Source organism: Anser cygnoides, chromosome 1, assembly GCF_040182565.1.
Source record: "Anser cygnoides isolate HZ-2024a breed goose chromosome 1, Taihu_goose_T2T_genome, whole genome shotgun sequence".
In the NCBI taxonomy this organism is placed as follows: Eukaryota; Metazoa; Chordata; class Aves; order Anseriformes; family Anatidae; genus Anser; species Anser cygnoides.
In genome coordinates, this window is record NC_089873.1 from 212,578,883 (window position 1) to 212,792,500 (window position 213,618).

Here is a 213,618-nt window from a genome sequence, read left to right on the forward strand (position 1 = left end):
CCCCACAGCTGCCCCTGCAGGCTGTTGGAGCAGAGCCCTCCCGAGGTCTGCAAGCCCCCTGCACTGGTACCCTGCCCAGGCTCCAGCTGCCTCCGGCCCCCCGCCGGCCCCTGCACCCTTTACCTCCGGCCACCTCCGAGCGCTGCTGGGGGTCCCCGCGTGCCTCCCCCCCCGCCCCCCCCGCAGCCGGGGCAGCAGCGGGGGGGCGGGAGGGGGCAGACGGCAGCGGCTGGGGCGGGGCGGGGGGGGCGCCCCCAGCTGCCCCGCACGGCCTGGCACGGCCGGGGCACAACAAAGGGCGCAGTGAGCGGGGGAGCGCAGCTGGGCCGGGGGGGCGCTGCCGGGCGCGCGGAACGCCCGCGGGGCTGCGCCGCGGTGACAGCGGCGGGGGGGGGCCGGCAGCGGGCGACGGGGCTGGGGGAGAGCAGAGGGGGGTCCCACAACGTTTATTGGCACTCGGGGAACAGACGCGCGCACGGGGAAGGATAAAACCCGGTCGGCTCGGGGCAGGCGCCGGCAGCCCCCGGCTCCCGCCAGGCCTTCAGCTGGGGGGGGGCCCGCGCGCCCCCCCGGCCGCCAGGCGCCGCAGGAAGCCGAGCAGCGCCGAGCCCTCGGAGGGGGGAGCGCGGGCCGGGCCGGGGGCGCCGGGCCCCTTCCGCTGGAAGAGCCCGGCCAGGCCGAAGAGGGGCGCGGGGGCTGGGGCGGGCGGCTCGGGCGGCCGGGGCTCGGGGCCGGGCTCGGGGCCCCCCCGCGGCTCGGGCAGCGCGGGCAGCTCGGGGGCCGTGTGGCGCCGCTGCAGGGCCGGGGGGCCGGCGAAGGGCGGCGGCAGGGCGGGGAGCAGGCGGGGGCCGCCCGGCTCCGCGTCCCGCGCCGAGCAGGAGGCGACGGAGCGGCGCTTCTGCCGCTGGAGCTCCAGCTGCTGCCGCCGCCGCCGCGCCTGCTCCCGCGCCCGGTTCTCCTGCGGGGGGGCGGCGGCGTCAGGGCGCGGCGGGGGCCGGGGGGGCGCGGCGCGGGGCGGGCGGGGCGGGCCGGTACCTGCACGGCGCCGAGGAAGCGCCCCGCGAAGCCGTGCAGCACGGCGCACAGCTCCTGCAGCCCGCCCGGCGCCGCCTCCTCGCAGTAGAAGTCGAGCGCGGCGGCCGCGGTGCGGTGCAGCCGCTCCATCGCCGCCCGCGTCCCGCGCAGCTCCTCCTCGGCCGCCCGCAGGAACGGCGGCAGCCGCGGCCCCAGCCCCGCCGCGCCCAGGCTCCGCGCCCCGGCCAGGCGCCCCGCCAGCCGCCGCAGCTCCCCCTCCACCTCCGCCTGCTCGATCCTGCGGGGCGCGGGACGCCCGTGGCACGGCCCCGCCTCGCCCCGCGCCCGGTGCCAGCCCCACGCGGGCCGCGCCCGTCCCGGGGCAGGGCCCACGCGTGTCCCGGGAACCCCTTACCGCGAGGCCGGGCCCACGTGCGGCAGCTTGCTCGGGAAGTCCAGCAGGCTCCTCTGCATCCTCGCCGCCTCCTGCGGGGCACGCCAGACAGTGTGGCCCCCGCAGCACCGGGACAGCCGGGGGCACCCCCACCGCCAGGCAGAGCCGCAGCCCCACGGAGCAGAGCAGCGGCTGCCCACTTCCCCGTGGGGCTGGTGGCCAGAGCAGGGAGCACACCCCCAGGGCCCCAGACAGATGCAACACGAGGATGGTGCGGGCACGACCTAACTGTTACCACCTGCACTGAAAGCAACTCGTGCAAGTAGTAGATATGTCTGGAAAGGACAACATACCCTTAAGGGTACACGGGGATTTGGGGGGATACGTAGCAGCAGCGGCAGGATGGTCCACACCTGGCCACAGAGGAACAGGCCAATGCCAAGGGACAGCACAGAAGTAGAGGGGAGCAAGCATGCTACTGGCAGAGGCAAGGGTGGCAGTGGCTCTACATGGACAGAACTAGGGAGTGCATAAGCTAAAACACATGCTGGAGCTAAAGCACATGCTGGAGCACATCTGCCAGGAAAACAGCCTCCTCCACATGTGCGGGCCGGGCGTATCCTGGCCAGGGCGGCATGGGAATGACCTTGGGCATGGCAGGGGAAGGAGTGGGAGGCTGCAAGCACACAGCGCAGCGTGTGGGGACACGGTGCCCCTACTCCTGCTGCACCTCATGGCAGCCTGAGATGGAGCCGAGGCAGCACACATTGCTGCTGCCCAAGGTGGCACACGAGAAGCGCAGATGCCACTGCTGGGGTGGTGGGGTTTGGACAGCAGGTCTGAGGAGAGCAGAAGAGCAGTGCAGGCAGTGAGATCATGCCTATGGCAGCCAGGCCTGGAGCTGCTCCAAGGGCCAGGGAGAGGAGCAAGGGGTGCGGGGACCCCTCAGCAGGGAGAAGCTCTCGGTATGAACCCGGTGCTCTGCCATGAACAAGCCCCTCACCTCTAAGCCCTTCCCCAGGAGCAGCATGCCCAAGCTCACCATGGCCACGAAGTGCAGCAGGTCCATGCCTGGCTCATTGGCCTTGGTGTCAGGCAGCTTCAGCAGCGAGGCGATGCGGAAGCCAACAGCGCTGCCGGCGTAGCCGCCCTGGGGTGGGAGCACGACAGTCACCACGGCCCTGCAGAGCGCAGGGTGGGAGAGCGCCCGCAGCGCCAGCTCACCGAGTTGAGGTGGTTGCCCGTGCTGAGGATGAGGTGGAGGATGGTGTGCAGCTCCTCACACTCCAGCAGCTCTGGGGAGGGGGCAAAGGGTGAGCGGGGCACAGGACAGTGCTCCCACACCCCGTGGCACGACTCACCCGTGGCGGCATCCGTCAGGGTCTGGATGGAGCCGCGCAGGGCGCTCAGCCGGGGGAAGAACTCCTCCTGCAGCACGAGCAGCTCCAGGCGCTGGGTGTAGCTGGGGGTAAGGGCAGGGTGAGCGGGGTGCGGACACGGCCCCCCCAGCGCGTGGGGCCCCCCCGGCTCCCACCTGGGCACCTCCGTGAGCAGCAGCATGAAGAGCTCGGGGTCGGGGAGCTGCCAGGGGCTGCCGGAGAAGGCGCGCAGCCGCGCCACCTGTGGGCAGAGGGGGCATCAGGTGGGGGGCGCCGGGGGCCCCCTGCTCCCCAGCCCTCACCTCTGCGGCACCAGGCAGCAGCCGGGACAGCTCCAGCAGCTTCTCGGCCCCGTAGGGCGCCCCGATGCCCTCCTGGATGTCCCGCACGATCTGGCGCACCGGCCTGGGGGAGGGGGGAGCGCATCAGCCACGGGCTGCTGCCCCCCGGGACCCGGACCCCCCCCCCCGCTCCCGCCGGGGGGCCCCAGGGAGCAGACAGGCCTGTGCGCCGTGCCCCTGCTCTCCCCCACGCGTGGGCCCGGGGCGGCCACTCCCGCCCCCCCCCGCCCAGCCGCGCGATGGCCCCGAAGGGGCGCAGGTGCCGCCCGCGCTCCGTGTGCGGGGCCGGGGCTGCCCGGGGGGGCGGCGGGGGCTCCGCTCACCGCTTGAGCTGCTTGAGGAAGACGCCGAGGGCGAGGCTCCGCTTGGGCTCCAGCAGCGCTGCCTGCGGGGCGCGGCGCGGTCAGGGCGGGCGGGGGCGCGACCGGCGGGGACCGGGGAGGGGACGGGACGGGACCCTCACCGCGGGCGGCGGGCGCTGCCCCGGGGCCGCCCCGCGGGGCTCCCGGAACAGCAGCCGCAGGCGGGGCAGGTCCAGCGGAGGCGGGGGGGGCCGCGGCGCCCACACCGAGCGGCGCCCCCGCACCCGCGCCGCGGGCAGCGGCTCCCAGTGCAGCGCCCGCAGCCGCTCGCCCCGCGCGGCCGCCGGCGGGGAGGGCAGCGCCGGGGGCGGCGGGGGAGGAGGCGGCGGCGGCGGCGGCTCGGGGCGGCGGGGGGAGCCCATGGCCGGCGCCGGGGGGAGGCACGGCCGCCCCGCCGCTCTTACGGCCCGGCACGGCCCCGCCCGGCCCCGCCCCGCCCCGCCGGGGGGCCGCGGGTGCCGGCCCCGGCCCCGGCCCCGTCGGCACGGCGCGGCTCGGCACGGCGCGGCTCGGCACGGCCCCGGGAGGAGCGGCTCCTGGCCGAAGCCGCCTCGGCCGCCGCCCGCCGGCCCCGTCCGGGGATGCCCTGCTCCGCAGCCGCAGAAAGCACCGGGAGCCGCCGGGGGAGCGCAGGGCGCGGCGCTCCCGGCGGAACGGGACCTCTGCCGTCCTCGCCTCCGCCCGCAGGACGGGAGCTGCCGTCACCAGCCCCGGGCCGGTCCCTGGAGGAGGGCGAGAGCGGCGGCGGGCGGGCGGGGAGAGGGACCGACCCCCGGGCCCTGCTCCCGAGGGCCAAGAGGCGCCCGGGGGCCCTCACGGTGAGCGCGGGGCCCTCGCGACCCCAGCTCGGGCTTGGGGGCAGCGTGACCCCCGATGCCACTGTGCCCCCCAAGACCCTCTGCTCAAGCCCCACAGAAGCGACAGTGGGACACGAGCTGCAGCCTGCAGGAGAACCGGCCACTGCTGTCGGGAACTGCTGGCACGCGGGGAACCCCCAGGACCAGCCTCCAGCCTGGGAGCTGTGCCCACAGCACCACGCGTACAGGCAAGCTGTATCATTATATTCTGTAGTTTTATTCTGATCTGTACCGTTTTATTCTGATTCGTACCATTTTCTTCTGGAGTCTTACAGAAGTGGAGAGGGAAAGGGGGGCAGACCTTCACCAGGAAAGGGGGGGTTGTCAAGATCCAGACATTAAATTACCAGGAATTAAATTAGCAAGAAAAACAAACTGTCTTGTCTCAGGAGAAAGTGCCCAAGTGCTGCATGTGGCCAGGGCGAGAAGCAATACTCAGCTGGAGCGGGACGAGCTCTCCCAGGCGTGGGATGCCGGCCGGAGCCCCAGCTCTGCTGCGCATAGAAGCGCACCTGCGTCACACACACGGACATGCACATGCACCGGCCCTAGGACGAGGCCGCCCTTTGGTCCTTGGTTCAAGTCCTCGCCGCCCCTCGGTGGCAGCCAGGTCCCTGTGGGTGCTGGGGGAGCGGGGCTGCCTGGCTGGCCCCGAGCAGCACGGGGTGGGAGCACGTCCACGGCTCCTCAGGACAGCAGCGCCCAGTGGCCGTGACCACCCCAACCCCTGTCCGCCCACGGAGCTGACGCGCACGGCCCTGGCCAAGGGAAAAGCAGGGATGGGCGCCGTGGCATGGGAGGCAGCCCGGCACAAGCGGCCCCACCATGCAGGGGAGTGTAGTGTGTGGCCGGGAGCACCAGCCAGGTCAGGGGGGAGTGCAAGATCAGCTGCCTGGGAACACCAGGGATCAGCCGGGAGAGACAGGGCAAGCCCAGAGCTGGGGGGGGGGGGGACAGCAGGAGCCCTGGCCACCTGCCGCAGTGGGGCTGGGACCCCCCCCCCACCCCTCTCAGGGACTGGGAGGGGACTAGGAGTGCCAATGCTGCCCCTCTGCAGCTTTGTCTTCATTTCAAAATAAACTTTTTTTTTTTTTTTGAGGGGGCAGTGGTGTGCCTGGCCTGGCCCTGCAGAACCTGGCTCAGGGCAGCAGGGGAGGCCAGCGGGGGAAGCAGCAGGGACACGTGGAGCCCACGCACCCTCCTGCCCCGTGGGGAGGCAGTGGGAAGCTGCAGTGAATCCCGTCCCATCCTGCAAAGGTGCCTAGTGGGGTCTGAGCGTCCCACCCAGGGGAGGTGGGAGCTGTGGCCCTGTGGGGGGCTGGAGAGGGTGCCCACCGTCCTGCCAGGGGCTCTGCGCTGGGGAGGGAGCACGGGGCCAGGTAGGACAGGACTCTGCCCCAGGGGGAGGCGCAGGCCAGGGGAGCCCCGTCCTCTCCAGGCACCTCTCCCCAGGCAGGAGCAGCGACCCACTCAGAGCCCCTGCCCGCACCCCACCAGGCTCCTGCCCTGTCGGCGCCCCTGGCTGCAGTCGCAGCAGGGCCGAGGCTGCGTCCCCCGCTCACCACTCATGCACGCGGTCTGGCCCTGCACCAGCAGTCAGAGGTCTGAGTTCAGGTCCATGGCTTCCCCGGCCAGAGCGCAAGGTGGGGCAGGCTGGGGGGCTCACTGCTCCTCCAGCCAGGAGGGCTTCTCAGCACCAGGGGTCTTCAGCTTGATGTTGAACTGCTTGAGGGTCTGCTCCAACTGCTGCTGGTTCCCAGCAAAGTAGGCAGAGATGGCGTTGTGAAAGAGCAGAAGCTGCTTGTGCATCACCTTGATCTGGGGAGAGCAGGAGTCAGTGTGCATCCTCCCAGACCCACTGCCCAGCACCCAGGGATGGTGGGAAGGGGCCAGGGCATGACCTGCCCAGCACAGGGGGACGGGACCAGAGCTGCTGCCGCCAGCCAGAAAGCAGCTGCCTGCAGTGGGCAAAAGGCAGGCGGACGGACAGGCGCTCAACTGCCCTTCCCCTCGCGGCTCCCAGCCGCTGCATGGGCACTGCCCATCTGAAGATGCACCTCGGGCACACGGCGGTGAGGCCGCGCAGCCCACGAGACAGGGCCAAGGGACACGCGTGCGCAGCACAGTCCCATCTGGCACCCTGCGGCCCTCCCCACCTTGTTCTCCTCCAAGAACTTGAGCTTGATGGCCACATCAGCACGCAGCTTTTCATACTTGTCCTTGTGGCTCTGAAACTGGCTCTGGGCTGCATCCAGCCGGCACAGGGTGCTGGCGTCCCGGGGACCCATGCTCAGCTCCTCCAGGTCCGTGCGGTAGGCATCATACTCCAGCCTGCACAGGGGCAGCAACAGTCAGAGCTGCACAGTGGCCCCTCCGGCCACCTGCAGCAACCCAGCCCTGGCCCGCGCTGCCGTCCTACCTGGCTGTCTCATACTGCTTGACCGTCATGAGCGTGTCCTCCATGGTCTTGTTCACCAGCGTGTTGATGCTGGAGACAAAGAAGTTGACGGCTCCCAGTAGTGTTTCTCCATTCTTGCAGAGCAGTTTCTGTGTCTCCGCATTGTAACCAAACTCCTCCTGGGGCAGAGAGGAGGATGAGTCAGGGTCTGCAGCAACACAGCTTGTTGTTCTCCTGCCCTCCTCCCACGTGCCCAGAACCAGCTTGGCCCTGGCCGCACCAAGGAAGGGCTGTCACAAAGTCCTGCACCTCTTCCCAGCCCCGTGGCATTCACCAAGCGCAGCTGCCCTCAGCCGCCTCCTGCTTTCCCCGTGTGCCTGGGGGTGCTGCCCAGCAGAGCGCTGCCCAGGCTGTGCTGCCGACCCCGAGGTCACTCTGGGTCTCCCGGTCTCCTTCCCAGACACAGCAGACCAGAGCACCAGCAGAGACAAGGCATGCACCACCACCCCAGCGGGCATACCTGCAGCTCAGGAGACTTCTGGCTGAGGTCCGCAAAGGCATCCCCCAGGGCATGCTGTGTCTGCACCAGGCTGTAGAAGTGGTTGGTGAGAGCCCGCGCAAGCTGCAGCACGCACTCGTACTTGCGCTTTGTCTCCCGGAGCAGCTCGATCTGCGTCTCCAGCTCCAAGTCCACCGTGCGGGAGCCCCGGCCAAACCTCTCCGAGATGAGCTGCTTGGTGCACTGCAGACAGAGGAAGGGGGTGTCAGGGCCCCGTCCCTCCATCCCTGTAGGTCTGCTGCATGGAGAGGCCTGCCCTAGCCCACCCCCTGCCGCGTGGCCGGGTCCCCCGCTCACCTTGTACGTGTTGATGCCCCACTTCTTGACAATGTCAAACTTCTCCACAGCGATACCACGGACGACCTCCTCCCCTCCAACTGGCGGGCTGGGATGGGGCTGGTGCAGCCCAGAGCCTGGAACAGACAGCGCGCTGGTGGGGCTCAGCGCGGGATGCAGCCGCAGGCCGGGCTGCCCGCTCCCAACCATGGCTGGCACCGAGGCTGCTCCCAGGGGTGGCACCGTGCTCCCTGCGGGGCTGCACCGGGGCCTGACAAAGCACAAGCGAAGAGAACTCAGGTATGAGCAGCACCTGGCGCTGCACAGCCCACACCAGGCGCCTCACCCCACACGGGTCAGGGCAGGCGATGGCTTTCCCCTGCCAGCCGGGCACCGTCACTGGCTCTGCCAGAGCCCGCAGTGCCACATGCCTTCTAATCCGCCCGCGGGCATCTCAAGCACACAGCAGAGAACCCGGTGCCCAAAGCCCTTCCAGACAGGTCCCAACACAGGCTCCAGCGCCGGCAGCAGTGGCTGCTACTCAGATGGGAAGTGCTGTCCGCGCCCATCCACCTGCAGCGCTGCTGGTGGGACCAGCCCTGGCACTCCTCATGCCCCCAGGCACAGCGCAGCTGGAGGTGAGACCAGGAGACCGCAGCAGGCGCACCGTGCCTCCCGCAGCCAGGCGCAGCTCGGCGTCACCACCCAGCCACCGGGCTTCAGCAACACCACCTGTGCCCCCAGCACCAGGACCACAGCCGGGCACGGCTGCTGGGGGTGGCATGTGCTGGGGACGCTCCCCACCACGGCAGGGGAAGGAGTGAGCTCTGAGGAACCCCAGAGCGCATCAGATGCCCCACGCCTCAGGCCCAAGGCGGGAAGACCCCAAAGGCCACGTGGTGCCACGGTTGGGCCGGGGTAGCCACAGTACCTGCTGAAGCACCAGCCTGGCTGGCCATCCTGCTGGCGGCAGATGCACTGGGGGTGACGGATGGTCCTCGGGGTGAGTGAGGTTGGACAAGACAGCCTGGAAATGGAGGGGCTGGCAGGAGGTGAGCAGGGAGGGAAGAGGTGGGATGGTGCGAAGGGCACGACAGCAGGAACAGCCAGAACAGAGGATGAGTGTGCAGGGAGGACGGCAGCAGGGGAGCAGATGAAAGTGCGATGTGAAATCAGAACACACACCTGGCTGCCAGACGGACAGCACCGCACCAGAGGTGCCCAGGCTCCTCTCCCGCTCCCTCCCCGCCCCTTGGCACATCCCTGTGCCACTGAGCTGAGAGCTGGGACAGGCCAGGGCTGACAGACACGGGGACGGCAACCACTGCACACGTTCTCCCTGCTGCAGCGGGCTGTCAGCAAAATCCCACGTCCCCTCCATCTGTGCCAATTCACCTGTTCAGCCTGGCACAGCACGGAGGAGCCCGTAGTCAAGCCATCTGTTTGCTGAGGAAGGGATGCATCGGCCAAGAGCCGGGACACAGAGACTCATGCGAAATGGGGACAGGGCGAGAGTGGTCGCTGGGACCAGCCAGCACCTGCCCCGGCTGCAGGCATGCGGCACCAGCAGCAACCCGGCCGCCCACAGGCACTGCCCCAGGTAGCGCAAGGTGCTCGCAGCCAGGCTCTGCCATCGGAAGCACCCACGACTCCTGGGCTGGTGTCAGCCACAAGGGGCAACAACCGCAGAGCCTGGGGCTCAGTCACCCTGCCCTGTGCCCCCCCGCCTGCAGGGAACCCCTTGTCCCTCAGGCACAGCCACCACAAGCCCACGCCAGCACTGTGCACTTCCAGGACCTAGAAGGTGCCGTGACACCAGGCTCTTCCCCACCACCAGCAGAACTCCCGAGAGCTGCGCCCACGTGCCACAAGCTGCAGCCCGGTGCTAGGGGAACCTGCCCAGGGGGCAGAGCCCCCAGCAGGAGCCCCACACCTGCGGAAGAGATGGGCACCAGCGGCCCGGGCCCATGGCACTGCTGTGGCTGCCACGGGCCCAAGAGCAGGGGCTAAGGCTTGGGGCTGGGGCACAGGCTGCTGCTACAGCCTGCCCTGGAGGGGGAGGCGGCAGGCACTTTGTGCCGGTGAGGGACACGACCCCAGCGAGGGGCCCCACAAAACAGCAGCTGGGCCGCAGCAGGGCCACATGCAAGGGCTGCGTTCTGCAGGGCCACGCCACCTCCCAGGGCGGCTGCGGCTCAGAACCGCCTCTGCCTGTGCCCCCGGCCTCCTGTGAGGCCCAGCTGCCCCCGCTGGGCGCCGCACCCCAGGGCAGGACCAGCCTCGACGCATGCCTGCCCCCAGCAGCAGGCAGGACAGGCAGGCAGCGCGCTCTGCTCTGCACCCCCACCAGAGCCCTCCCCTCTGATGCCTGCCAGGCAGCCCGCCGCTCTCGCAGCCCCGTCCCTGCCTGCCGGCACAAGGCTCAGCCTACCTTTGATCGTGCCGGTGGGGATGATGCCTTCGGCGGTGCCCCCGTAGCCGCCAGACACGATGCTGGTTTCGTTGAGGTTGGGCCCTGACACCATCACCTGCTGCAGGTCCTGGGGGAGCAGAAGGAGGTGAGGCGCAGGGACAGGGCCCGGGCCCGGCCTCCACAGACACCGCAGCCCCCACGCGGGGACCTCGGGCCACGCAACCCTCGGCCCCCAGCGGGCCCGGCGCGCCCCCCCCGGCCCAGACCTGCTCTAAGCCGTCGTCCTCGGGCAGGCTGCCGGCGTCCCCGTTGCTGCCGATGGGGATCTCCATGGTGGCGGCCTTGCTCATGATCCCCTCCGACATCGTCGGGGCCTGCGGGGACACAGAGGCCGCGCTGGGGGCCGAAGGCTCGGGCAGGGCCGGGGCGTCCCAGCCCCGGGTGCCGCGGGGACGGCCCCGCTGGGCTCCGGGCCCCGGGGCGGGGCGGGGCGGCGGCTGCTGGCCCCGGGCCCGGCTCAGCGCCGGGAGCCACGTCGCGCGGCCGGGCCGGCCGGGCCCGTTGCGGGTGGCGCCGAGCCGCCCGTTAGCTGGGGCCGGGCGCGCGGCCCGGGGGCTCCGAGCGGCGGCTCCGGGCCCCGCGGGAGGCAGCGCACCGGGAGCGCGGCACGGGGCCCCCCCCGGGCTGCTCCCGCGTCCTGCGGGGGGCGGCGGCCGGCTCGGGCCGCCTCCGGGCACGGCGGGGCCTCGCGGGGGCGGCCCCGCGTCCCAGCCCGGGGGCGGCGGCGACCGGCGGGACCGCCGCCCGCAGCTCCCGGTGCCCGGCCCCCCCAGTCCGCTCCCGGCCCGGCCCCTGCCCACCCCCCCGGCCTCCGGCCCGGTCCGGTCGCGGCGCCCCCGCCCCGCCCACCTGCGCCGCCCCGGCCCCGCCGGGCCCCCCCCGCCGCCTCGGCCCCGCCGCCCCGCTCCGCCTCGGCCCGGCCGCGCCGGAACCGCCGTGACGCCAGGCCCCGCGTGCGGGACGCCGGGACCGGGGCCGGACGTGGCGTCAGGGGGCGGCCCGGGGCGGGCGCGGCCCTCCCGGAAGCGCGGGCGGCATGGAGCCGGCGGCCGAGCAGCAGCAGCAGCTCCGCAGCGTGAGGGGCGGGGGGGGCCGGGCCGGGAGGGGGCGGCCGGGGGGAGCCGGGCCGGGGCGGGGCGGGGCGGGGCGGCCGGGGGGTGCCGGGCCGGGGCCGGGCCGGGGCCGTGTCCGTGTCCGTGTCCGTCCGCGCTCTCGCTGCAGCGCCGTTTTCTCCCGCAGCTGCGGGACTTCCTGCTGGTGTACAACCGCATGACCGAGCTCTGCTTCCGCCGCTGCGTCTCCGACCTCAACCACCGGCTGCTGACGCGGCGCGAGGTGAGCGGGGGCCGGGGCCGGGGGGCCGGGGCCGGCCGCGCCGCCCCGCGCTGAGGCCCGTGCCCGCAGGAGCTGTGCCTGGACCGCTGCGCCGGGAAGCTGGTGCGCTCCAACCACCGCCTCGTGACCGCCTACGTGGCCCTGATGCCCGCCGTCGTGCAGCGCCGCGCCGCCGAGTACCGGGCGCAGGAGGGACCGGCGGCGCCCGCTGCCCCCGCGCCGCCCGACGCCTCCCCTGACGCCTCTCCTCCGGCACCGGCGGCCGCGGCCGGCGGCGGAGCCTCGGCTGGGCCCTCGGGTGCCAGCACGTAGCGGAGCCGCCAGCCCGGCTGCGGCTTCCAGCGGCAGCGGGGGGCCGGGTGGCCGCGGGGCGGCCCTGGGCCCCGCGCTCGCGGTGCCAGGTGCGGTTCCTGGGCTGCAGCAGCCCGGGCCTCCACGCGGGGTTGGTAGCCCAGGTCTGGGGCAGCAGAGCTGCTCTGCGCTGGGGCCGGGCCTTGCAGATCCATGCCCTCTACCGCATCTACGTCAACGGCCAGGTCTGCCTGTCCCCAGGGGCATCAGGGCAGGGACAGCCCCCTGGCCCTGAAGGCAACGAGAAAGGGATCTGCGGCAGCCGCCGTTCTGGCCGGGAAGAGCTCCCAGCTGAACTCTCCATTGCCTTAGCAACTCCTGCACTGGGCTCTCATGCTCCAGAACGGGGGTTCCTGTATTTCCAGGAGGCCGTTTCCTGGTACAATTAAACACTCTCTTCATAATTGTCTCACTGCTAATATGTCACGGGGGAACGCAGGTATTGCTCTGCAAGCACTCCCCTGCACACTGCATCCTGATGGGGCACGGGTGCTTTCCCTGGGGCAGGGATTCACGTTGCTCCCTTCTTTTGCTACCCTTCTTTTGTCCACATTGCGGCTCTGGCATTAGAATAGGCTGCAGGACGTGATGGCGCTGGGACCAGCCCTTTCTCGGGGTGGTGGGGTGCCCACTGCAGCATGGCTGGGCCCAGCCCACAGCCAGGCAGGGCAGCGTGAGAGGTGGCTTAGCCTGGAGAGAGTGGGACCAGTTCCAGCACACTGCACGCTGCTACAAGGCTGCTGTCAATTGGAGTTGGCTGCATCAGGTTATGAGGCTGAGGGTACACAGACGGTTCATAACAGACGCCTGGGATCAACACTGCTGCCCACATAACACGGCGCTGGCGTGAGCAGTGCAGGCTTCCTGCTCCTGCCTCAGTGGCAGGGTTGGCACAGCACGTGCAGGGGCAGCCTGGGGCTGTCTGGACGTGCCCTGCGGCTGCTGTCCCCAGACTCGGGATGTGTTCGAGGAGCAGCGTGGCCGCGGGCTGCAGGGCCGCACTGCCCTGTGGGGCCGGGCACATCCTTGCTGCAGGAGGTGTCCGCAGAGGCTGAGCGGTGACGTGGGAGTGAGACCTGGTGCCAGTGCTGTGCGAGAGGAGAGGCGGCCCCGGCTGTGCTGGTGGCCCAGGGCTGTGCCTGCCAGCCTGGACAACACACCCTCGCGTGGGTTTACAGCACAGTAATGGCCAAGAAAGCAAAGTGAGTGCTTGATGTGATTTGATTGGCTTTGGGCAAGTTTTTAAGGAGAGCCTGGTCCAACTTGTAGGGCATAGCCCACCAACAGTGGCTGCTGAACTTGCCGATTTATGAGACCTGTACTCCAGTCACTCCTGGAAGCCAAGGAAGAGCATTTATACAGAAGAGAGATCAGGGGAGGCTGGATCGTGCTCACACGGCTCCTTGTGTTCTTCTCTGCTGTCTCCGAGCCTGCCCTGGCCGGCCAGCCATCCTGGGGACTTTGCACCAGCTGTTTTCCTGGGGGCACAGAGAGGGCCAGGACTTGCAGAATCACAGCATGTCGAAAGCTGTAGGGGCCTCTGGACGTTGTTTGGTCCAATCCTCCTCAAGCAGGGACACCCAGAACTCCCGTCAAACCCATCTTCCCAGATTACGGAATACTGGTGCAGGTGTTCCTGCGGTGACACCTCTGGAGCATGGTTGCTGCCTGCATCTGGGGAAATGTCCACTAATGCCTGCAGGAGGACTGGGAAGCAGCAGCTTCTCGCACCCTGCTGCTGCGCCACGGTGTTTGCTGAGCTCTGGCTTATTGCTCCTCTCGCACCTTGCTAGAAAGCAGGATTTGTGGCACAGTGCTTCTGCAGTTGACTGGCTCTAGGAATAAACATGGAATGTAAAGCCCGCCTTCTGAGTGGGGAAGAAATGCCTTTGAAGGGTGGGTGTGCCACATGTGTGGGCTGGGGGCACATCACCAGCAGGACATCTGCTGGTGCAGGACGTCGGTGCGAGGCCTGCAGTGGGGCGGTGCCGCTGGGGTGGGCTGCTTGGCCGGGGTGAGTGCACCAGGCTGGGCTCTGCGGGCTCGGACTGCAGCTGCACAGATCGTCCCATTCAGGAAGCCCTGGAGAAACAATGGAAAGAAGAATGCAAAGTTTGTGAAGACTAATGGTATTTTCCAGAGCATCTGTTCCGTGTTCTGGAAGGCCTGGTGGAGCCGAGTGTGGGTGGGTGGCAGCTGGTCAGAGCCACAAGCCTCATGCTCCCGGCTCTCCTCTGGGGCGCACTCCGCTCCTGGCCCGGGAGCACCAGCCGTACCCATGGACTGGTTTCAGGGGTGCAGGGGGCGGAATGCAGCACGGCTCCTGTCCCCCCGTAGTGCCTAGGGGACGCGGCTGCAGCAGGGGGTGCCCCTCACTGCCGCAGGCAGGCACCGTGTCCCTGCCCAGCACCAGGCCCCATCCCCAGGCCTGGCAGCATGTCACCCAGCCCCAGCTGCCCCCATGGCACCCGAGCACCCCAGTGCAGATGAGGCTGCCCCCAGGGGACAGGGCTCGGGGCGCCTGCAGCTGGAGGCTGCACAGGTCTGCCGAAAGCTGCGTCAGTGGCTCCTGGCACGTCCCGGGAGGCGACGTCTGCACAGGCTGTCTTTCCTCTCATCGCAATAGTCCTGTCCTAGGAGCTCACGGCTGCCTCCTGCACTCGGTGGCCTCGTGGCCTCACCAGCAGCAGTGGTTGCAGGCTCTGGAGCTGCTTTCTGGAGTTGCCTGTTGGTGCATCTTCTTGGTTGCGTTTTGTTCCAGACACCTCCCTTCTGTGAGGCTGTCAGTTTGCAGTTTGCAAAGGCTGCACTTCCTTTGTTTTCCGTCTCATTTTTCGGAAGTCTGTCCGGAGGCTGCAGGTGGTGCGTCACACTGAGTATGTGTGACCACTATAGCGTGGTCACCATTATTTAGTGGCTGGCTGACTGCAAAATGGTAATTATACATTTTCATATAATTATAGAATGGTTTGGGTTGGAAGGCACCTTAAAGATCACCTAATTCCACCCCCCACCACAGGCAGGGACACCTCCCACTAGAACAGGTTGCTGAAAGCTCCATCCAACCTGGCTTTGGGCACTGCCAGAGATGGGGCATCCACAGCTTCTCTGGGCAGCCTGTGGCAATCCCCTAAGATTTTTTCCACCTTGTGAAAAGGTATGAGTTTAATATATTACCTAGCATATATGTAATTTGTCAAGGAAAGCATTGAGCATTTGTGCCTGGGTGCTTGGGCTGTGCCTTGGTCCTCATCTGCTCCTGGCTGCCGGGGAAGCCCAGTATTGCTGCTCTCTGTGCAGATGCAGCGCCCTGCCTGCCTGCTCAGCACCTCTGGCACTCTGGATTCTCCCACAAAGCTTTTTCAAAACACCCCTTTCATTGTCTTAAACCAGAGCCTTCCTCTGCAGCCACGCAGGGCATTCCACCGCCGCCTTCCTCTCTGCAGCTTGAGGCACAATCCAACCTTTGGAATGTTTTTGTCATTTTACAAGAGATTGCCTGTGTTCACAGGCCTAACTGTGCAAGAGCGTACCCGAAGTGGTCAGGAATGCAAGCCCAGGCTGCGATATGCCGGGCTGCGTCCTGATAAACAGCTCAGCTGAAAAGGGCTTGGGAGTAACCGTGGGAGCAGCAGCACGTTGGCTCCTGAGCCAAATTAGCGCCCGCAGGACGAGTGCCCCATGCATGACACTTCTGGTGGGGGGTGCTCAGGGACTGGAGGGCAGTACAGAGAGGACTGGAGGTCTGATGAAACCCTGTTTGGGAACCAAGGGCAGACATACCAAGCATAGACTTGAGCATACTCAGTAGGTTTGGGCCAGGGAGGTTGCTCTAGGCAGTGTCCAGACAAGCATTAACTAGCTCAAGGGATGGAGATTTCCCCTTACTCATCTCCCTGCTGCGACATGTGACCACCCTTATGGTGAAAAAGCTTTTCTTTGGGTCTACCCTTAATATGGAAAAGCTTTTCTTTGGCTCTAGCAGCAATTTTCCATGTTCCGATTCATGTCCGTGGCTTCTCATCCTGCCACCAGGCATTCTTCATCACTGTCTGGCCAAATTACAGCAGGATTGTGCTTGTCCCCACACGGCTCCTCCAGCCTGCACTGTGCAATATGTCCTGGCTGCCGCTGCACCGGAGCAGAGCCGGAGCCACCGGCCAGGACTCAGATGGTGGATGGGTGCCGGGGGGCTGTGAGGGGTGGCGGGGTCCTGCTGTCTGTGGGGATGGGCAGGTCGGTGCCCCTAGGGCACACGGCAAAGCCGGGGTTGTTGTGTCTGTGCCTCAGGCAGCCGAGCCGTGGCAGCATGGCAAGCACAATGCCCTGTCCTGCTGGTACATCTCGTCTGTGTCCGTGGAGGCCTGTGCCATCCCGTGGTGCCTCAGCATCTCCCGGTGCGGGCAATGGAAGCCTGAGCTGAGAGCGCTGGGCACTGCTGCGGACACAGCAGCACGGTGCTGAAGGTGGGCAGCCGGGCACCGCCGTGGCCCCGGCCCCTTGCAGCGCTCTGCGGGGGTCCTGGCCCCAGGAGCACCAGGAGCTGGTGCCTGAGGTCGGCCAAGGCTGGTCCCAGTGTCTGTCCCTGAGGGACGCTGCCGCCTGTGAGACTGTTGTGCCGACCACCACCCTCTGACCCACGGGCTAGACAATTTTCCACCTATGTTGTTCTTATCAAGCCCGTATTACACCCATCTGTCTGCCAAATGCCACAAGGACGGGAAAAAGCATTGCTAAAATGAAGGTAAACGACATCTATCACACTCCCTCCCGCTCTGAATGCTGTCGTCTCCCTGAACAAGCTGTCCAGGGAGATGAACAGCTTCACTGAGTACTTCTTGAACCAGACCCGGTGTCTTTGTATTCAATAGGCTCAGCTAGATTTCTTTTTTTTTTTTTTTCCATTAATTCATAGGTTTGCTTTTTGAATCAAAGCAAATTTTCATCATGGCACCTGCAGCAAGGTTGTCCAGGCTGTACCTGGACTTTGCATGAAAACCATTGTTTGTTCTCAACTCGCCCATGACGAGCTCCACTTGAAGCCTTTTAACTCCTGTGTGGAAAAAGCAAATATTTGACTCCTCTCCACCCTCTCTCTTGTTCCTTCCTGGCTTTAGAGACCTCTTTGATCTTTACTGTGTTGATTAAATGAGTCACCTGCATTTGCAAGTTGTTCCTCAGATTCTTATTTTGTTGTTACGTGTGGCCTGACATCTTCTGGTACTTTCCATTTTCCTTACTTGGATTCAACTTCAGTCTCTTGAAAGATGCCTGCTTGACCAGAGCTGCTCCTCCGCTTTCAGCCATTTCTTCTGTGTCTTCTCAGGTCTCTGCCTGGAGCCTCCACTGTTACTGTCTGGAAGGATTTAACTCTGAGTTTGCCCTGTGAGCATTTGTTTAAGACTAGATTCCTCATTTGTACATTGTTCCCTTTCTTGAACCAGATCCCAAGATAGATGTTTGACATATGCATTCACATGGGGGCCACTGGCTTTGCCAGGAGTTACTACAGTGTTGGCGAAGTGAGCACCTTGGATTGGAAATAACAATTGAATGTTATTACATACGTTTGGCTTAATCAGATTGCTCAAAATGCTCTGCAATCTATACAGCCAGATATCTTGTCTGGGCCATGTTTCTGAATTATCATTAGCACTCAGCTAACCATTACTCCATGAACTGCAGCACGTAGATTTGGGGTACGTAAAATTATAGTATCTCTGGCAGCTCATATTATTAGCATTCCATGTAAGATTCCAGAGATCCAGACTATCAAAAATATCTTTTGTAATTGCTGATTCATTACTACAGGTCCATGAGGTTTCCAGGTCAGAATCATTGCAAGCTCATGCTCTGTTGTTATATTTAAATTGGAACTGCACTTGGGTGCGATTGTAATGCGGAATGTAATTACAATTCCTTGCCCTCTCCAGCCAGGTTGAGTTTGTGCCCTGGGGCATTCTAATGCACCATGGGGCTTTGTAATACGGATGTGCCCTGAAAGGTTGTCATCGATAATTTGGAGGTGCTGGAAAGTAATGTGACAAATCAGGCTGATACTGAGATGCTTTGGGAACAGGTTCTGCCACCCAGGTTCAGCATCTAATGATAGAGGGTGGTGTAAGCACAGCAATCTGACTTGTTACCCACTTGAGAAACTGTACTCACAAATGCGATTGCAATACCATCCCTGGTACAAGGAAATGAGCATTATGCCAATTAATAGATATGACCCAATAATTACATATATATATATATATATACACACATATAGGTATATAAATAATTATGAAACAGAAAGGAAATTAAAGGCGTTTTCCTCAAGAACCCTTCTTAACCCTGGGATTCTTGGTTGCCCAAGACACTCTTTCCTGCTTGGCTTCCTGTCAAATGGCCAAACAAGCAATCAGGATGACAAACAAGGTAAGGCCAAGGAAGTTAATTTGTGTTCCTGGTTGCCAGTGTTGCAGCTGGGGGTAACCTCAAAGAAAACACAGAAACCGCTTAATTCCCTTTGGATATTAGATAGTTTGGATATCCACTGCTCAGAAGTGAGATGTTTGTTACCCTGGTGGCTGAGCACCTTCCACATGGCACTTTGCAGGGGTATTGGTGACGTGCAAGAAAAACTTCCTTTTTGCAGATGATTAACCTCGGAGGTTGGTCCAATAGATATTTGATTATTATCACATATGTCTGAAGTAACACCGCAGTGCTATGACAAGCTTTCCAGATTGGATGAGTGGCCAGGATCTGCCGATTGTTTAAAGCAGCAACTGCATCATCAGGGTCATGTCGTCACCTGTGGCACAGATGCGGGCTGAGGCTTTGGGCTCCCTGGTCTGACTGTGAATGCATTGCTGAGTTTTAAGATTTCCCTTCCAGCATTCCAAAGCACCATTGCACTGGTGATGACAGAGGATGAGGAAAACCCACCTAATTCCATCTCTGTATAACTTTATTTTAAAATGTGATATGACTGAATCTCAGAGGGTAAAGGTAGGTGCGTAAATCATTGTTCTAATCCTCAAATGTCGTATTTTGCACTAGCTTGTGGGCACATATAGGCCATACCTAAACTGCTAATAGTCTCTACCCCCATTAAAATATACTCCCATTTATTGGAAGTTCAGGATAGGGCTCCTATAAAATGTATTTTGGGGCTGCAACTGGGGAGGTTCAGGCTGGATATCAGGAAGAGGTTCTTCACTGAGAGGGCTGTCATGCACTGGAACAGGCTCCCCAGGGACATAGTCACAGCACCAAGCCTGGTGGAGTTCAAGAAGCCTTTGGACTGTGCTCTTAGTCATATGGTCTGAATTTTTGGGTAGACCTGTGTGGTGCCAGGAGTTGGACTCAATGATCCTTGTGGGTCCCTTCCAACTTGGGATATTCTATGATTCTGTTATTCTAGGTATTCACTATCCCTCAGGTTGGTCCACTGCCACCCAGCCAAAAATTTGGCTTGGGCTTCTGCATAAAATGGGCAGCTAGTTACAAAGTCTAGGCATTGTGCTTTAGAAATGGGCTACCCTTGAAGGCCAAATAGTTGATACAGGTCCAGCCACCCATCTGTCATGTAGCTAACCCAGCATAGGGTCACAGAATCACCTAGGTTGGAAAAGACCTTCAAGATCGTGGTCGGACCATCAACCTGACCTGTTGAGTCCCATCACCAAACCATGTCCCTCAGAGCCACGGTCACGCAGCTCTTAAATGCCGCCAGGGATGGGGACTCCACCACTGCCCTGGGCAGCCCGTTCCAGTGCTTGACCACTGTGAAGAAATTCTTCCTGCCATCCAATCTAAACCTCCCTGGCTCAACTTGAGACTGAGCATCACATGATCAGAGATGTGGAGAGTACGTATATGTGGAAGAATTAAATCTCTGCTAGTCAATGTGTGCTTGCAGCCCAGAAAGCCAACCTTATCGTGGGCTTCATCAAAAGAAGCATGGCCAGCAGGTCAAGGAAGGTGATTGACCCCTCTGCTCTTGTGAGACCTCACCTGGAGCCCTGCATTCACCTCTGGGGCCCCCTGCACAAGAAGGACATGGACATATTAAAACAATTAAAACAATTAAAAATCCAGAGGAGGCCACAAAGGTGATCAAGGGGCTGGCGCGCCCCTCCTACAAAGGCTGTGGGAGTTGGGGTTGTTCTGCCTGGAGAAGAGAAGGCTCCGGGGTGACCTTATAACAGCCTTCTAATACCTAAAGGAGGTGCCAGGAAAGCTGGGGAGGGACTCTGTCAGCGAGTGTAGTGGTAGGAGAAGGGGGAATGGCTTTAAACTAAAAGGGGCTAGATTTAGATTAGAAATTAGGAAGAAGTTCTTCCCTCTGAGGGCGGTGAGGCCCTGCCCAGAGGAGCTGGGGGTGCCCCATCCCTGGCAGTGCCCAAGGCCAGGCTGGATGGGGCTGGGGGCAGCCTGGGCTGGGGGCCGGGGTCTCTGACCAGGGCAGGGGGGTTGGAATTAAATGATCTTTAAGGATCCCTCCAACCCAAGGGATTCTATGATTCTATTTCTGGATTGTTTAAACAAGCTATCTACTTCATGGTTCCAACTGCATCTCATATCTTTGCCCTTCATGTGTGCTGATACACACCTTGTTCAGAGAGGATTCCCGCTATCCTGCTTCTCTTGAGCTGTTACAGCTTTTATCACAATTCTTTTCTGCAGACTTCCCTTCCTTTGATCTTCCACCTCCAGTCCCCAGCACAAACAGCCCCAGCCGTGCCTCACAGGGCCCCGTCTGAGCTGACCGCCCAGCCCTGGGTGTCGGATGTGCTGCCTGGGGGCCGAAGCAGGAGCCCCCTGCTCCTTCGGCCCCGTCGGACGTCAGACCCAGGCTGCAGACCCGTTTGGGGCACGTCGCCCGTGCAGGGGGTGCCTTGCCCCCACCTGCCATGCTGGGCACCAGCAGCCTCCGAGCTGTGGGGTGCAGCCGGTGTGCCCCGAGCCCTGGGGACAGGAACAGAGCCCTGGCTATGGGGGCGCACACCGCGCGGTGGGCTCAGCTCCCAGCTGGCCCTGAGCAGCCAGCAGTGGATTTTCCCCGGGTGAGCGCCATGCCCAGGAGCCTTGAGCCCTGCTGACCCGAACCGTGTGGAGTGCGTCAGGCCTCGGTGGGAACCCACTGCCGCAGTCCCCTCTGATAGCCTTTTTCTGCAAGTCCAGTACACAGGCTAAAGGTGGCCCTGGTACTACTGGGCCCATGGCCTGGTACTCTGAAACTCTCGGTATTAAAAAAATAAGGTCTTCTTTGTGAGTCACCGTCCATTCCCAAGCAGCATGCGCTTCTTCAACAGATCATGTCAGGGTTAGGCGGTTCTACAGCCCCCAGGATATGGGCTTGCCAGAATCCTGGCATTCAAAAGTCTCAGCAGAGCCCCTCATTGCAGGGTGAGCCACCTCGGCTGTTTGCTATAAGGTATCAGGGGAACACACCACTTCACCTGTCAGCTTGTCTAGCGATGCCCAAATACCAAAGAGAAACCCTTCTCCCCCAGAGCATACATCTTTTGAAGTCTCCCTCTCTGAGACCAGAAGAGTACGCTCTTGTTCTGGTGTTTGTGAAGCCGGGGTCTGAGGATGGCTTCTAGCCTCTGACGTGGCTCTGAATACGACCACAGTACTCAAAGGCAGCTGCTCATGCCTCTGACCCTTGGCTCACTGCTCGGCGGCTTACAGCAAAGTGCCTTCAGCTGCCAGTGCCTCTGTGAGAAGCCCAGCGCAGGGCCCCTTGCTGTCTTTTGCTCTACATCTGGAAATCCCTTGCCACTTCTACAATCCTGCTCACGAGGTCTCCCACTCAAGACAGTTTTCAACAACCCATTTCCTCTCCCCTTGGTGTCTCCCATCCCTTATTCTTTGGCCATTTTTACTGGTCTCCTACAGCCTTCTCCCAGGCATCTATGACCTGTGTATTTCTAGGAGCCCACTCCTGATCCTGTTGTAGTGTCACAACCTGTAGGGGATACCCAGCCCACACATACGTAAGGATTGTGACCGTGGGTCATGGGATTTTAACAGCTACAAGGACACAGAGGTTTTTTTCTTGATTGTAAATTAATACTAGCAAAGCAAGTCCTTACTCATGATTACTCACTTACACACTTACCATATACATTATGTCAGGTGTTACCAGTGCTATGTGCCTCAGACTGCCCAGGAGCAGGGCTGGTTGACAGCGGAAATCTCCTGTGGATGATTGGGGTCAGAGGGTCTGGAGGCAGCCAGGCGTCCCCACAAGGCTCAGTCTGCCCAGGGGCCTTGCGCAGGGAAAACCACCCCGGGCAGGAGAGTGCTGCTCCTGTGTCTGTGGCATAGAGGTGCAAGGGGGCACAGGGCACCAGGGCCTGGAGCAGCTGTGCCTGACATCTGCTCTCGTTCTTTCCATGGTTTATTTGTTCTGCACTCATCAAGGACACCCTGGGCTTCCAGCTGGCCAGGGTGCCCTGGGTTCCCTGCTGAGGAGACATCTTCCTCTCCTGGTGTGTTTCCATTATGACTGTGTTGCCTTTATGCCTGCCCTGTCACACGGTGGGATTCGCCTCCTCTGAGTCGTGCTGCACCTACAGAAAGCTTCATGTATGTCGACCGTGCACCAGACAGCACCGGCCCAAGGAGCGCCACAGCTGAGCACCACCCAGCCTGGGGTGCAGCCTCCTCCAGGGTCGGTTTCCCAGCTGGCATATGAAGGGGAAATCTGGGAGGTAAGTGCTCAGCAGTGGTGCTTCATGGCCAAGGGATTACCCAGCACAGAGGGCAAGGAGGCCCGGCTGCAGATGGGGGTCTCTCTGGGAGCAGGCGTGCCAGGGGTGGAACGACCCCACTGAGGGTCTCAGCTTTGTCCTGCAGCAACACAAGTGCTGGGGGCTGCCTGTGGGGCTGGGGCCAAACTCAGCCAGTCTGAAGTGCTCCATGCTGAGCTGCCGCTCTCAGGGTCAGTGCTGCCGCTGCTGTGTGTGTGGGAATATGCTCGTGTGCGGCCTTGTGGACCCCCCCTGGCAGTGTGAGGGTCCTGTCTCATGCATCGTCCATTAAATCTCTTTGTGTTCAAGCACAAATGAGTGTTTATTTGTCTCCAGGGTGCAATAGCAATTCCCTGACACCCCTCTCCAGATTCAGCACACGGGGGCCCATTCCCAGGCGCACACAGTTTTTGGGGCTGGCGGTGACAGCAAGGCTGCAGTGAGGAGCCTGGTGCCAGATATCAGAGAAAGCAGGCAAGCGACATGCTCAGCCTGGCCAGGACCCCTACATGGGAGATGGGCTGAAATGAAGCCAGCGTGCTTTCTTCTACTGCAGCAAATATTTGGGTTTTATATGGGGAGACTGGAAGCAGTTATAAGGGAAAAACATAAAAATAAAGTAACATAAACTTACAATAGGTTTGACGTCAGTCTCCAGTTCTGGCCATGACTAAGTAAACTTTGGTGCATTTTCTGAATTCTTAATGATCAAGTATTAGTTTAACTTATCGCTTAGTGCAACAGAGCAGAAAACTTCCTGGGTTTTAGACTCGTGCTCACTCCTGAGCCCCCACTGGCTCTCCTGCAGCTGCCTGAGCCACCTCAGTGCCTCCCTGCTGCAGTGCTGCCGGGAGCCACTCAGGGCAGGGAGGCTGCAGGGACAGCTTTGACAAAAACAGGGGAACTCAGGCCACTCAGTATGTTTATCTGTTCTTTCAAGTAGTCATAAACACTGTAAATAGCACATCGGGAGCAGCTTTTGGCTCTGTGCACCATTTGCCTCTGCGTTTACTAACACTGTGCAGATTGAGTGCACGCGTATCAAAACATGGGTTTTGTTAATAGATGGCTCTTTTATAAAGGGTGTTCATGCAGGGATGTGTGGAAGCAGTGTCTGCTCCTCTAGGGGTATTCAGGCACAGGCCGTTTTCAAGGCCATGCTGGACAATGGGAAAGGGAAGAAGCCATGAACAAGAACATACAGGACATAGCTCTGACCAGCAAATGATAAGGAAGGCGGTGATGGGAACCAGATCTGGGCAGTCACACTAATTGGTGAGGGCACGTGAGAGTGTGAGAATGTTTATTCCAGCAAAGTTACCTGATCAAGGACCTTCTCAACAGGGAAACTAAGGGAAAAAAGGGGAAGGCAGAAACAGGAAACTAAAGGAAAAGGGAGAAGCAGCAGCTGCATCCCCTGGTTTGGGCAGGGACCACAGCTCCCCCAGCACTGTGCTGGACCCCAGTGGCCAGGCAGGACTGTACTGAATAGCACTGATCTGTATTGGACTCCAGTGACTATGCAAGACTGTCCTGGTTGGCACTGGTCCATCCTGGCCCCAGCAACTGGCTGGACTGTACAGAGCAGATGGAGGCAGTGGCTATGTTCCTGTCAGCCCTTGCAGCTTGGGCATCCGTCAGTCTTATTCCCTCCCCTGTTCCTCAGAGTTAAGTAAAAAGTTTAAGCATGGACATGGGCTTTTCGTCCCTGGGAAGGGAAGGCATCACTGCAGTGCAGTTCCTCTGGCATGCAGTTACCTTGGATTTCCCATCTGTTGCATTTCAGGAACTAAGCTGTTGCAGATGCCGAAAATAATTCGTAGTTACTCGTTGTCACGGCACAGCAGCCCCTCTGATATTTTCCAGTGGTCTTTGCTCCCAGAACAACCTGCTGCCAGATTACAGCCCCAGCGAATGCTCAGAACTTTGCCCCCCTCCTCGCCACTGCATCTCATGCCCCTTGCCTGCTCATGGCCATGGCTCCAGCAGGAGCTGCCCCAGCACAGCTCCAGGAGCAGAGTGTGGTGGGAGCTGCCCCACAGGCTTCTCCTCTGCCATGCCAGCTGTAAGGCCCTGGGCACACTGTCACATTTTCCCTTGACCTCATGGTCCTCTCGTAGCTGGGTGATGCTCTGCCTGGGAGCAGCTCCATCAGGCTCCTGCTTTGCTCCCCTCAACACCCCCTTTGCCTCCACCCACTGCTGCTCAGCTCACCAAGCCCAGCCGCCTCTGCTTCCTCTGCAGTGGTGCAAAGCCCTCCTGGGCTGGAAGGACACGTGGCAGCCAGGTAGGTGTGGGGGCAGCCACATGCTCAGCGAGCTGCCCCCATGGTGTGCACTGAGCCTCTGCAGAAACATCCGTCTCACCCTGCTCTGCCAGACTTGCTGTGTCCCACAGTGCCAGAAAACAGAAAGTACTCATTTTTCAGAGATGAATGTAAGACTTGAAGATCAGACTTGAAAATACGTCAGAGTAAGTTAAACATGATACTAGCCCATACCTAGCGGTACAGTGCTTTTATGAGTGTTCTGCAGTATGCTCCCTAGACTTTTGGCATATTTCAGCCTCTGAGCCACATGAACTTGCTTCTGTGAACCCACCTACACCAGGGCTTCCATGAGGTCTAACAAAACCTTTCTCTTTCTTCCCCCTTTCCTATCAAAAATCCTGCCTCTACCCTATACTGGTGCAGCACCTCTGGCCTGTGGGCTCCCTGTGCCTCACACCTCGTCAGCCCGCGGCCAAGAGGCTGCAGGAAGTTCCACTCCACAGAGCGTCGTACCACATGAACCGCAGCTGCCCTGGGACACGCGCCCATTGCAGGAGTGCAGGCACCACAGCAGCGCCCAGGTGCTCAGCCCTCAGCTGGTGGGGAGCTGGAAGCATCTTTCCCCAAGTGAGCTTTCAGGATTTGGTTTTGTGGTTTCCTCACCTGAGGGACAGAGGTGCTGAGAAGCCCAAGGCTATTTGCAAGTCCATGGGAATGTTAGAGTCTGACCTTGGTAGGACTATGCTTTATACAGCATCAGGCCTCCTTAAATCTAGGGTCATTCTTCCTTTCTGCCCTCCAGAAGCTGATTTTCTACCCAAAGGTGAGATGTCCAGTAAGCTGTCTGAGATGCTGCCCTGTGCGGTGCTGAGCAGCAAAGCCTGTGTTGCTGTGCCACGTCAGTGCTGCATCTGCTGCCCTGTGCTGGAGGGTCTGCACTGCCGCAGTACTGCCGTGCACAGTGTCCAGCAGCTGCAGTCTTGTGCTGCAGGCTCAGCAGCGACTGGAGCGTGGAGCTGGAGAAGGATGTGGAGGACGAGGAGCTGCTGACTCCCGAGTTGCAGCCTCCAGAAATGGGCTGGTGGCCCGGGGCATGTCCCAGGACTGCAGCAGGTGCTGGCTGCCAGTGCAAGGCTGAGGGCAGCGCTGCCACAGCAAACAGGATGCACCCTTCATGCACAGAGGGCACTAGAACGGGGCTGAAGAAAGCGGCGGGACTGGAGTCCCACAGCAGAGCCCAGCAGGCTCCCGCAGCCACATTTTTGTTGAAGTACTACAGCAAGGACTGTGGCATGTCCTTTAAAAGGTTTCCTTACTGGACAGCACTCTGAGGAAGGTAAGCTTGGAAGAGGAGACAACATTGCCCTTCCTGCTGGTCAAAAAGAAGACCAAGGGCTGGAAAAAAAGAAAACATCTTGGAGGACAAACCAGAACATTGTTGCAGTCCATTCATTGACCTGGAAGAGGGTCAGAGAGCAGCAGCAAGGGTGGTAAACACCCTAGCACAAGCAAGCAGGATGCAAAGACTTGGCTGGAAAAGATGCTTGTTCTGTTCCTGCCCCGGATTCCTGGACTGACCCACAGCCGAATGGGGCAGCACTTGCTTCTTCAGTCAGTCCCAGAGCAAGGCTTTAACAAAAACTGCTTTGTGCAAAACAAGTCACATAGGCCTCTTTATTTCAAAGAATTGTTATATTCCAGTGAGCGTTTAGCATCCTTCTAAGTTTCTTGTTCTTCTTTGCTTGCCAAGAATCTACAGTTTCACAATCAAACAATCTGAAAAAAAAAAAAAATCTCAAGTTTCTCGTGTCTGAAAATTTCCTCCTGCATAATTTTAATGTAGGTTCTCTTCAGCCGTGGAAAATTCATCTTTTTTTGCAGTGTCAATTACAGCTGTTGCTGGCTGCCCCATCCTCTGCTCACCCATGCAGATCGCAGCTAGAGTGCAGCCGCCAGCCCCACAGCAGACCCTATCCAGGTAATCTTGCTTAAAACAATGCTTTATCTGCAGCACTTTTTGTGCTAAAAAATATGGATTAAAGTGTTCCAGGCAATCCAGTGATAATTTAGAATCATAGAATATCCTGAGTTGGAAAGGACCCACAAGGACCATAAAGTCCAGCTCCTGGCTCTACAGAAGACTACCTAAAAATTAAACCATATTTATTCTGTGCAACTCCAGCATCCATCTCCCAGACTGAGTCCTCCTGTTACTACAAGATTTTGTTCTCCATATCACAGGCAGACGTTTGCAGAAAATATCCTCGCTCTCTTTCTTACAGACCACAGACCCAGCACACCTGTGCCAGATGTGTGGCTCCAAACTCTTGACACTAGAAAAGACATTGGTGTCTTTAATAGCAATTATGTAATTTTCCTCATGCACATACACTTATTTTAATCCACACTGTTGCTCCTTATCAGATTATCTGCAGAAACTTGGCAGACCTATGTGTGAAGCCACGCACCTGGGACTAACACAAGACTCCTGACTGCAACCTTGCAGTTTGACAGCTGGCAGCAGCGGAGGAAAACCCTCCAGGTCTCTGCCATCCTTTGCAAGCTCCAGGCCTGTGGGAGCAGAGCTCCAGGCTGCTGAAATCCCTCCTCCAGAGGGCTGCCTGTTTTCCCCCCCCGATGCCAGCAGTCATGCTGCCAGCCCTGTGGTTGTTTTCCCCTGTGCTGCTGACGCTCCAGCAGCTGGAACCTTCCCAGAGGGCAGCAGTTCCTGCTGAGGCCAAGCAGGGTTGCCTGAGCTGTCCCTGCCTGCAGCCCTGCCAGGGCCTGACAGTGCCCAGGCCCCTGCTTTATGCTGGATGGCTTCGGGCTCTGTTCCAATACGTGGTGATGATGACCTCTGCTGCACTGGACCCAATCCCCCGTGTGCCACTGGTGCTGCCCCTGGCTCCCAGATGCACTGCTGTGCAGTCAGGGGGCTGGCTTGCAGCACAGCTCTTCACTCTGCCCAGTGCCACCCATCTCGTGCCACTTCTGTCTGAGGACAACACCTTTAAGAGCCACGTTTTATGAGCTGTTGTGTTGGTGGAAATGTTTCTCTGTTGGGATAGAAGTGCACAGACCTCAGCTCCTATACAGAGAGCATCACTTACCAGTTCTATGGATCGCTCATCATGTGGATAACCAGGAGCTGCTAGAGAGGGTTCCTAATTGCTTTCATACTTAACAGAAAGGATTTGGAGCCATTGCAGAAGTCTCTGACAAACTGTAACATCCTCCATCAGGAAAGATGGGTTTTACCCATGAACAACTAAGAACAATGGTTGAGCCATGATCTTCTGCCTAGGCTTTCATAGCATATGTTTAGGAAGAGCACAGAGATTCTTCTCTTGAACTCGGTTCCTTCATCACTGACATTTTGCAGCTGTCTGAGAAGGCAAAACTATCCAGAACAGTTGTGACTAGGGGCCCTGGTGATTTATATTATTTGGGTGAAATAATTTACCCTAAGGGCAAGCAGGCAGATTTGTTTGGCCACTCACTGCCAAATCACTTATGGTAACGAGCTGGGTGAGGGCAGCGTACAGCAGCTGATGACACAGCTTCATGCACTGCAGCTTACACAGCTGCTTGGGATTTTTTTTTTCTTGCAGAAGATTTTGTTTAGTGCAACAGGAACTCACAGGCAGATAAGGACATTCACGGCACAGCTGGTGACTAATTATTCAGGTGATTGTGAGCCTGTGACCTACCCAGCAACGCCAGATCTCACCCTGCTGCATAGACCTGCTGGTATCTTGGCTAGGCTTTTCACTGTTTCTTTTTTTGTCCTCCAGATAACAGCATGTTTCAAGTTCCTGGGCTTTTGGCTCAGCATATCCTACAGTAGCTGGCCACCCCTTTCGCTCTGGATTTCACCAGGAGGCTGCTTTCCCCTCCCACCCTCCCCCAGCCTGCAAAGTCATCCAGTTCTCCAAAACTGGAGAACAGAGAGCAGTAGCTCACTTGATGAGATGCCAACCACCACCCAAACAGCTCAGTTTGCTTGTCTGAGGGCACAAAACTATACTGCATGTGTGTGCAACGTTGTGATAGGCAAAGCTGAGCCCACCCGCTGAAGCACAAGGTTGGCTCCAGCCTTCCCTACCACAGCCTGACCTGCTCCTGTTGCAGGGGCTACCAATGCCCATGGTGCCAGGCTGTGGCACTGTCGTCGTCCCGTGTGTTGCTGGACGGCCAGAACCTTCCTTGGCCAGGTTATTTACAGTACCAACATCTTCACAGCGCACCTGCAGGCCACCACCAACTGCACTATTCCACCTGCACCCTCCCATCCTGCTCCCAGCTGTGCCACTGCCATCAACAGCACCAGGCACCACAGCCCGCAGGACCCTGTGGCTGCTCTGCAGCGCACCTGCGGGAGGCAGGGCTGGCAGCCCGCACCCTGCAGTGCCCGCAGGCTGGCACCACCTCCTGCAAGATGCCTGCACTGGACGGCGCTCCTGCTGCACACCCGTGGCCAGGCACCGAGCCAGCAGACACGGTCAGGGCGGCAGGGGCACGGCAGGGACTGCTGAGCTGCACAGAGCACGGCTACGTGCTGCCAACGCAGAGTCCCCAGCACCAACAACCCCGCTAGGCCCTGGAGGCTGTGCCTGTGCAGGCACCCCCAATGCAGTCTCATGGCTGCTCTCCAAGCTCCACCATCGCACAGCAGCAGGAACTGTGCCTTCAGGGGCTGGGATGCTACAAACCAGCTGGTCTGACTCAGTCCCTTCTAGATGCAGAGTCTGTTCCTTATGGAAGCTTTATTCTGGATGGAGACGTAGCAGCAGCACAGAGCCTGGCTCAGCCATGCCCGGGCACTGCACCCCAGTTCCTGGTGAATCCCAAAGCCTCCTCACCCCTCTACAGGGCTGCCTCAACACAGGTAACAGTGAGTACCTACCTGGAGAAGGTGGGCAGCACATCTATTTGGGGAAAGGCAAGGCTGGGAAAATGTGCACCTTATTAGCAATAATGCCCTTTGCAGCAGAATGAGCGAGCCATCCGCTCTGCACTTTCTGCCTCTGCATCTGCCCAAGGATGGGGTGACTTCAGAGACCCAGATGTGCATTCAGCAACTCCTCAGCCCAGCAGCCATCCTCCTCTAGCATGGCCCAGGGCTTGTGGGATAAGCCGCTGGCAGCCCCAAGCTTCAATGCACTCTCCCATCTCCTCTGCTGCCAGCAGGCCTGGCTGCCTGCCATCCCTACCCAGACAGCGAGCGGCTTCCAGCAGAACGGGGACCAGTGCTGCTATGAGCAGGGCTACAGAGGGCAGGAGGCAGAAGCTATCTCCCGCAAGAGACAACCCCAGCCCAAGCCCTGACCCTCGAACCAGCTCCTGCCAGAGGAGAGCGGACGCTCCCTGGCTCTACGCACCAGGTGGAGGACCCAGCTATGTGCAGGACTGCCTGCAGCAGGGCCAGCCAGCCACCCCACAGCAAGGCTGCCTGCTTTGGCCACGGCTGTGCTGCACCTGCAGGGCCCAGGAAGTGGCTGGAAATGCAGTGTAGTCACCACCAGCTGCCGCGCGCCCAGAAGGGTGCTGCAGGAGGGCCGCCTGCGCTGCATCCCACTCTGCCTCCCAGCACCCTGCTGCAGGCCCTGCCGTGGGGCAGTCCTGGCGGCTCAGCAGAGCTGCACCAGCCCCAGCAGGGCCGCAGGCCTCACCACCCTCCCCTCAGTGGCTGATCTGCATCGCATGGGGCTCAGGATGCATTTGCCACCAGACACTGCCCAGCCTGCTGCTGCCAGCTGCACCCCATGCTCATTGCACTGCAGAACTTCTGTCCTGTCTGCTTCCCTCATCTGGGCCAGAGCAGCGCTGAAGGACGAACATCTACGCATAGCACTGCTCCCTCTCAGACACAGTGCTGGGGCCACATCTTCCTGCAACACAGCTGGCCAGACAGCAGGCTGCACTACATGCAGTGCTACACACAGTATTGCCCTGCAAGATCTCCCCGATGCGGTGTGCTCAGCACCTTATGCATGTGGTCAGCTGGCCACTATCCTTAATAAAGAAACCAGAGTCCACAGGCTAGGGGACTCCATGCAGAGGATGCTCCCCCAGACAAGAGCATATGTGTGCAGGAAAAGAGTTGGTCTCAGAGGTCAGACCCTTAGGGGAGAGGCAGGAAAGCCCACACCATCCCTACTCCTGCCTGGAATCCAGAGAGGCTGCAGCCACCAGTTGCTTCCCCGAAAGAGACAAGCTCCGGGAAGGAAAGGCTCATGGAACAGCAGGGGTGGAGAAGCAGGCCCCAGGTACAGAAATAAATCGATATATTAGTGTACAAAACATGCTGCTTCCTCTGTACAGTGCCCCAGCCGGGCGCGGGCTCCCCACAGGGAGTTCACACATATATAAATAAGGCCCAGACAGCTGCAAACAGTATTTACAGCCCGCGGGGAGCTAGCGCCTGCTCCGGGGCCAGCCCCACCAAGACCAGCTGCTACGCCCAGCCCGCGGGATCCTCCCTCCTAGCCTGCACCGGCCAGGTTCATTTCAGGTCCACATCAAAGTCCAGCACCAGCAGCTTGGTCTCCTCTGTCCCATTGCGGCTGCCCACTGCACACACGAGCTTGGTGTTGGAGGCACGGATGCGCCACACTACACCCCCGCTGCCCCCGCTCTCCAGTGCAACCAGGTTGCGCACAAATTCGCCCGTCTTGAGGTCCCAGAGCTTGACAGTACCATCATCCGAGCTGGTCACCACAAACTTGGAGCTGAACTGTAGGCAGGTCACTGCACTCTGGTGCTTGCTGGGCCCTGGAGGCAGAGGGTACCCGTTAGTCCTCCTGTGCTCCCACCTCCGGTCCCAGGCTCTTCAGATCACCCACTGCTTGGCTCTTCCACCCCTGGGCAGCATCTGTCATGACCCTGCCACGTCTGGTGGCCAGGAACAACATGACACCGCTCCAACTCCCCTAGCAAGGGAAGTTGTTCCACCCCCCTGCACTCACCCTGCAGTGTTTGCAGGCATTGGCCCGTCTTGATGTCCCAGATTTTCACCGTGGAGTCAGCATTGCCAGACACAAGGATGTTGTCACGTAATTCCATGCCACTAGTGAGCGACTGGTGCCCCATGAGCGTGTGTAGACAGTTTCCACTCTCTACGTCCCACACTCGGATTGATGTGTCCAGAGAGCCACTCACAATGTGCGTCCCGTCAAACTGCCAGAGAGACACTGGTCAGCACGGCCTGCCTGGAAGGGGAGGCTTGTTCTCACAGAATCACAGAATATCCTGAATTGGAAGGGACCCACAAGGATCATCAACTCCAACTCATGGCAGTGCAGCACCAGAGGCTGGGGCAGGCCACGGTGCTCAGGTAGCACCCTATGGCCCAGCAGGGTGCACGTGCCTTGGCAGTGCCCTCGCTCTAGGAAGGCGACGTGGTTTGTGTGTTCCTACAGCGCACACACGAGAGGGGTCAGGGCAGAAAGGCAGAGCACGTGGTATGCAGAGCACAGTCTGTGTGCCTCTGCAGTACATGCATGCAGAGGGGAGACGGCCTCTTATGTGCCAGAACAGACAGGCTCGTGTCCCTGCAGCAAGGGGAAGGGGCCAGGCTCTTACCTGCAAGGAGTAGACGCGGTTTGTGTGTCCCTGCAGCGTATGAGTGCAGCTCTCGCTCTCAGGGTCCCAGACTTTCACTGTGTAGTCATACGCGCCGCTCACCACCTTGTGCCCGTCGTACTGCACACAGCGCACGGCAGCCACGTGCCCCATCAGCACATGCAGACACTGCCCAGTCTCGATGTCCCAGAGGCGCAGAGTGGCATCCCGCGAGCCACTCACAACCCTGTGAGCAAGGGTGCACTTGGAGCCTGCATCAGCTCCAGACCTCACCCAGCTGAGCTAAGCCTGGACATACCAGCTTTCTGAGGGGCAGCCCCAGCTCACCCTCCCCAGGGAGGCCTCTTCCCACCCGGCATCCTTTGGCGGCAGATCAGCGTAGGCCCGGAAGACCTCTGCACTTTCACTTGCAACAGATCCGACCCCACAGACTGGCCCAGACCCTAATACTTCCTGACCTTCACCCACCCCACCCCACCGACCAGACCCCAAACACCTTTGACCCCATACCTGTTCCCATGCAAGTGCATGCAGCGCACTGTGGACGTGTGCCCATACAGCGTGTGCACACATTCGCCTGTGTCCGCGTTCCACACTTTGAGTGTCCGGTCCGTAGAGCCACTGATGACAATGCTGTCCCTCATCTGGGAAGACCAGACACCCCCTGTGTGGCCAACCAGCGTCTGCACACACTGCAAAGAACAAGGAGATGTGAGGCACTGCTTTGGGAAAGGCTGAACAACACAGCAAGAAGGGACAGCAAAGAACAGGACTGCTCCTGGGCAGGAGCAGTAAGGCACTTCAGGTCAGAAACCCACCTCCCTGCAAACTCAGGCCCCCACCAGAGTCCTCCCACAACAGCCACTTGCTGTTCTGAAACCAATCAAGTTTCTTGGCCTTTCCAGTCTTCAGGAGAGTGGTCCACACTTGCTGACCACTGGTGAAAACACGTGTGGCCAGCTCTTGCTCATTTGTTACTACACCAATGCTGACTCCTAGCTTAAGACAGCTCTTCCCACTGCTCCTGCAGTTACAGGATCTACCAATTCCTCCCCCCAGCTGTACTTTGTCAGAGACCAGATAAACCCAACAAAGTGGCTGTGATACCTCCCACACCTCCACCCTCTCTGCAGCAGTGCAGAGGAACGGCACAACTTTCATTGTGCCGGCGGAGCAGCCCTGTGACAGGATGTGAGACAACAGCTCACCTCTCCAGTGACAGCCGACCACACCTTGAGTGTGTTGTCATCTGAGCCACTGACTATCCGGTTGCCGCAGAACTGCAGACAGGTGATGACATGGTCATCGTGTCCCTTCAGCACCTGCACAGAGAAGACCATGAATGAGGAGGGAGTTGCGCAGTACAAACAGATGGGTTCTTGTAACAACAGCCACCTCCCTGCTGCTTCTCTGCTGGGTAGCAGCTACAGAAAGAGCCAAAGGGGGCATTTGGGAGCTAATGCTGGGGGATGATGGGCTACAAGGGAATTCCAACACATGGACTGACCCTTGTGGCTATTAAGGCTGCACTAGCAATTGAGCTCAGAGACAATGCTTTGTCCTAGATCAAAAAATGGTGTTTGTGAGACAGAGCACATTTAGGACCACCAGCTCCACCTTCCCTGGGAGGCAGGTAGAACACAAACAGCTCTGCGTCCACTTCCAACTCCCTGAGCAGCAATGCAGCAGCAGGCAGAGGAGGCAGGCGATGGATGAGACCCCTGCAGGGGCAGAGGATGTGCAGCTCAGGCAGGGCCCCAGACCAGGCAGACCTGGCCGAGCACAGTGAGGAGAGGCTCGGTGTAACAGCCAGCCTGGAGCTGCCCAGTGCGGGGACGACACTGTGCGAGGGGGTGGTACAGGGCAGGCGTCCCGGTGGCAGGGCCCTGGGGTGTTCTGCTCACAGCTGACGCAGTGACCAAGGGCATCAGGGGCTCAGGGTTACTGCCACTACTGCGGTCCCCACAGCATGCCCAGCACCGCTGTTCACCGGGTGCTGCAGGGGTGTGGGGAAAGGGCTGGGGACACTGGGGGCTTGGAGAAAGTCTGGGGATGAAGAGCAGCAAGACAGAGACAGAGACTATCACCTGCGGGATCAGCTGCAGGGGTGGCTGGGGCTCTGCTCTGTTTGCTATATAGGGATGAGGGGCAGGAAGGGATCTTAGCAGAGAGAGACAAAACCAACATCAAAGTGCTCTGCAACACTCTGCTATAGAATGTACTAGGGACAAGGCTTGGCTGAGCCTTAGGAGGGCTGTACCATTCCCTGCATGTCAAGGTTAGCTACAGCCCTGCAACACGCACTCAGAGAAGGGGTGAACAGGTGGAAAACTCCTGCTCTGGGGTTAAGGGCAACCCTTTTCCCACTGGTAGAGCTGCATTCCTGTACCATCCACTGTGGCAATCCCTGACACCAGCTGCACTGCCAGCCAGAGCACATGCAAAAGCTCCAAACAAGCTGTGCTGTGGATCTGCTCTCTGCAGGCAGGGACAGGAGTTGCAGGAAGCTGGCAGGACTTACAGCTTCAGGGAAGTTTAAATTCAAATACTTGCAGGTGAATTTCTCTGGCTTATGTCTCCTGAAGACAGGCGAGCCACCTGAATATTTTCCCAAGACGCTTTTAAAACTTTTAATGATCTCATCCTGTTGGTCATGGATATTTTTCTGCTGCTCCCTTCTTGCACCAGATTCCTACACATCAAAGCTCTGGAGTCTGCTTCTCAGTATGCACTGCTGAAGGCACCTACCTTGGGGGCTTTAAGCTCCCCGCTGCGCCAATTCATGTCAATTTTGTGCTGCCGCATAAAGGCGAATTTCCAGGGGCTGTACATGAACCCAGGGCTCAATAGGCGTCGCTTCCGTAGATTCAAGGGCTCCTCAATGCCTGTGGGAAGAAAATGCAGCATGATGCAGACTTCCTCGTGGCACACAGGTGGTCCGTGTCCCCATCCTGGCAGGAGCCAAGAAGATACACAACAGTGAGAGCTGTGGGCTCCCCTACTGTGGGTACCGTGGCTGCAGATTCCAGCCGCAGTGTGCCACATGCAGGACGGGTGTTTACCTTCCTCACGGCATTTCTCTCTCCAAAGCAGGTTATCTTCAGCCAAGACCCTCCAGTAGCGGCAGGTCTGGGCAGCACGGAGCAGGTCCCGAGGCTCCAGGAATGAGAGGACATAGAGTGCCAGCTGTGGGATCAGAAGCCAAGTTACAAGGGCACAGTAGGCTCCCAGGGTTGGTAACCAGCGCATGGCACCAGGGCGAGCCCGTCACTTGCTTCAACTCACCTCCTTGGGCAGCAGGGAAATGAAGTCTCTTTGGAACTGTGGTTCAATGACCTGCATCATGTACTTGATTTGTGAGGGCTCGCAGCGATCAATGAGCTCATCCAGAGCAAGCAGCTTCTCTGGGCCACTCCACCGCTGAGGACAGGGACATCAGTCACATTGCCTGCACACATGGCAGGCCCTCACAGGCTCCTCTGTGGCTGCACAGGGCCCATGCCCCCCCAGCCCCAGCCGGGACACCAAAAGGCACAGGGGCACCTGAGCCGTAAGAGAGCAAGGCCTCTGGAGTCAGCCAGGGCTCCGGCACTTAGACCCCAAGACAGGAGCCGCAGAGGTGGGGCTGGGAGCTCCACCAGTCACACACAATGTGACACAGGTGCTGTGTGATGGTGGACAAAGCAACACTGCCCCAGAGGACACACTGCCCAGTGGGAACAAGAGGTGGGCCAACATCACATCTGCGTTCCTTTAGCTAAGGGCAAAAACTCACTGAAACTCTACCGTGGGACCCAGAACCCCTGCCTACGGCAGGCTGCACAAAGACAGACTCTGCAGGGCTCAGCCCACCTTGTGCTGCCCTTCAGCCCCACAGCTTCACGGTGCCACCCCTGGCGAACCCTTCGGCAAGGCTCTGTGCCTACCTGGAAGGTGCGGAGCCAGTCCTGCAGCTCAGGGGGAGGAGCAACAGAGGGGATGCGGCGGCGCCGTGCCTGGCCTGCCTTAGCATTGCGCAGGTCCCCAAAGGTGGTGGTGGGACTGGGCATGCAGGGACCCAGGGTCCTGGGCCGCAGACAGGGAGAGATGAAAGCAAAGGTGAGAAATGCCAGCACTACTTTGGGCCACGCTGTGCGAGCAGTTCTCAGAACGTCGGTCCCCGTGTACTACAAACCCTGAGCCTCCCCTAGGCTAACGCCTTTCCCCAACCCTTCCACAGGGACCACGGCTACACACACGTTCCCCTTACCCTAACCCACTCTACGGAATGACAGAATCACAGCGTGGCTGAGGCTGGAGACACCTCCGGTGCACCTACTCCCACCCTGCATCAGCAGGGCCACCCAGAGCTGCCTGCCCAGCACCACGTCCAGGCACAGCTACTGGAGATCTCCAAAAAGGAGACCGCACCACCTCAGCAGGACTTCTAGATGACTGAGGGATGGGACTGCTGAACTGAGGTCTTCCCACTCCCCAAGCCAACATGCTGCTCACCACAGAGCGCGCACATCTTACCTGCTGTACTCAGAGCCCTTGCACAGCTTTTTACCAGGGGAGAGGGCCCTGCCGTCCAGGCCATTCTCTGACTTCCGCTTCATCTGTGAGGGGAAGGACAAGTTAAAGCAGGGTGGAGCACAGCCCTCTGTGCACGTTCTGGGTCACTGATTTTCTGCCAAGAGTGACAGAGTAGGAGACCCAGCCCAGCCAGTCTTCCAAGACCATGCTCTTGCTGGGAACCTGCAGAAGCTGAAGGACAACCGAGCTCTAGAGCTCGCAACAGAGTTAATTTCTGGGGGAAAAGCAGAATTTGGTCCTCCCGAGGGCAAAATCAGACCCAACATGGAAAGGTTAGCAGAGCAGGTGCACAGGGACAAAAGCAGTGGCTGAAAAAAACAGCAGGCCTGCTTTGCCCTTCTCTAGGCACAGTCCAGTGTGGAGTAGGCAGAGCTCCATGCACACTGCAGCCTGCTGACAGACGAGCCCTATAGCCAGGCCCAGAGCTCGGCACACCACGCTGCACCTGACAGCTACAGGGAGAGCCAGGCTGGGACGTGACAGACCAGGGCCGTGCCTGCAGCAGCGTTACCTTGGGCCGCACGTGGCGGAGGAGGCCACCGTCCTCCGTCCGCTGCAGGTAGTCTATCCAGCGCTCGCCAATGGTGTAGTAGAAGTAGACGTTGCTGCCATCTTCTCCTTCCTCGCTGCAGCAGCTCCCCTCTTCCTCTTCTTCTTCCTCCTCCTCCTCCTGCTCCTGCTCCCCACAGGCCGTGGAGCTGACTGGCTCCTGCTCCTCTTGCCCGCAGGAACCATTGGCCTCTGGTCCTGACCCCGGACTCCCTTCCCCAGCGCGCTCTGGCTCCCAGGGGCCCGACACATCTTCCTCCTCAGCTGCTGCCTGCAAGACAGGGAGACGCAGGATCACTGCCCCAGCCCTCAGGTGCCCGGGGGCACCAGGCTGGGGGCGTGCTGTGGGGCTGAGGAGGCTGCCAGCCAGAGCGAGGGCCCAAGGCACACAGGGGCTTCCTTCCACAGTCCCAGGGAGGGAGCAATGAGCTGGGCACAGCCAAGGGTGGGAAGAGGGGAGCAGACGACCAAGCCAAGGTACTCTCTGGGGACAGGCGGCCGTTGCCAAGCCAGGCCTGGGGACAGGATGCTTCCCGGCCCTAGAGGAGGGCACAGCTGCCACACGACCAAATTATGCAGCAGCAGGCCACTCCACGGCTGGGCAGCATGCACAAACGTTGCGGGGTCAGGGGGTCACTGAACAATACTGAACCCACCAGTACTGGCTCCACTGTGCAGCGCCCTTCCCTGCTGCAGCGGGAGCAGCCCTTACCCTGGTGCTTGGCAAAGCAGGGGTCAGAGCTGCTGCGTGCATGGGCAGCACGGGCTGAGCACCAGCCTTCACGGCAAGGCAAGTGCCCCTCCAGCCCACCCAACCAGCAGCAAAACCAGCAGAGGGGTGAGAGTACTGCGTGCCCACCCAGCACCACCTGCACCCCTTCTCCCCAAAGAAAACAGCACTGTGACTAACTGCACGCGCACACAAAAAGCAGAAGCACTCAGTAATTACTTGGAAGAAGCAGAACAATGCCCTTACATCACAGGAGAATGAGGAACTGTTTCCAGTACACCAAGAACATAACTCAATCAGCAGACCAGGGTAATCTGCACCAAAGTGTCCCAGTGACTAGTACCAGCAGATCACTGGCCCACACCAATTATTTTTAGTACGTCTTGGAATACAGGAGGAATTGCAAGCACCGAGAGTGTGAAAACTGTGCCAAAACTGAGGAAAGCAGATGACTCAATCTTTACATGGTTTTATATCTGGTAATAGAGGGGCTGGTGCAGGATTCCACTGGGAAGATGACAGGGACACGCTTTGCACCAGCTGATGAGACTTTGAAAATGTCTTTTCAAATAAAGTTGATTTTATTCTTTGAAGTGTTACAGTTGGTTAACAAAAGCAGTTACATGAATCACATAAATGAGACGTACTCGTACACTGACTGGGGCACCACAGCCTCGGACATGCTGTTTGGTGAGATGGGTTAGGTCAAGGCAGCGCCAGCGAACAGATCTCTGAAGGTGTGTGTTACTGGGAAAATTCACTTTCTGCTGATGGGCTGAGTGCAGGCCCACAAGGGGGAAAAAACACTGGTCGGTATTTGTTTTGCTCATAGTAAGGAAGTAGATTTTTTTTTTCCGATTACATTTTGAGATCAACATTTGGGTAGGAGGCAAGGATGGGACAGCCACACAGTGATCTGCATCACTTGGTAAACTGGGCTCACTCAAATAAAATGCATTTCAGTACATTCAGAGACAATGTTCTCCATCTAAAGAGAAGGAGAGCCGGACCAGCAAGACACCAGGGACTGTGCATCCTGTAAAGCGGTGACTGAAAAAGACTGAGGGGTCACACTCCACACAACCTTCAGGCTCAAAAATCCAAACAGGGAAGAAACGCAAGCAGGAGTGCAACACTACCACAACGCCCAATCCATATTTTAAAACAGAATGCTTAAAACTAAGACATTGGCTGATCCCCTCCCCCAGATGATTCAGAGGCCGGAGAAAACATCTCGTAGGAAAAGAAAAGAAATGGAGAGATGATTTGGTCACAATACAAAAATACACCTGTGGAAGGAAAAACTTTGGTGCTTTAAAGGGCTCCTGCCAGGCACTAAAACATTTAGGGCAGCTGGGGCTGGGTTTGCTTACGTTCAGGAGCAAGGCCTTGGCGTCTGTGTTCTCAGGAGACTGCCAGGGCAGGCTGCCCAGCCCCGAGGCTGGCTGCTTGCTGCCCCACGGCGCCCCCGACCCCTCTGCAGGCCGGCTGGGGGCAGTGGCCCAGGCCAGGTGCCCGGATCTGCCTCTCCGGGAGGCAGCACCGGGCCCAGGCTTCTCAATCAGCTCCTCTGGCATCCAGGCCTGGGGCTCAGGCCCGGGTCACAGCTAACAAGGGACACTGGGACCGTGCTGCTGGGGTAGCACTGGGCATCCTGAGCTGTCACTGACAGCCTCCAGGCAGTCCAACACTTTTCAGCAACCCCCTTCCCCTCCCGCCCCCCCCCCCCCGCTCGGCAGAACGCTCAAGGGCTTGGCCAGGCAGAGCTTTCATGAGCCCCCTGGAGTTTCCTCAGCCCCACAGGGACCAGCAGCAGGAAGAGGCACTTCCTGAAGAAGTCCCCAGCACCAGGCAGGCAGCGCGCGGCCACTGCTCCCGCGGATGAGGACAGGAGGGCAGGGACCTTGGTGAGAATGGGCTCTGGCCTCCTCAGCTGCCAGCCCCGGGGAAGAACTTCCCTCCACACCCAGTTCTGGCCTCCGATGATGAGCAATTATTGGAACTCAACAACTGGCTGCAGAGGCCTGCCGATGGGTAGCTGCTCTGCAGCTGGGGGTGGGGGGTGTGCAGACAAGCCACGAGTGTCCTCTGGGGTCAGAGCACTGCTCCTCTGGGGCCTGTGGGACAGATGCACCGAGCACAGCAGCTCCCACCAAGGCTTGCACCCAGGGGCCACCACACCCGCCCTACAGCAGGGCACACACAAAGCCTCTGCTCTGGGGAAGGTCTGGACAGCAAACTGCCACCTCACAGGGCAATTATGGACTGACCGCTCGGCTGTTTAGGAGGGCGCAGCCTCCTCTGGACTGCCTTGTCGCAGAGGCCCAAGCAGGTGTGTCTCCTGCCCAGCAAACCTCCCCATTCCTGCACCAGCTGTCCCCTCTCCCAACACAAGAGGCTTCTCCCCAGCTCCTGGAGGCAAGATTACGTCCCTGTCACACAGAAAGGAGCCCTAACTTTCTTTTCCTACCTGAGGCACAGGAGCCTTACTGTCCCGCTGCAGACCAGGGCTCACCCTAGCAGCCTCCTCGCTGCTTGGCCTCCTTCTGCAAGTCATCCGCTGACTATTCAGCTCCAAGATGCGGGTGGTGATACCTTTGACGTGGAGAAGGTCATCGAGGGAGTTGAAGCCCTTCAGTTCCTGTGAGAGGGAGAAGTAAGACTCAACGTGGAGCTCAGGATCAGCCTCCAGGGAGGACCAGGCTTACTGACACCCTTGTCTGAGGGGCTGTTTCCCGGCAGTGACCAACCAGCTTCCATTTCATTTACACCCACAGCTCCAGTTAGTACTTTGAGGTGTTGGGGGAAGGAGGCTCGGGGTCCCACAACAAAGTGGCACCTTTGTATTTCAAGTCCTTACTACCGTACCCATCAGGAGTAAGGAATGCCTTCTGCCTGAAGCTGCTTCTCCCATGCAGTCCCTCCCGTTTCCACAAACTGCCCCTGCTCTGAGCAGCAGCGACAACGCCCAACCACACACGCCTGCAAGGAACAGCAGTAACACTAGAGCTGTTACTAGCAGGTGGAGAAGTCACCCAAAAGCAAACGACAAAAGCTCAGAAAGGGGAACTGCACCCTCTAGCTCGCTAGTCCCAAGGCCGGGCGCATTTGCTGGCCCACACAGTCAACCTCCAAGGACTGGAAACAGCCCCGACCTTCTGCCAGGTGTGTGCACACATGCGCGTGCAGGGCACCCTTCGCTCTGTGAAACACCAGGTCAGGCATTGCCCGGCCCCGCAGGCACGAGGACCATGACTTACAAGGTATCACATCTACACCCTGCACAGCCTCCACGTAGCTTCTGCCACAAACCAAAGTCAAAGGGCCTAAAATCATCAGGAACAGTGGGAGCGTGATGGTACTGGCTAACACAGACCTCTGGGCCAAGACAAGGCTCCTACCATCCTCTCAAAGCTGTCAGGCGTCATTACAGCGCTTCTCCTGCTTATCCACAATAATCAGTTTCACCCCAAACCACTGCTCTAATGATAAGCCTTATTTCTATGAATTTTCCCTCACCTGTTCACATACCAACAGCCCTGTGGCTGCTGAGCCCCGTGGCTCTTCTGCCTCCCTGGTGTTTACATTCCTGCTGTATTTATAGCTGGTGACCCTGCCACTCTCAGCCTCCTCTTTTCCAGGCCAAAAAAAGTCAAGCCCTTCCAGTCTTCTCCTCTGAAAGCGGCCTTCCATTTCCCCAATTCCTCCTGCCTCGTTCCTCTGCCTCTTTCAGCAGGGATGCCACATTTCAGCTACGGTCCCGCCAGCTCTCCATGGCATTAATTTTCCCGTCTCTGCTAAAAGCACGGTGACAGGCACAGCCTGTGACCACACGTACCTGCTTCACGGCTGTGTCACACGGGTGGCTCAGCCACCCCGGGAGTGACTACGGCACGCAGGCTTTTCGCCGTCTCCGTCACTTCCCAAGGGCGGTCAGACAGAGCACGCAGGGGGCGCGGCAGGACCTCCGGCCCGCGGGGACCGCACCGGGCAGCTCCCGCCCCCGCCCGCGCTTCTGTTCCCAGCAGGCAGCAGCACCGCCGCCGGCCCATGGGACCCACCCCGGGCGCGGGGCGCTGCCGGCACACGGAGCTCGCGGCCGCGGCCCCGGCCCCCGATGCGGCGGCTCCGCAGGGCCCGCACCGGCCGGCCCCGCGAGCGGCAGCCCCGACCGGGACGGGCTCCGAGGGCCTCGCCCCACCGCAGGCCGCGCCAGGAGAAGCTGCGGAAACGGGCGGCGGGGCCCGGCCCGGCCCTCCCCCGCCGGCAGCGACCCCGGGGCCGAGCCACGCCGGGGCCGGCCGACGGGAACGGGGCTGTGCGGCGGGGCGCGGCCCAACCCCCCCCGTCCCGCGGCGCTCCCCTCCCAGCCCCCACCGGCACAACCGGGCCCGCCGCCCCGAGCCCCCCCGGCACCCGCCGCGCCCCCCCCCCCCGGTCACCGGCCGCTCACCTCTCTCTTGCGCACAATGCCGCGGGCGCGGCGGCGGCCGATGCCGCTGAGCGCCCCCTCGAGCTCGGCCACGCCGGCGCGGTTGATGTCCAGCTTCCCCCCGCCGGGGCCCGGGCCCGGCCCGCCCGGCCCCGACATCCCCGGCAGGAAACGCCGCCGCCGCCGCGCAGGCCCGCGCGCACTGCGCACGCGCCGCCTCGCCCCGCGCGCGCCCCGCCCCGCATCCCCCCCGAGGCGCCGGGAGCCTGTACGGAAATAGCGTCTTTATTAGAACTGCGCGTGCGCGGGGCGGCACTTTCCGAGGGCACACGCCACGGCCCCTCTCCCCGCGCTCCCGGCGGAGGGCCCGAGGCTCCGCCCACGGGTCGGGGGCGCGCAGGCCCCGCCCCGGTCCTGACGTGAGCCGGCCCCGAAGCCCCGCCCCCGCGGCGGCCCCGCCCCTCAGCGCCGCTTGTAGCGGCAGGGCCGCAGGCGGAGCCCCGCGCAGGGCCGGGGGCGCGGCGGGGCCGTCTTGGAGAACTCGAGGAGGAAGAAGAAGGGGCTGGAGAGGTCCTGCGGGGCACGACGGGGCACGGCGTCACGGGCGGGCCGGCCGGCCGGCCCCCCCAGCCCCAGGCTGCTTCCCCGTCACCGCCCCGGCTCAGCCCCAGGCCGGGCCGAGGCACCTCGCCCCGCCAAGCCGCCGCTGCCGGGACCCGCGGGCTCTCCCCCGAGCTCCCCGGTTCCCCCGGGGGAGCCTCACGCCCCGCGGTGCCCGGTGCGCTTGAGGACGCACCTTGGAGACGCTTTTGAATCCCAGCTGGGCCATGGCGCTCATGAAGGCTCGGATGTCCTCGAAGCGGCTGGCGACCTCAGCCACCAGCAGGGTACCGCTGTGGGAACGTCCAGCCATGAGGGGGGCACTGCAAGCACCCCCACGGCCTCCCCCCTCGCTGCCCACTGAGAACCCGTCCGTGTCCCTGGGGTTCACCCCCGCACCCTGTATGCTTTGTTACCCCCGCACCCAGCCCCAGCTGCATGCACGTCTCTGCCTACCCCTGTTTCAGCACACGATTTGCCTCTTCCAGGATCTCCTGAAGGTTGGTGCCCATCAGTGCTAGGCAGAAAACCGCAACGTCCACTGACTCGGCTTCCAAAGGCACCTATGAAACACCAACACAGAGACCAGCCCCAAAGGGGGGATGGCAACAGGGACGGGCAGCTTGTCCCTCTCTCTGGCACTCCCACGGCTCTCGGATTCACCCAAGCACCTTCTCTGTGGGAGGAACAAACAGCGGTACCCCCGTATGAGAACAAACATATGCTCCTTTTCACACACGAGGTTCTCATCCTTCCCATAGGTGCTCCCAACCACCTTCTTCTGTCCCCCACAACTTGACACCTCGGTCTGTACACCCTGAAACCTTCAGCAGGTTTTTCAGTTTGTGGCAGCTTCAACGCCTCGAGCCACCATGAACATCCACATGGGCGCATGCTGCTCTCCCACCAAGCCTGGAGAGCCACAGAGCTCTGCCACCCCTCGCACACAGCCTCCTCTCCTGCACCTCCCTGGCTCTGAGCACGTGTGCAGCTTGCTTACTCTGCACGACGTGGACCCTCATTGCTCAGTGTGCCACAGGCACAGCCCCAGTCCCCCTACCTTGGCCATGTCGCACACAGTGACAAGCGGGCTGAGAGGTACCAGGTCAAAAGAATGAACCTTGTTTCTGACACTGCTCGCAATCTTGCAGTCGCCACATCCAAAATCCGCCACGACCAGAGAAGCTGGCCTAAGGAGGAGCAGAGGGCACAGACTGATAACGCCGCTCTGCCCACCACCTCAGCTCAGACCAGAGACTTCCCTGGGCCTGGCCCTCCCCACAGAGCCCCTGCTTCTGCCCACACTCACCTCTTGCGCAAGTAACGGATAATGCGATCCACGGGATTCTCCGGCCAGCGCCCCACTTGTTGAGCAAAGCCGCGGTGGTAGATTTGGAAAGCTTCGGGATCGTTCTGGAAGAGCTTTACAGCTTCCTGGCTACTGGAAGTGTAGAGCTGCTGGTTGATGTACCGGAACCGGGCAGAGAGGAGCCGCTCTTCCATCCGTGCACGCAGGGCTGCCGACCTCCCCACAGGGGCTGCTTCCAGGGCGGGCGGCTCCGAAGCACCCGCTCCCGTGCCTGCTTCCACGTCTGCTTCCTTCTCCTCGCCAGGTCCTCCTCTGAGCTTATTCTTCTGGCGCCTTTTGTTCTTCTGCTTGTTTCTCCACTGCTGCCGAGTCAGCCTCTGGGCCGGTCCCGCAGCCGAAGCCCCTGTCCCCGGCCCCTCCGGCTCTGAGCTCCACGCGGGCCGGGCCGCGGGCGGCTCGGCCGGGACACCGCGGGGCACCGGGGGGGCGGGCACCGCGGCACGGCGGCTCTCGGCGCCGCTCCGGTCCCGCTCCGCGGCCGCGCGGCCTCCAGCGCCGCATCTCCGCGGGGCGCGCTGGGTCCCGTTACCGGCGGCCGCCCGAGTCCCGCCCGTCCCGGTCGCCCCGGAGGGCGGCCCCGGGGGCGGCCCGGGACCGCCCCCGCCCGGGGCCTCCCGCCCAGCCCCAGGCTCCGCGCTGCCCGCCGGGCGCCCCTCCGCCTCAGCCCGGCACCCGGCGGCCCGCCGCCGCCTCCGGGGCCGCTTCCGCGCAGGCTGGCCGTCCGCCGGCGGGCACGGCCGGGTCCCGGCCGACGCCTCGAGGCGCTGCAGGGTGGCCAGGAGCCGCTGGCGCCGCTTCCGCTCCGCTGCGGCGGGGGCCTGCGGAGCGCGGGGCGGCTCGGCCCGACCCCCCCCAGCACCCCTTACAGGCCGCCGCGGGTCCTCGGCGCCGCCGCGGGGTCCCGGCGAGACCCGGGACGGCGCGAGGCCGTCCGCCCCCTCGCTCCAGTCCTCCTCCGCGAACATGGCCAGGTCCCGCCGGCGGCCCCGCGGCCCCGCACCGAACCCACGTGCGCTCGCGAGGCCCCCGCGCCTGCGGCCAGAGCGGCGCCGGCAGCGCTGCCGGGAGGGCGCCCCCTGCGGCCGGGAGGACGGGCGGCCAGGCAGCCCCGCCCCGCCCCGCCCCGGGCACAGTTAGCCACGCCCACAGGCACGCGCGCCCCGCCCCTTCCATTTAGCCCCGCCCCGCCCGGTTGCCCCCGCCCCTGCCCGGTTGGCTCCGCCCACAGACCTCGGCCCGGTTGGCCCCGCCCCCGCCCGGTGCCCGCGCCCGGTGCCCCCCCCCCGGCACCGCCCGGTGCCGCCGCCCGCAGCGCCCCGCCCGGCGCTCCCGGTGCTCGCTCCCGTACCGGAGCCGTGCGCCCGGCGCGGCCCCGCCGCGGGGTCTCGGTGCGGGCCGGCGGCTGCCCGGCAGGGGGCGCTGGCGGCGGTCCGGGGCGGAGCCCACGCGCTGTCCCGCGCCCGCCGACCGCCGCCCTGCGCCGCCGCCGGAGCCGGTAAGGGCGGCCGGGCCGGGCGGGGGCCGGGCGGGGGCCGGGCGGGGCCGCGGGTGGGCCCGAGCGGGGGGCCCGAGCCCGGGGCCCGGCCCGGCCCGGCCCGGGGCAGGAGGTGCCGGGGGGGGGCGCTGCCTCCGGTCCGCCGCGGGGTTGGTTCTGCAGGGCCGGGGCTGCGGGGGGGCTGCGGGTACGAGCTGGGCCCCGGCAGCCGGCGCCGGGCACGGGTCTGGGCCCCGACCCGACGAGCGGCGGGGGCGGCGGTACGGGGCTGGGAACCGCGGGCGGAGCGCCGGGAGCGAGCGGCCCGGCGGGGTGCGGGGAGCCTCGGGCCGGGCGGGGCCGGGCCGGGGCCGGGGGCACGGCGGCAGCCCCGGGACGAGCAGGGCCCCGGGCCTGGGATGAGGGGGGGCGGCGGCGGGGTGCGGGACGGGGACGGGGCGTCCCCGGGGGCCCCTCCAGGGGCGGGCGAGGACCCAGCCGGGGCAGCGCCGCCAGCTGCGGGCAGCCCGTGGGAGCCGTGGGCAGCGGGGCTCCCCCAGCCGGTGCGCCGGGCTGCCCGCGCCGCGGCCCCTCGCGGGGTCTGTCCGTGAGGCCGGTCCCCCCGCCCCTGGGGCTGCCCGCAGCGGGGCGCTGCGCTCCCCTTGTGCCTGCCGCTGCCACGGGCCGCGCCGGGGGCAGCCCCGGGTCCCCGCTTGGAGCCCCAGGGCCCGGGCAGGAGCAGCAGCGCAGCTCTGGGCCCGTGCGGCTGCTGTGTCAAGGGGCAAACAGCGGAGGCAGGACGTGTGCTCCCTGCCCGGCTCGGAGCTGCAGTGTCCGGTTGTTAGAGGGATGTGAGGGAGCGTGGGGACCGTCAGGGTCCCGTTCCTCGAGCGTGATGCTGCGCCAAGCCCAGACAGGCCTGGCTGGGAGCAGAGGGACCCGTGTGGGGTGGTGCTGGACCTCCTCCAGCTCTGCTCCCCAGCCCGCTCCCCCCGCAGGAGATGCGGGCGCCGGGGCTGGCTGGGCTCGCAGATAAGCCTGTGGATGCCGAACCCGCTTCCTGCGAGCGGCACCAGGCACCCGTGACGCTGGAGTCAGCCGTGAGCTTCCCCTTTGGCTGCGCATCCAGCTCCATCCCCCGTCTTTGTCAGCCCTGTAGCTTTCCTCGGGACAGCCCAGGAGGGGTGCGAGCTCTTGTCCTCAGCCCCAGGGGGCAGAGGGGCTGTGGGAAGCACCATCTGGGTGCCGGGGCTGGGCAGATGCAGGGAGCCCTGCTCTGCAGCAGGGCCCCGTGCCCTTACGAACCCCTCTCTGCAGCAAGAGCCGCGATGGACGACATCTTCACGCAGTGCCGAGAGGGCAACGCGGTGGCCGTGCGCCTCTGGCTGGACAACACCGAGAACGACCTCAACCAGGGGTGAGCAGGGGGGGACCTGTGCCGGGGCTGCCCAGGCCCAAGGGCGCTGGAGCAGCTCCGGTCTCGTTTCCGCTCCGTGTCCAAGGGAGGGGGTGGGATTCGGCTCCTCCCCGCCGGGAGGAAGTTACCGCATCGCAGAGGCATGAGGGCTGCACATCCTCCGGCCGCTTCCTCGGCCACTGCTGCTCCCAGCCGGAGGCAGGGACGCGTCCTGGCCAGGCTGGGCATCTGGGGAGACCCCCGCTGCCCCAGGGTGGCTGCTGCTTCTGGGTGACCGCATCCCCCATCCCCAGCCAGGACCTTGTGCCAACCCTGCCCGTGGTGCCCTGGGGCTGTCCCCCCCAGCACCCGCTGCCCCAGCAGCTCCTGCAGGGCCGTGTGGCCCCGAGCACTGCCCCCCCGCTGGGTTAAGGCCCGGCGCAGCCGTCTGCCCTGTGCACCAGAGGTCCCGCTTCCAGGCCATGGCAGCACCTCTGCTGAACTCCTCCTGGGAAGAGGGGCCTTTCTGTGCCCTTGGGCTGTATTTTGCAGCCCCTCCCAGCAGATCCCAGTCACACATCCCAGACTGGGGTGTACCTGGGGAGCTGGGGTCACTCGCTGGGGCATTTGGGCTCCAGCTGGCTGCGCTGGGGTACCCCTGTCCTGTGGGGCCAGGGACTGGCAGGGGGGGAGTGTTTCTGTTCGGCTCTGGCTGCTCTGCCCTGCCGGAGCTGGTGACGGTGGGGATGCAGCAATGCAGCGTCCCCGCCTGCCAGGCCCTAGTCTCCTTTTAAGGCCTGGCTGGCGCCTCCTCCCTTACTTGGCCAGGCATGGCTGCGAGCAGATGGGGGGGGGGGGGGGGGGGGGGCGGAGGCCGGGGGGGGGCCCAGCCCTTGCCAGCCTCTCGATGATGTAGCCCTGAGGAAGATGGGACTTGGCTGGGGCCCTCCTGGGGACGGGGCAGAGCAGGAGTGCTGCTGGGGCTGTCCCGCTTGCAGCGCGCTGCAGGCACGCAGGACTATGCCGTACCTGCCCGGTCAGGAGCTTGCAACCACACGCTGTGGCCACCTGGCAGAACCCTCACTGCCCCTCTCTGCAGGGATGACCATGGCTTCAGCCCCCTGCACTGGGCCTGCCGCGAGGGCCGCTCCAATGTGGTCGACATGCTCATCATGCGGGGAGCGCGCATCAACGTCATGAACCGTGGTGATGACACCCCACTGCACCTGGCTGCCAGCCACGGCCACCGCGACATTGTGCAGAAGGTACCGGCCTCCCCAGGCCCTGCCCTGCCCCGCCATCCCCGCACCCGCTGGCACCTTGAGCAGCCTTCCCCACGAAGCCCCTGTCCGCCTCAGCCCCCTCCTGGCAGCCGGGCTGTGCTGTGGTGGCACTGCTGCCCAGGACGAGGTGTGGGGTGGAAGGGACCTGCTCCAGGTTTACCAGCACTGTCTTCCTTCCCCCAGCTGATCCAGTTCAAAGCAGACATTAATGCTGTGAATGAGCATGGCAACACCCCTCTGCACTACGCCTGCTTCTGGGGACATGACCAGGTGGCAGAGGTGAGCAGCAGCACCTGGACACAGGCAGGAGGGGGTCCAGGGCAAGGAGGGGGCATTGGGGAGGGAGCGGAGGGGTGAGGCAGGAGTCTGGGTGCGTAGGCAGAGGCTGAGAAGAGGACAGCGACAGCAGGTACTCCTTATTTCCTCCCTCAGGACCTAGTGGGCAACGGGGCCTTGGTCAGCATTGCTAACAAATACGGTGAGACACCCACTGACAAAGCCAAGACGCCGCTGCGGGAAGTCTTGAAAGGTAGAGGGCTCCCATCCAGTCCCTAGGACCTGCCTCTGGCTCCTGCTGCAGCTCCTGTGCTCAGCACCAGCAGGCTCCTGCTTGTGCTGCCCAATGCCTCCTCCCTCTCCAGAGCGCGCTGAGAAGCTGGGCCAGAGCCTGACCAAGATCCCCTACAAGGACACCTTCTGGAAGGGCACCACCCGCACACGGCCCCGTAAGGACAGAGCCTTCCCCAGCAGGGCGTGCTGCTCAGTGGGGGCACGGCTCTCTGCGGTAGGGCAGATGGGGTGGGGGGCAGCAGTTTCAACTGCACGTGGCTCGGTGGGGAGGGGGAAATCCCCTCACTGCAGGAGCAGGGCCTGGACCCCGCTGGTACTGCTGCCCTCTGTGGCCCGAGGGAGCGGCAGGAAGAAGGTCCCACAGCCCCGGGCTGAGCTTCTCCTTTTCTTACAGGAAACGGGACCCTCAACAAACTTGCTGGAATAGACTTCAAACAACTGAGCTTGAGCCAAAAACTCAATGAGAACCAGTCGGGAGAGGTATGTAGGCTGTTGCCTCCCTAGGACAGGCAGCTGCGCCCCAACCCCTGGCTGGCTGTGTAGAGCAGAACCAAGGCACAACTGCTCAGGGGGCTTCCAAGCCTGAGCACAGGGACAGCCCACACAGAGGGCACCTGCACAGGTTTCCTCACGTACTTTGTCACACTCACTGTGCATCACTGTGGGCGTGCTGGTTCTAGGAGATCTGTGGGCCCCACAGCCCTGCATGAGGAACCAGCAGGTGCTCGGGGACCGCGTACCCCTCACAGTGACAGTGTCCACCTGTCTCCCTGCAGCTGTGGAAAGGACGCTGGCAAGGCAACGACATTGTCATCAAAATGCTGAAAATCCGGGACTGGACAACTCGGAAGAGTCGAGATTTCAATGAGGAGTACCCGAAGCTGCGGTGAGTGCCAGCATCGTCTCCCAAGCAGCCAAAGCCTTTGAGGGTGGGCATCATCCCCAGTGGGGCGGGAGATAGGCAGGAGCCCACCAGGCCCACGGGGCTCCAGAGAGCAGAGGCTGATGGGTGTGAGGAGGCCCCAGGAAGACAGAGCAGGGCAAGGCAGGAGGTGGGGGTGTGGGTAGCACCCCAGGTTTCAGGGCTGTCACTTCTCTTGCAGGATCTTCTCTCACCCCAACGTGCTGCCGGTGCTGGGCGCCTGCCAGTCCCCCCCAGCACCCCACCCCATTGTCATCAGCCACTGGATGCCCTATGGATCCCTCTACAATGTGTTACACGAGGGGACAAGTGAGTGCTGATGGGGGTGACAGAGCCAGGGTGGGGGCTAGTCCCACTGTCCTTGGGGAGCTGCTTCTCCGTACGTTTGGGGCAGCAGCAGGGGCCCTTCCTGGGCATGGGAGGAGTTCAGTCTGCAGCCCGCATGCCTTCCACACACTCAGTCCAAGCACTGCCATTGCCACTCCCTCCCCACACATGCAGCACCCCTTCCTCAGTGACCCTGATGCCACCTCCCTCCCTGCAGACTTTGTGGTGGACCAGATGCAGGCGGTGAAATTTGCCTTTGACATTGCACGAGGCATGGCCTTCCTGCACACACTGGAGCCTCTTATCCCACGCCACCACCTCAACAGCCGCAGCATCATGGTGAGTGCCAGTGCTGAACGCCCCTGCAGACGGGGATGCATGGGCTGCAATAACCCTCCCTCTCTCCTCAGATCGACGAGGACATGACTGCGAGAATCAGCATGGCTGATGTGAAGTTCTCCTTCCAATGCCCAGGGAGGATGTACGCACCAGCCTGGGTGGCACCAGAAGGTGAGTGCCAGGTAGTCACGCCTCTCCTGATGCTTGCCCCTGTCCCCGCCCCCTGCTCTGATGAGCCCCCTGTGCTGGATTCCCTGCAGCCTTGCAGAAGAAGCCCGAGGAAATTAACAGGCGCTCAGCTGACATGTGGAGCTTCGCGGTGCTGCTGTGGGAGCTGGTGACCCGCGAGGTGCCATTTGCAGACTTGTCCAACATGGAGATAGGCATGAAGGTGAGGAAAGGGCTGGTTAAATTGCACCAGTCCAAATCATATCAGCCAGGGCACAACTGGGCCTACAACCACCAGCAGGGATGGGGAGGCAGGGCCCAACAGAGGCAAGCCTGGCAGGGCCCTGTCCAGAGGTACCTGCACGACTGTCAAAGGCGGGACCGGGTCCGAATTTCTGATCCTGCTCTGCCCTGCTTTGCTTCCAGGTGGCACTGGAGGGGCTACGTCCAACCATCCCACCCGGCATCTCCCCACACATCTGTAAGTTGATGAAGATCTGCATGAATGAGGACCCAGCCAAGCGTCCAAAGTTTGACATGATAGTGCCCATCCTGGAGAAGATGCAGGACAAGTAGAGGGAGGTGCCTCCCAGCCACCCGATGCTGCCATGCTCCCTTCCCCGCCACCCCCAAGTGCCTTCTTTAACCCCAGAGCCAAGGCGGAGCAGGGACTGCCCCCTCCCCCTGAGCCAGCCACGGACACGGTACAGACAACGCTGCCTTCCCTGGAGCCACTCTGCAGGCTTCGGGCTCTGTAGCACCGATCTATGGCAGCACCTCCACCCTCCCTGGCAGCTGTGGGCAGACTGAGCAGGAGGCCTGGCCCAGGGCACTGAGTGCAGCTGGGCTCTGCCGCCCACGAGGCCGGGCTGTGCTGCACAGCCGCCCTGCCCTCCCCGGCCCAGAGCAGCTCACCCCCCCCAGACAATGCCCAGCCCTGGTGCTCGTCCCTGCTAAGGACAGTGGGGTGAAGCTTGCCTGTTTGCGCCCAGCACCACCCCAGCTTCGCGCTTCACTTTTTATCGTTTCCATCCAGGCCACATGAAAAAGCCGCCAGCATCTGAAATAAACATTTGTTACGAAAACTGGCTGCAGGCAGAGGGGTGCATACTTGTGCAAGCTGTTGTGAAGGGGGGGGGGGGGGTGCCTTGAGGCAAGGGTTGCTGAGCAGTCTGCAGAGCCCTAGGCCCTGCAGCTGCTCCCACGTCAAACCTCCTCTGGTGCTGGGGCAAGGCGAGCACATGGGCCTGGCTACAGCTGCAGTAGCATCCATGCAGGTCCCTGAGCATTCCTCTTAAAAAGAGAAGAGCAGTGCTAGGGAGAAAGAAATGAAAAGGGTTGGGTACATCTATTCCCACCGTGCCTAATTCCCTGCAGTGCCTTGGAGTGCCTTGAGCCCTCCAGGAAAGGTGCAGCTGGAGTCTCTCTGCTGTGTCCCACAGCCAGCAGCTCTCTGCATCGGCTTCCAAAGGTACAGGACCAACTTCTGTTGATGCAGTGAGAGAAGAAGCCCTTGCAGGCCAGCCAATACTGTTTCTACTTACTGTAGACAGGGCACTAGCACATGGGCAGGAAACAAGGTGTCTTTCCAAAAAAAAAAAAAAAAAAAGCCACTACTGAGCTGTTTAATGGCACAGAAGCAACCCTAAAAAAGTTCCCAGAGACAATTCCTCAGTCTTTATGTGAAGTAATGTGGCTTTTTCACATTGATGCCGTATTCTGCGAGTGCTGGTGTCAGGTCCTCCATGGTCAGCGTGTACTTCTTATCCTGAAGGGACAATGAGTAACGTCAGTCACAGCAAGGACAGCTTATGCTGCCAGGCATTCCTCAGACTCTTGTCGGCTTAGGATTTTTCTCCTACAAGCTGTGGCAACCTGTACCTGCACAGTTCCCAGCAGCTACAGAACAGTGGTTGCGGCACTGACCAGCATTTAGCTACTGTAGGTTTCGTTTGCTCTGCCCCCAGTTGCAGAGAAACATGCTGAGCATTACCCAACGCTATGAAGATAAATTACACGGCTGTCTTGAAGCCCCCGAACCACAAATAGATGGTGAATGTGAGACTGCCCAGAAACTATTCCTCCACACTTTCTCCCTACACACCAGAGTCTGGTCCCTGTCAGAGGGGGCGGCAGGGCTAGGTAGCCCTCAGTCTGACCAAGCACAGCTCCCTGCACACTTCTGCAGGGCCTTCAGGGCATGCCCTGTGTATTCCACTGCCCACCTCCTTTTCTCATCAGTGTCCCTTCCCAACAGCAGAGCCCTTACTCGTCAGTACACATGCTGACCTTTTGGGAGCACAACAGGTCAAAGATGTTCTACAACGCACACAGCCACATCTGATGGAAGAACGTTCAGCTCCTGCAGGCCCGGGAGAGGATGCTCTCCCTCACCCCTGCAGCCATTCTCATTTCTCCTCACCTTGCTCTTATTGCGGGAGCTGCCCGAGGCTGTTCCCTTCATCTTGCAGTGCTGCAGCGCATCGTTGGCAATGTCAGAAATAAACTTCTGTGCAGCCAGAGAGATCAAACGGATGCTACCGCGCAGGAAAGGAGAAGCGGTAACATCAGGCGGGGAGCACCGGGCACCCCTGGGACGAGGGGATTTCTGCAGGGCCCCCGGCCATCCGACCCCGTGGGGATCCCCGGGGCCGCCGCGCCGCCCCCCCCGCCACTCACATGCGCGGGTCGGAGGCCTCGAAGCCCGCTCTGTTGAGGTAATAGCCGGTGACAGCGTCCGGGATCTGCGCGGGAGAGAGGTCAGGAGCCCGCCGCCCGCCCCGCCGCCCCGCCCCACGGCCTCCCGCGTACCGTGGGCGTGTAGTCCTCCAGCTGCATCAGGAAGTCCACGAGCGGCGTGGTGGACACCACCGGCTTCACGTCCCCGTTGGCGGCGCTGGGCGGCACGTACACGCCGTTGGACATCGCCCCTTCGGGGGGAGCCGCGGCCACGGCCGCCGACACGGGCGCTGCGGGCAGAGGCACTCAGCGACCGCCGCCCCCGGCCCCCTCCCAGCGGCGCCCCGGGGCTGCGGACGGGCCCGCGCACACCGGAACCGGCGGGGAACCGTCCCGCACCCACGGCCCAGCCCCGCTCCGCCTTTGCCCCGCTCCGCCTTTGCCCCGCGCCGCCGCCCCGGCCGCTCCCCCCCCCCGTGCGCTCACCCGGTCCCCTCCCGGCGGCCGCGCCGCCCTCAGCTCCCCGCGCCGCGCCGCCCACCGCGCCCGGGGGCGCCCCCGGGACGCCGCTGCCGCCCGCGGCCGGGCTGGGCTTGTTGTCGGCGGCGGGCACGGGGGCGGGGGCGGGCGGCGCCGGGGCGGCCGGGGCCGCGGGCGCGGGGTCGGCCTCGGCGCTGCCGCTCATCGCCCGCCGCCAAGCGACGCCGGGCGCCTTCAGCCCCGCGCCTGCGCGCGACGCGCCGTCCCATTGGCCCCGCCGCTCCCCTGGCCCCGCCGCCCGCCGCTCGCTATTGGCCCCGCCGCCCCACCGGCCCCGCCTCCCGCCGCGCCCTATTGGCCCCGCGCCCCCCAGTCCCGCCCGCCGCTCGCCATTGGCCCCGCGCCCCCTGGCGGCGCAGACGGACACAGACACGGACACGGAGGGGCCGGGCCGGTGCCGCGGGGCCTTTACTGGAGCCGCGCCCACCCCGCCCCGCCCCGCCCGGTCCCGTCAGGCCTCGAGCAGGGCGCGCAGCAGGCGGGGGAAGTTGGGGGTGCCCCAGCCGGTGACCGGGTCCCAGGCGGGGCCGGCGCAGAAGCCCTGGCCCTGCACGGTGCCGTCCAGGCAGGAGAGGTGGCAGCCCTGCGTCACCTGCGGGGGGGTCACGGCGGGCACCGGGACCCGCGCCGCCGTTAAGAGGAACGGAGCCCGCCCAACGGGGGGGAGCCCGGCCCCCGCCCCCGAGGCGCCCCCGCCCCACTCCCCTTGGGCACGGCCCCGGCGCCGCCCTGCCCCAGGCCTCAAACCCCCCTCCTGCGCCCCCCCTGCACACCCCCCACCCCCCCTGCACACCCCCCACCCCCCCAATCCCCCCGCCCCCATCCCCCCACCCCCCTCCCCCCCAATCCCCCCGCCCCCTCCCCCAGCCCCCCCGCCCTCCCCTTCCCCCCCAGCGCCCCCTTCCCCCCCACTCCCCCGCAGCCCCGCTCACGTCGTAGAGCGCAGCCCCGTGTCCCCGCTCCCGCAGCTGGTAGAGCGCGGGGTTGAGGAAGCCGAGGGGCGCCAGGCCGCGCTGCAGCCGCCGGTCGTTGACGAGCGCCAGCATGCCCGCCACCACCGGCGTGGACGCCTGCGGGAGGCAGCGCCCGCCTCAGCCCCGGGCCACCGGCACCGCGCGCGGGGCCCCGCCCGCCCCGTACCGAGGTGCCCGACACCCAGGGCAGCGGGATGCGGTTCGTCACCACCCAGTAGTTGTCCGAGAGCGCCGCCAGGTCGGGGTAGGCGCGGCCGCTGCTGTTGTAGTAGGAGCTGGGGGGCAGCTTGGCAGCCGAGCGCAAGAAGCTCCTCACCGCCGCGGCCTGGGGGCACAGCAGAGGGAAGGGCTCCCGCCCGCCCCGAGCCGCCCGTGGTGCCCCCACCAAGCCCCGCGCAACTCCGACCCCGCACCTGGTAATCGGGCATGGGGAAGACGTTGCTGAAGCCCCCGCCGCTGATGTAGTCTGTCACCTCCGCGGTCACCAGGAAGGGGTTCTTGAAGGATGTTCCACCCACGGTGGTCACATAGGGGCTGGGGGACAGGCAGGCTTTGGGGGCAAGCACACAGCACCCCGCGCAGCAGCCCCTCCAGGAGCTGCTCAGCCCCCACCTCCGGGCCTGCCACCTTCCACCCCATCCCACCACGTGGCTGTCCCGAGCCCCCACCGTGGTCACGAACAGCATTTGCAGCAGCCCAGCTGCAGGCCAAGGCGGAAGAGCAGACAGCAGCTCCTGGCACCAGCCAGGTCAGTGCAGAGCCTCACGGACTACCCCGTGGTTACCTCGAGGCCGGGAAGCTGGGCCGGAAAGTGTGGTTCCCCCCTGGCACTCTCCTGCAGCCAGCACCATCATCACCTGCCAGCAGAAATGGGTGAGGTGGTGGCCCGCAAGCTGCCCCCTGGGCAGGGGGAAAGCTCCTGCCTCCCAGCGGGGTCCTGGCAGCAGCCTGTGCACCCACGCCACGCAGAGCCACGTCACCCCAACAGCACCACACACCCGAGGCAAACAGCACAGTCAGGCCACGGGCAGCCGCCTTCATGAACTCCACATTCACACGCTGCAGGTAGGCCAACGACAGGCTGTCCTCGTCGTCCCCATAGCTGACGGAGTGCACCCACGGCAGTGATGACATGTTGCTGAGCAGCAGCAGCCAGGCCAGGAAGGGCTCCTGGCTTTCATGCCGCCCTGCAGAGACAAAGGGGCCGGTCCAGTGGAGTGGCAGGAGCCACCGTGCCTCAGCAGCACCAGCAGGAGCCAGAGGTCCTGCCGGCTCCTGTCCCTGCCTGCAGAGCACAGACATGCAGCACAGAGCATATGAACACTCCCGTGAGCTCCTGCTGGCAGCAGGGGCAATGGCAGCACGGCTGACAGCGGGGATGGCTGGCTCTGCCCGTGGCTCTGGTCAAAGTGTGGCACCCACGGCACGATGCCTGCGTTCACTTGCTCCTTCTCTGAACACCTTCCACAGGGCTGTAGCCACCCTCGGCACCAGGCAGTGACACAACCCAAGGCTCAGCCAAGCTCTGGGCCCTCCACCCATAACCACAGACCCCAAAGCAGCACGACGCCAGCTCACCTCCCCCCGCCCAGGTCCCTTCCTGCTCCTCTCCATGCAGCAAGGAGCGTGAGGCCTCGGCAACTCCTGCTGCCTCACAGCTGCCCAGAGAAGTCTCTCTCCCCCTTCCCACACCACAGGCACCATAAAGGCAGAAGACAAAGCAGAGCTGCTTGTGTCGGTAGACTTCACCAGCAGGACGAGAGCCAGCAATCCTAACTGTGCTCTGTCTCTCAGCCAGGCAGCTTCTGACCTGGACAGATCACACTTTATCCTGCAGTATAGCAGCCATTTTTGTGCAGGATGGTTTGCAACCTATGTTCCTCAAACTGCCTCACTCTCCTTTATCCACTCTACTGGCAGATTCACGGGCAAGAGATCATCTCTCTCTCCGTGGGAAGGCAGTGTAGTGAGATGACTGCTTTACATTGTGCAGCCAGGGCATGGAAGTCCTTGTTGCAGGATGCTGTGGATGCTTTAAGTTCACGTGTCCAAAAGCAGCTATAGAAATTAATAGAAGATGAATCCCCTGACAGCCATTAGAAACCTGCTCCAGCTCTGGAAGCCCACATGCTACATGCCCACAGCAGCTGTGAAAGCACCGTACTGCACCCAGTGTGCCCCTGTGACGGGTACCAGATGAACTGGGTGCAGCCCGTTATGCGCCTGGCAGAGAGCAAGTGCTTCCCTAAGCAGCAGTCTGATGCGTCAGTGCTACAGCAAGTGGGATGCATGGGAGTGGTCACAGGGCAGAGCAGACCAATTCTGACAGGGGATCAGTACCTGCATTGCTGAAGACCCACGTGGAAATGTTGGCACCCGTGCTCATGATGTATTCCACGTCCAGGCTGGCTTCCAGCCCAGCCTTGCCCCAGCCCTGGTGTCCAACAACTTGGTCGACCTTGGAGTGGTGGGCAAAGCTGCTGCCAAAGAGCTGCATGAACTCAGCCAGGTCAGCCTGGTGGAAGTACTGTTCCAAGAACTGGGGGGGACAAGGAGGGACGCTAAGATTTTTTTCCCGACTTGGAAAGTTGGCTCAGCATGCGTGTGAAATGCCAGCCCCGCGGTGCTCCCACAGCTGCGGAGGCCTCCCTGCAGCGTCCTGGAAGACCAGACCAGCCAAGTGCTGGAGGAGCACCAAGGTGCCCCACTCCCACGCCTCTGCCCCCGTCAGCTCTGGGAGCAGGTACCTGGGCGCAGGCCTGGCTGTTGTTTGGCAGCAGCCCAACGTCTCCTCCTGTCATGTTGTATCTTTTCCGAATGACAGATGGAGTCACCCCCAGGTGGAAAGCCGCTCTCTGTCCATGAGGCTGTCCTGGCTCTGCTTGCTCCTTGGCCCAGGCTCTGCTGACCACGTTCCTCTCCGCAGGGAACCGATGCAGGCCACCCACTGATGCGCGAGTAAGGAGAAGCAGCAGGTGCCAGGGCCTAGCGCTCTGGCAGGACTCAGCGATGGCCCCATGCTCCCCCTCCCCACCCTCTCTCAGGCTTCACGTCAGAGGCCTGAACAGCAGCAGGGCGCAGGGGGGCACCTGACCAGAGACCGCACCTTTGGGTGCCTCCCCAGTCCTCATAGGTGCTCCCAGGCTGCTCAGCCCCATTACCCCACTGCTGAGCCACTGTCACCGCTTGACAGCCCCGCTCTCCTTGTGCAATGACCGCGGTTTCCTCATGTGAGGAGTGTTCCTGCCTCAGAGGCAGCTGCACACCCACAGACACCCACACAGACAGCACGGAGCACCCGGGGCCGAGAGCACTATTAAAAAACCACAGACTTCAGACACTGCCTGCCCAGACCCTGGGCACAGATCTCCTCAGGAGGGTCCAGGGCAGCTGAGACCATGGGCGGAGGGCCAGCCACACCACCCTCTGAGGTACTGAGGTGGCCCCTCCTGGCTGGGCAATGTTCAACCTCGCACCTGTACTTGAGGCAGCACAAGCTCTGGGCAGCCTGAACCCCACGCATACTGTACCGAAGTCAACGTGCTCAGCCAGATCCTCAGGGATGGTGTAAGGGAGCGGGGAGCGCACAACGCTGCGCTGGTCCTTCACGTACCGGTGGAATTCAGCCCCAGGCAAGAGGCGCTCAGCCGTGCTGCAACACAGGGACAGCCCCCCACACAGGGGCTCACACCACAACTGCCGCCAGCCTGGCCACCCGTGCCCATGCCCTGCTTCCCGTTTGCACCCCGCTTGTTGCTGGGAGGACACAGGGACGAGCACCCCTTCCCATCAGCACAGCCAACCTTACAAAGCAAAGAGCACTCTGTACCTGACCCACTGTGTGTGTACTGTGACCCCAAAAGCGAGCAAGAGGAGGTGTGGGCTGGCCTGAGCACCTATCGCATATGTGCACCTGGCCCCCAATGTTCCAAGCCACCGGGCTGCAACTCCCCCAGCACTAGGACTGCACGGTGGCAGCCAGCTCTTGGCCACAGCCCCCGCAGAAGCGGGGCTCAGCCTCCCGCCGCTCGCCTGCGCCACGGGGGCCAGCGGACGTCCCAGCAGGCAGGGCAGGGTCTGGCTTCTCCCGTCTTCGCAGGCAAGGGCAGCCACCGCAGCAGGGCCCAGCGCTGCCCGGGCTCACCTCGCCGGCATGTGGCACTGCAGGAAATCGAGGGTGGCAACGCTGCTGCAGCTCTCCACGCCGTGCCCCCGCAGCCACTTCAGCACCGTCATCAGCGTGGCGGGCGACGGCTGGACAAGGTCCCGCAGCTGCTCCAGGGACAGGAACCTGCCTGCGGGCACACAGCGGGCTCGGGTCACCCCGCCCGCGGGGCCGGGCGGCCGGCGGGCCTCGGGCGCGCAGCCGTTACCGTATCGCGGCGAGCGCGGGTCCGAGACGGCGCGGACGAGGCGGGCGAGGCGCGCGGTGCCCTGCTGCCGGAGCGCCAGGGTCAGCTGCACGTCGTGGACGGGGCTCACGCGGCCGGCGGGGGCCCAGCCGGGGGGCGGGCTGCGGGCAGGCCGTGAGCGGCGGGCACCGGGCACCGGGCCCCGCGCCCCGCGCCCCGGCCCGCACCTACCGGCACGGCTGGTCCCGCTCCAGGGCCACCCCCGCGGCGCAGCAGCTCCAGGCGGCCGCGCACAGCGACAGCACGGCGGGGAGCGCCCCGCACCTGCGGCGGGCCGTCAGTGCCGGGCGGCCGCGGGCCCCGCCGCGACGGGGAGCCCCGGGGCCGCCCCCCCGCCCCCGGCCCCGCGCCCCCGTTACCGCCGCGCCATCCCGCCGCTGCGCCCGGTCACGTGTGCGGCGCGGGGCGCGTGACGGCCGGTCACGTGAGGAGGCCGCCGCCGCCGCCGGGGGGGGCGGGGCCGGGGGCGGGCTCTGGGCGCGGCCCCGGTGCCGGTCCCGGTGCGGGCGGCGGGGCCCTGCCCCCCCTCACGGGCCGCCCCCAGGGCCCCGCGGGGCCGCCGCGGAGGCGGCTCGGGGCACGGCAGTCCCGTGGGGCGGGCAGCGGCGGCGGCTGCCTCGGGCCGGGCCCGTGTGGGGCGGGCGGGTCCCGGCGGGGCTGCGGGCTCCGTGCGGCACGCGGACGGGGCCGGGAGCTCCGGGGGGTCCCGGGCGGGACCGGGCTGGGGGCGCGGCCGGGCCGGGCCGGGCCCTGCCCAGCGCCCGGGGCCGGGCCGCTGGCGGGGGGAAGCTGCCCCGGGGAGCGGGCGGGGCGGGGCGGGGCGGGGCCCCCGGGAGTGCCGGAGCCCCGCTGCAGGGACGGGCTGGAAGCGGGAGCGGCCTTGGCGCTGCGCCTCCGCGCCCCGCGGCGTGAGGCAGGGGCCGGCCGGGAAGGTGCAGCCGGGGCCGGGGCCGGCCGGGCCAGCCGCCCGGAGCCTCTGCGGGGGCAGCGGCAGAAGGCGGCCGCGTCCCCTCCGCGTCCAGGGCTGCGACCGCCCGGCCTCGGCGACCTTCGCACCGCTGCCGCCTGGCTGCGTGCGGGGGCCCGGCACAGCCGCGGGTGCCGGGTGTCCTAGCCCGGGGCGCGGGGGGGCTCGGACGTGTCCCTGCAGGGCTGCGGGCGGGGGCTGCGCGGCGCTCGTGGGTCGTGGAGCGAGCGGGGCGGCCCGCTGTCCCGTCCAGCTGGCGCTGTCACCGGCAGCCGCTTGGCTCCCAGCGCTGCTGAGCAGCAGCTCTCGGCTTCCTGTGCTTGTTCCCACACTAGGAGCCCTCCTAATTAGTATCACAAAAGTGGTATCATGATACTTGTGGTCTTGGGGTTGTGGAAAGTTCAAGCAATTATTGCCAGTGCTAAAGAGAGTTCTGGAAATGGTGCCGTGGAGTTTGTTACCCTAAAGCAGCCCAGGAGGGGCCATCTCAGAGATGGCTGGTGAGGAAGGGGGTGCTGTGACCCCATCTGACCAGGCCAGCTTTCCAAGTCCAGGTCCCAGCCCTGGCCACATGTACAGACATGCTGCATGCCATGGCTCCAGCAGTTCCCAGTTGCTTTCCTGCTTCTGCAGAGCAGAGTCCAAGTCAGAAAGAGAGGGACAATGGGAAAACCACCTGCCTGGCCCAGGCTGCCATCTCTCCCACACCAGAGCCGCACTGTGACTGTCCAGAGCAGCAGCTACTGGCTAGAGGCCAGAGGCATTCTCCTGCTGCGGTGTGTCATGAGGTACTGGTGAAGAAGCGGACTGATGCTTAAACTGGGGCAGGGCAGGTGAAGGTCCTTTGCTAGGAAGGCCAGGGCTGTAGCAGTTCTGTTCTCCTTCCTGCCTTCAGACCTGCTGTGCAGGCAGTGCTTTTTCACCTGTGCCATCTGTGCAGCAGGGAGGTGGAGATGCCACGTGCTCAGGCAGGCGGTGCCTGCTGCTGACTTTGGCCCCGCTCCCTTTGGGTGAGGTAAGGCAGCAAGGAGATCCAGTGGGGCTTGAGCAGCATCTTTTCTGTTCATAGAACAGCACTTAGCATCTCTTTGAATCTGGGACCTCAGCCCGTGTTCATCAGGCCCGCCCAAGCTCCCTGTCAGGCCTTCGGGGTGCTTCCCCCGCCACCATGAGGCCAGGCCTCGTCCTCCAGGAATCCCCTGCTCCGTCCCCATTTTCTGTGGGACTCCAGCACTCCTGCTTGGGTGTTGCCCATAGCGTGAGTGTGTGTGCAGAGCCCTAGGGCACTTCTGGTCCTTGCAATTGGAAGCACATGTGGGCCACTCAGAGTTTCCATGCATGCGGCGCTGTGTGGTTTGCAGCAGCTGGAGCTGGTTGCCCGCCCGAAGCTGTACAGTTGCACCCTGCGGGGCTGGGGGGACGAACGGGGGAGCTGCGGGAGACAGCGGCCAGGGAACACGGGAAGGGTCTGGGCACGGTGGGTGCAGCCGACAGAGAACGCAGGGCCCAGCGCAGCAGGGAGGGCTCAGGGGGAACATCTCAGCTGAGCCCTGTCCCGCAGCCCTGTTGGTGGGATGAACTTTCCGCTGTGCCACAGGAAGGCTCCTGAACCACGCAGGGGCAGCTGTCTGCCAGGGCTGGGAGTTGCCTGTCCTCGCGTGTAAGGGTCTCCCAGCTGGAGGTGGCTCTGCTTACCGTCCCTTACCAGCACCCTGCAAGTGCTCAAGGCGTGCAGGGAGATGTGGGCAGCAGCAGGGTGGGTGGCTGCAGGCAGAGCGTGGTTCCCGTGCCCAGGCCATGTCCAGCGGCTCCCAGCTATGCAGCCCCAGCTACTTCCTTGTCCCACACCCAGGCACACAGCCCCGGCACGTGCTGGCCCCCATCCTGTCCCACCCTGCCCCTCATCCAGGGGTGGCCCAGCACCCTGGTGCTGGCTCCTGGCTGTCCCAGTCTGCATGGACCTGACCAGCAGCTGCAGCCGCAGGGAAGGGACTCGCTGCTGCGCAGCCTTGACGCACATTGGCTAGGGGCCTGGGGCACTGGGAGGCGCTGCCAGAGTGCTGCAGCCCACCCAGCTGTCCAGCTGCTTACAGCTTTGGGTAGGGCTGTAAGTGGGATGAGATTTGCAGATTATTTCCTGGATCTGTCTGGCCTGCAAAGATTAGGGTGCTCTGAGAGAGCTAATTACTCTAACAAGCTGTTAGTCTGACTAGCTGGTCTGCAGCAAGCAGGGGATGGGATCGCTGGAAGAGCCAGCAAAGCTGCCAGGGTGTCCTGGGCACACCCACCCTGGTGTGCCGTGGGTGCTGTTCCTGTGGATGGACTCAAGGGTGCCCTCGTCTCCAGACTGTCAGGGTTACCTGCGGTTGGGCAATGCTAGAGAAAAGTACCATCAGGGCCCTCCCTGCTCGCAGGGACCCCTTCGGTCTCAGTCACAAAGCAGGGAGCATGCCCAGCACGGCGGTTATACCAGTCAGGGAGATGGAGGTGCTAGGTTATGTGATAAAGCAGCACCGAGAAGCAGTGGCAGGCAGGGGAACCCGATAACCCAGGGAAGGGGATCCCTGTGCCCAGCTCCACCCAAGGCTGTCTCAGCAGCGGTCACTCCAGGGCTGAGGGCGGCGCCCATCACAACAGGAGCAGGAGTAGCTGCCCTGAGCAGCCACAGGTGTTGGGGACGCTGCCTGGGACACGGGGCATGTTGTGAGAGGCAGAATGCAGAGCATTTTAGGGTTGCATAAGACTTATTATGGGATGTGTAGCAGAGGAACTACACGTGTGTAGCAGAGGTGGGGAAAGAGAGGGATTGAGGCAGCTTGGAGAAGAACAAAAGTGGAAAAAGAGGGAAAAGGATATAAAAGTTGATGGTTGCACGTAAGTGGATTGGTCAGCACATGTGTCTGGCCATGCGCTGCGTCGGGTGACTGTGCAGCCTGTCCCGTCTTCTTAAACTCCACGGCAAAGTATTTTTCTTGGGGACCCTATTCTGTGTGCATGTGTGTCCATGGAGTCTAAGCGTCAGTAGCTGCAATCAGATCACAGGTCCCAGGGCCTGTGGTGCCAGCAGCTGAGTGGGAGATGCAGGGGTGTCAGCCCCTGTCCCTGCTAGCGGGTGTCAAACCGGACTGGGCAGTGAGCAGCTGGAGTGGCCTCAGAGCCGGAGTGTGTGTACGTAGGGGCAAGCCCACAGCAGGGAGGCTGTCAGAAGGACCAGGGGGTTCCCAGCCTACTGCCAGAGAGAGTGCAGAGTCCGGGCTCAGCTGAGCCCCTCGGGGCGCCTGTCTGTGTGTCAGGGAACTGCAGATGAGCAGATCCAAATGAGAGCTCCTAGCTGGGGGCAATACCAAGAGCTGGAGTGGAGCTGTGCCTCAGGGGCTTGTATGTTGGGGTGCCAGCAACGGGGGGCAGCTGCTGGGCAGACCAGGTGTCTGAGCCTGGCTGCCAGAGGGACTCACCTTATACATGTGCATTCCCGATGACAGACTTTGTCAGCCAGAAAGGGGAGCAGGATGAGGCTGCAGTGCTGTCAGTGTGAGTGCTGAGCGTGTCTGTAGGGTCCCGTGTGCCCCTCTGTGTGTGTCCACTTGCACACCGGCACTGGGCTATGTGGCTGTAGGGGAGACATGCTCAGCCTCGCCACTGGTTAGACCTGGATGCATGGTGTGGTGCAGCCTCACCTGCTGGGTTTGGCAGCTGCTAAGGGGAGGAACTTGCAAGATGCACTGATGCACGTGGGTGCTGGTGGCTTGGCCTGGGCAGCAGCCAAGCTGGGGCTGTGTGCGCGGCAATGCAGTGACAGGTGCGGCTGCAGCACACACTGCTGGAGGAGCTAGGCACCTGGGCCAGGCCTACAGTTTGTGATCAGGCTCTCAATGTCCTCTGCTGCACTAAAGCCTAAAATTGCTACACCTCCTGTGCTGGCCTGACAAATTGCAGAGGCCAGGAGGCAGGCAGCTGTGGCTGGGCAGCAGGGCTCCTTGTGCTGTCTGCCCCAAGGGCACAAAGCGGCCTCTCTGCAGCCCCCATGCCCCATGTAGCCCCAGCTCTGCCACCCAAGCTGCTGCCCAGAGCCAAGCGCAGCGTGCAGGTCCCCCTGGCTGCCCCCAGCCCCCAGCGCGTTGGCAGCAGCTGAGCCCCCGAGTGCCACAGGTCTGTCCTCCACCCGCTGGCCCTGCTGGTGCTTCTCCCCAGTACCCACAAGGCCATAGTGCCAGCGCAGCACAAGCCCAGAGCAGCAGTGACAATGTCTAGCTCTGTACAAACAAGTGTGGTTTATTAAGGCATTTCTTTGAGAAGTTGGCACTTGGGTCCAGGCTGTGCTGGAGCGGCCCCGTGTGCAGGCCGACGAGCAGCGCCCAATACATGCAGCTCAGCGAGACACGATACAAAAGGTACAAACAAAGTAGAAAACAGGAATTGTAGTACAATGTGTAAAAATAAATAACTGGAGGCTTGGCTCCTGGCTGGGCTCAGCAGCACGTGGCTGTATCCCCCCAGACAAAAGAGGGGCTGTGTGTCTGCCCCTCCTACATGGCGTGCAGGGGGTGACCCGTCTACACCCCACATCCTGAACGTGCAGAGGGGAGCAGGGCTGCTTGGCCATCCTAGCCCCATGCAAGGCTCACAGCACATGTGGCTCCTTGGGAGTGCCTCCCTAGGCTGTCCCTGTGCCACGTGAGGCAAGAACTGTCCTCCCCTCCCAGAGCCACCCTGGCTCCCTCATGGGCCCCAGACATGGCCCTGGTGCCACCACTGCTGCTGCAGATCCCAGCCCTGTTGTTGTCCAGGGCAGCTCCTGGGGCTGCCAGCACTGGGCACACACTTGCATGGGCATCACGAGGACCACGGGGCAGGGGCAGCACAGTGCCGTGTGTGGGGCACCCATTGCATGGGCTGGGCTGGGACCCATGGCGTGTGGGGGAGGTTGGAGCTGAGACACTGGCGGAGATGTGGCTGCAGTCACAGGAGGTTCTGAGTGGGAAATGGGCAGTGGGCGAAAACGGTTGTTTGTGGCTGCTGTGATAAAACATTTGGGGCTGGGATGACAGATGGGGATGCAGCTATGGTGCTGACAGGGTTTGGGCTGAGGCTACAGAGCAGGTGTAGGAGAAGTGTGATAGGAAGGAAATTCCCAAATACAATAAACAGCCCCAGGCCCCCTTCTCAGATGTCTGGGTGTCCTCCCAGGCTGACTGTGTAGCTGGGGCTGCCATGGTGCCCCGAATGTCCTGCTCCCAAGCCTCACCCTGCATCCTGTACCACCTGTGTGGGTCACAGCGATCCTGAGCACCCAGGGCCATAGTGGCCGGCACAAGGACTGCACTCCCAAGGTGGAGGGCCATGCAATGCCCTGTGGGCTGTGGGTGAGCACTGGGGCAGGGGCTGGCCCCGGCATGAGCTGATGCCAGCTGCAAGCAGTGCTGGTGTGAGGATGGGGACCAGCCCCAAGGAAATGTGGCTCTCCCCCATGATCACAACACAACATGAAGGAGTGGTGCAGAGCAGCCCCTGCACAGAGGGCTGGGGGTTCTGGCAACCACTCACATTCTGGAGGTGTTCCTGGTGGCCCAGCCTGTACTGGTGAGCAGGTTGCACTGCAGGGCCCTGGGGGAGGCCTGCCACCCCGTATCCCATACTGTGGCTGCAAGACAACATGCTGTTTACCACCATGCCAGCCTCAGGCCATGTGGTTTTTCAGGGTACCCCCCCCCCCTGCTTCCTTGCAGCTGCAGGCTGGTCACCAGGCCCGGGGCAGACAGAGCGAGAGGTGGTCACTGGCTTGTGTCCCTGAGCGGCCACATCGGTGCCTTTCCTGGGGGGCTTGGCATCCTGGGACCAGCTGATGCTCTTGCCATCCCTGCCACAGCCTGCCCAGTGTCTGCGCCTGATGCTTCAGCCAGCCCACAGCTCAGAGAGGCACTTGGGCCTGGGAGCAGCCTCTCTGTGCTGGGTAGGGCACCCAGCCTCCCAGCCAGCCCCTGAGAAGCAGTGCCCTCCAGCAACCCTGGGAAGGAGAGCCCTTACAAGAGGCAAATGCAGTGGGGGCAGGTGGAAGGGCTTGAGGGACCTGAGAGGATCCCCTTTCCCCCCCATCAGCCACGGATAGGCAAGCAGACAGTGGCTGATGCCTTCTCCTCCCCCTACAGCTTGGCCTGGGATGTGTTTCCCCATATTATCAGCAAGCAAGTTCAGCCATCCCCATTCCCACAGGCAGCATGGGCAGACCAACCGGCAGCTGTGGCTGTGCCGTCTGAGCAGTGCACCCCTGTCCAGGGAGCATTCCTCCCCGGCCCCGTAAGCTCCCACAGAGACGGGGCCAGCAGGGATGGGCCAGCCTCCTACTGCACCCAGGGTGCTGCATGGCTTGGGCAAGCAGCCAGGCAAGAGCAGGGTCTGCAGTCTGCAGTGCCCTGGCCCAGCAGGGCAGGGAGCACCCATCTGCTCCTGGCCCCTCTCAGAGCACAGAGTACCACGAAGCACCAGCGTGCCAGGCGCCGATCTGAGACACCATGAGCAGTACAAGAAACCATGCCCTGGGGTGCTGGTACTAGGATCAGCAGTCCATAGGGCATCAAAACTAGCACTGAATCTGCCAGACCACAGGGAGTCACAGGAGCCGGCAGTCCCAAAGGACATGGGAACCTGCAGCTCATGGGGGCTCCAGGCCAGGCAAGGTGCTGGGAGAGCAGGATCAGCACCCATGCAGAGCGGCCCTGGGCTTGGCCCTGCTCCTGGCCCCATGGCTGCAGGTCTAAATCCTGAGCTCGGCCTCCTCAGGGGGCTCCAGTGAGTGCTCGGCACTGATGGCAGAGGCCGAGGGCCCCTGTGAGATGCCAAAGGGCGAGACCACGGGGGAGCGGGCAGCCAGCGGGGACAGCGAGGGGGAGAAGCTGGGTGACATGGCAGAGGACGAGATGGAGCCCTCGTGGCTGATGGGCGAGCGGCGCAGGGAGGAGGGGTGTGGGAAGGTCCTGCCTGCTGGTGGCTTGGGGGGCACAGACTTGGCACCTGGGTGGGCTACTGAGGTGATGAGGGGTGGGGGATCAATGCGGGGCTTGGGCTCTGCCTTGGGCTTGGATGGAAAGGGCTTGCGCAGGGAGCTCTCATCCTTGAGGCGGGCGATCTCTGTGAAGACGCTGGCCAACGGCTGGAACTGGGGGCACCAGTTCAGCAGGTAATCCCAGTTGTAGCTGCCGCGGAGCTCCTCATCGCTGGCCACGATGGCGGTGAGCGAGCCCTCCACAGAGGGCTTGCCATCCTCTGGGAAGGCGTAGTCCTGGGGCTGGGAGGACACACTGAGGCCGCAGCGCACACCGAGGAAGGCGCTGCCTCCCCCATCCTCACGGTACAGCTGCGGGGGTGGTCCCGGCAGCAGTAGCCCGGAGCCCTTCTTGCTCTTGAACCACTGGGTGCTCTCCAGGGCAGCTGGCTCACAGGAGATGTCGGACAGCTGGTCGGCATCTTGCTGGATGCCAGAGTCAGGGCCACGGGCAGAGATGTGCTCCTGCATAGAGGCCGTGATGCTGGCCACACGCGGGTACTCGTTGATCATCCGAATCTCGTCATCTTCAGCAGCCTCAGCAGAACCTCTGCCACTGGAGTGCGAGGGGTCCAGTGAGCCACCTCGTGTGTAGGGCCCTGCTGGCTCACCCCCGTACCCTGGCAGGGCCTGATGGTAAATGTGCTCACCCCCAGGAAGCGCCGGTTCCTCGCGGCCCAGCTTCTGCAGGGAGCCGCTCTGGACGCGGGCCAGTGGCCTGTCCCCCTCTGGCTTCTCATGGCCCCGGCGGTGACGGGAGCGGACCAGTGCCAGCACGATGGCCACAGCAGCCAGCACCACCACGACCCCCAGTGAGGCAGCCACAGCCACCAGCAGCAGGTTGAGGTCCGGAGCCAGGCCGAAGGAGGTGTGTGTGATGTCAATGGTGACCTGTGCGGAGGCTGAGCGGGAGGCAGGCAGGGGGCTGCGTGCCTGCACCTCCACACTCATCTCACGCGGCTCCCTCTTGGCGCGCCCAGCCCCAGCCTGGGGCTGGCTGTCCACACGCAGGTAGATGGTGCCCGTGGTTTGGTTGATGGCAAAGTACGGTGATGGCTTCGTCAGGGAGTACAGCACAACGCCATCAGCCCCCTCATCCTCGTCTGTTGCCAGCACTCGCCCAATGCTCTGCCCTTTGCGGGCACCCTCAGGGACCTCAAAGCTGAAGGAAGGGCTCAGGAAGATGGGATCATATTCATCCTCCCCAGTCACCAGTACCCGCACAGTCACCGTGGCAGAAGCGTTGCCAGCATCGGTGGCCCTGACTAGGAGTTGGAAGGCTTTAGCTCGTTCGTAGTCAAAGGTGAGACGTGAGCGCAGCTCCCCAGAGCTGCTGTTGATGGCGAAGGCATCCCGGCCCTCTGCCACACCAGGCTCCCCAACTGGCTGCTCCAGTACTGCATACCGAAGCTCCCCAAAGACGCCTGTGTCTGCATCGACGGCACGCAGGGTGGTGACCAACGTGCCAGGAGGCAGGTTCTCCCGCATGCTGGCACTCAGCATCTCCACTGGGAAGTACGGTTTATTGTCATTGACATCCTTCACCTCAATGGCTACAGGTACCAGTGCAAAGTGGCCGCCCAGCTCATCCGTAGCCTGCACCACGAGGGCGTGCAGTGACTGGGCCTCACGGTCAAGGGGCTGTGCCAGGCACAGGGCCCCCGTACTCTCATGAAGCTGGAAGAGCCCATGCTGGTCACCTGAGCTGATGGTGTAGTGAACGTGGCCGTGGGGCCCCGAGTCAGCATCATGGGCCACCACCCGCAGCAGCTCTGTGCCAGGGGGCACACTCTCGCTCACTGCTGTGCGGTACTCAGCTCGGGCAAACACAGGTGGGTTGTCATTGACATCCTGCACAGTGATGAGCACAGGCACTGTGGCACTGCGCTGTGGCAGGCCCCGGTCCGACGCTGCCACGGTGAGGTTGTAGACTGGGATGGCCTCAAAGTCCAAGGGCTCCACAAGCACCAAGGCACCCTGCGTGCGGAGGTGTCCTCCTGCCCAGGCCACACGGCTCTCCACCTGGAAGGCATTGCCACCATTGCCACTGACGATGGTGTAGTCAAAGCCAGCATTCTCCCGGGAGAGATCAGCATCACCTGCCTCCAGTGTCAGCACAGTGGTTCCCGGGCGCAGGTCCTCAGGGACACTGGCATTGTAGCATGGCACCTGGAAACTGGGGCTGTGGTCATTCACATCGAGCACCTGCAGCTGCACAGTGGCCCAAGATGAGAGGCTGGGAGAACCACGGTCGCGGGCCTCCACCACAAGGTCCAGGGTAGGCTGGCTGGCATCGAATTCCACCCGCCGGATGGTGAACAGGGTCCCTGTGAGGGCACAAAGCCAGAGTCAGCATGGGGAGCCAGCAGGGAGCTGGGCATGGTGTTCTGGGATGCTGTGGTGGTGGGCCTTGATGGCTGCCACCACTGTGTCTGCCTCCCTGACCACCCCAGCCGTAACGAGGGGCCAGCATGGGGGCCCCTCCCTCTGCATGCACTGTTGGATCAATCCACAGCATGAACCCTCTGTAGCAGCTAGCCCCACGCACCATTGCTGGGGTCGATGGCGATGTCAGGGCTGGGCACAGCCAGGTGGAAGGTGACATCCCCGTTGCTGCCAGAGTCTGGGTCAGTGGCACTCACAGTGAGAAGGATGCTGCCTGCAGGTGTGTGCTCTGGCAATGTCACCTGGAAAAGAAGAAAGCCCCAGTCAAAATTGTGTCCCTCTGTGGGCATCTGTTCCTGCTTGACTAGATCTGGCCAACAGAGCTGGGAGAAGGTCTGGGCTGGCTAGGGCAGCCATGGCCAAAGTAGCTCAGTTCCTTGCTGACCAGGGCCTTCCCACCTCTGTACCAGGGCCATGTTTGGCACACTTCAGGTCACCTGTCCCACATGCACAACACCTAGCCTTGTAAGTGTGACTTCTGAAAAACTTCAGCATCCAGTTATCGATCCTTTTCTCTACCCTCCTCTGCTATGCTGAAGAACTTACTAGCTGATTTTTTTTTTCTACAAAAGGTATTTTACACAACTCAAAACACCTCTCATCCTCTTGTGCCAAACAGCATATACAAACAGGCAGTCTTCCACTGGTCTGTGCTCTCCCAACCTTCAAGCATTTCTGTGTCTTCCCAACTTCTTGCATCTCTGCTCCAGAGATACATCACATGGTACTGGTCAGCTTTTGTCCATTGACCTCCCTATGGGGCCTCCGTCCAGGTCTCACCAGAAACACGTGTCAGCTTGTGACCCATCTCCCACCAATTTTGGCCTTCCTGCTGGTCCTGCTTATTCTGGCACGTACCATCTGCATGCAGCTGGGCAGGCCTGCAGCTGCTGATCCCAGTGCTGCGTGCCTGGTTTCAGCCTCCTGTTCACACTGCAGTGACAGCAGGAGGGGTGTCAGGATGTGGCTAGAGGCTCAGGAGGAGAGGGGCTAGGATGGGCTCAGACCCATCCTTGAGGGGATCTCTGTGCCTCATAAGGTCAGGTGAGCCAGGCAGTGTGCAGGAGCAGCACAGGGGCTTATGCAGGGGAGCCAGCACGTGCATGTTCAGGAGTGTGCGTGTACAGTACCTGGTAGAAGCCCTGGCTGAAAGACGGTGCGTTGTCATTCACATCCTCCACGACAACGGTGAGGTTGGCCTCGGTCTCATGGCGGGTGTCAGAGGCACGCAGGGTAAGGGTGTAGTGGCTGCGTTGCTCGTAGTCCAGTGGCCCCGTAAGGGCAATGCGTCCCCCATACCGCAGCACACCGAATGTGCCCACAGCATCACCATCCAGCACGAGGGTGTAGGAGAGTGTGGGGCCCGAGTCCACATCGTTCCCTGTCAGCTGTGCTATCTGGGTGCCTAGCAGTGTGTCTGGGGAGAGGCAAGGCATGAGCAAGCAGCCCCATCTCCTCAGAGAGGACCCAGCTCACATGGGGGAACCAGCCTGCGCAACGGGGATAAGGGAGAGGTCCTAGTGGTCAAGGAACAGGTCTTGGGAGCCAGGCAGGAGGACTGGGCAGGCATACCAAGAGCAGAGAGCCAGCAGGGCACTCGTGTGCAGCCAGAACCCCCATGAAGTGGGCAGAGACCAAGGAGGAGTTGGGAGTTCAGCTGGTTCCCTCAGGACACAGCTGCTGCATCACAGCCAGCCATACAACCCCCAGCCCCAGGCCATCACAAACAGGGCAGTGCCAAAGGGCTTGGGGGAGCTCAGTCAGTGGGTCAGCACATGCCATCCCTCATCAAGGGAATGAGCAAGCCTCTCTGGGGGCTTCTCTCCCACCCACAGGTGTTCATCATGCCTCAGCTCCTGCCACTGGTGACGCGCTAACCTGTGGGGCTGATCTGCACTTACTTTCTGGGACCCGCACCTCCCAAGGAAACGGGATGGTGGGGCTATTGTCATTGATGTCCATCACCACAACGGTCAGCGTGGCAGAGCCCACAAGAGGAGGTGTCCCTCTGTCCATTGCTGTTACCACCAAACTGTGGGAAAGCACAAGGGCACGGCACAAGGTTCACAGATGCGGCCATGTGTGTGAGGGCCAATACATGCATGCACAGCATCTGGAACATGGGGCAAGGGGGCACTGCACATGTCTGCAGGGTTGGAGTGTGTACACATGGTAGTAGAACTATGTACAGCATCTGGAGTATATGGGGCAATGGATATGTGCAGAGCATCTGGAGTACATGTGGGTCAGTGGATATGGGCCCATAAGGAATATGGGGCAGCAGATGGATGTACGTTTGGGGCGTGTGTTTGGAGTGCAGTGGGTTTGTGTCCAGCACCTGGAACATATGAGCAGGCAGGAAATGTGGGCACAAGAGTCTGGAGCATGCACAGCCCTGGCATGTGCACATGCATGGTTGGGGGCTTTTGCAAGGGGGTTACAGTGGATGCATCCATAGCATTTTCAGTCTGTGCAAGAGGCACAAGAGGAGACTGTGCAAGAGGAGTCTGGAATGTTGGTGAGAAAAGATGTGGGCAGAATGTGTTGAGGCATGCAAGGAGACAGGTGACAGCATTTGGAGCATATTTGGGAGCTGGGGAATACACGCAGCCTCTGTTTGTGTGGAGCAGTGATGTGTATGTGAACGGAACAAATCCCCTAGGCCTCCACATGCCTTGGAAGAGTGAAGAGAGATTTGAAGCATGCACATGACAGCGGGAACATAGCCTTGGTGAGGTGGATGAAGTTCTTCCTTGTATCTGAACCATGCATGTATAAAAAGGTAGGGGAGGACTTAAATTCATGGTTTGTAGTGTTTGTCATCATCTTACATACTTGTGGTTAGGCTCACTGGAGGATGTCAAGAATGTGCACATGCGGTGAGGGACCGAGGACTTGGGGTGAATGCAGAGGGACTTGCAAGAGGGCTGAGGCTGATGCATAGCTTCCGGAGGGCATGTGGCAGGGCAGGAGGGTGCAATGTGTGGGAGTGGGAAGGGACTGAACAGATATGGTCTGGATTGAGCAGGCAGGAAAGAGAATGGATGCAGCTACTGAAGAGTCCACTGCCCCCTTCACAGTCTTTTCAGATTTGTGAAATCCAGGCTGAACAGAGCGCAGGCTCATCTCAAGACTATCTGCCATGCCCTCAGTGCCATTTGCTACCCATGCTACTACTAAGGCCGAGTTTCTGCTGTTGTTTGGCAATGGCTTTGGGTGGCACCAAGTAACAGACTATCCTCTGCAGCCTTGGGGATGCTGCTCCTATGCCCCTCTCATACCTACGGTACAAGTTGGTCCGGCCCTACTCACCGGGTCTGTGACCAGATCTCCCTGTCCAGGATGGCAGCAGTAGTGATAGTGCCGGTCTGAGGATCGATGTGGTACAAGCCTGTCATTGGTAGGGACTGGTTAATGGCATAAGTCACCTGCCCATTCACTCCCTGATCCAGATCATCTGCCAGGACCTGCAAAGCCACAAGAGAGATTCAGCAGTGCAGTTGTGGAGTCCTACAAACCACAGCCCTCCAAGGCCAGACCTATGGATTTATAGGTGCCAGCCCCAGGCCCATGGCACAGCCCCCCACCTCCTCACCCTGGCAGGGGCAGCCAGGGGCCCGGATGTCCCTGTTTGTGCCCCCAGTGCTACCTGGATGACTGGGGAGTCATAGCCCTGTGATTCCCAGATGAATGCCACATAGTTCTGCAGCTGGAAGCGTGGCAAATTGTCGTTCACATCTTGCAGGTTAAGGTTTATGGCCATAAAGCTGAAGGAAGCTGCTGTCTCTGCCTGGACCACAAGGCGCAGCCGGGGGCTGGCCTCGAAATCCAGGCTGCTGGAGTCCTGAACTGAGATGGCACCTGGGGAAACAGCAGGGTCAGGGGGAGAGGGGGTGAGTGATGCACCAGCACACCCAGCCCCCATCTTCTCTTTTGTTCCCTTACACTCAACCCATCCCTCTGCCCATCCATCCGTTCTCAAATAGAGAGAAATAGCATACTGAGCTCCTCTGAGCCCTCTCCAAACTGAAAGCCTTCTCATCAGCTCTGGTGAGCTGCTCTGGTGATAAATCCTGAACACTACTCAGGACAGACAGCTTCCACTTACATTAAAGCATGCAATAGTCCACCCACTGGAGACACCATCTGGTATTGCCAGTTTAGAAAAGAACTGCCCCGTGTCAAGCCCCATAATGTGGAGCTAACTACAGCTATTTGTCTAGGCTGAATCCATAAAAAGGCACTGAAGGACCTGCCAGCAGTTCGTCTGCTAGGAGCCTGAGGACAGACTCCCAGTCTTACCATCCTGAGCCACTGTACACACGGATCTGGCAATGACAGAGTATTGCTGTCCCACCTAAGAAGGTAGTAGGCACCCTCAAAGGTCTACTAAAATAGATCTAAGATAGGTTGGAGTATTGGGTGATCAGCAACAGCATGAAGTTCAACAAAGGAAAATGCTGGGTTCTGCACCTGGGACAGAGTAATGCTGGACACAGGAATAGAATGGGAGATGAGTGGACACAGAGCAGCTCAGCAGAAAGGGCTCTGGGGGTGCTGGTCAACAGCAGGCTCAACATGAACATCAGTGTGCCCTGGCACCTGTTCCATGTTTCCTGTGAAGAAATTCTTCCCAATATCCAATCTAAATGTCCCCTGGCACAACTTGAGGTCATTGCCTCGCATCCTATCTCTTGTGACCTGAGAAAAGAAACCAACACCCTTCTTGCTGCAACCTCATTTCTGCAGACTAAACAGCCCCAGTTACCTCAGCTGCTCCTCATATGTCTTGTTTTCTAGTCTTCACCAGCTTTGTTGCTCTTCTCCGCACACGCTTGAGCAACTCAATGTCCTTAGTGCAGTGAGGGGTCCCAACCTGAACATGATATTTGAAGTGCAGCCTCACCAGTGCCGAGTACAGATGGACAATCATTTCCCTAGTCCTGCTGGCTGCATTATGATGCAGGCCTGGATGTCCTTGGCATTCTTGTCTACCTGGGCACACTGTGGGCTCATATTCAGCCAGTTGTCGAGCAGCATCTCCAGGTCCTTTTCTGCTGGGCAGCTTTTCCGTCAATTTTCCCCAAGCCTATACCACTGCATGGGTTTGCTGTGACCCAAGTGTAGCACATGGCATTTAACCTTGTTGAATCTCATACAACTGGACACGGCCTAGCTTGCCCGATCCCTCTGCACAGCCTTTCTACCCTCAAGCAGATCAACACTCCCACCCTACTTGCTGTCATCTGCAAACTTACTGAGGGTGAACTCAATCCCCTCATCAGTATCATTGATATTAAACAAAACCGGCCCGAGTACTGAGCCCTAGGGAACACCACTTATGACTAGACTCCAACTGGATCTAATTCCATTCATAATGACTCTTTGGGCCTGGACATCCAGACATGTGTTTACACACTGAGAGAGCCACGCTCTCTTTGCAGCTCGTTTCAGCCTCTACAGGCAACCACTGGGTGAACTAGTTGGGCGACAGGGATGCAATATCAGCCATGCAGAACAGCTATGTTGCCTTGGACAAGCTTGGCTTCTAAGGGCTCTGCTAACAGCTTTGCATGAGTTCCAATGCACACAGGCCATACATCCAGGAATAGAAGACACTGGTTATAGTGATCAGAATGGCAGCCTGGTTTGGAGAGCAGCTGTATGCTCACCACCTGCAATCCAAGGGCTGGGAGCCAGCTGGGTAGCCCCGGGCCCTCTGGTACTGTTTGGCTGCAGGGCAGGCCCTGCCTCCAGGGCTGGCTTGACCCAGGGCGAATGCAAGGAAAGTAGCCAGCAGCAGCAGTTCTCCATCTGAGGGGTTGTTCTTGCCCTGGACAGGAATAGTAGAGCCCAAGGCACTGTTGCGTGCGGCTCAGGATGCTTCTGGCCTTCCCTGCTCTGGTCAAGCACTTTGGTGTGTAATCCAGTGAGCAAGAGTCCCTCTCCAGCACTAAGCTCTCACACAGGGCCTGTGGACAAAACTCTGGTTTTCCCTGGAGAGGAGATAAGCCTGGGATGGCTGAGGACAGTGAAGGACTGGTGCCTATGCACTGGCTTGTTACAGCAGAGCTGAAGGTCAGGGGCCTAGGCAACTGGTGCAGGGCTGGGAGCCGTGCTGTGCAGCACCCAGCACATCTAGTCATAGCATACGGCCCCTTGTGTGGGGAGAAAGCAGGGAAGTGTCTCACAGATGGATGCATGGTACTTGAGAAGGACCATGTTTTAAGGGGAAAAAAAAAACGTATTCTGGGCACTTTGCTGGAGGGAAATGTTTCCTCACTGAGATGAAGTGATACTGCCACAGCAACTGAGGTGCAACCAGGATGTGTCCAGGGTGTTCAGGGCACTACTGGCAGACATGGCCCAAACACAGACAAGAAGGGATGTGAAAGGACTGGTATCACAGAGGTGCATGTGGGGTGCCATTCTGTTACCCTTACCAGGCCTTCCTGCAGCACACCATCACATCTCGCTGTGCAGACCAGTGCCACAGCCATGCACAGTGTAGCAGTGCCTTGCTCATACTGCCCAGGACATCAGGAAGAGGGGTATCACTGCGTGACTGATTCCACTAGGTCTCAGCCTCCTGCACTGGGGAACAAGATCCCTGTGCAGTAGAGAGGGTCTCGCTGCAGAGCTGGGTGGAAAAGCAAAGGGAAGGAGAGGGGCTGTGTGAGGTCTGTCCCGGTTGCATTGTCTGCATGGGGTTTCAGACCTGAGCTGCTGCAGTGGTGGTGGTACTGTACCGGATCTGCTCAGGGGCTGATCCAGGCAGCTACTGTTCTCGGACAGCCTGCCCGTGAACCATATGGAGGAGACAAGGAATGGCTCTGTGAGCAGCCTGGACATTGGGGGTTGCTTTCATCTCCTGACTATAATGGCAGCCCTGTAGGCATTGGCTAAGACACCTGGTAGACTGACTGCTGGCACAGGGACTAGAAGGAATTAGCCAAGGTGCCACCCTTGTCAGCCCCTCCTGCGTTTCACAGACATAGCAGCGCCACTGATACCAAATGCTCACTTCTGAACGCCAGCTTCAGACAGGCAGACTCCTATGGCACTGTGTTAAAACTGCTCCTGCACAGGTGGAAATCCCTGGGACCGAGAGCACACAGAGGACCAGCCCTGAGCACAGGCACTCTCCACAAAGACCTCTGTGAGCTTGACTGGGAATCTCTTGCATCTGCCCTTTGACTCGGGGTTTCAGGAACTGCTGAGTATCAGTCCCTGAGCTCAGTTTAGAATTGGGGTGAGTTCAGATGCTGGCATGCACCAAGTTATGGAGGAGTAGCAGTCAAACTGTGCACATTGCTTCACTGCAAGGTGGCATCCGGCCCTCCGGGCAGCCAGGGTGCAAGAAGCCCTGCAGGTCAGGCCTCCTGGGGCAGCTGCCATGCTGCAAAGCTGTAGCAGGAAGCCGGTAGCTGCAGCTCAGGTTCCTCTGGGCTGGGACACCCTTCCTGACATGCTGTGTCCTGGTCTGGCCTCTTCCCAGTGATCCCTGTGTCCATGCTGTGGCTTGCTCACAGCAGAAGCACAGGGTGGTGAGTGGCTTGCAGTGACACCAGGGTGCTGAGGATACTCTATGGCAGCTGAAGGTACAGTGATGACAGTGGGCTGCCACAGTCACTGTGGCTTGCAGTGGCCAGTCATTAATCATGGTGCTAATGTTTTGCATGCCGTGCCATACCATGGATGGCTCACAAGGGCCTGCACAGTGGCCAGAGGCTGCAGAGGGCACAAGCACTGTGGCCAGAAAGACCTTTGACAGCCAAGAACCCTTTTCCAACCCCAACCATCCATCAGACCACAAGAGAATGGCATTTTCTCAAGAAGTTCCAAGTTGACCTCTAGGCTCTGGGGACTTTTTCATACCCCAGCCTCTTCTAAACTACAGAGCAAGCACCAATGTCACAGCAAGGCACCCCTCACCCTACCCTCAGCCAGGACTTCCGCGATGTCAAGGGATACGCAGCCTTTCAAATGCTGTCCTTTGAAGCTCATGGTGCAAACAATGCTTGCCCAGCATCACTGGGCAGCATCCTGCAATCTGCCTCACTGCTCTGCCTGGGCTACCAGCCAGCCACTAGCACCTCTACTATATTCAGCACCCACTCACTGCTCAGGGAATAGTGGTGCAGAGGGACGGCTCTTAGAAATGCACCTTAGAAATGCCCATGGGAGACTGAGTGGTTCCCCATTTGTTGTCACCTTTGGGACCATACAGAGACAGCCATCAATCCCCAGCAGCGTTGTAGTCACGGCAGCTGCATGCACACCTCTAAGGCCCCAACACAGGATGTCTCATTTAGCTGATCTTGCCATCTAAGGCCGGGGCTGCACCCAGGTTGCCTCTTAGCAATGGCCCTGGCCTCTGCTAACTTTTGAACTGGGCCTGCGAATTTTTTGGGGAAAGATCCAGTTAGCAGGGACCAAAATTATGCTAAGAGCTGTGTTAGCAACCTCTGGACAATGATGGGATAGTGTCTATGTCCAAATCCTAATACCATTAAATTTACTGGTAGAGGTGTAGACTGTTCCTGTGCCTTTGGAGGGCTCTGAGATTTGTGATAGCTGAGCAGGCACTGACAGAGCACAAGTGACCTTCCCTTGCTGCTTCCCCAAGTAGTCCTGCTGCTGTACCTGAATTGGGCTGGATAAGGAAAGCATTCTTTTCGTTGCCACTGATGATGCTGTATGTGATGCGCCCAGAAGAGCCCCCTGTGTGCACAGCTTGGATGCTAGCGACAGCAGTACCTGTAAGGGAGGGAACAATGTTGAAGGGGCAGCAGAGTCTCAGGGCAGGTGCCAGAGGTCAGGGTGGTTGGTGGGCAGCACATGCTGTACCACAGGAACATGGCCCCGCCTGAGGATACTGCTGCCAAAGGAGGTGAGATCTAATGGTAAACTCTGAGCTGAGAGTCAGGACTTCTGGGGCCTGTCTGCGGCCCTTCTATGGTCTCACTGAACCCTGCAGACCTTCCAGGAGCATCTGTGCACCTGTGACCCACAGGATTACCACCCTCAGTGCCCTGGGCACCAGTCAGGCCCTGCTATCCCCTGGATCTACACAAAGCATGATGACTTCCAAAAACTCTGCAGTTCTTCCCAGTCTAAACATCCCCCTTCCTCCCCATCCTCTCCCATTTCGTCCCAGCCTGTGCTGGGCACTCTGCTCAGCTGATACCTGGGGCAGCATTTTCTGGCAGGGCCACTTCACTGGTGCTCCGGGGAAAGCGCAGCCCCCGGTAGGGCTCTTCCTGCAAATGGATCACCACCACACCAGTAGAGGAAAGTGCAGGTTGCCCCAAATCTGTGGCCAGGATGAAAAGAGTCCGCTGGCGCTGGCTGAGTGAGCCCAGGGGCTGCAGCAGCTGGATATCCCCTGTGTAGGAGTTGATTGCGAATGCAGAGTTGGGGGTGGCAAGGCGATACAGGATGGAGGCGTTGGCACCTGCATCCCTGTCCTCTGCCCTCATGGTGGCCACAACCTGCTTGAGTGATGTGTGGCGAGACAAGTTGACAGTCAGCGGGCTGTGCAGGAAGGCAGGAGCATGGTCATTGACATCCCGCACCGTGACCATGACCCGCACAGCTGCACTCTTGGGTTCCCATGGTGCTGAGTCCACAGCCTTCGCAAGGAAGCTGTAACTGGTGTGGCGCTCCCGGTCCAGTGGCTGGGCACTTCTGATGCGCCCACTCTGTGGTTCTACTTGGAACATGCCCAGTGACTCATTGCCCAGGTAGTAGGTAACCTGCCCGTTGGTGCCCTCATCAGGGTCCTCAGCTTCCAGCTGCAGAACCAGGGCACCAACAGGCAAGTCCTCTGGCACCTCCACCACATAGCTGGCCTGAGCAAAAACAGGTGCATTGTCATTTAGGTCCAACACCCGCACGTTCACTGACATGGTGGCACTGCGCGGAGGGGTGCCATGGTCTTGCACCACCACTGTGAGGGTGTAGAAAGCAACTTGCTCCCTGTCAAGAGCACGTGCAGTGGAGAGGACACCAGAGACAGGGTCTAGGATGAAATCCTGCCCAGGGTCTCCATCTGGAAAAGAAGAGAGGGGACAGCAAGACAGCATTATTGTAACTTGAGGTTGGCACAAGGAGGGACCTGACCTATGCTGCCTGGAGGGACAGTATGAAGTCCATCCCAGTGTGGCCTGCCAGAGAGGGTAGAGTGAGCTGTTCTTTGTAAGTCCCTGGTGGGATTTAAGTGGGACTGAAACTCCCTGGTCCAGATCTGTGTGTGTACGTGTAAGAACTGGATCCACCAGCTCACAGAGCAGTGCTGTTGCCACAGATAATGCCTGGTGTAACAACAAAGACATTTTACTTAACTATCTGTAAATTCAACAGGCCAGAGCAGGCAAGAGAGGTGTGGAACTAATTTGAGCCTGAGGAACCAGAGAGAGCCTGGGGAATGAGGCAATGTGGCCTGTGCACATTCTGAGGTGCTCTTTACTGGGGGCAGTGAAACTAGAGGGATGAGAGGAAGGAGCAGCAACACACGGTCTGGAGCAGGAGAGAGCTGATGTGGAACGGGAATTGCCACAGACGATGCTTCCAAGAGCTCCTAGCAAGCCTGGGTGAACAGCTGCTACCCACCACCAAGAATGAAACTACAGAGCTCTCTTTGTCCCTATGCTCCTCACCTGCCACGTGGTACTCCAAGCGCCCATTCTCGCCTCCATCAGGATCGGTGGCCCGCAGGGTGTAGAGTGCGACACAGCTTTGGTTCTCAGGGACCTCCACAGAACAGGATTCACTCTCTAGGTGTGGTGTGTGGTCATTCTCATCCCCTACTGTTATCCGCACAGTTGCCTTGGAGAGGTTGGGGGGCAGGCCACCATCCCGTGCATAGACTGCAGGAACACAGCAAGAGTGCTGCAGAGTACCCTGCTAACTGGGAGCTACTACCAAGGCTGTCACATGCAAGTCACAGACAATCACAGGGGAGACATGCATGGGATCACTGGCACTCCTACATGTTCAAACCACCCAACAACCTTGCATGCTCTGCAATCCCTCATCACTTCCCATGGCCTTCCCGCCTCGCAACACCACCCTTTCCCAGCAGTGAGGAGCACCCATCTGTCTCCTCTGTGCTACCTATAACCCACCCTGCCATGTCTGCTGCTCCCTTTCATGCACTAGCACAGCCATACCCATCAGCACATGCTGCTCCTGCTCCTCCCGGTCCAGGGCATGTGTGGTGACAATAAGCCCCGTCTGTGGGTGGATGGAGAATGGTCCCCCAGAGAGACCCCCATAGGTCACCTGCCCATTGGCACCTGCAGGGAGGAGTACATTTGAGGGCAGCCCAGCAGCAATGCCAAGAACCTCTCACTTGGCTCCCAGCCCTGCACCTCCTTCCCCTCAGCCTTCCCATCCAGGGGGCAGACAGACTATGGAGGAGGATGTTCTTGCTGCCTGCCAAGTAAAGGTGTGGGTAGAGATGTGTAGTGGAGGGAGGTCCCAGCCCAGTCCAGCTTGTGGAAGGGAAAATGGGACAAGGAACCTCCAAGAAACAAAGCCCATTGACTTGGGAAGCAAAGGGAATCAATCTCTGTTCTCATTCTCAGCTTTTCCCAGGGTCCATCCCATCCCTCTTTACCAGGCCAGGTGATGGTTCCTCCCTCCATGGTCACCCAGGCTCTCCAAACCAGATGGGAGGGAGCAGAATGCACCTCGTCCTGCAAGTTGCATCCCCAGAAGGGCTCCTGACCAAACTGGGCAGCTCACCCTTGCCCTGCATCCTCACCCAGGTCCCGGTCTGTGGCCAGCACCTGCAGTACAGGGCTGCCAGCTGGCAGGTTCTCCATGATGTGCGCTTCATACTCAGGCTTCTCAAAACTGGGAGCCTCATCGTTGACATCCAGCACCAGCACAGAGAGTAGCTGTGTGGCCGAGCGGCGTGGGAAGCCATGGTCTGTGGCTACCACAGTCAGGTTGTGCTGCACCACCTCCTCCCGGTTCAGCGCCCGCACAACAGAGAGCGCACCTGCAGACAGGGGGAGAGGGATGATCTGGGACCGCATGCCATCAGGGCCAACCGCTCCCAGGACAGAGCTGCCACAAGGCTGCAGGCATTGGGGTGAGCTTGAGAGACAGCAAGGTCACACCAGCCAGGTGCTATGCCTGGGGCTGTCCACACCCCTTAAGTCCTTCTTACCTCCAGGTGATCTGTACTCCCCAGCCCACACTCTCCTTCTGTGCACCATGCTACATCCCCACATGTGCCTGCACCCTCCTCAGACCCCACGTTCCCACTGTTGCTGCTGCCCACCCTGCATCCTCCCAGGCCCTCACCAGTGCTGGGGTTAAGGTGGAAGCGGCCATCACTGTTGCCTGCTCGTAACGAGTAGCTCACTCGCCCATTCTCTCCCAAATCGTTGTCCTGGGCCACCACGTGCAGAGCCACGAACCCAGTTGGCTGATCCTCCATGACGCTGACAGCAGCAGGTGACAGAAACACGGGTGCATTGTCATTCTCGTCAGTCACAAACACACGGGCCGTCACAGCTGCCGAGCGGCGCTGGCTGACATTGCGTGCCTGGTCTGTGGCCTCCACCACCAAGAGAAAGGAGGCAGCAGCCTCCCGGTCAAGGCCCTGGCGAAGGGTCAGCAGTCCTGATCGGCTGTCAAGCTGGAAGGGGGCCCCAGGGGGCTCCTGGCGCAGCAGGGCATAGCGCACCTGGCTGTTGGGGCCTACGCCATCCCCATCCAGCGCCTGGAAGGTGAAGATGGACGAACCAGCCTGCACGTTCTCGGGCACCACAATGGTGATGGGGTCTTCAGGGAAGGTGGGTGCCTGGTCATTGCAGTCCTGCACATGGATCTGTACCAGCACCAGTCGGCTGGAAGGATAGCCATGCTGAGTGTCCTCAGCACTCACCTGAAGCATGTGCCGTGCCCCGGCTTCATAATCCAGCTCCTGGGCAGCGTAGATCTCCCCTGTCACACTGTCAACAACAAAGGTGCCATCCCCACCACCTCCTACCACTGTGTAGGTCAGCTGTCCTCGTGCAGGGGCATCTGGGGGTGCCACTGAGCCGATCACAGACCCTGGCTTGACCCCCTCGAGAGGGTGCAGTGTCAGCACGGTGGCATCGGGCCGGGGCAGCACACGGGAGGATGGCAGCACCTGAGAGGAGAGGCAGCAATCAGGGGTGCATACCAGGATCTTGCATGTTGGGGAGGTGGGGTGGGGAGGGGGGCTCTTGGGGGAGCCAGTGGACATGGGGCCTGAGGAGTGCAGGTGTATGAAGGCAAGGTCACAGGTCTTGTGGCCTAACAGATGAGTAACAACTTGAAAAACATGCTGAGAATGAGCACAGGCTTGACAGGATGAAAGACAAGCTTCACCTGGGGAACTAGAGTAGGTAAGGACAGACAGAGCTGCTGAATGAGCAGAGAAGGCTCAGGTAGATCAATGTATATAAATATCTGAATAGAGGGTGTATGGAAGATGGAGCCTGGCTCTTTTCTGTGGCACCCAGTGATGAAAGAGGAGGCACTGAGCACAAGGCTGTGAACCTTGTCTACCCTCCAGTTGGAGGCTGGTCACATGTTGCATCCCTCTTGGCTCAGTATTAGGGCCAGTTCTTTTTAATATCTTTATCAATGATCTGGACAAGGGAAGTAAGTGCACCTTCAATAAGTTTGCAGGTGACACAGAGTTGGGCGGGAGTGTTGATCTGTTCATGGGTAGGAAAGCTTTACAGAGGGATCTGGATAGGCTGGATTGATGAGTCGAGGACAACTGTATGAAGTTCAACAAGGTTAAGTGCTGGGTCCTACCCTATGGGTCACAAAAACCCCATGCAATGCTACAGGCTGGGGGAAGAGTGGCTGGAAAGCTGCCTGTCAGAAAGGGACCTGGGGGTATTGGTTGATAGCAGACTCAACATGAGCCAGCAGTGTGCTCAGGTGGCCAAGAAGGCCAGTGACATCTTAGCTTGTATCAGAAATAATGTGGCCAGCAGGACTAGGGAAGTGATTGTTCCTCTGTATTCAGCTCTGGTGAGGCCGCATTGAGTTCAGCTTGGGGCCCCTCACTACAAGAAAGACATCAAGGTGCTGGAGCATGTCCAAAGAAAGGCAATGAAGGTGGTGAAGGATCTAGAGAACAAATCTTATGAGGAATGGCTGAGGGAACTGGGGTTATTTAGCCTAGAGAAAAGGAGGCTCAGAGGAAACCTTATCACTCTCTACAACTACCTCAAAGGAGGTTGTAGTGTGGGGGGTCAGTCTCTTCCCCCCAAGTAACAAGCAACAGGAAATAGGAAATGGCCTCAAGTTGCACCAGTGGAGGTTTAGATTAAATACTAATACTAGATTAATACTAATACTAGATTAATTAAATTAATTAAATTAATTAAAATACTAGATTAATACTAATACTAGACTTTTTTTTAGAAAAAAATCTTCAGTGAAAGGGTGGTTAGACAATGGAAGAGGCTGCCAAGGGAGGTGGTGGAGTCTCCATCCATGGAGATCTTCAAAAGCCACCTGGATGTGGTCGTTGGCAAGTGGCTCTGGGTGGCCCTGCTGGAGCAGGGTGGGGTTGGACCAGATGCCTCCAACCTCAGCCATGCTGTGATTCTGTGATTGGGTTAGACACTGTAATAGAAACAGATGCCAGCAGAAACAATTCTGCAAAACATAAGCAAGAGTGGGCAAGAAGAGAGGTAATGCTCATTCAGATGAGAGGTACAGAGAAGAAAGACAACCTAGTGTGACCTGAAGATAAATAAATACTATTACTACTTTTATTAAAGATTGTGAAGTTAATTCAGGGATGATGTACAGGAGTGAGAGAAAAGTAATAGTGTCATCTGAAGGGAAAACATATTGAAGAACTCAGTGCAGTCTTGTCAAGGAGCTGGGGAAAAATAAAGTCCACCAAAACTGTCAACTCAGAGGAGTATCAGAACTAGTGACTGCCAAGCAAATAGCTACGTTATGGGCATGCAAACAAGCACTTCAGGGACAAAAAGCATGTCAGCCTGGTCTCAGTACTTTGAAGGCCGAGGAAGAACTTGAAAAACAAGAACAGTTAGACATGGCATAAAAAGGAAATAGTTTTAAAACGTATTGCGGAATGGCTAAAGGCAGATGTGCCAGGCTAACACAGTACTTCTATCCTCAAACACAAAGGAAACACAGTAGATCTAATTTAATATAATAATAAAAGAAAGCTGTGTACGTTAAAGGTTTGCTGACAGAGTTAGAGGGCACTGCCAGCATAGAGAAAGAACAGAACATCAAACGAAGAGAGTCGAGTGACCATGGGAACTGCAACAATGGGGACAGGATGTGCAATGGTGTACTGTGAAAGTGCATTGACTGTGGGGGAACCAGAGTCTCTGCTGTAAAATTAAATTCATTACTAACAACAGAGAAAGGACTCAGCTATCTGAGCTAACACACCAGACGGTGAGTGCCAAAGCTATGCATACATGAAGAAATTCCTGCACATCAGGAGAAATGTTTTCAGTAGATGCTGGGAAGAATTAATGCCTCTGGGCAGGAGACTTCTAAGGTTGTCTCTGCAACAACATGGGTAGGACTGGTATGGCTATCCCAGTCTGGAGAAGACAAATGTTTACTACCAATGCTGATGCTGACCACTTTATGAATGAGAGCATTTACGAATGAGTGGCAGCTAGTCTCTTCCCATCCCATATTCTGCACCACAATGGTGGGGCCGGAGCAACAGTTGAGCAAGGGCAGAGGGTGCCCTGGGATGGAGGTGGTGGAGGGCAAGAAGGGTATGGAGGAAGGCTGCCAAGTAGCTGAATGGTGTCCTCCAAGAGATGAGCAAGGAGTGGATGGTACAGGGAGCTGGGGTGCTGGATACCTGAATGCGGATGATGGCCGAGGTACTGCGGGGCACCGTGCCCCGGTCACTGGCTGTCACAGTGAAGATATACTCGGCACGGTCAGACCGGCGTAGCACTGTGGCAGTCCGCAGCTCTCCAGTGGCCGCGTGCAGTGTGAAACGCTCTGCCCAGGCTCCTGCAGAGAGAAGGTGAAATGCTGCAGGGAGAGGCAGAGAGGAGGGAGGGGCAGAGGACATGCTGGGATGGAGGAAGGACTGTGGCATGACAGGGCTGGGGCAGTGGTCACCCATCTGCCCACAAGGGTCATGGCTGCACGAGAGAGAACAGTGCCAGGTAGCCAGGTCAGCAGCTCGTACCTATTAGTGAGTAGGTGATGGTCCCATTCTCACCCTCGTCAGGGTCCTTGGCCTGGAGGGAGGCAACGAGAAGTCCCGACGGCTTCTCTTCCAGCACCTGCAGCACAGCCCAGAGAGCAGCTGAGTGGCACAGGGCATCCTCCAGAGCATTCCCACAGACCCCAAGCACAGCATCTGTGTCTTCCTACACCCGTCCTGCACCTTGCCCAGGGCACAGCCCCCCAGCCAAGACCTGAGTCTGCACAACATGGGGAAGTTTGCAGCCAAGCAGGCAGACGGAGGTCCTGCCCTGCCATCCCCCTGTGCCGCCCAGCTTAATGCAGCTTGGCAGCCTTGGCACACGCTGCAGCAGTGAGCTGCAGGGTGATGGAGGGACACTTCACCAATGTTACACCCAAGGCCTCTGCAGCAAAGAAAATCCCCTCTGCCCCCACTTGACCCCTTTGGAGGCAAATGGAAATGTTCAAGCTCTGACTAGTGCAGAGGCCACTCACCCTGGCAATGGAAAGGGTCCCCTCAGTTCCCACCAGCCAGCCCAGGGCAATTCATGATCACTGGAAATGCATCGGGCAGTTCTTCCTGCACCCAAACACCCCGACTCCTAGGGCTTTTCCCTTCTCTCCTTTGCTTCTAGTTAGCACTACTGACTGGCTGTCTGCGGGCACTTAAGACTACCATTCTGTGCCAGTGCATCACAGTACCTTTAAGGCATGAATTATGCACATCCTCAGCTAACACTACACTCTATGCTTCCTGACAGAGGCCACACATAACAGCAGTGCATGGAAACTCCTAGAATCATAGAATCATGGAACATCCCGAGTTGGAAGGGACCTATAAGGATCATCGACTCCAACTCCTGGCACCACGCAGGTCTAACCCCCAAAAATTCAGACCATATGACTAAGAGCGCCGGCTCCTTTAGTGGATAACTATCCTAATGGATAATTATTCACTCCTTCCATGGATAGTTATGGAAGTAGACACATTCCCATTACTGCCCCTCACCATCCATCAGCGTTAGGGGTACCCTCAGCAAACAACCCACACCTGCTGGCAGACCCGTCTCTCCTCCAGCGCTATTTGCACCCATCAACACCTCACCAGTAGAGCAGGCACCCCACTTGGCACAGATTCTGTGATCCCTTTCTCACCAGTACGATGCTGTCACAGACCAAATTCACATCCTACAGCATAAATCGCCCTCACAGACCCAGCTGTGCTCTCTGATCTCTGTGTGGTACCGCTTCAATGCATGCATACACAGGACAAACACAATCCAAGAAAGAGTCCAAGGAAAGAGTCTGCAAGCTTTTGAGAGGAGGCAAGTGTTAATGTTGCACAAGCTGCTGGCACCACGCTGGTGGCGCTCACAGAGGGGGAGCGGGGGCGGAGGGGGACAACAACCAGAGGAGCTGGACTTGTTTAGCCGGGCCAAAGAGTGATGTGACTGCACTCTGTAAACACTGAGGAAAGGGGAGGGAAATTCCAAGGAGAGAGAGGAGCTATTTAAGCAAAAACACAATATTGGCACAAGAACAAATGAGTATAAAGTGGTCAGAAATTAGTTTAGGCTGGAAATTAAGAGATGGTTTCTAACTACCAGATCAAGGAATCTGGAACAGCATTTTACAGCAGTGATGGAGGCAGAGGACCTTCTAAATATAGCTCAGCTGTTTATGAAAAGGACTATCTATGTGGACACCTCTGAGCAGGGCCATGCTTAGGAGGCCCCTTCCAAGCCCTTCTCTGTAGCAGGCTGGGACAGGGCTTGCCCCCATGCTGTTCATAATCACCTGCAACCGAGCTACAAGGGGCTCCAACTTCATGCACATGGTCACACTGCCCGTCCACCAGAAATCAAACCCCACTTGAGGAAAGCAGTGACTCAGTGGGTGAGTTAAAAAATCAGCATCCACACAGGCTCCATTACAAATGTCATTTCAGGTGCACAAACAGAGAAATAAATAGCAATAGAAGTGGTCCTGCCTCTGCAAAAACCTCCACCTTAGTAAAATTACCACCAGGCAGGCTTGTCCAGGTCAGATGTCCACCCTCTAAGAAGGCTGCTGCAAATACCAACCTGGTCCAGAGAGAACTGTCTCAACTAGAGGCACAACTCAAACAGTGGCTGGCAGTGGATAGAGAAGATGCAAGAAGTAGGGTACGTATGGAATAATTCTCCTGTGAAACCTTCCCAGCTTCCAGCAGTCTGTGGCTAAGTCACTTCCTGAGCCACAGATCGTACTTTTGTTCAACAGCCTTTGATGGATTTTTTTCTTTCCATGAATTCATCTAACTTTGAGCCCATGCAACTTTTGGCAATGATTTCACATTTTAATTATGTTCTGCATGAAAAAGTACTGCCTTTGTTTATTTTAAACCTGCTGCCCGGTCATTTCCTATGAAGCTGCCTAGTTCTTGTATTGTGAAAAGTACAACCTCTAATTTCCCCATGACTCCCTCTGTGCCACTCAATGCACACCTCTGTCATATTCCTGCAGTATCTATCATGCCAAAGAATGTTCAAGTATTTTCTCTCTGCATGGAAGCCATTATCTGCTAGAGATCACATTAACACTCTTTTCTGAGCCTTTTATAGCACTATTGCTTACTCAGTGGAATGAATATAATAACTGCTTGAGAGAGTCCAGCGCAGAGCCACAAGGATGATTAAGGGAGTGGAGCATCTTCCTTACGAGGAAAGGCTGGGGGAGCTGGGTCTCTTTAGCTTGGAGAAGAGGTCACAGGAGTGACCTTATTAACGCTGATATGTATAAATATGTATATGTAAACATATACATATATATATATATGTATAAATATGTAAAGGGCGAGTGTCAGGAGGATGGAGCCAGGCTTTTCTCGGTGACACCCAATGATAGGACAAGGGGCAATGGATGTAAGCTGGAACATAGGAGGTTCCGCTTAAATATGAGACAAAACTTTTTCACGGTGAGGGTGACAAAACACTGGAACAGGCTGCCCAGGGGGCTTGTGGAGTCTTCTTCTCTGGAAACATTCAAAACCCGCCTGGACATGTTCCTCTGTGACATGATTTAGGTGTTCCTGCTCCGGCAGGGGGATTGGACTAGATGATCTTTCAAAGTCCCTTCCAATCCCTAACGTTCTGTGATTCAGTGAGTCTGTGAAGGCACAACAGAGTGTACACAGAATTTGAGATGAGTTTTTTTCTCAGTCTCTGTTCCTTTTCTAATAAAACACAGCATTTGAGTCGCCTTTTTGACTGCTGCTGAGTCCTGAGCTGATATTTTCAAAAAGCATTTACAGTGATACCCTGAGATTCTCCCTAGACTTCAGTTGCCATTTCAGAGCCCATCACTATATAAGTGAAATTCATATTGCTTTTTGCCACGTACATTAGCACTTTCTAGTTAGCAACAATGAATGCCATCTCCCATCTTCCTTCCTCTCATTGCATTTACCTGCCCTCAGGACTCCAAATACATCTCAGCCTTGCTGTGTCTCCTCAAGGATGCATATGCTTTTGTGGTACCTTTGCAAGAGAAGAGACCTGAGCTCCAGCAGAACACTCCCACTGTTTCATGGCCCAGACGCTAGAATCCACTGCAGCACACTTGTGCTGCAGGTGTCCACACACATGAGCAAGGACATTCAGCAGACTGCAGACAGAGAGTGCTAGCAATGCCATTCTGCAGAGCCTGTTCTATTACACCCAGCAGTGTAATGGCCAGCTGGCCCTGGCCTGCAGGAGTGACCCAAAGGCCAGTGCTCAGAGAGAGCATGAGACTAACTTCGCCTTCCCCTGCCTCCACCAAGCCCTGAGAGATGCCATCATACAGTCCATGCCTTGCCAGTTCTGCACGCAGAGTGTCAGCTGGACAGGCACAAGAAAGTCTGGGCAAGGGGAGCTGTGGATGGAGCAGGAAGGGAAGCAGTAACCATCAGTGCAGGCCTGACCAGAGCCGTGGCACCCCAGGCCATGTCAATGGCCTCCCAGCTGCAGCAGCAGCCAGCTAGCACAGCCTGGCCCAGGCAGAACCTGCAACACGGGAAAGGCTCCCATCACCGGGATGTTTAAAACCCAGTGGGACACAAGTGGCTTTGAGCAGGCTGCCTGAAGTGCTGTAAGGATGCATGCAAATGCATCCTTTCAGTTGTAGGTGCTCCCCACTCCATACAGAGTTGAGGACAGGGTCTACATCGCCCACCTTGCCCTCCATCACTGCTGGTGTCCTGGCCACATAAGCTGCTCCAGAGGGGCCACAGCAGAGCAGGGCTGGGAGATGAGGTCTGGTCCTTGCCACTTTTCTTCAGCAGCACAGACATAGCTCAGTCCATACCACACTGGGAGCATGGGTGACCACAGCCACCAGGCCATACTGAGAGGGAAAGCTGGGCTGGAGCCCATCAAAGATTCTCAACAACCTGGGCAGTGCTTTCTTGACCTCCCAGAAACCTCAGTGGCTATGCTGGAAGTCCTGAGACCCAGAAGATAAATGCTTGTGAGCGTTTTACTCCTGGCTCTGCTGGCTCAGGTTTGGGGTTCCCCTTCACCTTTCCTCCTTGCAGGCAGCTGTGAGCCAAGAGCTTCTGCCTGCTGCTCAGTCCTATTGGCACCAGAGCCCTTTGCAGTCCCCACTCTGTGTACAAGGAGGCCTCTATTTCCCAAGGGCATGCCCATCTTACCACATCTCCCTCAGATTTGCCAGACTGCCCTGGCTGCTGCATGGGTGCAACCTGTGATTGCTTCTCTCCCACCCTGAGACTCCACTGTGTGCTCTTCCCCTACCTGCCCCCAGGCCCAGAGGCTACCACGCTGCCGCCCCACTAGGACCTCAGCCTGCTGCACCTACCTGCACAGGCAGTTCCTGACCACTGGCCACATGAAGGAAAGCAGGAGTGTTGTCATTTTCATCCAGGACAGTGACATAGATGGTTCCTGTGGCACTGCGGGGTGGTGCTCCCCCATCCTGCACAATCACCAACAGTTGGTAGCTGGACTGCTGCTCCCGGTCCAGGCTGTGCTTGGTGCTGAGCTCCCCTGTGAGGGAGAAATCCTCTTTAGAGAAGGGCCTGTGCTCAGGTGTGTTGCTGGGGAGCCCAGCACTGCAGGGGTAGGAAGATGATTAATTTGTTGTGATACTGGCCTGGCCTGCATCACTTTTGACCTGCCCTGGGTATTTTGCCCAGCCAGTCCCAGCCTAAGAAGCCAGGGGGACTCTCACCTGTCTGTGTGTGGATAAGGAAGTTGGGCTCATGCTGGAGCAGACGGTAGGTGAGACGGCTATTCTGTCCAGCATCCCGGTCACTTGCCATCACCCTTCCCACACTGCTACCAGGAGCCTGATTCTCAGGAACAGTGAAGAAGTAACGCTCCTCACTCAGCCGAGGGCTGTTGTCGTTCTCATCAGTGATGCTGATTCGTACAGTGCTGGTGCCTGTTTTCCGGCCTTCCCCCCCTGTGGCACTGCCTCCTGCTGATGCCAGCACTGTGAGCACATACAGGTCCCGTGTCTCCCGGTCCAGGGCACTTTTGACATATAGCCAACCGCTCTCAGGCATGATGCCAAAGCTGGCAGCATCCCCATCTGCACGCAAGTGGTAGGTAAGGGTCATGGCTTCTGCATCGCGTGCCAGGGCCCGCACCTGCAGGAAGCGAGTGGAGACAGGCACACCTTCCCGCACCTCCACACGATAGGTGAGTGTGTCAAAGATGGGCCCATTGTCATGCTCAGCTTGCACATGCACCAGGAGTGTGAAGGTGGAGCTGAGCTGGGGAGCTCCACTGTCTCGGGCCACAATGGCCAGCCTGTATGCTGCGCTGGCTTCATACTGTAGTGCTCCGATCAGTCGCACTGCCCCTGATGAGCGCTCAACACTGAAGGTGCCATCACCTCCTGACACCAGCTCAAAATTCACCTGACCATTGGCACCGCTGTCGCGGTCCTCAGCCTGCAAAGTGTACACTGTAGTCCCAGGCTCTGTGGCCTCTGGCAGCAGAATGGAGTCAGAGGTGGCTGGGAACACTGGTGCATTGTCATTCACATCTGACACAGAGATTTTCACACGGGTGTTGCTATAGGCAGGGGGTGAACCACTTCGGGCCTGGACATCCAGAATGAGGACTGCCTGAGACTCGTGATCAAGAGGCAGGCTGGTGCGGAGCTGCCCAGAGCCAGAGTCAATGGAAAAATAGCCATGAGGATCCCCCGAGGAGATGGAATAAAAGATGTCATCGGCATGACCTGCAGATAGGGAAATGAAGACAGGAGGAATGATTTGTGTACCTGGCCCTCCTCCACAGCCTGCTACAGACAGCATCAGGGTTGGACATTGCTGTCTAGGGCAGACTCTGGTCTGGAGATACAGAGCAGCACTCTGCATGCTTGTGTGCATGGGCACAAGTGTGTGTACACACATGTAAGCATGTGTGAGAGCAAGTACTGGAACAGAGTGACAGTCTTGGGGTGCACATTCAGATGTGCATGCCTTTGAGCATGCATGGAGCTCCCAGAATGGGGTTGCTTTCTGAGGAAGTGTGATACCAGACTTTCAAAGCAATGCAGGAACAGTGAAAAGTGACTGCATATAAAAAGGCCAGGCCCATACCTGGAGGATTCTGGGCATGGACAGCCCCCACGTTGGTGCCCTGCAACGTGTCCTCGGGCACTGTGAAGAAGTACTGGGCTTGCTCAAAGATGGGGGGCGAGACTGTGCCCTCTACGATGCTGATGTTCACTCGGGCGTTTGGCTGTGCCTGTAGGCCCCCTCCATCTTGTGCAGAGATCACCAGCTGCACCAGGGTGTTGGCTTTACCGCTCAGGGACCATGAGAGGGAAATGACACCTAGGGAAGAAAGATGTTCAGAGGGCACTAAGCCTGCACCCCTACATCACGTGGCACCAGAGCAACAGGACAAACTATAAGCTTGAAATCGTAGAATCATAGAACGGCACTTGGGTTGGAAGGGACCTTAAAGATCATATAGTTCCAACCCCCGTGCCATGGGCAGGGATGCCACCAGCTAGATCAGACTGATCAGGAAATGAAAGACCTAAAAGGGTAGCAAACAATGTGTGTCACAGGGCAACGTTCCATGGAAGAACTGGAGTAAAGAATAGGAACCCTGCTGGGAAAGGCTCCCCAAATTCTCCCTTCTCAGCCTCAAGTCTAGTCCTGAGCTAAGCAGCAATGAAGGCTGTGAGAAGCAAGACAGAGAGCAGGATTTGGGAGAGGGGAAGGAGGGAACAGGACTTCTGATGTGGGGCACAGGGCGATGGTCAGGGTGCAGCAGTGGCAGGTGGGATCTGGGCTGTGAGTAGGCTCCTGGAGGAAATGTAGAACTGCAGAACCTTCCAGGACGAATCCTACAAAGGAGGTGGCCCTGCATTAGGATGGCCAGTAGGCCTGTTCTCATCCCAGCCAACTTTTGGCAACCTGGGGACCACTGTGGGCAGACCCTGATGCCTCTGCAAAGCACAGGACACTACTCTGTCCCACTGAGGGCTCCTGGCACCACACACCTATGCACACACCTCCCCAGCAGAAACTGCTCTGACTTTGGTGGCCAAAGAAGGCAAGAGACAAGACAGGCAATGAGAAAGGTTGGACTGCGTGGCACATAGAGTTATAAGCGAAGACAGTAAATTGAGCAGGGGAGAGGAGGCAACTGGGCAGGGACAAGAAACTAAGCAGGATACAGCCTGATGAGACAAAACAAGCAGTGTGCAGGAGGAAAGGTGCAGTGAGTTCATAGAATCATAGAATCATAGAACATCCCGAGTTGGAAGGGACCCATAAGGATCACCAAGTCCAACTCCTGGCACCGCACAGGTCTACCCAAAATATTAGACCATGTGACTAAGTGCACAGTCCAATCGCTTCTTAAATTCAGACAGGCTTGGTGAAGTGACTGCTTCACTGGGGAGCCTGTTCCAGTGTGCGACCAGAGTTAGGGATGACAATGAAAGTGTGGAAGAAAGAGGGGACAAATAAGGAAGAGAGCAGGGAGCAGAATCAAGGAGTCAGAGATTGAGTCTCAGAATGGGCAGCTGGGAGATCAAGACACTGGGACAAGGAAGAAATGTCCAGGAGAGGAACAGACATATTCTGGTGGCAGCCTGCATTGCTGAGTTGGCCAAGCTGAAACCTTCAGAATGACTTTCACATCTTTCCACATCCCACTGCTCTGGCTGATGCTTCCTCTGGCTGGCCCTGAGCTCTCTCACCTGTGTCCTTGTTGAGAGAGAAGAGAGGGGGTGAGTTCCCCAAGACAATGCGGTAGGTCACTTTCCCATGCAGACCTTCATCCTTGTCATGGGCAGTAACACGCAGCACAGCTGTACCCGGCATGCTCTGTGTGCTAATGCTGGCAGCATACTCTAGCGGGTAGAACACTGGCCGATTGTCGTTTATGTCCTCCAGGAAAACCTTCACATACACCATCGAGTTCAAGCCACCCTGTGGAAAAAAAAAAAACAGATCAGAGATGGGGCAAGGAGCAGGGGCGAGGACAATTGTATCCCCTGCACAGTGCTGAGACAGCAGCATTGCATCCCCATTGGCATCTGCAGCACTCACCCCATCAACAGCAGTGATGGTGAAATCATAGGCAGACGTGCCCTCATCACGGTCCAGAGGCTGCACTGTACACAGTTGCCCCGTGTTCTTGTCGATGCTGAACTGCGTGGGGACCACACTGCCGATGCCAGAACCAACGGAGTAGGAAAGGGAGCCGAAGAGGCCACTGTCAGCATCGGTGGCTGTCACCTGGATAGGAGAAGGCACTACTTAAGCAGGGCAGCACTATTGAGACCACCAGCCTAAGCAGAAAGACCCAGCCCACCACCTTTATAACCCAGTACTGCCCTCTACTCCACAGCCCACAATTACTGCACAGCCCCCAAAGCTGGCCACAGCAAAGCAGACTGACTGTTAATGCCTCAGTCCTGACATCCTCATCCCAGACAAGATGACTCCCTCTGCAGCATTCTCTGCAGGAGGACAGGTCCTGCAGAGTCACACGGATTCAGGTGGTGCCCTATGCAGTGGCAGGCAGCAGCAGGCACCCCAGGGTCAGCCTACACTGGCACATTCCAGGAGGGGACACAGGGCTGGGGAGCACAGCCTTGCAGACTTGCAAGAGCTGCACCATGCTTGCTGTCTACAGTGCTGCCATGGGTGCCTGCATGCCAGAGGTGGCTTGTTCCAGGTGAAACCTCCTTTCTTGCAACCGTGGGGCAACATCCACTACCCAGGTCTACAGACTTCCCTTAGCAAAGAAAAAGGCTGTACAGGGAGGGGGGATGCAGAAAGGTGCAGAGATGCCAAAGATCTAGCAGACAAGCATCCCCACTGCACCCAGCTTGATTGGCCAGCCAGAGACAACCCACGCTCTTGCAGCAGCTGGCCTTGGCCCTCTGCTCTTTCTCTTCTGCAAGGACACTTAAGACAAGCTGGGAAACAAACCAGACCCTCCTTACCCATGTCCCAGGCTCTGCCTCACTCTCAGAGCTCTGTGCCTGGCAGCCCTGGGCTTTGAGAAAAATGCCTGGTGGTGGCATTGCCCTCTGACAGCCGGACCTACCAGACCCTGTGGCACAGGATTTGCATTAGCATCTACAGACACAGCAGGAAGATTAAAACCGCTCGCTGTCTGCAAGGTCCTGCTCCACCTCTGGCTCTTTGCAGCTCAGCTCAGTAGAAAACAGCTTCTTCCCCCTGACCGCAGCACCACTGCCCACGGCTCTTTCACCAGCTGGGAGCTCAGTGTGGAGAACAAAGCTGGAGGACGGAGCCAGGAGGGAGGCAGCTGGGCCAGGCCCGGGTGAAGTGGAGTTCAGGCCTCGTCAGCCACAGCTCCTCCCAGCAGCAGCGCTGGGGCCTCGGCTCCCGTGAGCGAGAAGCACAGGAACGTTGCATGCGCGCCAAGGAAAGGGCCCAGCTGGGGGCTGCAAACAGCTCCTTCCTACGGGCAGGGCCCCCAACCTGAGCCACCACCAGACCCTCAGAGACGGATGAACAACCAGAGTGAGCACAGAGACTGCTGGGCTAGGGAAGAAGGAATAAAGTGGGAAGAGGTAGGACCTCGTTATACTCTCACCCCAGGAAGGGGAGGCAGCACCTGAGGGAGCCCCTTGCTGGTTCTCCTGCCTGGCATCCACAGCCCACCCCAGGGAGGGGAGGCAGCACCTGCGATATTCCCCCGACAGCCCTCCTTCCCCAAGGCCTGTGGGCCCTTTGCAAGGGGATGCCAAGGAAGAGAAGCCGAGTGCACATCGACAACAAGCACAGTGCTCCCTTCAGAGGGGATTTGCTCCCCAGCCATACAGCAGCTGCTGGAAGAAGTGCCATGGAACAAGATCTCCCTCCCTGCTCCAGATGCAGAGCACTCAGAGACACAGGTGCCATGACAGCAGCCTGGCTACGTTGGGGAACTGTCCCCACCTGCCACCCCCTCTGTTCAACCTCCTCCCTCCACCTTGCCTCAGCTCCCTTTGCTGTGTCCTCCTTGCTCCTGCAGCAGCAACAGCATCTTGGACATGCCAGGAGCTCCTGGCCTGAGGAAGCTTTGGCTCAGGGGTTCAGAGCAGGGCATGGCTGGCTGCAGAGGGCTCATGAAGTAGGCTGGGATGGAGCCACTGAGTGGAAGTGGTCACTGTGTGCAGCACAGGCTGAGTATCTGGTTGGCAGGGCCACAGGTGAGGTGCAGCATGAGGGCCTCAAGTCTGGATGCGATGACTATAAACCTGCATCATTCAGATCAGAATCCATCTAGAGCCCCAGATATCAAGCTGAGGCTGTCAGGGAGCAACAGAAGGGTGTTAAGTCAGAGCTAAATGACAAAGACAGGTAGCAGTTGGAGTTGTTCATGAGAGTATAAATCTGACCTGTCATAAGACAGACACCTACAGGGGAAGTTATCTGGAACTCCAGCTTTCTGCCACAGGAGCTGGGTGGGGTTTTGGGAACAGGAGAAACAGATGACCTCTCACTATCGTACAATACAGTACCATCTCCCTGCCTGCTCCCCAGTACCCAGAGCCATCTCCCTTTAGGAATGCCTGATGGAGCCAGAGTTTGGCAACAGAGGCAAACCTAGCTGTAGAGCCAATGCAAGGGATCCTAAGAAAAGTTCCCCATTCATGTGTATCTATCATTCTACCTCCCTGTCCTGTTTTGATGGCTTCTCAAGAAGCAGGGAAGAGGTCTAGCACAAACACTTCGTGCACAAGCCCACATAGTGTCCAAGAGAGGTTGTGTCACTGCTATACCAGCTCTGGAGACTTGTGTCTGGTCCTTGTCTCACTTGGAGGTGTGGTGCTAAACCAGAGTCTAGAGAAAAGCCACAGGAACAGCAAAACAGCCAAAGGAGCAGCTAAGCATGTTAGCTCAGTGTGGGGCTGCTGTACAATTCACATGGTGTCTCTGCCACTGTATGGAGAGGGCACAGGACTGTACCCAGTGACCCCGGCCCAAGCCCTCCTGCCTGCAGACTGCTGATGCCCTCTGCCTGCCTCCTGTGGGATGGGGCTGGCTGCTTGCCTGTAGCTAGACCATGCTTGTGGGGCCTGACAGCCCCTGAAGGCCAGCACGATGCTGTCTCTGGCAGGGGCTGCTGCTGCCTGGGCACTTCTCCAAGTGGCAGTGCAGGGTTTGATCAGTCACTAGGTATGACAGACACCACAGTCCATCAGGCATGCACAGCTGGGATCCATGGCTGCAGACTGCAGAGCACAGGCAATCTGGGACACACTGCACATTTTTATCTGTGAGGTTAATTAACCACCAAAATGGCTCAGCAAGGCCTGTGGCAAATTCACCACTCCTGGAAATTTTTAAACCAAGTCTGGACGTTTTTCTAGGAACTTTGCTGAAAGCTAATCCAGAGCAGCCCCAGGCTCTCTATTTAGTGCCCACCCAAAATCTTGGAACAGCTGGATTTACTGTAACTTACTTAGGAGGCTCCTGACTTTTGCCTGAGAAACAAGAGGAAAATGGGGTCAGCCTGTCTATGGGAGAGCCCAGGAAACCCTCCACTTGGGGTTGTGCAAGGCCTGCTGCTTGAACGTGTGTCCGCAGGAGTCAGAGCTCTGAGCGTGAGTGGATCCTCTGCAGCAGCCCTGCCTTCGACTTTGAATATGCTGCAGAGCCAAGACTGGCTCTTCCCAGGAGGAGTTTATGTGGGAGGAGAAAGGAGAGGAGAAGGCTGCAGCTGGGAACAAGACACCTGCATGAACTTGCAGGGGCACTGTGTGAGTATGGGAAATACACTAACCCGCAGGATCACAACACCAATATGAGGTCCCTGCATGAGCTCACAGGATCACTGTGCTTTTGTCCAAGACACTTGTGTGTCCCCATGTGCATAAAAGACACCTGCATGTGCTCAGAGGGTCGGCCTGAAGATAAGAGATGTGGACAAAGCTGTGGGGTCACTTCACCTGTAGAGAACACCTGCACAAGCTTGCAGGATCACCATGGTTACACTAGGCACAATGTGTAGAGCCAAAGTGCATGCTGTGTTTCTGTCCAAGACTACAGAATGTGCAGCTACAACCCTATATGCTAAGAAGAGATAGTGTCCCTTTCAGGTATTTACAGACACTGATGAGATTCCCGAGCTTTCTCTTCTCCGAGCTGAACAGTGCCGGCTCTCTCAACCTCTCCTCATATCAGAGAAGGTGCAGTCCCTTCAGCATCTTTATGTCCACCAGGCCCCCCAGGTCCATTTCTGTCAGGCAGCATTCTACCTGGGGGGCTCCCAGCATGTCCTGGTGCCTGGACTTGTTCCTCCCCAGCGGCAGGACTCTGCACTTCTTGATGAACCCCATGACGTTTCTGTCATCCCATTTCTCCAGCCAGTCCAGGTCCCTCTGGAGGGCAGCACAACCCCCTGGTGTATCCGCCACCCCTCTCAGTTTTGTGCCATCTGCAGACTTGCTGAGGTTACACTCTGCCCCATCACCCAGACCATTAATGACGATGTTAAACAGGACAATACTCAGACATACAGTTTGATTTTTGGGTGGTCCTGTGTGAAGCCAGGATTTGCACTCAGTGATCCTTGTGGGTGATGGTGCCAAACTGTAGCTATTTTGTTTTAACATTTCACATTTTTGTGTGTTTTTCAATTAGCACATTTCTCCTGCTAACATGCCTTTTACATACCAGTATTCACATGACTGTTGTGATATTCCTAGGTCTGAGTATAGAGTATCTGGCCAAACACTTAATATTCACAGTTCGGCCTGCATACAGACTTGAGAACACGTTCAGCCTTTTTACTGTGGTCACACACAACCCCTGTAGATGCTGAGGTGCTGTCTGATGCACAAAATGTCCTGCTGGGGTTGTCTGTAAGGCCTTGCTGCCCATTCAGCTGCTGTCAGCATTTGAGTGCCTTCGTCCCTTCTCTCCCATCCTGCTTTGGAACACGGCAGCAGAACTGATGAACAACTACCCATACTGAACATTTTGTCTCCAAAGTCTGCAGTGAAATGCAGAATCCCTTAAAGGTACTGTTTGTTTGAGGCCCTGAGGTCAGTCTCCAGCCCCCAGTCTCCAACTGGATCTCCAGGCTGTCTAATTCCTTCAGTAGCACTAGGATGCTTGTCAGTGTTTCAGGTTGGTCCACCATATTGAAGAGGCATACTCTGCCTTGCTTCCTCCTGCCTCTTCTGCCTTTTGCTTCACTTATGTAGGAAGCAAAATCTTAATTTCTCCTCCATCAGCTTTTCCTCTGCAACCCAGCTTTTGGTCTGCGCTGCTGCACAGTGTGTTGTTGGGGGTAGTTTACCAGGGAGTATTTTCTCTCTTTGGCTACCTATCACCTGGAACTCTCAACATGTGCCAGCAAGAAGAAGCTTTACCCTTGCAGGATGCCAGGATGGGAAAGAGTGCTATGAAGAATGGCCCCTGGGAATGCTGGAACTGTGAGAACACCCAAGACAGACCATGTGTTATACAAAAAAGAAGTTTAGGACGTGCTAGAGATAGGCGAAGGCCGAGTACAGGTAGTCAGTGATGCCGAAAATGCACTGCCAGCCTGCAGGCAAGGTTAAGGGAACAGAAAATGAGCACGGGAACATGTGCATATTCTGCTGTGTGACACTGGTAAGTAGACGCTATGTGAGATGTAATATACTGAATCACTGCTGTTGGCAGCGGGCATGTTTATGTGTCTGGGAGATGCAGATTCTGTTGGAAAAACCTCCTCCTGGGAATCTGTGCCTGTTGCTGTTCCCCACAGACCTCAGCATGCTGTGACTTCTGCTGTGGGCTATGAACAGAAGTTGCAGACCCCCATGGTGGGTCATGCATGTGCGGTGAGTCACCATCCCATGAGGTCTTTAAAAGACGTTTAGATTTAAAGCTTAGTGATATGGTTTAGTGGTGGACTTGTTAGTGTTAGGTGAGAACTGGACTCAGTTGGACTCAGTGATCTTGGAGGTCTCTTCCAACCTAGATGATTCTGCCATTCTGTGATTCTGTGATTCTGTGTGATAGGATGCTGTACGTCTTCAGCTTGTCACAAGGCTCCTGCCTTCTTGTAGCAATGCAGGTATGTGAGGAAAAAACAGCTAGTCCTGCAAACCCCTGTCTACTAGATTAACAGGCATCTGGGGACTGTGTTGCTGGAGCGCTCCCAAATGCCTTGCATTTGCCCAGCCCAGTGGACACAAGGAAGGAGTGCACAGGAGGCTGCACAGCCTCTCTGGGCAACCTGCTCCACTACCGGACAGTCCTCATGGGGAAAGGCTTTTCCTAGATCCAGCCTGAAACTCGTATTTCCACCTCTGCCAGTGGGCTCTCATTCGCCAGGGCTGTGGTGCTCCACTTGGCCCCCGCCTCCAGGCATAGCACAGCTCATGAGCCACCGGTCTCTGAGCCCAACCATACAGAAACGTACTTCTTACCCACCTGGTTGTGCAGCTCTCCAAGCCATAACCTTCTCCTTGGAAGAAGGTGTCAAAATCCTTGTTAAAGTCAAGGCAGTCATCGTCCACTGCTCTCCCTTCACCAACAGATCCAGGCCATGAACCACAGAAAGCAAACAGACTGCTCAGTCATGATTTAGTCTTGCTCAGTTTTTGCTGGCTGTTGCTTTCCCAGTTTCCTCTGTGTGGCCAAACACGTGCTCCAAGAGGACTAATTCCATGATTTTTCCAGAGACCGAAGTGATGCTGACAACAGGGTAGGCTCTCCAGATAATCCCTTTGGCCTTTTTTTGAAGCTGGGGTGCTTTTCCTTCAGTTGTCAGGGATCTCCCCTGGTCTCCACCACATTTGAAAGAGCAGTTCTGCAAGTCCATTTCTGCTAGCACCCTTTGATGCAGCCTGTTGGGTCCCATGGATTCATACGGGTCAAGGTCACTGAAGAAATACTGACTCAATCCTAAACCCTGTCAAGAAGCTCTCCGAACCCTTTCAATAAGCATGAAGGGCCTGAGAGGGCTTGTTGGTGAAGACTAAGATAAAGGAGGCACTGAGTGTCTCAGTCTGCTGTCACTAAATCACCCGCCCCATTCAGCAGTAAGTCCTTATTTAGCCTCCTGCTACCAATATAGTGGTAGAAGCTATTCTTACTACCCTCAATTTTCCTCACAAGTCTCACCTGAGGTTTAGCTTTCTTGATATGACCCCTATACGCCCAGGCAATGTTTATAAACTCTTCCTTTGTAGCTTGCCTCTGTGTCTACCTTCCATACGCTGCCTTTTTGCAGCTTAGCCCAAAAGTTTCCGCTTAGCCAAAGCAGTCTCCCGACATGTATCCTTGTTTTCCTGAGTGCTGGGATGGACTGTTCTTGTGCTTGGAATATGATTTCCTAAAGGCTTACCAGCTTTCCTGAGCTCCTTTGGTCTTCAGACCTGCTTCCCATGAGAACCCTTCCACCGAACACGTCCCTGTAGAAGCTGAGGTCTTGCTTGAAGTCCTTGGTCTGTACTACTCTCCTTCCTCACTCCGTTTAGGATCCTGAAGATTACTATTTCATGGTCGCCTGAGCCAAGGCTACCACTGATTACCACATCCTCAGGCAGTTCTTCCTTGTTAGTGAACAGCAGGTCCAACTGTGTCTCACCCCTTGTTGGCCTGGGAAATTGAAGTTCTTTGTGAGAGCCGGGGTCTATGATCCAGAGACTTCCCTCAGGTACTGCCACCTCCTTGGCACACTGTACCAGCCTCAACTCAGACTTCTTGGATTAGCATTGATGTCTTTGTGTTTAAAGCGTGTGGTGGATTTTTCTCTGTGAATGTGGGTATTTAATTTTTTAATTTACACAGTTTGATATCACAGTACCCAGAAGTAAGGAATTCCAGAGCAGAGTGCATTTTTCTTGAACTCTGCACTGCTGGAAAGCAATCAGCTCTGGCTGGCCCTGAAACAGGGTGCTGCCAGCATACCCTGACAGTTTGGGACCATGCTGCGCTGGCTGCCCTGCAAGGTGGGTGGCAGACATGAAAAGAGGCCAGGAGTGCCCCAAGCTGGTGCTGGATCTGTACATCCCTCACAGAACTGTGAGGCAGCACTGGATGGCTGGGGAGGTACCCTGGATAAGGGGTGGTGGAGGAAGATGGCAATACAGCGAGGTGATGGAGGTATCACTGTGGGTGACAACAGAAAGGTGCCAATGATAGCATCCATGGGAGCATCTGTGTGGGGCCTAGGATATAGTGGAACAGTATGGGGCACAAGAGGCAGATAAGGATGGGGTATGCTGTAGGACATGGGAGAGGTGTATTAGCCTGTTGCAGACTAGACCTGGCCATGGCTAGCACAGTGTGCAGGGGGGGGACACCGGTGCACCCTGGGCTGAGAGAAGGCTGGGTGAAGGCTGGGTTGTTCCAGTAGCATGCTGTAGGCAGAATGAGAGAACAAGGCATGGAGGAAGTGTAGCAGAAATAATGCTATGTCTGCTGCACACAACTACAACAGGTTACAGAGAAATACCATGTTGCAGCCAAGCACATCTTAACAAAACCCAAAGACAAGTGGGAGCACTGGCACTGCATTGCTCAGAAGCCCTGGCTTCATTCTGGACCACAGCAGGATGGGTCTCAAATCTCCCTCTATCTTCAAGAGCAAGGAGCTGATTGCTGACAGAAACATTTCCCATACACAATAGCAGGATGCATTCATTAGCTCCTCATGGCAAAGGATTTCCCTTTAGAGAATGGTATTCTACAGGCTAGAACAGGAGAGCTGCAAGCTGGAAAACTCTCTCTGAGCATGTGGCTGTTTTGTCCAGGGAGGAGGTGGGTTGTCTAGTCCACTCACCAGTACCAATAAAGAAAGTTTCTGAGAACTGCCACCTCTTAGTCTTAAAAGAGCACAATCAGACTCCGAGGTAGTAGCAGTAATGAAAAATAGATCTACAGGAATGGATCACAAAATCAGCAAAATGGGGCTTAACCAGGGTCATGTCCAGCACTTGCACGGAGGCAGGGAAGTGCCTACAAAGCACCATTATGGAGAAATCTCCCAAACTATTTCTATGCTGGGATGCTTCTCTTAAGTGCCTGTACACTAACGCACACAGTATGGGCACAAAAAAACAACATGTTGAGTTAGATGTGTGTGTACAATTGCAGGGCTATTACTATGTTGGGATCATGGAGACATGCTGGGATGGTTCCCGTGACTGAAGTGTTGCAATGGAGGGATACAGGCTCTTTAGGAAGGACAGGCTGGGAAGATGGGGAGGGGTCATTGCTCTTTGTATGGGAGAGCAGTTAGAGTGCATGGAGCTTTGCCTGGAGATGGATGAAGAGCCAGATGAGAATTTATGGGTTAAGATTAAAGGGAGGGACTGGAAAAGTGATGCTATAGTGGGTGTCTGCTACAGGCCACTTGACCAGGAAGAACAAGCAGATGAGATCTCTGTAGACAGATAGGAGGGGCAGGACCCTTATGGGGGACTTCAACCACCTAACTTACGACACCAAGTTAGGTGCATGTGTCGATCTGCTCGAGGGTAGGAAGGCTCTGCAGGGTGATCTGGATAGGCTGGACCGATGGGCTGAGGGCAACTGTGTGAAGTTCAACAAGGCCATGTGCCGGGTCCTGCACTTGGGGCGCAACAACTCCAAGCAGCGCTACAGGCTGGGAGATGAGTGGTTGGAAAGCTGCCTGGCAGAGAAGGACCTGGGAATACTGGTTGATAGTTGGCTGAATATGAGCCAGCAGTGTGCTCAGGTGGCCAAGAAGGCCAATGACATCCTGGCTTGTATCAGAAATAATGTGGCCAGCAGGACTATGGAAGTGATTGTCCCTCTGTATTCAGCTCTGGTGAGGCCGCACCTCAAGTACTGTGTTCAGTTTTGGGCCCCTCGCTACAAGAAGGACATGGAGGTGCTCGGGCGAGTCCAGAGAAGGGCAACGAAGCTGGTGTGGGGTCTGGAGAACAAGTCTTACGAGGAGCGGCTGAGGGAGCTGGGCTTGTTCAGCCTGGAGAAGAGGAGGCTCAGGGGTGACCTTATCGCTCTCTACAGGTACCTTAAAGGAGGCTGTAGCGAGGTGGGGGTTGGTCTATTCTCCCACGTGCCCGGTGATAGGATGAGGGGGAATGGGCTAAAGTTGCGCCAGGGGAGGTTTAGGTTGGATATTAGGAAGAACTTTACCGAAAGGGCTGTTGGAATTGGGCTGCCCAGGGAAGTGGTTGAGTCACCATCCCTGGAGGTCTTTAAAAGATGTTTAGATGTAGAGCTTAGCGATATGGTTTAGTGGAGGACTTGTTAGTGTTAGGTCAGAGGTTGGACTCGATGATCTTGGAGGTCTCTTCCAACCTAGATGATTCTGTCATTCTGTGAATATCTGCTGGAGGGGCAACCCAGCAGGGCATACATAATCCAGGAGGTTCCTAGAGTGTGTTAGTGATAACTTCCTTCTCCAAGCAATAGAGAAGCCAATGAGGAGAGGTGCTCCACTGGAGCTCATCCGCACCAAGGAGGGGCATGTTGGGAATGGGAAGATCAAAGTCAGCCTTGGCTGCAGTGACCAGGAGATGGTGGCGTACGAGATCCGTAGGGCAACGAGGAGGGCGCACTGCACGTTCACAACCCTGGACTTCAGGAGAACAGACTTTGGCCTCTTCAAGGACCTGCTCAGAAGAGCCCTGTGGGATGTGGCCCTGGAGAGGAGTGGACCCCAGGAAAGCTGGTTAGAATTCAAGGATCACCTCCTTCAGGCTCAAGAGCAGCCCATTCCAACAGCCAGGAAGCCAGGCAAAAATGCCAGGGGACCTGCATGGATGATTGAGGAGCTCCTGGCCAAACTCAAACATAAAAAGGAGGCCTACGGAGGCTGGGAGCAAGGACGGGTAACCTGGGAGGAACACAGCAGTATTGCCTGAGCAGCCAGGGATGTGGTTAGGAAAACTAAAGCCCAGGTAGACCTGAATCTGGCCAGGGGTGTTGAAAAGAACATGAAGGGCTTCTATGAGTACTTTGGTGATAAAAGCAAGGCCAGGGAAAATGTGGGCCTGTTGTTGAATGAGTTGGGGACCTGATGACAGAGGACAAGAAAAAGGCTGAGGTACTGAAGCTCTTCTTTGCCTCACTCTTCACCGGGAAGATGGGCCTTCGTGAATCCCAGGTCCCTGAGACCAGAGGGGAAATCTGGAGCAAGAAGGACGTACCCTTGGTGGAAGAGGATATGGTCAGGGAACACTTAAGCTCACCGGACACGTAGAAGTCTCCAGGTCCTGACGGGATACCCCCACAAATGCTGAGGGAGCTGGCTAGTGTTATTGCGTGGCCATTCTCAATAATCCTTGATCAATCATGGCAACTGGGAGAAGTGCCTGAAGACTGGAGGAAAGAAAATGCCAGTCCTGTCTTCAAGAAGGGCAAGGAGAACCTGGGTAATTAGAGGCGGTCAGCCTCACCTTGATCCCGGGAAAGGTGCTGGAGCCACTCATCCTGGAAACCACTTCTAGGCACATGAAGGGCAAGAATATCATCAGGAGCAGTCAGCATGGATTCACCAAGGGAAACTCATGCTTGACCAACTTGATAAGCTTCTATGACGAAGTGACTGGCCTGATAGATGAGGGGAATGCAGTGGATATAGTCTGCCTAGACTTCAGTAAAGCATTTGACGCTGTGCTCCATATGATCCTTGCAGACAAGCTGGTGATGTATGGGCTGGATGGGCAGACAGTGAGGCAGATCGAAAACAGGCTGAACGACAGGACACAGAGTGCAGTGGTCAGTGGCGCAAGTACGGTCAGTAGTCAGCGGGCTAGTTGGAAGCCAGTAACGAGTCCTGGGGGTCAATACCATGTCCAGTCCTGTTTAATATCTTCATTAATGATCTGGGTGATGGGGCAGAGTGTAACCTCAGCAAGTCTGCAGATGGCACAAAACTGAGAGGGGTGGCGGATACACCAGGGGGTTGTGCTGCCCTCCAGAGGGACCTGGACTGGCTGGAGAAATGGGATGACAGAAACGTCATGGGGTTCATCAAGAAGTGCAGAGTCCTGCCGCTGGGGAGGAACAAGTCCAGGCACCAGGACATGCTGGGAGCCCCCCAGGTAGAATGCTGCCTGGCAGAAATGGACCTGGGGGGCCTGGTGGACATAAAGATGCTGAAGGGACTGCACCTTCTCTGATATGAGGAGAGGTTGAGAGAGCCGGCACTGTTCAGCTCGGAGAAGAGAAAGCTCGGGAATCTCATCAGTGTCTGTAAATACCTGAAGGGAGGGTGCAAAGATGTTGGAGCCAGGCTCTTTTCTGTGGTGCCTGGTGCCAGGACAAGAGGCAGTGGACACAAGCTGGAGCACAGGAGGTTCTGTCTGAACATCAGGAAGCATTTCTTTACAGGGCACGTGACTGAGCACGGTCACAGGTTGCCCATAGGCATCGTGGAGTCAGGATTTTGGGCAGCCAGCTCTGAGTAGCCCTGCTTGAGCAGGGAGATTGGATTAGATGATTACAAGAGGTCCCTTCCAACCTCAGCCTTCGTCATTCTGTGATCTGCAGCCAAAAGCCCTTCTGAACATCCCAGAACTCCAGTCAGCTTTAGTCCTTCTGAAAGAGCGGCTCTGCTCCATCAGCCCTGCACACAGCCCTGGGACCACTGTGCAGCAGCATCTGCTACCTGACTCTTCTTTCCTGTTTGGTTCAAAACTTTGCTTGTGTACCCTGCAGCCACTTGTCAAGAGCAGCTGGGCAAAAGGGTACCCGTGAGACTAATGCAGTCAAAGTAGCAGCAGTGGATGGAAAAGAGCAGCAAGATGTTGCAGGGTTAGGGAGAAAGAAATCACAGCACAAATCTCAGGGAGCTATGACTGCTTTGAGCAAAGGACGGCAGATGCTGGGAAGGTGTGCCTCTCCACACCGCATGAAGAATTGGCAGGACAAACATGGCCATTGAAGCTTTGAGGTCTTGTTATTTCACCATCCTCCTACTACCCTGGCAAGACAAGATGCAAGGAAGTGGAACCAAGGCACCACAAAGCTCTTAGGTTCTTCCAGAGCAAAGGACGGATGGAGAAGCAAAGCCGCACACTGGAGTCCTCAGCTGCCTCACCTGGAGTCAAGGCTTTTCCCTCCCACAGATCCATCTAGAGGGCAACACCAGAGCCCCTTGAACACAGCCATCTTTGTCCTCCCAGACTTACTACTGACCCCTCTACTCCCCTATGCAGTCCACAGTGCATGAAAAGGATGGAGTGCTTCTCAGCAGCCATTCTCTGGCTATCCTCCTGATCTCCAGCAAGCACAGTCAGCAGGCAGGGAGCTCATCTGGAGCCCTGCCCCGGCTGGATCTCTGCTACGCACATGTTACGCTGTGGCTTTGGCAAACATCTGGCTCTGGGCTCCCGCCCCTCAGAGTGACGGCTCTTGGTGGGAGAGGAGGGGAGGCTGGCGCCAGTGTGGTCAACGATCCCACGCACGGCTCCCTTTGCCTGAGTGTGTGCCAGGCGTCCTGCCCTCCCCAGCCCTGGCACAGCTGCTGACCAGCTAAAAGCAGCCAGGGAGCGGCCACGGCTGCTATTTCAGGAGCTGTCTCTGGCTCCCGGGTTGCATCTCAGCCTCCAGAATACTCAGGCCTCAGGGGAGTGTGTGGGGTCAGGGTTCGGCCCTTGTGATTGTCCAGCACGCGTGGCTGAGCCGAGGGTCAGACCCTGAGGCTGCGGGGTGTGCCACGTCCAGGGAGACCCCTCTGCACAGCTGCAGTCACTGCATGCCTGCACCGCTGGCTCCTGCAGCCCAGCGGCTACAGGACATGGTGAGGCTCTGGCTGGCAGCTCCACAGCCACAGCCAAGGCATGGGCAGATGCAGGGCTGCTGTATCCATACACAGATAGGTATGGAGCACAAGGGCAGATTGTGACATCCAAAAATTGAAAGTGATGGGGCAAAGCCCTTGGTTTTGAGGAGGAAGGGAAGCAGTTTAATCAAAGACACTGGCAGGGCGATAAGACTGGTGGAGGGTGAGGCTGGGCAACTGGCTACAGGAACCTGAGGGTGAGTACAAACTTTCTGGGAGTCCCAGTACCTCCAGGAGCAGGGGCAAAGTAAGGAGCAGAAAGAGTAGGAGAAAGGCTCACACACAAACACCCAGATGTCTGCTCTGTTAGAGCAGCAAGGAGTTACAGGGCACTGGGAACCTCAGCAGAGCAGAGGAGTTTGGGCATTGAGCAGGGAGGGCAGAAGTCACGACCCTGCAAAGGAAGAGTGCTCAAGGGAGCTCGAGTGGGGCAGCAGCAGTGCAGGGTAGGAAGTGATCTGCTGGAGGGCACTGATGCCAAGGACTCCAGAGAAGGGTGCTGAGCTGAGCTTTGGCTGCACAAAGCTCAGCTAGCGAGAGCTTACAGAGTGGGTCTGCACAGCAGGATGGGGCATGACGATGCAAGACATGCAGGTGATACTGGAGCTTGGGGCAGCAGAGTAGGGAGCAGGACAAGCAGGGGTATACCAGGCAGGAATGGGGAGCAGGAAGAGGCTGGGGTGCCTGCCCCATGGCCATGCCCATGTGGGAGAGCACTGTCAGTAAGATCTGCCCTGGGGGCAAAACAGCGAGGGTCCCTGGGGGGCAGATGACAGCAGCTGGCAGCAGCCAAGGGGTGTGGAAGAACAGGAGGGAGCAGAGACTGAGGGAAGGGGAGGGGGAGTATGCTGGCAGGCTGGGGCTCCGGGAGGGGAGGAGCAGTGCCGGGCACTTTGGGGGATCAGTGTGCACAGGTGTGGGGCTGTGGGCAGCATGGAGGAGGGAGGGTGTGAACAAGGACTATAGGAGGAAGGGGAGTTCTAGGGGGGCTGGGGCCAAGCAGAGGTGAGGGAAGAGGGGCAGCTGTGAGGGGGCTGGAGATCAGCGCAGAGGAAGGAGGGAGCTGTGGAGGGGGCTGGGGGAGGAGCAGAGTATGGGGGGAGAGGAGCGCAAGGGGCTGGGGCCTCTCGGCTGCAGTGGAAAAGCTGCTGCAGCTCCAGGGGAAATGCTACTTGAATTAATCATGGCGCTGGCTGCTGTGCCAAGCCCAGGAGGAGGCTGCTGGCAGCGCAAGGAAATAACTTTCACAGGAATTTGGAACAAATGCAGCTCTTCTGGCGGTAACAACAGCACTCACCTCCCCCACAACCTCCCCATGTACCAGCATCTCCCCCATGTCCCCAGTCCCTCTATACCCCCAGATTCGCTCTCCCAGCCCGCTCTCCCAGAAGCATGATGCACTCCCTCTCCTCATGCTGATCCCTAAGGAGCTCACAGGCATCTCCCGATCTTGTCTCGGGAAACTTGTCTTCTTGTTTCAGAGCAGGAGGAGGCCTGTTCTATGTCGTGCAAAGGTCTGAAAATAGGTTAATGCTAAATCCCTTGTCCCAAGAAAATGAATGAATGTAACGATGTCCTTCCACCACTCTCTCTGGCAGCAAAGTCAGTGAGTTATTAGTCCTCCTGCTGCTCCAGTCCCAATGTGTGGCTACTCTCTGTGTCCTCTCACAGCTGTCCCCTTCAGTACCATAACTGATGCATCAGGATTATCCCTCAGGACTCTCTTTTTGTAATACAGTTCCTGCAGCCTGATCTAGCTCAGAGCACTTCATGCAGGTCATGGTGCAGCCCCAGAGGCTGTCCCAGTGCTGTGCATGCAGCATAGCCAGTCCCACAGAATCACAAATCAGTACTCAAACTTAAAAGCTCATCAGACCTGTCCTCAAAATTTTAAGATATGGATATACGTTGCATGTGTTGCTGGTCAGCTTTTGATTGGTGATGTTCTTCTTCCCCAACAATTGTGTGTATGGGTGCAAGGGAAATATGTAAACCCTGACTCCAAAATCATTAATATTGGATCTATGCAAGAATCAATAATCCACCATCTCATCTCATTCACATTTCAGTCAAATCAGCCACCTCTCACAACATGGAGGCTACACAGCTCTCTCTGTGCTTTACAGTGGCTGCTAGAGGACAGACAATACTTGATTTAGCATGAAAAGTTAGAAAGGCCCAGAAAGACAATATCTGACCATGCATGCAGCTTGCTGGTACAAAGTCAATCCAACAGAATATTTAAAGCAAATTTAAGCCAGCAGGGTGAATTTATACCAGAACAGTGCTTTGCATCATAGCACTTGAATGTGGTCCGATGAGCCCTAAAGCATCTATACTATCAACTCATGGCCACAGAGAAACAGAGACAACCAATTATTGACTATCCCTTGCTCTCTTGCCTGACGTTGCTGTGTCCACTGATTCCCTGGGCTCCTTCTCTACTGGCATTTCTCTCTCTGAGACTTGAACTGTGAGTTTGCTGTTTCCTTTGGTTAGGGCTTATGCAGAGTCTGCTACCGTGAGACCTGGCCCATGATGAACACAAGTAATAAACAAAGATGTTATGAGATTCCTTTTTTCTCTGGAGCTCAGGCCAGCAACCTGTTCTGCTCAGCCCTGTTCGTACACCAAACACAAAGACCAACCTGGAAGAGCGGACGGGGTGTGCGGGCATGCAGGAGACCTGCAGCTAGTCTCTCCTGGTCACTCACATTGACTCCACACTTTCCCATCATTCTGTCCTGCCCACAGAGAGCAGATATCAACATCTGAAAATAGACCTGGTCCTCCCAAGGTTTCTTGCTTAGAAATATGGTGGTCCAATGGAGAACCAAACCCTTTTTCTCGTGCTGGCCTTGGCAGCTGTGTCCTGCACATCATGCTGGCAGTGCCTGCCCATGGTCTGGGCTCTTGTGAGTATTACACGGGTCTGGACCAAATCCAGACCTCACCACATACCCTTTCACCTCCTGAGGCAGGACAAGCCCTGATGCTTGGAGGTCACAGACAGATGGAGTCAAGCAGGGGGCACACAGGGGCTGATATGAGCAACCCCATGGGACATGGTGCCGGCTGCTGGCCACTGTTGACCCCAATGGCTCCTCGGAAGACTCTTCTGGGGGAGGGGTGGCTTGAACTGGCAGGACAGCCTCGAGACCCAGGCTCCCCACCCCAGATTTGCCCAGCTCCCCGACCTGGCCCACTCCAGCCACGGCCCGGTGCCTAGCCGGCAGCCTGGCCAGCCTCCTTTCCCATCCTCTCACGTTTCCCGGCTCAGAGGAAGCAGCAGCAGATGTGTGAGCTGTTTGCTTTGTGCTGGGGCCACGCGGGAGTTACCTGCGCTCAGCCCAGACGCACTGCTTCCAAACGAAACATGAGGGCTGAGCCAAGACCATCGAAATCTGGCCAAACCCTCAGTTGCTGCTGGCCTCCGGGCCAGCGCCTCCCCCTGTGCTGTGCAAGCCGGGCTGGCCCCCACACTGTGCCAGTCCTCACCGTGGCCAGGCCCCGCACACCCAAAGAGCTTCTTCATGCCATCCCTGTGGCTCTGCGCCACCCCAGCTCCTCTGTGGATCCCGCTCTCCCTCCTGCCTCTCCCCATGCTTGTGGCCAGGAGCCCAGCTGCCATCACCAATTGCATTTCCAGAACACCTTCCTGCCCAGCAAGCAGCACTGAGCCGGATGGCACAGAGGAGAGGGGAAGTCCCCCTAGGGCTGCTGCAGCCAAGATGTCCCTGTGCACACCTGGGGCCTCCACACTCACCAGAGCTGCTTCACTCCTGCCCTGGCCCTGAGCCCACTCCCACCGTTGGCCCCTGCCCCATCTCTATCCCCAGCCCTGGCCCTGACCCCACCCCACCCACCTGGGACAAGGCAGCGTGTTGCCCTGCACAGACCTTCAGAGTCATACAAATGGCATCACTGCTGTGCACCCACAGAACCTGATAGAGGTGCACGAACCCTTCAGGCCTCACCTGAGACCTCTTACTGCTCGAAGGCTGATGCAGCGTGTGCATCTCAGTTCAAATTCCGGAGATGCTGCTTCCAAGGTAATATAACAATAGCAATCACGCACAATTAATGTTAATATTCACAACTAGCCTTTCAAACACTGATGAACTTCACCTAATCATCTCACAGGGGTAGAGAGAAGTTAGCAGCTTCCTACAGGTTTGACCCTTGTTCCTGAGCACCATTTCTAGTATCCTGGCCTGCAAGGCTGCTCCACCCTTGTGCCAGCAACGCCTTGTACAGTGGGGCACAATGTTAGCTGATGCCAATGAAGTGCTTTGCACAAAGGAATTCCTTGAAATTTGCCCACAATATCAGCGATATCACTCAGTACTTGCATGCAGAAAGGGTGTAACGCTGTTCTGCCCCATTTCCCACTCACATTGAGTAGGGATTTCTCTGTTCTAGCATTCCTGCTGCCATCAGGACCTATCTAAGCCATGAAAACTGCACTAAAAATCCTTCAGTGGCAGGTCTCCCATCCCAAACCTCTCATAGCCTTGGCTGTGCCCTCCTCAAAATCAACTCCTGACAGTTGTACCTACCTGTAAGAAGCAGGTCCCAACAGGGGTGTTCTCCTTCAGGGACACATTGTAGAAATTACTCCTGAACACTGGCTCATTGTCATTGACATCCTGCAGGGCCACATGCACCACGGCTGAGGAAGAGAGGGCAGGAGTTCCCCTGTCCGTGGCCAGCACTGTCAGCTGAGGTTGAGGATCCTTCTCATAATCCAGTGGAGCAGCAGTAGTGATGATACCTGTAGCAGGATCAATGGCAAACCAGCTGGAGTGGGTGTCATGGCCATGCATGATACTGTACCGCACCTCCCCATTGGGACCCTGGTCTTTGTCTCGAGCTGTCACTTGCAGGACAAAGCTGCCTGGGTACACAACCTCAGGAATGCTCTGTTTGTACTCCTGTTGGTCAAAGAGTGGAGGGTTGTCATTGATATCCACCACCTGCAGCACAAAGGTTGATTCTGCCCGGAGTGGAGGTGTTCCTGAATCAGTAGCTGTCACCCGCAAATCGTAGGAGTCTCTTTCTTCACGATCCAGAAGCTGGTCCACACAGATAAGGTAGATGATGTTGTCCTTGGTAGTGAGGGCAAACTTACCATCCCCTCCCTCCAGTGTGACATTGACATTGGAGTATTCACCATAATCTGGGTCAGAAACAGAGATACGGGCCACATACTGTCCGGGCTGGGCTCCCTCAGAGATCTGAGGGGAGCCATCTTCACTCAGAAAGATGATAGTCATGGTGGGCTGGTTGTCATTGTAGTCACGCACATGAATAGTGACAAAAGCTGTAGTGACCTCAGGATGGACAGCCTTATCCCGTGCCTGTACCACCAGCTCATGTACCTTCCTGACTTCATAGTCCAGACCCTTGTTGAGCTTGATGACTCCAGTTCGGGAGTCAATGGTGAAGTACTGGTCAGGATCACTCTGTCGACGGTTGATCTCATAAACCACATCCCCATTTTCTCCTTCATCTGCGTCAGAGGCAAAGACCTGAAGGATGCTGCTGCCAGGTTTCAAATTCTCTGATATAAGAGTATGATAGCGGCTCTGGTTGAAGGTAGGAGCATTGTCATTGATGTCCTGGATAGATATATCCAGCATCATCTGGGTGCTCCTGGGAGGGGAGCCACCATCATAGGCTTCCAAAAGCAAGGAGTATGATGATTGGTTCTCCCGATCTAAGACATTGCTGACCACCAGATCCAAATACAAGACCCCATTGGGTCCTCGCCGTGTTTCCAAGCGGAAGGCCTGCCCCACATTGTCACCCTTAATCACATAGCCTTGGGTATTCAGCAGGCCACTGTCAGCATCAAAGGCTGGGTCCAAGGGAAATCTGCTGCCAATGGGTGTGTGCTCTGGAATCTGGAAGGTGCTGTGTTGCTTGGGAAAGGCTGGAGCATGATCATTGATGTCATTAACTTGGATATTCACTTCTACTGTGATGCCCTCTGGAGTAACAGCAATGAAGCTGTAACGGTCCCGGGTCTCTCGGTCCAGGACACGGGCTGTTTTGATGATACCCGTGTTCTCATCTATTCCCAAGTCAGTGGCAACACCACTGCCCTCCTGTGCTGATATAAAATACATGTAGGCACTGGTACCGGGTGGCAGGCCAGCACTGATGTCCCCAATGATGGTGCCAGCTGGCTGCTCCTCATCTATTTGTAGATCCAGGGTACCCAGGACGGCAGAGCCCTTCCCTGCTCTCAGGCCCCCAAGGATTAGCAGCTCCAGCAGAAGCATGGCTGACCCCTTCATCTGCTCCATTACTAGGGACTTGCAGAGCAGAAGGTTGCTCGATCTTCTTTGCAGTGTGCTTTAATCCTGCAAGGAATGCAGACCAGAGGCTGGTTAAGAGGGAGCAGCAAAGGAAGGACAAAAGAAAAACATGGGGAGGGAAAGCCTACCAGGTATCTCCTGCCTGATTGCTCTCTATCACTTATCCCTCATGAGATAAAAAAGTGTTAGAGCAGAGGGTGCCCAGAATGAAGGCCTAGGATAGCGCCTTAAGTCAGATAAGCAGAGCACACCTGACCTCTTGCTGAGGTTACTAGCTGGTACCCTATCACATAAGCTATTTTCTACACAGCCAAGCATTCTTCCCAACCACCAGCTCTCCCGGCAACACCGCAGCCAGCTGCCCTACAGCAGAGGGTTCCTGTGCCTTTAACAGCTGAATGTTTCCTGTGAGGCTGAGAAAGGCTGTCTGCAAGACCACAGAGATTTTTGGACAAGCAGCAGCCTAGCACCTCTCCATACTGAAAAATAAAATCTTAAACTGGGAGAGAGCCCAACAAGTGACCCTGCTGAATCCCCCCTCTCCAGTAGCATGCTTTTCAGGACAACAGGGATTTTGGCTCAAAAAAATGTGAAGTGCAAATCGGGTGTCCCTAGAAGGGAGCAGCAGAACTGGAGTGGGCTTACATCCAGTGAACAATAAATCAGAATGGCTCTATTGCAAAGGACATACCCACAGCTGGGAATGCCCAGGATAAAATCCTGTCCTCCAAGGGCAGACAGGGCCCATTGTTTGGCCTGGCACAGAGATCTGTGGATGCCCCAAGCTGGTACCATGGAGGGTGGTGGTGGTACAGTAGGAACGCAGCAACTCCCTCTGAACTGCCAGCTGCTCTGGCTCCTTCCCCGTCCCACACCCTCCCCTGCTCACTCTCCTCCTTTGTCTCCTTCTCACTGCTCCTTGCTCATTCTGGCTCCTTCACTCCATTTCCCCCTGCTGTAGCTTCATTTCACTGCAGCAGTGGGGGAGGGACGAGCAGGGAGGAGCAGCTCCCTGCAGCAACACCACTACTGGACACGCTGGACACACTCCCAGTGCCCAAAGGCAGTCAGCCCCCAAGGGCTCTGCCCACCCTCCCTGCGAGTAGCCAAAGCAACTCAGCAGTCAAGGAGCTTGCGAAGAACACCAGCCCCAGTGCTGCTTTTAGCCCCCGGTAAACGAGGCTTAGTGGTCTGCAGGGATGGCGGCAGCATGAGCTCACACTTGGACTCTCTTGAAAGCATTTGCTGCTGGTCCCATAACCACACTCAGGAGCCGCTCATGTCAGACATAGGACGGCAGGAACCTCCCTGTCTTGGGGGACGGAGGTGGCTGATACTGCCTTAGTTTAGGGACTAAGAATGGCAGCCCTTGGTCTACAGAACCCTACAGCAGTGTTAACCCTTTCCAGGGCATGTAGTATGGTTATTCCTTGGTCTTCTTTTCCACCTCAGGACATCAGTTTAGGCTGATTTTTCCTGTGGAAATCTTGGGTTAGTGACAGAAATAAAATTTTTAAAAAGTGTTTTCTTCATATAAAGAAGTATCTGTTTACTTCAATGGGCTATACGAACTAGAAACCTATGTATACACCCGGTGCCTGACATCATCCATGGCAAGTAAAGCCATGCACTGTTCTTGCACCTAGCAAACATGAATCCTCATTATCGTTCAGGAGCAGAAGTAAAAAAAAGTTACATGTACTTGTGGGCTGCCAGCTGGTGACCTGCACCAATTCAGTGGTCCTGGACAGGTTCATCTCTTTCTATTGGAATTAATTAAATTTCTACAGCTGAAGGGGTAACTAAACACATCCAGAACTGGAGGAATGGGGCCCAAGTTTGTTTCTGTGATGAAACTGCATCATCCTAACTGTGACCCAGTTGCCCAGGTCATGGGAAGGTTCAAGGCAGAGGGCTCAAAGCCTTGACAGGTGAGTAGATGAAAACTTAAGGAAAAGAAGGGTAGAAAAACTAGTAGACAGACATACAGAGAGGCAATGAGGCGATCTCAGTGGCTGAGGACAGGAGTAAGCTGAAAGGTCTTGGATAGTGCCCAGCACAGATCAGGGCACAGATATGGGAACCAAAAAAAAAAAAAATGGTTTGATTATTGATATGGCTCTTGGGAAGCAGAAGGGAGTGCAGTGTGGCTTTGTGGGCTGCTTGCATGGGGGCAGGGAAACTGGTAAAGTCAATCTGGGGAGTGCAAAGATCAGCTGAGAGCACTGGGACAACCGAGGAACAGAGACTAGGGTTCTTGGGGTGAGGAACAAGCGTTCTTGGGGTGATGAAAGTCTGTGTGAACTTCTCCCTTTCTATCCTCCCTGGATGCATATGGGTAGGTTCAGAGCCTAGCTACCTGTTAGGCAAAAGACAAAACTGCAGGTTGCCAGATTGCACGAGTCCATGGTACTAACAGCCCTCTGTTCCTATGAAGTTTGCAGGCTTGGGTCGGCAAGGAAGACAGACGGCAGTGACCTCAGTGCATGCAGAGTCACCAAATCCAAACAGCTGCTTCCAATTAGCAGATAGCTCAGTGTTAGGGGCTGGCTCAACTGGTCCAGGCCCAGCCTGTGTAATGTGAGCCAGACTGCCCTGCTCCCTCTCTGTCCCTCCCACCATTGGGCACTGAGTTCCCTAGTAACAATTGGCAGCAGAAGCCTCTGAAGAAAACTGTTAGCATCACAATCTGTCCAGGGAGGAGGTTGGGGTCCAGAGCCAAGTAAGGAGGCTGACAGGAGGGGTGCTGCAGTATACAGAGGCATCCCCAGGCCTAGAGCTGATATGCCAGGGCACCAGGAGAGCCAAGCCTAGGCTTACGAGATGTCACATTTAGAAAAAAAAAAATATAAGGAATTACAGAAGGGCCAATGCATACATCCCTGTCTGCCTACCAGTGGCATCGGATCTCATGTCAGCCATGAGGATGGGAAAGCAGGCCTACACTGGCCCCAGCAGAGAAGCTAGAAATGCGCCCACGGTGCATGCCACAAACAGATGTCAGAGCGCTTGCTGTGCAAAAGCTCCATCAAAGCTGCAGATGCTGCTGATGCCATACCCAAAGCCTCACATGAGAGGCCATGACTCATATAATGATGTTTTTGAGACTCCAGTCCAGATCAGGAAGGATGCAGAAGCCTGTTTAATCTTTGCTGAGTACCACTCCGCTATCCTGGAACATGTTCTTCTCTTCTACATTCACACAGGTCTCTCTGAAGACTTTCAGATTCTCTGCCCTCAGAGATCGACACAGTCCAGCCTCACTTGCATTGCAGCCCAAGGCTAACAACTCACTTTCAACCTCTATTGTCTACCATGACCTACAGTTAAGATGCCTCCTGGCCATCCCATCTCCTCCCACCCGGCCCTCCTGCACCAGCATTTCAATCCCATTCCCTATTGCTCGCTCCCTGCCCTGCCACACAGCTTTATTTCCCTCTAATATCAGACCCAAGTAATGATGAGTCTCATGAGGATGCAATCAAGCTCCACTTCATCCCTGGTGTACCCCATTTCTGTGCCACGCCAGGGCTCCCTTTAGCCTGTCCTGTCTCTGAAAACACTCCCCCACAAAGGAAGCATCTCTAATAAAAGTTCCTCACGCACTAGCCAGTTCCCACAGTCCCGGCCCACAAGCATCTGAGCACAGGCTGGGCCCCTGCCGTACTATATGCCCACGGCAGAGGTGGCCCATGTCCTTGGCTGCTTGCTGTCCAGTGGGTTCCCTGGTCACTGGCACTCCCAGGCTGCCAGGGTTCTCTGTCACTCAGAGCTCCTGGGCCGTTTGACCCCGTGCTGTTGGGGCCCCTGGCCCCTCAGGGACTCCCAGACGTCGGGCGGCCGCCCGCCTGCTGGTGCTCCCGGTCCCCGTGCACAGCCCTATTCCCTGGTGCTCCTGGGACGCCCTGCACGGTGCAGTCCCCGTGCCGGAGCTATGCCAGCTCCGGCCCCGGCCCCGGCTCTACCCGGGCCCACAGCCCCCGCCCGGCGCCTCCGCGGCTCCTTCGCCGTGACCACTGAGCGCCCGCCCAGCGGCGGCTCTGCCTCTGCGGCGGCACCCCCGGCGCCCGCGCCCGCACCGTCCCGCTCGTCCGCTCCCAGCGCCGGCCCCGCTGCCGTCGCGCCGCGGGCGAGGCCGGTCCAGCCACGGATCCGCTGTGCTGCGCCGCGGGCGCCCCCGCCCCCCCCCCCCCCCCCCCGCCTCATTGTCTGCGCAGCGGAGGCAGAACAAAGCGCCCGGTCCCGGTCCGGCCCGGCCCGCCGTGCGGCGATGCGGACGTGCGGAACACCGGGCGAAGGCGGCGGGGCAACGGGCGCGGGTCGGTCCCCGGCGCTGGCACTTACGCCGTGCGTCCCGCGCTGGCGGCGCTCACATCCCGCAGGATACGGCCCCGGCGAGACGCCCCGCAGCTGCTCCGCTACCCCGGTGCTGCGGTATCCCGGTGCTCCGGTGCCGCAGCCGCTCCGTTACTGCTGGCCGCTCCGGTACCTCCGGCTCTCCGGTGCCCTCCGGTGCCGCGGCCCCCGCGGTGCTCCGGCGTCCCGGCCTCCCGCTGCCGCGGCCGTCCCGCTGCCGCAGTCGCCCCGCGGAGAGCTCGGCGGCAGGCGGCGGGTCGGCGCTGCCTCGGCGCGGAGGCTCCTGCTGAAACCCGACCCAGCGCCGCCCTCAGCCCCTCGCTCCCCCCGCCGCCCCCATCCCCGCCCCGCCACCGGAGCGCGCCGGCGGAGCGCGGCCCCGGAGCGGCCCCGTGCCGGGAGCCGTGGCGGTCGGACGGTGTGGCGGGACAGGGAGCACGAAGGGGCCAAGGGAGCAGCGGCGGGGAGAGGGGCTGCACGGAGGGGGAGGAAGGGCTGCAGCCGGGATAAAGAGAGATGGGGAGGGAGCAGTGGGCGCCGGGGGCCCGGGGAATGGGAAGGGGTAGGAAGGAGCAAAGCGCAGGGAGGTGGTGCGATGGTACGGGACAGAGGGCTGGGCAGGAGGAGATGGAGAGAGTCGGTGGGTGGCATTGCAAGGATGTGGGGACAGGATCACAGAGGCACAGCCTGTTCTCTGGTCTTTACCACAGCTACTTTCTCAAGTGCAGGGCCCAGGGTACAAGATTCTGTAACCTGCTAACACCTTGTCTCACATCAGGGCTTGTAATGTCTGGGCTGGACGGTACTTATCTGTAGTGCCTGCCATGCAAGTGATTGGGGCCCCACTAATCTATACTAAGACAGAAAACAGAACAAGAGTGGGTTACTGTCAAGGCTGCTCCACTAGCGGATGGCTCCCTGTTTTAGCCAAGCATTGATTTGGGAGCTAATATTGTTCAGTATCTTCATATCTATGATGATACAAAGTGCAAATTTTCAGGTGGTACTTAGGAGGGGCATCTGATATGTTGCACAGCAGAACTTCAATCCAGAGAGAAGTTTTAAGAACTGAGTCAGCAGAAGCCTCATTAAGTTCAATAAAAGTACAAAGCTCTGCACCTGAGGCAGAACAACCACATAACTGGTACAGGCTGGGAACCAACTGGCTGAGTTGCAATCCTGCTGAAATCTACATGGAGTTGGGGTGGACACTGAATGAAGTCAACAGCATGCGTTCATTGCAAAGAAGGCAATCAACACACTGCAACATTAGGAGAAGGGCAAGCAGCAGGTCACAGGAAAAAGTCATCCCCCTCAGCCTGGCATACGGGGAAGCCACACCTGGACACCTATCTACATTTTTGGTTCCCTCCATTCAAAAAGGATATTGAAAAACTGTAGGAGATAGTTAGGGGCCTGGCACACAAACTTATATGGACAGACTAAAGAAGCAACCCTAGCTGTACATACAGACTTGGGGATGAGAGGCTGGAGAGCAGCCCTGTGGAAAGGAATCTGGGGGTACTGGTTGTCATCAATTTGAATCTGAGTCAACAGTGTGCCCTGGCAGCCAACAGGGCCAACTGTGCCCTGGGTTGCCTCAGGCATGGCACTGCTAGCTGGTCAAGGAAAGGGATTGTCCCACTCTGGTCTGCCTGGTGCAACCTCACCTTGAGCACTGCATGCAGCTTTGGGCACCACAGCATAAGAAGGGCATAAAACTATCAGGGAGCAGCCAAAGGAGGGCTATGAAGAAGATGAAAAGTCTGAAGGGCAAGGCATACGAGGAGTGGCTGAAGTCACTTGTTTTGTTCAGCCGAGAGAAGAGGAGACTGAGGGAAGGCCTCATGGCGGCCTACAGCTTCTTCGCGAGGGGAGAGGAGAGGCAGGTGCTGATCTCTTCTCTCTGGTGACCAACAATAGGACCCAAGGGAATGGCATGGAGCTTCATCAGGGGAGGCTAAGGCTAGATGTTAGGATAAAGTTCTTCACTGAGAGGGTGGTCAGGCACTGGAACAGGCTCCCTAGAGAAGTGGTCACAGCACCAAGCCTGGTGGAGTTCAAGAGACACTTGGACAATGCTCTCAGACATACAGTCTGATTTTTGGGTGGTCTTGTGTGGAGCAAGGAATTGGACTCGATGATCCCTGTGGGTCCCTTCCAACTCAGGATATTCTATGATTCTATTATGCTGTGATTCTAAGCAGTGCTTGCTTAGTCTGGTGATAAGTATGCTAAGGGGCTTCGTAATGGCATCCTACTGCTAGCTGAAGGACAGGTAAAAAGATGACAGAGCCAAATGCTTCTTCATAGTGGTAGACAACAGAACAAGAACAATCACCATAATTACAGCTTGTGATATTCAGAGTGGACATTAGGAGAAGTTTCTTCACTGGGGAGCTGTGCAACAATGGAAAAAGCAACTTACACAGACTGAATCTCTACCCTTGCAAGTTTTCAAGGCAGATCTGACCTAGTATTGTTGACAGTCCTGATTCAAATGAGAGGTTGGACTATGCACCTCTGGACATCCCTTTTAACAGTGAAGGAATAGTCTACTATGAAATTACAGTTTTCATAACATTTCTATTATAAATAGAAATATCTTTTATCTATCCTTAATAATATCTTTTTTCTTTTATGATGCTCTAGTCACCCTCTACACTCACAAGGCCTCTTTACATTATTTCACTGATCAACCTTTTCAGTATAACTTCCTCCCCGAAGACCTGCAAAAAATGAAATAGATGAGCTCCAAAACTGCATCTTGAAAAAACAGTGCATTCCCTCAAGCCTAGAAGTTCTGATTTACTGATAATCTTGCTATTTTTTTTTTGCCAGTCTTATATGTCTTACAGTTTTTTTATTAATTTCTGTCTTCTCCACCTGAACAAATAATTTCTCATGTGGCATTATAGCATTGCAGTTCGGATAGTCTGATCTACCTTTTTTCCTGCTCCCCCTAAAAGATCACTTATAAAAAAAGTTGTCTAATGTGCTAGTCTGACAAACTTGCTGCATTTTATCACGTTTCCCATTTCATAGAATCACAGAATCACAGAATGGGCGGGGTTGGAAAGAACCTCTGAAGATCATCTAGTCCAACCCCACTACCAAGCAGGATCACCTAGAGCATGTTGTGCAGGACGGCAGCCAGGCGGGTTTTGAATATCTCCAGAGAAGGAGACTGCACAGCCTCTCTGGGCAACCTGCTCCAATGCTCTGTCACCCTCACAGTAAAGAAGTGCCCCCTCATATAGAACTGGAACCTCCTGTGCTTCAGTTTGTGCCTGTTGCCTCTCATCCTGTCGCTGGGCACAACTGAAAAGAGACTGGCTCCGTCCCCTCAACACCCTCCCCTCAGATATTTATATACATTAATGAGGTCTCAAATTTATTGTCATCTTATCAAAATCTACACTGAAACCCCTGTAAACTTGTACAAGCAATCTGCATTTGCCTAGATCATTCACTTCAGTCCTTTCTTCGATATCTGTGATGTTTGTTATTCTTCAGTCCCTTGACATCAGCTCTGATCATTAAACACCTCTCTTCTTAGACCAGCAATTCTTACACAAATATCACCTCTAGCTAGAGATGGAAATTGGTCCTTTTGGTCTAATTCTAATAAATTAGAATTTATTACTATATATATTTTTGAGCCCCTTGGCAAGGGAGGGGAGAACAGGCCCATATCATGTGCTTGGACTTTAAGAGAGATCTTGGATAGTCTTTCTGATGTGCAGGTATCCTTGGAGCTGCATGTGTCCAGGTAGAAAATGTGAGTCGAGCTATGCTTTGCAAGTGCAACTAAGACACAGAAGCAAGAGTAGAAGTATGCTATTCAACTATATAAGACAGAAGATGACTGGTAGTAGTAAGGGTTGGGACAGGACTATAAGGCTCCCAGCTGTATCATGCCTTTTGATAGAATTATTAGTGATGAGGAAACCAGACTATGGAGAAGGGAGCAAAATTTGAAGATGATTAACTTATCTGGATTAATCAGTGCTTTGGTGAACTTCAGAAATAACTTAGGGACTGGTGCGATATGGCACACTGAAGTCAGTAGTGAACAAAGCATAGCTGGAAGGCAGCACAGAAAACATGCTGTCTGCATGCTTTGTGTTTCTCTAACTCTATAGGCAAATACTGCAGAGTAATGTGGTGCCTCATGCCTATCCCTCATGTCACTGTTCTGCCACTACAATGACCTTGATCCTGGAGTCCCACACATCCCTACCCCAGAACTGACTTTGCATGTTCCTACCCTCATCAACAGCATGTGGAGAGTGGTCTGGCAGCTTAGCACCTTCCTGCTAGATGGCATTGTACAGTGTCTTGTTGCTAAACTAGATAGAAGCAATCTGGCAGATAGCCCAGGAGGACTGATTAAGTTGCTGGGCTTCCACTCTTGCATGTTCGAGTCTGGCTCGGAAGTCCCAAACAGGAAATCCTTCTAGGATGTGCTTAGGCTCCGATTCTCGGATGTTCACAGCAAGCAAAGGCTTCCTGCATTCAGAATGGAGGTTAAAAATAAAAGAAATCGGGCACCTGCTAGGAGCATACATGGCAAAGAGGGGTAGGACGTGGGGGTCAGGGGTACAGCTCTCTCTAAGACATGCATAAGTGTTTTCAGTTGAGTTCCCAAGTCTAACTGTGTGATTTGGAATGCCTTTGAAATCCATGAAGTATACGGAAAGAGATGCAAGGTCATTTCACCTGGCAAAGAGCACTGTTATCTCAGCTTTGCGGCTCTATATTCACAGCCTGGTTAAAAAGAAATGCTGCTGGGGCACTGATGCTAGATATAACCTGACTAGCTGGATTTGAACCTTACAGTGAAATAGTTCTTCTTCATCTCCTACTTTTTCTAAATGTACACTAAGCTCCTGTCACATAACGTTCTTGCAACAGGCATATTTCGATGCCATGGTTTTATTCACGAGCAGCCTTGAATGTAAGTCCCTTTGTTGGTCTGCTTATGATGCATGGTTTTAGGGTACAGCAATAAGAAATCATGGCTTCCATTCGTTTCTGAGAATGTTTACAATCTAAGAAATCTGGCAGTCCTAGAAGCAGCTGGACTGAGCAGTGGTCTTAACACCACACTTATACTACATCATGCTTAAAGTAAGGATGCCTAGCCATCACCTTCCCATTCATCCCATCCTTCTCATAGTATCCTGGATATGACTATGACAGTCTGTGTTCTTTTCAGAGCTCTATCCAGACAGCCCTAAATGCCCTGAGCACTTGATTGTGAATCCTGTCTCCCTTTTTACTGGACTTCTCTAGCACAGCAAAGCCTTTGAAATAGCTGGGTTTAAAAGGTTGCCCTTTACTACCTCTGTTTCTGCCCTGGACTTCTCGATTTTGCCAGTTCCATGGATTCCCATCCTGCAGTTCTCTTGTAATTCAACTTGGGACTTCTCAGACAGATCATTTGGTATTATTTAAGTTATAGCAGCATCTAAAGGTAAAGATTTCAAGTGCAGCAATAAGACAATTCATGCCCAGAAGACAAAGTAATCAAAAGTGAAAACAAGCAGGTACAATAAAGAACAATGGAAGGATAAGGCTGCAAGTGAGGTAGTGGTGTTATTCGTTGCAGCTAATTTGTAAACAATGTAGAATAGGCAGATATGAAACAGTAGAAAAAAAAAATCTAGGGCTGTCAACTGCTTCATTCCTATACCTCAAAGAGGGTTCAGAAGAACCCAGAAGTGCCTGTAAGGCTCAGCAGATGTGCATCTAGCCACTTCTTGAAGTTCTCCCATAACAAACATTTTATAAATTTGACAGACACTCTATTCAGTGCTAAATTTATTCACTATTATTTAAACCCATTATTTCTTATAGTATCTATCATGAACACTAGAAGTAGATTGTTCTCTTTGCAACTGTATTCTACAAACAAGGGCAGTTATCGTATCTCTTCACTCTTCTTTAAGAGACACTACCCCAGAGCACTTAATATTTCCATATTGCATTTTCTCAACCTCTAATCATCTCCACTGGACTTTCTCAGATTTGTCTATGTTCTCTGAAGTGCACTCACTAAGACTGGGTGCAGTACTGCAAGTAAGGGCCTAATCACAGCAATGTAGAGCCAGAGAGGCTACTTGATGCATCTTGCAAGTCATATTCCTGATTATACTATCTTATATGATTTTTATTTGTTTTTTATTTGAGCGTGCCCTCAGCTGATTCAGATTCTGCCTAGAGATAACTCTAAACCCAGCATTTTTCTGGAGAACTACTATTTGGACCATTATTTCTCAGTCTATATTGGTACAGCTGATTATTCTTACACCATAGATAATCTTTCTACCAAGGAATAATAACATTTTTTTATTTCTACCCAGCAATAATAGTAATTCTTATTCCTATACAATATAATAACAACAATAATTCCAACTACAAAATAATTTGTAACAACTCCATTAATAGTTTTATTACATCTTATAGGATCGGCCTGTCATGCATAAACAAACCCAGAAGAAGGCCAAGATTCTTTCCGTTTGTTGTAAAACTCATCAAAAATATGTCAGTTCTTTAGGTCATGGGGACAGCTGAATAGATTGTTTCATAAAACACTACCAATCCAGAGGCACGCATATAAGTCATAGTAAGAATGCTTTAAGGTGAAACACTTTTAGGTTACATCTTGATTTTGGACTTGGAAGTCAAATGTCACTGAAGATAATGCGGCCAAAATACTTTCCGCTAGCTGCAAAAATTGCCAGTGAGACAGAAAGGCTTTGATTACTTGAAATGATAACAACAACAATGCAAATAATAATAATAATAATAATAACAACAACAACAACAAACAACAATAATAAATCAGTCTACTTGTTAATATTTCCAATGACTGTTTAATTTGTTTGATATATGCATACATAGATATAACAGATCTCTTTAAGGTGTTTTGCCTAGGTCTTCATGAGAGACAGATCAAAGCAAGATTAAACAGTATACTCATGTTCCGTATTACATCACATGATTAACTGCAAATGAGAAATTCACCTCCAGCAGTTTTCCTAATGAGGTTTTACACAGAATTCTCTATAGTCCAATGCTTTTTAGTATCTTCACTAACAATAATCTGCAAGGAAGTATTAACTGCCTAAAAAAACGTATATGGAACAATAGGGAAATTATGTTATTGCAATTTTAGTAATATGTTTAGTGTTCAGTATTTATAAAGACTGTAGAAAACTCAAAGTGACCTCAAAGTCACAAGAATGAGTCAAAATCCAGAGAACAAATTTCAGCATGGATAGCTTTAGAAAGATAAGAAAATGAAGTGAATTCTAAGGATTTGTAAGAGACAAAAAATAAATTGCATATTATTTTTGAATCTAGAAAATGAAGGCAGAACAGGAGAAATAGGATGGAACTAAAATTGTAAAAACTGAAAGAAAAGAGCTGCTATTCAATGGAGAGAGGAATTCATCACTAGAATAACTAAGACAAGGTCATAACAGGTACCTAGCAGACAGGATTATCCATCTTTATTGAGAGATGTGATAGTTCAGCAAAAGGCGCAGGGTTTGAAAGAGAAGTCTCTCCTTGAGGTTCTGTGGGTTTTGTGATTCAGAAAAGTCAGTGTCACCCAGTCCCAGTCTCTGAACTGCCCTTTGTGTGCTGCTTGCCCTGTTACACCCTCCTAAAAGGATGGCTGAACTGTATCAAGCCATGGAATGATTTTTATGATGAGAAAAGGGAATGAGAAAATTATGAGAAGGAAACTATCTAACACATTTTAGTCTGTGAGCCAAGACAGAACTGAAATCAACATTTCCAGAGAGGGAAGTTGACTGAGCTGAGCCCTGTGCTACTGACTGCTCTACTTCCTGTCCTGGCTTCTTCCATCCTCCTGGAATCTCTTCATCCACGTTTCTGCAGCAGGGTGACCTCATTTGGCAGCAACCTCTGAGAGCTTACACTGACTAAAGTGCCTCATTCTCATAGGTGCCTCTTAGAAAGTTGCTCAGTAAGGCCCGGACTTCCTCCCTGGTAGCAAACAAGTCTCCTTCTGTTCCCCTGAAAATCAGCTGGGAGGAAGTGAGATGGGGAGGTGGTTTCCGAAATAGTGTGGATTGTGATTACAGACATAGTCTCAAAATCCATGTGATGGGGGTAGGGAGCACAGGACCTGCATGGGGAATCCAGATTATTTTTGTGTGAGCTGAACATGTGCCTTTGATCAGCACTGTTCACAGACAGATAAAAACCTGACAGCAAAGGGCTTGCTGGTGTTTTGTAAAAGGAAGAAAACAATTTGAGGGATATCCCTTTCCAAAGAAAAAGGCTTTTGCTTTGGAGGAGGTGGTGCTTTCTATATATAGTGAGGTGATTATTTCAGAATGGAAAATGTTTGTTCAGGAAGGAAAGGCTCTGAGATCAGCAGAGTCAAGTCTCACCCACATGCTGTTGGCTCCATTGGGCTCTTCTGCCTAGCAGCAGAGAACTGGGAGGAGGAGTCTGCAAGGACAAGTTGGCTGTCCAGGAATCACCCATCTACACTTGCACACTTACCAGGACCTTGGGTTCAAGCTCTGGTGTGTCACAGAGGGACAGGTTCTGAAGTAAGATCTGATGATTCCTACGGGAAGAAGAAAACTGAAGATGGTCAAACATCCCTTTTGTCTTTGACAAGTCAAGGTTATCATCTACAACCAATGCACACTGGAATGCTCTGGGATATGCCACAAATACACTGTATGTGCCATCAGCTAAATAGCAACAATGTACACTCCAACCCAACAGTCCATTATTCCATTGTAAATACACCACATGCATATATGACATTGGAACAGCACTAAACATACCTGCCACAAATAGACACAGGAAGCTGGGTTTCTTAATCTAGAGAGGAAGACATACATAAATACACGCACGCACACGCACACATGAACGAACTAGTATGATACAGCACCATCTAGTGGAAATTTATGTATTACACAGTCTTAATCTCTAAAAATATTAGTGTTGTTTGTTTGTTTGTTTGTTTTGGTATTGTAGAATTGTTTATGAATCCTAGATACAGACCAAGAAAACTCTGTGTGACACTTATCATGTTTAAAATATTTTAAAAAGTGAAAATAAAAAAAACACACATAAACTTTCAGTGTAGGCTACTGTGATGACCATAACAAAGATGTCACCATTGAACTCAAATGGTTTAATCTATCAAAATCATTCATAAACCAAAACCAGCCCAGAGGTTAGAAATGAATATATAAGCCTACCACATACTTTAAAAAGTTACTCAGACCAGGTTAAATCACAGCTGCCTATCTTCTCCAGCAACAGAGTCAGACTATGAAAAGAAGTTTAGTTGATTCTGCTTTACATAATACTTAAAGACCATATCTGACCTAGCAGAAGTAAAAAAGAGACAGAAAAAGTTTGACATATGAACCACCTTAACGTGTTTTAAAAGTCTAAAAATAACACAGGCCACTGTGAGGCATACAAGAGGTAGAAGAAGGGGCAGGTGACCCAGGGGGAATATATCTAAGCATGCGGTTATGGGGTAGGGAAAACCAAAGCCCATCTTACTTGAATCTGGAGGGAGATGTGAAATACAACAAGAAAAGCTTCTACAAGTACATTATCAGCTAGAGAAAGACTGAGGAAAATGTAGGCCCACTGATACATGGGATAGGTGCCCTGCTGACAAATGACACAGAAAAGTAGCCTTCAGGAATCCCAGGTTACTAAGACCAAAAGGAAACTGCAGCAAGGAAGACTTAACCTTAGGGAATGACCTTCTGCATTGAGATGGCTGTATTGGTATAGGAGGGGAGAGCAGTGGATATTGTTTGCCCCAACTTTAGTAAGGCTTTTGACACTCACACACATAAAATCCTCATAGAGAAACTGATGAAGTACTGGGACAGTGAGGTGGACTGAAAACTGTCTGAAATGCCAGGACTAAGGGTCGCAATCCATGGCATAAAGTCCAGCTGGAGACCAGTCACCAGTGGAGTACCCTGAAGTCACCAGTTTGTCCAGTCCCGTTTAACATCTTCATTAATGATCAGGAAGATGGAGCAGCACACACACTCAGCAAATTTGTTGATGACACAAAACTGGGAAAAGTGGCAGATACACCAGGGTGTTGTGCTGTCTTCCAGAGAGGAAGGCAAGAAGGTTACCAAGAGGTCACTGGGGCAATCACTCTTCTCAAGCCAGAAGTGACAATGCCACATCTGGAGTGCTGTGTCCACTGAGTCCAGCAAAGGTCCACAAAAATGCTTAAGAGACTGAAAACTCTGTCATATGAGGAGAGGCTGAGAGAGTTGGGAATGCTGAGCCTGGAAAAGATATAGCTTAGGGAGATCTTACCGATGTGTATAAAAACCCAATAGAAAAGAATGAAGAAGAAGAAGCCAGACTCTTCTTGGTAGTGTCCACTTTTTTTTTTTTTAACCTTTTTTTTTTTAACTTTTTTAAACTTTTTTTTTTTAGGAAAAAAGTAGGAAAGTAAGTGAATGGAAACATTGTTTGTTAAAAGACTGGAAACAGAGAGAAAGTCACAGAATCACGGAAGGACAGAATGGATGAGGTTGGAAGGGATCTCTGAAGGTTATCTGGTTTAACCCTCCTGCTCAAGCAGGGCCACCTTCAGCAGGTTGCCCAGGACCATGTCAAAGTGGCTTTTGAGATCTCCATGAAAGACTCCAAATTGTTGGATCATTCCACAGAGGGAGGCTGCCAGTGCAGAATTACAGGCTCTGTACTAGGACCACTGCTTTCAGCTTATCTATATTCAGGATGCAAAACAGAATAATCTGTGAGGCAGCATTTGTGGCTGATCCTAAGTGTTGAGGGAAGCATGGATGACAGACTGCTGAGGGAGAACAGAATGGCCTTAGGAGACTGAGATACTTCATAATAAAAGTGGCAGATAAAATTCAGCAAAGGCAAATCTAAAGTGGAGCCTAAGGGAAAACAATCTCAGCTTCACATGTCAAATTATGGGATCTGAGATGATTACCACAAAGAGAGTGAAAGCTTCAACTTCAAAGGGTCTGGTGAAAACGTCATCCTAGTGCTCAGCAGTCAAAAGAGCATACAAAATATTTGGAGCAATTAGGGAAAAAAAATCCAAACCCCAAACTGAACTGCATTATGTGACTGTGCAAACTTTTAATTGCCATGCATCTTGAATGCTGTGTGCAGTTAATGGCCACCGTATCTCCAGAAGGTTACAGAAAAGCAGGAGAAAGTTCAGAAGACGGCAGCAAGGATGACCAAAGGTCCAGATCAGCTTCAATGCAAGGAACAATTTAGTCTCCATTCTGGAAAGGAGACAAATGAGGGGAATGTGGAAGAGGATAATGAAATCATGAGTAGTCTGTGGAGGGTGATTTTGCTCAGCTCTATGGAGCTGATTTTGTTCATACACTGCTTCTTCTGATATAAAAGATGTATGAAATAAGGCTAACAGAAGACAAGATCAAAACAAACAAAAGAAGGTGGTACTTCATATGAGGAGCCGTGGAACTGAGGAACTCTTTGCCATAGAATGCTGTGGATGCTCAAAATTTACATTGGCTCAAGGGGTACCTGGATTAGTTCACCTAATAGAAATATTTGAGGATGCCTAAATAGAGGAAACCCCCTCCAGCTCATGAACTCTGTGAGTCACAAAGTGTTGGGTCTGGGGGTGTACTGAGGTGAAAACCTTATGAAACATGCTTTTCCTGTTCTTCCACACCTTCCTGTGCATCCATTTGCATCCACTCTTGGAGGCTGATGCAAGACTAGAGGGAGTCTTGAGCTTTCTCAGTATGGCTGATTCCAAGAAAACTTTTGTGGCTATTTGCTTCATGTTCTTCAATCCTTCAGCAACTCTCACAACAAAATCAATACCAGAACAAGATACAGATTCTAGTCGTTTCTTCCTTCTTCATGCATCAGGGATATCAAGGACAATATGAAGGGCTTCTTCAAATACATCAGTAGAAAAATGAAGACTGAGAAAATGTAGGCCTGCTGCTAAATGGGGTGGGTGCCCTGGTGACAAAGGATACAGAGAAGGCAGAGTTGCTGAACGTCTTTTTTGCTTCAGTCTTTACTGCAAAGATCAGCCCTCAGGAATCTCAGACCCTGGAGACAAGAGAAGAAGTCCGGAGAAAGGAGGACTTTCCCTTGGTCAAAGAGGATTGGGTCAGAGATCATTTAAGCAAACTTGACATCCACAAATCCATGGGCCCTAATGGAATGCACCCACAGGTGCTGAGGGAGCTGGCTGACATTACTGCTAGGCCACTATCAATCATTTTTGAAAGGTCATGGAGAACAGAAGTGCTCAAGGACTGGAAGAAAGCCAATGTCAAGCCAGTCTTCAAAAAGGACAAGAAGGAGGAACCCGGCAACTACAGGCCCGTCAGCCTCACCTCCATCCCTGGAAAGGTAATGGAACAGCTCATCCTGGAGGTCATCTCCAAGCATGTGGATGATAAGAAGCTGATCAGGGTAAGTCAGCATGGATTCACCAAGGGGAAATCATGTTTAAACAAATCTGATAGCCTTCTATGATGAGATGACTAGCTGTGTAGATGAGGGGAGAGCAGTGGATGTGGTCTACCTCAACTTCAGCAAGGTTTTTGACACTGTCTTCCATAAAAATCCTCATAGACAAGCTCAGGAAGTGCAGCCTTGATGAGTGGACATTGAGGTGGATTGGTAATTGGATGGATGGCAGAGCTCAAAGGGTTGTGCTTAGTGGTGTGGAGTCTAGTCAGAGGCCAGTAGCTAGTGGTGTCCCCCAGGGGCCAGTACTGGGTCCAGTGTCGTCCAACCATGGTAGTCAGGCAAAGTCCCCGGTGACTGGAAAAAGGGAAACATCACTCCCTTTTTAAAAAAGGGTACAAAGGAAGACATGGAGAACTACAAACCAGTGAGCCTCACCTCTGTGCCTAGCAAGATCATGGAATGAATCCTCCTGGAACCAATGTTAAGGCACATGCAGGACAAGGAGGTGATCCGAGACAGCCAGCATGGCTTCACCAAGGGCAAATTGTGCCTGACCAATCTGGTGGCCTTCTATGATGGAGTGACTGCATCAGTCAATAAGGGAAGACTCACTGATGCCATCTACTTGGATTCTGTAAGGCCTTTGACACAGTGCGACACCCTGCCACACACTGGAACAGGCTCCCCAGGGATGTAGTCACAGCACCAAGCCTGTCAGAGTTTAAGAAGCGTTTGGACTGTGCTCTTAGTCACTTGGTCTGAAATTTTGGGTAGACCTGTGTGGTGCCAGGAGTTGGACTTGATGATCCTTATGGGTCCCTTCCAACTTGGGATATTCTATGATTCTATGATTCTATGGTCCCACATGACACTCCAATCTCTAAGTTGGACAGATATAGATTTGAAGGGTGGACCATCCGGTGGATAAGGAATTGTCTCAACGGCTGGACCCAGAGAGTAGTGGTGAATGGATCTATGTGCAGGTGGAGATCAGTGATGAGTGGTGTACCTCAAGGTTCTGTCTTGGGACCAGTACTTTGCAATATCATCATCAATGACATAGAGGATGTCAAGTGCACCCCCAGCAAGTTTGTTGATGATGCCAAGCTGAGTGGTGTGATTGATACCAAAGAAGGAAGAGATGCCATCCAAAGGGGCTGGAGAAGTGGACCCATCTGAACCACATGAAGTTCAACAAGTCCAAGTGCAAGGTGCTGCACCTGGGTCAGGGCAATCCCAGACAGGAGTACAGACTGGGAAAAGAACACATTGAGAGCAGCCCTGAAGAGAAGGACTTGGGGATTCTGTTGGATGAAAAGCTCAACGTAAGTTGGCAGTGCGCTCTTGCAGCCCAGAAAGTGAACTGCATCCTGGGCTGCATCAACAGAGGTGTGACCAGCAACTTGAGGGAGGTGATTGTCCCCTTCTACTCTGCCCTTGTGAGGCCCCACCTGGAGTGCTGCATCCAGGTTTGGGGCCCCTAGCACAAGAAAGATGGAGAAGGACTCTTTACTCGGATAGATAATGATAGGACAAGGGGGAATGGTCTTAAACTAAAATAGGATAGATTTATACTAGACATTAGGAGGAAATTCTACACTGTAAGGGCAGTGAGGCACTAGTACAGGTTGCCAAGAGAAGTTGTGAATGCCCCATCCCTGGAGGTGTTCAAGGCCAGACTGGATGGGGTCTTGGCCAACCTGATTTCTGTCAAAGTCCCTCTGGATGGCATCCCTAACCTCCAGCGTGTCAGCTGCACCACACAACTTGGTGTCATTGGCAGACTTGCTGAGGGTGCACTCAATCTCACTGTCCATCTCACCAACAAAGACGTTAAATAGCGCCAGTCCCAATACTGACCCCTGAGGAACACCACTCGTTACTGATCTCCTCTTGGGCACTGAGCCATTGACTGCAACTCTTTGAGCACGACCATCCCCCCTATTTGGTCCATCCATCAAATCCATGTCTCTCCAATTTAGAGTCACCATACCAAAGCAGGTGTTTTGTTTTGTTGTTGTACAGAGGCCTAATACCATGTTTTCATAGGCTAAGGCACCAGACTTCCCTGGATGAATAGCCACTTGGAAAAGATGATACATTTAGAATCTATAGAAATGGGAAAGACACTGATTTCTACACCTGAGAAACATGGTACCAAAAACAGAGGTGCTACTAGGAATAAGGATATGGAAATGATAATTTCTCAGATTAAAACAATTAGATTTATTTTTAATTTAGTTCTTACTAAATCTCCTCATCTCCTCTCCATCCCAGAAGGAAGGAATGGGAATATGTATCTGAAGCAATTGTTAACGGAGGCAATTTTTAACCAGTTCTGCCACATTAGAGGTGAAATATTTGGTAAATACCAAATGCATTATCTATATTTAAGAAAAAGTATTTTGAACAATTATAGGTCTGTTAGCTTGACTGTAACAGAATGCAAAACTTTCCTGGATGGAATGTTAAGAAAGAGATCAATTTAACTCAAATGCAGAATACAAACTTTTAACAGCCCAAGTAATTAACAATATGAACAAGCTAATCGTGTGTCCCTTCCCTTCCCTTCCCTTCCCTTCCCTTCCCTTCCCTTCCCTTCCCTTCCCTTCCCTTCCCTTCCCTTCCCTTCCCTTCCCTTCCCTTCCCTTCCCTTCCCTTCCCTTCCCTTCCCTTCCCTTCCCTTCCCTTCCCTTCCCTTCCCTTCCCTTCCCTTCCCTTCCCTTCCCTTCCCTTCCCTTCCCTCCCCTCCCCTCCCCTCCCCTCCCCTCCCCTCCCCTCCCCTCCCCTCCCCTCCCCTCCCCTCCCCTCCCCTTCCCTTCCCTATTCAGTTACATTACTATGGATTGAAAAAAAACAAAACAAAACAAAATAAAACAAAACAGAAAATGGTAATTAAGCTGTAATTATGGGATCATGACTGCTTTTGGCATGTCAAATCTGTATCATGCAAATAGAAAAGGAGGCAATTGCGAAAGGAAAATAGGTAATTTCTAAGTGGCACATTTCCCCTAGATCATGTAAAACTGAAGCCAATGAAAAAGGAAAGGAGAAAATATACCTCACTGGTATATTAATATTAGATAATAAAAACATGTTTTTGTTTTTGAAGTAAACTAAGAACAAAATAAATCCAGCATAGGGCAATCTGTTATGTGGCTATAGTTAAACTGTTAATGATGTCAAGAAGGAATAGTTGGTCATTTATTTTTTTTCTATGTGTGAAATATGAGATGAAAATATAAGGTGATAAACAGTGGTCTAACAATAACATTTTTTTTTAAATCAACTGACCAGTCATTTGCACCTCTCAGTCTAAAGAAGCTCAAGGAGGAAATATCTTTGGTTCACTGACCTTGCTTGAGCAAGGAGCTTTCACAAGACGACCTCAGAGGACCCTCCCTTCTCTATGATTCTGTGGTTCTGTAATGAAGGGAAAAAATAATCTTAAACAACTTAAGCATTCTCCATTCATCAGGCATCTGGCAGATCTGAAAAAAAGTGTTCAAAGTAAAATTACGTGAGAAAGGGTCACAATAATAGAGAAATCAGAAGAATACATTTTTTTTACTTTAGTAGATGATTGCTCATCCCTGTAATTCCACCAGCAATCTGAGTATCATTTGTAACTCTTCAGAAGTGTATTACCATAGCAAGTGTAACACACTGAAACTGCACTAATTTCATTAAAGCAAACTATTTATCCAAGAAATGGCTGAAGATTAACTTTCAGGTGTTCTTTCTCCTGCCACCATCTCCAGTAATCACTATGATTTTAACAGTCTAGGCCTACACGGGAGGTATCTCTGTGATGAAAACACAGACGGCTTTTTTTTTAAGCTGTCTGGAAGATTAGATGACTTATACAAGAAAAACTTCACAGCATTTCTCAGGAGCTTGTGTGTTTGCGTTATACAAAAGGGAGAGCTGGTAGATGTATGCTTATATATAAAAATAATACACATATGTATATAAACGTATTACTCTAATATATATTTCATATATCTATCAGCAGGGCTGATAGATAGGGCTTTAAACTAGAGTCGAAGGGGGAAGGGGCTAAAACCAGGCACGCCGGTGAAGACCTAAGGGAAGGCACGCTAGAATCAGAGGGGCTGTGTGCCAGTGAGGTCCTTCGGGCAGATCCACAAGGTGCTGAGTGTAAGGAGACGCACCTGAAGTGCTTCTACACAAACGCACGCAGTATGAGGAATAAAATGGATGAGCTAGAAGTCCTGGCCCAGTCCCGCAACTACGACATCATCGGCATAAGCGAAACCTGGTGGGATGAGTCCTGTGACTGGGGTGTTGCGATAGATGGTTACAGGCTCTTCAGGAGGGACAGGCAGGGTAGGCGAGGTGGTGGGGTGGCGATGTATGTGAAGCAGGGGCTGGACTGTGTGGAACTTCAGGTTGGCGATGGCAAAGTTGAGAGCCTCTGGGTAAGGATCAAGGGACGAACGAATAAAAGGGATGTCGTTGTGGGAGTCTATTACAGACTGCCTGGCCAGGACGATAGCGCCGATAAATTATTCTTTACAGAACTAAGAAAGGCCTTGAGATTAACTCCCCTTGTCCTTATGGGGGACTTCAACTTGCCAGACGTTAACTGGGAGTGCCACACGGCTGACACGAGCAAGTCCAGGAGGTTCATGAAGCACCTAGATGATAACTTCTTGGTGCAGGTGCTAACGGAGCCAACTAGGAAAGGTGCCCTCCTAGACCTGTTGCTAGAAAACAGAGAGGGTCTGGTGGGAGATGTGGTGATTGGTGGCCGCCTTGGTCATAGCGACCATGAAGTGGTTGAGTTCAAAATTTACGGTGACAGAAGGAAAAGTGCCACCAAAACCTCATCCCTAGATATGGGGAAAGCGGACTTCAGGCTGCTCAGGGAACTAGTCAGCAAGGTCCCCTGGGAAACTGCTCTTGAAGGCCTCGATGTCCACCAGTGCTGGTCATTCTTTAAGCGATGCCTCCTAGAAGCACAAGATCAGGCAATTCCTAAATATCGCAAGTCAGGCAGGCGGGGCAGGAGGCTGGCGTGGCTGACCAGGAACATTCTAATGGAGATTAGGCGGAAACAGAGAGTGTTTCGCTACTGGAAGGAGGGCCAGGTGTCATGGAAAGAATACAGGGATGCTGTTCGTGTTTGTAGGGAGAAAATTCGTGTGGCCAAAGCACACCTAGAGTTGAAGCTGGCTGTGTCTGTGAGAGAAAATAAAAAGGGCTTTTTCAGATATGTGAATGGAAAAAGGAGAACTAAAGAATACATAGGGCCGCTCCTTGATAGGGAAGGTCTCCTCACAGGCAATGACATAGGCAAAGCAGAGACGCTTAACGCCTTCTTTGCCTCTGTCTTCAATGCCGATGATGGGCTTCGGGACCCAGGGTGCCCTGAGCTGGAGGACCGGGACGGTGGGGATGACAAACTCCCAACCGACCCTGAACGTGTGCGGGATTTGCTACTCCACCTGGATCCCTACAAGTCCATGGGTCCGGATGGGATTCATCCCCGGGTGCTGAAAGAGCTGGCGGACGTCATCGTGGAACCTCTCTCAATTATTTTTCAACGATCCTGGGAATTTGGAGAGGTCCCGGTAGACTGGAAGCTGGCAAATGTTGTGCCGATTTACAAGAAGGGTCAGAAAGAAGACCCTAGCAATTACAGGCCTGTCAGTCTCACGTCAGTGCCTGGTAAAATCATGGAGAAGATGGTTCTCGAACTTATTGAGGCGCACCTGGGGGACAAAGCAGTCATTGGTCCCAGCCAGCATGGGTTTGTGAAGGGTAGGTCCTGCCTAACTAACCTGATTTCCTTTTATGATAAGATCACCCGTATGATGGACCAAGGGAAACCAGCTGATGTGATTTTTTTGGACTTCAGCAAGGCTTTTGACACCGTTTCCCATAGGATCCTACTGGACAAAATGTCCACCATACAGCTAAATAAAAACATCATACGATGGGTGAGCAATTGGGTAACGGGCAGGGCCCAAAGGGTTATGGTAAATGGGGCTGCGTCAGGCTGGCGGGCGGTCACCAGTGGGGTCCCTCAAGGCTCCATTTTAGGGCCGGTACTTTTCAATATTTTTATAAACGATCTGGATGTAGGAATAGAAGGTATTTTGAGCAAGTTTGCTGATGACACCAAACTTGGAGGAGTTGTGGACTCGAATGAGGGTGGAAAGGCCTTGCAGAGGGATCTGGATAGGTTGGAGAGCTGGGCGATCACCAACCGCATGAAGTTCAATAAGAGCAAGTGCCGGGTCCTGCACCTGGGATGGGGAAACCCTGGCTGCACATACAGACTGGGCGATGAGATGCTGGAGAGCAGCCTAGAAGAGAGGGATCTGGGGGTCGTGGTAGACAGCAAGTTGAATATGAGCCAGCAGTGTGCCCTGGCGGCCAGGAGGGCCAACCGTGTCCTGGGGTGCATCAAGCACGGCATCGCTGGTAGGTCAAGGGAGGTGATTGTCCCGCTCTACTCTGCGCTGGTGCGGCCTCACCTCGAGTACTGTGTGCAGTTCTGGGCACCACAGTATAAAAAGGACATGAAACTGTTGGAGAGTGTACAGAGGAGGGCTACGAAGATGGTGAAAGGCCTGGAGGGGAAGACGTACGAGGAACGGCTGAGGTCACTGGGCCTGTTCAGCCTGGAGAAGAGGAGGCTGAGGGGAGACCTCATCACAGTCTACAGCTTCCTCGTAAGGGGGTGTCGAGAGGCAGGAGACCTTTTCTCCATTAACACCAGTGACAGGACCCTCGGGAATGGGGTTAAGCTGAGGCAGGGGAAATTTAGGCTTGACATCAGGAGGGGGTTCTTCACAGAGAGGGTGGTTGCACACTGGAACAGGCTCCCCAGGGAAGTGGTCACTGCACCGAGCCTGTCTGAATTTAAGAAGAGATTGGACTGTGCACTTAGTCACATGGTCTGAACTTTTGGGTAGACCTGTGCGGTGTCAAGAGTTGGACTTGATGATCCTTAAGGTTCCCTTCCAACTCAGGATATTCTATGATTCTATGATTCTATGATTCTATATTATAAACATATTATATACATTACTAATCATAGAATTATAGAACCAAAGAAGGCTTGGGTTGGAAGGGCCTTAAAGATCATCTAGTTCCAACTCCCCTGCCATGGCCAGGGATGCCACCCAGTAGATCAGGTTGCCCAGGGCCTCGTCCAACCTGGTCTTGAACACCTCCAGGGATGGGGCAGCCACAGCTTCTCTAGGCATCATGCTAATCGTGTTAAGTTAAACCAAAGATCCTGCATATCAGGAAGAGGTTCTTCACTGAGAGGGTGGTCGCACACTGGAACAGGCTCCCCAGGGACGTAGTCACAGCACCAAGCCTGTTGGAGTTTAAGAAGCGTTTGGACTGTGCTCTTAGTCATATGGTCTGAATTTTTGGGCAGACCTGTGTGGTGCCAGGAGTTGGACTCAATGATCCTTGTGGGTCCTTTCCAACTCAGGATATTCTATGATTCTATGACTCTATGATTCTAGTACTTTCCCAGGACTGTCATATCTGATGTGCAGATCCATACTAAGCAAGACAGCATATCCAATTTCAGTCACCTACAAAACATAGGGACTCATAATGGCTTTGGGATCCTCTACCATAATAATGTGACAGAATGAACAATATGTAGCTTTTAGAAGCCTGTAATTCTGAGAAACATTATCCTTCCCCTCCATTCCACACAACTACAGGTTTTCTGTTTTGTGCTTATTGTTGATTCTTTATTTCTCAAGTAAAAAAGCAAAATGTAAGGCTTGTTTATCATTTACAGAAAATTAATGCGTCTGACAGTACAGATTACAATGGGAAAGCAAAAACAAAGCAGAGAAAGGATCTAGCAAAGATAATGTGAACCACTAACAGATAATGGCAACAAGATGGAGAATTAGCATAGGAAGAATGAAAAAGTAGGAACAGCATGTAAACAAAACGCTCCCCCCCAAAGCATTTGAAAAATACTGATCAGATAATTTTCATACCAGGAACCCAAAGTGCTTGACCACCAGGCTACACTGAAGAAAAACAGGATAGTTGCAAGGCAAGGCATGAAAATGAAGACAAGAGCATCTTCCACATGCTTGAAACATTCCCTGCTAGGTTATGAACTGCAGTAGCCCAGGTTGTACATTAGTCTTTAGGATGTCTTAGAAGGACAATACCAGAATGTCATGTCACCTCAGCTGAGAGATGGAAGAAAGGTGAGAAAAGCCTACTGTGCTTCCCTTCCATTTCTAATTGGTGTTTGCTTCTCTATTGCTTCAAGCCTGAGAGAGGAAGTCCTTTCTTCCTGGGAGCAGGTCCGTTCTGGGTCTTACTAAGAACTCATCCTCCAGCAAAGACCCCTTTCTCTTGGGGTAAGAACATGCTCCATTCCTGCAGCCCTTCTTGCTGTAATGGACTGGACTGGGACTGCACTGTTCATCAACTCCTGCAATAGTACAGCAGGCTGGTTGCTTTGTACTGATGAGAGATAATTAAAACCTTCCCTGGTATTGCTTTCTCCACTCAGAATAGAAAGTGCCTCCCTCTCCATTGCGAAAACCATTCCCAGCTCAGAACAAAGGCCAGAAGTTTCTGGCAAGTAGAGATCTCACCACAAGAAAGCAGGGCCTAACATAATTTATACTGTTTCCTCCCTTGCCATCTATGTGTGGGGCCCCAATGTGATGACATCCTGGTTCAGATGCTATAAACAAGGCCAAATTCATGGACCAGAGACTCCTGGAAAATGGCTAGATGTGTGTTAGGTTACGAGTTCCTGGGAGCAAAGATAATAGTGAAGCTGATAAAGGAAAGGTGAAGAAATGGGGCTTAAGACACTGGAGAGATACTTTTCCTTTGCTAGTGCAGTTCATCTGATCTTCTTATAAAGAAATTGGTGAATGTGATTCTAGTTTTAACACCATGTGGATGAGAAGATCTGAAGTGGGGAAAGCAACACCGTTTCTGATGGAAAATGTGCCAACATGCTGCTTCCTGAAACATCAGGAGATTGGCAAGAAATAGTCATCTGTTAGAGGAACATGGAAGGCATCGTACTTAGAACACTGACAAAATTCACTCACAGTCCAAATCCAGATCAGACTTGACTTTCTGAAAGCCCCACTGTGGATACAAAGATAACTTTACAATCATTTCAAAACTAAAGAGACTGTGTGCCTTCATTCTCTGATTAAAAGGGAGGTCTCAAACCAGAACTCCTTACGACTTAAAACCAGAATGGGTTTAAGTGCTGATCTCAGAACACTGACATTATGCCAGCAATTATTCATAGAATCATAGAACCACTCAGGCTGGAAAAGACATCAGGCTGGAAAAGATCATCTAGTCCAACCTTTAACCTAGTACTGACAAGTCCACCCCTAAACCATGCTACTAAGTTCTACATCCAGACGTTTCTTGAAGACCGCTAGGGATGGTGACTCAACCACTTTCCTGGGCAGCCTATTCCAATGCTGTATAACCTTTTCAGTAAAGAAATTTCTCCTAACATCCAACCAAAGCCTCCCCTGGCACAGTTTGAGGCTACTTCCCCTCATCTTACCACTTGGTGCTTGGGAGAAGAGCCCAGTCCCAACCTCGCTACAACCTCCTTTAAGGTAAATATAAAGTACAATAAGGTCTCCCCCGAGCCTTCTTTTATCCAAGCTAAACAACCCCAGCTCCCTCGGCTACTCCTCCAAAGAATTGTTCTCTAGACCCTTCACCAGCTTCGTTGCCCTTTCATTGGACATGCTCTAGCACCTCAATTTCCTTCTTATAGTGAGGGGTCCAAAACTGAACACAGTATTTGAGGTGTAGCCTCGCCAGAGCCAAGTAAAGAGGGACAATCACTTCCCTAGTCCTCCTGATCACACTATTTCTGATACAAGCCAGGATGTCGTTGGCCTTCTTGGCTACCTGAGCACACTGCTGACTCATATTCAGCCAGCTATCGACCAATACCCCCAGGTCCCTTTATGCCAGGCAGCTTTCCAGCCACTCTTTCCCCAGCCTGTAGCGTTGTATGGAGTTGTTGTGCCCCAAGTGCAGGAACCGGTACTTGGCCTTGTTGAACTTCATACAGTTGGCCTCAGCCCATAGGCCCAGCCTATCCAGGTCCCCCTGCAGACCCCACCTCCCCTCAAGCAGATCAACACTTACGCCTAACTTGGTGTCGTCTGCAACTTATTAAGTGTGCACTCCATCCCCTCATTCAGGTCGTTGATAAAGATATTGAAGACAACTGGCCGCAATACTGAGCCTTGGGGGACACCACTCTTGCCTCCAGCTGGATTTAACTCCATTCACTACAACTCTTTGAGCCCAGCCAACCAGCCAGTTTTTAATCCAATGAAGCATACATCCGTCCAAGCTTTGAGCAGCCAGTTTCTTCAGGAGAATGCTGTGGGAAATGTATATTTCATTACACCAATGAAATATACATAAGTAGTACCAATCATCCTTTGTACATGATATTTCAGCCTGAAGAAGAGAAGGCTCCAGTGAGACCTCATTGCAGCCTTTCAATACTTAGAGGGTCCTATAAAAAAGATGGAAAACAAATTTTTAATTGGACAGATAATGATAGGACAAGAGGGAATGGTTTTAAACTAAGAGGGTAGATTTAGATTAGATATTCAGAAGAAATTCTTTACTATGATGGTGGTGGGGCAGTGAAACAGGCTGCCCAGAGAAGTTATGAGTGCCCCATCCCTGCAAGTTGTAGTGGGTTTACGTGGCAAGGTTTTGGTAGCAGGGGGCCATAGGGGTGGCTTCTGTGAGAAGGATCTAGAAGCTGCCCTATATTTGGTAAGGGCCCCACTGCTGACCAGAGCTGAGCCAAGAAGTGATGTTGTTTTGCGCCTCTGTGAGAGCATATTTAAGACAGGGAAAAAAGAACGCTGCATCACACAGCAGCTGGGAGAGTGCAAGGAGTGAGGAACAGCCTTGCAGGCACCAAGGTCAGTGAAGAAGGAGGGGGAGAGGTGCTCCAGGCGCCGGAGCAGAAGTCCCCTGCGGCCTGTGGTGAGGACCATGGTGAAGCAGGATGTCCCTCTGCAGCCCATGGAGTACCATGGTGGAGCAGGGTTCCATGCTGCAGCCCGTGGAGGAGACCATGGTGGAGCAGGTGGACCTGCACTGACGGAGACTGCGGCCTGTGGAAGACCCCTGCTGGAGCAGATTCCAGGCTGGACCTGTAGCCCATGGAGAGGAGCCCACGCAGGAGCAGGTGACCTGGCAGGAGCTGCTGCCCGTGGGGGATCCAGGTTGGAGAAGTTCGCTCCTGAGGGATGGACCCCGTGGTACGGACCCATATCTGGAGCAGTTCTTGAAGAGCTGCTGCCTGTGGGCAGCCCACGCCAGATCAGTTCACCAAGGACTGCATCCCGTGGGAGAGACCCCACAGCACAGAGGACGAGAGTGACCGAGAAGGAGCAGCAGCGAAGAAGCACTATAGACTGACCATAACCCCCATTCCCCTGTTCCCCTGTGCTGCTTGGGGGGAGGAGGTGGAAGAGGGTGGATGGGGGGGAAGGTGCTTTGGGTTTCTTTCCTTTGTTTCTCACTTCTCTAGCTTGTCAGTAATAAGCAATAAATCTTACTATCTCCCTATGCTGAGTCTGTTTTGCCCGTCACGATAATTACTGTATGATATCCTCATCCTTATCTCAACCCTTGAGCCCTTTTCACTGTATTTTCTCCCCGTTCCTCTTTCAGGAGGGGGAGTGAGAGAGCAGTTGCGGTGGAGCTTGGCCGCCCACCCGAGTAAAACCACCACAGTTTAAGGCCAGGTTGGATGGGGCCTTGAACAACTTGGTCTACTGGAAGGTGTCCCTGCCCATGGCAGAGGGGCTAGAACTAGATGATATTTAAGGTCCCTTCCAACCCAAGCTATTCAAAGATTCTGTGATTCTGTGACATTGCCCTTTTTATGTACTCTTCAAAATAGATTTTGGTCTAGCTATATTATCTAGTTATATCATCAAACTGAGAACTCATATTCTATTGGTCATCTAATGCAATCAATAAATCCTTTAATTCCTGCTTTCCAGGACACAGCTACCACTCTGTAACCATGAACTGCTTTGTGGGACTCCCATTGAAATAACCCTGATGATGACAATTATCCGCTGTTACATACAGAAACATATTTTAAACCAAAAGTTTAAAAACACTGCTCAGTGTTTCATCAGCTCTCAGAATCATAGAATCTCCCGAGTTGGAAGGGACCCATAAGGATCACTGAGTCCAACTCCTGGCACCACACAGGTCTACCCAAAAATTCAGACCATATGACCAAGAGCATAGTCCAGACACTTTCTTGAACTCCGACAGGCTTGGTGCCGTGACTATGTCCCTGGGGAGCCTGTTCCAGTGCGTGACAACCCCCTTGGTGAAGAGCCTTTTCCTGATATCCAGCCTGAACCTCCCACCTGAACCACAGCTTGACATCATTCCCACAGGTCCTATCGCTTGCCACTAAAGAGAACAGATCGGTGCTTATCCTTCCACTCCCCCTCGTGAGAAAGCTGGAGACTGCGATGAGGTCTCCCCTCAGCCTCTTCTTTTCCAGGCTGAACAGGCCTAGTGACCTCAGCCGCTCCTCAAATGTCTTCCCCTCTAAGCCCTTCACTATCTTAGTAGCCCTTCTCTGGCGACTCTCCAATAGTTTCACGTCCTTTTTATACTGTAATGCCCAGAACTGCACACAGTACTCGAGGTGAGGCATCACCAGCGCAGAGTAGAGCGGGACAATCCCTTCCCTAGACCAAATAGCAATGCCATGCTTGATGCACCCCAGGATTTGGTTGGCCCTCCTGGCTGCCAGGGCACACTGCTGGCTCATATTCATCTTGCTATCAACCAAAACTCCCAGATCTCTCCGTGCAGGTCCAGCGTCTCATCGTCCAGTCTGTACGTATAGCCAGGGTTGCCTCATCCCAGGTGCAGGACCCAGCCCTTGCTCTTGTTAAACTTCATGTGTTGGTGACTGCCCAGCTCTCCAATCTGTCCAGATCTCTCTGCAAGGCGTTTTGACCCTCAACAGAGTCAACAACTCCTCCAAGTTTAGTATCATCAGCAAATTTGCTCAAAAGACCTTCTAGCCCTACATCCAAATCATTTATAAAGACATAGAAGAGAACTGGCTCTAAAATGGAGCCTTGGGGGACCCCACTAGTGACCAGCCACCAGGCTGATATGGCCCCATTTACCACAACCCTTTGAGCCCTGCCCGTCAGCCAATTGCTCACCCATCATATAATGTTTTTGTTTAGCTGTATGCTGGACATTTTGTTGAGTAGGATCCTATGGGAAAGTGTCAAAAGCTTTACTGAAATCCAAAAAGATCACATCAGCTGGTTTCTCTTGATCGACAAGACGGGTGATCTTATCATAAATCAAGTTAGTCAAACAGGACCTACCCCTCGTGAACCCATGTTGGCTGGGACCAATGACTCCATTGTCCCCCAGGTGTACTTCAATAATATAATCTTCTATATAATTATAATTATATAATTATATATATATAATTCTAAATAATCTTCTCCATAATTTTACCAGGTACTGAAGTCAGACTGACAGGCCTGTAGTTACCAGGGTCTTCTTTCTTACCCTTTTTGAAAATTGGTACATTTGCCAGCTTCCAGTCTACTGGGACCTCTCCAGATTCCCAAGATCATTGAAAAATAATTGAGAGGTCCCACAATGACATCAGACAGCTCTCTGAGCATCCTGGGATGAATCCCATCTGGACCCATGGACTTGTATGGATGCAGGTGGAGCAGCAAATCCTGCACACGTTCAGGGTCAATTAGGAGTTTATCATTCCCACCGCCATGGTCTTCCAGCTCAGGGCTCCCAGGGTCCCAAAGCCCATCATCGGCTTTGAAGGCAGAGGCAAAGAAGGCATTAAACGTCTCTGCTTTGCCTATGTCCTTGTCTGTGAGGTAACCTTCCCAATCAAGTAGCAGACCTATGTTTTCTTTGATCCTCCTTTTTCTATTCACATTTTTAAAAAACAAACAAAAACAACCTTTTTATTGTCTCCCACAGACCTGGCCAGCTTCAACTCTAATTGGGCTTTGGCCGCACAAATTTTCCCCCTACAAACGCAAACAGCATCCCTGTATTTCTTCCACATTGCCTGACCCTACCTCCAGCAGCCATACACTTCCTTCTTCTGCTTAAGCTCCAGAAGAAGATCCCCGGTCAGCCAAGCCAGCCTTCTGCCCCGCCTGCTTGACTTCCAATATCTTGGAATTGCCTGATCCTGTGCTTTTACGAGGCAGGGCTTAAAGACTGACCAGCACTGATGAACACCAATGCCTTCAAAAGCAGCTCCCCAGGGGACCTTGCTAACTAGTTCCCTGAGCAGCCTAAGGTCTGCTCTCCCCATATCCAGGGCTGAAATTTTGGTGGCAGTTTTCCTCCTGCCACCAAAAATTTTAAACTCAAATGCTTCATGGTCACTATGACCAAGACGTCTGCCAATTGCCGCGTCCCCCACAATATCCTCTCTATTCTCCAGCAACAGATCTAGGAGGGCACCTTTCCTAGTTGGCTCCCTTAGCACCTGCACAAAGAAGTTGGTCTTCATACACTACTGCCAAATACCTTATTGAAATCCTGTATCTGTCTCTAATGAGCCAAAATTCCTTTATTTTTTTCTCATGTTCTCCACCTTTAAAGTAAGAAAATTGTTATTATCTCCATTCTACAGATGGGAAAATTTGATACAGAGATTTGAGGAGGAAACAATGTAACAGCCAGATACTTGAAGGCTTTCAAATCACCAGAGAAATTATGAAACAGACAGTTTCATTTTTGCACTTGGAGAGAAGCACAAGGCAGTGTCCTTGTCTCTAAAATACAAAGTGAGTTTGGAGATGCTCAGGTCTGATGATTAAAGCGGCTGGTGGAGCAACACCCCCATACATCAGGGCTGTAAACAAAGGCAGAAAGGTTACTTCTGAAACTTCCCTAAACAGAAATTGGAGTCCAATCTTGCTCATACCTTTTTGAAAAACGTCACACCTGGCAATAAATGAGTTTGAGCTGTTTAGAGAGAGAAAGCAAATTGAGAAGGTGTGATAAGGTCTTTGAATAGCATAAACATAAGTGGAATGCAGCAAAAAATGCCATATTAGTTTATCAAAAGTATCATGGGTGCTTTGCCACAATCCATGTTTATTCACAAAATGTCCAGAGAATCACCGAATATAAATACAACAGACATATTTGGTAACGTATTACTTAAAATGGTGAAAGCAGCAGGTAGTATAGGAACTCTAATGGTGGGTTACGAGATGAGGAGTGCCTCCCACCAAGAAGACAAAAGACAGAGTGGGGGGTCAGTATCACTTGATGTGATAGACATTTTTCAGACAGCTTAGGTATTTTTTAAGAAAAACTCGACCACAGCATTGCCTGAGATCAAGCTTTTGTCCTTCAGTATGGAATGGACAATATAATTTAATGAAGTTCTAAATTATTAGAAAGGATATTTTAAAAGACCACAATATTGCATGGGAATAAAACAGGGAAGCAAACCTCCTAGCATATCAACATATCTCCACTGGCATTACAAACACACTTATTATCTTGCTCAGAAATGTATAACGCTTGTATAGTTAATGACAATCATTGCTCCCTCTCACAGTGTGTAGCAACCTTCCACCATTTTGCCCAGGGCTGATACTGTATTAAGGGTACAACAATTTCACAAGATATGCCATTTTCATCCTATAAATATCAGTGCACTTGTAATTGCCCAAGATCCTTTGGTCCAAGATCTCTGCAAAACAAAAACAGAAGAAAAACAAAACCATACCTTAACATTCTTTGTCCTCACATCTCCTCAGCCAGTTCTTTTCACCCTCCTTGTCAATTCACAAATCTTCGTCCATTATAACACTGCTGCAAATATTCTCTCTCCATGCTAGTATAGCTACATTTCTACCTTAGTTCCCCCTTCTCTACTGCAGTTTCTACAAGGCCATAAAGTACACTACTTCTTTTGTCTTTTAAGAGCCCTCATAACTGTCCCGTGTGTTTCTTAACTTGTCACAAGACATAGGATAACTATTTCTTCTCTCCTTTTTCATCGTCTCTGTCATTAGTATCTACTGGTATCTTCTGAACTTCATTCCATAATTCTTTTTGAAGAAAAGATTTCGCTGAGCACTACAGTGAAAAAAATCACAGTATCTTCCTTGGCAGCAGATTATTTTGGATTACAATGTACTGTTTTGGTTCTTTTTTGAAATTCTTAAAAATGACTAGGAGTTGGCTCCTGTGATTGTAGCTTGTTTTGTTAATCATTGTCTTTGATGACCCAGTTGTATTTTGTTAAGTATTTACGTTGTATGCTCAAGTGTTGCATGTGTATACGTATAGGACTTAGAAGTTACGGTTAGAAGTTATGGTCTCTAAATTTTGCCATATTGGCCTTAGCCTGACAAGGCCTTGCCCTGTTGCTGAGACCTCTCCGTGATATTACATTATAATAAAATGATTGAGATCCGAGATTCATACCATATGTTCTCCAGGATCTTATCATGTTGCCCTAGATTAGCAGATGAGCCCAGCCCTTCCCTGTTGCAGTGACTGGGAGCAACAGGACAATATAGGTAATGTAAGAATCAAGTATTTTAGCTAGCAATATTGTTCATGCACAGTCCTACTGGATAGCACAAGGCAGATGTGTAACCATTTTACCATTCCTAGATCTGCTTCGCAGATGCAAGCTGACACAGAGACTGTGCTGCAACTGATAACCTGCAGCATGCATCCAAGTGATTAAAATGGCAGGACAAATAAGGGAAAATGCTTCACTGTAGATCAGAAGCACATATTTTGTGTTGCTGTCAGTCCATGGAGAGGCCCCAATGTCTTTGGACCACCTAGAACTGACGCCAGAGCCTTGACTCATGTCGATATCGTGCACCGTTCTGTGGGAGACAACACCTCCCATTTACCTCTTTTCTTGGTGATGCTGATGCCCTGCAACTTATGCTTCGTATATCCTGGCCGTGCTTCTCCCTATAGAGCACTCAGTTACTCATCTGGGGCTCTCTGACGTCAGCTCTGAGGTCAGGCAGGCAGGGCCACGCCTGTCCCTTGCCTGCTCCCAAACAAAAGACTATAGATAGCTGCTGCAGCAAATGCTTTTCATTATGTGCTCCCCTCTCCTCAGACCGCCCGCCTGGCTGGGGGTGGGAGCAGCATGGGGCCCCGAGATGCTTGTGCTGCTCTGCGATGTGTTTTATGTTAAAGGGGGTGGGTTGTGCATTCCTCACAGGCTTTGAATGTCATGCAGAGCCCCAGGGGAATCCTCAAAGGAGTGGAAGGAGAGAGCAGGCGGGGAAGGTTGCCCACGCTATCCCTCCCCCGTGTCAGCCTGCAAAGATGTCCAAACCAGAGGGAATCACAGAATTGTAGGTGTTGGAAGGGATCTCCAAAGATGTGGCAGTGCTATGGCAGCACACCCTCTGCACACAGCATCCACCCCCTCTCAGAAATGCATTTAAAAGCCTTCTACTTCCCACCAACAGAACTTGCTTAGCTAAGCTTAGTCTGGCAAAACACAGACCAAGTGGTGATAAATTAGTCTGCTTGTACACTTGGAGTCTGTGCCAGAAAGGTAAAGGAACCATTTCAGATTAAGACTAACTGTGAATCTAGATGGATATAAGATGGCTATTAATACATGCAACAAGAAGTCTGGATGAGTTTTCTAGCTATTACAGTGATCAGGCTCTAAAACATCTTTGCAAAGTAAGAAAGAGATAGAAGCAAAAATCCCAGTTGCTTCTAAACTAGAGCCTGATAAAATTAAGAGTGATTACAGGATTTTATACCTGTGGCAGATGGGGTTTGGACACAAAGGCCCAAGAATGGCTGCACACCATCTTCTTGTCCTTCACCACAGAAATCCAATAAAGAGCCTCCCCTCATGGAGTATGCATGCGGTACCTTGTCCTAAGGACAGGAAACTAACCTCCCAGTCCCCGTACCCCTCAGAGCTATTTGGGTCTGTCTTCTTGTGTTAAACCCAAGATGTCCACTTCATGTTTCAGTGTCTTTTCACAGAGCTTGCACAGAAGATTATGGATATAGAAACATAGGACTGGAAAGGACTTCCTGGGACAGCTGGATGCAGTAAATTGAGTAGCCATTCCCCAACTTGCTGCCAAGCATTTTTTTCCATCATCATTCTCAGGATGCCTATAGAATTAGAAATACTGCAGGACCTGAAGTGCCAGCAGGATGGGCTAGCATTCCCTCTGAGTGTTAACTGCAACTAATTCAAAATATCATCTCCAGATTCTAGAAACATGACAAGCCCAACGAAATGATGAACAGCTACCAAAAAGGGAACCTGGAGGGAAGGAAAGCCTTGATCTCTGCAGAAACTGTGCACACTTCTAGAATACAAACACAAGTATGGGAGCTACGGGCTACTTCGAATATGCCAGGAATCACCTAAGAGGTAACACTAATAAAATAAACCTCAGAAAAAAATTTACACGTGGTTGTTGATAAAATGCTAACAGTGGGTTGAGGATTGAGCTGGCACATGGGACCCAGTCAGAAATATGCATACTGATCATTCTCTGTAAAAGTGACATTTTCAGATTCTAACTAATTTAATGCACAATATACTAATTTGTGGAGTCAGATCTAGAGAGAGAGATATTGAATAGGATGCAAGCACAGTACTCGTGACACCTAACAGCTCAGGCTACCGTGGCTCTTCTAGAACTCCTAGCGCAAGCCCTGAAGAGAAACAACATGGAATATTCACCTCCTCTACCACAGACTCCCCCGTGCCCTTGCCTGTCTGTCGTGAAGACTGCCAGATTGTGAGCCCCCAAAACACGTCCCAAAACACGTGCAGTCGCCGGTGTCAGTTCCAACTCAAGCGCCGCATGGAGTTCCGCACCGCTCCAGCGAGCTCTGCGCCCCGCCGGGGAGCTCACCGCCCCGCGCGGAAAGCTCAGCAGCGCGCCAGAGCGCTCCGTGCGCGGCCACGGCTAGCCCGGCGAGCCCGGGCACCTCCGCGTCCTGCTCCGGAGAGCTCCACGCCCCGCCAGGGAGATCGACAGCCTCAGAGCCCTCCGCACCGCCAGGGCGATCGGCGCCCGGCGGGCAGCCCGGCGCCCCGCCCGGGAAGCGCCGCACCCTGCTCCTGACGCGGCTCCCCCCGCCCCTCCGCTTACCGCGCGGAGGCTGCCCGTTGCCATGGCGACGTGCCTCCGGCCCTCCCTCGCTACCGGAGCCAGGTACGAGACCGCGCTCGCGATCCGCCGAGCGCCGCGGCGGCAGCGCGAGGCAGTGCGTCGGGCCGGACCGCGGTCCCACGGGGGCCGCCGCTCCAGGCCGGTCGCCCGGGGGTGGGACCGCGGGGCGGGCCGGGACGCCAGGGGGCGCGCTCCACGCTCAGCGTCCCGCCCCTGACGCGCCGCGCGCTGCGACGCGGCCTGCGCCCAGCGCGCGCTCGAGCGGCTCGGCGCTGCCGGCCGGTGCGGGCGGGATGGGCCGCGGGCGCCCGGGCGCCCCGCGCGACGCCGCCGTGAGTGTGCGCCGGCCGGGGCCATGCCTCCCGGGATGTCTCCGCGCAGGCGGGACCTCGGCCCGGCCGGCGGGGCCTGGACGGGCTTCGGGGAGGGGGGAGGCAGACCCGGGCGGCGAGAGGCTGGGGCTCGGCGGCGCCGGTGAGAGCTGCCCAGTCCTCGGAGCCCCTGGGCGCTGCTTGGCCATGTGCGGCCCCACCGCCCCGCCCCGGTGGGCCCGGGTGTCTCTTGGCCTTGGCGGGGAAGCGCCCGAGTCTGTCAGAAGCGCCAGCGCGGTGTCCTTGTCCCGGCAGGTGCAGGGCACCGGCGGCAGCAGCGCCATCAGCAAGTGCTCGGCGGCGGAGCGGGGCTACATCGAGGACCGGTTCCTGCCGCTCCTGGCGGGGCGGCGGCGGCGGCGTGCGCCGCTTGTCCACCGGTGAGGAGCGGGCGGTGCGGGGGTGCCCGGTGTCACGATTCCAGTGAGGGATTTGATGGCTTGGAGGAGCAACAGGGCATATAAAGGAGTTAGTTTCATATTGTTATGCTGTCTGATTTGGGAGAAGGCGCTCATATGTTGGCCACCCACATTGTAGGGAAGCAACCGAACCATCTGGATTCATACTTTTCACCCGTTGAATATTTATGCATGCAAAATGGAACAGGTCCAGTTAGGATATCTACACGTTTTCTCTGCGTTATCCGTAGTCTTGATGGTTAAGACACTGAATACTGGAGTTCTGTATATATTATCAAGGTCTAGATATGACAAAATCGTCAGGCATGGAGAAGCTGAGAGAGAAGGTAAGTTTTTTGAAACAGGGTGCCAGAGGGTGCCAGTGTTGGAGAAATAATTGAATTTCATTCCACAGGGGTTATTATATCCGTGCCCGTGCTGTAGATCACTGTGTTCAAGACTTTCTGCTGAAGACCCAAAGCTATCCTAGGACACAGGTACAGTTTCTTTGGGTATACTAGTAGTTTCCACTGTACTTGTGAAAAATATTTTTTGCATCTCGGCACTTTTAGCTTATTAGTGCATCTATTGTGATCCTTCCCCGGAAGAGCACAGAGAATCTGACTGTCACTACTGGCTCTCCATTTATCACTCTGACAGCAATATCTGGGAGGGGACAATATCTATACAATGTACTACCTCTTTTGGTAGATTGCCTGTTTTCGTCACTCAACAGGTTGCGTTCTTGAACTTGAATATTCTTCACAGGTAGATGCTCAGGGTGCTGCTAGAGTTGAATATAACTTTTTTTCTGATACTTTATCTGCAGATCCTGTCTTTAGGTGCTGGCTTTGACTCCTTGTACTTCCGTTTGAAAGACATGGGTCTTCTGCATCACACTGTGATGTATGAGGTGGATTTCCCAAATGTGGCATGCCAGAAAGCTACTCTGATCAAAACAGCAAAAGAGTTATCAGCACTTGTGGGAGATACTGAAGGGGAACAATTAGGTATGATACTTCTGGAACATGTTGTGGATACTAAATGTTCAGAAGAAACAAACAAAGCTTCAGCCTTTTAAAAGTTAGGCATGATGTCAGAGGAACTAGGAAGTTGTATATGTTCATTTTCTGGGTAAAAAAAAAAAGGGAACAAAGAAACCATTTGTAAGCATTGGGAGATAACTAGAAGATGCATGGCTGACAATGGGTTTGTGAAGAGCTCAGTTTCATTCTGTGACATCTTTTGAAGTACTATGTCCAACTTTGAGCTTACCAATACAAAAACAATGGCAAACTGCTGCATGCTCTGTGATAGGTCAGGAGAATGATTGAGGACTGAAGTATGTTCTGGAAAACGTGGAATGAAATACAACAGAGACATATGCAAGCCACTACATTTAGACTGTGATCTGCAGTTTAAATACAGATGGAGAACAGCTACCGAGTTAAGTAGAACACAAGTTCCTGCCTCCCATGAGCAGTTGAACACGTCTTAGTGAGTAGCTCTTCCATAAGCTGGTCCAGTTTCCTCTTGAATCCATCCTCATTTTTAATATCTACAACGTCCTATGGAAAAGAATTCTGTCCATACCAGTAACTTTCCAGATACTTGAAGTAAAAGACACTTGACAAAACATATGGCAATACCCTGTTCTCTGTGTCCAGAGGACAAGAAGTGAAGGGTAGGCAAGTTAGATATTAGAAGAAAATAACAGGGAACACTGGCATGGGATGCTTATGAAGACCATTTAACCTCCATTAATGGATGCCTTTGAGAACAGTGTAAATTAGCAGCTCTCAGGACAGGTGTAATTGTTGGATTGCACTAGTATAGAGGCATAGAGCAGGCAATTTCTAAAGTTACTTTACAAACTTGTTAGTTTATGATTTGGTTTTGGTTGAAAAGGTTCAACCAGCATATAGCTTATATTCTTATGAAGTACAAAGGTATGCCATGATAATGTGAGTTGACAGTTATTTCTGAGAACAGTGATCTATAAGACTAGTCCTAGTATTTGCAGAGAGTTAGCATGTCCTAGTTCAGAATCCAGTACCATTTTACAAAAATGAAGTTTGGTTTTAAAATAGTAATAATAAAAGAACAAAAAAAACACACCAAAACAAAAACGCCAAACCCACAACTAAATTTAAGAATATTCTTATAGTTGTGAGGGAAAACGTTCAAATTGTGACAAAGCAATGGTACTTTCTTAGCCTGAACTGAAAGGTCCATAAATGAGAGCTCTTGATTCTGAACGATAGTGGTAATATAAAAATGTTATTAAAGTAAACATAATAAAGTTTTATTGTAATAGTAAATATAATTCTATTGGAAATTGGTAGGTGAACTTTGTATTAGGAATAATGGAATTTTAGGTCTGAGTTTAATGGGTCTCTTACTGACGCTTCTTGACGCAATCCCTTTGTGGTTCATTCAGTTATGGGGTTTTCTTGTATATGTTGCAGAGAAATTGAGTTGATGGGCACAGCCTTATAAATGATTGCTGGTGGAGCTGATTTTCCTGTTTGTCCTTTTTGTTTTCAGTACTGCATGAACACTGTAGTGAGTTTGTATCATTTTTGTCCCATAGGAGTCACTACCACCTTTTCTGGAGAAGATTATAAATTACTGGGAGTGGATTTATCAGAGTTGTCTAAGCTGAGTACAGCCCTAAAAGAAGCAGGACTGGACAATGAAGTCCCCACCCTTTTCATAGCAGAGGTGGTGCTCACCTATATGGAAAACAGCAGGTCAGTTGAGTTATCCTGTGTTAGCTAGGTGGTAAAGTGGGAATAAGCAGCTTCATTGTAAGTCATCTTGGGCTGGGAGACCTGCCGTCTTGTAACTAAAGCTCATGGATTCTGTGCAAGTCCCAAACAGCTCCTTATATCATATGTATGATGTGGTAGTATATTTCCAGATGACATCAGAACAAGAGGCCATGGGCACAAACTGAAACATAGGAGGTTCTGTCTGAACATCAGGAAGCACTTCTTTACTGTGCAGGTGATGGAGTACTGGCACAGGTTGTCCAGACAGGCTGTGGAATCTCCTTGGAGATCTTCAAAAGCCATCTGGACATGGTGCTGGATGAGTAGCTCTGGGTGGCCCTGTTGGAGCAGGGATGTGAGCAGATGCATCCAGAGGTACCTGCTGCCTCAGTTGTTCTGTTACTCTGTGAACCTTCTATGTTTTTTTATTTTCTTTAAAAAAAAAAAAAAAAAAAAAAGATAAAAGCCTCAAATGATTGATTTTTGATTTATTTCTTCACACATGGAGGATGACATGTTCATAGGTCCCCAGCACAGGTTTCTCTTTTGTAAATTATCTCTGTCAGGATGCCTTAATAGCATGCTTTATGATGTTGCAGGAAGATGTATTGCATGTGCCATATAATAACTGGGCCCACAATTATTTAATTATTCTTATGTACATCTGCCTGACAGGTCAGATGCCTTGATTCAGTGGGCAGCAGAGCATTTCTCTCAGGCATGCTTTCTGCTGTATGAGCAGATGCACCCTGAGGACCCCTTTGGACGTGTCATGCAGCAGCATTTTAGCCAGCTGAACTCTGCACTTCATTCTTTGTCACAATACCCTGATTGTGAGGCTCAGCAGAGGCGCTTTTTTGAAAAAGTAAGTACCTGCAGCCCTAGGGCACACATGAAACCTGATTTACCTGGGAAAGATCATAGAATGATAGAATATCTTGAGTTGGAAGGGACCCACAAGGATCATCGAGTCCAACTCCTGGCACCACACAGGTCTACCCCAAAATTCAGACCAAGTGACTAAGAGCACAGTCCAAATGCTTCTTAAACTCTGACAGGCTTGGTGCCGTGACTGCGTCCCTGGGGAGCCTGTTCCAGTGTGCAATCACCCTCTCAGTGAAGAACCTCTTCCTGATATCCAGCATGAACCTCCTCTGACATAGCTTAACTCCATTCCCTTGGGTCCTATCACTGGTCACTAAAGAGAACAGATCGGCTCCTGCTGCTCCACTCCCCCTTGTGAGGAAGCTGTAGACCGCAATGAGGTCTCCCCTCAGCCTCATCTTTTCCAGGCTGAACAGACCAAGTGACCTCAGCTGCTCCTCATACGTCTTCTCCTCTAAGGCCTTCATCATCTTAGTAGCCCTAAGATGGTAACTTTAAATTATTTTGGAAGTCATCATCTGGGCCACCTATGGGTTGAAGCAAACAGGGACAAGGCGAAGCCACTGACCTTTCTGGTAAACATGGCTAGTCATTTGAAGGTCTCTGCACCAACTTGCAGCCTATGTTCTGGTATGGAATTAAGGCAAGATGGGTTCCTCTGAGGCTTTTAATGTAATTAAGTTTTTCAGAGTTTTACAGGCAAGATGTCTATTCTCATCGCAATCTGGGCTGCTGCTGTTTCAGCTAGACAGTCCTAAAGGCTCATGCAGGCACTTTATTTAAGGTCTTTATTTTCTTGTGGGAAGTGAGTCTCTATTCTTCCAGAAGTAATGATTTTGAGGGATTTCTGTTTTAGGGCTGGACTGAGTGCAGTGTCATGGATATGAATGAGTTTTTCACCTGTTGTACTCCAGAAAATGAACAACAAAGAGTGCAGGCTCTGGAGCCTTTTGATGAATATGAGGTAATCCTTCTCAAGTAACATTGGAAGAAAACTCTCTTCTGTATTAGAAAAGCTTCTTATTCCTTCCTCAGTGAGTGATCTGAGGAGACAGTCTTAGCGTAGCAAAGTAGCTGGTGGTGTAAGGGATGCTGTATATACTAAAAGTTCACATGGGTTCAAGGGGCAATTCTTTTAATGAAAGAAATCAATTGAGGATTATTTAAATACATAAAAAAATATACCTGGTGTAAGGTTCCTGACCTGCAAATGTCTGGGAGCTTTCCTGGGTGGAGTATGTGCTTCTCTTGCATTTTCCTAGTCAACTACCATTTGTCGTTGTTGAATACAGTTTACTATCTTCAGATATCTTTTGGTCTGATTTTGTGATGCCGTTCCTATAATTGAAATTCAACTATGACTATTTTCTGTGCCATTTTTGTGTTAACTGCTGGCAAATTTGCAACTATTGGAAGTCTCGGAGAGAAGATAGGACAAGGACAATGAATAACTTTGAGATAAATGTTGTGTAGGATACTTACTAGAAGTTTCCTTTTCAACCTTGTGGTTCTCTATTTATAACTCTTTCTAGAAATTTAATAGCACACAGTATGAAAACAACTTAATGTACTTGCATTTATTTTGCCACCACGCAGGATCTGCTGTGCTGCATGAACAAAAACATTGACTGAAAGATTCTGGCAGATTTGCAAAGTGGTGTAGCAATGTCTACAGTAATTATTGTAGATCAAGGAAAATATTCATACAGTGAGAAAGTAAAGACTTTTTACCATTTCCTTACAGAGGAGGTTTACAAGTCCACATCAGACATTCTGCATAAGAGTAAGATACATATAAGCAGAGACCTCTACAATTAACCTTTCAGATCCAGGTCTTATTGGCAATAAGCTTGATAGAATTAGGTTAGAAATGCAAAATACATACTTACTGCTGAGGGTGACTAGTTTTTGGAATAATTTTCCTAGAGACGAATAGTGTATTCTTCCCCTTTAAGTATTTTGTGGGGTTTTTGGCCTTTTAAATTCATGTTTGTGCTGTCTTGTCACATAATTGGCTGAATTATTCAGTCCTCTGGGAATGAACATATTCAATTCCTCAATGTGCACAAAAGCCAGGGTGTAGTTTGGCATTGCTGCTAACTTCCAGTACAGTACTCTGCTTGTGCTTCTGCCTTTGAGTGATTCTACGGTGAAACTGTAAATCATATTTAGGTATTGTCGACCGTCAGAGACCATGTTGCACCTTTGAACATTTGTGATTTCTTTGGAATCACTTACATTCCATGACCTTTATGAAATCTTAATTCCGCTGGTATACAACCTGCAGTCTTTTTTTATGATCAGAACTGGGTAGCATAAAAGGAAGCTGGTTCCAAAAAATCGTGTTCTTCATGCAATTTGTAATGAAGCTGTGGAATTCCTTGCTGTAGTATGTTACAGGTGAAGGAGGTTTATGTGAGTTTAAAAAGCAACTGTATAGGTTCCTGGATGAGAAATCCAGGGGCTGTTTGATAAAACAGAAAAGCCCTGGGCTGTAAATTTTTGGGAGAGGGGAAGATATTCCTGTATACATACTTGTTCTTTCTCAGATTCAGCTTTAGGCTTTTTATTTTGGCCACTGTTGGAAACACTGTTAAGCCAGGTTGATTTATGACTTTATCACTCTGGCCATTCTTAGATCCTTACTGCCACTTGCTCTGAGATTCTTGGGAGCCCTTGTTTGTTTTTGTTTCTTTGGCTTTCTACAGGAATGGCATCTGAAATGTTCTCATTACTTTGTCTTGACTGCATCAAAGGGGATGGAACCTTCCTGGACTCCATTGTTATCCAGTATGACAGGTACATACTGACTAGTTTTTATAGTCTTTTATCTCATGCAGGCCCCTGTGAGGAATTTTAGGAGACAGTAAAATTCTGTAAGGAACGAATGCGATGCTACCACCTGATTAGCTTTCTCCATCCTCATCACAATGATTTCACAGTCTTCAGCGAAGCCAGAGCCGTGTCCTGGCTGGTGGTTCTGATCAGTTTCATTCTGATAATTTATTGAACATTACAGTCCTAACAGTTCTTCCTTCTGTTTATAGATGGCTGCAACACAAGGCTACCCTGCTCTTCCTCCTATTTTGGGGATCCACCAGACTCTGTCTTTTCAATTTATTCCCACTTGCCTCCATACATGGCTCTCTGAGCCATTCTATTCTTCCAGGATAGGTTGTTATATGTTATAGCTAGTGCACCATCAAAACAGTCCAGGACAGCACTCAGGACTGTGTAACACAAGTTTTTTTGTTGTTGTTGTTTTGTTATCTCCTGTGGGTGGAATTGTGTATGTAGCATTTCTGTTTCTGAAATGTTCTTCTGTATGTTGCTTTTTTTTTTTAAATGGGAGAAAAGTGGTACAGCAGGAGTAAAGCCAAGACCAAGGCTGTGTTTCCATGTTTCCATGATAAAAAAGACTTGGCAGCAGTAGCAGTCCAAGAAATTCCTGCATTTGGCTGTTTGCTTCCTTTTTCAGAGTGGAAAGAAGATTATTTTTAACCTGGTTAAGATCACTGGTCTTGTTCGCAGTACAGCACCACAAGCAGTTCTGTCTGCATCTGAAGATTAAAATCTGTGTTATAGGGAGCAGAAAGGGCTGGAAAAGAATCATAGAATCATAGAACGGCTTAGATTGGAAGGAGCCTTAAAGATCATCTAATTCCAACCCTCCTGCCATGGGCCCGGACACCTCCCATTAGACCAGGTTGCCCAAAGCCCCATCCAAGCTGGCCTTAAACACTTCAGGGATGGGGCATCCACAACTTCTCTGAGCAACCTGTTCCACTGCCTCAACACCCTCAGAGTAAAGAATTTCTTCTGAATATCTAATCTAAATCTACCCTTTTTTAGTTTAAAATTATTACTACTTTTCCTACAGTCCCTGATAATGAGTCCCTCTCTTGCCCCCTTTAGGTACTGTAAGGCTGCAATGAGGTCTTCCCAGAGCCTTTTCTTCTCCAAGCTAAACAGCCAACTCCTTCAGCCTGTCTTCATAGGGGAGGTGCTCCAGCCTTCTGATCATCCTTATGGCCCTTCTTTGGACTCACTCTAATAAGTCCATGTCCTTCTTGTGCTGGGCACCCCAGAGCTGAACGCAGTACTCCAGGAGGGGTCTCACAAGAGCAGAGTAGAGGGGGACAATCATGTCCCTTGACCTGCTGGCCACACTTCTTTTGATGAAGCCCAGGATATGGTTGGCTTTCTAGGCTGCAAGCACACATTGCTGGCTCGTGTTGAGCTTCTCATCAACCAACACCCCCAGGTCCTTCTCCTCAGAGCTGTTTTCATTCCATTCTCCACCCAGCCTGTATTTGTGCTTGGGATTGCCCTAGCCTAGTTGCAAAGACTTTGCGCTTGGCCTTGCTGAACTCCGTGACATTTGCACAGGCTCACCTCTCAAGCCTGTCGAAGTCTCTGGATGGCATCCCTAGCCTCCAGCATGTTGACCGCACACAGCTTGGTGTCATCTGCAAAGCTGCTGAGGGTGCACTCAATCTCACTGTCCATGTCACCAACAAAGATGTTAAATAGTGCCAGTCGCAATACTGACCCCTGAGGAACACCTTTCGTTACTGATCTCCACTTGGATATTGAGCCGTTGACCACAACTCTTTGAGAGTTACCATCCAGCCAATTCCTTACCCACCTAGTGGTCCATCCATTAAATCCATGTCTCCAATTTAGAGACAAGTTGACACAGGGTAGTGTAAATCATTACAGCTTGATTTCTAGGGCATGTCAGATTGTCAATTGGCAGTATCAACTTGCTTTACAGTTTTTTCTTTTTGAAAAGCTGAATAGATGTGCTTAATCTGTCATTTTAAGTGTGGGTGTTGCTTCTTTGTATGAAATTTAACATGCTTTGTTTCTCATTGCCTTCAGTTCCTCATCATCATGATCCTGTCAGGATGGTTGGGAGTATCAATGCATTGGTGTGTGAAGTGCACTCTGAAACTTCTGGCTTGAGACGTTACGGTCACCACTCTGCTCTTATCAAACCCAATGTAATTCTAACCACTGGAGGCTTTGGGGAGGAGAATGGACAGCACTGTCGTATGAGAAATTTTCATGTGCTAATTAAGCATGCAGGCTACTGGAAGGCTGGATGTGTGAAAAAGGAAAATCCTGATAAAAGATGGGGTGAGTATCACAAGTTGGGTATCGATGGCAAGGATAAGGAGGATGTTTTTGTGCTAGCTATGAAATAATGTCTAGTGGAAAGTGATGTCAGAGTGCAATTACACTGGCAGTCAAAGAGATGCAAAGGTTCTGAATTTCATGGAAGATCGGTGTGAACTGTGATGTCTTCTCTCTCTACAGATGAGCGATTGTACCATACTGTGTCATGTCTCTCAAGCAGCCTGGCCCTGGTGGTAGGAGGACGAACATCCCCATGTGCAGCTTTGGGAATGCTGTGGCTAAAGTTCCCCAAAACCTGTAACGACTTGGATCCAAATGACAATACAGTGGAGCTTGTAAGTTTGCAGCCTGCTGCTGAACCATTTGCTTTGCGCTGGAGACACAGTACAACTGAAGTAATATTCAAAGGTAAAAATGGAAAACGGGCTACGGTCATTCCATGATGCTTTTTCTCCACTGTTCCCTCACTGACACTCTCTTCCCCTGCTCCAGCATGGTGTTCCTCCCACAGGATGCAGTCCTTCCCGAACTGATCATATGCGAGCTTCCCACAGGCAGCAGCTCTTCAAGAATTGCTCCCATATGGGTCCATACTATGGGGTCCATCCTTTAGGAGCAAACTTTTCCAACAGGGGTCCCCCGTAGGTGTCAGCTCCTGCCAGATCACCTGCTCCTGCATGGGTTCCTCTCCACAGGCTACAGCACCAGCACAGATTCTTCTCTGGCAGAGGCTCTCCATGGGCCGCAGCCTCCTTCAGGACATATTCACCTGCTCCACCGTGGCCTCCTCCACAGGCTGCAGCATGGAAATCTGCTCCACCATGCTGCTCCACCATCTGCGCCACTCCGTGGGCTGCAGGGGGATAGCCTGTTCCACCATGGGCATCTCCACAGGCCATAGGGGAACTTCTGCTCCAGCACCAGGAGTAGTTCCTGTTCTCCTGCACTGACCTTGGTGTCTGCATGGTTGTTTCTCACTCTTCTCTTGGGCTGCTTTTCTGCAGGAGTTTTTTTCCCTTTCTTAAACATGCTCTCACAGGGGCACAAACAACATCATATAGTGTCTCGCCTCTGGCCAGCAGCAGATTCCTTTTTGGAGCTGGCTGCAACTGGCTCTTATTTGACATGGGATAGCTTCTGGACTCTTCTCACGCTTGCAGCCCCCTGCTACCAAAACCTTGCCACATAAACCCAATACAGGGGGAAGGTGTTTCAGTTTGCTTTTAGTTTCTCACTGTTCTAGCCTGTAAGTTATAGGTTATAAATCATATTAACCTCCCTATGCTGAGTCTGTTTTGCCCATGGTGATAACTGGCGAGTGATCTCCTTATCCTTATCTCAACCTTTCCGCCCTTTCCATCATATTTTCTCCTTTTGCTTTGAGGAGGAGGGGGAGTGAAAGAGTGGCTATGGTGGATTTCAGCTGCCCATCAGTGTAAAACCACCACACACTCCTAGTTTTAACACAACTATCACAGAATGAGTACCCTCTAAAGTACAAAAGAAATTAAAAAGGGCTCTTCTCGAAACGTGAAATGTGATAATTTCTGATTACATATGCCACGTAATCCCCAGTGGTAAGTAGAATTTAAACCTAGGTATTTAATTTGTTTTGGAAGACTGATTCTTTGAGATCGTTTATGGCTGAAGTGATTCATGATCGATCGTGCCAGAAAAAAGTTTCAGGACTTCCTTTTTGAAGAGCAGTGTTTTAATTTTAGAGCATTATGGAATAGGATCCCTAGCTCTTTTTTTTGGAAGAAGTGCCTCAGAAGAAATGTTGCACTTCTGTTAGCAGTTGATAACTATTCATTAGTTGTGAGGTGTAGAATCAAGACCAGCAATGGCACACTGAAGGTTTCTCTAGTAAAGATAATGACTGTAATGGATGAAAACTAGAGCAGTTGTTAGCTAGTCAGTGGTGAGACTGAGAGTGGAATTCAGGAGATTAAAGCTGTTCTTTCTTAAGCTATGTCATTCTCTACTAGCTGGCAAGGTGTTACTGAAGGAGAGCACCAGGGGAATTGCTAAGCAGTTTTTAATCTAGTCTATAGTATAAGCATACTTTGAATTTGTGGGGCAGTGTTTAATTAAATGGATAAGTAAAATGTTATGAATAATACAGTGCTTTTATCTTTGTTAGATTGTGTTGTGTCATCTTATTTTGCCTTGATTTTGCTTTTCAGCAAAAGTAATTGATCAATAGTTGTGTTACTTGCACAGTCCATTATGAAAATGTGATGCACATTCTTGACATCTACCCAGACTACTAGTGCACCTTTTGTACGTCCTTTTTGAGGCTTCTCCGGATTCTCCAACACACTTAAATTACCTTGATCTCCCTTTTCTATGAAAAAATGCATTCTTGCTGCCTTAGGAGGATTCATCTCTTTTGTTGTTTTCTGTCAATCCATGTCATTGTGTTGCTATGATTTATGTTCTTAGGGTTTTCTAGAGGTGTCATCTTTCCATTGTCTGAATTGTCATTCCTTAACTCCATTATTTGTATTTAAAAACATTTGTTCCTTTTGGTTTTGTGACTGTGTTGTGTGAATTACATTCAGACTTTAAACATTCAGACAGTACATAATGTAAGTGGGTGATTGGGGTGTTCTCAATGATCACAAACACAAAGTATATGGCATCTCAGTGAAAATATTTTTAGTCCTACAAGTGCTTTTTTAAAAAAAACAAACTAGATAAAAGAGTGATGCTTGTATCTATTAAACAATTTATTGCATTTATTGTTAAAATTTGGAAATGTTGTGAAATGTTAAAGTTGCTGTATGTCTTTGTATAAACAGTGTATACAGCTGCATGACCAGCTATCTCAGCTCAGCTTTCCTTCCATGCAAACAGAAATTTTTGCTTTTGTGACATTGCAAATTCTAACTTCTCTTTCCCCCTCATTCTGTTTTTCTGCAGGTGAGAAGTACCTCTTTATGTATGGAGGCCGCTCTGCTGCGCAGCCAGTGCTAGGAGATTGGTATTTCCTGCACACTCCAGAGATTTCCTGCACTGTGGTAAGAACATAGGGAGGCCCTGGGGAATAGTAACTGCTGCTCTATTGGAAGCTCAATTAAATCACAGTGGTATCACCGTACTTAAGCAGATGGTAGACTGCATGATTCCAGACTGCATGGAGGAAATTCTGTTCACAGTTGTTAGAAGTAGCGGTCACTTCCAGCAGCTTTGGGCCTGGAAATTCCTCCTTACTGGCCACTGGAATCCTCTCCAGTGTTCCCAGAGACCTGGGATGTATCTGTCCCAGGCTAATAGACATGGCAGCTGTTTTCCTGTGTGCAGGTTCAGCCGGTAATGAAGCTGACTCTATATCCCAGAGACACATAGATATGTGTACGTATAGAATGCACTGGCATGGCCAGCTACACTGACTGCTACAGATAAGATGATGCTTTCAACAACACCCATGTATAACATTACCAGGACTCACATGAAATGCAGATAGTCAAGTGCCTTTAGTTCCCTCCCTCCTCTTTGGCTGATAAGGATTGGAAGTTCACTAGTCAGAGCACACATGCCTCTACTCTGTAGGTTGACAGGCATGTGTGCATTTGCAGTTCCCTCAAGTATCAGTACAGTCCCTCTGCACATCTGAGATGCCTGCCCGGATCCTGAGCTCTCTTACCTGCTCTGTGAGTCTCCTGATTGCCAGCTAGTACAGCTTGAAATTTGCTAGCAAACATTTGTGCACACTTACATCTTACAGAATCACAGAATGGGTGGGGTGAGAAGGGGCTTTCTGAAGATCATCTAGTCCAACCCTCCTGCCAAGCAGGATCACCTAGAGCACATTGCACAGAATAGCAGCCAGGCGGGTTTTGAATATCTCCGGAGAAGGAGCCTCCACTACCTCTCTGGGCAACCTGCTCCAATGCTCTGTCACCCTCACAGTAAAGAAGTGCCTCCTCATATTGAGCTGGAACCTCCTGTGCTTCAGTTTGTGCCTGCTGCCTCTCATCCTGTCGCTGGGCACAACTGAAAAGAGACTGGCTCCATCCTCTCGACACCCTCCCCTCAGATATTTATACACATTGATGAGGTCTCCTCTGTCTTCTCTTTTCCAGGCTAAACAGGCCCAGTTCTTTCAGCCTGTCCTCATACAACAGGTGCTCCAGTCCTCTCATCATCTAAGTAGCCCTCCTCTGAACTCATTCCAGTAGTTCTATGTCCCACTGGTACTGGGGAGCCCAGGACTGGACACAATACTCCAGGTGTGGCCTCAACAGGGCTGAGTAGAGGGGGAGGATCACCTCCCTTGACTCACTGGCAACACTCTTCCAAATGCACCCCAGGATACCGTTGGCCCTCTTGGCCACAAGGGCACATTGCCGACTCATGGTCAGCCCGCTGTCCACCAGGACTCCCAGGTCCCTCTCTGCAGAGCAGCTCTCCAGCAGGTCAGGTCCCAGCCAGTACTGGTGCTTGGGGTTATTCCTCCGTAGGTGCAGGACCTTACACTTGCCCTTGTTGAACTTCGTGAGGTTCCTCTTGTCCCAACCTTCCAGCCTGTCGAGGTCCCTCTGAAGGGCAGCACAGCCCTCTGGGGTATCAGCCATTCCTCCGAGCTTTGTGACATCAGCAAACTTGCTGAGGGTGCACTTACCTCACAGGCACCCTGCAGTCATTGATCTCTTGAATACCACCATGTCTACTACCTCTGCCTAAGCCACTAGACCTCCTGCTAGAGGTGGGAGGCTGGCTAGACCAGCTGGCTGGACCAGCTGAAAGTTTGCTAGTGAATCAGAGGTGTGTGCATCCCATGCACATGTGGTTCAGGAAAGATAGAAACACACTGGTTCCCTCTCCATCAGCTGGCATCTGGGCACATGAGCCCTGGTCATACTCATGCAGCTAGTGCTGAGACTCTGACTTCGTTCAGTTACCCAGGTTCCTCCGTGTAGTTGCATTTGGGACATACACAAGTCCTGTGACCTGTGGTCTTGTCCCGTTAGCTGAAGCCAAAAACCTCACTTGCTGCAGTTGCTGCCTGAGGCTCACACTCATACTGCAGGGCCAGGGGTACCTACAACCCCTGTTTGAATCCAGCTTGTGGTTCCAAATTCACTCTCACTGGTCCCTGCCAGTATCTAGCAGTCTGAACACAAAGCCTTTGAGAGCCATGAAGGTGCTCACTAGATTTGTGGCCCCTCCAACTGCTGATGCTAAGACCCTCACTTTTTCTAGTTGCTAGCACTGAAGGCCCTGGAGTCCTTCACCGTTGCTGTGACTCCATTTGCTTTGCTGGCCCCATATTTTCTAATGTGCGCCTCTGCAGTTGAAGACACCTAGTTCTTGCATCACTCTGGTGTGTGGTGTAGAGAATGGGATGACAAAAAAGATAGTTAAGAAAGTATTTAACCACGAGGTAAGCTAGATTGTGGTGATCGGGCACAGGGCACGTGTGCTGGTCAGTAACTATTTACATGCAACCAGACCCTTTTCTATTTATTTCTCATGTTTGTTCTCCAACAATCCCCTTTCCCTAAAAATTCCTTAACAAGTTTTGTGTAGTCCCACTGGCACCTCACCACTCCAAGTATCACAAATCCTCATGTTCTTAATTTCTTCCCTCTTAGAATTGTTGTGAAGTCCAGGCTGGCCTTCTCCAAAGCCATGCTCGGAGTTTCTTAATGGCCCATGGATTAGCGATTGGAGATTTTTGGTCTATTTTATTAACTAACACAACATTTTTGGTTTAGCTTTTTAAAGATGGAGTGTATTTTAGAAATAGTGAATAGCACAATTATAGGGTGAGCTACCCATAATAATAGATCACAAGCTAAACGTGAGTGAGTAATATGATGCCTTTGTGGAAGACCTGAGCTAAATGGTGAGGTATATAACTAGGAATGTTACCTGTAAGACACGTGAATTGGTGCTTCCATTCTATTCAGTGCTCTTAATCTCAGCAGTACCCTTGCATAACACCCAAAGCTGATTATTGAGAAAAATCGTTGTGCCAGGTGGGAATCCCTCTTGGCTGATGGTGATGGGACTGGGGATAACCAGACCTAAACCACAAAGATTCAAGTGTTTGCATCAAAGGACTACACAGGGTGGTGTAAGCCAGAAGGCAGTGCATGCTGACAGCTGAGGAAGGAGATGGGAGCATTGGAAACACTGAAGACTGCAGTAGTGCCAGTACTCAGAGGAGGGGAGGGAGCAGAGTGCTTCACTGTGCACAACTAAGAATTGTGAAGATAGTGAAGTGTTGCAATAGACTGCCAAAAGAGGTAAGAAATTCTTGTCACTGCAGACTTTCAGAAATTATTAGATGACTGTCTTGCCAGATGATCATAGGTACAGTTAATAGTTAGTTACAGTTACACAGCCATAGGATAAAGGGATGGACCACATGGCCTCTTAAATTTTCTTCACAGTTTATTTGTTATGATATTCCTTTAAACCCCTTGATATTTTTTCCATTAGTGCTTGCCCTAAAGGTTTTCTTTCTGCACGTTTGTCCTGCAGCTCAGTATTTTGTCTTGCTTTTTGCTTTGAACCACTAATCACCAGCTTTGCCTTAGGAGGGTCAAGGAGAATCTCCATCCTTTACTGGACATAGAGGGTAACATGACTACTGAGGATAAGGAAAAGACTGAAGTTCTTAATGCCTTCTTTACATCTGTCTTTACTAACCAGATCACTTATCTTTGGAGTACTCAGCCTCCCAACCTAGAAGTCTGGGATGGGGAGCAGAAGAAATCCCCCACAGTTCAGGTGGAAACAGTTCGAGACCTGCTGCTTCGCCTAGACTGTCCATGGGGCCAGATGGGATCTACCTGAGGGTGCTGCAGGAGTTGGTGGATGTGATTGCTGGGATGCTTTCCATCATCTATCAGCGGTCATGGTCATCCAGAGAGGTCCCGGATGACTGGAGACTTGCTAATGTGACACCCATCTATAAGAAGGGTTGTAAGGAGGACACGGAGAACTACAGGCCTGTCAGCCTGATCTTGGTGCCAGGGAAGGTGACGGAACAGGTCATCTTGAATGCAATCACACAGCATGTGTGGGACAGCCAGGGGATCAGGCCCAGTCAGCATGGGTTCCTGCAGGGCAAGTCATGCCTGACCAACCTCATCTCCTTCTATGACTGGGTGACCTGCCTGGTGAATGAGGGAAAGGCTGTTGATGTAGTCTACCTAGACTTCAGCAAGGCCGTTGGCACGGTCTCCCACAGTATTCTGGAGAAGCTGGCAGCCCATGGCATGGACAGGTACACTCCTTGCTGGGTTAAAAACTGGCTGGGCGGCTGGGCCCAGAGAGTAGTGGTGAACGGAGTGAAATCCAGCTGGCAACCAGTCACAGGTGGTGTTCCCCAGGGGTCGGTGTTGGGGTCCATCCTCTTTAATATCTTTATTGATGATTTGGATGAGGGAATTGAGTGCACCCTCGGTAAGTCTGCAGATGACACCGAGTTGGGGGGAAGTGTCGATCTGCCGGAGGGTAGGAAGGCCGTGCAGAGGGATCTGGAAAAGTTGGGTCAATGGGCAGAGGCCAAGGGATGAGGTTCAGCATGGCTCAGTGCTGGGTCCTGCACTTTGGCCACAACAACCCCATTCAGCGCTACAGGCTTGGGGCAGAGTGGCTGGAAAGCTGTGCGGAGGAAAAGGATCTGGGGGTGTTGATTAATGCTTGCCTGAACACGAGCCAGCAGTGTGCTCAGGTGGCCAAGAAGGCCAACGGCATCATGGCTTGTGTCAGGAGTAGTGCAGCCAGCAGGAGCAGGGAGGTGCTCGTCCCCCTGGGCTCTGCTCTGGTGAGGCCGCACCTCGAGTGCCGGGTTCAGCTTTGGGCCCCTCGCTACCAGAAGGACATCGAGGCCCTGGAGCGTGTCCAGAGAAGGGCTCCGAAGCTGGGGAAGGGCCTGGGACACAAGTCCTGTGAGGAGCGGCTGAGGGAACTGGGGGTGTTTGGTCTGGAGAAGAGGAAGCTCAGGAGAGACCTTATTGCTCTCTGCAACTGCCTGAAAGGAAGGGGTGGGGAGCTGGGGGTCGGCCTCTTCTCACAGGTAAGTAGTGATAGGGCGAGAGGGAATGGCCTCAAGTTGCGCCAAGGGAGGTTTAGGTTGGAAATGAGACATTTCTTCTTAAAAAGAGTAGTCAGGCATTGGAATGGGATGCTGAGGTGGCATCACTGTCCCTGGGGGTGTTTAAGGAGAGGTTGGACTTGGTCCTTAGGGCCATGGTTTAGTGGGTGACATTGGTGGTAGGGTGATCATTGGACCACATTATCTTGAGGTCTTTTCCAACGTTAATGATTCTATGATTCTATAATCCATGTGTTTGTAAACTTAAGGTTCACAGGTGTGTCTTGAACAGAGAGCAGCGTGCAAGAAGGAAAACAAAGTTACTTCTAATAAATGTGCAGAAATAAAACTCTATAAAGGCTGAACAATATTAAATAGGAGCCAGAGAAATACTGAAGACAGCGTAGATGGAAACACTTCTATGTAGCCATCCTTAGAGGAAACCCCCATGTGTGCAGCTTGAGGGTTTTTTTATTCTTCCCTATTTACTCAGGCATATAATGATAGGACAAGAGGGAATGCTTTTAAGCTAAAAGAGAGTGGATTTAGATTAGATGTTAGGAGAAAAATCTTTACTTGGGGTGGTGGGGCAGTGGAACAAGTTACCCAGAGAAGTTGTGGATGCCCCATCCCTGGAGGTGTTCAAGGCCAGGCTGGATGAGGCTTTGGGCAACCTGATCTAGTGGGTAATATCCCTGCCCATGTCAGGGGGATCAGAACTGGATGATCTTTAAGGTCCCTTCCAACTCAAGCCATTCTATGATTCTTTGATTCTCTGATTCTACGATTGTGCTTATTCAGTCTGTTCCCCTCCCCAGCTGTACCTATCCTATGGCAGGAAGGAAAGGAATATTATATCCCACAGGAGACAGAATGGGAAGAGAGGCAACCTTCAGGCTTGGACTTATGTTTTCTTAGATTCCTGTTGAGGGTCCAGTACCAGAAGGCCGTCACTCTCACAGTGCCTGTAGTTGGAAAGGAGGAGTGCTAATTGCAGGAGGTCTGGGAGCAGCTGAGCAGCCCTTAGGTTCAGTTTTCTTTCTGAGGGAGGCTGAACACGGCTTTCAGTGGCAGACAGTAGAGACACACCCTCCTCTCATCCCAAGGTAAGTAGAAGGTGTTCAGCAGTGAATCCTTGGCCTGCCTCTTGCTGTCTCTCATTATTAATGGAGTTAATCTAATTTTGAACTCACAGGTATTCACATACAGCTCACGTGCATGATGGAAAACTTCTGCTTGTTGGCGGAGTGTGGCTTCACTCATTCTCTGTGCCAGGCATCACCGTCATTGACTTAATAACTGGTCTCTGCTTGGACTACGCAATTAATGTGGTAGGTACTGAATTTTTTCTTTCAGGGTAAACAGTGTTGTGTGAAGGAAGGTGGTAACTTCAGGGCCTTTTCTTGAAATGGAGTAGGGAATGCAAAGGAGTCAAATTTGTGAGTGGTAGAATTTGAGATTCTACCTGTTTGTTGTAGAATCAAATTCTGAAGTGCTTTGACCAGCCTTGAGAACATAATCGTCTTAAGAGAGGGAGAGTCTGAGTGTGCAAAAGACAGAAGGGCAGAGAGCGGCACTATTTCAGACTGGGAGCAGAACTGAGATGTGCACAAACATAGCAATTTCAGGATGTCAGTGGATGATGAGAATAGATAAAACCAGAGCCTCAGTTAGTCTTTACGGAGGTCTGTGGTATTAGTTCACTAAAAACTTCACAGTGGAAATTGCTGTGTGCTGTAGCTGCTGCCTGAAGTACAAGAAGAAAACAGCATGGAAGTACTGGAAACTCCAATTAAATATAAGACAACTTTTTGCTGTAAGGGTGATTGAACATTGGAACAGGTTCTTCTGAGTATGGAGTCTCCATCCTTGGAGATAATGCAAAACCTGACTAGGAAAGGTCCTGAGCAACTTGCTGTAGTTGAGCCTACTTTGAGCTGGGGTGGTTGTACTAGATGATACCCAGAGGTCCCTTCCAACCTCAACTTTTCTGTGATTCTTTTCTGTAATTCACTGGAAAACAATCATAGAATCATTCAGCTTGGAAAAGACCTCAAAGATCATCTAGTCCAACCTTTAACCTAGTACTGACAAGTCCACCCCTAAACCATGCTACTAAGTTCTACATCCGGACATTTATTGAAGACCTCTAGGGATGGTGACTCGACCACTTTTCTGGGCAGCCTATTCCAATCCCATATAACCCTTTCTGTAAAGAAATTTTTCCTAAGATCCAACCTAAGCCTCCCCTGGCACAGTTTGAAGCTATTTCCCCTCATCTTACCACTTGGTGCTTGGGAGAAGAGCCCAGTCCCAACCTCGCTACAATCTCCTTTAAGGTAAATATAAAGTACAATAAGGTCTCTCCTGAACCTTCATTTATCCAAGCTAAACAACCCCAGCTCCCTCAGCTGCTTCTCATAAGCCTTAATCTCTCAAACATAGGACCTGATCTCGTCTCAGTCATACAAGTGTGCTTGTTACACAGCAGGATTTTGTCATAGTCTGGGCAAAACTTGCCTAAATCTGAACCTGTCTGTGTGAGTAGCCCTCATCTGTGATAATACTGGCTGGAGAAAGCTCCTCTTGCTTTAAAAGCTTTTATTTTTCTTTTACATAATGTAACAGATTTCCTGAGAAACCAAGGATAGGATCCACATGTACAGATGAAACTGAAATTTGTAACAGATTTGTTTTTTATGATAGGCAGTATGAAGACATCTGGCTGACATTGCAGCTTTTTCCATAGCAATGATGATGGTACAATGGTAATGAAGTTTTATCTAAAATAATAGAGCTATATAAAAAATATAAGATAAAATTTAATGTATATGACATCTCTCGTATGATTCTGTAATGTATGTGACCATGGTAACTCTGTGCATGGCTACTTTAAGCATGTAGAGAGTTACTAGCCAAAAACTTTTGGCGCCGTCACCTTCTAACACGTGTATAAAAGCAGTAATACTAATAGTATCCAGTACTGCACAGAAAACCAACGTTTCCAGTCTTTCAAGACTCGGGACCAATCTACATACGCTACACAATACTGTCAGTACTTGAGAACAGAACTGGTAGGTTCTAAAGCCTACAGATTTGCGCCTAAGTCAAGCCAAACAATTCATGAGCAAAAACAGCTACCGATCTTTCTGCATCCATGTTATAGAATTGCAGAATAACTGAAGTTGGAAGGGACCTCTGGAGGTCATCTGGTCCAAACCCTGCTCAAGCAGGGCCACCTATAGTCACCAGAACCAAGTCCACTTGGCTTCTGATTATCTCCAAGGAAGGAGACTTCATAAATTCTCTGGGCAACCTGCACCAGCAATCCATCACCTGCATAGTAAAGAACGCTTCCTGATGTTCAGACAGAACCTCCTGCATTTCTGTTTGTGCCCACTGCCTCTTGTCCTGGCACTACCACAGAAAAGAGCCTGGCTCCAACATCTTTGCATCCTCCCTTCAGGTATTTATAGACACTGATGAGGTTCCCCTGAGCTTTCTCTTTTGCAGGCTGAACAATGCCAGCTCTTTCAACCTCTTCTCATAGCAGAGGTGTTATACTCTCATTAGAATCCTTGTGGCCATATGTTGTACTCTTTTCAGTGTGTCCATGTCTCTCTTGTACTTGGGGCCCCAGCACTGGACCCAGCACTCCGGATGTGGCCCCACTAGTGCTGAACAGAGGTGCAGGATCACCTCCCGTGACCTGCTGCCAATTCTTTGCCTAATGCAGCCCAGGATACCTGGCGCTTTCTTTGAAACAAGGATGCATTGCTAGTTCATGTTCAACTTAGTGTCCACCAGGACCCCCCAGGTTCTTCTCTGCACAGCTGCTTTCCAGGTGGGTGACCCCCAGTAAGTCTTGTGGCCTGGGGTTGTTCCTCCTCGGGGCAGGACTTTGCACTTCTCCTTGATGAGCTCCATGAGGTTCCTGTCAGCTCATCTCTCCAGCCTGTCCAGGTCCCTCTGGATGCTAGTATGCCCCCCTGGTGTATCTACCACTCCTATCAGTTTTGTGCCATCTGCAGGCTTGCTGAAGATGCACTCTGCCCCATCATCGAGATCGTTAGTGGAGATGTTAAATAGGATTGGACACAGTGTTGACCTCTGTGGTAGAATGCTAGTTATTGGCCTCCAGATGAACTTTGTGCCACTGATCATCACTGTCCGGGCTTGGCCATTCAGCCAGTTTTCAGTCCACCTTACTATCTGCTCATCTAGCCCATACATCACCAGCTTGTCTGTGAGAATCTTATGGGGGATAGTATCAAAATAAGATAAGAGGTGATCTGAGACAGCCAGCATGGCTTCACCAAGGGTAAATTGTGCCTGACCAATCTGGTGGCTTTCCACAATGGAGTGACTGCATTGTTTGACAAGGGAAGACTGACCGATGTCATCTACCTGGACTTCTTCAAGGCCTTTGACACAGTCCCACATGACATGCTGGTCTCCAAATTGGAGAGGTATGGATTTGATGGGTGGACCATTCAGTGGATAAGATGTTGGCTTGAAGGTCACACCCAGAGAGTAGTGGTCAATGGCTCTATGTCCAAGTGGAGGCCAGTGACGAGTGGTGTACCTCAAGGGTCTGTCCTGAGGCCACTACTATGTAGTATCTTTTTCAATGACATAGACAGTGGGATCGAGTGCACCCTCAGCACATTTGCAGTTGACACCAAGCTGAGTGGTGCGGTTGATACGATAGAAGGAAGGGATGCCATCCAAAGGGACCTGGACAGGCTGGAGAAGTGGTCCCATATGAACCTAATGAGGTTCAACAAGTCTAAGTGCAGGGAGCTGCACTTGGGCCAGGGCAATCCCAGACAGGAGTACAGACTGGGAGAAGGACTCATTGAGAGCAGCCCTGCAGAGAAGGACTTGGGGGTTCTGTTGGATGAAAAGCTCAAAATGAACCAGCAGTGCGTGCCTGCAGCACAGCAGGCCAACTGCATCCTGGGCTGCATCAACAGAGGTGTGACCAACGGGTTGAGGGAGCTGATTGTCCCCCTCTGCTCTGCCTTGTGAGGCCCCAGTCGGAGTACTGCATCCGGGTCTGGAGCCCCCAGCACAAGAAGGAGGTGGAACTGTTAGAACAGGTCCAGAGGAGGGCCACAAAGTTGATCAGAGGGCTGGAGCACCTCTCCTATGAAGATAGGTTGAGAGAGCTGGGGCTGTTCAGCCTAAAGAAGAGAAGGCTCTGGGGGGTGACCTCATTGTGGCTTTTCAGTACTTAAAGGAGGCTTATAAAAAAGATGGAGAGCTACTCTTTGTTCAATCAGATGTTGACAGGACGAGGGTGAATGGTTTTAAACTAAAAGAGGGGAGATTTAGATTAGAGGTTAGGAGGAAATTCTTCATTCAGAGAGTGGTGAGGCACTGGCACAGGTTGCCCAGAGAGGTTGTGGATGCCCCATGCCTGGAGGTGTTCAAGACCGGGTTGGACCAGGCCCTGGGCAACCTGATCTAGTTGATGGCGTCCCGCCTATGGCAGGATGGTTGGAACTAGATGATCTTTGAGGTCCCTTCCAACCCAAGCCATTCTATTATTTTATGGTTCTGTGAAAAGCTTTACTGAAGTCCATGTAGACAATATCCACTGATCTCCCCTCATTTACCAGGCCAGTCATTTCACTGTAGGAAGTCATCAGGTTGGTCAAGCATGACTTCCCCTTGGCGAATCCATGGTGACTACTCCTGGTGATTTTCTTATCCAGTAATTATAGAGGCCTGGAGAGTACGAAGACATTCTCTCATTCAGAACCACTGAACTGCAAGTTGTTCAGTGAGTGGAGTATCTTAGAAGAGTACATCATGGTTTCCTTGCTCTTACGTTCTTCTCTAGGAATCTGTTTTTGTCCATATTTGTAGTTGGTGTAGTTGACTAAATGGTCACCCATTGTGATTGTCCTTAACTTTTTAATGAAGGTATCTATATGAAGTATCTCTATAGCACTGTATGAGGTATACATCTGTTGAAGTCCTGTATATTCAAAGATTACTTCCGAAGTCTGATCCAGATTGGTGGAAGCAATAATTGGACCAGAATTTACCAGGTGCCTAAGTGGTGAACTTACTCCATTTCCATTTGCTCCCTAGTATGGAAAAAAAAAAAAAAAAAAAAAGTCCCACCCTAAGATGTTAGATTTCTGAGTCATTAGAGAAGCTACTAGTTCTCATTCCCATTCTGAATTTTGAGTACTTTGTCCAGACATCCTACTCCTCTATGTCCAATTCCCCATCTTGACCTTTGTGTACCTCTCCAGAATGTGACTGGCTGGTGTCCCCCAGACTACACAGGCTTCTGTTTCAGGCTAAGGACTCAAAATCTCCTCTTTCTTTTCAGGAGCATTTGGAGTGGCCATTAATGCTGCATAATCATAGTAGTGTTTTTCTGCCAAATGAAAAGGAGTTGTTGCTTATTGGTGGTGGTGGGAACTGCTTCTCCTTTGGGACATACCTGAACCCAAAGCCCGTCTCACTGAGCCTCAGAAATATTCTGACCAGCCACTAATTGGGACCAAACAGGACTGAACAGTGCCACTGCATCATGGTGAGACAGCTATTTGCTTGCAGATCCAAGAACAGAATGTTACCACAAAGGTTTTCTATCCAGAATGCATTTGTAAAGGTGGACTAAGGAGAAGGGTTTAGGAGGTAAAGTTATGACAAGCATGCATACTTAATTGATTTTTTTTTAATTTTATTTATTCTTTGTTTTGCTGCAAATGAAGTGTCCCAGAAGTAGCTCTGTGGTGGTAGCTGTAGCCCTTAGAGGTAAAATGAGGACCAGTGCTGTGTTGAAAAGGGACGTAAGTTTGCACAGAGCTGACTTGGAAGTAAAGTGAAGCCACTGAGTTAAAAAGCCATTGGAAATATGCAGCCAAGCATAATTAAATAAGTGAAACAGAATGTGTCATAGGTCATATTTGAACATTTCTAAAAGTCACACCAGAGAGATGAAGGAATTAATTATACCTCTGCCTCATCCTGTGAGACCACAAGCCATTGAGTAACTGTAAGCTGGGATTCTCAGGAGACATACTGAGAGTCTTGGGTTCCTTCTCTGCTTGCCCCCCCCAAGGCCTTACGGATTAAAAATTTTAGGTTTAATGTTTTTCCCTTTGAAATACCAAAAGCAATATTGAGACGCCTACTTCTGGTGTCTCTGTTGGTAATAGCTGCATACTTTCGCACTTGTCCTCGTGACTTTCCCTTTCAAATACTGGTAATGCAGAGACTGTTAAACAGTCATCTCTGCTATGGTGCGTTTTGTTTTTTACTTCCCCAAACCAAAAATGTCTTGAGCCAGTAACAGTAAAATTTCTATTACTTTCAGTCGTCCTTGTCGTCACAGTTGTGCCTCTGTTGTGCTCCTTGGCCAACCCTCTTGATCATCCTTGTCCTGCTCCCTGCCCCCTGGGTGGTTCTTCTGTCCCTTTGCCCCGCTGTCTGTCTGTTTTCTCTCTCGCTGTTTGTGTCCTGCTTGTGCCCTTTTCCTTAATTTTGTTTCCTCCTTCTGTGCCTCGTCACAGCCTGTGGCCGCAGGAGGCAATGGTTCCCCACGGGATGGATGCAGAGATGGACAGAGGGAGGGATGCTGTTTTATGCCCGAGCCCCGTGGCCCCCCAAGGGAAGGGGAGAATGTACGGGCAGGGAGCCCCACTGCAGCCTCCCTCTCTCCCAGTAGTCCTGTGCACAAGTTAATAGTTTGCCTTCTGGCTTGCACTCCCATCTGTGTTTGTAGCCCTGTGTCCAGTGGCCATCGCCATGTCTGTGGGTGCAGGTTCCGTAGCAGGGTGGGTGCGGAGGGGGCAGGGCCTTGGGGGTTGACCCTGTTTTCAGCGGCCGCGGGAGGGGTGTTGTCGTGGATGCAGACGGCCCCTCTGGGTGTAGAGGTCATCTTGCCAGGGGGCTGCAGGCTATGGGGCCAGCGGGGCAGGAGGGTAGCGGGGTGAAGGAAGGAGGGCGGTTAGGCCTGTGCTGTCTTTGTGCCCTGGGGCAGGTGTGAGGGGGGGGGCTGGGGTTCCCCGGTGAGGAAGAGGGGAAGGGAGAGTGTCAGGGAGGCTGGGGCCCGCAGGATCGGCGGCTGGGGCAGAGAAGCAGCCGGCGGTAGGGGGCAGCCGCGGAGCAGGAGCGAGGTAGGGGCGCCAGGCTGGCCGTGGCGGGGGGGCGCAGCGGGTCAGAACGCCCGGGGCTGGCTCCGGGGCATCAGCGGGATCAGGTGGCTGTGAGCACCGTGCCCCGCAGCATGCCGGGAGTTGTGGTCTTCGGGCTCCGGGCTTCCGGTCGGCCACTTTGGTTTCCGGAGCTCGCCGGGAAATGTAGTTTCGCGATGCCGCTTGGCTTCCAAGCCGGGAGTGGCACTGGGACAGCTAGGATGGGCAGTTACTTCCTCCACGCCAGTGGAGTGGGGTGCCTTCTCTTGCCGTTCCCGTGTGGTTTTCCGCGCAGCTCCCGCTGCTTCTCTTAACGAGCAGACAACCAGGGAAGCAGCGCCTGCCGTTCCGCTTTTGTGCATGCGCAGAGCAGGCTGACTCGGCGCCGCCGCAGCGTCTGATGTCACCTGCTGGTCGAACTGCGGTACTGCAGGCGGAGAGGAGCCGCAGTGACGCTTTGCTCTCTGCTCCCGTCTGCTGGCGGAATGCGGGTACTGCAGGCAGTGGCGATGCGCATGCGCTGTAGCGGAGCGTCTCTCTGCTCCCCCCTGCTGGCAAGTTATCGGTACTGCAGGTGGAGAAGCGCCGCGCATGCGTTGTAGCAGTGGCCAGGCCTCATGCCCCCAGCATGGCGTGAATTGTGGTCTTTGGGATCCGGGCTTCCGGTACACCACGTTGGCTTCCGGGGCACGCTGGGAAATGTAGTTTCACGCTGCTGCTCGGCTTCCAAGTCAGGAGTGGCAAGGAGACAGGTAGGAATGGCAGTTGCTTCCTCTGCACTGGTGGAGCAGGGTACCTTTTCTTATCGTTTCCGTGTGGTTTTCTGCACAGTTTCAGCTGCTTCCTTTAAGGAGAAAACGGTTTGAGAAGCCGTGCCTAGTTCCACGCATGCGCAGAGGCAGCCAGAGAAAAAGTACCGCCGGCGGAGGGCCGGTGCGCATGCGCACTAGCGACGCATCGCCCTATGCCGCCACCTGCTGGTACTGCAGGCGGAACGGCTGTGCAGGAAACGCCCCGGGGGGGCGGGGCGGGACTACAGAGCAGGCGTGGGGCTGGGGGCGCTGTGCTGCAGGTCAGGAAGCCTGGGCTGGCTCAGGTGGGTTGGGTGTCTGTCAGCAGGTGGCGAGCAATTGCATTGTGCGTCGCTTGCTTTGTAACATCCCATCAGCAGCAGCAACATCCTTATTATTACTTCCCCGCCTTTTCTGTCCAATTAAACTGTCTTTATCTGAACTCATGAGCTTTGACTATTTTTTCTTCCCAAGTCTCCCACGGTGCTATTTGCTCTAGCCACTTGCCAGGTTAAGCCAGAACAAGAACACAGATGGGAAAGAGTAGAATGCGCACCTCCTCATTTGGCTTTCAAAAATAAACGGACTAACAAGTTACTCTAGTGAATGGTTTGGGGTTGATTGGGCAAGTTCTTTGGACTTAGGGAACTTGTCAGGATTACTGGTCTTCTCTTTCTAATGTTATTTTTCGTTATACTCACTGCAAACCCTTGCTGAATTTGAAAAAGTTACAGAGAGGTCACCTGTGATGTCTTTGTGTATCTCTGGAAAGGGGGATGCATTGCATGGAGGTGCGACTCTTTCTGTAATCTCTTGTCAAAAACTTTCTGGTTAACGTGTTCTTCAGCCTGTTGGTTACGAATGTCCTGCAGGGGTGTCTGCCATTCCCACAATAGGGAGAGCTGCAGAGCGGGTACCGAGTGGGAAGGAGCTTCAAGTGACAGCTGATGTCACCGTTAAGAGTACTGTGGGAGCGGACGGGGACAGGACGTGGAAGGAGAACTTGATGAGAAGGAGCTGCTCTGGAAGGTGGAGGTGGGCAGTGACCCGAGAGCAGCAAAATACACAGGGAAAGATGCAGGGGGGAGGGAGATGTTAGGAGAGGTGGAGCAACTGACAGGAGCAACTTTTCCCTTTCCTATGGAGGGAGATGATGATCTGAAATCTGCCGTAAAGAAATGCTTGCTGTTTGCCGTTCAGGCTGTAAAGTCACTTGTCTTCCTGATAACAGCTGCATGCACGTGGCGTCGCAGGCTGTGACTGCCTGGGCAGGGATCTCTCTGTGTGGGGTGGCGAGTCCCTGGGAAAGCCATCATCTGCTGAAAGAAAGCCTGGGAGTACTTCTCAGAAGAAGCCTTCAACGTATGGGAACCCCCAACTTGTGCGCTGAGCATGCAAGACAAACATCCGTGGCATGAAGACTGAGGACAGCTTCTCAGAGGTAAGTAGCTTTCCCTTTGTTCCCCTGTCCCCTCAGGAGCCCTCCTTACGCTCTTTGTGCATGCTTGAGGCCTCCAACACTCATTTTTTCCTCTACTTAGCATTCCTAGTCCCTGCCTTATCCTCCCCACCACACACACTTCCCAAGGACCTGCTCAGCAGTAAAAGATGGGGGGCTGGGGTGGATGTTGGACTCCTTACTTTACTTTGCTTTTGCTGTACCTGTTAAGCTGTCTTGACCTCAACCCGTGCTGTTTCTTGCTTTCGCCTTTCTGATTCTCTTCCCCCACCTGGCTTGGAAGGGGAAGTGAGCAAGGGTCTGCCTGGTGCTCAGGGACGTCTGGGGCAGCTAGCCCACAACCTTTTGATAAATGCCCATGTTTTCTGTTATTCTTAATTTTGAAAATGTTTTAATGAAACCATGCTTAGGAATATGCTTTAAAGTCATGGAGGTATTTGTGCTTTGAGAAAAAAGTTGCACCAAGTTCTTAAACACCTTCAGAAAGGGCTGTGACTTTCCTAGTCAGCTTGGGTGGCAGTCACCAGCAAAACACGAGCACACGGGCAACTTGGACCTTGGATGCAAACTGAAAGGTGTTTCTTAAGTATAACATACACTCCCTTATAAAGTTTATCTGTTGTCCTGGTTTCACCTAGGATAGAGTTAATTTTCCTCCTAGTAGCTGGTATGGTGCTGTGTTTTGGATTTAGGATGAGAATAATGTTGATAACACACTGATGTTTCAATTGTTGCAGAGCAGTGCTTGCACTAAGCCAAGGACTTTTCAGCTTCTCGCTCTGTCCTGCCAGCAGGCAGACTGGGTGTGCAGCAGGAGCTGGGAGGGGACAGACCCAGGACAGCTGACCCAAACTGGCCAAAGGGGTATTCCATACCATCTGACGTCATGCTAAACAATTCATGTGGGGAGACTGGCTGCTTGGGGATAGGCAGGGCATTGGTCAGCAGGTGGTGAGCAATTGCAATGGGCATCACTTGGTTTGTACACGTTATTATTAGTAGTACTATTATCATTATTACTATTATTTTCCTTTATTTTATGTCCTAATAAACTGTCTTTATCTCAACCCACAGGCTTTCATTTCTTTCTAATTCTCTCCCCCATTCCAGAGAGGGAGGGGGGAGGGGGAGTGAATAGCTTTGTGGTGCTTGGCTGCTGGCCGGATTAAACCACAACACCTGTCTAGCATCAATTAGCCTCTACTGGGTTTTCCCAAAAGGACTGGGATTAAACAGTGGGCGTGTGCCTCAGCCCTGCATAATTTTGTTCTGCAGCAGTAATTTCTTGTTCTGTGGTTAAGTTTTCCAGTAGCTTGTATTTTGCAGAAAGCACTTAGAAACTTATTTAGGTTGCTTCCAAACAAGTAAAGAGAAAGTCCTTTTACCTTTATAGTAGGGCTGATTTTCCCTTAGGCTAGAAAAGATAGTAAGATACCACCAGATAGTAAGCTACAAGCTTTGTTAAGAGATGACCAAACGTACTGGGGCCTTCTTAAAAACAAACAAAAAACAAACAAACAACAAAGGGGCAACCTCTGCCCTAAATTGTGAAAACGCATAAAGCTTTAAGTGTGTTTTTTTTTGTTTTTTTTTTTTTGTTTTTTTTTTTAGCTTCAACATCAGCCCTGCTCCGGGAAGCCGTGCCTGCCGCTCAGCTTCCGCGCATGCGCGGAGCTGGCCGGCTCAACAGCAGCGAGAGGCGGGCGGCACTGAAGGGCCGGCGCCGCACATGCGCAGTAGTGTTCCTGCCCGCGGCAAGATAACAGCGCCCTTCTCTGGAGCAGGAGTCGCGCCAGGCTTGGGCTCGGGCTCGGCTCAGGACAGGACGGGATGCCGAGGCGGGGTGCCACGACGAGGTTGATGGTCGGGGCCGTCCCGAGATGGCGCGCAGGGCAAGGCGGCGGTCGGGAGCACCGTGTGGTCGGCGGTTTCTGGGGAAATGGCCCTTGTGTGGGCGGGGGCCGCGCCAGGCCGGGCCAGACTAGACATGCTAGGGGGACTGGCGGCCAGGGGGAAAAAGCGGCCTGAGGCGGCGGCGGGGACGGGGAGGAACGAGCAGCGAGAGGTGGCAGGGTGGTGTGTGTGGCAGAGTCCCCGCGGGGTTGGGTGGGCTGCTCCATCTCGAGGCATGCTGGGAGCTGTAGTCCTGTGCTGCCGGGCGGCCATGTTATTTCCAGGGCACGTGGCTGCGGGGAGGTCTTTCCCTCAGCTGGGGGCAGGTCGTGCGCGTCGGGAGGCACGGGCTCCTGCAGGCTGCCTGTGTGGTTGCCAGCGGTAAGACGAGCGAGAGCCTTTGGGGGTGCCTCCTGGGAGCATCTGTCTGGGAGGGGTGGGGTTGCAGTGGTTGGGAACAGGTCCTTGGTGCATTTGATTGTTGTACTGTGTCTCGGAGGTTTTCCTCTCCCTATTTCTGAAAAACAGTTCTCTTCTTTCTCTGCAGTTCACCATGGCAGAAGCAGCTCCCCGCCGCTAGGACTCCTGTGAGGTTTGTTGATGAGCGAAGGTGACACACTGTGTAAAATGAGAAAAGCTGCAGCTGATGTGCTGCAGTTACAGGTTTCCCAGGAGAAAGAGCAGCCTGTCTGTCCTGACAGCAACCTTGAGGTGAACTCCAAGTGTGCTCTTAATCTTTGTGTGCCCCAGGCTCAAAGGCTTAATCGAATTTGCAGGACTGTGAACTGCTCGGAGCTGGGAAGTGCAAAGGAAAGCTGTGTAGTGCCTGCAAAATTGTAGTAACTTCTTAGAACTAGAACTAGTTGGCCTGTCAAACTCTGTCTCTTTGTTGCTCAGTCTTTGGTACGAGAGGCTAAAATTTGTCCCACTTCAGCTTTAAAAATTATCATAGAAATAAACAAATGCTTGTAGGGCTTTCCAGTATGGTAGTTGTGGTTGGTCAAGAAAAACTTGTGAGGAAATTTCTTTTTATCTATTTATTATGTCCAAAGAGTTTAGCTTGAACTGTGTGCCATAAAAGAGGTCTAAGGCACATATTGAACAGCAAGAGAAAGCAAATTTGCTGGGTAAGCACTGGCTGTGGCAAATTTGATTGGGAATTGAGTGGCTGGGGGTCTTTCCAACAGAATTCGGTACGCAGACAGAAATGTGACCTTTGAGGTCCTTGTCTGTCTGCCATTGAAGCTGTGGCATTTGACCTATAACTGTATGGAGTTGCTGTATCCTAGAGGGATAATAGAGACATCCCTGGTTCAACTTTTACCACAGTCGTTGCAGTGTTTGTTGCTATACTGCTTGGCTCTTCTGTAAAGATGTATAGCTGGGGATGCATTATCTTAAAGGTGCTGATGTTCTCCATCATGGGTAAAGCAGAAGACTTTGTGGCTAGAGAAGAATGGCATGGACATGTTACTTCTCTCTCTGTTGCATGTGAATTTCAACAGCTCGTATAGCTGTCGTGTTGATGGAACTCCTGGAAGAAATTTTGGAAAAGTTTATACTTCTTAAAAATTATACCTCTCTTGAAATTCATTTTTTAAAGTATTCTTTCTGCAGACTCCTGTCCGTGGTTTAGGTACTTGATTTGCATGAAACAGACCCAGACTTTTCTATTCAACAGTGTCCAGATTGAACTTCCCTGTAGTCGTAGAACAAGAATTATAAATGATGCTTTGCAGATTAAAATCTCTTGGTTTCTACGAGGGTTAACTTGCCAAAATGAATAGGAAGTAGCCAAAATTTCAGTAAAGACACTGAATAAAAGGTCTTCTCAATAGGAAAAGAGCTTTGCAAAACATAAACTGTGTTTCCAAGGGCTCCCTATGTATTAGTTCTCTAATTGTAGGCTTTGAGTGGTCCCCTCGGGTACAATATTGTACAAATGTTATGCTGCAGACAGTACCTTAGCTTACTTTCCTTAACAGCCTGGGTTACTTGTACTTGCAGAAAATTTACTTCAGCGTCAAATAAACAAACAGGGAAACATCCCCAACTCATGCCAGTAGGACAATCTCCTTATGGCTGGTAAAATCCAAAAATTGTATGATGCTTTGAAGAACTTAGCTATTTAGGAGAAGGGTTATATCCTGTTAGGCAACAGGTTTTTGATATTGGTTCCCAGGCCCCCCCCCATGCATTTAGAAGGAGGCAGTCCTTAAGCCAATGCAATCTAAATGGATCTAAACTGTAGGTTGTTATTTCCATATAATACAAATTAATGTATTTTTTTAAATTGAGGCTCGTGTGTGTTTGGCTTGTCCCGATAGCTGGTGTAGTGATCGGCACAAGTATTTTTTGGTCACATGACCAATATTGGATTTGTCCCTTGGTAAAGGACCACATCCCGTTATGTTCAGCTTTTCTTTCTTACCGTGTCTTATTTATTTTTTTCTGAAAGAAAGGGTGGATTTTTCATTGATCTCTTTGTGAGAATATCAAATCAGGTTGCAGTACATATTTATAAGCAAGTAGGCTACAGTGTGTACTGGACAGTATTAGAGTACTATTCTGCTAGCAGTGGAGAGCCAGATGAAGATATCCACAGTAAGGGCTTGTTCTGCCTCAAGTTGAATGGAAAGATTCTGATGTTAAGCATCCCAGGGAATGTTTCTAGGACAGTTTTTATAGGATAAAAGTTCAGATGGTTGTCAATGAATGGGATTTTGTTTGCTCTTTTAGATAGATATTCCTTTTGAAGATCACATCAGTTACAAAATGTTACCATGAGGTTTATACATTTTGTAGCATCTGTAGCAAAATAAACAGGCAGATGAATAAATTAGCAGGTACAAATACATATTATTCTATAGATAAGATTAAATAACATGCAGTTACTTCTCTGTTTCATCTTTCAAAGCATGTTCTTGCTGAGTGCCTGAGCTTTCTGCTCACATTATTGAGGAAAGGAATGGCTGTGCCTCTTCCCCCCTCACCCCTCTTTTTTTTTTCCCTCTTTTCCCTCGATAACAGGGACTTAAAATGTTTTTCTCAGGTGTCCAAATGAAAATTTTAAAAAATGGTAATGGTCAACACTGACAGAATTGGGTTACATTTTCAAGGTAAAGGGTAAAGAACGTGGAAATTTCTAGTATGTTAATGTTACTCTGTTAACAAAACTGATGTACTAGCTGCTTAATATTTCAATTTTTTGTTTCCCTTTAAGTATTCTCCACAAAGGCTTTTGTGGACACGTTGTGTATCTTTTCTGTTCTTCCACTATTCATTTGGTATGAAAGATTATGAAATACAAGGGCTGTGGACAACCATCTACCATTGTTGCAGATGCACCCCTGTGTATTCTCTTGGTTGGGTGACAGCTGAGCCTCCAGATTCTTACAGAGGAGGAAGCCAGGGGAGAGAGCGAGCGAGAAGCGTCTGAACCGTGAAATCCTCCTGGCGGCGCCCAGAGTGGGAGCTGCGGAAAGTACCAGGTCCCTGGGGCTGTGTCCCCCCTGTTCTGCATCCCAGGCTGCCTTTGCTCCCCTTTCTATCTGCAACCCTTCCCTGTCCCGTCTCCTCTTAGCCCGTCTGTCTGTTTGACCTGCTTTTCATTCCTCTTCCCTGTCCTGCTTGTGTGCTCTCTGTATGGCCCACTTCCCATCTGCATGTTTTACTGCGTCCTGCTCCCTGTCCCTTTTCCTCTGTGTTGCTGCCTTTCCCAGGTTCTTTCTTCTCTCTATCCTGCTCCCCTCCCCCACTTCCCCTTCCTCTCTCTGCTCATCCTAGGCTTTTCTTTCTCTGTCCTTGTCGTTCTTTTCCCCACTCTGTCCTTCGTTCCGTCTTTCTCAATTACACACCAACTCTCCCCTGCTAATGTGTCACTACCCACATCTGCCCTGCTCTTTGTTCTTGTGGTCCTTCCGCTCCTTGTCCTACCCGTCTGCATGTCTCTGTCCCATGGCCTCTGCCATCGTGCCATCAAGCCCTCTGTCCAGCTTGCTCACCTTTTTCTTTCTGTGCCCCTGTCCTTCTTCCCTTCCCTTGACGCTCTTTTGCCGTCTCAACTCTGCTGCACACTGCTCTCTCCTTTCTCATCTCTGTCCCATTCTGAGACCCCTCAGTCTCAGTGCTCCGGTGTTCTCCCCCTGCCCACTCCCTCTAAGAACTTCTCAGTTCTCCATCTCTCAGTCCTGTTGCCCCAGCAGTATTTGATTTTTCTCAATCTTTCTTTCCTGCTCCTTAGGCTCTTCACTGAGAGGGTTGTTGCGCACTGGAACTGGCTCCCCAGGGACATAGTCACAGCACAAAGCCTGTCAGAGTTCAAGAAGCGCTTGGACTGTGCACTTAGTCATATGGTCTGAATTTTTGGATAGACCTGTGTGGAGCCAGGAGTTGGACTCAATGATCCTTATGGGTCCTTTCCAACTCGGGATATTCTATGATTGTATGATTCTATTTATCTCTCAATTTCTTTCTGTCAGTTTTTTCCCACTTTGTCTACCTCTGCTTTTCTGTGTTGTTACATCCTGTTCCGCTCCACTGTTTCGATTGTGCTTCCTTGCTCTCCACCCCTCTATTTCAGTCCATCTGTTGTGCTCCCTGTCCCCTTTCCCAGGCAAACCCCATGTCCCTGTGCTGGCCTTTCTCTGCACCCCAAACCCCCCGTGATTCTCTCTCTCCCCCTCTTTCTCGTGCCTCCCCCCCCTCTATTCCTCTGTCCCAGTTCCCATCCCTTTCCTCATCTTTGTCTGCCTCAAAGCATAGCCCAGCTGTTCCTTTGCTTACTTTTCTCTGTCACTCTGTCCTGCTTCCCCTGCCCCTGGTGTTTCCTGATACACCCCTCCCTGTCCCTGTGTTTATTCTCGCTTCTGGTCCCTCTCTGTTCTGCTTCCTGTCCTTGTCTTTTCTGTCTCTCTCCCCGTGCTGTTCCCTATTTCCTCCTTTCTCACTAGACCCCCATGTTCAGCCTTTGACTTCCTTTGTCCATTGCTCGGTCTTTCTGGCCATTGCAGTTGTGCCTCTGTTCTGCTCCCTGTCCAATCCTCTTGATCATCCCTGTCCTGCTCCCTGTGTGGTTCTGTCGCTCTGCCCTGCTGTCTGTCTGTCCATTTTCTCGCTGCTTGTGTCCTTTTTCTTTGCCCTTCCTCCTTTTGTGCTTCAGAGCCCATGGCTGCAGGAGGCAACTATTCCCTACGGGATGGATGGACAGAGGGAGTGAAGCTGCTCGATGCTGGAGCCCTGTGCCCCCCCCCCCCCCCCCAGGGGAAGGGGAGAATGTATGGGCAGAGAACCCTGCCACAGCCTCCCTCTGGGGAGTCCTGCGCACGAGTTAATAAAGAGTTTGTTTTCTGGCTTGCACCGCTGTCTGTGTTTGTGGCCGTGGGTAAGTGGCCATCCCGGTGTTGGTGGGTGCAGGTTCCATAGTGGGGTGGGGGGGAGAAGGGTGCAGAGGCTGGTACCCAGTTCCTGGAGCAGGGCCCCAGGTGAGGCTGTGGGGGCTGATAGATGCGGACTGCTCCTTGGTGTGTGGGGGCCACCTTGCTGGGGGGCTGCAGGCTGTTGGGCCAGGGGAGTGGGGGGAAAGCAAAGGCAGCAGTGGGGTAGCCCTGTGCTGTCTTTGCTCCCTGGGGTAGGTGTGCTGGGGCTGGTCTATATGGACGGAGTGGTTGGCAAGCGTGGCCAGGGCTGCTTCTGCTTGCAGGGGAGAGGCAAGGGTGTCAGGGAGGCTGGGACAGAGAAAGCCTCTGGCGGGGGTGCGGAGCCGCGGGGCGGGGGAGCAGGGCTGGCCGCGGGTTTGGGGGCGGGTCACAAAGCCCGGGGCTGGCTCCGGGGCTGGCTCTGGGGCATCCGCATCCGCAGGGTCAGGTGGCTGTGAGCACCGTGCCCCGCAGCATGCCGGGAGTTGTGGTCTTTGGGCTACGAGCGTCCGCTCAGCCACGCAGGTTTCCAGGGCAAGCCGGGAAATGTAGTTTCACATTGCCACTCAGCTTTCGAGCCCACAATAGCACGTGCGCAGTTCGGAAGGGCAGTTCCTCCCGCGTTAGTGGAGCGGGGTGCCTTTTCTTGCCGTTTTCGTGTGGTGTTCCGCGTGGTTCCCGCTGCTTCCCTTAGCGAGCAAACAGTCTCGGAAGCTGTTGCTGCAGCTCTGACTCCGCGCTTGAGCAGAGCAGGCTGGCTCGGCACGGGCGCCGGGTGGCTACCTGGTGCCACCTGCTGGCCGAAGGTCGGTACTGCAGGCACAGAGGCGCAGAAGCGGTCTGCGCTCTCTGCTGCCACCTGCTGGCCAGGAGTGGGTACCGCAGGAGGAGAGGCTTCTCGCATGCGCAGTAGCGGTGGCCAGCCGTCGTGCCCCACAGCATGCCGGGAGTTGTCGTCTTTGGGTTCTGGGGTTCCGGTCCGCCATGCCGGTTCATGGGGCATGCCGGGAAATGTAGTTTTGCGTTAGTGCTCGGCTTCCAAGCCAGGAGCGGCACGTTGCTCTGGGCAGTTATTTCCTCCCCTAGACAGCGTGGTGTGCGTTTTTTGCTGTTTTTGAGCGGGTACTGCAGGCTGAGCGGCACCGCGCATGCACGTTAATTTTTCCTGAGAGTGATGTTACTATATTGATTTTTTTTGGCATGTAATCTGTTATGCTCCTAGATTTTTCTTCCTGTGTAAAAGAAAGATTTGAGCTAATTCCAGTTGAAAAAGTTTCAGTTACTTGCTTGGTCATATTGTCCTTTCAATATTCAAAGCTGAAGCAAAAGCATGGGGATTGTTGCTTCTAGAAACATCCCAGTTCTCTCGTCTGCACTCTGCATGCTGTTGAGCTAAGCTAGGAAAAAAAAAAAACAAAAAAAAACCACAGCCGCTGCTCCTCCTGCTGTCTTTCTAGGTTCTTGTGCTTTGCCCCTCCCCTTTCCCAGGTGATTGGCTTTGGGTTCCAGCCAGGGCCTAGTGGTAATTGAGTCACAGGCATCCCATCAGAGAGCTCATTCTGCCTGGGCTGCACTTTAGGGTAAGTGCTTCGTTTTTCCTTCAGTCAGTTGCAGGGTTCTTTAGGTGGGTCAGAGTCTATGGCCTGACGCATTTCCAAGTAGAGACCAGTACATGCTTCTTTTGGAGGTAACAACTAGTAGGATCTGTTAGAGTAAAGCAATCTGTATAGTAGTAGGTGCATTTATTGCATGCAGCTCCTCTTCAGCTGAGTAATTGTTATAGCATGTTTGTGGATAGGATGTCAATGTTACCTTGTGTGTTTGCTTTGTGGTTCTAGGTCCCTTATGATTTTTGCAGGATTACAGGGCAGATGCTATGTAGTATGATAAATGCATACTTCTAAGCATTTATGGCCTTTTGGCATTTTTGGACCGCGGGCAGCTGCCAGGTCTACCCGTGTTTTTTTTTTTCTTTCTTTCAGGCGGCCACCAGTTCTACCTCTTCTTTTTTTCTTGTTTTTTGTTTTGGGGCGGCTGCCAGGTCTACACGGCAGCCACTGAGGGCAGAAGCCGCTGTGTGAATGGCAGGAAACCGAGGGCAGAAGTGACGTCAGGGCGTGCCTTCACTGAGGGCCAAAGCGGCTCCGTGATTGGCTGGACCATGAGGGCGGATGTGCCGTTGGGGCGAGACTTCACTGAGGGCAGAATCACTTCGTCATTGGCTGGGAACTGAGGGCGGAAGTGACGTCTAGGCGAGCCTTCACTGAAGGCGGAGGCACTCCGTGATTGGCTGGAGAAACCCGGGGCGGAGGTGGCGTCACGGCGTGCCTTCACTCAGGGCGGAAACGCTCCGTGATTGGCTCGGAGGAACCCAGGGCGGAGGTGCCGTGCAGGGCTTGCCGGCAGTATGGGTGAAAACTGTCGGGCCGGGCCGGGCCGCCGAGGCGCGGTGCCGCAACGAGGTTGGTGGTCGGTGCCGCCCCGGGCCGGGCCGGGAGGGGGCGAGGCGGCGGGCGGTTGGGGCGCCACGCGGTCGGCGGCTTCTGCGGAAACGGCCCTTGTGCGGGGCGGGGGCGGCGCCGCGCCGAACTGGACCGGACCGGGCATGCAGCGGGGTCTGCACTGCGCGGGGCTTCGGAGGGCTGGGGGAGAGGGGGGCGGAGCGGCGCGGGGGGGGGGGGCGGGCGCAGTAGAGGGCGGGGGGGGGGGGCAGTTGTGTGCGCTTGGCCGACTCCCCTCTGGGTTGGATGGACTGCTCCGTCCCGAGGTATTCTGGGAGCTGTAGTTCTGTGTTGCCGGGCGGCCACATGGGCTCCGGGGTGCGTGGTTGGTCTTTTCCCCGAGCCGGGGCCGGGCCGTGCACGCCGGGAGGCGCAGGTTGCCGCTGGATGCAAGTTTAAGCTTGGAAATAAAGGGGGAGTGAGGGAAGAAAAAAAGCAAAGCCTTACAGAGCCTCAGCTCCACCTAGGAACAAATAACGGTCTGTCTGCTTCTGGAAGAACTTCCCACCGCTGAGGACGGATGGGGTGGACCCCAAAAGCTAGATGGGGTTGTGTGAGAGCTGGTGATAGTGCCAGCAGGACTCCACAGCCGACAAGAGACATCGTTGACTTTGATGTCCATCACAACGGTAAAAGCGCTTTTAATCCAATTTGGGAAAGTCTGTCAAACTTTCAGACAGAAACACTAGCAGTGAGACTCTATTATGCAGTCATGGTGGAAGTTTAGCATAGCGAAGAAACAGTGTGTATTAGGTAAGGTGACAAATGGAGTCACACCTCCCAGAAATCCCAGTTTGTGGTCTTTAAGCTTTTTTTCTTGTTGGGAGAAGGCGGAGAGAGCCACATATTATCCAGGAAGGTGACCAAATCTGTGCCTAAAAAGCTCAGATGCTGAAGGTTTTATAAATGATCTTTGCACTGCAAGTTTCAGTTTTCATGAAGCCAAATTGAGATAAATCCAAAATTTTCTACGGATTTAAAAGAACGCTTACTAAAATATTCTTGTCATTCACAATAATAATGGAGTGAGTGAACTAGTTCCACACAGTGACCTTACTTTATTATTTTGTTTGTTGTATTCCAGCAAACTGTGTACGATCCCGGGAGCATAGGCATGGTCTTGTGTAGCATTGTCATTCTGCCCCACACTCTGATATCTAACAAAGTAATACATTCTGGATGTTGTCTACAAATTCTTTCCTTCCTTATGTAAGAGGTCGATGCGTGTGTCACCTAGTTTGTCACAGAGCGTCATTGAAGTACTGTTTTATTTGTATTTGTGAAGACAGCAGAATCAAAGACAGCAGGTCGGTGACTCCCACCGAGATGGTCATTAAGATAAAACAGTGAAGTTTCTAGCATATAGTAAAAAGCCTGGAGGAATTAGCATAGCTTGCAGGAAAGTGTGCTGGAAAGAGATGATATTTGACAGCAAGCGTGAAAATGTCCTCTTTTTACCAAGAATGATGAGAACTGATGCATCTGCCCTGCGTTTGGATAGGTGAGTTAAGAGGAGCTGAGCGTAGAGTCTGCAGGGGAATTAGGAAATGAATGAGATAATTTAACCTCTTTTCCTTGCAAGCGTGTTTTTGTTTTGTTTTTTAAATCCCATACTTCTGTTAGTATCCAGAATTTTTAATATAACTCTATTTTAACTGGTCTGGGTTTATGGATAGCAGCTAACTATAGAAAGAAATAAGACCCTGAAGCGTCCCTGGAGCTGCTAACTCTACCTCTTTATCTGTTCCCTAAGAAGATGCCCTGGATTTAAAGATGGTGTGTATTAAATGAAGTATGAGAAGAAACAGCTTCTTCGGACACTTGCACTCTTCTTCTTCAGCTCGTGCAGAAGGCTGACAGCCTGTCTCACTCTCGTCAGTGCTATCCCACCAGCTCCTTTAGGAGCCCAGCACCGCGTTTGGCCTGTTGCGATCTTCCCGCTCCCCTCATTTCTGTGCTGCAACGCCACCATCCAGGAGAAGTCAGGTAGGATCTGAAGACCTTTGACATTGCTAAAGAATCAAACCTCAGCTGTCAGTTTTAGCCCTTTGTATTCCAGACGTTTGCTTTGCTGGATGACGGTTTCGTTTTTGATTTTGTAATACGTTCTTTGTAGAGGTTATTTTAAACAGACAAGTAGGTAGCCTCCTTCCCTCGGTGGATTTGTGCGAGTTTTAGCTGAGCTTTGCACATCTGAGCAATTGCCCAGTGGCTGTTCTGGTCTTGACACGTCCCTAAAACCTTTGTCCGCCTCGCCCCTCCTCTTTGTGTATTAAGATGCATGTTTGCGCAAAAATTATTTACACCGTGCATAAGCCCCCCAGTGGTTATGGGGCATTTTCAGCATTTCACAGATAAGGCTCCGTGTTTACTTAATCACTTAGGCATAGTCCTGACTTTCAGCGTAGGCATAGCTAATGATTGTTACTCAAGTGGTTATGAAGTTCCCAACGTTTGTTTGTTTTTATATATATATATATATAGAGAGAGAGAGAGAGAGAGAGGAGAGATACATACACATATGTATATGTATGTATATACATAAATGAAACTGAGTCTGTGGAGTAAAAGACTTTTGTGCTTGCTGTATATACTCACATATCAGCAGACTCATACGCAAGCTGATCCAAACTGGGTGCCAAGCTGTGCCTTTTTTGTCGCATGGAATATGCAATCTGTGCACCTCAGGTGTACCTTGTCTATTAACTATCTCTTACATTGTGCCACCCCATTAGTATCAGTGGATGTACCCAGCACCACCTTGGGGCTACATAGAATGTGGAAATTTCTAGTATGTTAATGTTACTCTATTAACAAAACTGACGTACTAGCTGCATGCTGTTTCTATTTTTTTGTTTTTCTTTTCAGTAACCTCCCCAAAAGTTTTTGTGGACATGTTGTGTATCTTTTCTTGTTCTTCCAGGATTCATTTGGCAGGAAAGACGACCATGGAATCCAAGGGCTGTGGACAACCATCTACCAGATGGTTGTTGCAGTTGCCTTCGGTCACGTCATTTGTCCTTTTAGCTCACCCTTTCCTTTATCTTGAGTTGAATTTTTGTGCAACGCTATGTTTGCAGTGGTAACACTGCTGCTGAGGTGTTTTCGATTAAAAACGATCTTAACTGTAATAGTGAATTCACTGAGTGTGGCTTTGTATAACAACTTCCACGACCATAACATTTTTCTCCTTTGTCACAGATAGGAGGAAAACTCTTTCCAGAGAGATGGAGAAGGAATTAATTATACCTCTGCCTCATCCCGTGAGACCAGAAGATGTGGAGTAACTGTAAGCTGCGATTCTCAGGAGACAAACTAAGCATCTCTGGTTCCTTCTCTGCCTGCCCCCCTAAGGCCTTAGGGATGAGAAATCTTAGGCTTAATGTTTTTCCCTATGAAATACTGTCACGTTAAGGGGCGTAGCTGACTAACTGTTACGGGTCTGGTTGGATTCGGGGTACTGAACTACCACGGTCACGGATTCACCAATAACGTAGCACACCCTCGCTCTAGTTGTGTTCAATGAGAACTGTCACGGCTAGGAACAATGCAACGAAGGGCAGTTTATTACAGCAACAGGGACACAGGTTCTTTGGAATTGCCGGCGATAAATTCACTGTCCGCAAAAGCAAGCGAGCACACATGAAATACACAGGTACTCGTCCTGGCTGTTAACGCATTAAAAGGCACAAAGGCTCTAGAGATTTCTGAGTTTCTACGGAGATGCCTGGTACAACCAAACATTCAAATCTTACCCCACGACATCCCAGTGCGGGGGGAAGAGAGGCTCAGCCTGTCAACTAATCCAATTTACATTATCCACCAATCTGTTCTCTTTAGTGACCAGTGATAGGATCCATGGGAATGGTGTCAACCTGCAGCAGGAGAGGTTCAGGCTAGACATCAGGAAGAGGTTCTTCACTGAGAGGGTTGTTGAGCACTGGAACAGTCTCCCCAGGGTGGTAGTCGCTTCACCAAGTCTGTTGGAGTTTAAGAAGTGTTTGGACTGTGCACTTATTCACATGGTCTGAATTCTTGGGTTGACCTGTGTGATGCCGGGAGTTGGGCTCGATGATCCTTGTGGATCCCTTCCAATTCGGGATATTCTATGATTCTGTGATTATTTTCTGTCCCTTTTAGGTGGAGCTTGAGTGACTCTAGTCAGGCAAATCTTGGTTATGATTTGTAAAGTTTTCTTGCTTTTGTTTAAAGGTATAGGGGTCTGAGAAATTCAGAGCGTGTGCTCAGTGAGGGGTGGTCGCAGCTCGGAGGCATGGAGCTTTTGGGATGGAGGTGTGTTTTGGTATTATAATGATGATATAATGAGCAAAAGTTCACTAGAGTACAGCCTTCTGTCAAAACCATGACAGGTGGTTGGCTCAGGGTGTGAGAAACAAAGTTGTGTTTTGCAGTAGAGAATTACTTTTCTGTGTTCCAAGGTAATTGTGTAGTCATAATAAGGAGAAATGCTAAGTAGGTAAGTGAAGGGAATGAGGACACAGACTCCAAGATAGTCGAGAAATGGAGACCCTTTATTGTTCCAATGCCAGATATTATATAGCTTTCTGAGCCAGCTACATGCACTGCATGCGGCTAGCGTGCGTAGTTACAGACTTCTGATTGGTGCATTCCTTTCGATCATGCATAGCCCTCTATAGGCCTGTCCGAGCCTAGCAACTTCTTATTGGTTCCCACTTCCTCTTATTCTAGCCTGGTTACCACTCTATGCCTGTGAGTAACCTTCTTCTTAACCCTTAGTGCACCGCTGTATCAATCAGCTCCAGTTTATCACCGAATGGGTCACCTGTAGATAAGTGGACAGCAGAAGGCCTCACTGTTCCAAAATAAGGTAGAAGCCTGAGAAAAACAAGATGAGCAGTGTGAGAACAGTAAAACAAAGATCACAAGTTCTCAAAACATAAGAAAGGAGAAATTAAAGGGTTGAAAAAACAGAAAAATTGTACATACATGGTATAGAGGAGCGTCGAGTAGCTTGTGAACCTGTAGTACTCAGCCAATGAGGAAACAGGGGAGGTGATCAGGCGTCTGGTAATAGGGAATAAAAGGTTATGATTTGTTTACTAAAATGCGCTCCTGATTGACAGGACGCCCGCCATTGCAATCACGAATAAAATAGCTTCACAGAAGATCCTGTCTGAAGAAAATTATTTGAGATTTTTCTCACAAGGATGGTAAACATGCAGCTTATCAGTCTTGGTGCGCATAAGAGCATCAGGTCCCCGTCTCATCACAGAGCCTATCCGTGGTGTCTCCACTCTGCTCTACGCTCTGTACTGTTCCTTAGAGTCAGCACACCAAGTTCCCCTAGTGCAATAGCATGTAAAGTTGGAGGCCTAGGGAACGCTTAGGTAGAGCAGCTACCCTCCACCCTGAAAGCTTTTTCAATGCTGTACATTTTCTTTAAAATGTGAATATTAGTTTAATTTGCCTAGTTACTTAAGGCAATTACTCCACAAGTACCAAAAGCGATATGGAGAAGCCTACTTCCAGCATCTCTGTTGGTAATAATAGCTTCATACTTGTGTGCTTATCCTCATGCCTTTTCCTTTCAAATACTGGAAAGGCAGAGACTGTTCAACAGAGTCATCTCTGATCCAAAAACCAAAACTCTGATTTCATCCCAAACTAATGCTGTCTGATGTCAGTAAAATTGCTATTACTCTTGGTCATCCTGGCCGTTGCAATTGTGCCCCTGTTGGACTCTCTGTCCAACCTTGTCGATCAACCCTGTCCTGCTCCCTGCCCCCCGGGTGGTTCTTCTGTCCCTCTGCCCTGCTGTCTGTCTGTCCACCCAGTTCCTCTCTTGCTGCTTGTATTCCACTTGTGCCCTTTTCCTCTTTCTTCCTCCTCCTGTGCCTCACAGCCCATTTCTGCAGGAGACAGCTGTTCCCCAGGGCATGGATGCTGAGACAGACGGACAGACCTGCTCGATGCCTGAGTCCCGCAGCCCCCCAGGGGAAGGGGAGAATGTCTGGGCAGGGAGTTCTGCCGCAGTCTCCCTCACAGGAGTCCTGCGTAAGAGTTTAATAAAGTTTGCTTTCTGGCTTGTGCTGCCCTCTGTGTTTGTGGACACTGTAAGTGGCCGTGGCTGTGCTGCTGGGTGCAGGTTCCTGGGTGTGGAGGGGGCAGAGGCTGGGGTGTTGGCCCTGTGTTTATTGTCCATGGGGGAGCCAATGGACACAGACAAGCGATCTGGGTGTGGGGGCAACCCTGCTGGGGAGGCTGCAGGCGGGGGGGGGGGCAAGGGCAGCAATGGTGGGGGTAGGCCTGTGCTGTCTTTGCTCCCTGGGCCAGGTGTGCTGGGGCTGGTCTGCGCGGAGGGAGTGATTGGCGAGCGTGACCTGGGCTGTGGCTGCTGCGGAGCAGCAGGTGAGGGAGGGCCTGGGCGTCCCTGGCAGAGGGGAGGGAAGGGTGTTGGGGAGGCTGGGTCCTGTGGGATCGTTGGCTGGAGTAGTAGGTGGCGGATCAGAAAGCAGGGATTTGACTCTGGGGTGGGGCGTCAGCTGGGTCAGGTGGCTAGGAGCGTCTTGCCCCACAGCATGCCGGGAGTTGTGGTCTTTGGGCTCCGGGCTTTTGATCGGCCACATTGGTTTCCAGAGCATGCTGTGAACTGTAGTTTCACGTTGCCGCTCAGCACGGGGCCATTTAGGATGGGCAGTTACTTCCTCCGTGCCAGTGGAGCGGGGTGCTTTTTCTTGCCGTTCTTGTGTGGTGTTCCACGCGGCTCCCGCCGCTTCCCTTAACGAGCAGACGGCCTGGGAAGCCGTGCCTGCCGTTCTGTTTCCGCCCATGCATGGAGCAGGGTGGCGCGGCGGCGCCTGGTGTCACCTGGTGGCCGAACAGCGAGCGGTGCTGTAGGCGAAGAGGCACTGCAGTGACGCATCCCTCTCTGCTCCCACCTGCTGGCGAAAGGGAGGTACTGCAGACGGAGAAGATGCGCAAGCGCTGTAGCAACTGCCAGGCTTCATGCCCCACAGCATGCCGGGAGTTGTGGTCTTTGGGCTCCGCGCTTCCTGTCGGCCACTTTGGCTTCTGCGGTATGCTGGGAAATGTAGTTCCACGTTGCCACTCGGCTTCCAAGCCGGGAGCAACACGGAGCCAGGTAGGAAGGGCAGTTGTTTCCTCCCCACCAGTGGGCCGGGGTACCTCTTTTTGCTGTTTCTGTGTGGTTTTCTGCGTGGATCCCACTGCTTCTGTTAACAAGAAAACATTATGAGAAGCCGTGCCTGGTTCCACGCATGCACGGAGTCGGCTGGTGAAAAAGCAGTACCTCCGGCGGGTGGCCGGCGTGCATGCGCAGTGTTGTGTGTCGCCCTATGCTGCCACCTGCTGCTGGAAACGTGATACTGCTGGCGGAGCGGCTGGGGCAGGGAAAGCCTCGGGGGAGGGGGGGGGGGTGTCGGGCTGCAGATCAGGAAGCCAGGGGCTGGCTCCGGGGCATCTGCAGAGTCAGGTGACCTGAGGATCTTGCCCCACAGCATGCTGGGAATCGTGGTCTTTGGGTTTCGATCTTCCTGTCGGCCATGTTGGTTTCCATGGCATGCCGGGAAATGTAGTTTTTCACATTGCCGCTCAGCTTCGTAGTGGGTAAGGGCACGTTGCTCAGGGCAGTTACTTCCTCCCTGAGATAACACGGGGTGCATGTTTCTGCTGTTTTCACGTGTGGTTTTCCACGTGGTTTGCACTGCTTCCATTACTGAGAAAACAGTTTGGGAAGCTGTGTCAGCTGTTCTGACGATGAGGGTGGTAGCATCCTCTGCCCCCACCTGCTGGCGAAAAAAATCAGTAATGCAGGCGGAGCCATGTAGGACTTAGAGGTAAGAAGCCTTCAATGTACGGGGGCCCCTAAACTCATGCGCTGAGCATGTGAAACAAATGTCTGTGGCATGAAGATCAAGGACGACTGCTCAGAGGAAAGCAGCTTTCCCTTTGTTTCCGCGTCCTCTCAGGAGCCCTCTTTAGGATGCTTGTACACACTTCAGGCTCACAATACTCATTTTCTCCTCAACTTAGTATTCCTAGTCCCTGCCTAACCCCCCCCCCCCCCCCCCCCCCCCCACTTTCCAAGGACCTACGTGCTCTGCTCAGGTCCCTCCTGAGGTCCGACAGATCTTTTAAATCTGGGCAGCATCCTTTCCAGCTTGTACTGTGCCACTATTATTTCATTTCTCCTTTTGAGAATGTCTGTACCCTTTTCAGATCTTGATTGGGTTGACTTTTTTGGACCCATCTGCATAGCCTTTTGTTTTTTAGATAGTCTACTAAGGTATGTTACTTCTCCTGTGAGTTATTTTACTACATTGAATTGCTTTTTTTGTGGTTTGTAATCTGTTACACTCCTACATTATTTCTACCTATGTAGAGAAAGGTTTCAACTAATTACAGTCAAAAAAAAAGTTTTAGTTACCTACTTGGTCATATTGTTGTCTCAATAATCAGAATTGAAGCAAAAGCACAGGAATTGTTGCTTCTAGTAACACTCCACACACCATTGAGCTAAGCCAAATAAAAAAATGCAGCTGCTGCTCCTCCTGCGCTCTTTATCCCTTCCTGTGCTTTGCCCCTCCTCTTTCCCAGGTGATTGGGGCAGGGTGCCGGGTGGGGCCTAATGCTGTGAGCTGCAGGTGTCCTATTAGAGAGCTCATTCTGCCTGAGCTGCTCTCTGGGGGTAAGTGCCTTGTTTTTCCTTCAGTCAGTTGCAGTTTTTTTTTTTTTTTTAGGTGGGTCAGAGTCTATGGGCTGATGCGTTTCCAAGTTGAAAGAGGTAAGTACATCTATTTAAGGTACCATCTAGTAGGGTCATCTAAAGTAGATTAATCTATATAGTAGTAGGTGCCTTTATTGCATTCAGCTCTTCTTCAGGTGAGTAATTGTTATAGTAATTCTTATAGTATAAGTAAATCTTTTCCTGTGTTTTGTTCATGATGTTTGTAGTGTGCCTTTTTATGTGTGTGTTTGGCCTGGAGCTGTCCTGCCTGGCAATTAGTGATGGTAGCTAATGTGGTGGTCCAACAGTGCAATAATACATTGTCCTGACTCTTGTGGGAAAGACATCTGGTCTGTCTCTGGGTGAATACTCAAGCTCTGGGTGAGTACCCAAGGGCAGCTGGCACAGAGTCTTTTTTTCTTTTTTTTCCAGCAGTAGGTAAACCTTAGGAGGAGCCGGTCAAAGGAAACAGCACTTTCTGGAACTGTCAAATTCTTGTTCGGCAACTTGGTGACTGGTTTGATCTGCTTTTCAGATGTAAAGGCAAGTGGACTGCTGTTTTGAAATGATAAAATTAAAAACATGAAGTTTGTCAAATGTGGCAGTGCCTGTTTGCAGTCTGTTTATTGCTTTTGCCAGTGGTAGGTAACACTTATGAGGAATCGGTCGAACGAAAGAGCACCTTCTGGAACTGTGAAGCTCTGCGTTGGCAACTCGGTGACTGGCTTGACGTACTGTCCATTTCCAGAGGGAAGTGGAAAGCTGTTTTGAAGGGAAGCTGTTTTGAAATTACAAAAGAAAAAAAAATCATGGCGCCGCTCTATGGCACCTGGAGGACCACCGCTCTGCGTGACAGTTAAAAGAAAGTGATTTGGAGATGGAGAGCAGCAGAGGTAAAGCAGCTGGGAAGAGAGGTATAAGTATTGCAGAGGTATTGCAGTAGATAGGCTGTGGTTATGAGGTGCCTCAGGGTGTGCTTTAAGTCTTGTTTCTGCCGTTCCCTCATGCAGCCTTGGAGAGGTGAATTCCCCATGTTGTGAAGTGGTGCAAAAAGGTGAGAGGGTTGTCAGCCCGGTCAGTTTCCTTCACCAAAGCTAAGGTAAGTCTTTCAGGAGAAACAGGCTGGTTGCCTGTGCTGCACTCTGCACGCTGTTGACCTAAGCCAGACCAAAAACAGGGCTGCTGTTCCTCCTGCTCTCTTTACCTCTTCTCATGCGCGGCCCCTCCCATTTCCCCCATGATTAGGGCAGGCATTCTGCCTGGGCTGCTCTTTGGGGTAGGGGCTTTGTTTTTCCTTCAGTCAGTTGCAGGGTTCTTTAGGTGGGTCAGAGCCTATGGACTGATGCGTTTCAAATTGAGACCGGTAAGCCCATCTTTTTGCAGTAACTAGTAGGATCTGTTAGAGCAAAGCCGCCAAGTGCCCCCCCCACCTTGCGGGCAGCTGCCAAATGTCGTCCCCGTCCCCCCCCCTCCGGCCTTGCGTGTGGCCGCGTTTGAGCTTGGATCTACTTTCCAGGTACAGAGGCAAGTGGACTGCTCTTTTGAAATGTTAAAAATAAATATAGGGTCACTTGTGGTGTTGAAGGGTGGGTGGTAATGCTGGCAGCTGAATGTTTATCTTTTGACCGTGTTTTCCTTTGTTCAAGCTGAAACGCAGTGCGCAATACAGGACATCGCGAGCCGAGCTACCTCAGGCAAGGTGAGCAATGAACAGAGGTAGCAGTTATTTTTGGGGTGTGGTTGTCACTGCAGTTAATTTATTACAAAAAGTAGAGTAAAAATCCGTTTTGCCTTTTAGAGGTGCTTTAGGTGGCTTGAGAGCAGATGGAAACATCTGCCTCGGGGGTTAGGTGAGTGGGTGAAGTAAAAGAGCGGTTGAGAGTAACTGTCCTAGGGGTGCTGTGGCTTTTGCTGCTGTGGTTGCTTTATCTTCTGCTTATCAGGTGCCACAGGTCAGGTGGGCTGTGATAGTCTTTAGAATAGGAGCAAAGCAGGTCACTGGAATGCTGTTTGGTTCCTGAGAAAGGTGTTGTAGAGGAAAAAGGTTGTCTGGCGTGGCAGTTCCTGATGGCAGTCTTCCTCGGTAGGTGAAGAGGTGCCTGAAGCCCCATCCCGTGTAGCCTGAAATGGTGTGTCTGTGTTTGGGTTGGGGTTGCACCTTGGTGAGTGTAGGGATGGGTTTTAAGTCGGTGCAGCAGAGGGCCAGGATCCAGTGTCCTGTCATGTGTTTTGACCCATCAGCATAGCCTTTTGGTTTTCAGATAGCCTGCTCAAGTACGTGATTTATGCTGCGAGTGATGTTATTACATGGAATTGATCTTTTTTTCTGGTGTGTAATCTGTTATGCTCCTAGATTTTTCTTCCTGTATAAAAACAACGGTTTGAGCTACTTGCAGTTGAAAAAAACTTCAGTTACTTGCTTGGCGTCATATTGTCCTTTCAATATTCAAAGCTGAAGCAAAAGCACGGGGATTGTTGCTTCTAGAAACACCCCACTTCTCTTGTCTGCAGTCTGCATGCTATGGAGCTAAACCAAAAAAAACCCAACCAAACAAACAAAAACATAGCTGCTGCTGCTCCTGCTCTCTTTCTGCTTTCTTGTGCTTTGCCCCTCCCCTTTCCCAGGTGATTGGGTTTGGGTGCTGGGCGGGGCCAAATGGTATATGAGCCCCAGGTATGCCATTAGAGAGTTCATTGTGCCTGGGCTGCTCTTCGGGGTAAGTGCTTTGTTTTTCCTTCAGTCAGTTGCAGGGTTCTTTGGACAGGTTGGTGTCTATGGATTTCTAGATTTTAAGTGCTTGGAAATCACTTACTAGAGGGATATTTAGCAGAGGTTGCTGGCTCACTTGTTTTTGGGATGGTGGGATACACTTGTGGTTTTGGGTTATATTTGAATCTCTAGACATATGAAGCCACTTGTGTAACTCTCCAGAGGACTAAAAAGAGCTTGATTACGCACTACAAGAGGCTTAACCACGTAGGTGCAGTATTACCAAGAGACTGAGCAGGGTTGTATCAGAGTTACCTTTTTCATCTGTAAAGGGTAAGTCTGTGAATACCCCTGCTGGGGCTGCTGTGTGTGCATGGCTTTTTGGCATTTGTGGAGCTCAGTTGTTTTTTTTGTGTATGTTCTTACTTTTTTTTTTTCTTTTGAGAGCCAAATAGTGTGTGTGCTGAGCATGGTTGGCAGGAGGAGGTGGGGAATTGTCTGGCAGGGGAGCTGTTCAGGACTGGTAGGTTTGGTTTCTAGGTGCGTGCGGCATCCTTCCTGTGCGATGCCACTGATTGTTGGGCAGGAACGTTCCAGCTCCTGTGTCTTAAACAATGTAGCTTGTGCAGTGTGTGTTGTGTGGCCCGGGCAGAGTTTGCCGCGGCTCTGTGAGCGAAGAATCTCAGTTCAAGCTGGTGAGCAGCTGAAGTAAAGGAGCTGGGAAGAGAGAGGTATTGCAGCAGGTACGCTGTGGCTGTGAGGTGCCTCAGGGTGTGCTTTTCTCTTGTCTCTGCAGGGGCTTCATGAAGTCTTGGACAGGGAAATCCCCGTGTCACAGAACAACGAGGGAAGGTGAGAGTTCTATCAGCCTGGTGATCCCTGATCTGAAGCGAAGGGAAGACATTCAGGTGTTTCCCTCTGAGGGTCTGAGGTGAGGCTGTTTGGAATAGAGGAGCAATGTGGCAGGTGGTCGCTTGCAAGCACAGTGGTCACTTTGTCCTTCTGTGTTCCCAGGTGGCATGGGTGATGGTGGCCATTCCTTTCGAGCTTGGCTCTAACTTCCAGGTACAGAGGCAAGTGGACTGCTGTTTTGAAACGAAAACATTAAATATGGGGTCACTTATATTGTCGAGGGATGGGTGCTAATGCTGTCAGCTGAATGTTTATCGTCTGACTGTGTTTTCCTTTGTTCAGGCTGAAACGCAGTGTGCAGTACAGGACGTCACGACCCGAGCTACCTCTGGAGTGACTCTGGTGAGTGATGAACAGAGGTAGCTGTTATTTTTGGGGTGCGGTTGTCACTGCAGTTTTTTTAACTACATCCAATAGAGTAAAATTCCAGTTTCTCTTTTAGAGGTGCTATAGGTGGCTTCAGAGAACAGGTGGAAGCATCTGCCATGTGGGGTAGGTAAGCGGCTGAGGTAAAGGAGCGGATGAGAGTAACTGTCCTAAGGGTGCTGTGGCTTTTGCTGCTGTGGTTGCTTTCTCTTCTGCTTATCAGGTGCCACAGGCAAGGCGGACTGTGATAGTCTTTGGAATAAGAGCAAAGCAGGTCACTGGAATGCTGTTTGGTTCCTGAGACAGGTGTTGTAGAGGAGTAAAGCTTTCAATATTCAAAGCTGAAGCAAAAATAAATAAACCACAGCTGCTGCTTCTCCTCTTTCTACTTTCTTGTGCTTTGCCCCTCCCCTTTCCTAGGTGATTGGCTTTGGGTTCCAGGCAGGGCCTAGTGGTCATTGAGTCACAGGCATCCCATCAGAGAGCTCATTCTGCCTGGGCTGCACTTTAGAGTAAGTGCTTTGTTTTTCCTTCAGTCAGTTGCAGCTTTCTTTAGGTGGTTAAGAGTCTATGGACCGATGCGTTTCCAAGTAGAGACCGGTACGCCCATCTTTGTGAGGTAACAACTAGTAGGATCTGTTAGAGTAAACCAATCTAGTAATAGGTGCCTGTATTGCATGCAGCTCTTCTTCAGGTGAGTAATTGTTATAGCATGTTTACGGATAGGATGGCAGTGTTACTTTGTGTGTTTGCTTTGTGGTTCTGGGTCCCTTATGATTTTTGCAGAATTAAGGCAAATATTATCAAAGTTATAACCTTGGTGGCAAAGTGATGGAGCAGGGTTTAGGAGATAAGTATAATTGAAGCTCTCTGTGTAAGCATGTATCTGAAAAGAGCAGCAGTAGGCATGTAAGGTGTAATCTTTTTCAGGGTTAGGGACAGTTTGTTATATTTTTGGAGCTTATGCCTGTGGTTTGGGTGGCTGTAGAGTCTTTAGACGTTGCAGCCTTCTAGTTTTTAAGTGCTTGGAATTCACGTAATAGAGGCATGCTTAGGAGGTGTTGCCGGCTAACTTGTTTTTGGGAAATGGTGGGGTACGGTTCCTTTTTTTTGAGTTACCTTTTAATCTCTAGGTATATCAAGCCATTTGCATAACTGTCCAGAGGCTTCACAAGGAGCTTCAGTACGCATCACAAGGGGCTTGACCGCATAAGTGCAGTATTACGGAGAGACTGAGCAGGGTCACCTTTCTCATCTGTAAAGGATAAGTTTGTGATTACCCCTGTTGGGGCTGCTGTGCATTCATGGCCTTTTGGCATTTGTGGACCTGAGAGTGTTTTTTTTTTTTTCTGGCTCTCATCTCTGTGTTTGAGTCGTCTGCAAGGAGCTGTACTGTTTGCGTGTCCATCACGGATATGACCTTCTCTTTTTGTTTCTTGTAGCCCAGGGCATGGGCACGAACACTTGAATGAGGCATGAGGGTGAGTAGACAGCAATGTGGGCCCTGAGTTGGTCAGTGGATTGTGTTAGTCTGCTTTGCCTGTTGGGCAGGCTTTGGAAGCACCTTGCGACAGCAGAGTACATCTTCTGCCACATTCCTGAGGCGCGCCAGGCGTCAGCGGTTCCAGTTCCTGAAATGCTGGAGATGCTCGCAGCGCAAGAGGAGCTGGGAGCGTGATGCATCTCCTTGGGATGTTCGGTGAGCGAAGCGTTGGTACTGGGTTGGGAAATGTGGATCTGGGGCTTCTTGGCTGTTGGGGTAGGGGAGGAAAGAAGAGGAGTGGGTATAGACTCTTTTGTGGATTGTCATTTTTGTTTGTTCTTTCTCCTTGGTCTAAGCTGCGTGACCTTGGCTCAGCACAGTACATGGAAGCGCTAAGCCTGGATCGGGAAGGTGAGTGGAGAAAAGTTGGAAAAAGGGCATTGTTTTTGATTTGGTAGTCTATTGGTCCCACCTCTGGGTGACTCCTCTTTTCTGGGGACGAAGAAGATACTGGGAACATCCTAGTTGGCCTCTGTGGTCCACCTTGAGGATGGATTGTGACCACTGAGAATTAAGTCCAGGGGCAAATAAACAGTGTGTTTGGGGGTGGTTGGCAGGGGAAGGCGGGCAGTTGTCTCGAGTTTGTCAATCTGACTTCAGTAGCAGAGCAGGTCAGTGGACTACTGTTTTGTTTTTGAGGTGGGTGTTTCACTGGAATAAGTTTAGCTGGTGTGCCAGTGCCTGATGGCACTCCATTTCTGCAGGTGAAGAGGAGCCTCGTGCCGGAAGCAATGTCCTGGCTAGCCTTCGTGTTCCTTGATGAGGATGGAACCTGCCTCCCATCATTCCCAAGCTAAGTTGTGGGGCAAGTGCTATGTTTGCTTTTGGGTTTTGAATGCACACATAGGGCGAGGGTCTGTGCTTTTAAGTCATTGCTGTGGATGGGGCCTTTTAGGATTGTTCACGGTCAGACAGAGTGTGTGGGGGGGTGGGATTCTGTCAGGTACGGCTTGAGCACGTGCCAGGCAGGGCAGTTCCAGCTTGGTGTCTGTGTTCTGTGTTGTCTGTGCTGTGCTGTTGCTCCTGGTGCTTGGCAGCCCCTGGGGAAGCCGTCCTGAGGGTGTTGAACACTTGACCTCACTGGAATAATGCTGATGCTCAATCGGAAGCTGAGCATTTCTTGTCTTGCAGTGGGAGCCTAAAGAGATCATTTCTTCTGTGCATGTATTTTTTTTGTATCAAATGTTTCTTGATGTGATCATCATAAGTTACGTGCTCCTCAGGTCTTGATATCCTCATTGCCTTCTTCCACTGGACGGATTAGATGTGCAACTTGATAGCCACAGCAAAGGTCCTAAATGCTTGTTTCATCATCGTAGGGCTGATCTGAGCACTTCTTGACTGGCAGTCGCAGCTTAAAGTGCAGATCTGTTTCAGGTCTTGTGCATCATATTCGGTTTCAGATGGCATCTGTTTCCATCCTCACTCTTGCAGAAGTCATCTGGGTCGCATCAGGAGCTCTTGCTTGGGAATTCATTTCCTAAGAGATTTCTTCTGGGGTTTGCACTCCCCATCCTTCTGGTCTCTTGCCTTAAAGGCAGGCTTTTTATGCCTCCATCATCCCAGTTCTGGCAGTTGCTTCCAGTCGCAGGTCGTGACATTTGAGTCTCTCCTTGGGTCTGCTGCTGCAGAGCACCTGTTCTGACTTGCTGTCGCTGTAGGGCTTCCCTCTGGGAGTCATTCTTTTTTTTTTGCGCCCTGTGTTCTGTGTTTTGTTCGTAATGTTTGTAGCGTGCCTGTGTGTGTGTGTTTGGCCTGGAGCTGTCCTGCCTGGCAGTTAGTGATGGTAGCTACCGTGGCGGTCCATCGGTGTACTAATACATTGTCCGGACTGTTTTGGCAAAGACATCCGGTCTGCCTCTGGGCACGTACTGAAGGGCAGCTGGCACAGAGTCATCTCTGTGGTGTTTGGCAAATGTGGAGGGGGAGACCTGAGCTGCTTGCGAGCAGCTGTTTGCATAGTGCTTGAGTGGTGCTAGAGGAGAGGTCTGTCACTGAATCCTGAAAGCTCGCAGATGTGGAGTGTTTTTTTTTTTTCTCCAGTCCTAGATAAACCTTAGGAGGAACTGGTCACAGGAAAGAGCTCCTTCTGGAGCTGTCAAGCTGTCGTTCGGCAGCTCGGTGACTGGCTTGGTCTACTTCTGAGGTGCCGAGGCAAGTTGTCTGCTGTTTTGAAACGATAACATTGGAAATGGGGTCCCTTGTGTTGTTGAGGGATGGGTGCTAATGCTGGCAGCTGAATGATTATCTTCTGACTTTTCATTTGTTAAAGCTGAAACACAACGTACAACCTGGGACGTCGCACCCAGAACTGCCTCTGGCGAGGTGAGCGATGAACAGATGTAGCAGGTAAAGTTGGTTTCTGGTTTTCACTGTCACTCTAAGTGTCCCCTCTTTTCTGTTTTAGAGGTGTTGTAGCTGGCTTAGGAGGGTAGATGGAAGCATCTGCCTCGGGGTAGGTAAGCGGGTAGAGGTAAGGCAGCAGATGAGAGTAACTGTCCTAGCTGTGCTGTGGCTTTGGATGCTGCCTTGGCCTATGCTTTTCTTCCTCTTTCACAGGTGTCTCGCACAGGCTCAAAGGAGCAAACTGCATTCTGAAGAGCTGCGTAAGTAGGGGGGTTGGTTATGAGCTGGGTTGGAGCGGAATGGCCCAGTAGCGCGAGGTGACTATGAAAGGTCTCTGTCTTGCTTTGCAGGTGCCACGGCAGGCTCTCCACAGAAGTGGCTGAGGACTTGAGATGAGGCCGGAGAGTGACAATGAGCAGCACATTCAGGGATGGTTTCCAAGCGCTGCGTTTGCTTTCTCTTCTGTTTATCAGGTGCCACAGGCAAGGTGGGCTGTAACGTCAGTCTTTAGAATTGGAGCAAAGCAGGTCACTTGAATGCCGCAGGGCATCTGAGAAGGGTGTTTTAACAGGGAAAGTTTGTCTGGCGTGGCGGTGCCTGATGGCAGTGTGTTTCCACAGGTGAAGAGGTGCCTGGAGCCCCATCTCATCTAGCCTGCGCGTGCCTTGAGGATAAAGCCTGCTTTCCAGCAGTCCCGAAAGCTAAGTTTGACCTGAAATGCCCTGTCTGTGTCTTGGGTGGGGTTGTACCTTGGTGTGTGTGTGTGTGTGTGTGTGATATGTGCGTGGGGACGGCTTTTGAATCAGTGCAGCAGAGGAACAGGATCCAGTAACAACTGGGTAAAGAGACCGTGGGTTTATCCTTTGCAGCCTAGCGTGTGCCAGGCAGGGCAGTTCCAGCATGTGTTCCATGGTGTATGTTTGTTTCTGTGTACTATAGTATCCATTTATCAGGTCTTGTTCCCATAGTTCTTGGCTTCTGCTGTGCTTGCTGAGCACCACATCATGGGTCTTAAATGTATTGTCTTGTTGGCATGGGACTAGTAATGAAGTGTTTCTTGTCTTTCATTGGGACTTCAAAAGGCTGATCTCTCTCAAGAGCTTGACGTTGTCTACATTTCTTGATGGTAGCCATCATGGCCCTCAGTCTTGGGCTTGTGTGTGTTCATGTTCATGTACAGTTTGGGAGCCTGGCTCCATGTGGTTTGGGGTCCCGGTTCTGTGGTTTTGGACTAATGTTTCTGGTTTGGGGGGTGGGGGAGGTGGCTCCCTGCGTGGCGCAGGCCTGCTGCGGCCCGCCCCGCTGCCGCGTGGTGCCGGCCCAGCCGAGTTGGAGCATGTGAGCAGCTGAAGAAAAAGAGCTAGTGAAAGAGAGGTATTGCAGCAGGTAGGCTGTGCCTGTGAGGTGCCTGAGGATCTGCCTTTTCTTTTTTTTCGTTTGTGGGTGCTTCCTGCAGCCTTGGAGAGGGTGAATCCCCGCATCGTGGAGTGCTGAGGAAAAACAAGAGGGTCGTCAGCCCAGTCAGTGTTCCTAAGCAAGGTCCCATTAAGGCAAGCCTTTGAAGTGCTTCCCCTGTTTTAGCAGGTGCTGTGGCAGGCCTTCCTCAGAATCCGCTGAGGGTCTGAGGTGAGGCTGGGTGGGATAGAGGAGCAGTGTGGTGGGTGGTTACTTGAGAACACAACGATCATTTTATCCCTTTGTTTTCCCAGGTGGTGTGGGTGATACTGGCGGTACTGTTGGAGCTTGGACTCAGAGAAGAACCGGTGAGCACTACCGTATGTTGCTTCAGTGGTAGTCAGCATTGCGGAGGAGGTGGGCATCATAGCCGGTGTGCTAGTGAATGCCGGTACGCTGTTTTTGCAGACGATGATAAGCCCAGCAATGGACTAAGATGTCTCTCAGTGCCTTTGCATTTCTTGAGGTGGAAGGAATTTACCATCCAGCAATCTGAGAGCTAAGTTGGTAGAGCTAAGCACCTGGTATTTGCATATGTGGTGTGGCTGATGGGAGCTGGGAGCCAGAGCAGCATGGAGCCAGCCGGCTGAATATACTTGGTGCCACTGTGAGGGTGGTTCAGGCTGGGTCACCTTCAGGCTGCTTGAGGCTGGGTTTCCAGGCTAATAGAAGGAGTAGGGGGTATTTTGTAGCGTGAGTGTCTGTGCCAGGCAGGACAGTTCCCATCTGTCTTGTAGCGCTGCTTCTGCAGCGTATGTTCTGTGTCATGCACTCCTTGGGTCTTGATATCCTCCTTGCTTTTTGCACTGGACTGTCTAGACAGGCAATTTGGTAGCCGTGCCAAAGGTCCTAAATGTTTGTTTCGTCATCATGGGTCTGATCCGAGCACTTCTTGTCTTGCAGTTGCAGCTTAAAGTGCAGATGTGTTTCAGGTCTTGTGCATCATATTTGGTTTCTGATCGCGTCTGTTTCCATCCTCACTCTTGCAAAAGTCATCTGGGTCGCATCAGGAGCTCTTGCTTGGGAATTCATTTCCTAAGAGATTTCTTCTGGGGTTTACACTCCCCATCATTCTGGTCTCTTGCCTTGAAGGCAGGCTTTTTATGCCTCCATCATCCCAGTTCTGGCAGTTGCTTCCAGTCGCAGGTCGTGACATTTGAGTCTCTCCTTGGGTCTGCTGCTGCAGAGCACCTGTTCTGACTTGCTGTCGCTGTAGGGCTTCCCTCTGGGAGTCATTCTTTTTTTTTGCGCCCTGTGTTCTGTGTTTTGTTCGTAATGTTTGTAGCGTGCCTGTGTGTGTGTGTTTGGCCTGGAGCTGTCCTGCCTGGCAGTTAGTGATGGTAGCTACCGTGGCGGTCCATCGGTGTACTAATACATTGTCCGGACTGTTTTGGCAAAGACATCCGGTCTGCCTCTGGGCACGTACTGAAGGGCAGCTGGCACAGAGTCATCTCTGTGGTGTTTGGCAAATGTGGAGGGGGAGACCTGAGCTGCTTGCGAGCAGCTGTTTGCATAGTGCTTGAGTGGTGCTAGAGGAGAGGTCTGTCACTGAATTTTGAAAGCTCACACATGTGTGGTTTTGATTTTTTTTATTTGTATTTCTTTCCCCTCCCCAGTAGAGGTGTAAACCTTAGGAGGAACTGGTCACAGGAAAGAGCTCCTTTTGGAACTGTGAAGGACTCGGTAGGCAACCCAGTGACTGGCTTGATCTACTTTCCAGGTGCTGAGGCAAGGGGGCTGCTGTTTTGAAGTGATAAAATTAGCCATGGGGTCCCTTGTATTGTTGAGGGATGGGTGCTAATGCTGGCATCTGAATGATTACCTTCTGACTGTTTTCATTTGTTAAAGCTGAAACACAGCGTACAACCTGGGACGTCACGACCAGAGCTGCTTTTGGCAAGGTGAGCGATGAACAGACGTTAGCAGTTATTTTAGGGGTGCGGTTGTCACTGCAGTTACTTAACTACACAAAATACAGTTAAAGTCCTGTTTATATTCCAGAGGTGTTGTAGCTGGCTTAAGAGAGCAGATGGAAGCATCTGCCTCGAGGGCAGGTGAGGGGGCAGAGTAAGGGAGCAGGTGAGAGTACCTGTCCTAGCTGTGCTGCGGCTTTGGATGCTGCCGCAGCCTATGCTTTTCTTTTTCTTTCGCAGGTGCCTTGCACAGACTCAGAGGGGCCAAGCTGCACTCTGAAGAGCAGCACGAGAAGGGCAGGCTGGTCGTGAGTGGGGTTGGCGCAGAATGGCCAAGTTGCGCAAGGTGACTGCGAAGGGTATCCATCTTGCTTTGCACGTGTCATGGCAGGCTCTACACAGAAGTGGCTGAGGATTTGAGAAGAGGTTACAGAGCATCAAGGAGCGGCACGTGCAGTGACGGTTTCCAAACGGTATGGTTACTTTCTCTTCTGTTCATCAGGTGCCACAGGCAAGGTGGGCTGTAACATCAGTCTTTAGAATTGGAGCAAAGCAGGTCACTTGAATGCTGCAGGGCATCTGAGAAGGGTGTTTTAACAGAAAAAGCTTGTCTGGCATGGCAGTGCCTGATGGCAGTGTGTTTCCACAGGTGAAGAGGTGCCTGAAGCCCCATCCTGTCTAGCCTGCGCACACCTCGCTGAGAATGAAAGCCGCTTTCCAGTAATTCAGAAAGCCAAGTTACGTCTCGGCCTCGAGCATCTGGGGCCTGTGCCTGTGCTTTTGGGCCTGTCTATAGCATTTGGCACCTGCATTAATACTTTCTTGGCATATATTTAGGCTTTTGTGGCCTGTGTCTTGGGGGGGGTGTGTGGAGCTGCTTGTACACCTTTGGGGACTGTGTCTGGGGGTGGGGTCAGGGCCTGCATCTGGGGGGGTTGGAAGCTGCTCCTACAATGTAGGGATCTGTATCTGTGGGGGTTGGGAGCTGCTTGTACACAGTATGGGCTTGCGTTTGGGGGCAGGTGTTGGGAGCTGCTTGTACAATGTAGGGATCTGCATCTCGGGGGTGCTTGGGAGCTGCTTGTCCAACTTTGGGACTTGCATTTCGGGGGTGCTTGGGAGCTGCTTGTCCACCTTTGGGACTTGCATCTCGGGGGTGCTTGGGAGCTGCTTGTACACCTTTGGGACTTGCATCTGGAGGGGGTTGGGAGCTGCTTGTACACGCTAGGGGCTTCCCTCTATGGGGCTTTGGGGCCTGCCTCTGGGGGTTGGGTGTTGGGAGCTGCTTGCACACCCTTGGGGCCTTCCTCTGCGGGGGCTTGGTGCCTGTGTCTCTGGGGAGTGGGGGGGTTCAGAGCTGGTTGTACAGTATAGGAGCCTGCGTTGGGGGGGCGTGGGAGCTGCTCGTACTCTGGAAGCCTGGGTTGGGGGGGGGAGGTTTGGAGCTGCTTGTGCACCTTTGGGGCTTGCATCTGGGGGGGGGTCGGGTGCTGGTTGTACACCTTTGGGGCCTGCCTCTGGGGAGGGAGGGTGGGGAGTTGCTTGTACACCTTTGAGGCCTGTGTCTGGGGGGGCTTGGGGCCTGTGTCTGGGGGGAGGGGTTTGGAGCTGGTTGTACACCTTTCGGGCTTGCATCTGGAGGGGGTTGGGGCCTGCCTCTGGGGGGGTGGTTGTGAGCTGCTTGTACACCTTTGGGGCCTGCGTCTGGGGGGGGTGGGAGCTGCTTGTACACTGTTAGGGCCTGCCTTGGGGGGGGGTGGGAGCTGCTTCTACGCTGTAGGGGTCTGGGTCTTGGGGGGTTGGGGCTGTTTGTACACCTTTGGGGCGTGCCTCTGGGGAGGGTGGGGAGTTGCTTGTACACCTTTGGGGCCTGTGTCTGGGGGGGTTGGGGCCTGTGCCGGGGGGGTTGGGAGCTGCTTGTACACTCTAGGGTCCTCTGGTGGGCTTTGGAGCCTCCCTTTGAGGGGGGCAATTGGGAGCTGGTTGTACACCTTCGGGGCCTGAGTCTGGGGCGTGGGGTCTGGGGCCTGGGGCCTGCATCTGGGTGGGGTGGGGTCCAGTTCATGGGGGGGGGGGGAGTTGGGAGCTGCTTTTGGACAGTTGGGGTCTGCATCTGGGTGTGGTTGGGGCCTGCGTCTGGGTGTGGGTTGGGGCCTGCTTGTAGACTTCTGCAGCCTGCGTCTGGTGTTTGGGGGCTTTTCTGTAGCGTTTGGGGCTTGCATTTTGGCTTTGGGATGTGTCTTGAGCTTCTGGGGCCTAGCTGTAGTGCTTGGGGCCTGCGTCTGGGGCTTTTCTGTAGCATTTTGGTCGCGTGTTTGTGATTTGGGGTGTGTATCCAGGGTTTTGCCTTTTTTGTAGTTTTCAGCTATGCGTCAGTTTCTTTGTCAGTTGCCTGGGGTTAGGGGCAGTTTGGGGTTTGGATCATTAGTCAGTGTCATTAGCGTTGGGGGGTTGATATGAAGGGTTAGGGTTGTGGTTAGAGTTGTTAGGGTTAAAGGGAATAAGGATTTTAGGGTAAGGGGATCAAGGTTGTGGGAATAAAAATGTTTTTGCACAGAGTTACATCGTTTAGAGGGAAGGAAGGTGGTATTGAGATATGCTTGCAGTGATAAGAAAGCTTACCAGACAACCTTGTAAAATGCAGACAACCCCAATCCTTAGAGCAATTGGGTGGAAATCACGGTGTAAGAAACATTACCACCTCAAAGAGGAAAACAGTCAAGAAAAAAAGAAAATTGACTTGTAACAGGCCAGCAGCTGTGTATTTTCTGTGAAGAACCAGATAGATTGTGAACCTGGATTACCCGGTCAATTGGGAAACTGGGGAGGGTCCTGGTCACCGAGAGGAAAAAAAAAAATTTATATAAACTGTGTTATGGAACTAGTAGGTGGCTTGTGGGACGCCTGCCATTGCACTCGTGAATAAAAATGCTACCTCACTGAGATCCTTGCCTGAGCCTATGTTATTGGTTACAGAGTGTTTTTAACAAGGTGTTAGGGTTTTAGGGTTTCAGGGCTAAGGCACTAGGGTTGGGTTTCAGGGTTAGGGTTTCTAGGGTTTAGGGTTAGGATTTTAAGGTTGTTAGGGTTGGAGTTAAAGGGTTAGGGTTTGGGGGTTAGTGTGTTAAGGTTTTAAAGTTTTTTGGGGTTTTAGTGTTGATAGGGTTTTTAGGGGTTAGGGTCATAGGGTTTTATTTATGGTAAGGTATTTAGGGTTAGGGTTTTAAGGTCTCAATTTTTGTTTGTTTTTAAGGTTAGGGGCTCCAGGGTTAGGGCCTTGAGAGTCTTAATTTTTAGGGTTAGGGGTTTTAGGCGTAGGTCTTCAGGGCTTTAGTGTGGTAAATTTTATTGGGTTAGGGCTGAAAGGGTTTTTAGGGTTAGGGTTTCTAGAGTTTTTTGGGGTGGGGGTTAGGGTTAGATCCGTGGGGTTATATTAGGACGGAAGGCCAAACTAAGAGGGTAGGAGACCCCCAAAATTGAAGGGTTGAAGCCCCAAGTTAGGGGAAGGAACCTCAAAGTTGTGGGGTCCCCCAAAATTGGGCAGAAGAACTATTAATATTAGGGGGAAACCCAAAAAAAGGAGGGTGGGGGACTCTAAAATTGGGGGGTCCCCCCAAAAGTGGTCGGGTCCCCCCAAATTAGGGGAGGAACCCCCAAGATTGGGTGGGTGAACCCCCAAATTGGGGGGAAGAACACTTAAAATGGAATTGCGAAATTCCAGAATTGAATGTTGACCCCCCCAGAACTGGGGAGGAATCCCCAAAATTCGGGGGGACCCTCAAAATTGGGGTTAAAGCCCCAGATCTCAGGGAGCGAAGCCCCAACTTAAGGGAAGGAACCTCAAAACTGTGGTGAGAACCCCAACATTGGGGGAAAGAGCCTTAATATTAGGGTGGCAGGCCTAAAAAAGATGGTGGGGGACCCCAAAATTGTGGGGGGATTGGAATGGGGGGGGGAATCCCCAAAATAGAGGGGGAACCCCAAAACTGGGGGGGCGAAGCACCAAATTAGGGAAAGGAACCCCAGAATTGTGGGGAAGAACCCTGAAATGGAGAGGTGAAAACCCGAAATTGAGGGGAAAACCCCAAAACGGCGGGAAAACCTCCATAAACACAAAATGGAACGGGGAATGTAACAGAGCAAAAAACAATGGCGTCCTACGGCAAACTGCTAGGCTCAATTTTCAGGGGAGTGCTGGGAAATGTAGTTCTTGGGCACTGGGTTTCCGGGAGGCCATGTTGCCTTCCCAGAGCATGTCGGGAGGTGTAGTTCTCGAGAAGCCGCTTACCGGGCAGCCATGTTGGGAGTCCGGGGAATGCCGGGAGATGTAGTCTTCCGGCACTGGGCTTCCGGGAGGCCATTTTGGTTTCCCAGAGCATGCCGGGATATGTAGTACTCGGGGGGGGAACTGGGCTTCCCGGAGGACATGTTGTTTTCCCAGAGCATGCCGGGAGATGTAGTCTTCCGGCACTGGACTTCCGGGAGTCCATATTGGTTTCCCAGAGCATGCCGGGAGACGTAGTTCTCGGACACTGGGCTTCCGGGAGGCCATGTTGTTTTCCTAGAGCATGCCGGGAGATGTAGTCTTCCGCCACTGGGCTTCCGGGAGGCCATATTGGTTTCCCAGAGCATTCCGGGAGTATGGGGGCACTGGGCTTCCGGGAGGCCATATTGGTTTCCCAGAGCATGCCGGGATATGTAGTACTCGGGGGCACTGGGCTTCCGGGAGGACATGTTGTTTTCCATAGATGTAGTCTTC

General features: G+C 53.6%; 9 protein-coding genes and 1 long non-coding RNA gene across 87 annotated transcripts; 4 read left to right on the forward strand and 6 right to left on the reverse strand.

Moving 5' to 3' along the window:
- Positions 1-430: 430 nt before the first annotated feature.
- On the reverse strand, positions 431-3,873 carry LOC136789669 (FH2 domain-containing protein 1-like). Its single transcript, XM_066990161.1, has 10 exons — positions 3,592-3,873; positions 3,452-3,513; positions 3,090-3,192; positions 2,943-3,028; positions 2,770-2,870; positions 2,633-2,703; positions 2,451-2,558; positions 1,430-1,500; positions 1,036-1,312; positions 431-958 (listed from the first exon to the last, which is right to left on the reverse strand). The coding sequence occupies exons 1-10, from the start codon at positions 3,850-3,852 to the stop codon at positions 542-544; spliced, it is 1,557 nt and encodes a 518-aa protein (XP_066846262.1). The 5' UTR covers positions 3,853-3,873; the 3' UTR covers positions 431-541.
- Positions 3,874-4,543: 670 nt separating this feature from the next.
- ARFIP2 (ADP ribosylation factor interacting protein 2) lies at positions 4,544-11,037 on the reverse strand. Of its 3 annotated transcripts, none has more exons than XM_066990168.1 (9): positions 10,903-11,037; positions 10,260-10,367; positions 10,012-10,120; positions 8,512-8,622; positions 7,602-7,717; positions 7,266-7,487; positions 6,767-6,924; positions 6,562-6,678; positions 4,544-6,165 (listed from the first exon to the last, which is right to left on the reverse strand). In XM_066990168.1, exons 2-9 carry the CDS (start codon positions 10,356-10,358, stop codon positions 6,156-6,158), a joined length of 942 nt encoding a protein of 313 aa, XP_066846269.1. In that variant the 5' UTR covers positions 10,359-10,367; positions 10,903-11,037; the 3' UTR covers positions 4,544-6,155. The 3 variants fall into 3 exon arrangements, with proteins under 3 accessions (XP_066846269.1, XP_066846266.1, XP_066846267.1); XM_066990165.1 differs by having other exon boundaries at positions 6,504-6,678; XM_066990166.1 differs by lacking the exon at positions 8,512-8,622 and having other exon boundaries at positions 6,504-6,678.
- Positions 10,994-12,143, forward strand: TIMM10B (translocase of inner mitochondrial membrane 10B). Its single transcript, XM_066990170.1, has 3 exons — positions 10,994-11,128; positions 11,293-11,388; positions 11,458-12,143. The coding sequence occupies exons 1-3, from the start codon at positions 11,090-11,092 to the stop codon at positions 11,698-11,700; spliced, it is 378 nt and encodes a 125-aa protein (XP_066846271.1). The 5' UTR covers positions 10,994-11,089; the 3' UTR covers positions 11,701-12,143.
- Positions 12,144-31,032: 18,889 nt separating this feature from the next.
- RRP8 (ribosomal RNA processing 8) lies at positions 31,033-45,680 on the reverse strand. 3 transcript variants are annotated; one of them, XM_013170648.3, is made up of 16 exons: positions 44,542-45,677; positions 44,293-44,422; positions 43,689-43,795; positions 43,429-43,525; positions 40,671-40,841; positions 37,433-37,741; positions 36,862-36,944; positions 36,273-36,411; positions 35,632-35,766; positions 35,409-35,532; positions 35,095-35,231; positions 33,555-33,668; positions 32,857-33,038; positions 32,347-32,572; positions 31,731-31,941; positions 31,033-31,536 (listed from the first exon to the last, which is right to left on the reverse strand). In XM_013170648.3, the coding sequence occupies exons 1-16, from the start codon at positions 45,564-45,566 to the stop codon at positions 31,268-31,270; spliced, it is 3,459 nt and encodes a 1,152-aa protein (XP_013026102.3). In that variant the 5' UTR covers positions 45,567-45,677; the 3' UTR covers positions 31,033-31,267. The 3 variants fall into 3 exon arrangements, 2 of the variants coding, with proteins under 2 accessions (XP_013026102.3, XP_066846260.1); XR_010828490.1 differs by lacking the exon at positions 31,033-31,536 and having other exon boundaries at positions 31,778-31,941; positions 32,347-32,466; positions 44,542-45,680; XM_066990159.1 differs by lacking the exons at positions 43,429-43,525; positions 43,689-43,795; positions 44,293-44,422; positions 44,542-45,677 and adding an exon at positions 42,654-42,842.
- A 216-nt stretch (positions 45,681-45,896) lies between these two features.
- On the forward strand, positions 45,897-52,168 carry ILK (integrin linked kinase). Of its 3 annotated transcripts, none has more exons than XM_066990162.1 (13): positions 45,897-46,096; positions 47,393-47,492; positions 48,571-48,736; positions 48,938-49,033; positions 49,187-49,283; positions 49,396-49,479; positions 49,719-49,804; positions 50,101-50,210; positions 50,428-50,555; positions 50,791-50,912; positions 50,984-51,083; positions 51,173-51,303; positions 51,507-52,168. In XM_066990162.1, the coding sequence occupies exons 2-13, from the start codon at positions 47,404-47,406 to the stop codon at positions 51,654-51,656; spliced, it is 1,359 nt and encodes a 452-aa protein (XP_066846263.1). In that variant the 5' UTR covers positions 45,897-46,096; positions 47,393-47,403; the 3' UTR covers positions 51,657-52,168. The 3 variants fall into 3 exon arrangements, with proteins under 3 accessions (XP_066846263.1, XP_066846265.1, XP_066846264.1); XM_066990164.1 differs by lacking the exon at positions 45,897-46,096 and adding an exon at positions 46,192-46,245; XM_066990163.1 differs by lacking the exon at positions 45,897-46,096 and adding an exon at positions 46,222-46,356.
- A 523-nt stretch (positions 52,169-52,691) lies between these two features.
- TAF10 (TATA-box binding protein associated factor 10) lies at positions 52,692-54,474 on the reverse strand. Its single transcript, XM_066990169.1, has 5 exons — positions 54,246-54,474; positions 53,892-54,049; positions 53,760-53,824; positions 53,503-53,617; positions 52,692-52,848 (listed from the first exon to the last, which is right to left on the reverse strand). Exons 1-5 carry the CDS (start codon positions 54,442-54,444, stop codon positions 52,759-52,761), a joined length of 627 nt encoding a protein of 208 aa, XP_066846270.1. The 5' UTR covers positions 54,445-54,474; the 3' UTR covers positions 52,692-52,758.
- Positions 54,475-54,683: 209 nt separating this feature from the next.
- Positions 54,684-60,106, reverse strand: TPP1 (tripeptidyl peptidase 1). The gene is made up of 13 exons (XM_066990160.1): positions 60,045-60,106; positions 59,857-59,949; positions 59,647-59,786; positions 59,418-59,568; positions 58,804-58,925; positions 58,021-58,220; positions 57,614-57,812; positions 56,272-56,460; positions 56,058-56,130; positions 55,687-55,807; positions 55,440-55,598; positions 55,232-55,369; positions 54,684-54,891 (listed from the first exon to the last, which is right to left on the reverse strand). The coding sequence occupies exons 1-13, from the start codon at positions 60,053-60,055 to the stop codon at positions 54,751-54,753; spliced, it is 1,737 nt and encodes a 578-aa protein (XP_066846261.1). The 5' UTR covers positions 60,056-60,106; the 3' UTR covers positions 54,684-54,750.
- Positions 60,107-64,900: 4,794 nt separating this feature from the next.
- DCHS1 (dachsous cadherin-related 1) lies at positions 64,901-151,167 on the reverse strand. Of its 3 annotated transcripts, XM_066990173.1 has the most exons (24): positions 151,017-151,167; positions 135,140-135,207; positions 128,127-128,163; positions 127,834-127,900; positions 113,167-114,975; positions 94,912-95,100; positions 94,560-94,791; positions 92,941-93,177; positions 91,557-92,576; positions 91,185-91,372; positions 86,347-86,443; positions 86,008-86,165; positions 82,455-83,289; positions 81,907-82,146; positions 81,311-81,436; positions 80,798-81,007; positions 79,327-80,190; positions 78,783-78,896; positions 73,786-73,997; positions 73,449-73,603; positions 72,038-72,168; positions 71,267-71,553; positions 70,240-70,378; positions 64,901-70,018 (listed from the first exon to the last, which is right to left on the reverse strand). In XM_066990173.1, the coding sequence occupies exons 5-24, from the start codon at positions 114,916-114,918 to the stop codon at positions 67,404-67,406; spliced, it is 9,801 nt and encodes a 3,266-aa protein (XP_066846274.1). In that variant the 5' UTR covers positions 114,919-114,975; positions 127,834-127,900; positions 128,127-128,163; positions 135,140-135,207; positions 151,017-151,167; the 3' UTR covers positions 64,901-67,403. The 3 variants fall into 3 exon arrangements, with proteins under 3 accessions (XP_066846274.1, XP_066846273.1, XP_066846272.1); XM_066990172.1 differs by lacking the exon at positions 128,127-128,163; XM_066990171.1 differs by lacking the exons at positions 127,834-127,900; positions 128,127-128,163; positions 135,140-135,207; positions 151,017-151,167 and adding an exon at positions 119,275-119,606.
- LCMT2 (leucine carboxyl methyltransferase 2) lies at positions 151,061-186,326 on the forward strand. Of its 21 annotated transcripts, none has more exons than XR_010828497.1 (17): positions 151,221-151,369; positions 151,664-151,788; positions 152,222-152,303; positions 152,636-152,816; positions 154,400-154,559; positions 155,256-155,445; positions 156,322-156,429; positions 158,174-158,264; positions 160,350-160,607; positions 160,788-161,015; positions 163,533-163,630; positions 169,582-169,769; positions 169,859-169,994; positions 178,848-179,057; positions 180,687-181,349; positions 181,516-181,560; positions 182,372-186,326. XR_010828497.1 is itself a non-coding variant. In XM_066990175.1 (15 exons), exons 1-14 carry the CDS (start codon positions 151,331-151,333, stop codon positions 175,178-175,180), a joined length of 2,052 nt encoding a protein of 683 aa, XP_066846276.1. In that variant the 5' UTR covers positions 151,222-151,330; the 3' UTR covers positions 175,181-175,219; positions 178,848-179,030. The 21 variants fall into 21 exon arrangements, 6 of the variants coding, with proteins under 6 accessions (XP_047912037.1, XP_066846278.1, XP_066846276.1 ...); XR_010828499.1 differs by having other exon boundaries at positions 184,311-186,326; XR_010828500.1 differs by having other exon boundaries at positions 180,687-180,967.
- A 1,560-nt stretch (positions 186,327-187,886) lies between these two features.
- On the forward strand, positions 187,887-211,802 carry LOC125181414 (uncharacterized). 50 transcript variants are annotated; one of them, XR_010828547.1, is made up of 29 exons: positions 187,905-187,965; positions 188,368-188,847; positions 190,640-190,872; positions 192,088-196,009; positions 197,628-197,671; positions 198,047-198,157; positions 198,233-198,507; positions 198,625-198,713; positions 199,261-199,313; positions 201,121-201,255; positions 201,339-201,389; positions 201,519-201,578; positions 201,679-203,301; positions 203,442-203,496; positions 203,850-203,950; positions 205,189-205,299; positions 205,418-205,470; positions 205,553-205,600; positions 205,705-205,751; positions 205,842-205,978; positions 206,112-207,117; positions 207,201-207,254; positions 207,329-207,449; positions 208,563-208,666; positions 208,795-208,847; positions 208,925-209,000; positions 209,100-209,156; positions 209,251-209,332; positions 209,509-209,691. It is a non-coding gene; the product is annotated as an uncharacterized lncRNA (long non-coding RNA). The 50 variants fall into 50 exon arrangements; XR_010828537.1 differs by having other exon boundaries at positions 208,948-209,025; positions 209,100-209,167; XR_010828544.1 differs by having other exon boundaries at positions 208,948-209,025.
- The last annotated feature ends 1,816 nt before the right edge of the window (positions 211,803-213,618 follow it).

Bases quoted from the DNA above. Each gene is read 5' to 3' on its own strand.
- LCMT2 (XM_048056076.2), top strand. From the start codon at position 151,556: ATGTGCGGCCCCACCGCCCCGCCCCGGTGGGCCCGGGTGTCTCTTGGC. The intron at 161,016-163,532 runs GTAAAAATGGAA...GTTTTTCTGCAG, and splicing joins AACTGAAGTAATATTCAAAG to GTGAGAAGTACCTCTTTATG. The intron at 169,995-175,012 runs GTAGGTACTGAA...CTTTCTTTTCAG, and splicing joins TGGACTACGCAATTAATGTG to GAGCATTTGGAGTGGCCATT.
- ILK (XM_066990162.1), top strand. From the start codon at position 47,404: ATGGACGACATCTTCACGCAGTGCCGAGAGGGCAACGCGGTGGCCGTG. The intron at 48,737-48,937 runs GTACCGGCCTCC...TCCTTCCCCCAG, and splicing joins ACCGCGACATTGTGCAGAAG to CTGATCCAGTTCAAAGCAGA. The intron at 50,556-50,790 runs GTGAGTGCTGAT...CCCTCCCTGCAG, and splicing joins TGTGTTACACGAGGGGACAA to ACTTTGTGGTGGACCAGATG.
- TAF10 (XM_066990169.1), bottom strand. From the start codon at position 54,444: ATGAGCGGCAGCGCCGAGGCCGACCCCGCGCCCGCGGCCCCGGCCGCC. The intron at 54,050-54,245 runs GTGAGCGCACGG...CTCTGCCCGCAG, and splicing joins GGCCGCCGGGAGGGGACCGG to CGCCCGTGTCGGCGGCCGTG. The intron at 52,849-53,502 runs GTGAGGAGAAAT...TTGTCCCTTCAG, and splicing joins GCTCCCGCAATAAGAGCAAG to GATAAGAAGTACACGCTGAC.
- TPP1 (XM_066990160.1), bottom strand. The intron at 59,569-59,646 runs GTAACGGCTGCG...GTGTGCCCGCAG, and splicing joins CCCGCGCTCGCCGCGATACG to GCAGGTTCCTGTCCCTGGAG. The intron at 55,599-55,686 runs GTGCGGGGTCGG...CTGTGCCCCCAG, and splicing joins TCCCCATGCCCGATTACCAG to GCCGCGGCGGTGAGGAGCTT.
- TIMM10B (XM_066990170.1), top strand. From the start codon at position 11,090: ATGGAGCCGGCGGCCGAGCAGCAGCAGCAGCTCCGCAGC. The intron at 11,129-11,292 runs GTGAGGGGCGGG...TTTCTCCCGCAG, and splicing joins AGCAGCAGCAGCTCCGCAGC to CTGCGGGACTTCCTGCTGGT. The intron at 11,389-11,457 runs GTGAGCGGGGGC...CCGTGCCCGCAG, and splicing joins GGCTGCTGACGCGGCGCGAG to GAGCTGTGCCTGGACCGCTG.
- LOC136789669 (XM_066990161.1), bottom strand. From the start codon at position 3,852: ATGGGCTCCCCCCGCCGCCCCGAGCCGCCGCCGCCGCCGCCTCCTCCC. The intron at 3,193-3,451 runs GTGAGCGGAGCC...CCCCTCCCCCAG, and splicing joins TTCCTCAAGCAGCTCAAGCG to GCCGGTGCGCCAGATCGTGC. The intron at 959-1,035 runs GTACCGGCCCGC...GCCCCCCCGCAG, and splicing joins GCTTCCTCGGCGCCGTGCAG to GAGAACCGGGCGCGGGAGCA.
- ARFIP2 (XM_066990165.1), bottom strand. From the start codon at position 10,358: ATGTCGGAGGGGATCATGAGCAAGGCCGCCACCATGGAGATCCCCATC. The intron at 10,121-10,259 runs GTCTGGGCCGGG...CTGCTCCCCCAG, and splicing joins AGGACGACGGCTTAGAGCAG to GACCTGCAGCAGGTGATGGT. The intron at 7,488-7,601 runs GTGAGCGGGGGA...CTCTGTCTGCAG, and splicing joins GGGGCATCAACACGTACAAG to TGCACCAAGCAGCTCATCTC.
- RRP8 (XM_013170648.3), bottom strand. From the start codon at position 45,566: ATGTTCGCGGAGGAGGACTGGAGCGAGGGGGCGGACGGCCTCGCGCCG. The intron at 43,796-44,292 runs GTAGGGGGACTG...GGTGTTTCATAG, and splicing joins CTGTGTGCGACATGGCCAAG to GTGCCTTTGGAAGCCGAGTC. The intron at 43,526-43,688 runs GTAGGCAGAGAC...ACGTTCCCACAG, and splicing joins AATCGTGTGCTGAAACAGGG to CGGTACCCTGCTGGTGGCTG.
- DCHS1 (XM_066990172.1), bottom strand. From the start codon at position 114,918: ATGGAGCAGATGAAGGGGTCAGCCATGCTTCTGCTGGAGCTGCTAATC. The intron at 80,191-80,797 runs GTGAGGAGCATA...CTTCTTTTCCAG, and splicing joins CTTGGAGTACCACGTGGCAG to ATGGAGACCCTGGGCAGGAT. The intron at 73,998-78,782 runs GTACAGCAGCAG...CTGTTTCCCCAG, and splicing joins CCTTATCCAGCCCAATTCAG to GTGCCATCTCAGTTCAGGAC.